Genomic DNA, 288,358 nt, shown 5'->3' with positions numbered 1-288,358 from the left:
AGACCGTTGAGGAGAGGTCTCCACCTTCCCCCGCAGAGGTTCTCCAACCTGTGGAGAGGCTGAGGGAAAGCAGGAAACTGCTTGCTTCTTTTTTTTTTTTTTTTTTTTTTTTAATGCGGTACGCGGGCCTCTCACTGTTGCGGCCTCTCCCATTGCGGAGCACAGGCTCCGGACGCGCAGGCTCAGCGGCCATGGCTCACGGGCACAGCCGCTCCGCGGCATGTGGGATCTTCCCGTACCGGGGCGCGAACCTGTGTCTCCTGCATCGGCAGGCGGACTCTCAACCACTGTGCCACCAGGGAAGCCCCTCTGGTTTCTTGCACAGTGAGAAGTTCCACTCTTTAAACCTGCCAGTTACACGTGTATTGACTTAACGTCTGTGAAATGTTCAGGTTACTCCAGGTTCCTCCTCCTCGCTTAACCCTACTCTCACTTTCCTTCTTTTTTTCCCATGTACTAGGGGATTTCTACCGTTTCTTGAAATAATTGCCAGGGTTGTGCCGAACGTATTATAGAAATCAATTAAGTCAACTGATGCCACTGAAAGCTAATGGTAAGAAGACAGTATCAGTAGATTTGAGCATGAAAGCCTCACTTTTAGGTTACTGGGTTTGCTGTTGTTTGTTGTTGTTGTTTTCCATCACCAGACACTTGACAGCACCATCCTTCATATGACTCCATGTGCTGAAGAAAGGTAATTAAGAATATTGATCCTCTATTAGAAATTGGTGAATTAGAATTGACCATTCATGTAATTAGGAAAAAAAAAAAGGGACAACCAAGAGGTTGAGAATGGATTCTGTGATCTAAGAAACTTCGGGTGCTAGAAATACCATGGAGATTAAGCCTCTGTTAATCTTCTGTTTATTAGGGATTACCCTGTCTTTTCTTCTTTACCACTTAAGGTACGGGAGGCAGGGAGGAGAGGTTCTCTTTGAAGGCTACAAGTTTAACTTGCTTGTTCAGTTTCTCTTCACATTGGCAAGATGAAAAATTACGGATACATACCTATTACTCACAAAAAAGTCATTCTCTTTTATTCTCCACACCATCTCCACACTCTCACTAAACTTTTCAGAGACAAGTTAAAGTAATAGATCCATTTCATTTTGCAAATGTACTTCTGGAATTGTCCCTGGCACCTAGGATTACCTAAGGTAAATGACCATCTCTCACAGCTTTTCTCTTAAGGAAGTAAAAAGCAGGTATAGTCTATAAGAATTTCTGAAATAAGATTTATAAGAAACTTTCATAAAATGTTTGACCTACTTAAAACAAATGCGTCAGAAGTTTTAGGCACCTGTTGTCAGTTCAATTAACCCTACCTTCTAGAGTGGTGCATTGCAGAAGTTCTGGCATCCTTAGAACTTCCATCCAAACACTATGATAACCATACAACAAATCAGGAAGACCTCAGCATTCATTCTTGCTGTGACCACAGCACAGCATCCGGGCTTAATGTGCTTCTACCTTCTGAATGGCTTACTGTGGCATTGTTCTTTTCAGACCAATGAATCAACAACAATACAAAGATGATTTTAAAGTGGTTATTCACACATGAGATCATCACACTGGGGCCCTGCCATAGGTTATTAAATTGTCTCAGTTTACAGCATACTCTAGAAAACAGTTCCAGCTAGAGAGCTAACACTTGCAGCGAGGGAGTAGGTCACAATGAAGTCCAAGAAGACAGCTGAATCACCATGGGTGGAATCAATTAAATCTGCACTAGGACAGAGGTGATGCTTCCTCTGAGCACCCAGCCTTATTAACAAGTATCAAAAATCAAGATGAAAAGGTAGGGTAGGAACCCTCACATGGCTGGTAAGATTGTACATTAGGACAACCAATTCAGGAATCTGTTTGGAATTATCCACTACAGCTGAACCTTTACACCAAGAGACATACAAAAATGCTCATGGTGGTGTTATTTGTAATAAACCCCCCCCAAAATGGGAAGAACTCAAAGCTTCACAACAGTAGAATGAATTTTTTAGTGTGATACGTTCATACAGTGGAATAGTATTCAGCAGTGAATATGAAAGAACTATGGTTACTTGCAACCACTTGGATGAATTTCATAAACGTGTTGAGCGGAAGAATCCACACAGAGATTAAAAACGTGAATATTCTACTTATTAAAAATTCAAGGGAATTCTCTGGCGGTCCAGTGGTTAGGAATCTGCATTTTCACTGCTGGGCTCAGTCCCTGGTTAGGCAACCAAGGTCAGTTCAGTCCCTGGTCAGGGAACTAAGATCCTGCAAGCTGCTCCGTACGGCTAAAAAAAAAAAAAAAAAAAAAAATTCAAAAATAGATAAAACTCATCTATGATGTTAGAAGCCAAGACAATGGTTTCTTTTCAGAAGGAGAGAAGGTGGAGCCATTGGGAAAGGAATGAGGGGGCTTCAGAGTGCTGGCAAAGTTTTCTATCTGGAAGATGATTACAAGAATGGTTTCATGTTGTGATATTTCACCAAGCTGTACACATAGGATCTGTGTGTTCCTCTCTTTCTCATGTTAGGCTTTAATTGGGAATATTTATTTTTAACAAGAAAATATAAGCATTAGTGTAAGAACTATGAAATATCTTAAGTGTCTCCGGAAAAAGTAAGTGGTTCAATGAAATTCTATGTCTATTACTAATCCTTGCTTATAAAAGATTCTTCTTCTTATTTTAATAGTTAGGGGCTATCTAACTTTTTACTTTGTCAGTTTTAACCTGTCGGCTGAGTGCAGCTAGAGTTGGTTGAGTTCAGCAGTTAAGGAAGTAGATTTTGAGGGGACCACACAATAACTTGATTTTCCACTTTACAAGGTTACACTAACAACCACGAGGGTCATATGTGACTAAGAAATATCTGAGGTCTCCTTTTGGAGACTGTGTGACAGGGTGGAAAAGGGTGGAATTTGGAGCCAGAGGGGACAGAGTTTGCATTTTAGCTCTATTACATACGAGTTGTATGATTTTGACCAAGTCACTTACTTTCTCTGTTTCCTCATCTTTAAAGAAGGATCATGGGACTTCCCTGGTGGCGCAGTGGTTAAGAATCTGCCTGCCAGGGCAGGGGGCAAGGGTTCGAGCCCTGGTCCAGGAAGATCCCACATGCCACAGAGCAACTGAGCCTGCGAGCCACAACTACTGAGCCCGCATGCCAAAACTACTGAAGCCTGCACACCTGGATCCCGTGCTCCACAACAAGAGAAGCCACCGCAGTGAGAAGCCCGCGCACGGCAACAAAGAAGACCCAACGCAGCCAAAAATAGATAAATAAATTAATTAATTTAAAAAAAAGAAGGCTCATAATACCATTTAAATGAGGGCTATATTATGTATGTATGTATGTTTACTGTATGTGTAAATATAACATATATTATCCAGTGAATGGGAACTATCATTATGAATAGAATTACCTAACCTATTTGTCAACAAAGTAAATAAATGGAACCAATATAAAATGTAAGTTTTATTTTGTTCTCAAGGTTTTTACCATATGTTAAAAATGTTCCAAAAGCACAGTCCTAGGCCCCAGCAAACAACTGGTCTATTTCAAAATGTCTGAAGCTGGTATTCTCTGTAGTCTCAGATGCTTTCTTCAGAATCTAAGTAACCGTTATGCCCCTGAGGCTTACTTGGTACTACAGTATAACTAGTACTACAGTACGACTAATGTCTCCCAGATGAGGACTTCACACCCCTGCAATGACTTGGACTTGAACTTTTATCACGGAATGTGTCCAGGAAAAGGGTTAAGTGGAGAAGAGGGCAGGACGTGAGCACTAGAGAGGCAAAAGACCATTACTATTAACCTAAGGAGGGACAGGGAAGAAAATATGTAATTCCTGCATATTGATCTAATCCATTGAAAAGAATGTGTAGAATAGGATTTAGTGCATGGTATGTTATAGTTAAGCTTGGACATCCACTGTACAATGAGCAATATACAGCCTAAGCATTAATATCTTAAAGTTTTAGTTTCATATCTATAAAACAAATATAATTAGAGCTTTAAAATTTTTCTTTGGAAAAAAAAGAAATGGTTTAATTTTTTAATTGTGAAAAAATTATATTAGTCTCTCTGTTTGTTGTCTGTTTGTTTTTTACATCTTCAAAAAAATATTTAGGTCTGAAACTCCCTATGGGGAGTGGAGAGTTGTAGAATTAATACAGACCACTTTCCCTCCATGAACCCCAAGCATACTGGAAATGATGTCATTTGTCTTAGGGGCTTTGAATTCCATTCAAATCACTCCTTATCATGACCACAGATCTTTACAGATAAAGGAAACTTTAAGAGCTTATTCTGGTCCAGTAGCCAGAAAGACAAAGAATTGCTGTTTCCATCTTATCTGTCTCTGAAACTTCCTCCAAAAAATTTTTTTGACTTAAAAGTATGGGTTCTGACATAATTTAATTAAGCATGTGTGAAACTGCAGTGTTCCAGAGTCTGAAATTGTTATAATTAAAGTGAAATGCAAACTGTGAACCTCTGATACCGTTTTTTAATGTCACACTACATCACTTCTGCTTAACATCAAATCACAAGAGATATTTTTCTTCTGTTAATTGCATTTTACATGCCTTTCACATCATTGGCCTCAAAGCAGTTACATTCGAGAAAAAATAATCAAGTCCAAAATAATCAAGTTCACTAAAGTTACTTTCACTCAATGATGTCTCTAGCAGATGAATTACCATAGTTTCATTCTACTATAGCCATCTCACTCTCAAAAATACTTAGTTTAAAAACTGAGGAATCTAGAGCAAGATTTTTATTTTCAGAGTATGTGTGGAAATCTAGCAAAAAAAGATATCTGCTTATTTCTAATACTGTATTATAGAAATTATTATTCTTTACATAAAGCTTAAGCTATTGACAAACACTAAAAATGAAATTAATAGTTGTTCAATTTTCATTATCCTTTATCCATGAGTCTCATGAACCACAAAGTGTTCTTGGCAGTTTTACGGTTCAGATATTCTCTCTAGACTTAGACTTGGTAGTTGACACAAAGGACTTAAGGGCCTGACTTCTAGTCAGTAAGAAATCTAACATATGATATTTTGGGATATTGGGTTAAATCATTAAATTGCCACATCTGTAGACTAAAAACAGTCAAATTCAGGAAATTATTATACGATACAACCAAAGAACTGATAGGTTTTGAATACAGGCATCTCGGTGTACCTGGAAATATCATAGGGTTCCTTCTCCATTAAATTAATGTGAACATATATTTTGAAACAATTATCTTTTAAAGGGCTCTTCTGTTTACTGTTCTCTATCTTTTTTCATACTCACTTCCTCCTTCGTCCTTTGAGTGGATAGCTTCTATTCTATCAACCCAATAGAAACTCCTCTCTCCAAAATCATTGATGATCATTCAGGAAATTGTCAAATCCAAACACTGCTACAAAGCACATACCATGCTATGGAATCTAAGAATTTTACAAACATTAAATTATTTGATTCTCATAACAGCTTTATGATGTGTACTATTATTATCCTTATTTTATATAAATGAGGAAATTGAGGCCAGGGAAGTTAAGTGATTGACCAATGTCACACAGCTAGTTAGTGGCAGAGCCAGGATTCAAATCCAGGCAATCTGGGTCCAAAGTTGAGCTGGATGTGTTAATCTCATCCCTCTCTGAACACCATGACCCCACTTCCAGTGTGTCCCTCTCTATCAGATCTTTCTTGTTTGCTCACTACTTTGATAAATTCAACCTCTCTCTCTTTTGAAGGCCCTCTATAATAAGTACAAACATACTTGTACTTATTTCCATCTGCGTTTCCCTTTCATATAACCTCCTGGACGCCCTCTCTTTTACCATTTCCTACGGTTTTCTCTGACTCTAAATACTGAATGCGCCAAGGTTAAAGTCTTTGAGCTTTTGCTCTCTACTTACACCCATTCCCTTGGTGATTTCATCCACTTCAGGCTGCAAACACCATCTGTACAGGAAAACTACCACGTCTATAGTTCCTGCTTGGAATTCCGTCCTGAACTCCAGACCCATATATAAACCAGTATCCTCTATGACTTCACTTGGTCGTCCAGCGGGATTTCACAGTTAACTTGTCCAAACAAAACTCCTGACCCTTGTTCCCTCCCACACACTCCACTTCAGTCTTCTCCATCCTGCCAGGAATAACACCATGCTTCCCATTGCTCAGGGCCAAAAATGCTGGCATCAGCTTTTATTCCCCTTTCTTTCTCATGCCCTACAATCAATCAATCACCAAGTCTGATTGGCTCTACTTTCGAAATAGATCCAGAATGCAACCACTGGTCTCCGCTTCCACTGCTATTAACTTGGCCTGAGCCACGATCATTTCTCACCTGAATTAGCCTCCTAACTGCTTCTGTTCTTGCCCTTTTAGTTATTTTTTTGCAGCGGAAGCCTAAGTGATACTATGAGAATGTAAGTCAGATCATGTCACTCCTCCACTAAAATCATTCCAGCAGGTTCTCATCTCACTCTTAGTGAAAGCCAAAGTCACTTTCACTAGTCTCTGTTCCCTCCCTGACCTCACCTTCTTCTATTCTAGCCCTGCTTGAAATACTGGCTTTCTTGACATTCTTCCAGTTCTCCAGGCATGTTTCCACCCCAGGGCCTTTGCACTTAGCGTTCCTGCTGCTACTTGCTGCTCTGCCTGGAACATTTGTTTCCCATATACCGTTGCTGCTTGACCTGCATCTGGTCTTTGTGCAAATGTTACTTTCTCAGTGGGGTCTTCCCTGATCACACTATTTAAAATTGATAGTCCCTAATCCTAATATCCTCTATCTTGCTCTCCAGCCTTACTTTCCTCCATATCACCACCTAAGAGGATATATTTTACTTATTAAGTTATTCTCTATCTCTCCCCACCAGAATCTAAGTTTCATCAAAATTCACTCTTCCAACCTCAGTGCCAGGCAGTGCCTATCATATAATAAAGACTCTAAAAATGTTGTCTATTATACTCCTCAGCCTGTAGCCCAGAGTAGAGAACACATTAGGTCTTTGATAAATGCTACGGAATGGATCATTTCATTTGTGACTGAGTATATTTTCTTTTGATCATATATCTAAGCTATCTTAAGATGGCTCTGAAGGCAACTCCAATCTCTAGTTCTATTCCAAATCTCTCTTCCAAACCTGAAACTTGCAGTACCAACAGCCTCTTGTTTACCTCATCCTAGATGGTATAGATCCTCCAAATTCAGTCTAAAGTTAAACACATCTCTGGATACTCACCACCCAAGCTCAGTTAGCTTTCTAATTTTTTTATTAGTGCTCAAGACCTTATCATCCCTCAGTCAACAGTCATTTTGTATCCACTGACTTCTATATCCTTGTATCTAAATAATTATCAAACCCTGAGTCTAGCTATATATACAACATTTCTCTAGTTTGTCTTTTCCTTTCATTCCCACTGATAACACCCTCACCAGACCTTGACTATCTCTTTATTCCATCAATCCGGTCAGCCATTCAGTCCTTCATCCGTCTCTTCATACATCAGCAAACATTTATTTAGTCCCCACTGCACTAAGTACTTGGCCCATAATTATAAAAAATGTGCCATTAAATGGTGTCCTTGATCAGAAAAAAGTCACTTGGTAGGACAAATTGATACAGTATCATTTGTTTCAATCCTTTAACTGTATCATTAACTGGGTAAGCAAAGCCAACTCCTGAATCACGGAGTCAAATCACGGAGTCAAAACCCACGCCAGTCACGGGTTTTGAATCTTCCTGAAGATAAAGACAAGGGACAAGTATGGTCCACTTGCCATCTGTGTGCTGGTTCTCACTCCTGGGAATATCTTCTTTTGCATGTTGTAAACACCGTCTCTCCTGCTGACAAACTGGACAATTAGATTAAGAGTTCCTACTTCTTCTAGTGCTATGGTAAGGGACATCATTCAGCTCAGTGCTACATGGCTCAGTTCCTCCTGTGACCACTCATATCATCTACCCCATCTTCTAGGAAATGCACAAAAACATCTACCTCAGTTCCTCTCTGATCTTGGAAAGGGATCATATTCTATATAATTAGATTTATTTACGTGCTTTTGTTAACACCTGCTCTCCCCAGAACCATATGTGTAATGAGAATACGATCTGTGTTATAGGATTCTCTTGTACCGTCAACATTGTTTGAATATATTAGGGGGTTTTGTGAATGTTGAAAGTAATTGAATAGAATTGCTTACAGGTCACACTCAGTTTGAATATATCATATAGCTGTTTTGGCATTAGAAAGAGCTGCATATAACGTGGGCAGTAGGAACTATACATCCAAACAATAACATTTTACTCAAGGAAGAGTCAAGAGGTCGTTCTTTCTTTGATTCAGCCAATGAGGAAAAATTCCCCTGGTCTTTAAGGATGAGGATTATAACACCAGCTCCCTCTATTGGTCCTTTTAGAAAAGATATGGCATTTGAAACTATTTTGAGCAGCCACAAAAATAGAAGACACCCTCCCTCCAAAGAAAGACACAGTTGAAATATTATTTATCCAACCACACCATTCTGAATATATAAGGAAGAAATATATAATATGGTTTTAAGTGGCAATTTCGTACAATGTCTCCTTCCATGTTGATTATAATGATCAACAAATATATACTATGTTTAGGAGATCAATGAGAATGGAGTCTAGCGTAAACATATGATTTTAGGCTCTTTGAAAATAGTGGTTATTGAGGTTTAGTCTGCATAAGGAAAATCTGGACAAGGGGTTTGCAAGCTTTGGTAAGCATCAGAAATCACCTGGAGGGCTTGATAAAACACGGATTGCTGGGTCTGACCTGCAGCATTTCTGATCTAGTAGGTCTGCCTCGGAGCTGAGAATTTGCATTTATCATATTCAGAAAACCACTTCTCTGGGTCATGCTACTAACTGTGATCTACAAGTCGGCAGCATCAGCATCACCTGGGAGATCTGAGAGACTCTCAGGCCTACCCCAGACCTACTGAATCAGAATCTTCTTTCTCAAACGATTTCTAAGTTGAGAGGCATTAGAACAGGGGTGGCAGAATTTTTCAGTAAAGGACTGGATAGTAAACATTTTAAGCTTTCCAGGCTGTAGAGTTTCTGACACAACTACTCAACTCTTCCATCTTAACACAAATACAGCCACAGACTAAGACTGGCTTTGTGTCAACAAAACTTCACCTCCAAAAACAGGCTGTGGGCTGGATTTGGTCCACTGGTCATAGTTCACTGACCTCTAGCTTAGTACATAGGTGTGTTTTTGTGAGGTTTTGTTTGTTTGTTTGTTTGTTTGTTTGTTTAAGTAGTGTTATCTCCCAAGGTCTCTGTTTCTGTGGTTCTAGGGTTGGACCTGCTATTTGTATTCTTAACAAGCACCTGGAAAATTTTGATTCATGTGGTCAGCATACCACACTTTGAGAAACACATTCTGCCATCATTTTTTTCTTGTAGTATCTAGTTATTTTATTAGATATATATGGTTTTCTTGTACATAGCTCACAACAAGACAAATTAAAAGCTCTGATCCATTATTCCTTTTAGCAACACCCTCCATGTTTTTCCAAATGTGTCCCACACAGGGTTGGGCTGGTACTAATAGTATGTATTTTTCCCCAATGGAGCAAACTGAGCACTAGAAGGAAACTTGGCTCTTGGAAAAGTTGCTACTGCACATATTTTCCCATCAGGAAGGAGGACAAACTGCATGCACATTTAAGCAGGAAACTCATTACAGAAGGAAATTAGAAGCCATGAGAAGTGCGTATCCTTCTCCTTTATTGCTTCTCTAATTTTTTCAAACCAAAACTCAACTGCCCTAGCTAAACTCTTCAGGGAATAGTTTTATGATTAAGGCCAAAAAAAAAAAAAAGAGTACTGTGCATTGATTTTCTCTCAATTCTATATCAAGCAGAGAAAGGGAGGGAAAACAAAGCCAGCTGTGAAATGGACTTTACTCTCATTCTCTAAATGGTTAGTTGTTTCTTTCATAAAAGTAGATTTGAATTTACCTTTTCATCACAGTTATCCCATCCCTCTCACCAACTCTCCTTTCTCCCAAAGACACTAGCTCTAACGTAAGTCTATGAACTTTTCTGCTGCCATTCTTCTTAATTTGCTTAAAAGAGTTCTAGGAAGCAATACATGAAAAAACCTTAATTGCTAATGAACAAAGATGAACATTCTAAACATTATGTTTTTAACAGTTTTTTCAAAGACATGTTTTTCTCAAAGTGTGTAAAAAGATGTTTAGAATTTCCTTAGCCATTTTTTCCAGCTGCCTTAAAGTGTAGCTTTAAATTGTCATGTTCTTGGGAGCTAATATTTTTTTATAAGTTTTTCCGAACTATTTAAACAATACTGTTCATTGTTAAATTTTTTAAAATACAGATAAATGATGAAAGAAATCATGCATAACACCCCTAGTCAAAGATAACCTCTACTAACTTAAAAAAATAATTTGAGGTAAAATTCACATAACATAAAATTAAATATTTTTTTAAAAAATTTTATTGAAGTATAGTTGATGTACAATATTACATTACAGGTGTACACTATAGTGATTCACAATTTTTAAAGGTTATACTCCAAATATAGCTATAAAATTATCCCCATTCCCCTATCCCACAGCCCCTGACAACCACCAATTTATGTTCTATCTCTATGGGTTTATCTCTACTGGATAATTCATATAAATGGAATCATACAATATGTGATCCCATGTGTCTGGCTTCCTTCATTTAGCATCTTTCTAAAATTCATACACCTTAAAGCATGTGTCACTAATTAATTCCTTTTTATGACTGCATAATATTCCATTGCAGAGATATAACCCATCTGTTCATCCATTCATCATGGATTGGATGTTTCCATCCTTGGCTACCGTGAAATAATGCTTCAATGAATATTGTGTACACATACTTGTTTTCAATTCTTCTGGGTATATATCTAGCAGTGGAATTTCTGTGTCATATGGTAATTCCATGCTTAACTTTTTGAGGAACCGCAAAACTGTTTTCCATAGCGGCTGTACCATTTTACATTCCCACCAGCAGCATATAAGTGTTCCAATTTCTTCACATCCTTGCTAACATTTATTTTTGTGCATTTTCTTAAATTATAGCCATGCTTGTGGGTGTAAAATGGTACTTAATTGTGATTTTGATTTGTATTTCTCTAGTCACCATGATGTTGAGCATCTCCTCATGTGTTTGTTAGCCATTTGTATACCTTTGTTGAAGAAATGTTTATTCATGTCCTTTGTTCATTTTTTTAATTTGGTTTGTCTTTTTTGCTGTTGAGTTGTAAGATTTCTTTATATATTCTGGATGCTAGACCCTTATCAGATACATAATTTGCCAATATATTCTCACATATTATAGATTGTCTTTTTTACTTTCTTGATAAAGTCCTTTGATGCACAAGTTTTTAATTTTGATGAAGACTAATGTGTCTATTTTTTTTTCTTTTGTTGCTCATACCTTGAGGGGTCATATCTAAGATACTTTTTTCATGAGCTTCTTGGTCATTTATAATTCTTTGTCAGGAATATTTATTTATAAACATGCCTCAATAATGACTGACTTTCTAAGTTGGATTTATAGAAGTTATACATCTGGTTACCATAAACCAATATTAATGCAAGTAAGAACATTATTATGATTATTGTTTTATCAGCAGTATTATCTTCCATAATACCTTTACTTATATACAATACAACATATTACTCTCAAAGCCCCTTCACCTTAATTTTGTGCATAGTCAATAAATCAGAATATTTGAGAAGAGGCAATAGTTTGGTTTGTCTTTTACTATACATGCTGCCTGGAACTATGACTCCATATTTAAACAGTGTGACTTCAGCAAGATGAATAAATGTCTTTGGTACTAGGAACCCCATGTTCCTACTTAAACTGGCACTGCAAGTGAAGTTTATAGAACTTTAGAGCTAGAAAAAACCCTCAGAGACCATTTAGTATAGTTCTCCATAGTTTTATAGATGAGGAAGCTGTAGCTTAGTCTGGTGATAGAGGTTAACAGAGGTCACAGTCAGTCAGGGGTGGATTCAAGATACCATCATGCTTCCAACACACTAAAGTTGTGGTTTGTAGAGCCAACAAAACAGTGAAAGAGCTTCAAGCCTACGTGCTCCCTCTACAGGTCTCAGAGGCTAAAAATGTCTGCCACAATCCAGTCAATCATTGGAACAAGTAGTGGGAAAAAATATGGACCATTTCAGCTTTGCTAAATGTGTTTTCCTTGCCACACATAGCTCCAAGCTAAGGCTATACAGACATTTCAGGTCCTTCAGGATGAATACTTCCTTCTTCTAAATATTTTTTCCCACTTATATAAATACAGACATTAAAGAAAGCAGTGTCTTGTAGTAGTTAAGAGCCTGAGTCCTAGATTCAGAGATTCTGAGCTTGACTCTGACTCAGTCTTTTGCTAGCTACATACACTTTCAAGCAACTGTTTCACCTATAAAATGGGGACAATAATAGTCATTATATCCACAACTAATAAGATAGTTGTGGAAATAAAAAAGAAGTAATGCATGTAAAGTGCTTAATATAGTAATTAGCATATGACAATAGTGAAGACAAATGGCTGTAAGGGCTCTTTAAAATATTTTAAGAATTGCAGAAGGTGTGCAGTATGCAGCTCATTCACCTAATCTCATTGGTAGGGGAAAATTGACTACCAATTTTTTCAACACATTTTTGTTTTGTTTATGCTCCTTGCAGATGGAGCATTTTGAAGACACACATGACTTGGATTTTTCTTTAACAACATGTGAGTTTCTTAATAACTCTGGCTGTGGAATAATACACTCATTATAATGTTTTCAAGACTTAGTACATGGGAACAATAATACTTTAAGAATCTAAAGTACATGTTTGAAGACAGAAAAAACCTTCAATAACACATTTATTAAAAAGTTGATAAAGTTTATATATGCCATTTTAACTGTAATTTGTAAAGATGTTTCAATAAAATGGTAAGAAATTACAGACTCCTGAATTAGAGATATGAAGAATATTACCTTAACATTTATTTATTAATATAGAGAAAAGTCAGACAAGAATTAATGGAGGGCTTCCCTGGTGGCGTAGTGGCTGAGAGTCCACCTGCCAATGCAGGGGACACAGGTTCGTGCCCCGGTCCGGGAAGATCCCACATGCCGCGGAGCAGCTGGGCCCGTGAGCCATGGCCACTGAGCCTATGCATCCGGAGCCTGTGCTCTGCAACGGGAGAGACCACAACAGTGAGAGGCCCACGTACCGCAAAAAAAAAAAAAAAAAAAAAAGAATTAATGGAAAATGAGGACTTCCCTGGTGGTACAGTGGTTAAGAACCCACCTGCCAATGCAGGGGACATGGGTTCAAGCCCTGTTCCAGGAAGATCTCACATGCCGCAGAGCAACTAAGCCCGTGTGCCACCACTACTTAGCCTGCATGCTCTAGAGCTCACAAGCCACAACTACTGAGCCTGTGTGCCACAACCACTGAAGCCCACATGCCTAGAGCCCATGCCACAACAAGAGAAGCCACTGCAATGAGGAGCCCATGCACCCCAATGAAGAGTAGCTCCCGCTCACCACAACTAGAGAAAGTCCACACACAGCAATGAAGACCCAATGCAGCCAAAAATAAATAAAAGAAGGAAAGAAAGAAAGAGAGAGAGAAAAAGAAAGAAAGAAAGAAAGAAAGAAAGAAAGAAAGAAAGAAAGAAAGAAAGAAAGAAAGGGAGGAAGGAAGGAAGAAAGAAAGAAAAAGAAAAAAGGAATATGAAACAAAGGTAATAAAGATGAGACATTATTCTGACATCTAGAAGCTAATTATAATTTTTTAAACTTTCAGATCATACCAAGAGCCACAATTAATTAAAACAAAGAGACTTTTTGAAAAGAAGTAATAAATAAGCTTTTGGAATGTTTGATAATCAAATTAGCTAAGAGGAGTAAATTATATCAACACATTGGAAAAAGATAGAAATTTCTTGCTGACTTGATAGGAAATACCAACATTGATTAAGAAAACATAAAATTCATAATATGCTACAACAAAGGGGGTATTGAGTTTTGTCAGTGCAAGAGTATTTGAAATTGGTCATTGCTTGAGTGAAATGGAAACGCCCAGAAATTTTACCATTTGTTACAAAAAGAAGTAACCGTAGAGTATACAGCCAAAAACAGCAGGAATGTATTATTATAGAGTTGTATGAGGTAGCTAATTAATTTGAAAAATTATATTATTTTTGTGGATTTTGTGATGTTTGGGGTGTATGTCAGATTTTTTGAATGTGTAATTTGTTGTGTTTTTTTTCTCAGTTGAAATAAATATTCATTTTTGTAGCTAATTCTATATTCGTAATTTTTATTATTTTTTCATAAAGAAGAACTTCTGAATCGTATAAGTTTCAAGCCCACAAAAGCTGGATCTGTCCCTGGGTAGGGGAGACATGAAGGATCAAGGAAGGAAACTGAGGGGCCTGGATTCTGAGGGGAGTCTCAGATGCCAGCTGAGTCCTCTTCACTGCTGCTGATGCAGCTTCCATGGCTGTTATGTCAGTGAAGTGTTGTGGGCCTTTCACAAGCTCCCCACTTTTTCTTCTATATTTTCTACAGCTATTACTGCTGTTACATCAATGACTCTCTGCCAGACACTGAACTGTGTGTGCAGTGTGATGTGGAATAAGAGTACCTTGGGCTGCAGGTAAAAGGTAAGCGTAATGATCAGTGCCAAAGAAAAAGAGTGTTTCGTGGAACGTACGAGGACTTTGCCTCTTGAATGTATAAAAGAGCTTGGGTAGGGCAGATGAGACAATATGAAATAGGCAGTGATAAATGAAATATTGCCTGCCATATCAGTAAACAAAGGAAGTCACAGTCATCAGTGATTGCAGTCACGGTCTATGGTGAGCTGGTGAGCCCTGAGGGAACTCAGGAAGGAAAGAATACCTGCCATCTAGCAGCCATCAGACCGCAGCCACTCCCCACAGTGAGCCCTGAGGAAACTTAGAATATGAAAGCACAGGATATGGCCCCAGATGGCTGAGGTACATATCAAAGAAGTGATTTCAGTGAGCCCAGACTCTTGCATCTTTTCATACATAGAAAAGCGCTAAATTCCTTAACTTGACATATCTGGCTTTCTTTAATTAACAATATTCTTTTGACGTTCAGACTACCTGTCCTTTGTTGCAAAACTCCTATATATCCTGGCTCCCACCAAATAAAACATAACTCTCAACTTTTAGGTTGTGAATAATTTTTTAGTCGACAGCAGTAATGGATTTTAAATTGACCAGTGGTGACTTGAATTTCTATATAGGTTGGTGATCTTCTTGAAAGGTGAAGGTGGGAGACATATAAACTGAGTTTGCTTAGCTAGATCTATCCTTGATTTAAACTGTATGTTATTTGGGGTGGCTTGAGCAAGGCGGCAGCTGATGAAGGCTCTGAGAGGTAAGGGGAGGGGTAAAGGACCTCCTTGCCCATGCCATCCCAAGGAGCCTGCCCTGACCCCTGGCTACAAAATATTAGCTATAAGTTGTACTTGCTGCTGAATTACGTAGCTTGTTTTGTTTTGTTAACCCCTTAAAATGTGCCACCAGAAATGTAAGAACTCTAAAGTGTGTATGAACACAAAAGTTTGAGAACCACAAAACTGTAAGGAAACTCTTTTGGGTTCAAACGTAAGCTCTCACTTTCTCTGGCGCAATTAACTGCAGAGATGCTTTCAGTTCATGCAGAGTTCTCTGTTCTGTAGTAAATGATGAATTTTAGGGCTTTCCTGGTGGTGCAGTGGTTGAGAGTCTGCCTGCCGGTGCGGGGGACGCGGGTTCGTGCCCCGGTCCGGGAGGATCCCACATGCCGCCGAGCGGCTGGGCCCGTGAGCCATGGCTGCTGAGCCTGTGCATCCGGAGCCTGTGCTCCGCAACGGGAGAGGCCACAACAGTGAGAGGCCCATGTACTGCAAAAAAAAAAAATGATGAATTTTACAAAATCATTCAACTCAAATTCATTTGTCACACACCTAGTGGGCCCAGACATTATGCCTGCAACTGGGCAAAGACCAAGTGCCAATAAATGTTAAGAGTTTTGGGAAAGACGAGGCCTACAGGAATGTTAGTATGTCAAGTCTGTTCTGGAAAGGACTGGAAGGAAAAGAGGTTTTGTTTTTTATGGAAGTAGAATCACTGCCTAAGAGAAAAGGAACAGAAGAAGGAAATTATCCCATGGTAAGAATGAAGGTTAATTCCTTATTTTTTCCTCTGTGAAGCCTTTGTAAAGCAAGTATTTTTTTTACCTTCAGGGGCCTGACATATTTTAATTAATTTATACTAATGTCCTAGTGTTTTAATATATTTTTCTTATGCTAGAAAAAAATATGCTTTATAAGTGGCTTGAGGCCATAGTGGGAACAAAAACTGAGAAGGGGGGTAAGAATGTTAGGACAGCAGAAAACTAACTTGTCTCACTTCATGATTTGGCTGAAAATCAGCTGAGATTGCATCTTCTTACCTCTATTCTATTAAAAAAATTGTTTTCTGTTCCATTAAAATTTTTTTAAAAAATAAGCCACCTTACACTTTTATTGAGTTAGACAAAATCCTCAAAAGTTATTTCTGAAACCTGATTAAGGTTTAATTTAAGCTCCTACTTTTAAGAGACAAGCATTTTGCTATGAGTTTTAAGGAGAGCTTAGAAATCTCCTTGATATTTGTAAATCTCATTGGGATTATCACAGTAGGAGCCAAACCATACCTTGGTTTGCATATCATTTTCTACACAGCTAATAACCTGCACAGTTAAGAACTAATCATCTCAGCAGGGCTGTATCTGCTGTTCTAAGCTTGGTAGAAGATAATTGCAACTTAAAGTATCAGAGGAAAGAAATGTAATATTATTCCCTTTGTAGTGAACAGGGACAGTGGTAAGAAAGAATTATATAACTATGATTTCTGAATTATTTATCTGGTGTCACAAATGTCACAGGGCTTTTAGTGAAGTTTTTGGTCATTACTTAACAGGAGTGTTCAAACGCACAATCTCAAGGCTCTCCTAATAAAATTTAAGTCATTAACTTTCCTTTCAAGGATGGACGATAAAGGAACTGTTACTGCAACCATCGCATTCCGTAGACCTGGGAAGTACAGCCAAGTAAAGAACACACAGAAGAAAAAAGCTAGGCATTTCCAAAGACATGGGGGCTCCCGTTCCATATGGCTTGACATGGTGCAGAACAGATGGCCTGGGTAGACGTGCTGGAAGAGCTGACGGTACCAGCAGGCCTGCCATATGAACAGGGTTTCAATCAGTTAGGGCAAGGAAAAGTGATGATCTTTATGTTTATGATCCTTTGCTTTATGCTTTTCTAGGCAAATAAAATGTCAGGAGGACAGATGTGTGGATAAGGTAGAATAATCTCTTAATAGGTCTACTGGTGCCAGAAGCCCAAGAAAACAGCTCTGGGTGCTAAGCCAGAATCCTAAAATCTCCCGAATAACAGCTCACTTTTGGGCGGTGCTTTTTATGCCAGGCTTTTAGAATGTCACGATCTTTCTAGGTAGGTTTGAATTTTGTTCCTAATTTAAAAGGAGGAAATGGGGTCCCAAAAGAGATAAGTTGATAATTCATCCTCAGTGAGTCGTAAAGCTGTTTCTGACTCCAGAGCTGACTCACAGCCGCTACTTTAGGCTACTGCTCTGGAAGATGTGTACTTGGTTAAAAGCAGGCCTCCTTCTCTATCATACATATAGAGGGAAGGACAGAAGTCACTCATTCATTCATTCAACAAACACTGCACTTCTACAATGTGCCAGATGCCATCAACACTGTGTGGATATTGAAGGTGTCAGGACCCAGATGTATCTATAACTCAGTGATTCTCAGTAAAAAAAAATTTCCCTTATATAGAGAATTTACTTTCATGCTCCTTCTAAAGACTGCCTGTCACTTTGCCCTGCTCTGTAACTTGCAAAGGCTGGCTTTGCCATTCTGCTGCCCCGACACCTCTCCTGCCTTACCTCCCCATCTCCCCACCCCCTACCCTCGCTCACTGATGCACACCTTCCGAGCCCCCCAAACGGGATCACACCCCGCTCTCCCCCAGCAAGCCCAACAGCCCAAAGCTTGCCTTCTTCAGCTACTTCAGTGACTCTTTTTTTTTTCATAAATGTGAAATAAGAGCTTCCCTCCTGCCACAGTCTCTTACAAACATTCTCTTTTTTTAATTTTTGAATTGTATTTATTTATTTTTTTATACAGCAGGTTCTTATTAGTCATCAATCGCCCAATTCATCACACCACCACCACCACCACCCACCACTTTCCCCCCTTGGTGTCCATACGTTTGTTCTCTACATCTGTGTCTCAATTACTGCCCTGCAAACTGGTTCATCTGTACCATTTTTCTAGGTTCCACATATATGCGTTAATATACGATATTTGTTTTTCTCTTTCTGACTTACCTCACTCTGTATGACAGTCTCTAGATCTATCCCCGTCTCAACAAATGACCCAATTTCGTTCCTTTTTATGGCTGAGGAATATTCCATTGTATATATGTACCACATCTTCTTTAACCATTCATCTGTCAATGGGCATTTAGATTGCTTCCATGACCTGGCTATTGTAAATAGTTCTGCAATGAACATTGGGGTGCATGTGTCTTTTTGAATTATGGTTTTCTCTGGGTATATGCCCAGTAGTGGGATTGCTGGATCATATGGTAATTCTATTTTTAGTTTTTTAATGAACCTCCATACTGTTGTCCATAGTGGCTGTATCAATTTACATTCCCACCAACAGTGCAAGAGGGTTCCCTTTTCTCCTCACCCTCTCCAGCATTTGTTGTTTGTAGATTTTCTGATGATGCCCATTCTAACTGGTGTGAGGTGATACCTCATTGTAGTTTTGATTTGTATTTCTCTAATAATTAGTGATGTTGAGCAGCTTTTCGTGTGCTTCTTGGCCATCTGTATGTCTTTGGAGAAATGTCTATTTAGGTCTTCTGCCCATTTTTGGATTGGGTTGTTTGTTTTTTTAATATTGAGCTGCAAGAGCTGCTTATATATTTTGGAGATTAATCCTTTGCCCGTTGATTCATTTGCAAATATTTTCTCCCATTCTGAGTGTTGTCTTTTCGTCTTATTTGTGGTTTCCTTTGCTGTGCAAAAGCTTTGAAGTTTCATTAGGTCCCATTTGTTTATTTTTATTTTTATTTCCATCACTCTAAGAGGTGGATCAAAAGAGATTTTGCTGTGATTTATGTCAAAGAGTTCCCTTCCTATGTTTTCCTCTAAGAGTTTTGTAGTGTCTGGTCTTACATTTAGGTCTCTAATCCATTTTGAGTTTATTTTTGTGTAGGGTGTTAAGGAGTGTTCTAATTTCATTCTTTTACATGTAGCTGTCCAGTTTCCCCAGCACCACTTATTGAAGAGATTGTCTTTTCTCCATTGTATATCCTTGCCTCCTTTGTCATAGATTAGTTGACCATACGTGCATGGGTTTATCTCTGGGCTTTCTATCTTGTTCCATTGATCTGTGCTTCTGCTTTTGTGCCAGTACCATATTGTCTTGATTACTGTAGCTTTATAGTATAGTCTGATGACAGGGAGTCTGATTCCTCCAGCTCCATTTTTTTCCCTCAAGACTGCTTTGGCTATTCGGGGTATTTTGTGTCTCCATAAAAATTTTAAGATTTTTTTGTTCTAGTTCCGTAAAAAATGCCATCGGTAATTTGATAGGGATTGCACTGAATCTGTAGATTGCTTTGGGTAGTATAGTCATTTTCACAATATTAATTCTTCCAATCCAAGAACATGGTATATCTCTCCATCTGTCTGAGGTATTTTATTCTTTTTCTTGTAATGGTAAATGGGAGTGTTTCATTAATTTCTCTTCAGATTTTTCATCATTAGTGTATTGGAATGCAAGAGAATTATGTGCATTAATTTTGTATCCTGCAACTTTACCGAATTCATTCATTAGCTCTAGTAGTTTTCTGGTGGCATCTTTTGGATTCTCTATGTATAGTATCATGTCATCTGCAAACAGTGACAGTTTTACTTCTTCTTTTCCAATTTGTATTCCTTTTATTTCTTTTTCTTCTCTGATTGCCGTGGCTAGGACTTCCAAAACTATATTGAATAATAGTGGTGAGAGTGGACATCCTTGTCTTGTTCCTGATCTTAGAGGAAATGCTTTCAGTTTTTCACCATTGAGAATGATGTTTCCTGTGGGTTTGTCATATATGGCCTTTATTATGTTGAGGTAGGTTCCCTCTATGCCCACTTTCTGGAGAGTTTTTATCAGAAATGGGTGTTGAATTTTGTCAAAAGCTTTTTCTGCATCTATTGAGATGATCATATGGTTTTTATTCTTCAATTTGTTAATATGGTGTATCACATTGATTGATTTGCGTATATTGAAGAATCCTTGCATCCCTGGGATAAATTCCACTTGATCACGGTGTATGATCCTTTTAATGTGTTGTTGGATTCTGCATCTATATTTTGTTGAGGATTTTGCATCTATATTCATCAGTGATATTGGTCTATAATTTTCTTTCTTTGTAGTATCTTTGTCTGGTTTTGGTATCAGGGTGATGGCGGCCTCATAGAAAGAGTTTGGGAGTGTTCCTTCCTCCACAATTTTTTGGAAGAGTTTCAGAAGGATGGGTGTTAGCTCTTATGAGCTGTGTGACTTTGGGCAAATTATTTATCTTATCCAAGTGTCATTTTTTTCCTCTTCCATATTATTCAAGTAAACACCTGTACTGTCTCATAGCATTGTTGTGAAAACTTCTCATGTAAAATACTCAAGTAACATGCCTGGCATAAAGTCTAATTTACTGAATGCTGTCATTTTTGTGTCATTTCTTTGCTTTAGAAGAAGAAGAAGAAGAAGAAGAAGGAGAAAGAGAAGAAGCAGAAGAAGAAGGGGAAGAGGGAGGAGGAAGGGGGAGAGGGAGGAAGGGGAAGAAGGGAGGGGGAGGAGGAAGGGAAGGAGGAGAAGAAGAGGAAGAAAAAGAAGAAGGAGAAGAAAACTTTAAATGGTTCCTAATATGTTACAATATAAAACACACACTTCTTGGCTTGGAATTTTAAAACATAAAACACTTCATAATCTAACCTCATTCTATCTTTACAACATGATTTCCTGCTCCTTCTTTCCATGGACACTCTCTTCAGTCACAAAGAATTTTTCGATTTTTGCATGTCATTCTTCTTCAAATACATGAATATGTTGGTCTCTGACTGGAATTCTTCTGAGCCCACTTGTTAAACTCCTACATCATTCAAGACCCAAGTATAAGCTCCTTGGTGAAGTTTTCTTGTTACCCCAAACAGAACTAATTCCCCATTTTGCTCCTAAAGCCATGCTATTCTTACTTCTATAAAGTAAGTTACATATGGCACTGTCATCATTTATTTGTCTTTTCCTCTTTAAGCTATAAAAATCCTTTTAAGAAATGTTTTATTAATGTCTGGTTAGATAACACCTAACAGAAGTGCCTGGCATAGAGTAAACATCCATCAGTATTTTTTAAATGAATTAATAAATGTATAAATAAATAAATTCAGGAACCAAAGGAATCATTCTTTGTGGAAGGAAGATGTGAATTCAGCTAACACAGGTTGGGCCTGAGCATTTCACTTATAAAATGAAACAACAAAATACACACACACACACACACACACACACAAATGTACAAAGAAATAAACAATAAACTGCTATACATAAAGTAGACAAGCAACAGTGAACTATATTTAATATCTCGAAATAACCTATAATGGAAAATAATCTGAAAATATATATATATATAACTGAATCACTTTGCTGTACACCTGAAACTAACACAATATTGTAAATCAACTATACTTCAATAAAATAATTAAAAACTATAAAAATAAATAAACTCCATAATGTAATATCAGGGAATGTTTTTAGAAACAGCCTTTTGTGCTTACGCAGCCTAACCTTCTAAAGCCTTTCTTCACATCTTCAATATATCCTGAGTGATCAAAGTTTGTAATGGGGACCTGGAGCCATCATAAGTCTAAACCCATTTCCTGGTTACTTTTCTATTAACAAGACATTCTGTGTATTACAAGATGCCAATTCTTGGTCCATCAGGGCTTACTATGATAAGAAAGACAATGGAGATTATACTTCTGGGACTCAGAAAAGCAACTAATCCTAGACAAAAGAACACCTTTATGCCCAAAGATATACTTTGTGTTACTACAATTTAATAGCCAAAAAATTATAAACAAGCTAAATGTCTGAAACATAATGATGTTAAGTACACTATGGCACATTTATTCAGAGGAATTCTGCTTTTTAAAATGATGCTTTTAATGTGCAAACAGTTTAATCAGAAAGTATTTTAAATATGTTAAATTTAAAAATCAGGGTATATTCACTGCAAATAGACAAGGATCACAGCCATGTAATAAAAACATTGTACAAACTACTGAAAAAATATTAAATATTAGTAATATTTGGGTAGTAGAGCCATGATTTTTTTAATTTTTTGGTAATTTCAAAATGTTCTTTAATTATTTTACTATAAATATTACTTAATTTTTAATCCAAAAGCATATTTTGATGGATAACCCTGCCAACTTAAACCATTAGGCCAATTTAGTCCAATACACATTAGAAGTATCTAAGAGTCATTCAGCCTTCTTAAAAAGTTCCTCTAAGTATTCTCTTGCCAAGCTTTGATTTCAATTCAGCAACCTTCTATGGAGTACCTGCTACGTGAAGTCTTTGTATTAGGCATTGGGTTGGGGGGGAGAAGATACAAAGATAACACATAATACGTCACAGCAAGCACTTCACAGTCTAGTTAAGGGGCTACATACACCTGATTTCCAGTTGTCTCCAGCACAGCCTGTCCGTGTCAAATGCTCTAACAGAGATGAGAGTAAAGGGCTACGTGGGATTTAACTCCACTCAGCAGCACTAAAGGAGTATGTACAGGAAGCTGACATTTGAGTTAGGAGTTAGGGATTGTGAAGTGTAAAGATGTGAGGGAGACTATTCCAGAAATAGGAAGAAGGCATTAAAATGCATGCAGAGTACTGAGTTGTCTCTGTGATGGGAACATTCAATATGAGGTGGGGAAAGACTTGGAAGGAGGCGAATGTAATTGCAGTAATGCATTTGTTGGCAGTGTACACGAAAAGCCTAAATAAACTTGATCCTCTTCCAAGTTTTAAATATTATAGACAATGTATTCTGAAATACTCATATACCTATAACTTGATTGCCCATTCTTTGGCCTATTTTTGTTTTCAGTTCTGGACTTGCATAATTTTAACGATAATAAGAAATATAATAACAACAGCAAACCTTTCTTCAGGATTTACCTGTGCCTAGGCACTCTGCTAAGATTTTTCCATGTATTATCTCACATGAGTTTCCTGAAAATCACAGGAGGTAGGTCCTTATCCCCATTCTACTGATGAATAAACTGAGTCACAGAAATATTAATTAATTTTCCCAAGGTCACACAGGTAGTAGGTAGGAATGAAAAGACATGAAGGCTCAGACAAATCACATGACATTAAATTAAAATTAATTCTTGGGACTTGAGTAGACCAGACTAGGTCATGCCCTACCGATGTAGTTCAGCAGGATGGTCGCTAGATGGCAGAACCAGCCCAGCTTGGATAGAGTTTGGACTGGTCGCTGTCGAATCTTGGAAGCCCTTATGAGATTTAGCACTGGTTAGATATAACTGTTTCTCTTCAAATTAAGCAGATTGGAACAGGAATAATATGCATCCCTACGTAGTTAAGCCTCAAAAGGAAAATTTTTTTTTCAAAATGGAGAATCACAAACAATCAAAATAATTTCCCATATATTGGGAAATTTATAATCTACAAAATATAACTAAAGAGGATGTGAGTCTTCTCATTTCTTCCTTCACAGGAATTTCTGGGAGTGGGATTGCTAGGTCATCTGGTAAATGTATGTTTAACTTTTTAAGACTCTGCACCACAGTCTGGATGGGAATTTATCTACTGTGTGTAGTTCTTCTTTCTAAATCCCTGTGTCTGGAATAGTAAGAGAGTAAAGGGCCTCTCCCACAGGAAAGGGGCTGAGCCAACGCCTGTCTCTGCAGTTGCAGACATTTGCTATCGTTTGTATCTTGTTCTTGGCCAGAGAGTGAAAAACACCAAGATTTTTATCCGAGCCTGAGGAGATAGAGCTCTCAGGTGGTGCTGTGTCTCCCTCACACATCTCAGGAGCAGGTCGACGCTGCTTGCTCTGGTGCATTTTACCAGCAACCCTGCATCAGGATCTGAACCACTCATAATAAAGCTGTCCTTGGCTTTCCTTTGTCAGTGTTTCTCTGCGTGTACTTCTCCCAAGGGAATGCCAAGGTAGAAGAAATGCTAGTAGTACTGAATCCTCCAGACAAACGCTCTCCAGCTGCACCCCTGACGGACCTTAATAGCCAGCATCTGTATGTATTAGTATCTGGAGCACAAATGCTAATGTTGAACGTCATTCTGTAGTTCCAGAAGTCGGGATTTATAATAGCTCAGACTGAATTTAGAATTTGGAAATCAAAATTTGGAATATCGGAGAAGGACTGAGAAGAGAAATTAACAATAAAATAAATGTATAGGTGTATAGTAGGCTACTGACTTGATTATATTTAATATGTATTTACTAGTGTCTAGTAGGTTATACTAAGAACTGTTCTGGGCACTGGGTATACAGCAGCAAGCAAGAAAGACAAGAACTTGTTTTCATGGAGCTTATCTTTTAATGGAATAGGAAGATGACCAGTTCAACGAATGGGCAAACACACACACACACACACCAAGAAAAATATCAATGCTGGGCAAAGAATAAATCAGGATGGTGTACTAGAAGGGATTTAGGGAAGCCTCTCTGAAGAAGCCAAGCATATGTAGATCAGGGAAAGTGCATTCCTAGGCCCTAGAAGCAGCTAGTGCAGAGGTTCTGGGTAGAACAACCCTGAGGAGCAGAAAGAAAGTTGCTGTGGCAGAGCCTGGGGTGGGAGGGGAGGATGGGCATGAGGGAGAGCAGGCAGGGTAAGGAGTTGAGAGTTCACATAATATATAGTCTATATTCTGTCTCCAAACCCAAGGATTATTTTACCTCCCAGTTGAGAAATAAGAGACCTTAGAAGAAAATTAAAGTGAAAGGAATTGAGGTTGAGAATGAATTTATAGAAGTCTAATATATATTTTTCAGTTCAATGAACGAAATAATAAAACAGATCAAGAACATCTATCTTGCCTTCTAAAGACATCACCTTTCTTTCCCTCTTCTTTGGCACTACTCCTCAATTTTATTACCCAACCCCTTCCTCACAGTCTTAAAGATTTTCCCTTGGGTTTATTTTACTTTATTTTATTTTATTTGCAGTTGTGATGAAGTAGCTCAAGAATTTTTGTCTGTGCTCCAATGTTATGCAAATTTATGCAAATAAATGATTATGTTTTTGAAAAGTTGTATCCCTGAGTGACACACAAAAACAATATGTGATATTTAAGCACTAAATCATGGCATAAGCAGCATGAAGATCATTTATTTTCACAAGATAGCAAAACTGTGACAGATTACATACAGCATAGCCAAGGGGTAGAGAAGTTGAGAGGCCAACTGCTTGTCAGTCTCCTTGAAACTGTGAGTTAGGCAGGCTGCTCAGATGGGGCTGATTTTAGTTTACAATTTGGAACTCCAGCAACTTGCACATGTTTAATACAAAATTGTTATGGTTTATATGTGGTACACAGAAGTAAATCTGCAAATACTAAAATACTATAGTAGGGGATTTTCTGGTTAGAAAGGACTTACTTGATTGAAATTCTTAGTAAAGAAATGTTATAATAAAAGGATGTCATTTCAAAGGATTTTAAAACTAAAAGATAATTCAGTCTGAAAGATTTCAGTTTATTCCCAATTAATCCCAACTAATTATAATAGTGATTTACTCTCAACTTATTTGGTCAAGCACTATACTAGAAATTTGTTTGTTTACTTATAACCTCATTTAATTCTCCCAACAATCTTATGCAGAATTTGAGGCTTAGGAATCTTAATTAACTTGTCCAATATCACACTTGCCAGTGATTCCATGGCCAGAGGTTTAATTCAAGTGTGTCAAAGTTCAGAGTCTCAGCTCTTAACCTCTACACACTACTGTCCCAGAATGAGGAAGAACCAGAAAATCACTCGCTGGGGTAGACAATTTCATAAAGACTATGAAAAAGTGTGGGAGGGAGACGCAAGAGGGAGGAGATATGACGATATATGTATATGTATAGCTGATTCACTTTATTATAAAGCAGAAACTAACAAACACACCATTGTAAAGCAATTATACTCCAACAAAGATGTTTAAAAACTTTTTTTAAATAAATTACTTCTTTTGAGTAGGATGGAGATACGTTTCCCTATTTCTATTCACTCATCCATACAACAAGTATTTGTTGAGTACTTGCTATGGGCCAGTAAGGGCCAGGCACTGTTCTATGTATGGAAAGCTACAGCAATGAACAAAACACAATCACTGCTCTCCGGGAGTTTACATTGCAAAAGGGAAGATGTGTCATTTTCCTGGGTCTGTCATAACAAATTAACACAAAACGGGTGGCTTAAACCAACAGAAATTTATTTTCTCATGGTTCTGGAGACTGGAAATCAAGATGTTGGCAGAACCATGCTCCATCTAAAGGCTCCTGAGGAGAATTCTTGGCTGTGGTTGCATAACCCCAATCTCTGCCTCCTTCTTCACATGGCCTTTCCCTATGTGTCTTCTCCCTTCGCTTCTCTTATGAGGACACTTGTAATTGAGTTAGAAACCACCCCCTTAATCCAGGATGATCTCATCTCAAAATCTTAACTTTCCACCAGCAGTGTGCTGGGGTTCCCTTTTCTCCACATCTTCACCAACATTTGTTATTTGTGGTCTTTTTGACGATGGCCATTCTGAAAGGTGTGAGGTAATATCTCATAGTGGTTTTGATTTGCATTTCCCTGACGCTTAGTGATATTGAGCATCTTTTAATGCACCTATTGGCCAGCTATATATCTTCTTTGGAAAAATGTCTATTCAGATCTTCTGCCCATTTTTTGATTGGTTGTTTGTTTTTTTGATATTGAGTTGTATGAGCTGTTTATATACTTTGGATATTAACCCCTTGTCAGTCATTTAATTTGCAAATATTTTCTCCCATTCAGTAGGTTGGTGGTTTCCTTTCCTGTGCAAAAGGTTTTAAGTTTAATTAGGTCCCATTTTTTTATTTTTGCTTTTGTTTCCTTTGCCTTAGGAGACAGACCCAAAAAAATATTGCTATATTTTATGCTCAGAGAGTGTTCTGTCTGTGTTTTCTTCTAGGAGTTCTATGGTTTCCATTCATGTCCCTAATTCATTCTGAGTTTATTTTTGTATATGGTGTGAGTATATCTGAAGGAAATGAAAACATTAATTCAAAAAGATACATGCACCCCAATATTCATAACAGCATTATTTACAATAGCCAAGATATGGAAACAACCTAAGTGTCCATCAATAGGTGAATGAATAAAGTAGATGTGGTATATATATATATATATATATACACACACACACACACAAAAGGATATTATTCAGCTATAAACGAGAATGAGATTTTGCCATTTACAGCAATATGGATGGACTTGGAATATATTATGCTTAGTGAAATAAGTCAGACAGAGAAAGACAAATACTGTATGTTATCATTTATATGTGGAGTCTAAAAAATAAAGCCAATGAATGAATATAATAAAACAGGAAAAGACTCACAGATATAGAAACAAACGAGCGGTTACCAGTAGGGAGAGGGAAGGGGGAAAGGACAAGACAGACGAAGGGGATAAAGAGGTACAAACCACTATGTATAAAATAAATAAGCCTCAAGGATATATTGTACAGCACAGGGAATATAGCCCATATTTTATAATAACTTTAAAAGGAGTATAATCTATAAAAGTATCGAATCAGTATGATGTACACCTGAAATATAATATATGCTATTGTATAATATTATAAATCAACTATACCTCAATAAATAAAATTAAAAAATAAGAATAAAGTAAATGCCAATCACACACCAAAAAGAATTATCAATGACACCTTTTTCACATAGATTGCAAACATAGAGTTTTTCCTTCATGTGAGGTTTTTGGTGTGAATAAAGATTAGCTTTCTGGCAAAAAAACGAAAAAATGTCATGAAGAACCTAGGGGTAAGACAGGAATAAAGACACAGACTTACTAGAGAATGGACTTAAGGATATGGGGAGGGGGAAGGGTAAGCTGTGACAAAGCGAGAGAGAGGCATGGACATATTTACACTACCAAATGTGAAATAGATAGCTAGTGGGAAGCAGCCGCATAGCACAGGGAGATCAGCTCGGTGCTCTGTGACCACCTAGAGGGGTGGGATAGGGAGGGTGGGAGGGAGGGAGATGCAAGAGGGAAGAGATATGGGGATATATGTATACATATAGCTGATTCACTTTGTTATAGAGCAGAAACTAACACAGCATTGTAAAGCAATTATACTCTAATAAAGACATAAAAAAAAATCCTTAACCTAATTACATCTGCACAGATCCTTTATCCAAATAAGGTCACATTCACACATTCTAGGAATTAGAACGTGGCAGTGAGGGAGGAGGCGACTACAGTTCAACCCACTACAGATAAACAATTTTTAAAAACAAATAACAAATACATAGTGACAATAAGTCCTATAGAGAAAAATAAAACAAGGAAGAGGAACGGTGAGTATAGGAAGGGGTGTTGTATTGATAATGACTGGAAGGTCTCACTGAGAAGGTAACATTTAAGAAGAGACCTAGAGAAAGTGACAGAAATCCAGATGTCTACTAGGGTATAGCAGAGGTAGTCAGCTATTCACCAGAATCTTCCTCCCCTCCTGGCCCACACTGAACAACATTTCCTAGCCCCCTTCTGTTAGGCCTGGCTGTGGGACTGAGTTCTAGCGATACAATATGAGTGGAGGCTATGACTCCCATATTCAGCCTGACCAACAAAAGCTCCCACACGAACTCCTCCAAGCTCTTTTCCCCTTCCGGCTTGCCGTAAAGGAGCACCCTCCAGAACCTTGGAAGCCTCACGATGAACGTGGCATAACCTCCTTTAGCCTGGGTTCCGGAGTGACAACATGGAAGAACATTAAATGAGGAAGAAAATGTCCACTTTGTTTGAGCCACAGTAGAATTTTGGATCTGTCCATTACAGCATTTATTCCTTAAAAAATACTCAGGGGAAGAGCATTAAAGGAAGCAGGTAAAAAGCCCCAAGGCAAGGGCATGCTCTATATGTTCAAAGGGAAGTAGGACAGCCATTGTGGCGGGAAGAATGGGCAATGAGGAAAGGGTAGGAAGATGAAGTCGGAGAGGCCGGGGGACCACATCGTGTACCACAACAGCCCACAAGAGATCGTTGTAAATTTGGAAGCCATTGCAGAACTTACCTGAGGAGTGACATGATCTCAAGGATGCGGGTGACTGCTTTAAAAGAAAGGAGAGTGTAGAGGAGCATGCATTGAAGCAGCGAGTCCAGGTAGGAAGTTTAGGCAGGAATCAAACACGAGCTGACGGTGGCTTGGTCTGGGCTTGCAGCGGTCCAGGTGAGAGGAGTAGAGAAGTGATAGATGTGTTTGAAGGGGTGAGTCATCAGGATTTCCTGAGAGATTGGGCATAGGGTGTGAAAGGATGAGAGAACATGAGGATGACGGTAAGGTATCTGGCCTGATCAACTGGAAGGATGGAGCTTGGCATGTACTCTGTTCAATAAAGGCAGCCCTGATGTCAATATCTCATGTACACTGACAGTAATAATGATGCAGGCTTCACAGAGGCAAAGAAGCATCTGACTTAAGGATCCTTGAAGAGAAATAATAGGGCTAAACAAGGTATGTATCCTCTCTCCTTTGGAGTGCTGTCTGAGTGTGCGACCATCCTCCCACACAAAAGATTTGTTTTCCTTTTAAATGTGCCATCTATCCTATCTTTGACACTTGTGTGGTTTACTGTGTTATTCTCAAGTTCACATGAGCAGCTTCTGTCTGCCTAAAGAACAGGTTTACAAAACGTAGGAACTATTTCCATTTGAGTATTTATGTATTGTCTACTTAGGTACCTAATACAATAAATGAGGAACTTAAATATTTTTTGAAAACTGAGCACATCTCCATTTTGATATATTAAAAAAAGTCTTGGGGCTTCCCTGGTGGCACAGTGGTTGAGAGTCCGCCTGCCGATGCAGGGCACGCGGGTTCGTGCCCCGGTACGGGAGGATCCCGCATGCCGCCGAGCGGCTGGGCCCGTGGGCCATGGCCGCTGAGCCTGCGCGTCCGGAGCCTGTGCTCCGCAGCGGGAGAGGCCACAGCAGCGAGAGGCCCGCATACCGCAAAAAAAAAAAAAAAAATTCATAGAAAAAATCCTGTTATAGATAGCCCACCAGCCTACAGAGTGGTCCCCTAAGGAACAAAAGGATTCAGCAGGTTATCATGACTTCTTCAGTATGAACAGAAGATTCTAGAAATAATCATAGAAGATAATTTCCCCTCTATTCCCAGAAAGTGCAAATTCCTTGGAGATATAAACTAAGCTCAATATATATTTCACAATACAGGCATCCTTTTCTCCTGCTTCCTAGCCAATAAACAGACATTATTTCCAAATAAGTGATGTTAACCTTTTCTTACCACTAAATAAAAGTATCTTTTAGATTGCAACAGAAGAAAATGATTCAGAAAAGAAATACTGACAGGTTAATTCATTTATGCAAAAGTTCCTTTGAAACAGGTATAGCCAAGTGCAGCTGGAAAGAATTTTTAAAAATGGAACAGCCGGGCTTCCCTGGTGGCGCAGTGGTTGAGAGTCCGCCTGCCAATGTAGGGCACGCGGGTTCGTGCCCCGGTCCGGGAAGATCCCACATGCCGCGGAGCGGCTGGGCCTGTGAGCCATGGCCGCTGAGCCTGCGCGTCCGGAGCCTGTGCTCCGCGACGGGAGAGGCCACAGCGGTGAGAGGCCCGCGTACCGCCAAAAAAAAAAAAAAATGGAACAGCCCCAGTCGTTTTTGGATACAGGTCTAAGTGGGATATGGGCTCTTGGACTATCATCCTCTGTGTCACTGAATCAGGAAAAGGAGAAGACTCTGGAGAGTTGTACCAACTCTTTCCAGCAAATGTTTATGGAGTACCTAATAATACAAGGCAATCTGCCTAATATTCAAAGACCCAGACCCTCTCCTCAATGGAGAGAGCAGACGTCAAAACTAGACTTTAATTTCCTATTTTCCACCTGTGTTATTTAGGGTAGGCTTATTGCATTACAAACAAATCCGAAATGTGTAATGCCTCCAAACATCAGAGGTTTTATTTTCTCTACAGTCAGTCCAATGTTGAGTTTCTTTTCCAGATCACCTTCTGTACATGGTGGGCCAATCACGGACCAAGACTTTCTTCTTGTGGCTCCCTCCTTCTCTCGACGCTCTTGTCTTCTCCAGTCAGTCCCAAGAGGGGAAAGAGCACAGGTTAAACTGTGGGCGAGTTTTCATGACAGTCTTAGAGAAGGAACACATTTCTCCTCACATTTCATTAGTTAAAACTCAGTCACATGGACACAATTAACAGTGGAGGGTAAGCAAGGTAGTCACATGCCTAGGAGGGAAAGGAAATGGGTTATGGAGAACACATCACAGATTGATTTGTTATTTCAAAACATGGAAATTGCCCCTGTTGTTGGCAGAATCTTGGCGATAAGCCTTTACATATTACTGTTTGGCTTTGTTGATTTATTTATAAGGAAACGTCACCCAGCCAAAGATAATAAAAAGAAACAGAAAAATATCTTGAGGCAGTCATAAGAACGTTTGAAATGGAATCTTTGAATTCTCTTGTCAGTTTCTCATTATTTATTATGTTAAGGAAAAGTTAAGCATCCCTTATATCCTATTTTTAAATATTAATTTTCCAGGGCTCTCCAGTTAGTTCTTCTGGATTTTGTGTAAGTTCATCATCTCTTTTTTTTTTACATCTTTATTGGAATATAATTGCTTTACAATGGTGTGTTAGTTTCTGCTTTATAATAAAGTGAATCAGTTATACATATACATATGTTCCCATATCTCTTCCCTCTTGCGTCTCCCTCCCTCCCACCCTCCCTATCCCGCCCCTCTAGGTGGTCACAAAGCACCGAGCTGATCTCCCTGTGCTATGCGGCTGCTTCCCACTAGCTATCTACCTTACGTTTGGTAGTGTATATATGTCCATGCCTCTCTCTCGCTTTGTCACAGCTTACCCTTCCCCCTCCCCATATCCTCAAGTCCATTCTCTAGTAGGTCTGTGTCTTTATTCCTGTCTTACCACTAGGTTCTTCATGACAATTTTTTTTCTTAGATTCCATATATATGTGTTAGCATACGGTATTTGTCTTTCTCTAGTCTTTCCTGGCTCTCTACTCTTCATAGGAAATCAGTCATCCTGGAGAACAAAGCAGAAAGAAATCTAAATGTTATAATGCAGTAGGAAGTTCATCAGCCAGATCATCTTAATTGTCTCCAAAACCGCGGCTGCAGAGAGAAACTATTGCCTGGAGCTTGAACGAGTAATAAGCCTCTCATAGGTGTACTGGCTTCATTTTGTTGGATTTTTTTCCAAATTTATATAGATAATCTTAAGATTCGTTAAGGACAAACTCAATTCAAAGGTTTGATTATAAATTTTCAGTTGAATAATAAAATGCTTTAATTCCTCTTATATTAAAAAGGAGGTCATTGTATTCAGTAAGACTGGAAATGAAAGCTTTATTCCACGTTCTAGGGGCAAAAAGGAAATTAAGAAGCCCGCTGCAGTATGATTCCACTCAATTAAGGGTGGAAGTCCACACATGGGCACGCACAAGCATGTACACAAATGTAAACAGAGTCTGGCACGCATCCCCCCCACCCTTACCCCCAGGTAAATCACCCTTTTGGACTATGTCCACAGCACGTGGAGGCCCAAACATTCCACTGTCACCATCACCCAACAATATATTTCAAAGTAAAATTGGCACCAGTCATTCTTCTTTAAGTCAACAGCCTCAGCTCAGGACAGTTCGAGCAGAGGAATAAAAGGCAAACTGGTATGTTTTAGTCTGGAAAGTATGTTTTGTATCCCAGTGCATGGCTACAATTCCTGTGGGTACAAGATAGCTCAGCCTTGAGGTGGTGCCACGGACCTATGTGCCGACCCATAGTACTTACCATACTGTTCAAAATATGGTCCCTCACACCAAACAACATTGGCATCTCCTGAGAGCTTATTAGAAATGAAAGATCTCAGTCCCCACCCAAGAGTGACTGGATCAAAAATCTGTGTTTTAACATGTTTACCAGGTGATCTGCATGCACGTAAAATATGAGAATCACTGTCCTACAGGGTTCTGTGTCCTCTTTGCCACCATTTCATCTCCTATTAATTTCTTAACATGATTATCATGTGAAAACTCAATTGTGTTTTGTTGATATCTCTTTATTAACCTCGCTAAGAGGAGCGAGTCACTAGTTACACAATCCAACTTAATGAACTAGTCCTCTTAATTAGGACACAAATGGGCTTCCCTTGTGGCACAGTGGTTGAGAGTCCGCTTGCCGATGCGGGGGACGCGGGTTCGTGCCGCGGAGCGGCTGGGCCCGTGGGCCATGGCCACTGGGCCTGCGCGTCTGGAGCCTGTGCTCCGCAACGGGAGAGGCCACAACAGTGAGAGGCCCACATACCACAAAAATAAATAAATAAATAAATTAGGACACAAATGCTTCATCTAGGATTAATCTAGTTGATTTCTTTGGTGGAGAAACTTACTTGATTTACAAAGGATAAAGGAATTGTGATGGAGTGGAGAGGCGGAGCCAGTAATCCTGATTTTCCTCAAAATCTACTTGTACTAAATATTTTAAAATCTTTTACCACTCAATAATTATAGTCAACAAAATGAAATTTTATCTTGTTGCTAAAAATTCACACTCAGTTATTAAAGTCATGAAAGCAAAATTATAAACAATCACAGCATGCATATTTATTTATTTGATTGGGAAATCCTACAGCGTGCAGAGTCCATACCATTTCCAAGAGGAATTAATAGAAACTCTACCAGGTACATATGCATTTATGCAAACGAATTTACAAGTGTCAAAGATTATCAAAATACATCTGAAATTTTTTAAAAATTTTTTGTTGTGACATTTTATGGATAGCGTTATTCAAAAATTATTGATATACTTTAATTGGCAAAGGTTACAACCGCAACTATTATCATTGAGAGTTCTTTTCTACCTCTAGAAGTACAAGCCTAAGGCCATACTACAATTAGTATGAGTGGACTCTTTAAGAAATATGAGACCAATTATTCTCATGACTGACGAAAGGCCGAATGACCTTAAATATTCCCACAATATATCAAGAACATTTCTTTTGTGGAAAGTGCCAAGAACTTATCCAAGAGCATCTTATGAAAAAGAATTTTCCCACAGTAGAAAAGAGGAAATGCATGCTGAAAGGCAACTACTAATAGGCAGTGTGAAGCATGTGACCTACTTAATTATGTGCCCTTGGGACATGCAACCCGTTTGCAAAGCAACAAAGGCCTTAAAGGTCACGTTTGAGGAGCACAAATAAGATGTAAGAAGGAAGAGGAAGGAATCCTGGTTGTGTGGCATCTTAATGAGATGAAACATCCTGTCACATCTTTATAGTCTATGGCTATTGACTGTGACTACAAACCCCCATGGGAAGGGGCAGAAATGCTTATTAAAATAGTGAGAAGCATGCTGCGTTTACAAATGAAATATGCTGCAATTGACGGATATTAACAATGAATTGGATTGGGCTGGTTTTACCCTTAGATTATACATTTATAAGTAAAATAAAATTACATTTTTCTAATCTAATGGTTTTCCTATTACAATCTACAAGCCCCTTTGTGGAAAAAGAGGCAAGGATCATAGTTCCTTGCCACATTACATCCTCAAAATAACTGTTCGCAAAATAAAATTCTTAAAAATCTCTCTCATGTAAGTAATACATGGAGACTTGCGGACCCCCAAAGAGCCCCCGTGGGTGCCGATCCCCTCCATGTCTCTGATGGCACAAAGTAAAATGGGCAAAATAGTTGCTTTCTCACAAGTTCAATGTCCGTATCTCTAAAATGGCATTTCCCAAAATGGGTGTGTGCTTTTAATGAATTACAAATGCAGGTACCAAAGATGTGTTCTATGAAGGCAACCCCAGCAATTATAAATGGAGCAACTATAATGACTGTCAAAGTCAACCCAAAGCTCATGAAATTATAATACCTTACACTTTGTATTTTTCTCCAAGGAGCTTTGCACACTTTATAAGCCTGGAAATGTTTCTCTTTTTAGTAAAACAGTCCTTTAAAGGCTATTCCTGAGTGTTAAGTGAGATAAATTACACTCATTTCAGTAAGCTATTGTGCAGTTCTCAATATTTACAGTGTATTAAACTGTTCATCCGAGTGCATTTTTTATGTAGATGATGTAATAACACTTCCTGTTTTTTTTTTTCAGGCTATCTTAATCCATCTCAGTCTTCTTATATTTAATTAAAATATTCTTTTTTAAGTTTTACATTGATTAAATAGACCAGACAAGGAAATATATGCTACGGTTGAATTTTAACGCATGTAACATTTTGCACCTATGTGGGTTTTCTGCCCTTCTATATTTAAGAAGCCAAATTTTCTTGAGAAAGATTACATTTATGAAGTTGGTCAGTCCCTTATTTAAATTACGTGCTATGTACTTATTTTCTTTTGGGGGGAGGGAGGAGTTTAATCAGGTTCACTGAGGTATATTTTATACACATTGAAATTTTTCCTTTCAAGTGTACTGACCAATGAATTTTTATAAATGTATATTTGATTAAGTCATCACCACCACAAACAAGATATGTAATATTTTTAATATTCCAAAATGTTTCCTCATGTCCCTTCACCATCTCAGCCCCACCCCCAGCCCCTGGCAACACTGACCTTTTTCCATCATTACAGTTTTGCCTTTTCTAAAATATCATATGAAATCATACAATATGTGGTCATTTGAATCTAGCTTCTTCCACTTAGCATGTTTTTCAGATTTGCCCACATTGTTGCAGGTATCAGTTCATTCCTTTGTATTACTGAGCAGTATTCCACTGTATATACATACCATACTCTGTTTATCCATGCAAGAGTTGGTGGGTTGTTTTCCAGTTTGAGTGATATGAATAAAATTGCTATAAACATTCACATCCAGATCTTAGTTTTGACACATATATTTATTTCTCTTGGATAAATACATAGGAGTGGAATTGCTGGGCCAGGTGGTAAGCAAATGTTTAACTTATAAGAGACTTACAACCTGTCACCCAGAGTGGTTATGCCATTTTGTATTTGCACCAGCAGTGACTGAGAATCAGTTGCTCCCAACCTTGTTCACACTTAACATTATCAATTTTTCATTGAAGCCATTCTAGGTATGTATTAGTATCTCACTGCACATTTCCCTAATGACTAATGATATTAAGCATATTTTCATGTGTTTATTGGCCATTTGTATATCTTCTTTGCTGAAATGTCTTTTGAAATATTTTTCCATTTTAAAGTGCATTGTTTACTATTGATTTGTAAAAACTATATGTAGTCTGAGTACAAGTCCTTTATCAGATGTAGTTTTGTAAATATTTGCTCCTAGTCCGAGGCTTTTTTTTTTCAATTTTCTTGAGAATTTCTTTAGAAGAACAGAAATTTTTAATTTGATGAGATTTAATTTATAAATGTTTTCTCTAATGATTTATGCTTTTTGCACTCATTTTCGTTTTCATATGCTCTCCATATTTATTTATTTATTTATTATTTTTTTTTATTATTATTATTTTTTGCAGTACGTGGGCTTCTCACTGTTGTGGCCTCTACCCTTGCAGAGCACAGGCTCCGGACGCACAGGCTCAGTGGCCATGGCTCACGGGCCTAGCTGCTCCATGGCATGTGGGATCTTCCCGGACCGGGGCACGAACTCGTGTCCCCTGCATCGGCAGGCGGACTCTCAACCACTGCACCACCAGGGAAGCCCATGCTCTCCATATTTAAAGACTGTCTCTTGAATATTAGCTGAAATAAAACAACCATTATACATTTTCCTTTCCATTTTTAGTTTAAGTCATCTCATGTCAGGCATGTATTAGCTTCCTATTGCTGCTGTAACATATACCCAAGAATGTTTTGGCTTATGACACACATTTAATATCTTATAATTCTTAAGGTCAGAAATCCAAAATGATTTTTACTTGGTTAAAATTAAGGTGTCAGCAGGGCTACATTCCTTTCTGGAGACACTAAGGAGTAATCCATCTTGTTGCCTTTTGCAGCTTCTAGAGGCTCCCCACATGCCTTGGTTTGTGGCCCCTTCCTCCATCTTCAAAGCCAGCAATGACCTGTCTACTGCTTTTTACATCAAATCACTCTGACCTTCTCTTCTGCCACTCTTTTCCACTTGTAAGGACCCTTGTGATTACATTGGTCCCACCTGAATAATACTGAATTATCTCCCTATCTTAAGGTCAGCTGATTAACAACCTTAGTTCTATTTACATCCTTAATTTCTTCTTGCCCTGTAACATATTCACAGGTTCTGGGGGTTAGAACAAGACATCTTTGGTGGCCATTATCCAGCCTACCATGGGCAAGTTGGTAAGAAATCGGACTAAAAGCATCTGTACTACCATAACCTCTGGCCTATCTTTTTATGGTACTTAAGAGACACACTGCACTGCCCCAATCTATTTGTTTGTCTGCCTTCAATCCTTAAATTGTGAGCTCTTTGAGGAAAGAGACTGGATTTTTTTTTAATCTCTGTAACCCTAACAGAGATAGGGCTGCCATATAGAAGGTAGTCAAAAAATATTTGATAGTTCATGAATAAGTGAATGGATGGATGAATGAATGAATGGATGGATGAATGAATGAATAAGATTTCTTCAAATCAACCTGCTGGTCTTGCTCCCACCTATTTTCATCAAGATACTTTATGCTGAGTGGGTTAAACCTTAGATCTATTGCTTATTTGCTCTATGACTTTGAGTTTCTGGATTCGATTTTTATTGCAGCTGTAACAAATTATCACAAATTTAGCAACTTAAAAGGACACCCATTTATCATCTCACAGTTCTATAGTTCAGAAGTTTGGTGTGGCTCGGTGGAGTCCTCTGCTTTGGTTCTCACAAGGCCAAAACCCAGGCATTGGCCAGGCTCTCATCTGATGAGGCAAGGGAGAATTCATTTCCTCCTGGCTGTTGGATTGAGGTCCCTGTTGCTGGCTTTCCTCCAGAGTCCACTCTCTGCTAATAAGGGCTGCCCACACACATGGGGCCCCTCCACCTTTAAAGCTGCAGAATGGAGTCTGAGTCCTCACCCTTCAGTTCTCTCTGGATTTTGGAATCTGCCCTTTGAAGTCTCATGTGATTAGATCAGGCCCATCTGGATAATCTCCATGTCTTAAGGTCAACTGACTTGGGACTTTAATTACAGCTGAGAAATCCCTTCACAGCACTACCTAGATTAGTGTCTGATTAAATAACCAGGGAACTGGAATCATGAGATGGGGTGGGGCAAGGTGGGGAGAATCTAAAGATTTCTGTCTACCCTGGCTTCTAACTTAACCAACCGGTACCTTCCTTCCCTTTTATAAAAAGTGAGGATGGGAATTATCCCTAACTCTTTTATTGCTATAGGAATTTAAATACCATAATCCATGTAATATGCCTAGCACAGATCCTAGACTGTAGTTGAAATTTAAAATATATTCATTTTGTAATGTACAACAGGATTATTACAATTAGCACTGCTGTACATTATATATGAAAGTTAAGAGGGTAAATCCTGAGTTCTCATCACAAGAAAAACGTATTCTCTTTTTCTTTTATTTTGCCTCTATGTGAGATGATGGATGTTCACTAGACTTGTAATCATTTCATGATGTATGTAAGTCAAATCATTATGCTGTACCCCTTAACCTTATACAATGCGGTATGTCAATTATATCTCAATAAAACCAGAAGAAAATATATATATTCATTTTCTTACAAAAGTATATTCATTTTCACAAATGTCTACATTATTTTTCTATTACTCTAGGAACTTATTGAAAAATCTGTGCAAGAATGAACTTACCTCCTTTTAATAATTAAAGCTGAGTTTGCTCTCTGAAAAAACTATATTTTGCATGAAAAATAAGGAACTTTTCCATGTAAATTTACATGGAATTCCATGTGCTGTTTTACATATTATTTTTGACATATTTGAAAACTTTGAATAAAGTATTCTAGGTGAATCAAAAAAAAATCAAATAGTCTTATATGCTTTACCATCAATAACAGATTTTCTAGGAAGCTTCACTGCTCCAATTAGTTTTTATTATTTCCTACCGTCATTATAGGGAAACTAATGTTGTGGTATGCATTCTCTTTATACCAGGAACTAATTTGAACTAATTTAATCTCTTTAATACCTCCCTAATTTACTAAAGAATCTTCCTAGTTCTTTGATGTGGAAAGACAAATGATCAACAGCTGTTCTCACCAGAGAGTTCCTAACCTCTGACATGGGCTAAGTGAGTTAATCTATAAAACGGTTGACATTCTGATGGCTAGGTTGAGGGCTTTTAATAGGTAAAATACTTATAAAAGAATGAATCAGATATTTCTGTCTCCAAAAATTACCTCTTTTTCTCATCAGGCCTTTGGTTCCCTAATGATTTTGTCTGTCTTCCACATAAAATGAGAAGACAGATTTCTAACAAGATAACTGTGGTTTTCGATTATTCCCAGTATTCTTCCAGCATTCTATTTTATGAAATGTGTTTTTGACCATGAACAATTCATCTATTTATATATTAACAGTGACAAATTCATTTAACTCTATACTTATGGAAAACTATTCAAGTTAATTCACAACAAAAATTATAATAACTCACGGGGAATCCTTTTTCCCTTTTCTCGTTTTTGTTTTTGTTTTGTTTTGTTTTTAGAAGGACATTTGGTCTACTTCCATCTGGACAGTTTTTAAAAGAATTTTCTATTATTTCATTTGGTCTTCACCACAGCCCCTTTGAGAGGTCAGATGACTGTTATTATCACCTTTTACCAGTGAGGAAATGGGCTTAAGGAGGATAATTGACTTGGTTATTTTCATGTTAGCTGGTAAAAAGCCGAGCTACGTCCTCTGATTTTTCATCCTGTGTTCTTTCCTTGATGCAACGCAGCAATTATATTTGAAACATCTCTCAGTTGACAGACTCGCCTTTAGGTGTAAATTATTTAGCCACATGTTAAGCTTTGCTAATTTGTTTTAGCTCACTCAATTCTGAGAAACATTAAAAGGTAGGACCCATACTACAGAAAACCTAAGATTTTGTGTATAGATGTGAAATTAAAAAATTCTATTATGAGATATAATTAAAAATGCATTCATTATTATCTTCCCATCATAAATTGCAATAACTGTTCTCTGAATATTCTTTTTTAACTCTAATTTTTACAGTTCTAGTTTTGAAAGCCTCATTTTTCACCCAAAGTCCACAAAGCTATCTTAGCTACAGTAAGTAGTATCATGCTTTTTGGGGGAAAGTTAATAAAAACTAGAGTGACTATATAATTTATCATCCAAACAAAGGAACTTTTGAGAGTGAAAGAAATACTATTAATAATTATGCTGGAAAAAGAAGTATAAACCAGGATGGGCCCAAGGAAACCAGGATATATGGTCACTCTAATAATAACACCCCGAGCCCCCTGACCTCAAAGTTTCTTTAGTGGTAACAACGTTTATCTTCATTACCCTCCCATTAAGCTGCCTAAATTTAAAACTGGGCTTTGGGCCTTGGGCCTTGTCATCACCCCAAACTGCTTCATTTCCAAAATTTTGAACTCCAAAATTTTCCTTTCCTCCTTCCCTTCCCACTGCCTCACTATTACTGATTCTGCCTTTTGTCCTCCAGTTCCTGGACGACCTCTGTTCTTACAACCCATCTACCAGACTGCAGGCTCATTTGTCTCCAACACAGACATTCCCTATGGGTAGCCATTGCAGTAAAGCTCTCACTGGAAGCCTTGATCTCTTGTACACCATGTCCTTCCAATGAAACCAACTTTTCAGTTCTTCATCCTGGGTATTATCTCTTCCCTTCCTTATCATGAGGCTGTTGGGCATAACCGAAGAAAGTCACAAAACCAAACTCATTTGTTTTGTTTTTGTTTTTCAGATTCATCTTGTCTGTTAGCAACTGGCACCTCCCCTCTATTTAACAATCCTTTCATTCATCGCTAATTAATGTGTTTTCTTCCATGCTCCTCAGGAATAAATCAGACATAATTTCTGCCTTCCAGGAGAATAAAAATAGTAGGACAGATAGTCATGGGTTCAAAAAGAACAATTAAGAATTATAGATATAAAGATAGCAGTATGTTGGGTTATAAAGAAAGAACATAAATAAAGAACAGGATGAAACGAGTCAGGAAATGTTTCACAGAGGGTTACTGATTGAACTAGGAGTTGAAAAGTGAATAGGCATCCTCAAGTAGCAAGGAAGTGGGATGAAAGAATATTCCAGGTAGAAAGAGCATCACGATCAAAAGCAGGAAGATATGAAATTGCCTAATGTACTTGGAGGATGGAAAGCACATCTGAATATCTGACCTGTGCACTTCAGATGAGGCTGGAGAAATGTGGACATTATACAGAAGACAATGGGGGCCACTGACTAAACAGGAGAGTGGTGTGGTTGGTTTTACATTATAAACATATCACTTTGGAGGTGAAGTGAAGGATAGACAGGAAGGATGCAAGATTTGAGCCTGCAGTAGCAATGAAGTGACCATTGCAGATGTTTAGGTAAGAGATTCAAGAAGAAATTACCTTGGAAGAGTGAAAACTATCTTGAATGCCCTACACAGTAGTACCCAATAGTGGATGCCCAAGTAATACTTTGAAGAAAAGATAGTAACTCAAACACAAAGAGAAGGTGGATGTATTGAGTCACTGAGGTGCCCTCCATTCTCACTAAGATCTTATTTTCAGGAAATGTTGGAGAAGTAGAAAAAGGAATTATTGTCACCTGCAGACAAATAAGCTTATGAAACCAAGAGCTAGTAAATATTGAGAGGCAGATAGGCTTGAGAAGACTACTTCTAAACTAAACTAGCTCTTTGGGGCAGAAATGAGACATCTAGTTAAGAATGTCAATTAGTCTCCTTAAGATGCCAATGGATGCAACAATGTTTTATACACTGAAGCATTTCATAGCTTGGTGTCCAACAGTATTCAGATTTGTGAAGATGTTAGTTTCATTAGTAAATATATTTCCTAATGAACTAACACCTGAGAATTAATCCAACTGGGTTTGATTTATTTGTTACAGTTTCCTAAACCATAACAATTGTCTAGTATAGGTTTTTGATTAGAAAAAATTATAGGGTGGGACTCAGAAAATAATTGTAACTTTATCATTCAGCCCAGCCTCTTAATATTTCCTTTCAAAAGAAAATTCCAAATGACTGGGAGAAAGAAGAAGAAATAGAAAACCTACATTCAGTTTCTGAAAGCTCTACGTGAATGAACCAGAGCAGGGTTAGATCAGCAGTACTTCTGTTGTTTTACTGAAGAGTCTTTTCAATTGCTTCATCACACACACATACACACACTCTCTCTCTCTCTCTCTCTCTCTCTCTCTCTCTGTCTCTTCAGGGAAATTAACATTTTCTGTAGGTGGGTTTTCTTATTCATTTTCCTGCTAATGGGAACAAATTTAGGATGATCTTACAAAATTCTTAGTATTTCACATAGAGTTATTGTATTAGTGTTCATGTTCCCTTCTAATAGATTTGATCCTTCTGAGACAAACAAAAATTTATAAGCCTAATTAAATGTACATATCTCCCGGCCAAAATGGAAAACAAAACATCTTTTTTTTCATTTTGTGATTCTCTTATTTGGACCTTTCCTTACAGGGGATATTTGGCTTCAGAATCAAACCAGCATTTCTAATTGGTGAAACAAAAGAGTGATATTTGAAGTAATCAGTTGTGACAAGCCATACATGATAATTTAGGCAGTTAGGATGTAGAAAAAATGTATCAGGAAAATAAAACAGAATACTTAGAGATACAGAATTGGAAATGCAATTTCCAGATAAAATGAGCTATTTTGCCAAATATTTTTAGAAAATTGTAAAACTTCCTCAAATATAAACTAGAGCCATTTTAAGAATTAATAACCTAAATGAAGATTTATAATATTAATTTTATGATATTTAGAGAACACTAATGAAATCAGAAATGATTAATAGTTATATTTTCGGTCTTGGAAAAAAGTTACACTCTGAAATTTATTTGAATTAAAATATTTATGAAGAGTATAAAGCTTGGAATGCATAAAATTTAGCTGTAAGATATAGCTGCATATTATAAAACATGAAATATGTAAAAGCATTCAGTCAATTCTAGAAAGACGATGCATTTGAGAGATATTGCTTTATTTATGAGAAGACTTTACTGTAATAAATTAGAGGATCAATAGTTATTTTGAAGACATGTTATCAGCCTATCACAAAATTTCACATGCTCTGAGTCTCAGGGCAGAGACAGTTATTACAAAAGACCCTGAGTCAAACCTACTTGCTGATCTTGGAGAGCCTCCTGGAAAGACAGGAGGACTGTCTTTCCTGTCTGGGACTCCCTCTGGGGACATAGACCCTGGCAGCAGCCATTATTGGAAACTCATTCTAACACAAGGATACTGGTGCTTGCAAGAACCATTTTGGAGTCCTCCCTCTAGCTTAAAAGCACTGGGGGCTTCTCTGCCAACCAGCAAACTGGCACCAGCCCTGGGAACCCCAGGGCCCCACAGCTACCTGCATGGGGACCTGGACTCACACACCAGTGTATTGGCACCAGCCCTGGTCCCCCTCAGTCCCCACAGCCAGTTGCCTTGGGACACAGTCCCACCCACCAGTGGGCCAGGAGCCACTGCTTGAGACAGGGCCTGGAAGCCAACCAGGCTATGGACAAACCCCACTCACCAGCACACCTACAGTACTCAGTCCCACCACAACAGAAGGGCCCACAAAGGCCACATAGAGTACACACCAAGAGCATATAGCTCTGATGACCAGAAGGGAGTGTGCTGCTGGGCCCCATAGTACATCTCCTACCTAAGGCCACTCCTCCAAGGTTGGAAAATGTAACTGACCTGCCTAATATATAAAAATAAACACAGAGAATTAGGTAAAATGAGGAAACCGATGGATATGTTCCAAACAAAGGAACAAGACAAAACCTCAGAAACTAAATGAAGTGGAGAAAAGAATCTACCTGATACAGAGTTCAAGGTAATGATCATAAAGATACTCAATGAACCTGGGAGAAGAATGGATAAACACAATGAAAATCTAACAGAGTTAGAAAATACAAAGTAGAACCAAACAGAGCTGAAGAATACAATAGCTAAAATAAAAAGTACACTAGAAAAAATCAACAGTATTTTACATGATGAAGCGTAACAGATCAGTGAACTGGAAACAGAGTAGTGGAAACCACCTAAACTAAACATAAAAAGAAAAGAATTTTTAAAAAATGAAATTAGTTTAAGAGACTTGTAGGGCAGTGTCAAGCATACTAACATTTGCATTAAAGGAGTCCCAGAGGGACAGGAGAGAAAGAAAGGGCTAGAAAACTTATTTGAAGAAATAATAGCAGGAAACTTCCCTAACCTGGGCAACAAAACAGACATTCAGATCCAGGAAGCATAGAGACACCCAAACAAAGTGAAACCAAAGAAATCCAAACCAAGACATTATAATTAAAATGGCAAAAATTAAAGATAAAGAGAGAATATTAAAACCAGCAAGGAAAAAGCAACAAGTTACATACAAGTGAACTCCTATAAGGCTATCAGCTGACTTTTCTGCAGAAACTTGTCAGGCCAGAAGAGAGTGGCAAGATATATTCAAAGTGATGAAAGAACAAAAGCTATACCCAAGAATACTCTACCTAACAAGGCTATCATTCGATTTGAAAGAGAGATAAAGAATTTTACAGACGAGCAAAAACTAAGAGTTCAGTACCACCAAATCAGCTTTACAGGAAATGTTAAAGGGACTTCTCCAATCAAAAAAGAAAAGACCACAACTAGAAATATGAAAATTACAAAAGGAAAAATCTCATTGATCAAGGCAAACATACAATAAATGTAGTAGATCAACCACTTATAAACCTAGTAGAAAAGTTAAAAGTAGCAAAATCATCTATATCCACAGTAAGTAATTAAGGGATATACAAAGGGAAAAATGTAAAATAGGATGTCAAAATATTAAATGTTGCTGGTGGGGGCCAGGGGAGTAAAAATGTAGGGTTGTTAGAATGCATTCAAATCAAAGAAAACATCAGCTTAAATCACACACACACACACACACACACACACACATAGCACACACCCCTCATGGTAACCACAAATCAAAAACTTATTATAGATAAACACAAAAAATAGATAAAGGAATTTAATACTGAACATAACACTAAAGATAGTCATCAAATCACAAAGAAGAGACAAGAAGAAAGGAACAAAAAAGACAAAAAAACAGAAAAATATCAACAAAATGACAAAAGTATATACCTATCAATAATTACTTTAAATGCAAATGGACTAAATGCTCTTATCAAAAGACATAGACTGACTGAATCAATACAAAAACAAGATCATATATATGTTGCCTACAAGAAATTCACTTCAGATTTAAAGACACACATAGACTGAAAGTGAGGGGATGGGAAAAGTTACTCTGTGCAAATGGAAATCAAAAGAAAGCTAGTGTACCAATACTTAATATATCAGTGAAAAAAGACTTAAAAATAAAGATTGTAACAGGAGACAAAGAAGGAAATTACCTAGTGATAAAGGGATCAATCCAACAAGAAGATATAACAATTGTAAATGCATATGAACTTGACATAGGAACACCTAAATACATAAAGCAAATATTAACAGATATAAAGGATAATTTGACAGTAACACAATAATAGTAGGGGATTTAACACCACACATACATCAGTGGAGTGATCATCTAGACAGAAGATCAATACAGAAGCACTGGCCTTAAATAACATATTAGACAACATGAACTTAATAGACATATGTGGAACACTCTATCCAAATGCAGCAGAATACAGATTATTTTCAGTTGCACATGGAACATTCTCTGGGATAGATCACATGCTAGGCCACAAAACAAGTCTCAGTAAATTTAAGAAAATTGAAATCATTTCCTACCACAATGATATGAGACTAGAAATCAACTATAAGAAAAAAAAAGCTGCAAAAAACACAAATGTGTGGAGGCTAAACAATATGTTACTAAGCAACAAATTGCTCACTGAAGAAATCAAAGAGGAAATAAAAACATACATGAGACAAATGAAAATGGAAACACAATGGTCCAAAATCTATAGGTCTATAGGATGCAGCAAAGCAGTTCCGAGAGGGAAGTTTATAGCAATACAAACGTACCTCAGGAAACAAGAAAAATCTCAAATGAACAACTTAATCTTACCTAAAGGCACTAGGAAAAGAAGAACAAAGAAAATCCAAACTTAGGAGAAGCAAAGAAATCATAAATATAAGAACAGAAAAAACCAAAATAGACACTAAAAAAATAGTAGAAAAGATTAGGGACACTAAGAGCCAGTTCTTTGAAAAAAATAAACAAAATTGATAAAAACTTTAGCCAGACTCATCAAGAGAAAAGGGGAGAAAACTCAAATAAATAAAATCAGAAATGAAAGAGGAGTTGCAACTGACACCAAAGAAATACAAAGGATGATAAGAGATTGCTATAAACAATTATATGCCAATAAAATGGACAACCTAGAAGAAACGGATAAATTCCTGGAAATGAACAATCTCCCAAGACTGAACTAGAAAGAAACAAAAAATATAACAGATAAATTACCAGTAACAGAATTGAATCAGTAATAAAAATTCCCAGCAAACAACACTCCAGGAACAGATGGCTTCATGAGTGAATTCCAACAAATATTTAAAGAAGAGTTAACACCTATCCATCTCAAACAATTGCAAAAAATTGAATAGGAAGGAATGTTCCAACTCAATCTATGAGACCAGCATTACCCTGATACCAAAACCAGACAAAAACACCACAAGAAAAATGGAAAATTACAGGCCAATACCACTGAAGAACATACATGCAAAAATCCTCAACATTTTCAAACCAAATTCAAGAATACATTAGGGCTTCCCTGGTGGTGCAGTGGTTGAGAGTCTGCCTGCTGATACAGGGGACGCGGGTTCATGCCCCGGTCTGGGAAGATCCCACATTCCACGGAGCGGCTGGGCCCGTGAGCCATGGCCGCTGAGCCTGCGCGTCCAGAGCCTGTGCTCCGCAACAGGAGAGGCCACAACAGTGAGAGGCCCGCGTACCGAAAAAAAAAAGAAAAAAAAGGAATACATTAAGAGGATCATACATCATGATCTAGTGGGATTTATCCCAGAGATGAAAGTATGGTTCAATATATAAAAATCAATCAGTGAGATACACCACATTAACAAACTGAAGAATAAAAAAAATGTGATTATCTCACTAGATGCAGGAAAAGCTTTTGATAAAATTCAACATCGATTTATGATAAGAACTTTCAACAAAGTGGGTATTGAGGGAATATACCTCAACATAATAAAGGTCATATGTGAAAACCCACAACCAGCATTATACTCAATGGTGAAAAACGGAAAGCATTTCCTGTGAGATCAGGAGCAAAACTAGTACGCTCACTCTCACCACTTTTTTCAACAGAGTGTTGAAAATCCTAGCCACAACAATCAGACAAGAAAAGGGGATAAAAGGAATCCAAATTGGAAAGAAAGAGGTAAAACTGTTACTGTTTGCAGATGACATGATACTATATATAGAAAATCCTAAAGATGCCACCAAAAAACTATTAGAACTAGTAAATGAATTCAGTAAAGTTGCAGAATACAAAATTAATATGCAAAAATCTGTTGCATTTCTATACACTAAAAATGGACTATCAGAAGGAGAAATTAAGGAAACTATCCCACTTATAATTGCATCCTAAATAATAAAATACCTAGGAATAAATCCAACCAAGGAGGTAAAAGATTTGTACTCAGAAAACTATAAACATTGATGAAAGAAATTGAAGGCAATACAAACAGATGGAAAGATACACCTTGCTTATGGATTGTAAGAATATTACATATTAAATATTAATATTATTAACATTTAATAATATTAATTAAAGTGACCATACTCCCCAAAACAATCCACAGATTAAATGCAATCCCTATCAAAATACCAATGCATTTTTTAAAAAAAGAACAAATAATTCTAAAATTTGTTCAGAAACAGTAAAGACTTTGAATAGCCAAAGCAATCTTGGAAAGAAGAAAGCTAGGGGTATTATGCTCCTTGATTTCAAACTGCACTACAAAGCTACAATAATCAAAGCAGTATGGAACTGACACAAAACCAGATACATAGTTCAATGGAAGAGAATATACAGTCCAAAAATGAACCCACAGTTATAAGGTCAATTAATCTATGATAATGGAGGCAAGAAATACAATGGGAAAAAAAACAGTCTTTTCAATAAATGGTGTGGGGAAAACTGGACAGCCACACACAGAAGAATCAGACTGGACTACTTTTCTCACATTATATACAAGAATACACTCAAAATGAATTAAAGACCGAAATGTAAAACCTGAAACCATAAAACTCCTAGAAGGAAACATAGGCAGTACACTCTTTTTTTTTTTTTTTTTTTTTTCGGTACGCGGGCCTCTCACTGCTGTGGCCTCTCCCGCTGCGGAGCACAGCCTCCAGACGCACAGGCCCAGCGGCCATGGCTCACGGGCCCAGCCGCTCCGCGGCACGTGGGATCCTCCCGGACCGGGGCACGAACCCGCGTCCCCTGCATCGGCAGGCGGACCCGCAACAACTGCGCCACCAGGGAAGCCCGGCAGTACACTCTTTGACATCAATTTTAGCAATGTTTCTTTGGATATGTCTCCTCAAGCAAGGGAAAAAATAAATAAACAAATGGGACTAGATCAAACTGAAAAGCTTTTGTACAGCAAATGAAGCTATCAGTAAAATGAAAAGGCAGCCTACTGAATGGGAGAAGATATTGGCAAATGATATAGCTGATGAGTTAATATCTAAAATATACGAATAATTCATACAACCCAACATCAAAAACCAAACAACACAATAATAAAATGGGCAGAGAACCTGAATAGACATTTTTCCAAAGAAAAATACATAGAAAAAATAGATAGAATATGTAGAAATGGCCAACAGGCACGTGAAAGGATGCTCAACCTCACTGGTCATCAGAGAAATGCAAATCAAAACCACAGAGATACCATTTCACCCATGTCTGAAAAGACATCAAATAACAAGGCAAGGGTTGTGGAGGAAAGAGAACCCTCATGCACTGTTTGTGGACTTGTAAATTGGTGCAGCTGTTATAGAAAACAGTATGGATGTTCCTCAAAAAATTAATAAAGAACTTCCATATGTTCCAGCAATTTCACTTCTGGATATTTATACAAAGAAAACAAAAACACTAAGTCAAAAAACTGTATGCACTCCAATGTTCAGTGCACCATTCTTTACAACAGCCAAGGTATGGAAGCAACCTAAGTGTCCATTGATAGAGGAATGGATAAAGAAGACATGGTACATATATACAGTAGAATAGTACTCAGCCATTAAGCAAAATGAAATCTTTCCATTTGTGACAACATGGATGGATCTAGAAGGCATTATTCTAAGTGAAATAAATCAGACATAGAAAGACATATACCACATAATCTCACTTATATGTGGAATCTAAAAACCTAATCAGACAAACAAAACTAGACTCATAGATACAGATAAAAAAACGGGTGATTGCCAGAAGAAAGGGGGTTGTGGAGATAGGCGAAATACGTGAAGGAGATTAAAAGATATAAATCTACATTTACATAATAAATAAGTCTCAAGGATGTAATATGCAAGATAAAGAATATGGTCTATAATATTGTAATAAATTTATTTAGGGACAGATGTTTACTAGATTTATTGTGGTGATTATTTCATAATATATATAAATGTAATACTATTATGTAGTACACCTGAAACTAACATAATATTGTACTTCAACTGTATTTCAATAAAAAAATAGCATAACAGAAAGAACAGAAAAAGCACTTAGGTGACTTTTTTCCCAGTTCTATGACAATATTTACTTTCTTAACTTTCTACGTTCCTTTTGAGTCAATTTAAGCAGTATATAGTTTACTCAAAATTAATATTTCATTAGTATTTCAATTTTATTAGTATCAAATAGTTTAATTATTTTTCTACATCCAGGTTAGTCAAATAGAGTCCATTTTACTTTTTTTAGAGAACCAAATTATAAAATTATTTATTAATTTGGACAGTTTATGTTTTTAATTTATTAATTTTTATTATTACTTAATTCTTTCTCAATGCTTCTTAAATTTAAATTCTTAAATTCAGTTAAATGCTGAATATAGTTTTTCCTAAACTGCTCAGAAAAGCATTACACTGAGACGTTAATAAGTATACTATGAAAACAATTTTCTCTGATGAAATATTATGGGAAACAATGAACACTATATTTCCTCTTAGAGCTTTACAATGCTCATTATCATGTTAAAGACACTGAGGAATTCTCAAGTTAAGAAATGTATAGCATTTTTAAAACAGCGTTTTCCAAATAATTTTTACGCCAGAAACACTTTCTATAGTATAGTATAGAACATAATAGTATAGTATAATATGGTATATATACTTTCCATAGTTTAGTATAGTTTCTTCAGTAGAGTATACTTTCTATAGTATACTACTAACATTTTGTGACATGGTGGTGTGCAGGACACCAGTTTGGGAAATTCTAGCCTCAGGTCTTTTAATAAGGTCATTTAATTTTAAGTTGATTATTACAACTAATAGCTTTCATACTACATTTTTAGTCTAATTCTGTGCCATTGGCTACTTTAAAGCTTTTAAGAACATACTTAACCAAATTCTTCACTTGGAGTTATCATCAACTCCATGAATAAAATTTTCCCATCTATTTCTTCCCTATATTTGAAGTTGTAATATGTGATTCTAGACCGATTTCTTTTTACAATTAATTGTTCTATATTATTAATCCTCTACTTCAATGATTTTTACTGTTTTGTACTTGTGCATATCTTTTTGCTTGCTTGGATGAGAAATGAACATTTTACGCTAAATTGCTCCCAGGAAGAAAATCTACAGCCAAAAATAAAGAAGCTAAATCACACTTGTGAAAGTTTGGGGAATCCAGAGAGATATCAGAGAATGGAGGTTAGACTTTGTCAAAATACCTCTACTCGGTTGCCAGACGGTTAGTACTAGGGAATGAGATGAGGAAGAGGCTGGAACAGCCAGTGGTTGTGACCGAGGGGGTCTAGGGATTGACCACTTAAATGTCACTTGGCTTTACCTCTTAAAGTGCAGTGTGAGCAAAAGGCTATCTCCCCATCCACAGCACAGACTTGTCAATGGGTATTTGCTCTGAACATAGAGGCAATGCTTAGAAATTCCAGTTAGGAATGCATACTATGGATACTACATTACAGGCCGAAACTCAATCAACAAGCTGCTGTCATTTCAAGGTAAGCCGCTCACCCCTTGCTTTTTCCCATGTTACACAGATTCAGCAAGAACTTATGCATTCTCAGATAAAGTTCCACCAATGCTGGGCCCCATAGAGAGGAGGACAGAGCTATTCCAAAAGGAATGACCAAATTGCCCTGTTCCCAGGCTGATGTTTCCAGTTCTTGGGTAAAGATTCTTTGCTATATCCAGATCGTTTTCTACGTAGAGGGAGACGTGCTGGGGAGCCTGCCCCAAGACAGAGACCCACCGTACCTAGGTTTAAGACTATATGTCATCATGGCTCATGGGGGGAAAGTTGGGAGTAAATTTTCTTTCCCAGTCTGTGAAGACTTCCTAGGGGAAAAAATAGGGCAAGATAATTTATTCACATTAATTTTTAAATTAATACACTTAATGTTTTATATTAGAAATTTTCTGTTTCTCTTACTGAATTTGCTTTATGATCTGACAATAATTTACGATTAAGCCTAAGGAGCCTAACCCAGACCTGGCATGCAGAAAGCCCTCAATAAATATTGCTGACTGATTTTTCTAGACTCTCTCAAAGGCTACTTTCTGGAGAATTAATTGTTAAAAGTTTGATGTCAACTTTGCATTTTGTGAAACTGAGAATCTGTGGGATGTGTGATCCGCAAGACTCAAGTTTCGCTCCACAGGGATATGACTAACCATCAAGTTCTATTAGGAGCTTGTACCAAATTAGACTATTATATCCAAATGGAGGCTTAATGGGGCATTTCCATACCCCACACCACTCTTCTCTTGACACCATGTCAATACAAATCTTCCTATATTCTTTCCTTAACTCAGTTAGGCCCTGGGCTGACATTAGCATAATTGACCTAGAAATTATAGATAATAGAAGCAAGAAAAGGTTTTAACAGGCAAGACAGCATTATTTAGTCTTTTTCTATAATGCCCTTTTTATTACTATTATTTCACTCTCTTTATTCTATTTACCACCCCTTGTTGAAACACTGAGGTTTAGTGAGACTGCTAGGAAGCCCCTTTTCCCTCAAAGACAAGCCTTCTTAAAATGTCATCATTCCTCACAATAACCTTCAAGGTCACTTACTTAATAATTTTAATGTTGCAAAGAGAAAGGGGAGCCTCTAGGTTAAATGGCCTTCCCCAGACAAATCACAAGGACAGCTGTGGTCAGAATTCTTGTTCTTTGGACTCCCAGCTAATTCAACTGGAAAACAATGCATCCCTCTGGCTGGGATTTCTACCAGGACAACTCAGAAGGTATAATATAGTGTTCTGATTGTGGGCCTGTATTTTAACTATAATAAATATTAAACCACTCCTCTCCAATACGACTTGAACCTAGATACACCACAGATTGGGACTTGAACCCACGATCTCTGACTTAAGAGGGGACTCAAACCCACAGGCTTTTAATTGAAACCACTCACCTGATATCAGGACTTACTGAAGTTCAGGTTCTTTTGTCTCAGTGCAGAAAGAATTCAGCATGAGGCAAAGTGGGAGGCAAAGAATGAGTTTATTAGCATAGGATGCTTGTGAGAGATAAAGCAGGCCAGCGAGGGAGCATAGCACTGAGAACAAAGAGGGCTACATTTTTATAATCAAAGAAAAAGTGGGGAGAGGAGACGACCACCTTCTTCCTCATTCTTGGTTAGATGTCAAGGCTTACATCATTAGTTCCTCCTTTGGCCCTGTATGGTCTAAGTGGGACTGTCATGGTGCTATTTAAATCATAGGTATATTAACAAAAGGGTGTTAACATATACTAAAATATGGTAATTCGTCTCGGGTTTCGGTATAATGTCCCTTTTCACCTAGTTTCTTTCCCCTTTCACCTATATTTCTGTCTTGGCTACAGGCAGAAATGTTACTCTCCAAAGACCATTAACTCCCTGACTTCATGTAACAAGATTCAGACCCCATATCTATTGTCTTGTGTTTTAACTATCAGGCTTTGTGGCTTGAGTGTGCCTAGTGCTTGAATGTACCTGGTCTTCCTTCAACATAGTGTAGATTGTTGCTAGGTTACTGGATTCTTTTCTTGAGTGGTCATTAGCCTACAACAGTCTCCCAAACTCCCTTAAAATTCCCTTTCTGAGGCTTCCCTGGTGGTACAGTGGTTGAGAGTCTGCCTGACGATGCAGGGCACACGGGTTCGTGCCCCGGTCCAGGAAGATCCCACATGCCGCGGAGCAGCTGGGCCCGTGAGCCATGGACTCTGAGCCTGTGCGTCCGAAGCCTGTTGCTCCGCAACAGGAGAGGCCACAACAGTGAGAGGCCCGCGTACGGCAAAAAAAAAAAAAAAAATTCTCTTTCTGTCTTTAATTCCCTAGTGGGATTTCTAAACTAACTTTTTAATTATCGTACTCTATCTCTATCCAATAGGCATGCTTATCCATTTTAGGTGACCAGTCACTGGGCCTTGGTCTTTCAACTTAGCTACTAAGGTTTACATCAGGATTGAACCCAGGGCACTGCGTGAAATTACAATAATAAGAACCTTTTTTCTGGAAGCTTTCCATCAGCATTAATGTGGAAAACTCAAAAAGTACACTTCTTGCCATATGTGGAGCAGAATAACCTAGTTAATGAACATGGAGCCTGTTCTTCTGGCACATAAGCACCCTTGGCCATAGTCCCAACAAATCTTTGCAACTATCCAAGATCAGGTTTTGTCAACACTTGCATGGAAGTCACCCAGAGAACACCCCAGGTGTGGCAGGAGATATGTTGATGATTCAGTAGTTGACATTCTTCCCTTCTGAGTCAATAATTAACCCCAGCATGCTATTATTGGCGTTCTGAAGACTTCTGTAATTTGCATGGCTTAAAAATTAGACTCAGTAGAAAATATTGGTGGTAAAAGTAGTCAAGAGGAAACAACGAACCTGGGTATAACTACATTTCAGAATTAATTGACTACATAAGTTCTGTCAAGTTCTTCAGGATTTTCTGTAGAGAACTTTTTTGCTTAATTTAACCATAAGATTATAATTTCCTAATAAAAATTACTGTGGATATGACAGCTGTGAAGTAGCATCTTGACAGTGTTGTAGGAATAGTTTTCTCATGCCGGAGAATTGCTTGAGTTTCCCCCCAAAAAAGATGGCCATGAGTGAGTTGTTTGCAGTTGGGCAATGAGGCTACAGAAACCCTTCTCTTCGGGGAAAGGTACATATTTGAAGAAACAGTAGCTGAAATATTTATGCTTTTTTACTGTAGCCTTTTTCACTTATTTGCAGAATGTTGATGCTTAAGTTTCATAATTATACCTTCCCTTTATTGAACCATAAATTCTTGATGTTTAGGACCAATAGTCTCACCACTCTTCTTACATAAAGGATGAACAAGGCAGCCATGTTGAGTAACAACAGTAAATACAGCCTGGATTTCTTCCTGGTTCACTGTCCAGATGATACATCCTAGGCTAACATGTTCATGATGGTAAAATTTTCAAGCAGGTGAAGAAAATTACTTTCAATAAATATTTCTGAGGAAAAGAGATTAACCTAAAAGAAGGGTGAGGGGATGTAGCTGATCCAGACATATTGGTCCTACTAAGGAATATTTTTTGATGAAAGGCCACTAGAATTTGACACAGCTGGGAAACTGCTAAATTAAGAGGCCACTTAGAAATCAAAATAGTAAATGTAGAAATATTAAAACTACTCTTATAAGCTCAATAATTTTTTTAAAAAATGTCAGCTCTACTGAGGAATAACTGACATACAAACTTGTAAGATATTTAAAGTGTACAGTGTGGCGATTTGATGTGCATGTACATTGTGAAAAGATTCCCCCCCATCAGCTTATTTAACGCACCCATTCCCTCACATATTTATCTTTTTTGTTTTTTGGTGGAACCATTTAAGTTCTACTCTCTTAACAAATTTCAACTACACAATACAGTGTTATCAACCATTGTCACAGTGTTTTACTTTAGATATTTGATCCTTAGACCTTATTCATCTTATAACTGAAAGTTTGTACACTTTCACCAACCTCTCTCTATTTTCCCAGCCCCAGTCCCTGGAAACTAGTTTTCTACTCTCTGTTTCTATGAGTTTAACTTCCCATTTTTTTTTTTGTTTGTATTCCACATATAGGTGATATCATACTTGTCTTTGTCTGTCTGGCTTATTCACTTAGCATAATTCCCTCAAGGTTCATCCAAGTTTTCACAAACATCAAGGATTTCCTTCTTTTTAAAGGCTGAATAGTATTCCATTGTGTTTGTGTGTGAGTGTGTATATATTCTTTATCCATTCATGTATCTATGGACACTTAGGTTGTTTCCACATCTTGCCTATTATAAGTAAGTAAGGTTGTTTCCACATCTTGCAGTGAACATGGGAATGCAGCTATCTCTTCAATATCCTGTTTTCATTTCCTTTGGGTAGGTACCCAGAAATGGGACAGCTGGATCATTTAATAGTATTTTTAATTTTTGGGAAACCATCATACTGTTTTCCATAGTCATTACACATTACCACTAACAGTGCACAAGTGTTCCCTTTTCTCCACATCCTTGCTAACTCTTGTTATGTCTTATCTTTTTGACAATAGCCATTCTAACAGGTGTGAAGTGATATGCTTTTGATTTTCATTTCTCTGATGATTAGAGATATGGAGCATCCTTTTATGTACCTATTGACCATTTGTATATCTTCCTTGGAAAAATCTTTGTTCAGTTCCTCTGGCCATTTTTTAATTAGATTTTTTTTTTTTTTTTTTTTTTTGCTATTAAGTTGTATGAGTCCTTTGTATATTGTGGATGTTAACCCCTTATCAGATATGTAGTTTGCAAATATTTTTTCCCATTTCATGGTTGCCTTTTCATTTTGTTGATGGTTTCCCTTGCTATGCAGAAGCCTTTTAGTTTGATGTAGTTCCATTTATTTATTTTGCTTTTTTGTTTTGCCTTTGTTTCTGGTGTCAAATCCCCCCAAAATATTGCCAAGACCAATATCAAGGAGCTTATCCTTTGTATTTTCTTCTAAGAGTTTTATGGTTTCAGGTCCAATGTTCAAGCCTTTATCTATTTTGAGTTGATTTTTGTATATGGTATAGGATAGGGGTCCGGTTCCATTCTCTTACATGTGGCTGTACAGTTTTCCCAGCACCATTTCCTGAAGACGCTACCTTTCCCCATTGTATATTCTTGCTTCTTTGTCATACACTAATTGACCATATATGAGTAGGTTTATTTCTGGACTCTATTCTGTTCCATTGATCTATGTGTCTGTTTTTGTGCCAGGATCATACCATTTTGATTCCTATAACTTTTTAATATAGTTTGAAATCAGAAAGTATGATACCTCCAGCCTTGTTCTTCTTTCACAAGATTGCTTTGGCTATTCAGAGTCTTTTGTGGTTCCATATAAATTTTAAGATTGTTTGTTCTGTGAAAAATGCCATTGGAATTTTCATAGGAATTGCATTGAAAATGTAGATTGCTTTGGATAGTATGGATTTTCCACAATATCAAGTCCTCCAGTCCATGAGTATGGAATATCTTTCTATTTATTTGTGTCTTCTTTAAGTTCTTTAATTATTTTCTTATACTTTTCAGTGTACAAATCTTTTATCTTCTTAGGCAAATTTATTCCCTGGTATTTTATTTTTTCTGATACAATTGCACATGGGATTTTTTTCTCAATTTCTATTTCTGATAGTTTGTTGCTAGTGCATAGAAATGCAATTTATTTTTATATATTGACTTTGTATTCTAAAACTTTACTGAATTTATTAGTATTAGTTTATTTGTTTATTGGTTCTAACAGTTTTTTGGTGGAGTCTTAGGGGTTTTACATATAATAGTACATCATCTGCAAATAGAGGTAGTTTTACTTCTTATAGAGATAGTTTTACTTCTTTTCCAATTTGGATGAATTTTATTTTCTTTATCTTGCTTAATTGCTCTAATTAATTGTCTAATTCCAGTAGTATGTTAAATAAAAGTTATGAAAGTGGGTATCCTTATCTTCTTTCTAATCTTAGATTGAAACATTAAGTATGATGTTAACTGTGGGCATGTCATATATAGACTTATGTTGAGGTATGTTCCCTCTGTTCATATTTTGTTGAGAGTTTTTATCATGATTGGATGTTGAATTTTATTAAATGCTCTTTCTGCACATATTGAGAAAATCAGATGTTTTTATCCTTTATTTTGTTTTTTTTAAATATTTATTTATTTTTCTGGCCGTGTCAGTTCTTAGTTGCAGCACGAGGGATCTTGGTTGAGTCACATGGGATCTTTCGTTGTGGTGCGCGGGCTTCTCTCTAGTTGTGGAGCATGGGATCTAGGGTGCGTGGGCTCTGTAGTTTGTGGCACGTGGGCTCTCTCATTGAGGCACATGAGCTCAGTAGTTGTGGTACACGGGCTTAGTTGCCCCGCAGCATGTGGGATCTTAGTTACCTGACCAGGGATCAAACCCACGTCCCCTGCATTGGAAGGTGGATTCTTTACCACTGGACCACCAGTCCCTATCCTTTATTTTGGATGTGGTGTATCACATTGGTTGTGGGTGTTACATCTACATCATCCTTGCATTCCTGGAATAAATCTTTCTCGATCATGGTGTGTGATTCTTTTAACGTACTGTTGAATTTGGTTTGCTAATATGTTGTTGAAAAGTTTTACATCTATGTTTATCAGGGATATTGGCCTGTAATTTTCTTTCTTGGGCACTAGATGTTGGGTCCAAACCCTTTGCTCCTCAGGGAGAAGCTGGGAGTCATTAATTCCCTCCCAATTGTATGTCATTGTGCCAGTGGTGGGGATTACAGTGAGACTGTGTCTCAGACTTTCCTATGCATTTTGATATGGATATCTCCTCATTAACCTGATGTTTAAAAGTCACTCAGCTAGTTTCCGGATTTCTTTCAGAAGCAATTGCTCCATGTGCAGTCATAGACTGGGTACATCCATGGGAGGAGGATGTGAGTCCAGGAGTCTCCTACATTACCATCTTGGACCCGAACTCAATAATTTGTTTTAAAAAAAATTTAAGTTCAGAGCTGGAAGGGGTCTTAGAGATTACTTAGTTCATACTTGAAGTTTAAAATAGGAAAATAACAGATCTGTATGTCTGCCTTTCCTCATAGATATTCCCTGGGAAACCATGAAGAGGAAAATAGGACAGTGTATATTCCTGACAACCCTAAGCAAAATGGGGCAGTGAAGATTTGTTCAGAGATCATAGTCAGTCTCTCAGTGGTCAGGCCCTCTTCCAATTCTAAGGCTTTCTCTTAGAGTTTTCCACTGTGACATCCGTTCCCAGATTAGGCTTATCTGAATATTTTACAACCTGCCTCCCCTGAAATGTGCCTGCTTTAGCTCCCCTTTCCCTCACTACCGGATAGTAGACTGGCTAATCTAATAGACTCACTATGAAAAAAATCTATTAATTGTTAATACTAACATAATATGCTATCTCCTTAAGGTTACATTTTAACAACTGCTATCCATGCCTTAACCCACTGCCTTTTTAATTACTTAAAAAATAAAAATGGATAAAGTCTTACTCATATCCTTTTGGTGACATGGGTGAGGAGGGAATGGGTAATGACTAGTGATAATATGAAGGGCTCATATTTTATGCCTATATTTTTGGAAAAGTAAATCGAAAAAAACATGGGGTATTCATTTAAAACAACCTTTTTCAGAAGCCACGGTATATGTGTTGTTCTTCCATTTTTTTTTTAAGCAAGAGAATTAGGAGGTGGAGTAGTAAAAGTGGGAAGGAGTAAGAAGAAGCATTAGAAAAGAAGTATTGAATAAGAACGAGGAATGCTGTCATTAGGAAAGGACAAAATAATTATATATAGTAGAAGCAGAATGCTGTTCTTGTCAAACGAGAAGGAACATATACATGCTTGCCTGAAATTAAGAGACCTAGTAGTTAAAATTAGTAAAATATTCTTGAGAAAAAATAACCACCTCTGAACTTATGCTGGCAACTTAGTGTTATTTTATGCATTATTCGTGGTAAGCTAGAAAAAGAATTTTGGCCTAGGAAGGGACTCTTTAAAAAGTGATTCATGTAAGTCCCTTGCTTTACACATGTAGAAACTGAAGCACAGAGAATTTTCTTTTTTACATCTTTATTGGAGTATAATTGCTTTACAATGGTGTGTTCATTTCTGCTTTATAACAAAGTGAATCAGTTATACCTATACATATGTTCCCATATCTCTTGCATCTCCCTCCCTCCCACCCTCCTTATCCCACCCCTCCAGGTGGTCACAAAGCACCGAGCTGATCTAAGCACAGAGAATTTAAATAACTTGCTTAAGATCAAACAGTAATAGAATTGACATGTGAATAAATAAATAGCTCCTAATCTAATGCTCAGTGATAGGCTGGGTAATGACCACCCAAAGATGTCCACATCATAATCCCCAGAACCTATGAATATGTCACCTTAAATGTTAAAAAAAAAAAAAAGACTGTACAGATGTGATGAAGTTAAAGATTAGGAGATGGGAAGATTACCCTGGTTTCTCTGGGTAGATCCAATGTAATCACAAGGGTCCTTATAAGAGAAAAACAGAGGGGTCAGATGCAGAAAAGAGATGTGACTATGCAAGCAAAGCTCAGAGTGATGTGCTTTGAAAATGGAGGAAGGGGCCACAGCCAAGGAATGCAAGCGGCCTTGAGAACCTGGAAAAGGTGAGTAAATCTGTAGAGCTTCCAGCAGGAATGAATCCCTGCCAACACCTTGATTTTAGTCCATAAAACCCATTTCAGATTTCCGACCTCTAGAAATGTAAGATAATAAACTTGTGTTGTTTGCAGCCACCAGGGTCATGTGAATTCGCTATAGCAGCAATAGGAAACTAATAATAGGAAACTAATGCTCTTTCCATTTAAACAGCTTACTTCCCTTCTTTAAAATAATCATGAGTGTTACTGAAAGGAACAGAGAAATCCAGGAACTTTACTGAAAATTCAAGTTTCAGTAAACTGAAACTGTGATTCAGGTTAGGTGGACCGACTTGCTAGTTTCTCACAGGCTAATAACATATGAACTAAACTCACTATTTTAAATTTAAAAACAACAACCACAAAGTTTAAAACAATTTCCAAAATATGATAAAAGGATTTTAAAATAAAATGAAACAACTACTCTGTTGGAAATCATTCGTTTGCAAGAAAACTAACTCTGGCTAACTTAAATAAAATGGAAACTAGAGGCTGGTAGGGAAGCCAAACTATAGGAGGAACAAGGAATCTTGCAAGAATCATGGTGACCACTTTATCTTTCTGTCTCATTCTGCATAGTCTTTTTGTTCTTCCTTGTTTTGTGCACAGGCTTACCTGCAACCTACCTTTTCTCATGCCAGGTGATCATGGCCACCCAATTTTGACTTTTTCTTATATCCCCATTGGAGTCTAACAGACACTGACTGAAGTGACTTTTTCAAATCTGATCTTCAAGGAGAGGAAAATCTGATTGATCCAGTTGGATCAGATACCCACCACTGTCCAATCATCTGGGACTGGTTGAGTCCCATGTGACCAGTCATGGGACTGTAGGGTTCCATGTTCCTGCTCATTAGAGGCTGCGCAAGCGCACAATCAGAAAAGGGGAATATGCAGGACAGACCAAGTGACCAGTACATCAATCATATCTCTAAACATGTAGGTTGGAGCTGGATTCAGACAGAAAGTTATAACATTCACCACTAGCATTGTTTTTAAAAGAGGAAATATATGCATTAACATTTTCATTAAATAGGTAAAAAGATTCACAATCAAACCAAGCAATATAAAACAAAACACATCAGTTAAAAAAAACAGACAAAATTTAGAATCAATCTCTTAAAGTATACACTCAAAATTCTTATGGAATGAAGCAAATGAAAAGATAAACCCTCATTAAGTCAAGTGAAGAAAGAGTGGAGGTCCACAGAAGTAAATAACACTATAAATAAGAAATAAAACCACAGATACCCAAAACAATTAGAAAAGCAAGAGAGTACCATGTACAACATATGGAAAAAGGTGAATATTATTTAGAAAAATGACAAAATATTATTCCAATTGAAATAGAAAACCAGTAATTCAGAATTTTTAAAATAATAATTCTCTTTCCATACTTTTTCTTGTCTTCTACCCAGTAGACAAAAAATACCTAGTAATATCTTTTGATGAAAGGCCGCTGTGATTTGACAGAACACACTTGATATTATCATTAGCCATTATCTATCCCCTATTCATTCATTCCACCTCACAAAATAAGAAAGCCTTACTTAGCCAATGATTTGTTTAAGCCTTCTAATGAAATGCTGTTTTCATAAACTAACTACTATAGGAATTATTGGAATTTGCATCCACATTTTTCCTTTCCTTGAAGTTATTGCTCTTCTGAAATTTTAATGTCTTAACCTTAAACCAGATAAGGTTCCCTGGTACAACAATATTGGAAACTGGACTGGAGAGAAATCCTTGAACAAATACAAGAAAGATGGAAGAAATAACCTGGTTACAAGATTAACCTTTTTAAGGTCAGCTAGGAAGCAGAGTAAAGGGACTGGAGATCTCAGATGAGATGTAGACATTCACAATGATCAAATCCCTTGAGAGGGGCCTGATATCCACGTGCCAGACAGCAGGTAGAACATGAGGTCAGATACAAGGTAGGCATTATCCTTGCACGCAATGTGTGCTGGGAAGCGTGGAGGAGGGCACGCTATCCAGGTGGTAGATTGCAGGTCAGGCACGAAGTAGCTACTGCTCTCCTGTGATGTCCATCTCCTAGCAATAATCAAACCTGTGTGGAGAGTAAAGGAAACAAGGTCTAACTCTTTTCTTCCCTCTTAAAGAAACCTGCTGAAGCTATTAATGTATTTCCTGCTTTTCAGGATTGATTTAGGAAGTGAAATGAGGCCACTGAAAAGCAAAGACTGACTTTCACAACTAGCTCTTCTTTTCAGAAACTGAGATCCTTCCTCCTGAGATATTCGTCTTAATTCCATACCATGAACATCACAGCAACTGAAGAAATCAAGAGTACTTAAAAGATTGTCAGAGATTAAATATAGGATATATGTGGCGATCTTGTACAGGAAAGAGAACAAGCTTATTTTAAGTGGATATTTTTTTAAAATTGAGTAATTCTTTTAGTCCCTTTGCTAATACACACCATTCCCACTAACAGGAATTAACCCAACTGTAAAAATTAGCAAGAGCCAAGATTGACAAATTTCTTTGGCTTTCTCCAGTACCTATTTTCTATACTTCCATTATCTTAACTCTGAATTTGATCTGAAAATACATTGCAATTAACGTCTAACATGATGCAGCTTATGATGTGGTTATAGATTCTTCAGGGAACAGAATTAAACCATCAAACCCAGTTTCTAAGTCCAGGGTGAAAGGTTAATGGATTTACTAAAATGCTAAACAAATTCAAAGTAGTATCCCTTAGAGAGAGAGAGAGAGAGAGAGAGAGAGATGAGGAAAAACATCAAATGCTTGTCTGGACAAATCCATTCTGAAAATATTCTAAATAACGTCAAAGGAACTACATTAAAAATTATCAAGGCTAAACAACCAAATAATGATGAATCCTTTGTTACTGTCTTCCACTGAGGATTTCCTAGCAAATTCTAGATTTTATCTTGTTTCTTGGAAGGCACAGAATAGTAAGTCAACACCAAATGTTATCTACATTTAGCAGATGGTAGAGATGAGATTCTGCAGAAAATTTGATATGCTCAACTTCTCACATCAGTAGTAGAAGGGGGAATAATATTCAGAACCTGGGAATCCAACTACATGACTCATTACGTGGACTACCCTTTCAATCTGAGAATTAAAAATATTGTATTGCAGTTGTATAAAAAAGTTATATTTCTTCAGAAAATCTGGGTTTAGTTGGAGATGGTATAGTAGGTTACATTATTGTTTAAAAATATTCATCCTCTTCACTACCTCTGTAGGAGGAGTATTATTCCCTGTCTTCAGACTTAGGGCTTGCCATGCAACTTGCTTTGACCAATGAGCTGTTGGCAGATCTGATGTCAGCAAGAGCTTGAAATGTGTTTCTGCGATTATCTTCCTGTGCCTCTGTGATTCCCATAAAAAGAGATTTCTCTGTGTATCTCTTTGTCCCAGAATAAAGACAAGTGGAGCCAACTAAAGCCAAGCTTACAGCTCAAAGCAGAGCCATCCAGCTGATGGCCATCCTAGATCTGCCAACTACCACCAACAAGCAGACCCATAAAAAATAAGCACTATTGTTGAATGGCACTGAGATATTATGGTTGCACAGTAAAAACTGACCAAACGTGAGAATTGTATGGTCTATAGTCTAGGGTCTGAAGAGGGTTGATTTCTTTTTAACTCTGTTTCCTGAGCTACTTTTCCTATTTTTAACTCACGAGTTTTAATTTTCCCAGGCTAAGTTGATTTGCTCTAGTTCCCAGCTATTTCTCTAATTTTGCACTCAGTTTTGTTGTCTGTACTACTGCTCCAACATTTACAGCTTCAATGACCATAACCTCTGGGTCCCACGTTGATTGGCTTTTTCTGCTCTTGCCCAGAGCAATCCACAGAATCCCCAGGAATGTACATGAGTTGAAGGTATCTGACTATTTTTTATCTTCTGCTATATTCAGAAAAAGACAGTTCTAAGGTCACTATTTGTACAGGATAGGTTTTATCACTGTGAAAATCTTATTTCACGTAACATTTAGAAAGTAGCTATTTATTAAATTATAGAATCTGAGTAGAGTCTCAAGATGAAAGCCAATAGGATATAAAAATTACTTTATCATATTATAAGTCCAGCTTATGTAGATATATCTATTGAAATACATAAGGGCATGTAATTCAGACTTTCAAATTACAGGGTTCTAAATCTCAGCACTATTGGCATTCAGGCCAGACAATTTGCATTAGGAGGGGCTGTCTTGTGTATTGGTTAGCAGCTTCCCTTGCCTCTATGCACCAGATGCCAGCAGGACCCCCTCCCCAGATGTATCAACCAGAAATAACTCTAGATATTTCCATATGCCCCTGGACAAAATTATCCCAGTTGAGAGCCACTGAATTAGAGGATACTGTAGTTTCATTTATAAACTAAAGATACCTAACTCAGAAATTACTCCAATTTGCCTTTTCTCCCCAATGACTGCTAATCTGACTGATCTCTATACTCTCCCCAAACCCAAAAGTAGTCATTCTTTCCTCATATCTGTCAAAGTTTAAAGAAATGTTCCATAGCATTGAAGTCCAGTTGCAATGCAATGATAAATGTCAAAGCAACATTCATGGAGATAAATTCTTAAATAGGCAGGGCCTGGTGAACGTAGCATCAGTTATGCTAAGTTTTTGGTTCAATAGTATATATTGAAACCAGATCAACAGAATACAGTGACCATGGGTCATGTGTCTGAACCTGCACATAGTCTTATTATAGAGATCTGGGCATCATAATGATATTCATTAAAGTGATATTTTACCTGGATCTCATTGTCCTCCATTGTATAGAGCCAAGGGTAGGAAATTTCTCTACTGGTTTGAAGCTTTGCACTCCAAAACAGCTACAACTAGTCTGATTCTTATAATTAGACAGTATAAGATTTTTGCATGCAAACACCATAATCATATTTTGTTTTCAATAAAAAACCATCTGTTTTCTAAAAGATGCACTCCCAGGCATGCAATATTTCACTTAGATATTATGGTGTTGCTGTATTTTTCCTTGCCACGTGAATCATAGCCACTGCAAGTGTAAAGTCCACAAGCCTTTTATTGCAATAAGGTTATCTCCTTTTCCAATGTTAGTTTTGAGGCAACATGTCAATATTTTATGCATAGAGTGACATAGCAAATATGGGAGTAATTAAAACAGTTCAGTGGAGAGCCAGCTACACTGACAGATGGTGAATGCCTCTTCACCAACAGTCTTTAGGCAGAGGCTATAAAGTCAAAGATGTTTATCTGGAGAGGGCATTGGCCAATCTAATCTCAACCATTCCTTTTGTGTCTAATGTTACATTATTCTTATTTTTAAACACTCTGATTTCATTCAATAAACCATAAAACTATTTTTGGAAACTAAGTGCTATGAGAGGTAATGCCTAACATATATCACATACATTATCTCATTTTATTTTCCACAAAGTCTGATAACATGGGTATCGTTGTCTCCATTTTTACAGATGGAAAAATTGAGGCTTAAAAAGATTAAGTACCTCCTTCCAACTCAGTATCAAAGCAGAGATTTAAGCCCAGGTCCGATCTGACTATACCACCACTACCCTGAAGTAGTAGACCAGAGGTCAGAGTCATGATCATATGATGAGTTTGTAGCCAAATCATAATATACAAGCCACAGATTTTTGCCACACACAACAAACTCTTTCTCCATCCTTCATAAAATCCTATGCCTTGTATCACTTATGATAAGGTTCTATATTAAATAAAAACTGACTAGAAAATGAAGAGAACAGTGTTAATAAGAGTATCTTGTGGCAAATAAAGCTTCATTCTCTAGTTTTTAAGTAATCATATTGGTTCAAAAATATAATTACATTTTCCACTCAAAAACTCAGTTAAAAGGGAAGAATAGGGCTTCCCTGGTGGCACAGTGGTTGAGAGTCCGCCTGCCGGTACAGGGGACATGGGCTCGTGCCCCGATCCGGGAGGATCCCACATGCGGTGGAGCGGCTGGGCCCGTGAGCCATGGCCGCTGAGCCTGCGCGTCCGCAGCCTGTGCTCTGCAACGGGAGAGGCCACAACAGTGAGAGGCCCGCGTCCGGCAAAAAAAAAAAAAAAAAAGGAAGGATAAAGCCTTATCATTTCAATTTTATTTCCTTTAAAACTGCATATACCAAATTAGTGAAATGATTTGTGTGTATAACTTGTGTGTGTGTGGTGGGGGTGACTTCCCTGGTGGCGCTAGTGGTTAAGAATCCACCTGCCAATGCAGGGGACACGGGTTTGAGCCCTGGTCCGGGAAGATCCCACATGCCACGGAGCAACAAAGCCCATGAACCACAACTACTGAGCCTGCTCTCTACAGCCCACAAGCCACAACTACTCAGCCTGCGTGCCACAACTTCTGAAGCTCGCGTGCCTAGAGCCCATGCTCCGCAACAAGAGAAGCCACCCAATGAGAAGCCCACGCACGGCACCGAAGCGTAGCCCCCGCTCTCCGCAACTAGAGAAAGTCTGCGTGCAGCAACAAAGACCCAACACAGCCAAAAATAAATAAAATTAAATTTAGAAAAATAAATTAATTTGTGTGTAATTTTTAAGAAGTAAGTTTTGAGTCTTAGGTTTCATGTTTATGGCATTCCTTTCCACATCTGTACAAAGATTTGTAAAGAAACACACTGAAAATAGATCAAGAACCTTGTTTATGGTACAACTATTTTCCTGATGGAAGTCAGAAAACTATAAAATGAGACAGTTCATTGCAGTATATATATTATTTCAGAGCAAGATGAGGAAACATAATGTTAAAACCATGCACTAGAAATGCTATTTCTGTATAAAAATAATGAAATGTCAGGATCAAAAGGAATCCCATAAATCACTATTATTCACTTCTGTTTCTTATTTTATTACATGAAATGCATGCAGCTATGGCTCTGAGACCTTTTCTCCTATTAAACCAACAATCGACTAAATTGACACAATTCCACACTCTCATTTAAAAAAAAAAAAAAAGCCATCCTATCCAGATTACATGATTTAGTTTTATCCATTATTTGACCTTTTCTTATCTCACATTTCTTGTTTATAGTGTCAAGCTTTGAAAGCTGGCTTGATTTATAAAAATATTTTCCTTATGGCAAACAAAATAAAGCAAGACAATTCCCACAGAGCACTTTATTATATTTATATCTCATCTTGTTCCAAAAGATATTTGAGAGGACTTTCAAAATGATGGTAGTAATATGACAATATTAAAAGAGATAAAAAGTCAGAGCCAAAGAAAAGAATACCAAGAGGGAAAACTTTATAATGTGATTTACCTAAAAGTGAAAGTGATTGACCACTGAGTTCCTATTATTTAAGATTATAAACAAAAGAACCAATTCCAGACGCATATGCCTTACTGGTTTTACTCTACCAGGCCATTTCTCTCTTCTTATGGCCCACTCTTACCTATTTCATAGAAAGTCTTTCTGGAAGGATGCTAGACTAGTAACAGTAAAACAATCATGGGTACTGTTTATTGAGCACTTTCTCTGTGTTAAACCCCAAATATCACTCATTAAATTTGGTCACAGTCGAAGCTGAATTCAATTCAACTAGTAGACATTTGTGCACTGTCATTTTATTTTCCCCCCACACATTTACTTCTTGTGTGCCCTTTGAGGAGTGTAAATCCTTCGAAAGCAAGGACAAGATATTTTACATTTTTATATTGTTCACAGTGCCAATTCCACTACCTGCCTCCACCCAAAAAACACAAAAACAAACTTTGTTACAGAAGCAGTCTGTGGGAAGAGCAGTCTTTGCCCATTTTTATCGTGTGTGTGTGTGTGTGTGTGTGTGTGCCCCCTATTCTAAGCCTACTCATTAGGGACCCTCAATTCCAACCCCCAAGCCTATAAATATATTTTTTAAAATTTGCAAGGAAAATCCAAAGAGGTTTTTATGGATTGAGTTGAGTCCTTCCCAAAAGTCATATGTTAAAGTCTTAACCCCCCATTTCCTCAGACCTTATTTAGAATTAAGGTGTTTATAGAGGTAATTAAAGTTAAAATAAGGTCATTTAAGGCACTAATCTAAAATGACTGAGGTCCTGACAAGAAGAGGAAATTTGGACACAGACACAGAGACAAGACAATGTGAAGACACAGGGAGAAGACAGCCATCTACAGGCCAAGGGAAGGAGCCTGCAATGGATTCCTCCATCATGGCCCTCAGAAAGAACAAACACTGCTGACACCTGGATCTCTGGCTTTTAGCCTCCAGAACTGTGAGAAAATACATTTCCATTTAAGCCACCCCCTTTGTGCTACTCTGTTACAGCAGCCCTAGCAAACTAATACAAAAATTTTTTGTTTGGGTTTTTAAACTTGCAGAAGCTAGGTATTTGGGGATAATGCCTGAACTCATTGAGGTAAGAATTGTACACATTTCACTCTTTATATTTATATATAGCAAACTATTAAGAAAATATACACAGTAGGGTACAATATCAATATTTAATTCCTACTCACTGATTAATGGGTGGTAATTTTAACCAGTGTTTACAAGAGAATAATATGTGTTCTGGTCCAGTATGAGAGATACAACTTATAGTATCATCATCATCAATAATGACATTTCATTGAGGTTTGACTCTGTGCCGAGTACAGTTCTAAGCACCTCACATTAAATCATTTAATCCTGGCAATTATACTAGGAGAGAAAGGCTGCTATTAACTTCACACCTCACTGCTGTGCACAGCCAGGTCTTTCCTAGTAACTATGGAAAGTTCTAGTCTTCCCTTTTGTATTTGCCTAAACTGTATTTTTTCAAGAACTAATGTTTAGTAGCTAGTTTTCTCAGAAGACTTTCATTCTCTCTTATAAAATATATTCTGCAAAATGCTGGGTATTAACATTATAAGTTAATAGAAGTTTTTCATGAGAATGCAGCTCTACATTGTTCTGTGGATCACCTATTTTGGAATCGCCTTAACTATCATTTAAAATTCTGGTTTTAAATTCCAGACTCTAGTCCAGATCTAATAAATTAGTTTCTATATAGAAGATCCTGAAAACTGCCTTTGTAAACAAATTTTGTGGGTAATTATTCTACACATTCTGATTTGAGAACTGTGGCCGATTTTGAAAATGTCATCTGTGTTTTCATTAAATATTAATCTAATTAATTGATTAATTCATAGAGACCTTGCATATTTATCATTCTGGAAGAGCCTTTTAAAATGATAAAAGAATAAACATCAAATTACAATAAAAATTTAAAAAATCAATGTAGCTTTAAAACAGATTACATGCACACTGTTAGATAGACAAGGAAAGTAAGCATTAATACTCAACAAATGAGCCTGAAAACATCACTAATCCACCTGCTTTACATTAAATGTCTCATTAAGGAGGATAATTCTGGCATACAGTTACTGACCCTGTGGACTTTACCAATTATTCTGTAGTACTGCAATCCAAGTTACAAGTTCAGAGCATGTATTGACAGTGAAATCTAATGGACCAGAACAAAGAAAAGAATTCATTATAAAAGATACGTTATTCTCATTACTTCAGAAAAATTTCCGTCAACTTAATTTCCTAGAAGTCAGTAGTTTTATAGGAAAGCCTAAATATTGCTAAGTTCCTGGTTGGATTGGTAACAGGAAGAGGCATGTTGTAGTAGCCAGCCTTTTAAGATGTCCCCAGCGATCCTCACCTCCTGGCATTCATATCTTTTCCTAGTCCCCTCTGATACTGAATCAGGCTGACATGTCTAACCAATAAAATCTTGCAAAAAATGAGGTACTGAGACATCTGAGACTAGATCATAAAGGATTCTGGTTTTTTCCTGTTTTTTCTCATGGATCACCTACTCTGGAGGAGGCCTGTTGACATGCTGTAGGGGTGCTTAAGTACCTCATGGAAAGACCCATGTGGAGAAGAACTGAGGCCTCCTGCCAACAGCCAGCACCAACTTTCAACTCATGTGAGTGAGCTCTCTTAGAAGCAAGATACTCAGCCCCAGTCAAGCTTTCAGATAACTGCAACCTCAGCTGCCATCTTGTTTGCAACCTCATGTGAGACCCCTCCAAAGCAGAATATTTCAGGTAAGCTACTCCTGAATTCTTAACCACAGAAGTTGTGTGATAATAGCAAATGTTTATTTTTTAGGATATTTTATTATATCACAATAGATAATTAATACAGTTATAAATGCAACATTCCCAAGGATGTTTGGAAAATGCTGGAATAGCATTTGACACTATTTATCTATCCTTGCTTAACCCTCCAAAACCAGGTTCCATGTTCACTTTTCCACCATTTTTTTCAGATAGCTCCTACTCAGTTCACTTTGCTTTCTTCTTTATCTTCCTATCTCTTATGCATCACCATTTCCCAGAGATCTACTTTTCATTCTCATCGGTTCATTCAACCCATAACATATCATCTTCTCTATGAGGATGGTTTTCATTCAAATCCTTTTTCTGTAGCCCTCAGTGCTCCTTTTAGGTTACATATACAAATGTTTCTCAGACATTTCCACTTAGATGTTCAAAGTCAACATATATGCAACTGGAATTTGTCTTCTTGTTTTAAAATTGATTGTCTCCTTCTGCCTTCACATCTGTTAGTAGGGCTAGTCATCTCTCTTTTGACCAACCATCAAACTACTAATTCTCTACCTCTTCATTTATTTTTCTCTTGACTTCCATGTCCTATCTTAAATTCTGTGAATTTATGCTTCACAATATCTTTAAAATTGTCTGATTCTTTTCATTCCTATTACCTGACTCACTGCCAGTTCCTTGTGAGCTTATCATTGTAATAACCCCATGAGGTAATAATTGAAGTAATCAACCAATCTACTCTTCTTGACTCCAGCATTTCTTCACTCCCATCCACCATGCATGTGACTGTCAAATTAATTTTTCTAGATACCACATCTGTTCCCCTTCCATGCACAACTTGTGGATGGCAATTCCTTATCTTTAATTTACTTTCCAATCCCTTCTCTAATTACTGCATTACTTTAATACTTCTCAAATGAGCTGAAATTTTATTACCATCCTAACATGTCAAACATAGTTCCTCCTCCGTACACCTTGCCCAGTCCATTCCTTACTCACTAATGCCCTCCTGAGTCTCTGCATATTCATAACATCTAAATCCTTGTCATGCATCCCAACCCAGCTCAAAACTACCTTTCTAATAGATTTTCCTGATGTCTCTGTTTCACTAAATGTTGCCAGCTTAAAATGTTCACAAAACATTGCACAATGAATAAAAAGGCAATATTAGTCTGGAATTAAAAGGAAATGAAACTATCTATAAAAGATGTCTGAACTACTATTACACTTGTTACTTGTTGCATTCATCTAGAAATAAATAACATATATCTTTATATTTTCCACCAATGAGAATGTAGCTCAATAGGAATCAGCTGAAATACAATGACATTACTAGAAACCTCTGGAAATTCTATAATTACATCTGGAATTATGAATGAAGGTGGGGCATTAATAAACCAGCTCTAACCAGATCATGCCAAGATAAGTGGGCCAGAATAAATTGCTGTAATTTAAAATAGAAAGACTGTACTGCCTGCAGTTGTTTGTTTTTCTTGCCATTGTTCAATATTGTAATGCTTAATTGATTAAGTTATATTTTCTATGCAACACTTTACTAGTAAGAGCAAGCACGGCTATCTTTCACTTAAAATTAAAATATTTTTATATGTCCCCAAAATCTCTTAAATGCTAGCCCTAATGGCCAAGTCCACCTAATGGTACTTCTCTAATTGCACCGACACAGAACATCTACCAAAGTCCAAGGAGCACCTCATAAAGTTGTTTATAATTTGTCCAACCCCAAAAGACTGACAATAATATCATGGCAATTTTTCATGTTTATGAGTCTCTTCTCCCTCCTTAGTTTGCTTGCCCCTGACAGTCAGAAAGCAGGTTCAATCATTCATTCAATAAATGTTTACTCAACATTGGTTCATGAGGATTCATTGGAAGATGTGAAGCTAAAATACATGAAGTGTTCAGAGTTCTGAGGTGTAAGCAACAGAAACTAACCCTGGCCTATTTCAGGAGGAAAGAAAACAATATATTGAAAAGTCATTGGGTGACACACACAATCATGTGGAAGACTGGTGAACCAGGCACAGAGAATAGGCAGGAAGAAAAGGTGTAAAATTAGAATAGAATGTGGCAGAAGTAACATGACTGGCAAGTCTCAGTCGCGAGTGATCTTGTAGTTTCTGTTTTCACCCTCTTAGAAAATTGTCATCACCTTGTGAAGAAGTGCAAGCTAACCTCCTGAGGACAAGAGATCACAGGGAGAAAGAGAGGTCCAGCCATTACAGTGTTCTGATCTGAGGCTTCAGGTATGTGAATGAGCCCATTCAGACCCAGCCAACTCATCATCCCACTGCAACCACTTAAGTGACCCCAGGCAAGACCGGAAGAACCATTCAGTTGAAACCTGCCCAAACTACAGAATCATGAGCATGTGAATTATTGTTTGTTAAAGATACTACATTTTATGATGCTTTATTATACAGCAATAGAGAACTGATATATTGTCCATAGAATATCCAGAGCAAACTATCCATTTGGGAGTTGGATATGAATCTAGAGCACATAAGAGAGATAATATGACCATGATCATGACGGTCAGTGCCAGGGACTGCATGAGATCATCCAGCGTGAGGTCATATGGTTTTAGTTATGGGCAAAGGTGATAATATAAACCAACATTTAAGATATGAGTAGAGAAAAGAAATTAGTGAAGGAAATTATAAAGGAGCAGCCAGTGCTGATTCAAGCAAATCCATTAGATACCACAACTAGGAAGTGACCTTGGTGGAAAAAATTTGTGTTTTTGAGTTGGTATAAAAACCAAGTGGAGGGCTTCCCTGGTGGCACAGTGGTTGAGAGTCCGCCTGCTGATGCAGGGGACATGGGTTCGTGCCCCAGTCCGGGAAGATCCCACATGCCGCGGAGCGGCTGGGCCCGTGAGCCATGGCCACTGAGCCTGCGCGTCCAGACCCTGTGCTCTGCAACGGGAGAGGCCACAACAGTGAGAGGCCCGCGTACCGCAAAAAAAAAACACAAAAAACAAGGGGAGATGGGCTGAAACATCAATAGAAAGTAAAGAAGAAGAGACACTAAATGGAGATATCTTTTTGCAAATATTTTCTTATGGCTAAAAGATAAGGTAGATGTTGGAGTGTTTTTTTCCAAAGATAAAAAAAGATACATGCATGTTTATAAAATGACATGAAATTTTTAAAAAATATTTAAATTATTCAAGGATTTCATTGAGATGTAAGGTCCCTAAGGAAAAAGTAGGGGAAGGGAATAGGAACAAGGGTGAAGAGATCAGCTTTTTTCAGGAAGAACAGCTGAATATCCTCTAACCCTGAATGAAGAATAGAAGGACAGGTATCAGAACGGCTGATTCCTAGGAATGGTGCCAGGGTCTGGGAGGGGGGGGATAGGAGACAGAGTCTACTGTAAATTAAGTGCCAGGTGGCAGCAAGAAAGAGAAGTAATTTCTGCCTAAGGTCCTCCATTTTCTCTGTAAAGTTAGGGATTATGTACCTTCCAAAAGTGGGGATACATGAAGTGCTAAAAGACCCAAAGATTTGAATAAAGAATGGGAGACAGTGTCTATGGTAATTTAAATGTGGCCATAAATTCTCAGCAGTTCTTTTTTTTCTTAATTTAATTTACTTATTTATTTGGTTGGTTGCACCAGGTTTTAGTTGCAGCAGACAGGCTCCTTAGTTGTGGCATGCGAACTCTTAGTTGTGGTATGCATGTGGGATCTAGTTCCCTCACCAGGGATTGAACTCAGGTCCCCTGCATTGGGAGCTTAGAGTCTTAACCACTGCACCACCAGGGAAGTCCCTCTTGGTAGTTCTTAGCAAGAGCTGGAGTCTGTTTCCCAAAACCATTGAAATCCAGTTAGTCTTAGGACTTGTTTTGACCTATAGAATGTGGCTGAGATAAATGTGACTGGCAAGTCTAAGAGAGCTGGGTTCAAATGCTGGCTCTGCCGACTTTTTAGTTGTGTGACCAATGGGAAGTGTATTTGTTCATTTATTCAGCACCTATTTGTTGGATCACAGACTCTCATACGTGCCAGGTAGTATGCAAAGTATTAGATATATAGCAGTGAAAGAGAAAAAGGTAGCAATAGAATCACTACCTGCTATGGTCTGAATGTTTATGTCCCCTCCAAATTCACTGCCCCATGTGAAATCCTAATGCCCAACGTGATGGTATTAGGAGGTGGGGCCTTTGGGAGATTCTTAGGTCATGAGGGTGGAGCGCTCATGAATGGGATTAGTGCTCTTATGAAAGGCACCCCTCAGAGATCCCTAGCCCCTTCCACCATGGGAAGACACAGAGAGAAATCAACAGTCTGCAACCCAGGAGGGGGCCTTCATCAGAACGCCACTGTGCTGGCACCCTGATCTTGGACTTCCAGCATCTAGAACTGTGAGAAATAGGTTTTTGTAGTTTATGAGCTACTAGTCTGTAGTATTTTGTTATAGCAGCCAGAACAGACTAAGACACTATCTTTATGGAATTTATAGTCCTTGGAAATTACTTTGTGTCTCATTTGTCTTGTCTGAAAAATGTGTCTTAAAAAAGGTAGTGATTACATGACAGTAGCTAACACTTGGTGACTGTTAAACTATGTGTATGACACCACTCTCAGCCTTAATTGTATTATTTTATTCTATTCTCCCAACAGCACGAAGAGGTAGGTACTTTTGTTTTTTCCCATTTTGTAGATGAGAAAACTGAAATCAAGAGGTTAAATAACTTATCCAAAGTCACATATGCAGTAAGTCATGGAGCTAGATTTCAAATACAAGTAAAATGACTCCAAAGTCTCTCTTCCTTCCTATAGGGAAGCTTTATATAAACTGACCAATTAATGTTCATGAGGAAAGGAAAAGAAGACCAAGGGGAAAATGAAAAACTCACGAGAAAGAAGTTGCCATGGAGCAGAAAAAAGTGTGACCAAATATTTAACAGTGCATTGAAGAGGGAGGGGAAAAGCCTAATGAAGCAATCACCACTATGAAACAAGTACATAAGACAGAAATGCAGGAACTTGGAAGAGAGATGGTAAGATAACAGGAAGGGATGAATTATGAGCTAGAGGAGATTAGGAATAAATTAGAAGAAAAAAGATAATCATAATCAGAATATAATCAGAAATAAATGTAAAATTTGAGGGGATTTAAGGGAAGTGAACACTGCTAAAAGTCCCATGATGGACGCAGAAATACAAATTTAATGAATAAGCAAAATGAAACAGAAATAGTTATTCAAGAAAACTTTTCTGAAATACATGACTTTGCACATATTGAAAACTGACCATTTCCCAGAGTAAATTTACTCAGAAAGATCCGTGCTGAGAAAGGCACTTATAAAGTCAATAATCTTTCCAAAGGAAGAAAATATTTTGGGCACACAGAGAAAAAGATTTTAGATTGGTTTCAGACTTTTCTACACCTATCAACATCAGAACACAATGGAGGAACACCTACAAAATCTTCAAGTGGCTTTAGCATTTTATAGCCAATCTAACTGCTTTTCAGTTGTAAGGACAGCAGAAAAATTGTCTCAAACATTCAAGCATTCAGAGAATATTGTTCCCATAAATCCTTATTAAGGAATCAACTAGAGGAAAGACTTTAGCCAACCACTGGCAGTGAGAATTGCAACTAAATAACTATAAAACTAAGACTAAAATAAATATAGGAAATAGAGTGACAGCTGGAAACATTCTAAGCTCTAACAAATTATAAAAGGTATAATGGAGAAAAGAGGAGTAGAGGGGAGAAGAGGTTAGATATACAATAAGTACCTTAGCCTGGGTTCCCTAGAAAGCAGAGCCTGCAACAAAGTCTTTGTGCAAATATTTTGTTGGAGAGTGTGATCTAGAGAAAGGGGCGAGGGATAGAAGAGGAACAAAAGGTGGGAGAGTCAATACAGAAATGTGTTATGGAGTTATATATTGTTCCAGACCCCGCCAACTGACCCAACATCGTTCACTGAAAACTCTACCTTTACCCTACTGATTTGGGGCGTCACATTTTTAATATGCTAAATCCTTTTATTTTAGACCTATTTCTGGTTTTTCTATTCAGTTCCATTGATCTGTCATTCGATTCAGGTACTGGTACCATATTGTTTTTGTTATTGAAGATTTAAAATATGCATTTGAATATGCAGAAGAACTAGTCCTCCTCGCCACTCCTCCAGATTTTTCTTGACTATTCTTGTCTTTTATTTTTCCATCTGAACTTTAGTACCAGCCTGTCTGATTCCAAAATAAAAATGCTGTTGCTATTTTTATTGAATCACATCTTTATGATGTTGATTTGCTTCATCCAAGAAATGATACACCTGTCCATATGTATGTTTCAGTAGCATCTTAAAATCTTAAGTAGATCTTTGTATAAATCTCACTCTTATTCCTAAATGTTTTATTTTTCTTATTGAATAGAGTTTTTTCCTCCCTTTCATCAAATATATATAATTGATTTCTGTAGACTGTTTATTCACAACCTTACTTAGCAATCTTATTTTGATTATTTTTCTTTTTATTTTTTGTGGTATGCAGGCCTCTCACTGTTGTGGCCTCTCCCCTTGCGGAGCACAGGCTCAGCGGCCATGGCTCACGGGCCCAGCCGCTCCGCGGCATGTGGGATCTTCCTGGACTGGGGCATGAACCCGTGTCCCCTGCATCGGCAGGTGGACACTCAACCACTGCGCCACCAGGGAAGCCCTGGTCTCTGAGTTTTTGTCATAGAATCTGACCTGCGTCTATATTGACTCTTAACTTTGATAGATTTAATGTATCTTTAAGTCAAGAGCTACAGCAATCCTCTGCATTTGGTAAATGATGTTATTTGAACCCAGATCACATCTTCTATGAAAACATTATTCCATCCTAGTTTAGGCATATAAAGTAATGTTATGATTGCTGTTGATTTGTTTGCTCTTTCAAAATTGAAAACAATATTCAGCTGTTATCTTTTATTATCATCAAGTAATCCATGGGTATCCTGGGAGCACATTTACTATAATTTAGCACTTTATCAAAAGAGGAAATATGTGGATTTTATCTTTAAAGAGTTTCAGTTATTCTGGGATATGTCTTCTCTCTTACCGTGAAACATCCAGCTGACTTCCCACACGTGCCTCGAGCTATACCAAATCCTTCTTGAGCAGCGGGGATCAGAAGCACCAACTCTTTGGAACCAGGAATGTAAAGGATCAAGCAACTATCATTGATCAGCGCTAAGTACAGGCAGGTGAATTGATGCATGTGTAAATCACAATAGTCAGAATCCAAGCAAGTAGACAATAATCCAGGGGGTAGGGGCAGTATTTAATAGAGGATGACAAAAATCAGTGGCGGAAAGACTAGGCAGAAGCATCACGTATAATGATGAAAGACGAGAAACAAATTGTCCAACAAAAAGTAAGAGCAATCAATAAATGTGATGGGCCATTATGCAGCTGTTAAAATGGCAATTCTGATAATTAGGTAGAAACACTGAAACATCTTTATTAAATGATTCTACATCATTTAATGATGATTCTACATCAATCTACTATTGATTCTACATGAATAAAATAGTCAGTGACACTGACTACCTATTCAGTATTGCTATTTTTAATTAAAAATCAACTACATATGGACAAAATTTGTAAGAGAATATAAAGAAATAAATATTAGAGAGTTAGGATTATGTTTAGAGTAAGAAAATAAACCTTTCATTGGTTTGACAATAATTTTTAAACTCTATTACTAAGATATGAATTTAAGAGAATGGGCAAAGGTGATAGCAACAAGACTAAGGCAGGCATTTTCATCAATCAAGACATTTTCTATGCTTCCTTTATTATCATTAATAAGAGCTAATGTTTTTTATCATCTCCTGTGTGCTAAGTCAGTAAAGCAAAAATCTGTTCTTAACCACGGTTAGTATCAGCTTTGCAAATATCACTCCTTGCACTCCAATAAGAAATGGATAAAATGAGTATGCAGAGAATGAGAGAGAGAGAGACCAACGTAAAGACATTTCATGCTATTCTCTCAAGGAAGGTATGAAAGAAATATATGAGATGGCATCTGCTCTCAAGGCACTGATAATTTAACTGAGTGGGGGAGGAGGAATTGATCTGAAATAATTGGCAGTAAAATACTCTGCTTTCTGTTGTCTCAAATTGCAATTACAGATTTAAAAAGAAAATAAATACATAAAAGCAACTCCACCAGTGTTGGGATTAACGGCAGTGCTGGGATTTGTGGCAGAACAGTTCTCCAATTGTGCAGGACTGTTTCATGAATTGCAAAAAAGTTTACCCAGTATCTAGAACAGTGTTTCTGAAGTTTTATTTCATTATTCCTAAGAGGACTTTTTCAGACATTTGTCTTTATAAATCCACTGCTCGTTGCATACCTGGAACATATAGTCTGCACTTAATAAAGACTGTTTAGGGCATCCCTGGTGGCACAGTGGTTGAGAGTCCGCCTGCCGATGCAGGGGACACGGGTTCAGGCCCCGGGCTGGGAAGATTCCACATGCCATGGATCAGCTGGGTCCATGAGCCATGGCCGCTGAGCCTGCACGTCCAGAGACTGTGCTCCGCAACGGGAGAGGCCACAACAGTGAGAGGCCCACGTATCGCAAAAAAAAAATAATAATAAATAAATAAATAAATAAATAAAATAAAGACTGTTTAAATGAATAAAGACTGTATCTATTAAGGAAAAATTTAGGAGAATCTAGAAATTAAAGAAAGACTGAAAGTGTACATGGAATTGTCACAGGGGAATCATTTCTCTATTGTGAAAATATTAAGAGGAAAGATTTCAATTGTATGTTGGGGAGCACAGAGAAACCATATTGAGTATACAAAAAGATGTCTGATTATGAAAAGTCTTAAAAACAAATCTTGGGAGTTTGGACTAAAAGCTGAAAGTGAAAAGAAAGAAACCATTATGGAAATTTACGGAGTAACATAATGAAACTTGTCTTTTAGGGAAATTGACCTGGCAACAGTATAGAAGATGAATCAGAAAGAGGAGAGAATGCAAGTATGTAGTTTCACTGGAAGACTGCCAGTAATGGGTGTGCATTCAAGAGATGACAGTTGTAATGGGAGAAAATGGAGAGACTGAGGTTCTTCCAAAAAGACCATGGCACAACATTTTCTCACTAAGAGCCTTTGGCTGCAAGTAACTTAAAGTAGCTTAAACAAGGAAAAATATTGACTCCCATTGCTGGCTGTCCAAAAGAAGTGCACTCATTCAGAGGGACTTAATCCAGTTTCCTTAGTTCCATTTCCTTGAGAGTCATTTGACTCAGCACTCGTCCACACGGTGGATTCATCCCCAAAGTGATATTAACATAATGACCTCCCTTCCAGATGTCACATCCACACATGAATATATACTGAGAAAAAGGAAGAGAAAAAAAAGATAATTGCTTCTGAAATTTCTCCCAGAAGAGTAAGGAAGAATTTCCCCAGAATCCCCAACAAATCTTACCTTGAATCTCAGGAAACTGAACTGTTTTATATGAAAATTGCTGAATCAATTGGGCAAGAGGAGGAGATTGTCCTTAGACCATTCTGGTGCGTTCCTGGACTTGAGAGGGAATTCAACTTCTTCTGAGCCATGTAGGCTGCCTAGGAGAAGATTAGCTGATGGGTTAATCAAGTGGACAGTCAGCAATGACCTGGGGACCTAGGGGAAATATCAGAGCTGGAAACAGAAATGTAGCTTACACTCCTATAGAAGAGAATGAGCTCGCCCATAAAGTGAGTATAAAAAAGGAGATATGACAATTCTTGTTTTCAGATTGGAAGAAAGAAAAAGAGATACTAGTGGATTACAAAAAAAAAAAAAGAGCTGTCAGATCAAAGGAGTAGTAAATATAGTATAATCATGGAAGTTAAAAAAAAAGAAAAAATTCAGGAAGAAAGTGTCAAATGGTCCAAAGAGATATGGAGGAGAGGGCTTATGAAGCCAGGCCTGGGGCTAGAAAGGAATAAGAAGTATATGAGGAAGTCATTCAAACACTCCTGAAAGATTTCCAAACAGTAGCAAAGGCTAAGTTCAAGTTCTCAGCATAAATCTACAATAGGTCAGGTATGTTGGGTTCCTCTCTCAAGCCAATATCACTTCTGCACAGAAAACAAAAACAACAGCAAAAGGTTGATTCCATCATTGAGGATGTGTTATTGGGTTTGGGGAAAAATAAAGTAGTGAGAGCATTTAGAGTCCTGATAAAGCAGTATTAAATAGTTGACCATGGAACTTCAAGTGGAAAGGGCATTGTAAGCCAAAGGGTGCCGATGGACAGATTTCCCTTGTTTATCAGGTGACACAGCCAGCATTGGGTTCTGTTTAATTGGACTTGCAATATAACAGAGTAGACTTGCTAGCTTTCTGTTTTAGTTTGGGTTACCTTGAAAGCAGAGCTTGAATAAGGACTTGGGTCCAGGTAGTTTATTTCAAAGGCGGGTCTAGGAAGAAGAAAGAGTCCAGGGAGTGAGACAGGGAAGTGATTAAAAACCCATAACATATATGTTACTGATTTCAACCAGCTTTAGCAGACAGTTCAGTGTAGTTAAATACACTGCTCAGGTGGTGCTATCTCTGATTTTCTGCCCCAAATCTTTCTCTGAAGCCAAGCAACAGATATGGCCTAGAATCTAAGAGGTGTTGACAAGCCTGGGGCAACCCTCAGCCAGTAAGAGGTGGCACTGAGTCAGTCAGTGTCCGTTGTACCAGTTGGTTACCATTGTAGGCAACTGAGACTCCATCTATCTGGGGACATGAGGAGAAACTGTGTAGAAGGCCCTCAAGTGTCCCATCAGGTTGCATACTGGTGGAGGGTTGCCCCCAGGTGTCAACTCCTGCACAATCTCAGAATGCACCTACACTGGTGTTTCAGAGAAAGCCCTGAGGCAGAAAAGCCAAGATCCACAACCTCACATGCTGGTAAGATGCACCACTGTCCACCACAGCTGCTCTGAAATCGGTCACTGAAGGGGCTGTGACATGGGCAACACACAGCTGCTACACCAGGGTTTCTCACCCACAGTACTAGTGATGTTTTATACCAGATAATTCTTTGTTATGGGGGCTGCGCTGTGCATTGTAGGATGTTTAGCAGCATCCCTGGCCTTTCCTCCTCAGATACCAGTTGCCCTCTGCCCAGCTGTGACAATGAAAAATGTCTCTAGGCATTGCCAAATGTTCCCAAGGAGGCAAAATCTCCTTCAGTGGAGAACCACTATGCAAAACTAATAACTTGGGCAAGTGTCTTCACTTCTCTAAATCTCAGTTTCTCATCTGTAAATTGAGGAAAATAGAGGACCAACCTAAGGGGCTTTGGGGGAGGATTAAATGAGATGGAGAATATTAAGCACTGAACAGAGTACCTGCCACACAGTGCATGTTAATAACAACAACAATAATAATAATGTAGAAAACCTCTGTACTTTATAGTGGTGAATTTTTATGGCTAGAATTCAAGGTTTATTTTCCCCTTCTCTGATTAAAAATAATGATAATAGGGTACATATTCCTAATATCTGTTTCAGCAAATGGATCAAAGGCTGAGTTTCAATGTGAAGAAATCAAAGTGGAAAAGGTCAACGACAATCACTTTTGATCTTCTTTCATTACCAAACACCAATTAATGCTCTTAAGTTAAACATGACCACGTGTCATTTGTTGTAGCTAAGTGAACGTGGGTTGTGAAGGAAATAAAAGAACTCAGTTTAAAAAGTGAATAGAAAATTAGAATATTCTATTCAAGAATAATCTTGCAGTTTACACTTCAGTATTTTACAAAATGCAGATTCAAAATTTAGTACCTTTACTAAAACAAATTTTTCGAACATAGTGGGCAATCTCAGACTTAAAGGCATGAATATTTTACATTTATTAGCATAACCTGAATGCCAGCATGCAAACACTGAAATGAATTTATGGAAATTGTTAATGATTCATTACACAGAATAATTAGATTTTTGTATGATCTGAGCAAATGCATTAACAAAAACAATTATGCACTGATACAATGAATAACCACTCCGAGGGAAAAAGCCATTAGTGTAATAAAAAGGACTTTTTGCAGGGGCTCATCCTGTACTTTGACTCAATCCCAAACAGCTGTTGCCATCTGCCAGGGAGAGCCTTGGCAGAGATATTTGACCAACCTCTGCCAAATCCTGCTCTATTGAAAATGTCTAGCCCCAAACTCTCAGAAGCTGAAGATCTTTGAGAAGTAGCAAATGAATACCTAGTGAGACTGGCTTATCTCATTCTTAAAGGATTGTAGGAGAAAAATAAAACAAGATAAGAATGAAAAGTATATTCTTGGGAAATTGCTTGTGGCTTCTGATTCTGTCTCCCTGAAACTTTTAGAGGGTGTGTGTTTTTACCCACAGTGGACTCATTGTTCAAACTTATTGCATTGTATTATAACTACTTTTTTTCCTTTCCCTTATAGGTTATTACAAAATATTGAGTATAGTTCCCTATGCTCTACAGTAGGTCCTTTTTTATATATAGTAGTGTGTATTTGTTAATCCCAAACTCCTAATTTATCCCTCCTTCTCCCTTTCCCCTTTGGTAAACATATTTGTTTTCTATGTCTCTGGGTCTATTTCTGTTTTGTATATAAGTTCCTTTGTATCATTTTTTTAAGATTCCACATATAAGTGATATCATATGATATTTGTTTTTCTCTGACTTACTTCACATAGAATGATAATCTCTAGGTCCATCCATGTTGCTGGAAATGGCATTATTTTACTCTTTTTCATGGCTGAGTAGTATTCCATTGTGTATATATACTACAGGTTTTTTATCCATTCCTCTGTCAACAGACATTTAGGCTGCTTCCATGTCTTGGCTATCGAATACAGTGCTGCAATGAACACTGGGGTGCATGTATCTTTTCGAATTATGGTTTCCTCCGAATATATGCCCAGGAGTGGGATTTCAGGTTAGCTCTATTTTTAATTTTTTGTAGTCATAGTTTTCTAGTAGTGATTTGTAAATACTTTTTTAATGTCTTCGAACTCTTCAAGTGCTGGCACCAAGAGATTGTCATTTTTGTATCCTGGAGACCTGGCACAGAGCACTCAATAAATAATGAATGAGTGAATGAATGAATGAAAATATCAGTTGGTCCAGCTCACCATGACCAGTGGAACAGGCCCTAACATCAGTTAAGAACTTAAAATATCAAAGTGTTCACAGGGATATCTTTGTAAGTACTATACTTCAGAACCACTGAACCTTCCTATCATAGCTTAGCCTTCCTAGAATAGATACAGTCTGAGGCAGCAGGAAATGAGGCAATCATGTGTAGACACTGAATGCTCAGAGCCATGTGACACGGACCAGATCTACACTCCCCGAGAAAAGAAGTCAGGCAGTCTTCCACATCACTGAAACAGAAAAAGATGTTTGCCAAGAATTGGCAATGTGATAACTCAGGCAATGTGTTGGGTTTTTTTTTTCCTGCTCATATTAATAGTATAATTGCCTCAATTCTCCATTTGTTTATTCATGTTCAGTCATAGTTCGGATAAAACAATTTGAGGTGGCGAGTCCTAGTGGAATAAAAGCAAAGGAACCCAGAGAAAAAGGAGGAACTTTCGGAACTAGCTCAACTGTGTCACAGAAGAGCCTCAGTACATCCAGGTGGTAGTCTGGAAATTATGAAGCGAAACTGGATCTACACAAACGATTAGGAAATGCTTCTTTGAATTTTACAAATAAGAATGAGAGCGATTTTCACACTGTGAAGCATTTGATTTTACCTGAACTTATCAGTATTTCAAAAGCAAATCCCTGTATCCATTGTTTCTATTTCATTTCTGTGGGTGTTGACCGCAAGGAGGCTTTTCTGTTAAGAATTCAATTAGGAAATCTTCAAACAAACGGTGGTGAAGATAAGATGGTTTGAAAAACTAAACTTAAATAAGAAGACTGTCTCCCAGGAAATGATATTGAATAATAAAAAATCAAATTAAGGACAATAGAGTCTCACACTGATGTCATCTGGGAAGTCTTGGCTCTGAGATCGTGCTAGAGATGGAATAGTATTTGAACTTGAGTTCTGGGGTTTCAATTATTGGTCTCTGTTATATTTCATCCAAAACAATTCACCTTCTATTGCCCTGGTTGTGTTTATAGCCAGCCATGAACTTCAGATTATGACTGATCACAGCAGAGTCCTAAAATCTAACAGAAAAATAAGCAGGCACTGTATGAATTAAAATGAGATTATCTGTGAGAAATCTTTGTAAACCGCAGCACACCATGCAAATCTGAGTTGTTACGGCACAGAAGGCTCACTGGAGTATTTTTTTTTTCTTTTAATAAAATGATGTGACTAATCACGAGGACAAAACCTCATTAAACCTTTTAACCTGATTTTCCTTTTTAATTATTGGAAGCTTATCTATTTTCGGCGAGCAGATTTCTTTTCTGAAAGGAGATCTCTCCCTGCTATGACTGGATTTCACAGAGACCACTGAGATACATCACCTCTGGAACTGTCTGAGTCAAAAGAATATGGGATTAGTCTACCTGCATTAAAGTAATTCACCATGGAAACCACAGACCAGGAAAAAGAGTGAGAGAAAAGTAAATCAAGGTTACTGTGGACTCTTGAACCCAGGTAGTTAAAATAACTAGGATCGATCCCCTTGCTTCCTTGGCATTCTATTCCTGGGCCTTGAAAAGAATTCACAGACATACTTTCAATCAGATTTGGGGCATAAAATGAAATGACTTTGTTATATAGTCCACTAAATGACCTGCAAAATATTGTTTTCCCAAAGACTCAGGCTTTTCTTTTCCAGACGTAATGGTTTAAAAAAATGATTTGTGAAGTTGACATAAATTTTAAAACAAAATACATAAACGCTCATGCATGTAAAAAATAGGCCTCCAGGAGTCATAAGACCTTTGTAAATAACATTATAAACCAAATGGTCAATGATTTTCTTTATTTTAACTTGGTTTTTCATTCTTTAGGACATTTTTTTCTCTTCAAAGTTTGCTACTCTGAGAGGAAAAAGTGTGCTTTTCAATGTCTCATCAGATTCAATAATTTTAATGTGAAATTCTTTTGAAAAAGAATCTCTCTCACCAGTTTAAAAAAAAAAAAAAACATGTCCCCAATCGACCTATGTTAAAACATTTATAAACCTAGATATTTTAAAGATGCTTTAATAAAAATATTTCATTCTAAGAAGAGATAATAAAACTTATATCTAGGACATTTTTTATAATTACCTTTGATAGACTTAAGAATAACACATGCTAGTCAGCCATTACTTTGTTATTTATTCTCTTTTCCTTCACTGTGCCCTGGGGATTAAATTACTTCTTAAATTGCCTCTATATGCCTCTATTGCTACCCTGAGTCCCATCTGGGAGATTCTGATACTTCGAACACATTATAATGCAGTTTGCAGCAATGCTGTTTCAGTAGAGATCAGTTTTTCTAAGACCTAGTCAAATTCAAGTTGAATAAAATTTCGTGGATTAATCAAATTCTCTTAACTAAAATTTTGTATAATTAAGTATTTTATAAAATTAGTGGTCTATTATCATACACTTAAATTTCTTTGTTCAGAAATTTGGGTCACAATATTGCTCTAGTAAGGTATACTTGGGAATATCTATTTTCATTCTTGCCAGTTTCACTTTCTTTTAGATTTAAAAAAAAAATAAACAGGAAGATCAAAAGATCACTGTGGCATTGATACTGGTGCTACTGTTCCCTAAATATTCTTTTCGGTGGAGATTAAGGAGGATCAGAATCGGAAGCCTATTATCTTGCTGTTGTTGTTGTTTAAAACACCATAAAAGAATGAAATAATGCCATTTGTGGCAACATGGATGGACCTAGAGATTATTATACTAAGTGAAGTAAGTCAGACAAACACAAATATCTTATCATCACTTGTATGTGGAATCTAAAAAAAAAAATGATACAAATGCACTTATTTACAAAATATAAAGTCTCACAGACATAGAAAACAAACTTATGGTTACCAATGGGGAAATGTGCGGGGGGAAGGGATAAATTAGGAGTTTGGGATTAACAGATACACACTACTATATATAAAATAGATAACCAACAAGGACCTACTGTATAGCACAGGGAACTATATTTGATAACTTATAATAACCTGTAATGGAATAGAATCTGAATTACTTTGCTGTACACCTGAAATTAACACAACACTGTAAATCAACTATACTTCAAAAAAATAAAAAAATAAAAGTAAATAAGAAATAAAACACTTTAAAACAGGGGTCCCCAACCTCTGGGCCACGGACTGGTAGTGGGCCACGGCCTGTTAGGAAAAGGGCCGCACAGCAGGAGGTGAGCGGCGGCCAGCAAGCAAAGCTTCATCTGTATTGACAGCCACTCCCCATCACTCTCATTACCGCCTGAGCCCCTCCTCCCGTCAGATCAGCGGCGGCATTAGATTTTCATAGGAGTGCGAACCCTACGGTGAACTGTGCATGCGAGGGATCTAGGTTGTGCACTCTGTATCAGAATCTAATGCCTGACGATCTGAGGTGGAGCTGAGGCGGTGATGCTAGCACTGGGGAGCAGCTGCAAATACAGATTATCATAAGCAGAGAGGTTTGACTGCACAGAGACCATAATAAATCAACTGCTTGCAGACTCATATCAAAACCCTATCAGTACAACTAGGAAGATGGTGGAAGAGTAAGACGCAGAGATCACCTTCCTCCCCACAGATACATCAGAAATACATCTACACGTGGAACAACTCCTACAGAACACCCACTGAACACTGGCAGAAGACCTCAGACCTCCCAAAAGGCAAGAAACTCCTCGAGTACCTGGGTAGGGCAAAAGAAAAAAGAATAAACAGAGACAAAAGAATAGGGATGGGACCTGCACCAGTGGGAGGGAGCTGTGAAGGAGGAAAGTTTTCCACACACTAGGAGGCCCCTTCACGGGCAGAGACCGTGGGTGGCGGAGTGGGGAAGCTTCGGAGCCGCGGAGGAGAGCACAGCAACAGGGGTGCGGAGGGCAAAGCGGAGAGATTCCCGCACAGAGGATCCATGCCAACTGGCACTCACCAGCCCGAGAGGCTTGTCTGCTTACCCGCCGGGGCGGGAGGGGCTGGGAGCTGAGGCTTGGGCTTCGGTTGGATCGCAGGGAGAGGACTGGCAGCGTGAACACAGCCTGAAGGGGTTAGCGCACCACGGCTAGCCGGGAGGGAGTCCGGGAAAAAGTCTGGACCTGCCGAAGAGGCAAGAGACTTTTTCTTCCCACTTTGTTTCCTGGTGCACGAGGAGAGGGGATTAAGAGCGCTGCTTAAAGGAGCTCCAGAGATGGGCACGAGCTGTGGCTAACAGTGCAGACCCCAGAGACGGGAATGGGACGCTAAGGCTGCTGCTGCCGCCACCAAGAAGCCTGTGTGCGAGCACAGGTCACTCTCCACACCTCCCCTCCTGGGAGCCTGCGCAGCCTGCCACTGCCAGGGTCCCGTGATCCAGGGACAACTTCCCCGGGAGAACGCATGGCATGCCTCAGGTTGGTGCAAAGTCATGCCGGCCTCTGCCGCCACAGGCTCGTCCCGCATCGGTAACCCTCCCTCCCCGCGGCCTGAGTGAGCCAGAGCCCCAGAATCAGCTGCTCCTTTAACTCCGTCCTGTCTGAGCAAAGAACAGACGCCCTCAGGCGACCTAAACGCAGAGGCAGGGCCAAATCCAAAGCTGAACCCCAAGAGCTGTGTGAACAAAGAAGAGAAAGGGAAATTTCTCCCAGCAGCCTCAGGAGCAGCAGATTAAATCTCCACAATCCACTTGATGTACCCTGCATCGGTGGAATACCTGAATAGACAACGATTCATCCCAAATTGAGGAGGTGGACTTTGAGAACAAGATTTATTATTTTTTCCCCTTTTCCTCTTTTTGTGAGTGTGTATGTGTATGCTTCTGTGTGAGATTTTGTCTGTATAGCTTTGCTTTCACCATTTGTCCTAGGGTTCTGTCTGTCCGTTTTTTGTTTTTTATTTTGTTGCTGTTGTTTTGTTTTGTTTTTTTTTTTTTTACTTTTTTAAAAAATTTTTTCTTGGGCTTCCCTGGTGGCGCAGTGGTTGAGAGTTCGCCTGCCGATGCAGGGGACACAGATTCGTGCCCCGGTCCGGGAGGATCCCACATGCCGCGGAGCGGCTGGGCCCGGGAGCCATGGCTGCTGAGCCTGCGCGTCCGGAGCCTGTGCTCCGCAGCGGGAGAGGCCACAACAGTGAGAGGCCCACTTATCGCAAAAAAAAAAAAAAAAAATTTTTTCTTAATAATTAGTTTTTATTTTAATAACTTTATTTTATTTTATCGTACTTTATTTTATTTTATTTTATCCTCTTTCTTTCTTTCTTTCTACTTTTTCTCCCTTTTATTCTGAGCCGTGTGGATGAAAGGCTCTTGGTGCTCCAGCCAGGGGTCAGTGCTGTGCCTCTGAGGTGGGAGAGCCAACTCCAGAACACTGGGCCACAAGAGACCTCCCAGCTCCACATAATATCAAACGGCAAAAATCTCCCAGATATCTCCATCTCAACACCAACACCCAGCTTCACTCAACAACCAGCAAGCTACAGTGCTGGACACCATATGCAAAACAACTAGCAAGACAGGAACACAACCCCACCCATTAGCAGAGAGGCTGCCTAAAATCATAATAAGTCCACAGACACCCCAAAACACACCACCAGACGTCGACCTGCCCAACAAAAAGAAAAGATCCAGCCTCATCCACCAGAGACAGGCACTAGTCCCCTCCACCAGGAAGCCTACACAACCCACTGAACCAATTTTAGCCACTGGGGACAGACACCAAATACAATGGGAACTAAGAACCTGCAGCCTGCAAAAAGAAGACCCCAAACACAGTAAGATAAGCAAAATGAGAAGACAGAAAAATACACAGCAGATGAAGGAGCAAGATAAAAACCCACCAGACCTAACAAATGAAGAGGAAATAGGCAGGCTACCTGAAAAAGAAATCAGAATAATGATAGTAAAGATGATCCAAAATCTTGGAAACAGAATAGAGAAAATGCAGGAAACATTTAACAAGGACCTAGAAGAACTAAAGATGAAACAAGCAACGATGAACAACACAATAAATGAAATTAAAAATACTCTAGATAGGGCTTCCATGGTGGTGCAGTGGTTGAGAGTCCGCCTGCCGATGCAGGGGACACAGGTTCATGCTCCAGTCTGGGAAGATCACACATGCCGCAGAGCGGCTGGGCCTGTGAGCCATGGCCGCTGAGCCTAGGCGTCCGGAGCCTGTGCTCCACAACAGGAGAGGCCACAACAGTGAGAAGCCTGTGTACTGCAAAAAAAAAAAAAAAAATCTCTAGATGGGATCAACAGCAGAATAACTGAGGCAGAAGAATGGATAAGTGACCTGGGAGATAAAATAGTGCAAATAACTACTGCAGAGCAGAATAAAGAAAAAAGAATGAAAAGAACTGAAGACAGTCTCAGAGACCTCTGAGACACCATTAAGTGCACCATTTGAATTATAAGGGTTCAAGAAGAAGAAGAGAAAAAGAAAGGGACTGAGAAAATATTTGAAGAGATTATAGTTGAAAACTTCCCTAATATGGGACAGGAAATAGTTAATCAAGTCCAGGAAGCACAGAGAGTCCCATACAGGATAAATCCAAGGAGAAACACGCCAAGACACCTATTAATCAAACTGTCAAAAATTAAATACAAAGAAAACATATTAAAAGCAACAAGGGAAAAACAACAAATAACACACAAGGGAATCCCCATAAGGTTAACAGCTGATCTTTCAGCAGAAACTCTGCAAGCCAGAAGGGACTGGCAGGACATATTTAAAGTGATGAAGGAGAAAAGTCTGCAACCAAGATTTCTCTACCCAGCAAGGATCTCATTCAGATTTGATGGAGAAATTAAAACCTTTACAGACAAGCAAAAGCTGAGAGAGTTCAGCACCACCAAACCAGCTTTACAGCAAATGCTAAAGGAACTTCTCTAGGCAAGAAACACAAGAGAAGGAAAAGACCTACAATAACAAACCCAAAGCAATTAAGAAAATAGGAATAGGAGCATACATATCAATAATTACCTTAAATGTAAATGGATTAAATGCTCCCACCAAAAGACACAGACTGGCTGAATGGATACAAAAACAAGACCCATATATATGCTGTCTACAAGAGACCCACTTCAGACCTAAGGACACATACAGACTGAAAGTGAGGGGATGGAAAAAGATATTCCATGCAAATGGAAACCAAAAGAAAACTGGAGTAGCAATCCTCATATCAGACAAAACAGACTTTAAAATAAAGACTATTACAAGAGAAAAAGAAGAACATTACATAAAGATCAAGGGATCGATCCAAGAAGAAGATATAAAAACTGTAAATATTTATGCACCCAACATAGAAGCACCTCAATACATAAGGCAAATACTAACAGCCATAAAAGGGGAAATCGACAGTAACACATTCATAGTAGGGGACTTTAACTCCCCACTTTCACCAATGGACAGATCATCCAAAATGAAAATAAATAAGGAAACACAAGCTTTAAATGATACATTAAACGAGATGGAGTTAATTGATATTTATAGGACATTCCATCCAAAAACAACAGAATACACATTTTTCTCAAGTGCTCATGGAACATTCTCCAGGATAGATCATATCTTGGGTCACAAATCAAGCCTTGGTAAATTTAAGAAAATTGAAATTGTATCAAGTATCTTTTCCGACCACAACGCTATGAGACTCAATATCAATTACAGGAGAAGATCTGTAAAAAATACAAACACATGGAGGCTAAACAATACACTACTTAATAACTAAGTGATCACTGAAGAAATCAAAGAGGAAATCAAAAAATACCTAGAAACAAATGACAATGGAGACACGACGACCCCAAACTTATGGGATGCAGCAAAAGCAGTTCTAAGAGGGAAGTTTATAGCAATACAATACTATCTTAAGAAACAGGAAACATCTCGAATAAACAACCTAACCTTGCACCTAAAGCAATTAGAGAAAGAAGAACAAAAAAACCCCAAAGTTAGCAGAAGGAAAGAAATCACAAAGATCAGATCAGAAATAAATGAAAAAGAAATGAAAGAAACGATAGCAAAGATCACTAAAACTAAAAGCTGGTTCTTTGAGAAGATAAACAAAATCGATAAACCATTAGCCAGACTCATCAAGAAAAAAAGGGAGAAACTCAGATCAATAGAATTAGAAACGAAAAAGGAGAAATAACAACTGACACTGCAGAAATACAAAAGATCATGAGAGATTACTACAAGCAACTCTATGCCAATAATATGGACAACCTGGAAAAAATGGACAAATTCTTAGAAAAGCACAACCTGCCAAGACTGAATCAGGAAGAAATAGAAAATATGAACAGACCAATCACAAGCACTGAAATTGAAACTGTGGTTAAAATTCTTCCAACAAACAAAAGCCCAGTACCAGATGGCTTCACAGGCAAATTCTATCAAACATTTAGAGAAGAGCTAACACCTATCCTTTCAAACTCTTCCAAAATATAACAGAGGGAGGAACACTCCCAAACTCATTCTAGGAGGCCACCATAATTCTGATACCAAAACCAGACAAAGATGTCACAAAGAAAGAAAACTACAGGCCAATATCACTGATGAACATAGATGCAAAAATCCTCAACAAAATACTAGCAAACAGAATCCAACAGCACATTGAAAGGATCATACAACATGATCAAGTGGGGTTTATCCGAGAAATGCAAGGATTCTTCAATATATGCAAATCAAACAATGTGATAAACCATATTAACAAATTGAAGCGAAAAACCATATGATCATCTCAATAGATGCAGAAAAAGCTTTTGACAAAATTCAACACCAATTTATGATAAAAACCTTCCAGTAAGAAGGCATAGAGGGAACTTTCCTCAACATAATAAAGGCCATATAAAACAAACCCACAGCCAACATCATCCTCAATGGTGAAAAACCGAAACCATTTCCACTAAGATCAGGAACAAGACAAGGTTGCCCACTGTCACCACTATTATTCAACATACTTTTGGATGTTTTAGCCACAGCAATCAGAGAAGAAAAGGAAATAAAAGGAATCCAAAACAGAAAAGAAGAAGTAAAGCTGCCACTGTTTGCAGATGACATGATACTATACATAGAGAATCCTAAAGATGCTACCAGAAAACTATTAGAGCTAGTCAATGAATTTGGTAAAGTAGCAGGATACAAAATGCACAGAAATCTCTGGCATTCCTATACACTAATGATGAAAAATCTGAAAGTGAAATCAAGAAAACACTCCCATTTACCATTGCAACAAAAAGAATAAAATATCTAGGAATAAACCTACCTAAGGAGACAAAAGACCTGTATGCAGAAAATTATAAGACACTGATGAAAGAAATTAAAGATGATACAAATAGATGGAGAGATATACCATGTTCTTGGATTGGAAGAATCAACATTGTGAAAATGACTCTACTACTCAAAGCAATCTATAGATTCAATGCAATCCCTATCAAACTACCACTGGCATTTTTTACAGAACTAGAACAAAAAATTTCACAATTTGTATGGAAACACAATAGACCCCGAATAGCCAAAGCAATCTTCAGAATGAAAAATGGATCTGGAGGAACCAGGCTCCCTGACTTCGGACTATACTACAAAGCTACAGTAATGAAAACAGTATGGTACTGTCAGAAAAACAGAAATATAGATCAATGGAACAGGATAGAAAGCCCAGAGATAAACCCATGCACATATGGTCACCTTATCTTTGATAAAGGAGGCAGGAATGTACAGTGGAGAAAGGACAGCCTCTTCAATAAGTGGTGCCAGGAAAACTGGACAGGTACATGTAAAAGTATGAGATTATAACACTCACTAACACCATACACAAAAATAAGCTCAACATGGATTAAAGACCTAAATGTAAGGCCAGAAACTATCAAACTCTTAGAGGAAAACATAGGCAGAACACTCTATGACATAAATCACAGCAAGATCCTTTTTGACCCACCTCCTAGAGAAATGGAAATAAAAACAAAAATAAACAAATGGGACCTAATGAAACTTAACAACTTTTGCACAACATAGGAAACCATAAACAAGACCAAAAGACAACCCTCAGAATGGGAAAAAATATTTGCAAATGAAGCAACGGTCAAAGGACTAATCTCTAAAATTTATAAGCAGCTCATGCAGCTCAATAACAAAAAAACAAACAACCCAATCCAAAAATGGGCAGAAGACCTAAATAGAATTTCTCCAAAGAAGATATACAGATTGCCAACAAATACCTGAAAGAATGCTCAACATCAGTAATCATTAGAGAAATGCAAATCAAAACTACAATGAGATATCATCTCATACTGGTCAGAATGGTCATCATCAAAAAATCTAGAAACAATAAATGCTGGAGAGGATGTGGAGAAAAGGGAACACTCTTGCACTGCTGGTGCAAATGTGAATTGGTACAGCCACTATGGAGAACAGTATGGTGGTTCCTTAAAAAACTACAAATAGAACTACCATATGACCCAGTAATCCCACTACTGGGCATATACCCTGAGAAAACCATAATTCAAAAAGAGTCATGTACCAAAATGTTCATTGCAGCTCTATTTACAATAGCGAGGAGATGGAAGCAACCTAAGTGTCCATCATCGGATGAGTGGATAAAGAAGATGTGGCACATATATACAATGGAATATTACTCAACTATAAAAAGAAATGAAATTGAGTTATTTGTAGTGAGGTGGATGGACCTAGAGTCTGTCATACAGAGTGAAGTAAGTCAGAAAGAGAAAGACAGATACCATATGCTAACACATATATATGGAATCTAAGAAAAAAAAATGTCATGAAGAACCTAGGGGTAAGACGGGAATAAAGACACAGACCTACTAGAGAATGGACTTGAGGACATGGGGAGGGGGAAGGGTAAGCTGTGACAAAGTGAGAGAGTGGCATGGACATATGTACACTACCAAACATAAAATAGATAGCTGGTGGGAAACAGCCGCATAGCACAGGGAGATCAAGTCGGTGCTTTGTGACTACCTAGAGGGGTGGGATAGGGAGGGTGGGAGGGAGGGAGATGCAAGAGGGAAGAGATATGGGAACATATGTATATGTATAACTGAGTCACTCTGTTATAAATCAGAAACTAACAGAGTATTGTAAAGCAATTATACTCCAATAAAGATGTAAAAAATAAAACAAAAAAGAAAACAAAACAAAAAAACCCTCTCAGTGAGTGGAAAGTGAAAACAAGCTCAGGGCTCCCACTGATTCTGCATTTTGGTGAGTTGCATAATTATTTCATTATATATTACAATGCAATAATAATAGAAATAAAGTGCAAAATAAATGTAATGCATTCGAATCATCCCGAAACCATCCCCTCCCCCCAAGTCCATGGAAAAATTGTCTTCCACGAAAAGGTCCCTGGTCCTAAAAACGTTGGGGACCACTGCTTTAAACCATACTTAATAAAATAAGTTTACTCAAATATGTCTAAATATATACATGTTATAAGTTACTACAAGAGGAACTAGTATAGGAAAATGATTTGGAATGATCTCATACACACACACACACACAATCAAACATCCACAAATTGTTTCCAAAGCCTAACCAAGAGCCTGTAGTGTGCTGGGGTCATACAATTAAATTATCTTAATAAGTGCAAAGTAATGGAATGAGATCTTCCAGTCACACGTGATTTAACTCCAGACATGGTCCGACAATTCACTCTCTATTCTTGTGCTGAAAATTTACATAATATTTAAAAATCCAATAAAAATAAAGTTTAGAATCATTTGTCATTACAGTGTAATCCACATCAGACATTGTTTTCCTTTCCATGGATAATCAAGAGTTGGACATGTATTCTATTTTTGACCTATATCTGATCAAGTTTAGTTGGTCCTAATAGAGGAAAATTCAATTAATGCTTTTCAATGCTTAGCCCTTTTCATTTAATGGATTATTGATGCTCAAGTAACAGCTAAATGAGGAAGGGGCTTTAGGTACTATTGTCATAATGAGAGGAAGAAAATACATTGTATCAAATGTTCAGATGTGCCTATTCTTAAGTTTTATTCTAACTAATTTAGTAACATTAAAAGTTAATCTTCTCCACTCTGTAGAAAAGTGAAAATTTTAGACGGAAGACTGGAGAAAAGATTTATATGCGTATTTAATTATTTAATTATTTATGTCCGTCGATGCTTCCAGAGCTGTTAAATCAGCGTAGAGAGGGCTTGGTGCTTTGTTATAGCGTGCAGGAGCCATTTGGATATCTGTAATGGGGTGCTGTAAAGCATAGGTATTACCTAACATCTTTATGGTAAGCAATTTCCCAGGGCAAAGGCAAACCATTTTTCTAAGGGTGGATGGGGTATTTCACAGGAATTTTGCTACAGACAGTTTCATAATTTATTGCATCAGCCTTGTTCCTAACATACCACATATTTCCCACACTCCTTGCTGACCAGCCCCCACTGATTGAAAAAGACATAATCAAGGGAGATACGACCCTTCTTGGATTTCATCTGCTTCTCACCTTCCTGCTTCCCCAACTCACCTCCTTTTTGAAGACCACTTACTTCTGACACCTAACTGCTGGCACCCTCAGCCAACCTCAGAAAACCACCCAAGGTACAGGTCGGAGTGCCTAGAATGTGACCCTTACATACTGAGTTTCAGAAAGCCACCCGAGGTACAGGCTGGAGCACCTAGAATGTGACCTATACCCACTAAGCTTCAGAAAACCCTCATATACACCGTGGTCACAGCTTAGATCCCAAGAGGATCCATGGTAGCATTTTATCCTTCTGAAAGTCTTTTCAGAAGTTAAGTAAATTTCTCAGAGACAAATGAAATTGGCATGAGGGTAACCAGCTGGCTATTAGAAACCAGAAGTAGGTTTGGATTAGGAAGATTTTAGCCACTGACAGCAGTCAAACTCTGAATTCTCAACCGTTCTTAAGGAAATGATGAAAAAAGAAAGGTCATCAAGATTAATGATTCCTGACCATAAAGTAGGGTATTGGCAGACAGACGCTTATATCATGCTTTCCCCTTCTCCCTCCCTCCACATTCGTCTTCAGGAGTGAAGACTTCAGAGGAAAAGGAAGAGATGTCGTAGGGGAGGGGCAGAGTCTGGGACTCGACATGAAAATGCTATGGTGGCACATTCTCATCTCCAGCAGTCAACTTCCTGTGTGTCTTTCATCTTCCTCCAAACACTTCCCTATTTTCTGTAAGGCTGAATGACCTGGAGCATTCTCTGGAGGATCTTTGCCTATTTCACAGGTTCTCTCTATTAACAGAAACCTATTTCACATCATCATCAAAAAAGAACAAGGTGGTAAAATGATCAGGCTGTATATTCTTCTTAATTTAATTTTTTTCAGTTTTTAGGGGCTTTCTAACACCTTCTCCAGTCGCCTCTCCAGATTTCATCTGATTTTTCGTACTGGTGGTTGTTCATCAAACCAGAGGAAGGTCATCCTCCACATTCATTATTCAAGGAAAAAAATAATTGGTGACCTATTCATAGCTGACGATAGTTGCCCTGTAGAAGAATGAGGAGGGGCGTCGTCTCGTGCCAAGGCCCTGCATCCAAGCAGGAGATGACGGTGTACCCAGTGATTCCAAGGCTGCATCGCTCCATCTCTAATTATCCTGATTCATTGGCTGTTAATTTTGTCAGGAATTTTTGACAGAAAACCAACACATCAGAGACAAAACTGAAGGCATTAATTCTAGTCCTTTAAGCCTAAAATATTAACATAGCAACCAATCTGATGGAGGGGACCAGGCTGAGAGGGAGGAGATGATATCACAGCTGCACAATTGCATGTTGTAATCACTGCTGTTATCTTCTGTGCTTTATATTCAATAGTTCTCTGACAGTTCTCTGTGCTGAGCACTGCATATTGATTTGGAGAAAAAAGGAATGAGTTTCTGAATACACAAGGCCTTTCTGGTATACTTAGAACAATTCACTTCCCTTTTTCTTTTTTCTGATGTATTTTCTAACTTCAGAGGTCACGTGACTCACTTATTTTTAACTTTTTTTACATAATTTATTAGGCAGGAAGTTTGATGGAGTAAGCATGCAAAAAAAATTTTATTTGAATTAGAAATGAATTTCTTCTTAATAAGAGCCCGATTCAAAGGTCCACATTTAAATGTTCTGACACAGTGTGTGGGATATTTATGTAAATCACCTTACTCAGACATCTAGAAGGTACAGGGGGGCAGGGATTATGTTAAAAATGCAGCACTTCGACTCAAATGTGCAGCTCAGTGCTTTGTGACCACCTAGAGGGGTGGGATAGGGAGGGTGGGAGGGAGATGCAAGAGGGAGGAGATATGGGGATATATGTATATGTATAGCTGATTCACTTTGTTATAAAGCAGAAATTAATACACCATTGTAAAGCAATCATACTCCAATAAAGATGTCAAAAACAAAAAATGTGAGGCTCTACTGCAGGAAACCTCAATGCTCTCTGACAAGAGATTTCGGGTTGTGGATGTGTATGAGGCCATGAGTGTCACTGCTGACTGCCACTCATGGCCCCTGGCATTTCTGTCCTGGCTGCAGGCACAGGAAGTGTATGCTTTAATGGGGGTGACTGGGTTGCTCACTGTCCATGGAGAGAGCCCGAGAGCAAGGAGCCTCTGTCTTGGGGACAGCATCATATAGAGCCCGGCCCTCCATCGGATGTGACGATGCTTAAAAAGAGCACCCTAAGTGCTAAATTCTCTCCTCTGAGATGATAATAGGTAGCTCCCATTACTGAGTGCCAAGTGTGCCATTACATCCTTAAACAACCCTGTGAGGTAGGTTTTATTAGTAGTCCCATTTTAGAGATCAGGAGCCTGAGGCTTAGGAAGGTAAATTTACTGGCCCAAGCTAGCAGGGCTAGAAAGAGGTAACAATGAGATTCTAACTCATGCTCTTAAACAGGTGTAACCATCACTGCTCTGGATTCTTCCCCAGCCTGCTTCCCAGCATGTTGCCATTGTGCTGAGCAGAAGTTGATGTTTCACAAGATGATCCCAGAGGTCTGTTGTCAGATGACCTGCATTCGAACCCCTGCTCTGCCTCTTTCTAGGGCGTGACCAGGTGTCAGGCTGTTCCCTATCCTTTGCCAGTAAAATGGGGAAAGTTTGACTTACTGCATAGGACCACTGTAAGAATTGAATTCATTTTCCAAGTATTGTCTTTGGTATATAATAGGGGCTAAGTTCATGGTTATTGAGTCTGATTCTTCAATTCTATAAGGAAAAATATATTTGTATATTTTATATAGTTTCTCATTACATAGCAACTTGATAACATCTCAGTTCATCTTTCATTGTAACTTGATAAAGTCTCAGTTTATCTTTGAGAACATAATTCTCCACTTTATTCTTATCCTATGTGTGAGTAACTATGCATTTGCTTCCACATTTAGAGCTCACATTCTCAGCGAAACGTTCACACATATGTCAGGAAGATGCAAGCACTTGGCTCAGCGCCCCACAATAGGAACTCAGTGACATGTTGTTGAACTGAATCTCAGGCTTGTCAGTGAACTCTGCCCAAGCTGATATTTACTCACACCCATTTCCTGATGCAGCCTCCTTGGCCAGGCAGGGTTCCTGCGCTATGCTCTTTGAGCCTCCTCCCAGCTTACAGACCACAAAACCTCTTCACTGTCCCCACCTCAAGAAAGAGAAGGTGTTGCTGGCAGTGTAACTAGAGTGGGAAGGTAAGTTGCACAGGGTGACAGGAAGAGAGACAAGAGTCAAGGAGCTAGAGGAGGTACAGCATACATGGATGACTTTGGCTTTCGGGAGATGATTGATGGGCTGGCTATGGACACAATGGGGTGAGGGGTGCTGACGTGCTGTGGGATAGAGGGACCATGAGAATATTTCCAGCCTTTGTGACACTGGAAAGATCTGAACAGAACCACAGATCTCAAGACTTTTGCACATGCTCTGTGGAGATGCTCTCACTAGAGACTACACAGCTGGTGTCTTCTCCTCAAGAACCTTCTCTGACTTCCCTATTGAAAGCAGTCATTGTCACTCCCATGATATTGTGTCATCTTCATAGCACCTTATGATGATCTGAAATAAAAGTGTTTATTAATAGCAAAGATCAACAAAACTAAAAGCTGGTTCTTCGAAAAGATAAAAAATTGATAAACCATTAGCCAGACTCATCAAGAAAAAAAGGGAGAAGACTCAAGTGAATAGAATCAGAAATGAAAAAGGAGAACTAACAATTGACTCTGCAGAAATACAAAGGATCGTGAGAGGTTACTACAAGCAACTCTATGCCAATAAAATGGACAACCTGGAAGAAATGGACAAATTCTTAGAAAAGCACAGCCATCCGAGACTGAACCAGGAAGAAATAGAAAATATAAACAGACCAATCACAAGCACTGAAACCGAGACTGTGATTAAAACTCTTCCAACAAAAAAAAACCCAGGACCAGATGGCTTCACAGGCGAATTCTATCAAACATTTAGAGAAGAGCTATCACCTATCCTTCTCAAACTCTTCCAAAATACAGCAGAGAGAGGAACACTCCCAAACTCATTCTGCAAGGCCACCATAATTCTGATACCAAAACCAGACAAAGATGTAACAAAGAAAGAAAACTACAGGCCAATATCACTGATGAACATAGATGCAAAAATCCTCAACAAAATACTAGCAAACAGAATCCAACAGCACATTAAAAGGATCATACAACATGATCAAGTGGGGTTTATCTGAGAAATGCAAGGATTCTTCAATATATGCAAATCAAACAATGTGATAAACCATATTAACAAATTGAAGTAGAAAAACCATATGATCATCTCAATAGATGCAGAAAAAGCTTTTGACAAAATTCAACACCAATTTACGATAAAAACCTTCCAGAAAGTAAGCATAGAGGGAAATTACCTGAACATAATAAAGGCCATATAAAACAAACCCACAGCCAACATCATTCTCAATGGTGAAAAACTGAAACCATTTCCCCTAAGATAAGGAACAAGACAAGGTTGTCCACTCTCACCACTATTATTCAACATACTTTTGGATGTTTTAGCCACAGCAATCAGAGAAGAAAAAGAAATAAAAGGAATCCAAAATGGAAAAGAAGAAGTAAAGCTGTCACTGTTTGCAATGACATGATACCATACATAGAGAATCCTGAAGATGCTACCAGAAAACTACTAGAGCTAATCAATGAATTTGGTAAAGTAGCAGGATACAAAATTAATGCACAGAAATCTCTGGCATTCCAATACACTAATGATGAAAAATCTGAAAGAGAAATTAAGGAAACACTCCCATTTACCATTGCAACAAAACGAATAAAATACCTAGGAATAAACCTACCTAAGCAGACAAAAGACCTGTATGCAGAAAACTAAAAGACACTGATGAAAGAAATTAAAGATGATACAAATAGATGGAGAGCTATACCATGTTCTTAGATTGGAAGAATCAACATTTTGAAAATGACTCTACTACCCAAAGCAATCTACAGATTCAATGCAATCCCTATCAAACTACCACTGGCATTTTTCACAGAACTAGAACAAAAAATTTCACAGTTTGTAAAGAAACACAAAAGACCCTGAATAGCCAAAGCAATCTTGAGAAAGAAAAACAGAGCTGGAGGAATCAGACTCCTGGACTTCAGACTATACTACAAAGCTACAGTAATCAATACAGTATGGTACCGGCACAAAAACAGAAATATAGATCAATGGAACAGGATAGAAAGCCCAGAGATAAACAGTATGGAGGTTCCTTAAAAAACTAAAAATAGAACTACCATACGACCCAGCAATCCCACTACTGGGCATATACCCTGAGAAAACCATAATTCAAAAAGAGTCATGTACCACAATGTTCATTGCAGCTCTATTTACAATCACCAGGACATGGAAGCAACCTAAGTGTCCATTGACAGATGAATGGATAAAGAAGATGTTGCACATATATACAATGGAATATTACTCAGCCATAAAAAGAAATGAAAATGAGTTATTTGTAGTGAGGTGGATGGATCTAGAGTCTGTCATACAGAGTGAAGTAAGTCAGAAAGAGAAAAACAAATACCATATGCTAACACACATATATAGAATCTAAAAAAAAAAAATGGTTCTGAAGAACCTAGGGGCAGGACAGGAATAAAGACGCAGATGTAGAGAATGGACTTGAGGACAAGGGGAGTGGGAACGGTAAGCTGGGATGAAGTGAGAGAGTGACCTGGACATATATACACTACCAAATGTAAAATAGATAGCTAGTGGGAAGCAGCCACATAGCACAGGGAGATCAGCTCGGTGATTTTTGACCACCTAAAGGGGTGAGATAGGCAGGGTGGGAGGGAGACCCAAGAAGGAGAAGATATGGGGATATAGGTATATGAATAGCTGATTCAGTTTGTTATAAAGCAGAAACTAACACATCATTGTAAAGCAATTATACTCCAATAAAGATGTTAAAAAAAAAGTGTTTATTGAGTTACTTGTTTTCTGATTTTCCTTCCCCTTCTAGAGTGCAAGCTTCTTACTACTCTCTCCCCAATGCCTGGAATGACTCAGTACATATTTATGAAAAGAATGAATATTACCAGTGACGTTTCACCCCCTTTTAGGCTGTTAATTTCCTTTATTCTAGGAGATCTCCAGTCGCATATCCCATTTTTATTCAAAACCAAGACTTAAAATTGAGCTACAAATCCTCCTTTTTGTTCCCCAAGGAGCCAAGTTATTTCCTGCGTGCTGTGTCCTCTGCCTGGAGCCTCAGTCTCCTCAATTCCTTCCTTCCCACAGAAGATGCTCTGCTCTTAGGATGGGTGGCTTCTTCTCACCAAATCCTATGTCATTCCTCAGAAAGATCTTCCCAGATCACCCTGATCAACCAATCTGTCATTATTTTCCAATTAGAACAATCTGCATTGTTTTTTCTTTTTTCATATTAGTTTCAGGTGTACAACATAATGATCTGATATATGTATATATTGTGAAATGACAGGCCCAGTTAACAATCATCACCACACAGTTACAAGTTTTTTGTAACCAAAGGTACAAACTTCCAGTTATAAAATAAATCTTCGGGATGTAATGCACAGCATGGTGATTATAGTTAATAATACTGTATTGGATATTTGAAAATCCCTAGAAGAATAGGTCTTAAAAGTTCTCATCACAAGAAAAAAAACTGGATTTCTTTTGTTTTTCAATTCAATTGTTTGTTTGTTTGTTTGTTTCTTAACTATCTCCCCCACTAGACTCTAAGTCTTACTAGGGCAGAGAGTGTGAATAGTTTATAATGCATGCTTAAAATATAGCGCAATGCCAAGATCAGAGGGGGTACTAAGTAAATTGTTGAATGAATGAATGAATAATCTTATATCCATCTGTCCATTTTTGGATTAGGAGGCAAATCTTTCTTCCAAATTTATTAATACTTTTGACTCCTTACCTCTTTTAATTTCTAGATAGACTATTCCTCTGCTAAAGGACAAGTTAAAATTCTACTTTGTCCCTGAAGCTTTGCTAAATGACTCCAGCCTTGTCACTTTTCCCTTTGCCAGACTCATTCATTTAATTCACAAACTGGTGCTCAGTGCTGAAGAGATAGAAAGATGCATCAGATATTATTCCTGACCTCAAAGAGGTTTAAATATTTATCACATACTTTTGGACTTCAGTGTAACTCATATGTGTCAAATGAATGAGTAAATGAGCTTAATTATAGCTTTGTTGAGCTCTTAACTCATTTTTCATGATACTGAACACAAACATATAGCTTCTTCCCGGAATCTTCCTGGGAAGGCTCAAGAAAGATCATCTTTCTAGAAAAATTGAGAAAGTGATCTATTCGCAGTAAAGAATTGGTGGTGGGAAACGAAGTAGCTCCCCAGAGTCTTCTAAGTCCTCTTTGCACCCTTTTAATTCATTATATTTAAATGAACTTCCTGAAAAACCACACCCTTTTATATTTAAATGTAAACTTGAAAACATTTCCAGGCCAACGGTAAAAATTTTTAACTAGCTTTCGTGTGAAACGACATTCTTTCATTGGTTCAAATAACTACATTAGTCTCTTTTTCTTTTATCTCCCCAGGCTTCTCAGGTCATATATGGTGGCACGGTATTTGTGTCCCCACTAATCTGAAACCAAGTTTGAAATCAAATCCAGATTTTTTTCTTTTGCTTCATCCATTACATCCATTCACAGAAGAAAGTTTTCTGTCTGTAGTATAAAAACAAGTAGCTAAAATGTGGAAAATGTAGTCAATCTGTTGGCTATTTTGTCTACATGGCACTCTACCCAGGGTTAAATGATTTTTCTCTGCATTAGATTAATGGAGCAGTTGTTTCTCCTCTTCACTAGCTCATTGATTCAAACTTCCGACGAACAGACCTTAGGAAGCTCACCATTCGTCCTAACTTCCTATAATGTTCTGGCTATATTTTCTGCTTAACTAAAACCAATCTGTTTGTTACCCTGTGTTGTCCGCTCACTCAGAGGTTCAATCTCCTCATTAAATCCTTCTTCAAGTCCTGTCAGTTCGACTCCCATAATTTATCCCAACACCAAGCATTCTTCACCATCCTCACTGCTACAGCCTTAGTTCACGAGCTACCATCACGTCTCTCCTACACCTAGACCAGACCTTCCTGACCCTCCTTCACAACCATAGTAACTTCAAACAACTCTGCAAATTTACTTTCTAAAACGTAAATAAGATTATGTCATTCCCCTGCTATAAATATTCTGGTGGCTTCCCTTTGCTTCCAGGATAAAATCCCAGGATCCTGGGACTTCCCAGCCCTTCACTTCTCGCTCTGTAAATTCATTCTGGGCACACTGGCCTGTCCGATTCTTGACAGTCCCCTTTTCAGGGCCTGGACTTGTTCTTTCTTCCCCCTGACATCCATCCTCCTTCCCTGTACTTGCACATGGCTTCCTGCTTCTCATGATCTCATGTCAATTCCAATGTCGTCTTCCCAGGGAGGCCTTCTCTGTCATCTCTAGTTAAGCAACATCCTTCTTCTCCCTCTATGATGTCTCCACTTTTGTTGTGTCGTTAGCACCCATCTGTGTATGAAATCATCATACTTCTTTGTGTATTGTCTACCTCTCCCCTCTTAGAACGTAAGCTGTCTATGGTCAGGCAGACTGTGAGTATTATTCACCATTGTATGTCTAGCATCTAATACAGAATCTGACACACAGCTGGCATGCCTTTCCTTCACTCAACAAAGGCTTATTTGGCAATGGCTTTATGTCAACCACTGTCCCAGGCAGTAAGATGTAACTGTGAATAAAATTGAAAAGTGCCTATTCTCAGAGGGTCTACATAACATTTGAGGTAGGGCTGGTGCACACTGTGAAAGAAAAACTGGTTAATAAACAATATATACTATATCACATGATAGTAAGTGCTCTAGAAAAATTAGCTGAAATGGGAAATAGGAGGTATCTTAGGCAATACCCCACCCCCCTAAAAAAGTAAGCAGAGTGAATTACTCCTGCCTTTGTTTCCACAGCACTTTAGATACACTTTTTTCCCCACACTTATCACATTCATCCTACTTACATGTTCACATGACTTTCTTCATGTGAACTCACCTGACTCTGAGCTGGAAGTTAGTGATGTTGTTGCACATATCATCCTTTGTGCCTGGCATATAGGAAGACTCAATAAATGCAAGTGAATAAAAGAATTAATGTTTATGTTCTCTACTCGTACCCTCTAGAATGTCTTCCATGTATGACTTCATGAAACAGCATCCCTAGGAGACCTGGAGAAAATATTTACTATGTTCAAATATACACACAGCGCCACATTTGCTGTCTCTGTGTTTCATTTACTGTCTCAGTGTTGCATTTGCTGTCTCTGGGCATCAACGCATAGAAGGAAAGCCTCATGTATATCTTTAATTTGTTAAAGCATTCTCTGACCATGGTTGGACGAAGGTCTGTCCTCCTTTCCTTCAGGCTACAGTGCTAGGACTTAGGCTCATTTACCTTTTATATGACACACACTAAATGTGTGCCCATAAAGGAGATACATAATACATATTATGCACTCATTTGGCTTCCTTTGTTGCAGAGAAAACAGTTACACAGCAGAAATTGTGTACTTTGTACTCCTGATCGGGTCCTTGGCACCCAGCCAGGCATCAAGGATGAGTCCAATTTTCCTGCAGAAATGCTGTGATACATGTGAGGTCCTTTCTGCAGTGACATTACACTGCTTTCCTAGACAAGCAAAAGCAAACGTCTTTCTTTTTCTGTACTTCTAGTGTATTTCAATATTAGAAGCAATAAAAGGTTTTAAGCCCTTTTTTGTTTTTCAGGAATTGGTTCCTGGGATGCATCGGTGATATGGCTAAGGAAACTACAGATAAAAAATAATGAAATCTGACTCTATATCCACGTGAGGGATAGTAAAAGGAAAATTAAGTTTTTCTCAAAGAATCTGAGTCGTGGGAAAGCACATCAGGAGAGCGAATGCTTCATTGCCAGCCAAGCAATTCATTGCATTATAAAGACACCTCATGTACCCCTATGAACAAGAGAAAAGACAGCCTTTTTCTCTAGTAAAAGAATATAGCGACTGATGCTGTGCTAGAGAAGAGGAAGAGATGATTTTGATGCACATTATACTGGATTTCAAAATACATGTGGTTTCCTGCTAGGAACTTAATTTCTAGCCTCGTCTCCAAATAGTTTAGGTCGGGCTGTCATAGATTTCCTGTGTCCCTCTCTGGTGGTATGTATCTAAAAATAGAAAACGAGAAAAAAACATTTCTCAGTCAAAATATATCATATTGTGTTTCAAGAGTCAGGTAAGAGATAAAAAAGACTACACTGTTAGTTAAATCTCTACCACACATTGAGCTTTTATGCCCTTCAGAGTATTTCCCTAACAGCGATTGGTGTGAAATGCCAGAGACCCTTTGGATCGACCACCTATTTGGCAAATGTGATCCAAGCATCTGGAGAAGATCTATGTCTTGCAGAACAGCCAGGGAAAACTCAATGCAAGTACACATGCAAGCTATATGGAAAGTAGTAGTATGGAATCATTTTTGTTTCAGGCACAATAAGAACTACCATTTCATAAGGCCTGGAAATGGGGGTCTTTCATGCCCGTCTGCCACTGGTGTGGGAAGCACTAATGGATCCAATGAATCATGTTTTAGATGGCTCATAAATGGGATCCTTAAGAATGTTTAGCAAATAAAGCTTCCATTATTCATCCATCTTTGACTAGCCATTGTACACAGTTCACATCTTGTTTGCTAGGCCTGCGAAAAGAAGTTCTGAATGATGAGCAGTATTGTCAAGAATTTTCCATATATTTAGAGTTTTAATTATTACAGGTGTTTGGTGAAAAAACTTCTCAGATGCGTTCAATTATTTCTGCTACTCTGTAGGTTAGAGAGAGATGCACACATGTAGAATAAAACTGCATCAAATTAGATTGGAATGTTTTGACAGCAAGAGACAGCAAAAGGTTATGCTGGTATTATAATGCAGGAGAGCATAACAAGTGATTTACGATGGCTGCAGAGATACAACCTTGAATCACAATGAATAGAGCAAGTTGGCTATTAAGCATGTAGAGTAGTTAATAAAACTGCATTTGATTAGATGAAAATTTGGGAGATCATTTCTAATGGATCATGGATAATGGTTCTAATAAAGCCAAGTGGATTTTTAAATTTTGGTTTATAATATGCGCTCTTTGACTGACACTCCAGGCATATGTATGGCAGCCCAGCAGAATTCAAATAGGTCAAATTGTCAAGAGAATCCCTGTCCATTTTTTCAGGAAAATCCTGATTTAACAGATGTGCTTTGTGTAATGCCCTGAAGGACAACAGGTTTAGATTTTTCTGAATCAAAAGAAAGCAAAATTCCAGAGCCTTACATTTCTTTATAAAACCCTCCTATTCTCAGTCTTTAACTAAAATACAACTCAGTCAATTCTCAATTTTGACTTTAGAATAAGACGTCCTTCTCTTAGCCTAAAGGCAATAGAATGGCAAGCCAGGAGAATGGCAAAGATATGTTATTTTCACTATTTAAAATAAATAAATTTTTATAAGAGAGATAGGAAAAGAGTATGTGGGTGGATTTGAAATGGGTTAGATCAGGTTGAGAGGATGTCATTGATAAAACAAAAATAAATAAACAAAAGCAATGATCATTCTGTGGAGTAATCATACTTTCATGTCTTTTTTTTTTAATATTATGTTCAGGAAGAATGATTGAGCTAATTTATGGAGGATAAAGAGAGTGATGGGGCTTACCTGGTGGCGCAGTGGTTGAGAATCTGCCTGCTAATGAAGGGGACACGCGTTCGAGCCGTGGTCTGGGAAGAACCCACATGACACAGGGCAACTGGGCCTGTGAGCCACAACTACTGAGCCTGCGCGTCTGGAGCCTGTGCTCCGCAACAATAGAGGCCGCGATAGTGAGAGGCCCGTGCACAGTGATGGAGAGTGGCCCCCGCTTGCCGCAACTAGAGAAAGCCCTCGCACAGAAACGAAGACCCAACACAGCCAAAAATAAATAAATTAAAATAAATAATTTTTTTAAAAAAAGAGTGATGATCCCATTTTGGAAAATACTTTTATTTTTGAGTATGTTCCTTAAAAATTTTAATGCAACAGTTTCGCTATTAGAACACAGAACTAAAGTCTCCCGGTCAGGGCAGCCCAACATTGCAGCGTTAGGGACTAATAGAAATCACTGTTCTTCTTGACACTGCATGTAGAATTCCATACTAAGGAGAGAAGAGTCGAGTGGGGAATATGAGGAATAAGTGCTTTTTAATTTTTTAAATTTTTATTATTTTTATTGAAGTATAGTTGATTTACAATATTGCATTAGTTTCAGGTGCACAGCATAGTGACTCAGTATTTTTGCAGATTATACTCCATTATAGATTATTACAAGATACTGGGTATAATTCCCTACACTGTATAGTAAATCTTGTTGCTTATCTATTTTATGTATTGTATTGAATAGTTTGTATCTATTAATCCCATTCCTCTAATTTGTCCCTTTCCCCTTCCCTTTCCCCTTTGGTAACCATACATTTGTTTTCTATGTCTGTGAATCTGTTTCTGTTTTGGATATACATTCATTTGTATTATTTTTTGGATTCCACATATAAGTAATATCATATAGTATGTCTTCTTTGTCTGACTTATTTTACTAAGCATAATATTCTCTAAGTCCACCCGTGTTGCTGTAAATGGCAGAACAGTAAGTCCCATATATACGAACCTTCAAGTCGCGAACTTTCAAAGATGCAAATATGCGTTCCATCAACATAAGGCATGAGTGAAATTGCAGCTTTCCCTCCGTCTCCTATTGCTGACGATAGGAGACGTCAGCTCTACCGTTTCCCACCTCCTCTCCCTCCTCCAGTCAGTAACTCTTCTTGCCTGTTCACTCGATGCCAGCCCCTGTATGCCAGCTGTTGTACTGTACTACTGAACTTTTCAAGGTACTGTATTGTAAGATTAAAAATGTTTTCTTTATTTTTTGTGTTTGTTTTTTTATGTATTATTTGTGTGAAAAGTACTATAAACCTATTACAGTACAGTACTATATAGCCGATTGTGTTAGTTGGGTACCTAGGCTAACTTTGTTAAACGAACAAATAGGACTTATGAATGTGCTCTCAGAATGGAACTCATTTGTATATAGGGGACTTACTGTATTTCATTCTTTCTTATGGCTGAGAAATATTCCAGTGTGTGTGTGTGTGTGTGTGTGTGTGTATGTGACATCTTCTTAAGTCAACCATCTGTTGATGAGCACTTGGGTTGCTTCCAAGTCTTGGCTATTGTAAATAGTGCTGTTATAAACATTGGGGTGCATATATCGTTTTGAATTAGTGTTTTTGTTTTTTCTGGATATATATCCAGGTGTGGAATTGCTGGATCATACGGTAGTTCTATTTTTAGTTTTTTGAGAAACCTCTATACTGTTTACCATAGTGGCTGTACTAATTTACATTCCCACCAACAGTGTACAAGGGTTCCCTTTTCACCACATCCTCTCCAAAATTTGTTATTTGTAGACTTTTTGATGATAGCCATTCTGACTGGTGTGCAGTGTTAACTCATTGTGGTTTTGATTTGCATTGCCCTATTCAAGTCGAATATGTGCCTTTTTAAATTGGCAGAATTTTAATTCTTTTTTCTTCTGAACAAAGAGTATGTTATATGATTGATTGTTCATCCAACATTTCTCTCAGAAACAACGTGGTTTTGTTAATTTTCTTAGAGTTAGTAACTGGGTGATATACAGACAAACATGATTGCCTCTCAACTGTAGCAAAAAAATAATCTCCAGGTATAATGAAATAGTCCATCTTATTGCAATAAAAAGCAAGAAAACCAGGGCAGTGAGACTTGATGCTTTCTGTAGTTTACGTCCCTGAAGACCTCTGGAGGTAATATTCATTTCCCCTTCCATTTCCGTAGTGCCTGACGGTTTACAAAATACTTTCACATATATTATTTCATTCAAGGAAAAGAAATGCATATTCTATAAGGGCCATTCCTGAAAGAAAATAAAATATCAAGTAAGTGAAAACTATTCTTAGATTAAATAATCCAAGAAGCTGCTCTGTCAAAACAGTGAACCACTTCATGAGAAACAGAGGACACAAAAAATAAAATCATCATCACAAGTATAACTATGAAATATATGGGCCTTGCTAAATTTTTTTCATTATGTTCATGATTTGAGGACTGTAATTTGTTCCAGATTTGTTGAAACTGGGAAGAAGGTAATAAATAGACATCTTAGATCTCAGGTGCCCTGTGGAATTTTAATGCTTTGCCACCTGAGGCAAAATGCATATATATTATTTGGCGGTATAATGACTTTCCTTTGCCCTCCGAGTCCATCCAAATTCCACTCCCTGACATGATACCTGCCTCATCCTTACCTCTGTGTACCTTCTGCTCCAGCCAGGCCAGGATGCTCCCTTTGACAAAAATGTGCACATTCCTGCCCCTAAGTCTTTGTTCCCTGTACCATTCTTCACAGCTAAAACCATCTATCTTTCTCCAAGAATGTTCCCCAACTACTCTGAGCTGCAATCTCCTTTCTTTGTCTTCCAGTAGTTCATATTTTTCATTCACTCATTCAACAACTATTTAAAGAGAATCAATATAATATTTATAATCAGAAACACATTACTAAAGAAACAAATCTTCTCTGGTATTTGTCCCCAGTAATGGTTGGAAGCCAGGAGCGCCTGCAGGGGTACTGCCTCTATGCAGAAAAGAATAAGCAGGGTCAGTCTGAAATGCAGGATAGAGAAGTGCTGGAAATGGGCAGTAAGACTGGAAGTCTGGGGAAGAAGAATACATGATAAGAACTGTCTAAAAATGGAGCAAGTTGCATTATAGGTAGTGAGCTCCCCACTCATCCAACTGTGTAAGCAAGAAAGACCTTGGAAGGTTCATTTATACCTTCTCTTCCTTATTCCTCAATTCCTTTAACACAGACACTTCTCCCTATCTCTTCCGACACCCCTCTAGTCCAGATAATCAACCTCTCCTGCTTGAACTATTAGAATAACTTTCTAATTGGTATCCCAAAATCAAGTATAGTAGGCAGAATTTTGGCCATGACCTTTGTTCCCGATGTCATGACTGTGAATAACATACTACATGGCAAAAGGGCCTCTGCAGATGTAATGGTTATTAATGAGCTTGGCTTTAAAATAGGGAGATATCCTGGATTATCTAGGTAAACTCAATATCATCACATGAATCCTTCCAAGTGGAGCTGCTGGCCAGCCCAAGAAGAGGGGCAGCAGAAGGGGAAGTTGAAGAGACTGGACTTGACCTGGAGGAGTTACTGGCTCAGAGAGGAGGGACTGCACGGAGAGCAGGAGAGGGAAATGAATTCCAGCAAACTGTGAGCTCAGGATGAGAACCTCAGCCCCAGGTGATACCTTGATTCCTACCTGGTGAGATCCTGGACATAGAACCCCTCTGAGCCTTGCCATGCCCGAGACCCTCTGACCTACAAAAACTGTGATATTGTTTTTGTTTGTTTGTTTGTTTAATTTATTATTGGCTGAGTTGGGTCTTCTTTGCTGCACGTGGGCTTTTCTCTAGTTGCAGTGAGCGGGGGCTACTCTTCATTGCAGTGCACATGCTTCCCATTGCGGTGGCTTCTCTTGTCGTGGAGCACAGGCTTCAGTACTTGTGGCACACTGGCTCAGTAGTTGTGACTCACGGGCTCTAGAGAGCAGGCTCAGTAGTTATGGTGCACGGGCTCAGTTGCTCAGTGGCACGTGAGATCTTCCTGGACCAGGGATCGAACCCATGTACCCCTCATTGGCAGGTGGATTCTTAACCACTGTGCCACCAGGGAAGTCCCTGTGATATTGTTTTAAATGCCTAACTTGTGATAATTTCTTTCAGTTGCAATAGAAAAATAATACATCAACCCTGGCCGATCTCTGGTCTATTTTTCCAAACACAATGAGAGTGATTTTTTTTTCCCCCAAAGTACAGATCTGGTTATGACACACTCGTTTACAACTGTCATTTGCTTTCTACTGCTCTTCAGAAACATTGTCAACCCTAACCCTAACCGTTAACACAGCCTTCAAGTCTTGTGTGCTTTCCAGCTACCACAAACCTCCCCAGCCTCATCTTCTTCTACCAGCCCCTAACTCTGAGATTCAGCTACTCTGGCCTTCTTTCATTTACTCAGACTGCGATGCTCCTTTGCGTGCACGACCTTTATACAAGCTGTTCCCTCTGCCTAGAATGTTCTTCTCTCTTCTGTTCATCTTCTGGCCACTACGTTTTATCCTTTGGATTTAAGTCCACACACCTCCAGCTCAGCGAATTCTCTCCTGACCTCTCTGACTAAATCAAACATAGAAATTACAGGATCCTGTGGAATTACATACCTATCCTTCCAAGCAACTGTCATGGTCACAATAGTTTGTGTGATTATGTGACAATTACCTGTCTCAAATACCACACTGTAACCTCTGTAAGGACAGGGAGTGTTTGTCTTTCCTCACCGTTGTATCAACAGCTCTTAGTACAGTGTCTGAAACATAATCAGGTCTCAAACGATGTTTCCTGGCTGAATAATTGAATCAATGAGTCACAATGAATCAATGAATTAGTGCTCTAGGATAGAATAGATGAGAAGATAAATGCCAGCCACCAGTAGAAGGTTGAATCAAGTGACCGCATGTTATCCTACCGGTTCTAAGACTGCACGATGATGTTAAGTATTTTGTGGCCGTGCAAAGCGTTAACTGCCTTTTAATTTTACCTCACCCAGGGAACCTCGGCTGCCAAAACATCACTTTATCACCAATACATGTTCTGACTCACCAAACAAATTTAATAAATACTTAATGGGGAATGACCAAGTGGAAGACACTGTATGTGTCCCAAGTAATATAACATGCCCTTGATTATTGATATATCCAACTTATATATTGAACGTCACACCTTATAAAATATAATTTTGCAAATATCATCTTTAATCCTCACAATAACTCTGTAAAGTGCTTGGCTTGGGGGGGGCGTGGTATGGGGTTTTTTTAAGCTTTTTTTCAATTCAGCACAGATCCATCAGAGATTGACTGCTCAGAGGTTAACTGACATGTTCAATTTCAGTAAAACTTCAAATTACAGAACTCCATCGCAGGTCTTCCTGCTTCATGGCCAGGTTGTAACAGCATAGATTTTCCAGGTAGGAACTAAAGCCTTGCATTTCCCTGTATATTTCTTTTCTCTCCATCCCTACTCCCTGGTGCCCAGCCTGAGTGCCTCAGAAGTTGTCTGGACAACCATCAACCATACCTGGGGTGTAATTTCTATTTACATCTGCCCCTGCACTTCCCAGCAATGAGAAGAGGAACCATGGTGGGCAACCATAGTGTTTATCAAATGGATTGTCTGCGTTACCCTCACACTTCACACACACACGGTAAGCAATTATTCCAATTCTAAGCTCCTCAGAGAATGTAAATTTTTACACAAGAAGCGTTTTCTTTATTATTGATTATTTTGGGACTTTAGAACATGCTTCTTCTTAAATAGTTATAACTAGAGGGAAATTTCTGGTGTAATTTCTGAGGGATGTGTTTTTTTTCTATGAATTTACGTGGTGATACCACAGATTAGTGTGGAGTGGGCCCTACCGAGAATGGAATGTGGTTAGCACGCAGAGATGAGCTCAAAGATAAACTTCTGTTTAATTAGATAGGTATAATAGTCCAATGATTCTGCTGAATGCACTGAGACATCCAAAAGAAGATCCAAAAAACAGTTTTAAGTAATTATTTCTGGAATGAGGGCATAGCTTCACCTTATAATTACTTTTTAAAAGAAATTATTCTCATTTGGATTCTTCTGGTATGTTCTATTTTCAACAAGAAACTTAAGAATGGAGTTAAGTCAAAGGGCGCAAACATCTTCCTTATAATTTTATATCTTTCTGATTGTCACATTAATGCATGCTTCTGTAAAAAATACAGAAAATACATAAAACTGTCCAGAGGGAGAGAAAAATTTACTTATAATGATCATTATTCTATCCCGAGGCAAATATTAACATCTTGACACTTTCATCTCCGCCATACTCCTGTTTATTTTTCTTAGTTTAGATGTAGTCCATTCTTTTCTACTTAACATTATGTATTTTTTCACCAGTAAAGCAATGCTTTTAATTAAAAGTATTAATACTACTTCTCTGAGTTACAATTCAAAAGTTTGCCCAACTGATGTAACCACTGTTAAAAGTTTGGTATTCACCTTCCTTACTTACTCCTTTGCTAAACTAACATGTACAGTATACATATAAATACCATTACTACCATTGTTGTTTTTCTTTTTACAAAAGCGGAATTGTAGACATAACTAGTTTTTTCTTAATATATCATTACATTTTCCCAATTCCTGCATATAGATCTATCTCATTCTATCAAATAACTGTATAATATTCCATAGAGTAGAAGTATAATAATTTATGAAACCACCTCCTATTGATGAAGGCTCAGGATTTTTTCTTATTTTTTCCTATTATAAGAAACAAAGCAGGACTTCCCTGGTGGCGCAGTGGCTGAGAGTCTGCCTGCCGATGCAGGGGACACGGGTTCGTGCCCCAGTCCGGGACGATCCCACATGCCGCGGAGAAGCTGGGCCCGTGAGCCATGGCCGCTGGGCCTGTGCGTACGGAGCCTGTGCTCCACAACGGGAGACGCCACAACAGTGAGAGGCCCACGTACTGCAAAAAAAAAAAAGAAAGAAACAAAGCAATAAAAATCATAGTAACACATGTTTAAATAATGGCACTTTTAATTTTAGAAAATATTTCTTTGCTAACAATTACAAATTTAACAAATACAAACGGGTTCTTTCCTTTGTTTTCCCTGCGGGCGTGGTCCATATTTCTCTGGTCCATTGCTCTTTTGCCCAAACAGAACACAGAACACGGCATATAGAAAGTTTGAGTCAATTAAATACTTGCCGAATTGAACTGAACAAGTGATGTTACTGAATTTTAAAGTGGTCAACGTGCGAGCTATGCTGTATGAGGTTTAGGTAGGACATCAGCGTCAGGGCTTACCCAGGACGTTCAAAACCCCCCATCTGCATCCAGCTTGGCCATCAATGGGCAGTATTTCTTTGAACTTGGTTTCCTTCCACTTCATCTTTTCTTTATTTATAAATTGGTTAAATGGCACGAGTCTCATGTTGCATAGACATGTCCTACTTTAATATGCATTTTATTCTTATCAAATGTCTGATGACAATGTAATATAACAAGTTCCTTTAGCATTAAAGTAATAAGTGAAAATAGTACATTTGTAATTATGAGCATACTCACTGACATCTCTTTACAGCACATTTCACATGCAGAGGATGAAATGATGATTAAATTCTTCCCACTCATTGACTCAGCTTTTCTTTTTTTTAATCTTTTAAAAAATTAATTAATTAATTAATTATTATTATTTTTTTTTTGGCTGCATTGGGTCTTCGTTGCTGTGCGTGGCTTTCTCTAGCTGCGGTGACTGGGGGCTGCTCTTCGTTGCGGTGCACGGGCTTCTCATTGCGGTGGCTTCTCTTGTTGTGGAGCTTGGGCTCTAGGCGCAAGGGCTTCACTAGTTGTGGCACATGGGCTCAGTAGTTGTGGCTCTTGGGCTCTAGAGCGCAGGCTCAGCAGCAGTGGCGCACAGGCTTATTTGCTCCGCAGCATGTGGGATCTTCCCGGACCAGGGCTCGAACCCATGTCCCCTGCATTGGTAGGTGGATTCTTAACCACTGCGCCACCAGGGAAGTCCCTGACTCAGCTTTAATGTATTCAAAGTCTATGTGAGAATTAGCTCCATTAATCTACTGCCACCCTGAAAATTACATGGATCGTCAGAAGGTGGTGAGAGAAGGCAATGCAAATGAGTCAGTACAAACCTATCTATCTGAGCAGGAAAACAAGAGGTCCCCTGAGGAAGGGTCAACAACTTCTTCTTGAATGTTAGAAATCAAAAGTACTCAATAATTAATGTCTTTTTTTTTCCCTCAGTTGAATTCCAAATAAATTAAGACATAGAGAAGTTAGGTAGATGGAGGCCACAAAATAGCATTTATTACCGATAAGGATGTTAACAGAGGAAGTGACAGCACATCTATGGGCCAGAGGCATCCTGTTACAGCACGCTCTCCTTCTCCAGAATTAGAGGCTCCCCCTCTCCACTGCAGGGGTGCTGGGCTTCCAGAGCAGATCCGTCTCTGCCAGGAGCAGAGACGAGGGCTCACTTCCTACTGGCAGCTCCCACCAGAAGAGAAGAGGAAGGGGTAGGCTGTACACGCCGTGTTTCTTCTTCCAACCTCACCAGTCAGAAAGTCACTCTCTCTCCCTGGATGGGAATCAGCAAGGGGTAGAAGACAGCCCAGACAGTTTATGCTAGTGGAACCCCTTTTACATGGAAGAAAGTATCAAGTATGGGAAAGAAGAGCTTCCCTCTCACTGCTCACTATTGAAAAGCACAGTGTTTTTCTTGAACATATGTTGCTGCCTTTTACAGGGATCTGGGTTTTGAGATAGCAGACAACCTAGGCATCTTCCGGCCTCCTCCACAAAAGATACCCCACATGTCGCACCCGTGAGCACAAACACACCCTCTGCCAAAGCACGTGGTGAGGGCGTTCCTGAAGATCACAAGCTAGAAGAGGTCTTAACTGTTAAATTTTGTTTGGTGTCTAGACTTTAAATTCTCAACCAGTTTAAAATGCATTCTAGAATATAACCTCTTATTTAGTTTATCTTGAAAATAGAACATGGAAATTAATTTTGTCCATGAGTCCATACACTTTTAAAGTTTTCACAGTATTACATATTTTTCCTACTGACATTCTTATACTCTTCCTTTTAAATAATATATTTATTCAAAGCATTTGTTGAATACTTTCAATAACATTTATGAGTACCAGCAGTGATTCAAATCTTACAAGGAAAGTATTATCAAGCCCATTTTACAAATGAGAAAATGAAGGATCAGATAGATCATTTGCTTCAGGTGATACACAGACAGGAAAGGAAACTTGTGTTTGAAACCAGGTCTTGCCAACTCTCACAGGTGCTCCACCCTGGTTACCTGTATAGGCATCTATCATCCTAGAATCAATTTACTTGCGGTTGGGATCATGGATTCTATTGATTCATTTCTTTTTTCTATCCACAGCAAAGTATACAATGATCTCACTTAGTAAGTATTCAGGAAGTATTCAAGTTTAGGTAAATAGACTATCGCAAAATTCTAGAGATGTACGATGCATAGAAATATTCCAACTTGAACCTGGTTATGTAACCAGGAGAGTGTTAGAATCCAAACCAGAGTTTAACTCCTCATATATGGCCTTTCAGCATTTCCGGCTACCATTTCCCCTTCACCATGGGAATCATGCAAGTGACAAGTGGTTTGTCATGGGTTACCCTGGTTTAGCAATAGGAGGGGCCAACTGCTACTTCTCCCTGAACAAAAGACCTGAGGCAACAGAGGTCACATTGGTGTCATGGAGTTGGAAAGCCTTACAGGAAGGAAAACAACAATAATAAAACATCACATTTATTTGAGAAGCAGCAGAAAATCGTGGCTAAATGCACGGACTCTGGAGCCATAGGACCTGGGTTAAAATGAATAGAGGTAATCTGCTGTTAGCTAGCTATGTGATGTTGGATGAGTTACTTAGTCTGTATGTGCCTCAGTTCCTTCATCTATAAGATGGGAATGCAGTAATTCATACAGTCTGTGAAAATCAAATGAGTTACACATATAAAACGTACAGACTTCACCCAGCACACCGAGCACCATTGGTTGTTATTTGAGCACTTTCTAGGTTCCAGAGACTGTGCAAAAAGTTTAAAAGCCATTAGTTATATTGACCATATAATTGAATATTGAATGAGAAAAGCGGTTGCTACACTTCACAAGTGCAGAATCTTGAGACGGAGAGAGAAAAAGCACTTGATTAAGATTCTGGTACCTGTCAGGGGAGGCGTATAAACCTGGGTTACCTTCCCCCAGAGCCCACGCTGCTAACCACTGTGCGGGGGGCTGAATCATCAACTCTCTCTCCCACAAAAAAGGGAAACTGCTTTGGGGTCCCTACTGTACCCCAAAGGGACCCCTGCTATTGTAGCAGGCACAGAATTCTCTAGCCAAGGCCACCTTTTACTAACTAAGCCTCCATCAATTCTCCTGTGGCCCCAGGAGGTTGGGTTTACAGCAGGCCATATCATTCCTAATTCAGAAGAGTCTAGATTAGCCTGGACACTGAATTCCGGAATTTTGGAATTGCTCTAAGTGAATCTCAAAAGAGAACAAATCTAGGGCTTCCTTGGTGGCGCAGTGGTTGAGAGTCCGCCTGCCGAGGCAGGGGACACAGGTTCGTGCCCCGGTCCGGGAAGATCCCACATGCTGTGCAGTGGCTGGGCTCGTGAGCCATGGCCGCTGAGCCTGCGCGTCCGGAGCCTGTGCTCCGCAATGGGAGAGGCCACGACAGTGAGAGGCCCGCGTACCGCAAAAAAAAAAAAAAAAAAAAAAGAGAGAGAACAAATCTAGACTCTCCTGGATTAAATACTGTTGACATAATCAAAATCGGGCCAATCTCCGAGGCCTTCCCTTGAAAAGTCGAATCCCCCAGGTGTCTCCCATTTGAGAGCATATACATACAAAAGCTTGTATGGAACAGACATCCCTATTTATCCAGGAGTTTTCTAGAAGGGAAAGACCATGGACCTTTCTCTTAACTGCAAAATTTTTACTAAAATCATCTGCTTTGACTCAGAGAAAGTGTCACAAGTATGTCTAAACTTAAGACTCTGGGAAACAATTCTTTCTGTCATGTTTGCCATTTAGATAAAGCTCTTAGGGAAATGTGTTGAGAATCAGGCTCTCAGTGCAAGTTTATTATTGCTCTTCTTAGTACTCAGCACTGGGTTAAATAAACTTTGATGTTTCCTACCACATATTTGAGGGGAATTTAAAGCTCTTAATGGACATCATCTCATGTTGTCAAATAGAGTGTTCCAGTAGTGACTGTTCCCTAATGCCAGCTGCTGTCATTTTCAGAGATTTTGTTAGTAATAAAGTAAAAGTTTGGTGTGTTAGAAAAGCAAGTGTTTACTTCTGAAAAGCAACATTAAATCAGATCAAATAAAACAATATTTCTCTTCTGTTCTCCCTCCTGAAATAAATCGTTAGCTGGTCTCCCCCAAAGTCATTAGAAACTCCTCTGGCTGCAAAGTTATTGTTGCAGTTCTGATATATAACATGAAGAAGACTCAAAGAGTGAGTCCAGCTACAATTCAATAGAGCTAATTAAATTTTAACCTGTTAGATAGGCAATACAGTTATTTTTATATACTTGAGATTCCTTTTTTAAAATGTTTCTGTTTGTGTCAATGCTTGAAGTCTATTTCTTTTGCTCTTTAAAAGTGTATGTCAAGTTAGATTCCTAACATTTCCTATTAGTATAAATGACTCACTAACTTAATTTGGCAAAATGACATTGAGTTTAATTACTAGCATAAACATAAGGCTAAGTGAACGACAAGCTCACTATGCATAATAGAACCTGCTTCTGAACTTCAATGACTATATCACTGTCTATCATCAGTCACAGAATGATTCGAACTGAAAAAGACCAGTAGCTCTTAATACTTAAGGAGGGTGTGATAAGCTAAGTCATAGGCTAAGTGAGATGGACTTTTAATTTCAGGTCTGGTCCTGACTTACTCTGAGATTTTAGGAAAGAGGCTTATCTATGGCTTATTCTTTCTTATTTGTGAAATAAGGAGAGAAAAAAAAGAAAGTAATGTCCATAGAGACAAGACTGTTAAATAGGCATGAAATGAAAGATGAGTATTATAATTAATAAGTACTTATTTGTACATCATCTTATCAACCATAAAGCATGTTATTAGTACTTAGGATTTTTTTAAGACAATTCACAAGGCATGGTTTGAAATATAAAGACATAGGAAATGTGGGCTTGACTTCCACAAGCATACAGTCCAGCTGGAGAGATGGGATGCACATGCTAAAATGTGTTGATTACTTCACCAACCACCAATCAAATTGAGCTGATTGATATAGACATAATCTCCTGATATAATTGCTCTCTTCTTCATCTGGAGATGGTGATGTCATTTCTGCTCTATATTAATCAACACTATAAATAAGACAACACAAAAACATTGTGTGTCTTTTTAATCACAGAGTGTAATTTTGTGTTCTGATGCCAATTCCCTAAAACCAACTGGTAGTCCTACAATTCAATTCAATTCTAATATTAACTGGAGTTAGCATCAGATACCACAAGCTAAAGTGCAAGGTCCCTAACAGACTTCCCTTGCATCAGATGCCAGCTGCAAGTGGGGTCTCCAGGCTACCCACACTTCTATCTGACTTGGCTACAAATTCAGAGGTTCCTACAATGCTCCTTCAGATTCATAATTGACTAGAATGACCCATAGAACTTAGGAAAATATTATATTTAAGATTACCAGTTTATTATCTTCTTTTTAAGGTTCCCAGATTATTCTCATTGTATTTGGGTTGAAACCCAAACTAAGTGTAATATAGGACAGAACAGCCGGATGAGGGAGTACATAGGGCAAGGTATGGAGGACTGTGGCATGTAGGAGCTTCTGTCTGTGTGGAGTCAGACTGCATAACCCTCTGAGTCGTTGATATGTTCATCAACCAGGAAGCTCCCCAAGCCTCAGTGTCTTGAGTTTTTTTTATTGAGGTTTCATTGCATAAGGGTGCCTGAATAAATCGTTGGCCATTTAATTGAACTCAATCTCCAGCTCCTCTCCTCTCCCCAGGGTCAGGTAGTGGGGCTGAAATTTCCAACCTTCTAAGCACATGACTGGTTTTCCTCCATATCTCACTAGCATAAACTCAGGTATGGTCCAAAGAAGTTCATTATGTATATCATAAGACACTCTTACCACCCAAGAAACTCCGGGGGGTTTTGAAGTTCTGTGCTAGGGAACAGGAACAGTTTGGGATAAGTGCCACGTGGATGATATAGACAGTAGGTGTTATAGTTTCCCAACAGGAGTAGAGATCTGTCCAGCAGGAGAGCTACGATGATCAAGGTCAACTGCATGGACATGGCGAGATATGCATTAGGCATTAAAGTATGGCTGGTATTTGAAGGACAGAAGTGGGAAAGGAGGACTTGAGTAAAAAACAACAGTGAAGAAATAAAGTAAAAAAAAAAAAACCTCAAAAAACATGTGGAGGTTAAGCATTATGCTGGTAAATAACCAATGAGTCACTGAAGGCATCAAAGAGAAATTTTAAAAATACGTGGAGACAAACGAAAATGGAAACACAATGACTCAAAATCCATGGTAAACAGCAAAAGCTGTTCTAAGAGGGAAGTTTATAGTAATAAAAACCTACCTCAGGAAAGAAGAAGATCTCAAAAACAACCTGACCTTACACCGAAAGGAACTAGAAAAAGAAGAACAAACAAAACTCAAACTTAGTAGAAGCAAAGAAACCATAAAAATCAGAGCAGAAACAATGAAATAGAGATTTTTTTAAGTAGTAGAAAAGATTAAGGATATTAAGAGCTGGTTCTTTGAAAAGAGAAACAAAATTGATAAACCTTTAGCCAGACTCACCAAGAAAAAAAGAGAGAAGGCTCAAATAAGTAAAATCAGAAATGAAAGAGAAGTTACAACCAACACCACAGAAATACAAAGGATCATAAGAGATTACTATAAACAAGTGTATGCCAATAAAATGGGCAACTTTTGAAGAAATGGATAAAGAAATGGATAAATTCTTAAAATGTACAATTGCCTAAGACTGAATCAGAAAAAATAGAAAATATAAAGAGACTGATTAAATTGAATCAATAATTTTTTTAAAATCCCAAAAAACAAAAGTCCAGGACAAGATGGCTTCAAAGGTGAATTCCACCAAACATTTAAAGAGCTAATACTATGCTTCTCAAACCATTCCAAAACATTGCAGAGGAAAGAACACTCTTGAACTTATTCTGAGGCCAGTGTCACCTTGGTACCAAAGCTAGTTAAGATACCACAAAAAAACAAGGAAAATTACAGGACAATATCACAGATGAACATAGAGGCAAAAACCCTCAACAAGATATTAGCAAACCAAATTCAAGAATACCTTAAAAGGATCATACATCATGATTAAGTGGGACTTATCCCAGGGATACAAGGAGGGTTCAATTCCTGCTAATTAATCAATGTGGTATATCCATTAACAAACTGAAGGAAAAAAATCATATGATCCTCTCAATAAGTGCAGAAAAAGCTTTTGATAAAATTCAACATTCATTTATGATAAAAACTTTCAACCAAGTGGGTATTGAGGGAATATACCTCTACATAATAAAGGCCATATATGACAAACCCACAGACAACATTATACTCAATGGTGAAAAGCTGAAAGCATTTCCTCTAAGATCAGGAACAAGACAAGTAGGCCCACTCTTGCCACTTTTATTCAACAGCAATCAGACAAGAAAAAGAAATAAAAAGAGTCCAAACTGGAAAGGAACAATAAAACCGTCACTATTTTCAGATGACATGATATTATATAAAGAAAATCCTAAAGATACCACCAAAAAACTATCAGAATAAATGAATTCAGTAAAGTTGCAGGATAAAAAAGTAATCTACAGAAATCTGTTGCATTTCCATACACTAATGACTATCAAAAAGAGAAATTAAGAAAACAATCCCATTTACAACTGCATCCAAAAGAATAAAATACCTAGGAATAAATCTAACCAAGGAGATAAAAGACCTGTACTCAGAAATTACAAGACATTGATGAAAGAAGTTGAAGACTAGACAACAAATGGAAAGATATACCATGCTCATGGATTGAAAGAATTAATAGTTAAAATGTGATACTTCCCAAGGCAATCTACAGATTCAATGCAATCCTTATTTAAAAAATAGTGGCATTTCTCACAGAACAAGAACAAATAATTCTAAAATTTGTGTGGAAACTCAAAAGACTTCAAATAGCCAAAGCGATCTTGAGAAAGAAGAACACAGCTAGAGGTATCAAGCTCCCTGATTTCAAATCATACTACAAAGTTACAGTAGTCAAAACAATATGGTACTGGTACAAAAACAGATACATAGTTCAATAGAACAGGATAGAGAGCCCAGAAATGAACCCACACTCTGTGGACAATTCATCTACGATAAAGGAGGTAAGAATATACAACGGGGAAGAGACTGACTTTTCAATAATAATACTGGGAAAACTGGGCAGTTACATGCAAAAGAATCAAACTGGACTCCTTTCTCATACCATATGGAAAAACAAACTCAAAATGGATTAAAGATTTAAATGTAAGACCTGAACCCATAAAATACCTAGAAAAAAACATAGGCAGTACGCTATCGACATTGGTCTTAGCAATATTTTTTCGGATATGTCTCCTCAGGCAAGGGAAACAAAAGTAAAAATAAACAAATGGAACTATATCAAAGTAAAAAGCTTTTGCACAGCAAAGGAAATACTCAACAAAACGAAAAGGCAGCCTAATGAATAGGAGAGAAATTTGCAAATGACATATCTGTTAAGGGGTTAATATCCAAAATAAACAAAGAACCCATACTAATCAACATTAAAAAAAAGCTGATTAAAAAATGAGCAGAGGACATGAATAGACAATTATTAAAAGGACAACAAATAAAAAGTGTTGGCAAGGATGTAGAGAAAAGGGAATCTTTGTGCACTGTTTGTGGGAATGCAAATTGGTATGACCACTATGGAAAACAATATGGAGCTTCCAGAAAAAATAAAGAATAGAATTATCATATGATCCAGCAATTCCACTTCTGAGTGTTTCTCCAAAGAAAAAAAAACATTCATTCAAAAAGATATATGCATCCCTTTGTTCATTGCAGCACTATTTACAACAGCTGAGATAAGGAAGCAAACTAAATGTCCATTGATAGATGAATGCAAAAGATGTGAGATATATATATATATATATATATATATATATACACAGACACACACATATACAATAAAATATTAGCCATAGAGAAGAATGAAATCTTGCCATTTGCAACAACATGAATGGACCTAGAGAGTATTATGCTAAGTGAAATAAATCACATAGAGAAAGACAAATACCATATTATTTCACTTATATGTGGAATCTAAAAATCAAAACAAATGAATAAACATAACAAAACAGAAATGAACTCACAGATACAGAGAACAAACAGGTGGTCACCAGAGGAGTAGGGGTGGGGGGATAAGTGAAATAGGTGAGGGAGATTAAGAGGTACAAACAGCCAGTTACAAATAAATGAGTCATGGGGATAAAATGTTGAGCATGGGGAATATAGTCAATAGTATTGTAACAACTTTGTATGGTGACAGATGGTAACTAGACATATCCTGGTGATTATTTTGTAATGTATAGAAATACTGAATCATTATGTTATGTACCTGGAATTAACATAGTGTTCTAGGTCAATTATACTTCAATTTTTTTAAAAGAGGGGAAATAAATAAATAAATAAATTGTTAAAGTGGGAAAATGTTATCAGCATAAAAGTCAATTGAATATAATTAAATAACACAGGGAATAAAAATCAAAACAAAACAAAACAGTGAAACACTAAAGCAAGAAAGTACAAAGGATGTGAAGCAATGAAGAGCAAACCAGTTTGACCAAAGCAGAAGAATCAAGGTGGGGTACAGCAAAAGATAAAGTAGACTGTAATCACTCCTATATACATAGCCAAGGCTCTTTTTATCAAGAAGCCCAATCATGTATTTTCAGAACCAAGTTCTAATTACTAATATAGACAAAGCAAACTACTATCAAATTGCCTATAATTGGTTTTAAAATCTAATAGTCTAGTATTCTCTGGAAAAAAAATCACTGTAGAATGGCATTATAGTTGGTTGGATACTGAATATTCTTGAATAAGTGATTTGGACAAAGTATGTCAAAGGAATATAAATAATATGTAAAATTGCTGTTACTGGCTCTACAAACCAAAATAATGTCTCTTGGGCTCAGCTGTCCATTGTATTTATAAACAAAACAGCCTCTACACTTTGTTTCTTTTCTAGCCAAAAGAAATTAAGCTCCCATGGCTTCAGACAGCTGTCGTACATTTCCCCCAACTGCTGCCACATGAGTGTTAGGCTCTGCAGATCATTACCAACACCAACATCTGGCTCTGTTTTTGCTTTCTTTCAAACAGGGCTTAATTTTCTTCTGCGTCTCCAGAAACAGGAAATACCATGTGCACTTTGGTGGAATTTGGGATTAAGTATTTCTAAAACCAACTGCTGTTTTTACAAGACCTCTTGGAGTGATGGTTTATTTTATGGCTTTTGCCTCTGGGAATTCTTCTATGTGAATTGCTGTGAAATCTCCAAGGTCTGCCTTTCCTTCAGGCTACATGCTTGTACTTTTTTTCATCCGCCAACCAATGTTTGAGTCTCCACTGAGAGTGTGACCAACCACACAAGCAACATCTCAAATTCCAGGAGTTTTGTTGCCTGTTCAGAATAGTAGGGTTGATCACTACGGAAACTTCGGGGAGCCCTCATTCTCCCTAGTCCTCCCTAGCATCCCTCTCTAGAAGGTGTTCTCTTTGGAAGTAAGGAAGGGAAAAGAGTTCAGCAGAAACTAAATGATCCTTCTTCTTGGGGAAGTAGGAATAAGTAAAGAGCTGACTCTTTCAGAGAATAATAAGAGCTACTTTTGATATCCGCATTTTCCGGATAAGTAACCTTAGACAGACTGAGGAAGAAAGTCAAACAAACAGTGCATATTCCTCCAGTCCTAAAGGGGCTTCTGGTTCAAAGAAAAAGCCACAGTATACTGAATTTCCCTCCCTGTCATCTTCTGTGCCTCCATAACGAGATAAGGCTCCACTCCAGGGAGGGTACAGGACTGAGAGCAGAAAAGTCTATTTGCTGAAAAAACGTTGAGAGGGTAGGAATGGAGAAAGAAATGACAGCAATGCTTTAGCCCCTGAAAGCTTTTCATATCTTTCTGACTTTGGAGAGCGAGCAACTAGCCCCTCCTGGAAGTAAAACTCTCCATAACTGTATACACCTTCCTTTTTCAATCTTGAATTTTTGTTTGTTGGCTGATAATGAAACACATGGTTTTCTCTGACGCTTACTTCAAACTTGAGCTTGTGAGAATTGTATTCTATGGAAGTGATAAAGGCAGAAGAGGGAAAAAGTGAACCTAAGGAATCTCGGTCAACATGATGAGTAACACACCCTCGCATCACTTTTACAGCCACGAATCTTGAGCAGCAATGTCAGGATAGAAATTTAAGGAATAGGTAAGGTCAGGATGACAAAGGATGATGGGTATCCTTTCTTTAATCTGTAATGTAAAGACATTTCCTTAAGACACTCTCTGTTCTCACTTTTGTAAGTACTGTCTCTTTCCCATCATAATTTCTTTCTCCCAATAGAAAGATCTGGAAGTGTCAAGTCCTAAGCCCTGCTTTTTCCTTTGCAGTACACTATGAGGCCAGAGAGTAACATTAGCAGGCTTTGTCTTGATCTCCCCTGAAAGCCTTTTCTTCATGGTTTCCCTGTTCTCAGAGGAGGCCTAAAGTCATTCTTAAGTCTTCTGTCAAAAAGGGAAAGCACTCCCTTACAAACTATGGTTAATCACTGCTTACATTAAAATGATAAAATGGGCATTAGGAGACATCTAGCTACAGCCTTTAACTCTAGGAGAAAAAAAAAAAGCTAACCCTATATCTGGCATTATTAGGAACCTACTATGTGCTTAAAACTATTGTTATTCCATGTTAGGTAATCAAAGATGGTAGCCATGTGATTACAGCTGACAGATGGGGATTCTGGAAGCCAGAGCTTCTGTGTGGTTCCAACTGTGCACATGGTCTCTCAACTGGCCGCCTTCTCCTTCTATTAGTGGACAACTTGCTTGGGAGGGAGGGGTAGGTAATTCTTAGAGATTAAAATTGAATGTACATTTCTGCAGTAGTTCTTTAAACATGTATCTATTTATAAGGGATTTATAGCCTATTTAGTAATTTCTGATCATTCATTCCTATAGATTAAGTCAAACGTGGCACCCTTAACACTTTAAGGAAATGCAAGTGCTGAGCTGCAGGTACAGTTTCAACTGCTATTTCTCTTCTTGGTCACAGGCTCATACTTCTCCAAAGTTCATCTCAGAGGCTACTGATAAACAGTCTTTGTCAGCCTCTGCTTCTCAGCCACCAACACCATAGGCAGTCTTCCTCTTTGGTCCCTAAATTCCATTCTCCCCTGCCCCAGACCCCTCTCTTACCATTGAGCCAGAATTCTCATCCAGCACCTATCTCCTTTCAAGCTTGGAGTTGCAGTAAACACCATATTAATTTATTTGTAGGTTTAAAAAACATTATGGAGTTAGCCTGAAAAATCCAGATCAGGCTGTCCTAAGTTCTAAACAAACTCTTTAGAACAAACAGTTGAGAAGTAAGCATTTGAAATTCAGGTGCTTCTTAACTTTCCTGTGTCAGGGAAAGAGGAATTGGGCTTTTCAATAGTTTTCAAAAGTTGCCCAGGATAAGAAAGACAGAATGCTAACCTACCTATCTCCACTCCCACCTCCCCGATCCCTACATCCCACCAGGGATTCAGTTTTGGTTTCCAGTGAAGTTACTAGCAGCTGCATGTGCTCAAACAAGGCAAACCTGGTAATAAACCATGTCCAAAAAATCAAGAACAACTCGTGTTCATTTTTATGGCAACCTCAGTTTTCCCTGGTGAAATCTAACTCTATGTGCCCACTTCTGTCTCAGCTTTGCCAGTCCCCTGGGCTCCCCACAGTTCTCTGGCCTGAACTATCACTATGAATTAGGCAGAGGGTGGAAGATCTTCATGTCCAAGAATCTCTTTGAGTGAAACAGATGAAGAAATGTAATTAACAAATACAGAGAATTTGGGGGCCAAAACCTCTCAGCTCAGTGATAAGCCCATGATTCTCAGCAGAAAGAGTGTAATCAAAATCTATTCTAGGTACAGTTTCTTGAATGAGCAGAGAATAGGTTCAATGGAGTCGCTAGCATCTGTATAATTGAAATCCTCACTATGGGGACTTTTAGAGGCATTGAATGAAGAAATTCTCAGCCAAAGAGCAGACTTTGCTGACCCATTAAGGAATACATAGCTCAGAGCAGCTCTGGCTGTTATCCCTGCCAGACAACAACAGCAGCTAATCAGAAACAAATTATAGATCAGATACGATCAATATTAATACAGTCAATATTAAGGCAATTACATATTTCCTGTGTTTAATGCCAATGATAGTAACTCAAAATACAGTGGCGCTGGGTCATACTAATTAACTTTTTATAAAATTAAATCTTGGCTCTCTTAAAGTCAATATTCAAGTGAATTCATACACTATACAGATAAATATTTTGATTGGAGTTTGTAACACCTAAGAAAACAGGATGACAACTTTGGACACCTCTCCTAAAAGTCCCAACATGATTGTTATGCTAACTTTGTGTTTTTTGTAATTTAAAATATTTTCTTATTAAAAACTGAACAAACAAATTTCCACAACCATCTCCCTCATTTATAGAGAATTCTCTTTTAATTAGGCATTCATTTATTAATTTTTTCATAATCACACAGAGGAATAGCTCTAATGGAAGAGTTATACTGGAGGTAAAGACAAAGGTGGGTCGGACATAGTTTACAGTATAGCATTCCAAAGCAAACCTCTGGATTGGGAGACTGCATATAAACATCACACACTTTCTTCCAAAACTTTATTCACATTGGGAATATAGTCCAGAGTATTTACCGCAAGCACAAGAATTGTTCCTGACACTTATGGTTCTATATCAAGGAGTGACTTTGGAATACCTTTGGATTCTAATTTACTGATGGCAAATCAGTAAAAATTTGGAAATGTAAAACAATCTTCAGGACGTTATTTGGTGACAGGAGAGCAGAGGAGAAGGACAGAGGCCTGAGACTGGCTCTTGCCTGGATTTTGCCTGAATCACTTAGCTTCTTTGGGCCTGGATAAAATGAGGATGGTAATCACACTTGTCACCAGAAAATGTGAGTGTCGCTCTTTGAACCTCTCAGTGAAGCCTGCCCTGTGTAACTGTAATGTATCCCAATTTGTGGAGCTGCAAAACTGCTGTGAAGATGCAAAATGGATTTTTTCCCTCCAAAAATGAAAGCTTTTCTAACCCAAAACTTAGGCACAGCCTTTAAAGGATGTGCATAATAAACAGAAGGCATTTTTCTTGTAAGATCTGAATCGTTTTCCTTAGAATTATAGAAGCTGTGTCTAACACTCAGATCTGTACTCTCATTCAAGTCCCACTGTTTGAGCAAGTCAACATTTTAAAATCTGTAAAATGAGCATAAATCTCTTTTATCCAATTTACGAGACCATTGTGAGATTTCAGTGAGGTAATATATATGACGTACCATAAATTAATAAGTTCTGGAATACCTGAGGTTCACCCTGTGCTGCCAGACAGGAGACCACGTCCAGTCCCTGGATCTTCTTCTCCAAGGCACCTTTCCAGAACCTAGATTTGTTTCCTGCTACACAGCCTTCCCTCTGCAATGCACTATGGAACAGGCCATCTAACATCTCTTACTCCATCACTTTGCTCCCTACTCCCATACCTCCCCTCCTGATCAGCCTTCTTCCCAGGCCAGATTTAAGCCTCCTTTAATGATACGTGTAAGGAATACAGTGTGTGTGTTGTGTGTGTGTTTAACATGATTTATATATTTTTCCTACGAAGTAAAGTAATGCATAATAATTGTAGAAAATTTCGACTAGTGAGATAAAGCACCAATTGGAGTTGGACTTGCAGTCAGATGTGTTGAGTTCAATACCCGGCTTGGTGCTTCTCACTGCAAAGGTCTATTCTCAACTCCTAGCTGCTGGTCTAATATCCTGAAGTTTGGTTCAAACAACACCTATATCAGACTCATCGAGAGTGCTCCTTAGGAATGGAATTCCAGAGACCCACCTTTGCCCAGCCGCTGAACCATAACCACTGTAGATAGGGCCCGTGAATATGCTCTGCATTTCCAGAAAGCTACTCGGGTGATTCTCACGCAGACCGGAAGCTCTACTCCGGACTCTAGACCACACTTCCAGTAGCCAAGATAGGGTGGTCTGGACCTGCAGCACTGACATCATCTGAGAGCTTGTTAGAAATGAAGAATCGCCCCGTAGTGCCCAAACCTACTGAATCAGAACCAGCATTTTGACAAAATCCCTAGAAGATTCTGTCACACCTTTGAGAAGCTCTACTGTACCTTGGTGTCACCTGGGAAGCTTTACAACCTAATGATACCTGGGGTGCGGACAGGGCAAAAAGGCTCTTACTAGTTCCGTAAGTTACTTTAATGTACAGCCAAGGTACATTGTCCCCTAAATCCCAGCTTTTTAAGGTTAAACTATAACCTGAGTTAAATCGGCTTTTGTAGGCTTGCCAGGGGCCCTATGGATCGCTTAGATTAAACAGTGATTTTTTCAGAGACAATGGACTCTGGAGACAAACAAGTTCAACCACACAGCTTAAGGTTCACCGAACCCCAGGCGGGAGACTTCCGGTACCTTCCCACGAAGGAGCGGGGCATCGCACCCGGGTCCGCCCCGCGCCCCGACCCGGCCCCGCCCGCCTCGCCCCTTCCCCGCCCCGCCCTCCCCCGTGACGTGCCGCAGAGGGCCGGGCTCATGCGCACTCGCGTCCCGCGCCCCGCACGGCTGCACTGCCTCGGCGGTTGTCATTCTCCGCGGCGCGGCGGCGAGTGCCGAGTGCGGCGCGTGCCTGCCTTCCCGCTCGCTTGTCGGCGCGCCTGCGATGTGATCGACCGCCTGGGAGCGGGCTGGCAGCTCTCCCCGCTACAGCGCCTCGGCTTTTCCCTGGCCGCCTTCCTTGTTGAGCCCCGATTCCCTCGGAGCCGGAGACACGCACCAGAGGCTCGAAGCGCCGCACTCCGGGGCGGGCGGCAGCTGCAGCGCTCGGGACCGCGCGGCCGGGTGCAACCTCTGTCGTCGCCGCCGCCGCCGCGCTTGTCACCGCGGAGCCAAGGCGGCTGGTGCAGAGCGGCAGCACCTCGCCCCGCACCCGCCGCCGCCCGGGCAGTGCGGGGCCGCGGCGCTCTGTGCGCAGCGGGAGTGCGGTCCCCCCCGAAGGCTCCCTGTCGCCTGCGTCCCAGTAAGTTGACTGTAGTTTTTGAAGTTGGAGGGCGCCACGGGAAGGGGAGGTTCGTTTTTGTTATCTTCACGTCGTGGGAAGCTGGGGATGGCACCTCTTGTTAGCAGGGCTCCAGCTTGGGGAGTTGAGGGTGCGAAGCCGCGGACAGGGCACGCGGGGAGAGGAAGCAGTCCCGGGAGAACTGGCTCCAGCCTCTGCTGAACGTGCCAGACGGAAATGCTGTGAGAGGACAGGTGCTCTGAGGGCATTTTGCCTGCTGCTGATTGCACATTCCAAGCCCTTTGACTGTGTGTGTGTGTGTGTGTGTGCGCGCGCGCGCGCGGGGGGGGGGGACTGGGGGGTGTTAGGGGGGTCCTGTCACCTCCATCGCAAGTCCTCAAGGAAATGACTCTAGTAATATTCCTGGATGCGATAGATCTTTGGGGATGGGGGCTAAGTCATTCCCTCTCAGGCCTCCAGGCTTCCCGCGCATCCCACTTTTCTCTTCCCCTAGGCAGAAGTTGTAATTGGAGACCAGTCCTTCAGGGAAAGACAACTTATATGTCAACCTAGAGTTCTGTGCTATAAGGCAAATAAAATGAGAAACCCGCTCAGCGTGTATGATTTCATACACTTTAAGAATGTGAGCAAGTCTCAAAGCAATAGTGTTCAGATGATGACACTTGGGTTTCACCCTTACTGTCCTCCACCTCTTATGTAAGCCTCCCGGCAGGATAACTGTCTCTGCAGTGGCTGCAGCTGTCGCTCTCCATTCCATTTGTTTAGGGTCTAGCTTGAACGTATTTAATGAAAATGTTGACATGATATAGCGCTCTGCAGTCTGAAAAAGAGTGCACTCTTCAAATTGGAGTGTCTTCTCCTAATAGGGAATGTGCAAGGAAAACCCCAGTATATTTTTCAAGGCAGCTCCAGGAATTAGACACATAAATCATGTTTTAAAATAGCATGCATTGTACAGAGAGCTTGCAGAGGACCCCTTTGAACACATCCCCTTTGTTTTAGAAAAAGTGGAAATGGTTCATGCCAGACAATTGTTGAGTCTGAAAGTTAAGTGTACTGATAGGCTTAATTATCTTAATAAACAAAGAGCATGATTTATAGGTAGCTGCCCTGCCCTACTTTGAAGGATAGAATTCTAGAATTCTTTAACCTTTCTCTCGTCTGTGCCCTAGAGATTCCTTTTAAGCAGAGCAATAGATTATCATCATTGATGTTTAATATTTGAGTTGATTAAATTTGTAAAAGGAGTACTTTGAAATACCATACAGTACTGCTATGACTGTTAAAACAGTGAATACTAGAAATAAGGAGAATATTCCAATTTCTTGGTATAGAAGTCATTAGTTTAATAAAACAGATAACATTGACTGCCCTAATATATCTTTTTTAATGTGGACTTGTAGTAGACGTTTAAACCAAAACTCAGGGTTGTGTTTTGATGTAGGATTTATTTAGGTACTCTTTAGAAAAAGAAGCACATTTATTTATAGCATTCTAGCACATGGAACAAGATGAACTAGTTATAGGCACCTCATTTAAAAACATATCATAGTTTTTTTTAAGCAATTCTAAGAAAATACACAAAATGTAATTTCAAAAGTTGAAAAGATAGTCAACACTTTGTACTTGGTGAGAGCAGCCATTGCTCATCTCTAGAAGAGATTACATCTGAGCATGGAAGCACAAACAGGTTGACCCCCTCCTAACATGATGCACTGTCACATCATGGTTAGGAGGACAGACTAGGGAGCCATGCTGGCAGCTTGGGTACCATCTGTTTGAATCTGGGCAAGTTACCTAAACTCTGTGCCTCAGTGTCTTTGTCTGTAAAATGGGGATAACAGTTACCTATCTCTCTGGATTGTGGTGAGGATTAAGTGAGTTCATAGATTTAAAGCTACTGAACCAGTGTCTGGCTTATTAAACTGAGTAAAATTATTGTTAGGAAAGGAAATGCATCTTTGGATTCTGTGGACATTGAATGGCTGCTGATGGAGGTTAACAGAAGCAGTTCACATGTATAATAGGAGAGAGGGTATGAACCTCCTGGTAATGCAGACACCAGCTGGTGTTTGACCTAATGTCTCTTTCAATTCCTCTCCAAGGTGGGTAGCTTCATCTCCACTTTGGAGAAAAGGAAACTGGAACTCAACAAGATCAAATAGTAGAAATCACAGTTAGGATTTTAACCCATGTCTGTCTCTTTCAAACCCTGTCCTTTTTGGCCCTGCTGCCTCAATTTGCAAACTGCTTTTTCCATCTCTTCTCCTTGAATCCTCATAATAACATAATAAAATGGGTGCGTTATTATCTTTAATTTACAGATGAGGAAATTTACTTTAAGCAGTAAAGTATGCAAAGTGCTTAACTCACAAGATAGTTCTCCATGACTGGGAGCTATTATTATTATCATAATTATTGTTTAAAAGCTTGCCTACATTAGCACATGGTAGAGATGCCAGCAGGTGAAATGAAGTTTTCTCCTTCGGTTTGAAGTGGATTCCATTGCTTTTCACTTCCCTATTCACTTATTCAGAGAATCAAGAAAAAGAAAATGGTATGTTACCCTTCCCACGGTTCCGGCTGGAGGACAGCACTCCTGGGTTTGTTTCCGCCTGCGGATGTAGCTGCAGGACCCACATAGCCTAGTGAACCACCGCAAGCAGGTCATCCATCGATCCACAATCAGCATCATCTGTGAGCATGAATTCAGTCCCAGCTGGAGAGCACCCCTGGGGCAGAGAGGCCCTGCACTTTGCAACATAGTGTACTGTATGTTCAGAAATGGAAATAATTTACATTTCATATTAAATAAGCATGCTTCCTCTGGGCCTTAATACCAGTGTGGTGGGTAGCAGTTTTAGGGGTCTTGTGTGAGCAGTCCAGTTCGCCTTCCATATCCTCGGGTTCCACATCTGTGGATTCAACTAACCTCGGGTTTAAAAAATATATATTTTTTAATTCCAGAAAGTTCCAAAAAGCAAAATTTGATTTGCTTTGCTCCAGCAGCTATTTACATATTGTAGCATTTACATATTTACTGTTTACATGGCATTTACACTGTATTAGGTATTGTAAGTAGTCTAGAGATGATTTAAAGTCTGTGGGAGAATGTACTTTAAGGTTCTATGCAAATATAATGCTATTTTGTATGAGGAACTTGAGCATCCACTGATTCTGGTATCCTCACGGGTCCTGGAACCAACCCCCCATGGACTCTACTTTGTTAAAAGTCTGGTCCAGTCTGTCAAACTTTTCACTTGACTTCCGAAAGTTGGGAACGATTGAAAGGCTTTTTTCCTGTGGCTTTCTTAGATTATCATCCAGATCTACATAGTATTCTGGCCCTTGGTAAATATTTACTCTGCTTTCTAGATATAAAAAATCTAATTTCTGTAAAGGGCACATATGCCACACACAGCTTACAGACTGATTTAATATTTAAAGAAACCTGGTATCCTACCACTGTAAGGTACTTCAATACAGATTGGGCTTTTTTTAAGTCAAAACTCTCTGTACAACATGTTGATTATAGTTAATAATACTGGATTGCATATTTGAAAGTTGCTAAGAGAGTAGATCTTAAAAGTTCTCATCACTAGAAAAAAAAATTGTAACTACGTGAGGTGACAGATGTTAACTACTCATCATGGTGATCATTCTGCAATATATACAAAGGTTGATTCATTATGTTGTACACCTGAAATGAATAGTGTTATATGTCAGTTACATCTCGATTAAAAAAAAATCAAATCGAAAGTCTCTGGGTGTGAGCTTCCAGGAGGGTGCCAGATAGAGTCCTTGCCATCAACTGAGTCTTTCTGCAGTTTTAGCTCTCCTTGTCAGAGTACAAATATTCCTTTTTACTCTTTCAAGTGCTTTTACTTACATTTCAAATACTCCTCTGCTCTGGGGCATTCTGTAGTAAAAATCTTCCTCAATCACTTTTGTGACTCGACCTGGGTCCATAATTTACTTTTAACTCATTCTTTAGAATTTACATAGTTCAGTTTTATTTTTTTGTCTATGTTAACTATTTATTGGCTTACCTCTAAATCGCCAAATAACTTGCCTCTGACATCTAGCTATCCTTGCTGTCAGAAGACATACAAGAAATGCAAGCTAATTTTAATATGGATAAAGTGAATGAAGACCATTTAGTCTCCCCAGTCATCTCTACTGTTTTTTTGTTGTTGTTTTTTTGCGGTTCGCGGGCCTCTCACTGTTGTGGCCTGTCCCGTTGCGAAGCACAGGCTCCGGACGCGCAGGCTCAGCGGCCATGGCTCACGGGCCCAGCCACTCCGCGGCATGTGGGATCTTCCCGGACCGGGGCACGAACCCGTGTCCCCTGCATCGGCAGGCGGACTCTCAACCACTGCACCACCGGGGAAGCCCCTCTACTGTTTTGAATTATCTTCCCTTTGGGCTTGGGGAGTCTGGGGCTGATTGTATTTCTAGAGCTCTTGCCTCATACATCCGGGAGAAACTTGTTGGAGGTTATACTAAGTCTTGGTTCTACAAGCAACTGCTCATGTGCAACATGGCAGAGACAGTCCCACAAGGCTGGGACGTTGCTGAATTTGAGGGCGAGGGCTGGGTGTGGGGAAAGACAGCTCCGAGTATAATTTATCTGCCACATCCTTACTGGATGGAATGAACAGCTAACACAGAGCCCTTACCGTGGGCTGGCTGCCATGCCAAGAACTGTACATACAATATTTACTTTAATCAGTGACCTTGTGTGGTTACTTTGTTATCCTTTATTGCACAAGGGGAAACTGAGGCCTAGAAAGGTCAGAGCACTTGTCCAAGGTAACACTAGTGTGTTTTTGAGCGAAGAGTGGAGGCCAGGAATCTGATGAGGCCCAGCATTCTACTGCATCCAATGTGGGGGCCTTCTTATGGTTCAGCTGTGTCATAGAGATATCCTCTATTGTGCATCTCAAAATAATCCTATACTATCTCATGTTCTCCCCACAGTGACCCTAGGATAGAGCTAAAGGGATGGTGGAAAGGTCCGTGCCCACCGTCTTCCAGATCTTTATTGAGGAAGAGCTTAAAGCTTAGTTCATGCAATGAGCTCAGAAAAGAAACCCCCATGTTAGCATTGTGAAATAGGAAGCATGAAGCCTTCCACTGATCGTGGGACACAGTGGAGAGGCGTGCAAACTTTGTGTTTGATGTCACATACTTGCGTCATTCTCATCGAAGAGAGAAGTGTAGCAACCTGAGATTTTCTTAGGTGATTTCTAAAAAATTAAATCAAAAATGATTTAATCAGCAGTGAGTATGACTACAGCAGTGTCACGTGTTGTTCACGATGAACTTGATGGTTTTAAAAGTAAATGAACAAGTATGTCTCACAAGCGAAGTGCAAGCGTGTTGTCTCAGAAAAGGAAAGTTGTGTCACATCTTCTGTGTCTGCATCCTAGTCTAACTCCACTCTAAATGCAGAGGGAAAGGGCAGAATTTAAAACCAACATGTAATATTTTCAAAACCATTTCCCTGAGCCCCACCTCCTCTATTTTTTCCTGATTTCACACTGGAGCCAACGTTTGTTGTAGAGGTCTCTGTATTATGCAGCTGCCCTTTTGTAAGAAACACTTTTCCAAAATAAAACAATTTTAAAAACCCATTAAAAAAAGTTCTTCATATCCTTTGGGTTTTGAGTTATTATTTTTGTTGTTGTCGTTGTTATAATATTTCGGTATATCATGTTAATGTCTCACCCACTCCCCCTTCTTGGTTTTATAGGACTGTATAATTTTCAAGCCTGTGAGTGATTAAAAATTTATGAAAAATTCAGTTTTCTAAGTGTGGATTTTATGGCAGAGGACAGGGAAATTTGGCCTGATTGGGGGGCCTTTACTTAAACTACAGAGCACTTGAAACCCTATGAACCTTATGGAGTAGGCAGGTTTTTCTAAAAAAAGTGTTTTAATTGATCAATAGCAGCCTTGTACTTTCCTCTTCAATTTCACAGGACCCAGTCCCTGCCTATCATATCTCGTATTCATTTGTAAGTAATCAATTTCAATTGATTTTCTGAAAGTACGGAAAGGTGTGACTAGTCAGCATTGCTGCATCTGTCATTTCAGTCTTCAGGGAGCCCCAAGGTTGCATATGGAAGCCTTTCTGTGAATTTGTTCTGTAAGGAATGAAGAGTGTTCAGATAGGTCCTTGGGGTTCAGGTCTCGCTGTATTTGTGACTCAGTCATTGCTGTTAATGTTGCTTCCACTCACTGTGGCCTTTCACCTCCACCCGAACTCCTTCCTCCATCACCCCCACGTGGTTGAACGTGCTGAAGCTACTGGGAAACTTTAATGTTGAAGCAGCTCATGCTGTAGGTCAGAGGCAATAAAACCACACAAGACAAATTTTCTTAAACTATAAAAAAGCCAATCTGTAACGTGGCTACACACAAGAACACCACAACTTCTGTATTCAGCACTTGGGGATTGCAACCGGAGTGGCCTTGTGATATTTTCCATGGCACCTTGTAAAGAGAGCTCTGAACCTCTCATTCACACATAATCGATCACTAGAAGCTTGGCAGTGTTTGAGTCAAATTTAGTTGGAGTGATATTTACTCATTTATGCATTCACCAGATATATATCCATATACCAGGCATAGTGTTGGATGATGAAACCTCAGACATAAGAGGATTCCTTTCACTTTCCTCAAGAATCTCAGTCTTGGGAGGGAAAAGACGCTTAACAGCAGTTGGAACCAGTGCCTAAAAGATGCTGGGCTCTCTCAGGGGTGCCTGACTCCAAAGAGATGACTTTCCCTTAAGCAGGGCAGGATCTGAGTCTGGAAGGGTGAGTTGGAGGGGACCAGGCAGCTGAGGGTGGGAATGGGCTGGCAAAAATCATCTGAGCAGAGGGACCAGGGAGAACACAATGAAGGAGCTGAAGAGGGTGGTACATCTGTGGAATAGCTGGTACTTCCCCAAGACTGGTGCTCATCAGGGGCAGTAGGTGAAGCTGGAAATGGAAAGTAGAGGCTGGAGCCACTTCGGGAAGGGTCTTGTGGGCCATATTTGGTTCAGATGAATTCAGGTCGTTCTTTTAGAAGGATCACTCTGGGTGTGTTGTAAAGAATGGTTGGGATGTGAGGATGGTGGTGTGGAAAAAAGCAGTTGTGGAAAAAAGCTGCTGAATCCTAGTGTGGATTTTAAGGTCTGAACAGACTGATCAAGGTGGGGGGATCGGAGAAGGAGAGGAGAAGCAGGGAGGGGATGGTGAGTTTAGGGATGGATGACTCCCCAGAGCTCTGGCTTGAGTGATTGAAAGGAGAGATGTGCCGTTGGTCGTGATAGTGAATACAGAGAATGGTGCAGTATGCAGCGGGGGAAGGTGACGAATTCAGGGGTGGATTCGTGTGATGCGAGGCACAAGAGGGGCACCCAGGGCTTGAGATTCAGTTGACAGTTGCACAAGGCTGCGGTTCTGGAATTCAAGACAGAGGCTGAGCTGGAGATAAAAGTTTGCGAGTCTTCCGTGTATTTGAAGTTGTTGAGGTTGTGATCTGCCTGGGAGGGTGCGTAGAATGAAAAAATGACGAAGGCCAAGGTGGCAGGCAGAAGAAAGGGAGATGGGATGGTAAGATTAAGTGAGGGAAGTTTTCGACAAGTGCTTGGACACAAAGTGGCAGAAGCCAGAGGGAACGGGAGCCGTGTGACAAAAGGAATGAAATAGAAAGAAAAGGCAGAGAGCAAAGGGACAGGTCTGACTGTTTCCTCGCTTGCATCTACACAGATGACAGTGGCTCTTTCTCATATAGCTTTTAGTTCCTGTCAATAAGTATGAAGACCTACTATGTGGAATGTGGACGGGGAGTGGGGTAAAGGAAAGAAGTCAATAAAATCACGAATAAAGCATGACCCTCAACCTCAAGCTGCTTATAGGATAGCATTGTCGTTTCTTGTTTTGGTTTTCCTTTCATTTTTCTCCTTCGTTGACAGCAGGACAGGGCCACTTGGGAAAGCGGGAAGAATGAAAGAATCACTTTCTTGGCACATGAAGTGCTTGGTTCTCCATAACAGGCATGTCTCATTGTATTCATGAATGAGCACACCTGAAGGGACGGTGATAATGACACATTATTTGACAGTTTACAAAAGCAAAGCTTATATCATGGCCACTGCATCTGTGGAGGGTTTGGACCTGTGAACCAGTCTTGTTAGAGTTACTAATGAGCCTTTTGGCTCGTTGGTTTATTTGAGATATATCAAGTACAGTTTCCTGTAATTTTCACTTGTCTTATAAAAACAGGCATCATTAAGTTATAGACAAGCTGGAGTATTTGGGGGGATGGTGGAAATAATTACCATGTGTTTTAGTTAATATCATGCATTTCAGTCCTCACTTGTTTCATCCTTTAATTTTGACCTAAAGGTGGAATTACTCCCATTGCAGAGATGAGGGAACTGAGATGCAGGGTTAGGATGACTGCATGGAAATAACACAGCTAGTGAATGGTAGAGCTCCTAGGACCCCAAATAAGGCGTTCTGATTTCAAATTCTGGCTTCTTGCCACTCCATCATGTTGCCTGTGTCTTCATGAATAGCTACTAAAGAAAAATTAGGGTGTGGAATATTTAAGAGATTTTTAATTAGTCTGCTCTAAACACTAATAGTGGAAACTGCTTTGGCCGCAGTCTTTATATTTGGTGGGCCACAGGTTCTTCATGCAAATGTATGCGATTAAGTCAGACTGGGGGAAAGCTTTTTTCACAGATGAACATCTTTTTCTTTCATTATCTTAAAAGCTTTAAAAAAGCATCTAAGTTATAAAAGGATTCAACATTTTAAACTGTAAAATCATTGTAGTCAGACTTGCTGTCTGTGATACAAAGGAAATTTATTTTTCAGTTGTTGCAATGGCTGTTGTAGGTGAGAAGCGTTTTGTGTGTACATGTATGTGTGCGTGTATGTGAAATAAATCAGCCAGATTAAGTTTAACGTATTGGTTTTCCTTTTATAATATCATTCCTGAGTTCTCCAAATACATTAGTGATGTAGCTTGCTTTATCTTGCCAAAGCAGCTATTATGTTCCCTATTTAATGCCAAAGTATTAAAGCATTTGTCTTTTTCTTACGCAGTGTAAAATGATGCAGGATAAATCGAAAGAGCTTATTTTATTTTTACAACTTGTATTTTGGCTTCTGATATTCTAAAATTATGATTTACCTAATTTTGCTACTGTTAAAGCAGATACTAACTATTAATATACAGAAGTGTCAGAATCATGAAATGTACATGGAATTTTATGGCTGTTTGAAAAGTTTATGATGCTACATCTTTTTATTTCATAAAAAATATCTATGAGCCTTGCTAAATGGCAATTTCCAGATGAAAGCAATTTCTTCAAGTAGCAAAATGCTGGTACCAGTGTTTATCTTTAAATCTCAATTTCAAGCTTCTCGGTGCCAATTTTACATTTTAGCTTCAGTGGAAAAAAACTGAATCCAAAAGGGCTTATGCATTTGTGACATTCAGTTGGTTGATCTTTTGTTATTGATGCTGATTTTTTTAAATAACCATAGGCTTATAAAGTTTTTAAAGATTTATAAAAATGTTAGGCAACTATCTTAGCTTTAGTAATTATCATTACACATGGCGTACTGTAGTAGCATAGTCCATGGTAGCTGAGAAATTACAGTATAGGCATATGAGAATTTAAATAACAATATAAAATAGTATTGTGTTTTATATGTGATTTTATTGTATCTTATATTTATAAAAATATGTGAGGAAATTCAAATGAAGTAAAATGAAAGTTAATTTGGCCATTTCATGCCTCATGTGTCCCAGTTTCATCCAAATGCAAATATGATAATCCAGGGCACAGAGTTAGCATCCTGTTGGGGCGATTTGACGCTACTGTATTTACTACTCACCACCAACAGGAATAATTAAGCTGCATTTCCCACTAATCTTTCCGTAAGTATATATTTTAATCTTATGTGCTAGGAGTTTTCATTTTCTAAAAAGAGTAATTAAATTTTCTTTACCTCTTTTTTCTTCCCATTCAGTTTTTTTTTGGGGGCGGGGTAGGAGTTTATTCATTTATTTATTTATTTTTGCTGTGTTGGGTCTTTGTTTCTGCGCAACGGCTTTCTCTAGTTGTGGCAAGCGGGGGCCACTCTTCATCGCGGCGCGCGGGCCTCTCACTATCGCGGCCTCTCTTGTTGCGGAGCACAGGCTCCAGACGCGCAGGCTCAGTAGTTGTGGCTCACGGGCCTAGTTGCTCCGCGGCATGTGGGATCCTCCCAGACCAGGGCACGAACCCGTGTTCCCTGCGTTAGCAGGCAGACTCTCAACCACTGCGCCACCAGGGAAGCCCCCCATTCAGTTTTATTCTGACTTTTCTTATGTTAGTGTATACTTGACATGATAGAACACGCCTAAATTAGTAATCTGATTTGAATACCATAATTATATGTACAGTTATGGCTTGACTGAATAGAGGGCTTTTGCATATTGTGTACGTTCTTTCTCTTAGTGGATTTAGGAATTATATGCTTAATATTTCAGAGTCCTAAACCTGCTTATGTTTAGCAATAGGCATGCAGAGAAAAATATAAATATTTTTACAAACGTGATTTTAAAAGATATGCTTCCTTTTCAAATGTTAGGAATTGACAGGTAACTGTCTACCGTAGCTCTTTCTTATATGCAATAGACTGATAAACACAGAAGTGGCTGAAACCTACAATGATGTCATTTGTAGCACCTAAATTGTTAGTGTTGAGGTTAGGCGCATACTCCTTTCTTTTCCTGAATAAAAAATAATGATGCTTTGCAGTAAAGTATTACGCATCTTGATAAATATGTAAGTATATTCAGGTAATGTTAAGAATATTTTTTTCTTTGCTGTATTATATAACAGTCATTTTGCCCAAAATGTACATCTTGAACTTTTAACATCAGCATGAAATTCCCAATATTTCCAAAGTAAGGATTGACACTAAAAAGTCCGGAGACTCATTAAAAGCAGACAATATGGATAATAGCTTTTCAGATTTTTGTGCCAGGGTGTATTGAAGAGGATTGCTAAACACTGTGGTTGCTGAGAAAAATAAAACCCTGAAATATTAAACTTACACTTAATTTAATAGTTTCTGTCACCACAGTTCTTAACCTTTAGGTTCCAACTGGCTTAGTGCTTTACTAATAGCAGCTGGTCAGGACCTGAATTATTATAGATCTTTTCTTTTATTAAATATTCAGTAGCATTTTCAAAATTGTTCTCCTAGATACAGTTCATAATAAACAGCCCAGTGCTGGCAGTGAACATGCTACTTTTATTACTGTCTTACAGCCATAGGCCACTTGACATTTGGACCCATCTCTTACGGATTTTCGCAGCTCCGCATATCCTGAAACCTGTCAGCCTTGGATCAAAACAAGTCTTTTGCATCTCCACAGTTACAAGGAGAGTAGAAATAACTTCTTTTCTTCTCCCCATTATAGGCCAAGGCCTGTGGTCAGAGGAACATCATTTGCTAGGTTTATGCTTTTTCTGTCTTGATGTTCTCGCTGGCTTTAGGAAGTGATAACATGAAAAGCACTGTTGAAACGCGAACACAACAGTTTGATCTGATGTGGCATATACTCTTTCTATTTAAAGCTACGGTTCTCCACGAAGGGTGACTTTGCTACCCAGAGGACATGTGGCAGTGTCTCAAGACATTTTTGGTTGTCACAGCTGTTGGACAAGGGTAGGGGGTAGGGATGTGAGGGCTACTAATGACATCTAGTGAATGAGTAGAGGCCAGGGATGCTGTTACATGTCCTACAATGCACAGAACAGCCCTCCACAGGGAAGAATTATCAGGGCCAAAATGTCAGTAGCGCTGTGGTTGAGAAGCCCTGATCTGGAAAGTAAGGAATGTCTTTTTAATTTGCTTTATATTGTTCAAGCAAATGGTAATGTGTTCAATGGTTCTGGTGAAGAGATCCGTGCATTCAATATAATCATATATTGAATACCTCCTAGGTCCTGAAAATACTGTGAAGACTGGCATCGTCCTTAGGAGTTTCCACTATCTTTGCAAGATGAGTGGTAAACAAAATACTACTGTTTGATGTGATGCATGCTGTAATTAGAGAGGGATGTGTGGCATGTTAAAATAGAAATAATTTCTATTTCATTTGCTAAATATAGGGGAATATCTGGAAGAACTCATCTTCTCTGGCTAGATGTAAAATTAGTCATTTGGGAGCAAGATTTTTCCTTTTCCCTTCATAATCAGGGATGGGTCCAATTTATTGCACCCTTCTCCCCCTATTTGAACTGGTATTAATTTGAAACACCAGGAAAAAAGATGAGGTGCGGACATAAAAAGTGTTACTTTAGAAATTTAGGATATTAGTTTTTTCACATCTTCATTGAGGTATAACTTACATGCCATAAAAGTCTCCTCTTTTAAGTGTACAATTCACAGATTTGTAGTAAACTTGCAGAGTGATGGGACTAACATCACAATTCAGTTTTAGGGCTTTTCCATCACCCCAGAAAGATCCCTTATGCCCGTTTGTGGTCATTCTGTGTTTTCATTGCCAGCCCCAGGCAAGCACTAATCTTTCCATCTTTTTCTCTTTTCTGCCTCACTTTCTGTGTCCATTTGCTAAAAGGCAAATCTATGGACATATCATTTGGAATATTAATTTTTACAGTTAAAATGTAGTTTGATATCTTCTTTTTGAAGATCAGCATCACGCTTCTGTTTTTCGTATTACCCATACCATACACATGCTACGGCACAGGATTGGGTACACTCAGTATCAGAACTCCCAGACTGATACAGTGAAAAATGTGACAAAGGAAAGGATGAGCACGTGTGTTTAAGGCGGCATATGTGAAATCGTATGTGGTATGCCTGTTTTTCAGCCTTGTCCTGTTTTGTTCCCTGTGAATCTGTCTTCTAAAATAATGTTGTAGAAATCATTGAAAAGCTGAGGTCAGGGAAATACCTTCACGATGTGGGAAAACGGTGGAAGGATTAAATCTGGAGAACTCACCTGTTTGGGAGTTGTATGCAGGTCAGCAACAGTTGTATGTAGCCAAACCCTTTGGGGCTAAATGTCTTTTAGAATCCAGCTTTTAGAAAGGGAATGCAGACTGTATACTGTAGGTTATGTAATACTCCCATGGGACTCAGGAAACACAGTCATTTCTGGAGCAAAGTAGATGAATATTCACATTTAGCTGGACAGAAAAAGTCCTGTCAGCTCAGGTCAGGTCAGGGTTTGGAACAAATTCATTTGGTAGCAAAGTAACAAAGAAACTGTTTTCACAGAGTTTTGCATTTCAAAATTGTGGATAAAGTTTTATGAACCTGTCGCAGTGTATCCCAGGATATTACATTTCAAATAATTGTCCCATCCTCTTTTCAGCACCTCCCCACCCAATCTCCTCTGCCACATACGCACTTCATACAGCTTAGCCATGGGTATACTTGTCTTTCTTTCACATCATGAACTTCCCATCAGACTTGACAAAATGCCAAGTTAGCTGTTCAGTTTTTGGGGATGAAGGTCAGGTGTGGATGTGTTATCGCCAGCCAGATCCTTATTGTCTTATGGTTTGTGGTTTCACCTCCCTGCTGGAGTATAGCCATGTCCATCTAGTCCAGCCCCCCCAGGCCCAGGACTCTGGATGATGAAGATAGCTTTTGGGGGTCAAAAAGATGTCCTCGAAGAAAAATCCAAAGGTAACAATGGTAGCTATCATTCCAGGTAGCCCCAGACTCATGCTTGGTAACCTTCACACCCATCACAAAATTATGGGCAGTGAGACTGAACAGCTATAGGAAGAGAGAAAAACCAGGGTAGGGAGTCCACTAGAGTCAATTCTCTTGAGATAAAGATATTTAGAATTCAAGAAAGATAGACATGAAGAAAATGACAAGAGGGTGTTTACTGGGCTCACAACTTAGAAGGAGGACACCCGTCCAAAGCAAGACATTTCAGACTTGTTCCAAATTGTTCAAAAATCTTACATAATCTTATATAATTTGCCTAATGGCGTTTAGCTAACCTTGTTAGTCTTTTAATCATGAATTTCACATCCATGTTAATTTCCAGATTCCAGTGGTGCAGCTGTAACTGTGTGGCAGTGGGTTTTAGCTGACCTTCCCAGTGGAGCTCCTAGGGAGCTGTAGAATGAGTATTGAGTATTTCAATCAATGTGTAAATTTCCTTTTGTGGCATGTGAGTGTGCATGTCCTTATGGCAGCGTTATTTAGGCAGAATGTACTACAGACTGTAGGGCCCATTTACGAGCAAGGGGGCCCAATTTCTGCAGATAAGAAAAAGAGTGCAGTATTGCACCGGCATCAGAAAAAAAATTTATAGGGACATCCAAGAATTTTGCCTTTTGAAGACTCAAAACCTCGTCCAGGCAGTACTAAATTCTTAAAGGGCAATGTGAGGCAAAGGTAGTAGGCACTCAGGAACATGCTATTATTCTCTACCTCTTTTTTTGTTTTTTTTTTTAAGTTCTTGTTTCTAGTGTGACGCCAAAGTTTCTATCTATAGGGGAACCATCAATGTGCAAAGGTGTTGAATCATTGCCATTTGGTAATGGAAGTACACAGCCCGCTTTTTCTAGTGTAGACTTCATTCTGGGGTGTCTTGGTTGACACCCACCTCCTACTCCAGCTTCAGCAGACAGTCTCCTCCCAGGTTTTACAACCAAGATTCATCTTCTCTCGTATCTCCCAACTTAAATAGCTCAACTTGTCCTGGCTTGGTTTTGCCAGGACAAGTCTGTCTTCTCTCGCCAGGCGCCTTCCCAGAGTTTTCGTACATTTCTGGTTGTTACCACATTTCCTGTTGTCAAAGGGCTGACAGCGCACAGGGGCCCCACCTTGTTACTGCTGCACTTTCTTCCTCCTTTAAATAGGCCCTCACCCTCTTCGTGCTGCAGGGATGCTGACCCCCTCTGTTGGGGTGGACCCTCTGATCCCTCTTATCTTGTCTCTCTCCTTCTTTCTCTCCTGCTGCCTTTAGAGCAATGGTTCTCCACACTGGCTGCAAAAAGCATCACCTGGGGAGGTCTACTGCTTCCTGACGCCCAGGGCCCGCCCCCAGTGATTCTGATTAACATACCCTTGGGGGTGGAGGGTGGGGGCTCTGCCTTGGTGGTGCTTGAAAGCTCCCCCAGGGGATGCAGCCATCACTTAGAACCACCAGTGTGGAGGGCAGGACACCTGTCTGTTGTTAAGGGTAATTAGCCATTGTAGAAGGACCAGGAGGGAAGTTTGGTTGCCAGGCAGGGAGGGAGTTGGGGAAGGGATGGAGGGGGAGTTTGGGGTTAGCAGATGTAAGCTTTTGTATCCATAGATAGAATGGATAAACAACAAGGTCCTACTGTAGAGCAGAGAACTATATTCAATATCCTGTGATAAACCGTAATGGAAGAGAACATGAAAATGAATATATATATATGTATAACTGAATCACTTTGCTGTACAGCAGAAATTAACCCAATACTGTAAATCAACTATATGTCAATTTAAAAATATATATTTTTTTAAAGACTCCCTCATCCCTTGCTTTACGTTCAGTTTCAGCTCAGGGGCGTGGGTTTCTGTAAGTGGCACCTACAGCCTCCCGGCTGGTGTGACAACTTCTCCCTCTTGGACTGTGTTCTCATCTGTAAATCCCGGGTGGCCATGTGTCCCCAGCAGGCCAGAAACCATTTCGGGTGAAGCCTGTACTTATCTCCTCATGGGGCTGCACCCAGGGGTCTGATTTTCCTTTCATAATTTCGCTTCCAGCCTTGCAACCAACTATTTTCCTTTTTCCTTTTTGTAACTCTCTGTAACCCGAAGCCAGGCGCCCTCCCGCCTCATCTGCTGCTAGTTCCTTTGCATCTCACTCCCCACAATGACACACGCAGGAGAACCAATTAAAGTTCCCAAGTGGAGATTTTCACTTTGCCCTTCCTTTGCGAGAAAGATGGGTGGCAGGGTCTTTGCTGGGAAACGATTGTATAGAATATAATTTTTCTGAATTAGTGGGAGAGGGGAAGCCAGTACTAAAATGGAACTGTCATCTATTCATAGTTTTCTTTTATTCTTAATGTACCTATGGGTCTCTGAAATCTTTCCTTACACAATAATGAGTCCAGGAGTTGGACAGAAATGCATTTGAATAGCTTTCTTTATAAAAGCTCTCTTTATAATGCCTCTTTTCTAGACGTTCTGTGGTCCCAATGCACGTCCATTTTCCCGAGAACAGTGCCCAAGAGCCTTTGGATGTGCTCCATTGTCCCACAGTTTCTAAAGGAGCTGCGAACAGTTATAACATGAGTGGGTTTACAGTACTCCCTGGACCCTACTGCTTTCTTGTTAAGGGATATTTTGTTCCAAAGAAAATGACAATACTTTTATTTGTATCAGTAAATAGGAAAATGTTAAGTGAGGTGATTTTGGCATTGATGACAAGTACGCACAGCTAACTGTTTTAAGGGCTTCTCGTGAAATTTTTGGAAAATTCAGCTGTGAGAAAGAAAAAAGAAATGCTTCACTTTACAAACCACTATGAAGATATAGGAATGATTTAAATGCCAGCTTTCTTTAACGGGATCAGTTTATAGAAATTGTATTTCTGTAACACTTTCCCCTGAGCACAGATACTGTATAATGCAAACTGTACCGCAGTTGTCTGCTTCCATGTAAAAATGCAACTCTTCTGTCAGCCTCCTGCATACAGCGTGAGAGCCTTGCCAAGGCTGGCAGTGCAGGCCAGTGATTAATTAACATGTTCATCCATTCAGCACGCGCTTATTGAGTTCTTTCTGTGTTCCACGCACCACGATAGGCAGTGGATAGAGCAACAAACAAGCTGTATCTACTCTTTCTAGTGGGAGGAGACAACCACACAAACAAGGGAATATCAGCAGGTTTTAAGTTCTAGGCAGAAAAGTGGAATGTATTACTATTACTGGGAGTGACCGGGCAGTTAGGGAGGGCGCCCTGGAAGAGGTGCCATTTAGGCTGAACTGTGAGCAAAGCAAGCAGAGCTGGCCGGAATTCAGAGACCAGCCTGGCCAGAGCAGACTCAGGCAGTCGGAGGAGACCAGAAGGAGGGCAGAGAGTGGCAGTGGGGCTGCTCCGGAGCAGGGAGCAGCCTCGCCAGGTTTGTATTTTAGGAAGATCACTTCAGAGCAGGACAAAAGGTGAACCAGAACGAGGACAGGGATGCTGGTGCCTCGGGCTGGAGCCCGGATCCTGGAACCAGGGTACCTGCTGAGAACAGAGCGGGCAGCCTGCTGACTAGATGCTAAAACGCTGTTCTTGGGCTCCTCTTCTGCCCTCTGTCCTGACTCAGATTGGGCCTCGCGGCCTCAATTCACTTGTTAAAATGCGTGTTCAAAGTGCTGATTTCCAGACCCTAACCTGGTCCAGTGACGTGAAGTGGGACCCAAGACTTCATTAAGCCTCCAGCTTTTAAGCACGGAGTCTGTGGACCGATTTTTGAGAAATATTGTGTCTGAGGATGGTGCTTACCTGAGTATCCCATGTAACTCTCACAGCAACCCTGTAAATGGATTGTATGCTCCCTGGGTTACAGATTAGGAAACAGGCTGTGTGATTAAGCATCTGGCCCGAGATCACACCGCTGGTGCATGTTTTGACTGGCGAAGTGATCTGCCCCTTTTTGTAGCCAGTCCTGCCTGCGTGAAGATGGGGAGAACAGCTCTGCAGAATTCAGAAATCCTTTGTGGGTTAATCCGTCTCATGAATGAACATGGCCTTCTCTCACACCTAGGACTTGATACATCTCATCTGGGAACAGAACCAGAAATGTCTGGCTTTTCTGAAGGATAAGTGTAATTTTCTTTCTTAAGGGTAGAATTTTAAGTCCTGGGGTGGGGGTGGGGGATGTATATTACAAAGGAGAGATTTGATCTTCATGGGTCTTTCTGGGTCTCTTTTTGCCTTTTTTCCATAAAAGAAGTTAAGAGGTTTAAGGGGTAGCAGTTTTTAATCACCTCATAGACCTAGAAACCCAACCATCTTGCCTCACAGAAAATTATCGTGCTTTCAGGTGCCATGAATCATTTATTTCTTAAGTGGCTCTTGAACCAAGAGTTGTGAAAATGATACTGAGGAGATGGAGGAGGGTTGCTGCGTGAAAAGCACACCGATAATTAGAAATCTTCTGTAAAAGCCGGCTTGAAAACACATTGACTTAAATAAATTATCCGCCTGCCCCCATCTAGTGTGATAGTGTGAAGAAGCTTCCGGCTTTATTTTCTTCTGGTGATAGGGTACTGAACGTTATTTATCTGGAGATTTAATCTCATAATAAAGTTTAGGTTGACCTGACTTTGGGGAAGGAAGGCATCTTGTAGTTTTAGTTTTTTAGGGTTCTGTAACAAAATACCACAGACTGGATGGCTTGAACAGCAGAAATTTATATCCTCACAGTTCTGGAGGCTGGAAGTCCAAGACCAACGTGCCAGCCGGGTTGGTTTCCTCTGAGGCGTCTTCTCTACTCGCACATGGTTGTCCCCTGGATGCCTCTTCACAACATTGTCCCTCTGGGCACGTGCGTCCCTGATGTCTGTCTGTGTGTCCTCATCGCCTCTTCGTATAAGGACACTCATCAGATTAGATTAGGGCCCACCCTAATGACCTCATTTTAACTTAGTTACCTCTTCAAAGGCCATATTTCCAAATACAGTCACACTGTGGGGTACTGGGAATTAGGACTATCAACATACGAATCTTGGGGAAACACAGCTCATAACACACCCTTGCCCCCGGGGAATATGTAGAGAGGAGGAACATGAAAAGAGAGCAAGAAAAAAATTCTCCCAGAGCAGGGTGCCCCCCTCCGCACTGCCACGCCCCCTCCGTTGGGCCCCTGCAGCAGGCAAGGGCAGGACGGCTGTGAGCTGTAGACTAACATGTACTAGGATGTCAGCCACCACCCACGCTGGACCCCAGTCGTGAATTGCCTGCCTCGGGCATGAGCCCAGCTTGAATGAGCTTCCTGGAAGCGAGGAAGGGGCTCTGTCTCCCTTGAAGCCTGACTCTTAAGTCCTGCAGAATTGGCAGAGGAAAGGCTGGCCTTTACAGGCCCCAGCATGATTGTCACAGGTTTTCCCAAAGGGACATTTTGTTACTTGTTGCTGGGGGTTAGTCTCATTTCCATCATTAATGGCGGGAGGCGGGCTTAGGGCCACCTCTGGGGGTCTAACATACAAGACAAGGCATCATCGTATTGTGAAATCAAAATGTCCCCCCCCCACCTGCCCGCATTTGTCTGTAAGCAAAAGAGGAACCTCAGTGACAATCTTGAAGTGAAAAGAAAAGCAAAGCTTTAACTGCAGTGTAAAGAACAGTGGATTTGTAAAGTGGGGAGAGACTTCGGCTCTGTGACTATAGTGAAAGCATTTTGTGCTGATTATGTAGATTGCCTGTAAAGCGTGGAAACAGACATATGTCCTAGAAGATATGGTATATTGTAAAGTAACATTAATATACCATATGTTATGTGCATTCACCGATTTATGGACTTTATGACCACCCTCAGGTTAAAATTAATTGTGCTAGGTTATCGGCCCAAGAAAGCCCTGGCTTTCTGGCTCAGCCACTGGCGGTAGGATGACTTACCTGGGGCAGCCTCGTGTCAGGTACACAGTTCTGTTTTTGTGCAGCTGGTTTTGATGGTGCCAAAAAAGGTCATTATTGTTAGCATATCATTTTCTTCGTTTTATAGTTTGTTTTGTTCAGTATGTGTCTTGGAGACTCCATTCATTAAACATTAATTGAAAACCAAGTATTGTTCAAGCACATTAATGTACAGTGCTCACAATTCCCACTTCGTAGGAGAGGAAATCTAGTCGAAGTCGTGGCGTGACTTGCCTGTGTCAGGAATCGAGGAAGTCTGAGTTGGGGTTTAAGGGAGATCTGATAGAGCTCATGTTCTATGCTTCACTCCCTCTGTTTTCCTGTGATTTCTCTGTTGGAGCTCACCACCACAAGAAAATGACACCAGTTTTGAGATCAGTTATGGATTAAAGAATGAATTGTTAAATCAGATTATACGCCCTTCTAATTGAGGTATTTACATATGCCATTGACTTGAGAAATGATTTTCTTAGTTCTTTTTTCTGTATGATCTTGGCAAACACATGCTTCTAATGGTGAACTTAATTTACAAGGCAGTTGTCAGATCAGTTCTGTGACAAGGGATAAAATTTTGGACCAAGCTAATACTGCTGAATCTGTGGAGGGACATCGACATTTGATGATTAGTTGATTGACATTTAGAAACCTCTTTGCTCTGAGATGCAAAGATTCTATGGATTTGTCATAGCTGACAAAGATGAAATCATATTCAGAATAAATGTTTTTCTCTGAAGCCTCATTGTAGAAAGTGATGTCATTTTAATATTCATAAATGAATTTATCTTTATTCAGACAGGTGTCCAAACTAATATTGTCAGTGTTTATTGCTTCACCCTATGATCTAGGATACAACTACTGTGGTACCACTCATTGATAAAATTGGCCACTCACTGTTGCAGGTTTCATTGACCCTAGCATTTATCAAGTATTGCCGTGAATAGTTTATTCATATATGTTTATTCTTTTTTTTTTTTTTTTTGCGGTACTCGGGCCTCTCACTGTTGTGGCCTCTCCCGTTGCGGAGCACAGCCTCCAGACGCGCAGGCTTAGCGGCCATGGCTCACAGGACCAGCCGCTCCGCGGCATGTGGGATCTTCCCGGACCAGGGCACGAACCCGTGTCCCCTGCATCGGCAGGCGGACTCTCAACCACTGCGCCACCAGGGAAGCCCCATATATGTTTATTCTTAACCAGACCGTAGAGGAAAAGAATTGCGTTTAGTGCTTCTTTCAGAGTTCCCCTTGGTGCTTGACACAAAATGAATATTCGCTGTATGATATTCTAACTTAACATGTTCAAACACCCAGCTAATCAGTCTGCCCCCGTATACTGTCTTCTGCCACAGTTTATCTCTTCCTGTAGTCTTTACCTTACTTACCATCACCCGTTCAGTAGAGCTGATAAATCAAACAGGAAGTCACTCTGAGGCCTCTATCTATAATCCTTCACTCTTCATAGCCCTTGGCCACCAAGTTTTATACACTGTGTCTATTAAGTACTGAATCTGCCTTTGAATTTCAAATCCCTTTGCCATTCTCTTAGTTTAGAGTCTTATCATCTGGATGGCATATGGCTGAATATGATTTTTAAAGTTTTCTAACTGGTCTCCATTCTGCCATACTTAGCCAGAACTATATTGTTTTCTACACCGGTGCCAGGGAGAATTACCTCACATGCCGACTTGTTCATGCCATTCTTTAAAATTCTTCATTGATTTTTCTGAAAGTGGTCTCCAGGAAAGAGTGCTAACTCCTTAGCGTGGCATACAGAGTCTTTAGTGATCTGGTCCCTGATTGTCAATCTGTAACTGAAAGTGGGGTCTGGCCGCTCGCCGCTCAAAAGCCAGTAAAGGGGCAAGGTTGGTGGAAAGGAAAGTTGGCTTTATTTTGTATGCTGGTAACCTGCAGGGGGTGGGAGGGCGGACGCCTGTCCAAAGGCCGACTCCCCCCGACCGACAGTCAATAGGCAGGAGCTTTTATAGGTGAAGGGAGGGGGCTACATGCAAAAACAGCACAGTCAGCTCTGACAGTCATCTTGAAATTGGTCATCGGTGGTCTGACCAGCGTCATCATGATTGTTTTAAGTACAGTTAGTCTTCAGTTCCAGGGCCGGTTTGTTCCCGTTTTCTTCAGTCCAGTTCCTCGAATCGTGGCAGCTTGTCATGGCTATAGTCTGGTCATCTTGTAGTTAACTTCTTTCACCTGGTGGAGGTCTCAGTATCTATAGGACAGCGCACAGGATACGGCTCAGAATATCATCTTTAGCCCCCTTGAGAAGAAGCTGAATGTCCTTAACTCTGCTTACTGACTAAGCTATTTTTGTTTTGTCCCGTTTGACTGCTTTCCTTTGTTTCTGCATTTTCTTACTTCTCTGATTAAACTTCTTCTTTGGCTGAGGTTTTTCCACAGACAAAAGGCGAACAGAGGACCATGGGGGGAAGGACCATGGGGTCCTGCTCTGTTTCAAATCCAGCCTCATTTGTTACACTTTCCTGTGTGTTCTGTGTTCTAGTTGTACATCAACTCAAAGTTCCTTAAATGTGGCCCGAGACTTTGCATAAACTATTCCCTGAATCCCTTAACTACCTTAACTAACTCCTGCTTCCCTCTTCAGGTGCCCCTTTCTCTGAGCAGCTGTCCCTGCTTGTCCAGCCACTCCAAGTGAATCTGGTTTAGATGTCCTTTATTTGCATTCCCATAATGCTTTGTTTAGAGTATCCCTTACCCAGAGCAGCTCACACTTTATTGTAATCGCCCCGTTAGTGGTCTCTCTTTCTCCCGCTGGACTGTAAGTCCCTTGAAGGCAGACCTCACAACATATTAATGTTTATTTCCCCAGTGTCTAGTGTTGAATCTCTTCTATAGTAACCGATCAAACATTTGCTGAATTGATTCTGAAATGAAGATAAAAACAGGATGACAGGATGTTATAGAGACACTGCCTAAGTCAAAGAGTAAGGATCGAAACCTGCATTTTTAGAACAATTTGCACTTCATCTACATTTTATGACATTTTACACAATTTGCTATTCTTTTCTCACTTTCCCTTCAAAGCCTGTGAAATTGATAGAGCAAGCAGCATTTTCATTGTGGTGTTGAAAACGAAAATTTAAGCAGGTACATTACTTGCCTGCACTCATTAAAAAGGTAGGTGGGGCTTCCCTGGTGGCGCAGTGGTTGAGAGTCCCCCTGCCGATGCAGGGGACACGGGTTCGTGCCCCGGTCCGGGAAGATCCCACATGCCGTGGAGTGGCTGGGCCCGTGAGCCATGGCTGCTGAGCCTGTGCATCTGGAGCCTGCGCTCCGCAACGGGAGAGGCCACAACAGTGAGAGGCCCGCGTACCGCAAAAAAAAAAAAAAAAAAAGCTAGGTGGTGTGAGGCAGTACTTCAGTGTAAGTTTCCTGACTGGAGGTCCAGAGCCCCATTTCAACCAATCCCGGAAACTCCCGACTGGAGAGGAAAATCACTATTATTCAGGACTTGAAATTTTCACACATACATAAATATTAAGGCTGGACTGACTGGAAATTCTTTGAGGACATTTAGCATATTCTTCCACTTACCAACGTGTGATCTTGGACCAGTTACATATTCTATTTTGTTGTCCTTATCTAAATAACAGAATTTATCTTATACAGTGTTTTGAGAAATAAAAGAGCTACTACATAGGAAGCATAAGTATAGTACCTGGGACACAGTAAGAGCTCCATAAATGCTTAGCTGTGTTTATAATCCACTCCAAGGACATGTAGTAAGGTACTCACTGAATATTTGCGGAATGCTGTTGACTGATGGATAAAGCAGAGAAGGAGTTCCAGGAGTTACCTGGGAGACAGTTTAGAAAGATTGTGGGCTATATCGTCATTGTGTTCCTATATACCAGGGAGAATTAGACAGTTGTTTTAGATTGTTTTAAATAATATAAAAATATCATTTGCGTTAGCAATAGAAACCTACAAAGACTCAAGAAAGATCTTACCTTTATGAAGAGAATTATAAAACTTTATTTGAAACACATAAAAGACCTAAGTAAATGGAAAGACATACAGTGTTCATAGATTGGGAAACTCAGTATAGGAAAGATGCGGTCCTTCCCCAGATTAACGTGTAAATGTAGTGCAATTTCAATCAATCTTCACAGGTTTTGTTGTTTGTTTTTGTTTGTTTGTCTTCAATGAGAGTATTGGGACAGGTCTCTCACGTTTCCGCATGTCTTGCAAGTAGAAGCACTATTTTTTCAAGGATGTTTGTGATGTAAATAGCCTTAGAAGACAGAGATAGTGTCTACATTCAGAGCAAAGGGTAGGTTTATTTACTGTCCAATATAAAAATGTTTCCTTCTAGGGCAAGGCTCCATAATGTTCCCCAAACTCAGGGTTCTTCAGGTGTGATGCAAACCCACTATAAGCACAGCACCCACCTGAGCCCCTCTGTAGCACCCCTGGGACCTGAGCACCAAGCAGAAGTGACTAAACAGGAAACTTGTGCTGGTTGCTTGCCAGACTGCAAGTAATACAACCCTTTGTCTCTGACCCAAGAGTCTTGCGTCTTCTTACAGCATCCATGATACGTGGCAGGCCAATTTGTTAGCTTACAAGTTGGATAAAATCTCAGAGCCTTCACAGTTCTTGACAGAGTTGTGATCAATCTCCACTTGTAAAATACTTTAGCACATTGAATTTCAAGAGGGAACAGTAAAAATTTGGTACAGTGATTTCCAAGAAAGCGAAAAACAAATAGACCAGGCTTCATTGCCAAGAAAGAAAGAGTTCATTACTGATTTAACTTTTTTCCCCTAAGGATGGTAAATAAACTTCTTCATTTTGTCCAAAGTCTTTATTTGGACATTTTTGATAATAACTTTCCCTTGCCCTTGTTAGAGCTTAGCATCTCTGGATCTTTCTGCTGGCATGTTAAGCTAGCTTTTTTTCTGAATGTGTGTGTAGTAGTTTGGTTTAAATGTTTGTTTGGCAAGCCAGATGTATTTGGCTTCTTTTTAAAGGCTTATAGCACTTTCCAACTATTTTTCCAGGTCTCCTTACCCAGTTTACTCTTATTACACCCAAAGATAACATAATCGTTTTGCTATTGACCCATAACAAGGATAAACACATTAGGGTTATATGCACTAGGGAAACAAACAGAGAGGTTAAAAAAAATCCCCAATTAATAATGATTATAGAATGTTAATTTTAGTTCTAAGAGCTCTTCTTTTGGAGAAAAATGGACTTTGGGTGATTAAAGATCATGAATGTAGCGTTGATATCCAGTTGTAATTTTAGTGAGTCACTATTACAACACATGCCCTTGAGTTTAGTACATTTTTTTCAGAAATTGATGAATCACTGAGACTGTTTCAAATCCTTTTAGGAAGGAGTTGGCATGTAAATAATACATAATCAAGGACGTGCACCCAAATCTGAAGCCCTCTTAAGATAATAGATATTGAAGAGCTATTTTTGAAAAACCATGAGGTAATTAGGCAATGTTAAAATATCTTAAACTTAGAGTAAATGTGTAGTGCTGAAAAACCTTAAGGTTTTTTTTTTGTTTTTTTGTGGGTTTTTCTGGCCGCTCCACGTGGCTTGTGGGATCTTAATTCCCCGACCAGGGATTGAATCCGGGTCCACGGCAGTGAAAGCCCATATCCTAACCACTGGACTGCCAGGGAATTCCCAAGAACCTTAAGTTTTAAATCAGTTTTTCACTTAAGTTTTTCACCGATCCTTGATGTATCTTGGGATGAGTCCAATGGCATTACAATGCCTCCCTTCCTATAACTGTCTGAAGTCTTAAAACCCTGGTGGGCAGCACACAGAATCTCCCTTCTGTGTCTTCAGCTTCGCCGGCTGCCGGGCACATCCAAGTGACCGCCTGCAGTGCCGGGCTCCAGGCTGAGGGTTCTTTCTCACGCTGCCACACCTCAGCTCTATCAGGATATCTCACGTGTCCTTTTCACATAAAGGGAAAATAAGTGTCCACACCATCCTGTGTGTTCCTCTCCACTGATAAATTCTCTTGTGTGGAGATAGGTAGTGGCATGTACTGTTTGTTTCCTTAAGCAGATTGTACAGTGGGCTGTTTTGGACTAGCTTATTGAGTACAGAATGGACTCTTGTTTTTCTAGCAGTGGACTTGGTTGATCACAGAACACAATACATCTTTTCATGATTTTAATGCTTCTGTGAGTTATTTCATTTTTTTTGTGCTGCTTGTCACTTCACTGTTAGTTTGCTTTCTAGGATGCTTTCTTGCCAGATTGGCTATGAGTCAAGCTGGTGGATGAATCTTAATTTTTGCTAAATCGCCAGAATGGCTTGTTAATCCTTATTTTACATCTCACTGAGTACCGTACCATGCGTTTCCCTTCTGTTCACCCAAGGAAGGGAGAATGGCTATGTGAAGAAATAATGTGGTGAATTTAGAGTCTACCCTGAGGAGTTGCCATTTGCTTCTAATTGGCAAGTGGAACACAAAATCCAAACCCTGATTTTCCCACAACTGTTCCAAGTAAATGCCCAAGCCTCCTAACTCAGAGCTCCTCTTAGGTTGTTCTCAAGTGCCTTTATCTATTTGAAGGTTATTCTAATTTGTACATTTCTTGCTACTTACTATATCTTATGTAATTTGAACACTTTTTAAAACAAAATTTAAAGAGTAATCCTTCACATTGATCTGCAAAAAGGAATTTCTGTCGACAACAGACTTCATCTCAATGTGTTCTCAACAGACTCTTATTTACTTTTAGCTGTGCTTTTGCTACTCTGTCCATTTTCTCTAAAAATAAAGGGCTGATTAAAGGAAAATAGATGTAATGTTGGGATTCTGTCTGCCGTCCTGCAGCACGCATCTAGTTCTCTTAAATTCTATAAAGAGGTGATGTGAGAGAAAAGCTTTCAGATAATATAAGTACCATCACACGTAATATCCATGCAGCTAATTCTTACAGACAGCTTAGGAAAGAAAGAAGCCTTCAGATAATGACTGAAGTAAAAAACTAAAAAACCTCAGTATTATAGGTAACTAATTGCAAAACATTGCCCACAGAGAAAAAGTCCCTTTCTTTTTCTTAAACTATCCTCAAATACAAAGGTAACTAAAATCATTGGGTATTTTTTGAGAACAGTTAACATATACTCTTTGTCAGTTTGGTTTTTTTATGGGTTAAATGCCATGGCAAAACTTTAAAGTTTTCCTTAAATTATTTGATAAGTATTTGAAATTGATTTCCTGTAAACTTTGCATCTACTCGATGTAGTGTCCTCAACACAATAAGTGCAGTTTCCTTGCTTGGTAAGTTTTCTAATTTTAACCTCAAAATGGAAGGAAGGACTACTTATGCTTCTGGAAAGGTGGAGTAGACATACTTTTTCCCTGTTATCCTGACAAAGTATAACTAAAACCCCTAGACACTCTGTAAAACAAACGTAAGGAGACTGTGAAAGGTGGAGAAAAAGAACCTCAAGACCCAGGGAGTGACATGATGATTAGTTACATGGGTTTTCTTTTTGCCTCATATATTTGGCAAAATGCATCAAATTTAGAGTCAGAGAAGCTGGCCATCAGGAAACAACAGGAACAGACAAAACAACAATGACAACAACCAAAGCCTGTCCTCTTTAGCCGAAAGACTAGAACAGGGACACCCTAGCAAGACAGAAAGCTTTTTGACACCAGCCGCTGTCCTCCAGCCAAACATCACAGAAAAAACTGTGGTCCCACCCTGTCAGCAAAGGCTGATTGGGAAGCCTGGACTTCTAGCCTTGCCAGGCTCTAAGGAAGCACCCAGCCCACTCGCCCCCGGGTAGTGTCACAGAAGGCTGAGAAGTAGGGAACCAAGACTTTGATTGCTGCTGGGTAGTAACAAAACCTGCCACCTCCACCCCTGTGTAAGTGGAAACCACACGAGGAGCCCGGATTTGCACACCTCCCAACCACTAGGGTGGTGTCAGTGGAGACCACATAGGAAGCAGTAACACTGTTCCTCCCAGACAGGAAGGCGTGGGGTAGGGACCTAGTGGAGAGCCAGAACTCCCCCTGCCCAGCATCCCTATCTGTCCCTCTCTCAGATGTCAGTGGAGGTGTAGTGGGAAACCTAATTCTCCCCTGATGTGGCAATAATGACATAGTCTTTCCCTTCCCTTGCTGGAGTGGTATCAGAGGAAGGCAGCTAAAACAGAAAGTTTAAATAAAATCCAGAGTCTCATAACATAATACCCCAAATGTCCAGCTTTCAATAAAAAAAAATCACGTCATACCAAGAACCAGGAAGATTTCAAACTGAGCGAAAAAAAGACAATAGCAGCCAATACTGAGATGACAGAGATGGTAGAATTAACTGACAAGGAATTTAAAGCAGCCGTCATAAACATGCTTCACTGAACAATTATGAACAGGTGGGATACAAATGAGAAAACAGAAAGTCTCAGCTTTAGGCTGGAAAAATATAACAACCAAAACAAAACTCTCAATGGATGGCCCAAACAGCAGAATGGAGGGGACAGAGGAAGGAATCAGTGCCCTGGAAGGTAGAACAATGCAAATTACCCAAATCTGAACAGAGAGAGAAACAGACTGAAGAAAATATAAAAACAGAGTCTCAGGGACCTGGGGGACTATAACTAAAGATCTAACATTTGTGGCATGGAGTCCCAGGAGAAGGGGAAGAAGAGAGAAGGGCTAAAAAAGTACTTGAAGAAATAAAGGCCGCAAACTTGCCAAATTTGGCGAAAAATATAAGTGTACAGTTACAAGAAGCTAAGTGTGGTAAGCTGAATAATGGTCCCCTAAAGATATCCACATCATAATTCCAAGGACCTGTAAATCTGTCACTTTACATGGTCAAGGGATTTTGTAGAGGTGACTAATCTAAGGATTGTGAGATGGAGAAAATCTCCTAGATTATCTGGGTGGGCCCAGTGTATTCATAAGAGTTCTTTTAAGAGGCTGGTAGGGACTTCCCTGGTGATGCAGTGGATAAGAATCTGCCTGCCAGTGCAGGGGACACAGGTTTGATCCCTGGTCTGGGAAGATCCCACATGCCGCGGAGCAACATGCGCCACAACTACTGAGCCTGCTCTCTAGAGCCTGGAGCCACAACTACTGAAGCCCACACGCCTAGAGCCCGTGCTCCGCAACAAGAGAAGCCACAGCAAGGAGAAGCCCACACACTGCAATGAAGAGTAGTCCCCACTCGCCACAACTGGAGAAAGCCCGTGCACAGCAACGAAGACCCAACACAGCCAAAAAAATAAATAAAATTAAAAAAAAAAAAAGAGGCAGGTAGGAGGGCCAGGCAAAGAGATATAAGGATGGAAGCAGAAGGAGAAAATGTGACGCAGGGTCACAAGAATAGCTTTACAGACAGCCTCTAGAATCTGGAAGAGGCAAGAAAACCAATTCTCCCTTAGCACCATGAGAGGGAATGCAGTGGGTCTTCTGACTTACAGATCTGTGAGGTTATAAATCTGAGATATTTTAAACTACTGCCTTAGTCCATTTGAGCTGGTCTAGCAGAGTACCAGGGACAGTATGGCTTATAAACAACATAAATGGATTCTGACTTTTGACAAAGATGCAAAAGCAATGCAGTGAAGGAAAGTTAGCCTTTTCAGTAAATAGCACTGGAACAATTGGGCATCCATATGTTAAAAAGGAATGAATTGTGACCTGTCTCACATCTTCTACAAAAGTTAACTCAAAACGGATCATGGACTTAAATGTAAAATATCAAACTCTTGGGAAAAATATAGAAACAAATCTTTAAGATCTAGGTAAGAAGTTTTTAGACTTGACACCAAAAGCACAATCTATAAAAGGAAAATTTGATAAATTGGACATAACCAAAATTTAAAATTTTTCCTTGGCCAAAGACTCTGCTAAGAGGATGAAAAGGCAAGGTACTGAGTGGGGAAAAAAATATTTGCAAACTATGTGTGTAACAGAAGATTAATAAAACTCAACAATAAAAAGAAACAATACAATCATAAAATGGACAAAAGAAATAGACATTTCACGGAAGAGGGTACACAGATGGCAAATAAACACATGAAAAGATGTTCAACATCATTGGCCATTAGAAAAATGCAAATTAAAACAAAATCGAAATAGCTCTACACACTTATCAGAATGGCTAAAATATAAAACAGTGACAACACCAAATGCTGGTGAGGATGTGGGAAAACTGGATCACTCACATATTGCTGTAGAAATGTAAAATGTTGTAGCCACTCTGGAAATGAGTTTGTCAGTTTCTTCAAAAGCTAAACATGGGCATTTATCACAAAGATATTAATAAGTATGTTCTCACAAAAATCTTTACACAGATATTTCTAGTAGGTTTATTTGTAACAGCCAAACTGGAAACAACTCAGATGCCTTTCAGCAGATGAATGGTTAAACAAATGTGGTATATCTATAACATGGAATACTACTCAGCAATAAAAAGGAACCAGCTACTGATACATGCAACAACTTGGAGGAATCTCCAGGGAATTATGCTAATTGAATAAGGGCAGTCATAAATGGTAACATACTGTATGGTACCGTTTATGTAACCTTCGTTAAAAATGACAAAATTATAGAAATAGAGACAAGATTAGTAGTTGACAGGGGTTAAGGATGTGGTAGGGGCAGGAGGGAAGTGGATGTGGCTATAGAAGGGCAATATGTGTAATCCTGCCTGGTGGTGAAAACATTTTGTATCTTCACTGTATAGTTGTCAATATCCTGTTGTAATATTGTGCTATAGTGTTTCCAGAAATTACCATTGCAGGGAACTGACAGGGGATACTTGGGGTCTCCCTGTATTATAAGCAACTGCATATGAATCTACAATTATCTAAAAATTAAAATTTAATTAAAAAATAAAGTGAAGAACTTTTAACATTTCTTGTAGATCATTTCAATTTGAAAATGTGATTCAGTGTCATACTGTACAGAGCTTTCCATGTCCAAATTCAGAAAGATGTTAGGATTAAATTGTCTCTTACGTTATTCTTTGTTTGGTGGGGGTTAGGAAAAAAGGCAAGGGATCCTGTTATATTGATCACATGTGTCAAAAAACATTTAATACTTGTGAAATCTTCAACAGCCTATGAGGTCAGTGGCATTTTAAAGAAGAGGACACTATGACACAGAGAGGTGAAATAATTTGCCCTGATGAGTAGTGAGGGCAAATTACTGCATCTGAACTGGTTCCAAAGCCCGCATTCTTTCTTAATGACTAAACTCCTCTGCCTGTTCACATAGGCTGCTGATTTAGTCTCCAAGCATCTTTCTGGCACAAAGTGCTGACCTCAGGAAGTTGAAGCACTTTTCCAAGGCCACAAAGTAGTACATCTGAGACTGAAAATTCCAGGCCTTTGCCACCCAAATTCCATCTTACTCCCACCTCCGCAGAAGCCATATATCAAGTGGCCCTCAGACCTGATTCTCAAGCCTAATTTGTTGGCCCACTTAATGTTGGGAGGTAGAGTAGTATTTTTTAATTTATATTAGTAGCATATGTTTAAACACTGTGAGATACCATGTGAAAATCCAGGTTTCTAGCTTCTCTTTAAAAGACAAAAACAGAAAAAAATCTGCGAGCACTGGATTTCACATTCCCAAGTTGCCCCAAAGGAGTTAGATATGTATGCTTAGTGGTTGTCCATTTAGATGAGGCGTGTTTGCCACAGTCCTCACCACTCTTTATTGTCTGCCAGATAACGCAGCCAACCATCTGCTGCCTTTTTATCATTGCATGACCCTGTTGTTTTCCTTAGAATAAAGAAAAGTAACATTTTTACCCACCTTTCTACTGCATCGTAGACCTCTTAGGAAGGCTTTGAGTCCCTCTGGCACACTACACTCATATATGGTCCCTGCCTGACCCTGGTCAGCACTTGCATTTATGACTCGCCCTTCGCGATAGAGCCAAAGCTGTCACTGCTGCTGGCACCATGTTCTCCTTCCCTTCCTCACCTGCCCATAGGGGCCTCATTCTTCGAAGTTTATGCAACCTTTCCATCTCTCCAGTAAGAATCTATTGCTTCATTTTATTTTATTTGTTTTACATACAAGTCACATTTCTTTCTCATGGCTTTAATGTTCTAACTTTTATCTTAGCAATTTGTATAGATGTATCTTCCCTAATTATGAATTATTTAAAGTTATATTTCTAAAATCCGCCATTATTAGAGAGTTTACAGTTGTCGAACTTAAGACTCCCATAGAATTGGAGGAGCTGAGATCATTAGTCCATCTAGGAAGACTGTTCACTGAAATGAAATAGGCATACACGAAATAGAACGTCTTCTTTGGCGTTTCTTAAATTAGTAATAATGAGTCTTGTGCAGTTTCTTCATTGCTAACAGTTACTTTAACATTCCTTGATAAAGACTTTCTGGTAGTTCTCTCAGAGTTTCAGTGAGGTGCTCATAAATTGATTTAATTTCATGACATAATATGCATAATAAGCGATAATATTTCTTCTGCATCTGGCTTTCTAACAAAGTATTCAAGGTGTTTTCAGTTTTACAACTCAAAGGCCCTGTCTCTCTCCAAAGGAGCCAAATTCTGAGTATCTCCACTGATCCTCAGATACTCAATCTGAAATAGTTGACCTAGTAGGAAATGGAAGTAAAGAAGGGGAATTTAACCACGAGGGAAGAAGTAATGTTATTCCTATTGGCATACTTTGTAGTACTTAACACATTTTCGTTACAGAACAGACATTCAGAAGGAACTGATAATATTCCATATCGAACTCCTAAGTAATTCAGTATTGTCTGAGGATAATGGTATTTCAGGCTCTATTACGATTAGAAGTTGGTTTGTGTGTTTTGTTTTTTTTTTTTACTGACCAAACTGTAGATGACAAGAGGCTGCCTTGTTTGTACACATTGTGTTAGGATTGAGGGATGATGGAAAATTCCATGAAGATGACAACCTTTCAGGCTGGGTGTGTGACTAGTGCTGTCGGAAGATGGGGATGGGCTGGGGGGATTCCAGGAATGGAAACGCTGCTTGGGATCTAATCCGTGGACTCTTTTCACCCAGCTTGCCGCCAATCCATGTTATGTTTATTTGAAGGGAAAGGTCTGAGAAGGCTGAGACCTGGCTAGGGTTTCACCAGATCCGGACATCAGCGACTTTTAACTTATAATGCCGCTGTGGGTGAAACTTGAGCATTTGTAGGAGAGAAGGAAGGTGATGGAGAAGTGAGTGAAAGGGTGCTGAATAAAGCTTGAGAGGTTAAAAGCCAGACTATTTGTTGTTGTGTGTCTGCCTCCCTGCCCCTCCCCCTACCAACTCTATGACCTTGAGCAAATAATTAACCTATACTCTATACTTCAGTTTCTGCATCAGTAAAATGGGGATAATAATCATATTTCCCTCATAGGGTTGTTGTCACATGAAAAGTGCATAGAACAGCCCCTGCTGTATGCTGTCAGCCCGCTGTCAGTGTTTCTGTTATAGGAGGGAAGGTTTACAGGGCCGGAAGACAGACTTGCTCTTTCCTGCACCAAACAATGTTTCCTTTCATAAATAGCAATATCTCTGCACTGTACATTTTTTTTCCCTTCTTTGTCAATTGCTCTGATTATTCTGTACCTACAAGTTCATCTGAAACAGCCTGTCTTTTAATGTAATGAGTCAGGAGCCTGCGAAGTAACTGAGATAAAATAAGCAAGGATAAAGAATGGCAAGTCAAAGCTCCACATGCTTTTGGGACACTTATCAATGTGTGTTTTCAGACATCTCTTTGGAGAATCTATTTCCAGCCTTAGATGTTTTTGTAGGCTTAGTCTTTGCACTAAACCCAGATATCTTCTCATTTCCAAACTATGTTCATTCATGACATAAAATGTTAGGGAGATCTTCGGCCCTGTTGGAAAAGGCCTAATTCTTATCTCCACTTTCCAAAGGACTAGAGAAGAAAAACCTTCATATTCCAGTGGAATTAATTGTCTTCAATTTTTTTCAAGATATTAGTGTTTTTGGTTTTTTTATTATTTTTTGTGTGTGTGTGTGGTACGCGGGCCTCTCACTGTTGTGGCCTCTCCCGTTGCGGAGCACAGGCTCCAGACGCACAGGCTCAGCGGCCATGGCTCACAGGCCCAGCCGCTCCGCGGCATGTGGGATCTTCCTGGACCGGGGCACGAACCCGTGTCCCCTGTATCGGCAGGCGGACTCTCAACCACTGTGCCACCAGGGAAGCCCCAAGATATTTGTTTTTAAAGTATCTTTAAAAGTATTACTTTTAAATTAATAGATTTAAATGTTTTTGCAGTTGATTTTATTAAAAAGACTAAAAATTTGTCACCTTATCTCAAGAAACAAGTGCATGAGAAATAACATGCAACTGAGTGCATAATTCGAACCCAGAAACGCTGGCATTGAAAGAACTAAAATAGCAGACACTTCTGTATTTTTTCTCCTTCTTTGTGTCAAGAGGTTTGCTGAGTACTTTTATAACAATGATCCTATAAGGAAAACTGTTACTGAGTTCAGGGGTTTTCATTAATCCAATTTCATTCACTGGGCTTGTGGGCCAGACAGTAGTAGACATGATTATCACCAGTTGAACAAGGGGGGAGTCCTGTCTTCAAGGAGCTTCTCTTCTAGCCCCCAGTATGGCTCCTTTGAGTGGACTTAGGGATGGAGGAGAAGGAGCAGAGTGAATTGTGGGAAGAGGCATTCATGTTGCCATGGAGACATTTGGAAGCGGGCATAGGAGTGAAGGAGGTTGAAAGGCTTTTGAGATGGTGGGGAAGGGTGATGTGAGCTTCAACTGCCCTTTGTTCTCCAATATCTTCTCTCTTTCCCATTCCTTCAGCAGCTGCAGACTTTCTCTCTGAAGTGGGGGACTACGGAGAGCAGGTTAGGAAGTCACAAGGAGTAAAACTGAGGATGTTTCTTTCCCCTGCCTCTTGCCTCTTCCGCCCCTTCACTCTTTTTTTTTTTTTTTTTTTTTTAATTGGTACGCGGGCCTGTCACTGTTGTGGCCTCTCCCATTGCAGAGCACAGGGTCCGGACGCGCAGGCTCAGCGGCCATGGCTCACGGGCCCGGCCGCTCCGCGGCATGTGGGACCCAGACCGGGGCACGAACCCGTGTCCCCTGCATCGGCAGGCGGACTCTCAACCACTGCGCCACCAGGGAAGCCCTCCCCTTCACTCTTGATCCCACCTTGTCATATAGACCTGACTTTCCCACTGGGTTGCAGAGCAGAAGCCAGGGAGGGGAGTCCAGACGTCCCAGAAGAAAATGAAGCAACTTTGTTTCCTTCATCTCTTCTGGGCTCCCTTACTACTTCATTTCTTTCCAGGTCCTGCGGAGATGGGAGCGCCAAATGCAGAAGGCATAGGAACGCCTCCTCTGCCCTTTTTAGCACCCCCCCCCCCCCGCTGCCTCCCTGCCTCACTTCCAGAGTTACCCACCCCCCGACATGCACACTCACACTGTAGTTCCGTGCTGAGGTGTGCATGTGTGTGTAGCATGGAAATAATTAGGGCTCCAATAGAAAGGAGTTGGAGAAGCTGTAGCTGGATGTTGTGAGCAATAGAAGGCCTTAAAACTGTTAGGGGGCTTCCCTGGTGGGGCAGTGGTTGAGAGTCCGCCCGCCAATGCAGGGGACACAGGTTCGTGCCCCGGTCCGGGAAGATCCCACATGCCGCGGAGCGGCTGGGCCCGTGAGCCATGGCCGCTGAGCCTGCGCGTCCGGAGCCTGTGCTCCGCAGCGGGAGAGGCCACAACAGTGAGAGGCCCGCGTACCACAAACAAACAAACAAACAAAAAACAAAACAAAACAAAACTGTTAGGGAGAAGATCAGAAGATTCAACCATTGGCCTAAAATGTTCTGGAGTCCAGAGAACTTGTTCTAAATTTTAGTACACAAAAATTAAGCAGAAGATTCCAACTGACTAGGTCAGAAAGACTGCATAAGCCTTAAAAAGTGAATTCTAGTTGGGCAGATGGGAAGGCGGGGGTTGGGGGGAGCATGTTCCCAGCAGAGGTAGCAGCTTTATCCAGGTAATAGCGTTACCCAGAGCAAGAAACTCAGGTGGGTACCAGAAATGAGTGAGCCAGAGGGTCTCAAAGCCCTCTCAGGAGGTCAGCGATTTGGTAAAGAGATGGGTAAAACTATATCCCTTTCCTCTTAATCTACTTTAAGAACAACAGTGCCAGGCAATGATCAAAACCAGCTGGTGTTTGGATGCAGTACCTGGGAGACAACAGGGAGTGGTAAGGACTGTGGCAAACAGGGAGCACATGCCTCATCTAAAGGGCAGCAGTTACATAGTTTCACTCAGTTGCAGTTTTGGGGAGAATTTGGGAATAGGAGTCCAATGGTGATTGATTTTATATTCCGCTTAATATATGCTAGGCCCTGTTCTAAGTGCTTAATATACTGTCTTAACACCTCCCCAAAGATGCAGTGAAGGTTTCCTGAAACCTGTTACCTCAGCCAGTTCAGGATAGACTTCCTGGGATGTGAGCATCAGCAGTATCTTCTCTTTGTACTTTTTTTCCTTCATCTTAACTGGTATTTTCTGGGGTACTTTGTACCCCAAATGACAGAATGATGTTCTCTTATGAAGAATGTTGCCTTGAGAGAGAGGAGAATGCTTCCAAGATAGGCCTGTGTCCTTCTGGCTGTTTTTTTTTTCTTTAACATCTTTATTGGGGTATAATTGCTTTACAATTGTGTGTTAGTTTCTGCTTTATAACAAAGTGAATCAGTTATACATATACATATGTTCCCATATCTCTTCCCTCTTGCGTCTCCCTCCCTCCCACCCTCCCTATCCCACCCCTCTAGGTGGTCACAAAGCACCGAGCTGATCTCCCTGTGCTATGCGGCTGCTTCCCACTAGCTATCTATTTTACGTTTGGTAGTGTATATATGTCCATGCCTCTGGCACTCCCTCTCAAGGTTTATTTAGGAAGTGCTACCCATAACAAAGTCAGTCTGTTCTGGTCTCCAACTAATCTAAATGTTTTGCTTTCAGCAGAATGTTCACATTCTCTCCACACCTTAACTCCAAACTTTGAATTCTGATTCAATTAATCTTTCGTGTTTTTATAACATGCCTTCTTCAATGAAGTGCTTTTCTTTTATATCCAACGCATTCTTTTCTGATCTCTAAATGTGTAGAAAAGAACTTAGATTTGTGGAAAAAAGTACAGGCAACCTTTTCAATACGTGGAGAAATTAATATTTTTTTCCAGAAAAGTCACCGTATGTTGGGAGGGTGCCAGTTGGTATTCAGATGTGAGTCAAGACAGATGCCACATACAGATCTGATGAAAGTGCACGTCAGTCCTTTTTTAGCCTTTTGGAAAATATTAGTGGCCCAGAAGGGATGGGATTTAAATATTATTGAATATTCTTCACTAACTACTTTTTGTGGCTGGATTCCAGAGGGAAAACTCATAGTAAAATTCTCCTACATAGAAATGAATGGCTCCTAATCTGATATTGGAAGGATGAAATACAGCTGGATAGAGAAGTTGTGGAGGGAACTGGTTTAAAAGATGCAGTAACAGACCAGCAAATCAAGAGCAACTCACAGATTTTACAAGTTTTCAAATGGTTCTGGCTTTGGTTTGCTTTTCTTGGAATGCATATCCTTGAGGGTTTGAATAATATTCATTTGGTTGGACTCCAGAACTCCAAGGCAGAGCCATGTGTCAGCCAGGACTTAGGAGCCGTGAATGAAGTAGGGACCAGAGGTCGAAGGTGAATGGCAGCCTGGGCTGCATCACTCACTGGACCTGAAAGGTACCACAAATGTGGGATCCAGATCTCGACCAAGAAGCGTGGTCGCCAGTTCCACACACCATCATGATGTGGGCAGCATGTAGCGAGTAAGCCCATGACTGTAAGATGGTTTTCTTGAGTTCTGTTTCCAGCATCTCTGAACGTATTCAAAATGTTGAAACATTAAAGGACTCGGTGTCAAACAAAAACAAGCAATGTTCTTGGCAAGCTGTAGAGCCACAGAAAAGTTATGTAAAGAGGAAGAGTCCTGAAAGGAGCAAGAGAGGTCGGAAGGTACGAGCCCTCGCTCTGTAACTGCGGAAACATCCCTCAGCCTTTCCTCGTCTGTAAAAGGAAGCCGTTGAACTAGATGGTTCTCTAGCCTCTGCTTCTCAGACATGAATGTGCATGCAGATTGCCGGGGCATCCTGTGAAGTTTCACCTTCTGATTTACTAGGTCTGGGGTGGGGCCCGAGGTTTGCCTTTCAGATGAGCTTCCGGGCGCAGCTTCTGCTGTGGCTGCTGCTTGGCCACAGAACACATGGTGTTCAGCTCGCTCTGCATGATCTCTCAGCCCAGGCTTCCATGAGCTCTGCACGTCTGCGAGCGTGTGATCTTCTGACATTTCAGAAAGACAGGAAGGTTTCAGGAAACATGCCTACTGTGGTATTAACTGTTCTCATTCTTCATAATCAGCTTCATCAAAAACCCTTTAAGTGCCTAATTATGCATGACAGTTTCACATGCTTTACAAAAAGAACCAACTCGATTTGGCCCCTGCCTTATCAGACTTGACAACCTAAGACAGCTGGAGAAATATGCAGAGAGACAGTAATATTGAGGCAGTAGTAAATCTGGAGTGATAAATATTCATCTATATATAAAACATATTAAAATAAAAAGGTTAGGTAGCATGGGCCTTAGGATGTTTATTTTCTTAAAGCTTTTGTTCCTTTTTAAAATCTGGGAAACTAAAAAGTTTGCCCTGTAATTTTTACTGAAAGACAAGGAGTTTCTGTTTCTGTTTTACAGATGGGGACTGGAGAAGGGGAGGGTCTGTTTCTGAGGCTTCTTTTGTTGTTATTGTTGTTGTTTTATTTTGGCTTCACTAACGTCAAAAGAAATATTTTATGAACCCCACATGCCTAGCCCTGATTACCATGTGCATGTGTCTTGGCCTGATTTGGGGTTGCTTAGTGCTGAGTGTGTGGACACAGGTTCATTAGCCTCAGCTCTTTCTACCCAAGGGTCTTGAGCCCGTCACGTCATCTTAACACCATCCTTGGGAAGCAGAGGAGGCAGGGCCAGACATTGTTATCCCTGAATCGTGGATAAGGTTAAGTGATACAGGGAAGGAAGATGGTGTTTCCAGAGTCTCATGGTAATTAACTCACATAGGAAGGTTTGGACTCCATTCCATTTCTTCTGTACACTTGCTAAACTCACCCGAGGTCTCAGCTGCCTTGGTGGAGGAAGCGATCCGACAAGTGGCCATTGCGAGCACTTTCTCCTGACGGCAGAACAAATTCTGTTCCCGGTGGGCGACCCACCCACTGGAGATTGCATTCAGCTCCCCACGGTGATAAGCAGGTTTGTCATAACATCACAGTTTAGCAGAGTGGTCCCAGATTGACTCTGTTCATTGATTTCTTCTAGCTGAGAAACAGCTGAAAGAATTATCACACAGCTGGAAAATGATCACATCTAACCAAGGATGTCTGTGTCAAATATTTAGCAATAGTGGGATTAGAGACCCTTGGTTTATAGTTTCTTGACTCGACTAATATAATACTTAGTAGTGACTATGTATATGCTTAGGGATGCAGAGGTGCAAAGAAACTATATCTGGCCACACTCTTAGGTGACAGCTACGTGTCATCCAAAATGATATGAGTGAGGCGTCGCTTTGGAGTCAGGTACCCTTGAGTTTGAAACTTGGCTCCGCCACTCACTGGCTGTGTCCCTTAACCTTGCCAAGCCTCCGTTTCCCCACCTGTAGAACGAGCATGACAATAGTACAGATCCCACGGAAGTCCCACAAGCATCCCTTGAGATGAGGATGTATGGAATGTGCAGCATGGGACCTGCAAATAGTAAGACTTTTAACTAGTAATTTTTAGTAGTCATAAAACTATTACAAGTGACAACATCTAAAATCATTTGGGTCTGGAAATTTCGAGAAGAGCAAAAGATTCTAAATTCAGTATTTTCATATTATTTCATGAGTGAGTATTTGTGTGGGAGTTTGTATCTAGGTTAATGAAAATGTCACACTCTGTTTATTAGGAATAAAGCTGTTATTAAAACAAAGCCTGCATTAATTAGGCTCAACTTCATCTTGCATTCTGTAATGTCATATACAGCTGCTGTTTCCCTTGTTTTGTAAAATTAACTGTAGAGAGGGAAGGCAGTCTTCTCCTATTAAAGAAGACATAAAACCCTGAGTAATTACCAGAGCAGGAAGCTAAACCTTTAAGAAGCTACAATGGCAATATATAGTATTTGCATTAGTGCCTAGTAATAGATCTCTGTGGGTACAGGGAACTGTGCAGGTCAGGTCGAGGGCACTGAGTAATCTGGTTGCCCCCTCAAAGGCAAATGAGAGCAGAGGGGACAGGGTATCCGGAACTTGGTCTCAGGAAGTGAGGGGGAGGCCATTCGCTACAGGCAGGGTGGGAATGTGGGCGAGGCGCTCGAAGGGGCCCCATCGGTAAATGGAATCCAAAGACTGCCAACTACATATTGTAAGGCTGCAAGGCAGGACTCAGCGAGAGCAGGAGGCAGCTGAATGGAAACCCAAGAAGCCAAAATGAGCCGTTTAAAGTGGAGGACGGGAAGCAGAGCCCCAGGGAAGTCCCTAACCTCAGAAACCTGTTCAATAACACCTTTTTATAGAGTGCCTGTGGCTTCTGGGCAAGTGGAGGTTGACCCAGTGTGGCTCAAACGGAAGCCAGTTCTTCCCCAAATTTAGTGTGCACATGGGTCACCTGTTACAATGTAAACTCTGATTCAGTAGGTCTGAGAATCTGCGTTTCACGCAAGTCCTCAGGTGTTGCTGATACTGCTGGTCCGGGGACGACACTTCGAGTAGCAAAGGGTTTAACCCACTCCCTCTCCAAGTACCCCATTCTTTGGTCACCACCTCTTTCTATTCCACCCTCCCCTGTACCTTAACTCCAGCCATTCATTTTTTTTTTTTAATTTTATGTATTTATTTATGTTTGGCTGCGTTGGGTCTCCGTTGCTACGCGCTGGCTTTCTCTAGTTGCGGCGAGCGGGGGCTACTCTTCTCTGCGGTGCGTGGTCTCCTCATTGCGGTGGTTTCTCTTATTGCGGAGCAGGGGATCTAGGCGCGCCTGTTTCAGTAGTTGTGTCGGGCGGGCTTCAGTAGTTGTGGCTCGCGGGCTCTAGAGTGCAGGCTCAGTAGCTGTGGCACCCGGGCTTAGCTGCTCCGCGGCATGTGGGATCTTCCCGGACCAGGGCTCGAACCCGTGACCCCTGCATTGGCGGGCGGATTCTTAACCACTGTGCCACCAGGGAAGTCCCAACTCCAGCCATTCTTGCACTTCACCAGCACCTTCAATCCATTGATCCTGCTAATTTCCACCATCTGTCACTCCCTCCGCTTCTCCTTTCCCAGTTACTCAGCTTAGATCCCATGATCTCTCTTTGTAACACTCCTTTGCACACACCTTCAGGTTCTTTGCTACTTTCTCTCTTTCCTTGTTATACTCACGGGCATAACTCATCACTCTACACCCCCCCATACCCATGTCTTCAGCTGTGCTGTGCTGTGGCTGAAGGAACATACACCGCTGAGCTAGTAGGTCTCAATTTCATCTCCGTGGGCCCCTCAGGCTGCTCCTTCCTTGTCCATTTACTCTTTTCCTCTCATGAAGGACTTCTTCCTCCTCCCTGCTCTCCTATCAAACCTCCACTACCTCCTTCCCCACCCTGAATCTCCACTAATAACTTTGCTTCCACGTTTCTTCTTTGCATCATGACTTAGAAAAGAACTTTCTCCTGTTTCTCCTACTGGATTTACATTGTCTGTGTGTGGGCCCACGGCCCGGGCCTTCCCTGCAGCGGCCACGGGAGCACTGGACCCTCGCGACGGCTGACAGGCGCCTGTCCAGCCCCTCCCTCTTCCTCTGGCGCCCCTGGGTGGGCAGCCCCCCGTGGAGAGGCCAGGGGAGGGGCCCCGGTCAGCTGCGGCTTAAGATCAAGGTTCGAGGGAGTCCAGATGGTCACATGGGGGCCTGGGGTGACCAGCCCCTCTCTGACTTGCCTTCCCACCACTCTCCAAGGGGTGCCAATGCCGACATTTGGCGTCTTGGTAGCCCCACCAAACCTCACTTGCCCCTCCCACCTCCCCTCCCAGCCCCTCCCATCACCCCTCCCGGCCCCTCCCACCTCCCCACCCAGCCCCACCACTTTGAGGTCTCTGCTCAACCGTATTTTACCCCCGAGGTCTTTCCCAACTCCCTGCTTAAAGTAGTGCCTACCCCAGGGCAGTACCCAGCCCCAAACTGGCTTCAGTTTTCTTCAGTGATTATTATAACTGTTTTGCCAGATGGCTGGATTGTCTCCCACCTGCACCAGAAAGCACCAGAGGACTGGGAATTGTGTGTGTCTCTGTCAGTATTGAAACACCACCTAGAATAGTGGCCGGCACATGAAGACTCCCCTTAAATAAAATATTTGAACAGATATTGGAGTGGAAGATGTGATTAAATTAGAACAGAATCAGAAAAAGCCAATTAGTAAAAACTACATACCAACATATGTATTCATAAAGCCACGCTGGTCCATTTGAATGGACACAGCTACCTGTTTTGGGATCCTTTTGGACCTGGCTGTGCTGAATGTAATAGAAATCGTTGATCCTGTCAGGCCCTTGGGGGATCAGGAGGGAAAATGACTAACACCAAATTCTGTCCAGGAATTCCTGTCCCTTTTTTCCCTCTTTAATTGCTCTCAGGGAGGTCAGTAGTTAAGTCAGGATTTAACCCACCCACCTGCTCTGGGCTTCTTCAGTGCTTGTTATCTTCATGTGGGACACGGACAAAGAGCTGTAACCTGTTAGCACTTAACAACAATTCCTCAGGCCAAATGCCTACTTCCCTGGGAGTTTAGGAAAGGTGCTATTTTGACCACGCATGTGACTCCATTTGGGTCTACACTTATGGACAACCACATGGCTTTCGGTTGGTAGAAGAAATAGCCTATGAACTCACAAATGGAGGTACCACCTTAAGAATGAATAGTGCTGCTATTCCCGAGGTTGGGAAGTTAGGCGGTCGGTCCACTGAAAGTGAAAGGAAAGCATCTCAGTGTCTGTGTAAAGTTCTAGAAATATTTTTATTTAATTCTGAAAAGTTCTGCTTTTAATAACATCGTCAGCATAAATCATTGCCTCACAGGGTTTTAAGCAAGCTCTGATTTAGGAAGAGAAAGCACAGGGTGTTCTGTGAGTATTAAATAAGATGACTAGGGCTTCCCTGGTGGCGCAGTGGTTAAGAATCCGCCTGCCATTGCAGGGGACGTGGGTTCAATCCATGGTCCGGGAAGATCCCATATGCTGCAGAGCAACTAAGCCCGTGCGCCTCAACTACTGAGGCTGCTCTCTAGAGCCCATGAGCCACAACTACTGAAGCCCGGGCACCTAGAGCCCGTGCTCCACAACAAGAAGCCACTGAAATGAGAAGCCTGCGCACCGCGACAAAGAGTAGCCCCCGCTCTTCACAACTAGAGAAAGCCCACGCGCAGCAAGGAAGACCCAGCGCAGCCAAAAATAAATAAATAAAAATTCAAAAAAAAATGATGACTAACCCCACGCAAAGCCAAGAATACAGCAGGTGCGTAATACGTGTGCTTTCCTCCCTCTCTCCTCCCCTATCTGCGCTGTTTCTGATGGTCCCCACCCAAACTGTTGTTTCTGTATAATGTGGAAGTTAGGATATAAATATTATTATGTTATAATAAGTCATCATTTATTTAAGACCAGTGATTCTCAACTGGGGAATGATTTGGCCCTTCATGGGACATTTGTCAAAGTCTGGAGACATTTTTGATTATCACAATCACAGAGCGGAGGAATGCTAACTCCTCAAAACAAAGAACTATACAGCCCCAGATGCCAGCGATCTGTACTTTACACTGGTGTTTACAGTTTGTTTCTTCACTGGACTCTAAATAAAAGAAGATTGAGAAGGATGTGACAGGCTGAGGACCCAGCTTGGGAGAAGTTTGTGGACCCACCTATGGTAGAAGCACACTATGGATGGTTTCCAACTTACAAACAAGTGCTTTATTAGATACTCATTTCTATGTTAGTTGTTTAGCCTCTTAAAAAACAAAACAGGGCTTCCCTGGTGGTGCAGCGGTTGAGAGTCCGCCTGCCGATGCAGGGGACACAGGTTCGTGCCCCGGTCCGGGAAGATCCCACACGCTGCGGAGCGGCTGGGCCCGTGAGTCATGGCCGCTGAGCCTGCGCGTCTGGAGCCTGTGCTCCGCAACAGGAGAGGCCACAACAGTGAGAGGCCCGCGTACTGCAAAAAAAAACAAAAAACAAAACAATGTGGCAGAGGCATGGAGAAGTCCAACTCCAGATGGGAGGCGAAGATGATGAGACATGACTCTGGCAGGCTGGCAGACACCAGGGTGGGAGCTGGTCAAACCACGCCAAGTGGCTTGAGTTTTATCCCAAGAGCTGTGGAGAGCTGTACGTACGGGCCCTCATGCTCTTTTCTGTACACTATTCACAGCCTGTACATACTTTTATTATTACTTGTGTCTCTCTGTATCATATGTATTGGTAACTTGGTTTCCTGAACTGGGCCTCTTCATCTTGCTTTTGTATAACACAGAGGTTTTTCAGCAAGTATTTATCTCAAAATAGTTATTTCTCCACTTTGGAACAGGTAGTTTTCCCAAACACTTGTTTCAGTTGCAGTCGTTTAGAGCTTGAAATGCATTGTCCCGTTTTCATAAACAATGGGTTTTCAGGCTGGTGTGGAAACCTTCCAGAACCCACAGTGCTCCTGAGATGTCATGCTTAGTAGCTCAGAACGGAGGATTCCCACAAAAGGGCAAAGAGGAGAGAATTTCCATTGCCTTTCTTCATTGAAAGAGGACTCTTGGCAAATGTGATCTTAACCCTTTTCCTCCCAACCTGATGTGTAACTCTCCCTCACCTTCTACTGCACGTTTCTCTTGCAGCTTCTAGCCAGGAGGCACTAAGACCACGTGGTCAGGGGCCCCATGAGGTGGGTTGGGGGCTAGGGAGCTCTTGTCTTACTGGCCTCTGGAGAGTCTGACATGGCAGGTCATGGAGGGACCACCACCTTGCTTGTTGTCAACTTACTATTTCCCTTTGGTCTTTCTAGGATTGCTTTGCATTTCATTTCTTTCTAAGAAATAGCTCTTTCTTTTCTCTTTTAAGCACTTACCAAAAAGAAAAAAATTTGCATTGGTTTACCTCAGTGGATATGTTTTCTGAGAACATTCAGTCTAGTTGTTGGGTCATTCTTTCACTCCCAATGCTTTTTACTTCCACTTAGGATACTTTAAGATGACTTCTTAGATTCTGCAGTCTACAAAAACAGAATAGTCCATCTGAGGTTACATTTCTCAAACTTGAATCACACTTCCTCTTGGAGGAAGTGATCTTTGTAAGTGATATAGTTTTATCTTAACCATAGGATACCATGCTAACAAAAAATATAGCATGTTTCAAGATGAAGACATAAATATGACAAAATCTATTATAAGAATTATCAAAGAATTCTTTGCAATTTTGTTCCAGCCATCTTTGTTCTGATAAGGCTGTCATCTTCTTAAGGCATGCAACCGTTTTTGTTTTTGTTTTGATCTGTAAGTACCTCGCATACTGGCAGAGTCCATGTTTGTGGTGTGTGGTGCTAGCCCATAGTTACCCTCAGTGTCTGTGAGAAGAGGTGGAATGAAGCAATGAGTAAAAAACAAAGCATGGGCATAATTATTAATCACCGAGAGCACACGTGATTAATGCCATCATTTTTACTTTCCTATCGATAAAAGATTTGCAATAATATATAGGTCTGTGGATATTGGAAGAGCAAGTTTTAACCTTTGTTTTTCCACATTGTTTTTTATCGTACTAAAGGTTAATTAAATAATTATTTCTCAGTTTCTTTATTGCTCAGAACTTTTATAAGTAAATGAAAAGATCATCATTTTACCCTCAGTGACTGCAATTTTAATCCAGCTCAGAGTTGTGAAATTGTTTCCTCTTGTGTTTCCTTTCCAGAAAGCACGAGGTCATTCTCTTGTTTCAGCCAGTGAGTGCAACTTCAGAGCTGGGAGAGAGTGATTGCAAGGTATTCAGTTATCTGGTTTATTCTACATTGTCCATCCATGCTTGCTTTCAGTTTAACTTTCTACAGGCATCAAGGGTATATCTGGGGACTCTGACCTGTGGGACTGCAGACACACAGCTTTGAAGCTGAAAAATCTCAAGGGTATTAGCTAATCCAGTTTTGAATTTAGCACCATGGGGCTTCTGCCATAGGCACCGAGATGCCACTGGCCATGCTTCCTACAAGATGCTGTTTCCCTAGGGTCAGTAACGGGCGGTGAGTCTGGCTCTGCCTTGTAATGCCTATGTGAAGTTAGGCAAAATGCCTGCCCTCCCTCAAGCTCTTTCCTCATCTTCGAAATGGAGACTCTAATGGGGTAGCCTGATGGGTTTCCCATTCCAAACAGTGCTCACGTCACCGCCACCACCACCAAAAAATATATGAGGCTGCATTCTACCATTATTGTTATGAGTGGTATTAGTAATCTCATTTAGTGCTGACAATAAAGTTATATAAAAATTCTTTAATGACTTTAGGTCATCTTTGAACAGAGCCGAAGCCAGAAAAAAAAATCAGCCAACCTAAACAAGTGACAAATTAACACAAAGACATTCTTTATTTGATGTTAGCAGTTAATTTGCTACATGGTTATCCATTTTTCTAATAAATCCTGGACAATTTGAAGTTCTGTGCCCACCCATTTAAAAGATTTGCCAACCTCAAGCACTGTGACCCGACTGACCCCTGTCCCTTATACATCATTATCCAGTTTCTCTTATGGACCGGAAAGGAAGGAGTACATCTGGCCTGAATGTGCCTATTCTCTTCACAGAAGGCATCTTGTAAAATAGGCCACTGTCTTTCAATCAAATCTTTCCTTTAACTTGTTGAGAAGTTCTTTCTCTTGCCAGAGAAAGCCTTTCCTCTTAGAAGAGTAAGGAGCTATTTCAGGGTCATTTGGGTTCCCCTCAGAGGTCTTTCTAAATATAACCGCAGAGCCTGCTTTTTGTTAGTTAACTTCAACTTAAGAGCCAGTGCATTAAGAGCTTTGATTATCCACGCTCCAAAAATGCCTTCCTCTGATCTCCCGTCATTTGACAAGAATCTCGATTCTTGTCGAATCTCAGGGATTAAACACTGTTTTCTCTAATGGACTTCCATTTCCACGAGAGCTGCTCGCCTCACACATTTTATTTGTAGGCCTGAAATATAGAGCATTTTCTAGTTAAGGGACATTAAGATTTAACTCAAGAATCTATATATTGGCTTGGCCCAAAAGTTCGTTCGGGTTTCCCGTACCATCTTCCGGAAAATTATGGGAAAACCCGAACGAACTTTTGGGCCAACCCAGTATTTCAGAATAGGGCTCAGATGTTTCTGTAGTGGAATCACACAGTCTTCTCAAGTTTCTAGAAAGCATTGCATTATGTGCTGTTTTTGCATGTGGCAGATTGCTTCAATCTTACTATGAGGATATTTCTCTGCCTTTAAAAAGAAATTTCACCTGGGATTTGCAGTCTGCTCTCTGCCACATCCCTGACCCCAGCATTCAGTTGTCTTCATTTGTATACCCCAAGCGGCTCTCAAAATTAATCTGTTTTCAGTGAAACTTTCTTCCCCATCCCCATCTCTTGTCTTCTACTCACAACTGATTCCTTCTCCTGGAATCAATATTTTAATTAAAGACATCCACTGTTGACATCGTAACTCAAGCCAGAAATCTCCATCCTGACATTGCTTCACCCTTTGCATTCAGTTCACACTGGATTCTGGATTTAAGATAACGTAGGAAATTCCCCAAAGGGTGACTGGTGCTAGGCGAGGTCAAATATTAATTGCCGGCTGTCACAGATGTTAATTGTAAATATCTTTCCCATCTTCCTCTCCTCTGTCCTCCATGTCACTCCCTTAGTTTTGGTCCTCATCAGCTCTGTGCCAGTCTGTTGCTGGAGCTAACTAGTAGAGCTCTCTTCCAACAGACTGTCTCCACTCTAGGTACCCTGCTCCCCAGATTATAATGTGATTTCCCACGCAGTGACTTCTATGGGCCCTTGTAACCTTGAGAATAGACCCACACACTTTGCTGTGGACCTCCGCGATCAGCCCTGTGCGCCCCTCCAGCGCACTGCCTACCTTCCCCTGCTTCGCCATTTATGCTTCATTAGGACTGAATTTCTTGGGATGTACTAACAACATCGTGTTTTTTCAGGCACCCATGCCTTTGCGCGTGCTTTTCTGACTTCCAAGAATGCCCTTGCTCAATTTTTCTTGATATATTCCAGTACATCCTTCAAGGTCACCTCAATTTCCATCTCCTCTGAGAAACCCTCTCTGATTCCCCCATGTGTACTGGGCTCCCACGGTTCTTCAGTTGTTATCTCTGATCATGCTGCATTTAACTTTCCACTTATACATCTGACCCTCCCTCCTATGGACACTAAGCTCGAGGGTAAGATTCAGATCTTATTATTTTTATATTTACAATATCTAATAGATGCCTTGCACATAGGAACACACAGTGGATGCTCTGATTTCTTTAAGTGAGTGGATCTCTGACCCTGTAATAAAAAGGAAGATGGTATTTGTAAAAAGTAATCTCATGGTGTGCTTATTCCCTAAGTACAAGCATTTTTCTCAACAATAATGTTTTGCTTGTCTATTTTGCTTTTAGTATCCATGCGTTAAGGAGGAGCTGCCAGAACCAATTTACAGCCCCTTTCCCTCTTCTACTGCTGTCAGTACTAAAATGGTGGCTACCTATTTTTGGAACTTATAACTGTGTATCATTTCCACCTAGGAAGTAGATTTAGTCAATATCCTCCTCAATTTGGGTGATGATAGTAGTTACCTGTATGACATTTGAATGGGGGATTCAAAATTTACATTACCCCAACCCATTTTCAGGCTTCTCATGTGCCCTTGGAAGGGTGATTCAGATTTCCAGAGTTGTTCTTTCCACTTATCAGAAAGACAGGCAATGAGAACAGCATCAATAACCGTCTGCTGGGACAGAAGCCCTAATCCAAAGCAACAAGGCCACAGTTAACACAATTAGCAATGAACTGCATTTTGAAGAGCTAGGGAAACATAATGGGATTCATTTTTAATTCCAACCAATTCTGAGCAAGAAAGCAAAAGCCTTGGCTCTCTGGAGTGGCTTTGACATCGAGGGTTACCTACCGCAGGCCTGTCAGAACTTTTAACAGCTGTCTCCGCTGTGAAAACAGACTTAGGTTGTAAGGTGATTGCAGAACTGAGGAAATGATGACTTTGTCTCTCATATGAACTTTGGCTCGCAAAGATGAGGTTAATTTCCGTGTACGCTGTTCACTTTATTTTTTAAGTCAATTTTAATAGCAGTCTGCCTGTGCCCTGAAAAAACGTCCAAGGGCAGTAAGAAAGAGTTGATATAAATATGCGTAACGGTGTATATCTTAGCGCTCTCTAGGCCAGTAGTCAACAAAATACTTTGCAATCAACCTAATTAATCCTTTATTTTTCTTTTTGCTATGCTGCCTTGCATTTACTGTATTTTCTGAATTACAAAAGCAATATACATATTCACTACAGTACGCTGGAAAATACAGAACTCCCAAGGAAGAAAAAAAGCTTCCCTATTCCCAAGGAAGAAAAAAAAGCTTCCCTATGAGGCCATTACCCCAAAAGAACCATTGTCAGCTTCTTGGTTGATATTAGCCTCCAAGTTAGAGTTTCCTCCAAGCAAGTGTACATACTTTTCAAATTCTTATTATGAAAAATTTTGCATGCATGAGAGAATGAATAATACAGTGAGTTCTCATATACTCACTACGTAAGTTCACAGATTACCAAGATTTCGCCATCATTGGTTTGTCCATCTCTTTTTTCTCTTTCCCTTCCTCTTTTCTTTTGGAAGTATCAGCTAACTACTTTGTAAGGGGAAGGGGAATCCTGATATACTGAGGGCTGTGGAAGGCAAGTATTTGCCTGCCAATTTCATACACCTTCACCCACCTTTTACTTAGGAAGCAAAAAGTATGGTTCTACATTTAGTATTATATTGTACTTGGGGGAATAAGTAGCCTTAAAGCTCAGGTCTATCACATGCTAGATGGGTATTGATTTTTCCTCTTAAATCAATGTTTCCCTAGAGCATAGTTTTATTTATTCATAAGGCCAAGATGATGTCTTACAGGAGTTATGGCAGCGTAAATCTGTGATGCTGGCCTAATACGAAGAGCTTCTGTAAGACTCAAAAATCAATGATGCTAGAGGGTTACTTCATAAGCTTGAGAAAGTGCATTTGCTGTGCTTCCAAATGTAAAGGGAGAATTTCAGCCTGTAGTTAAGTTTCATTCCTCTGTTTTCCAGGCCACCTTTCAAATGGACCTAAATGAAGTACAGTTGACCCTTGAATAACACAGGTTTGAACTGTGCAGGTTCACTTATACATGGTTTTTTTCCAACAGTAAATTCTATGTACTAAATGATCCGTGGTTGGTTGAATCCATGGAAGCAGAACTCTGGGTACAGAGCAACTGTGGTTACAGAGGGCCCACTGTTAATTATACGCAGATTTTCGACTGCATGGAGGGTTGGTAGCCCTGGCCCACATTGTTCAAGGGTCAGTTGTATAGCATCAGACTGGATGGAACCAAGCTTCAGCAGTGCTCCTTTCTTGATACCGAATCTGTCAACTTACTCTCAAAAGCTATGCTGGCCCTGTTGATCATAACACTGTAATTTTGCCTCATGGTACAGAATATATACATTCTAAAAGTTTTCACTTTTTGTCAATATATGTGTGTGTGTTTTCTATTTTCTTTTAAAAGTTTTTCACATATGAAAATTACTATTAGAATTTTTTAACTTAAAGAAAATATGTCTCAGGTAGTTTCCCCAACCATAACTGATTTTTCTAATGGTTAAAAATGCATCTAATGGCTAGAATGTCACCATCTGGAATTTTAAATATCAATTTTCTATTAGCTGTATGATCTTAGCAAGGTAGAATTTGGTTGGGGAGTCAGATGATCTAGACACTAGTTTCATTATTTACTCCTGGCTTCTGTGTGACCCAAGGTGAGTTTCTGAACTCACAAAAGCTCCTGTTTTTGTTTATATCATTTTGATTTTTTCATTTAAATAAAGGTGAGTGAGGGTGTGTGAAATTGGCGGGCATTCATCTGACTTCCATAGTTTTCTGTATATCAGGACTCTTTTTTTTTTCCTTTTGAAAGTAACTAGTTGATATTAAAAAAAAAGAGGGAGGGAGGAAATGAAAGAGCAAAAAAGGGGGCAGATGAAGTGAGGATTATTTCTTCATGAAGAACAAAGTTCCTTCCACTTTTTTTTTTTTAATATGTATTTATTTGTTTGGTTGTGCCGGGTCTTAGTTGCGGCAGGTGGGCTCCTTAGTTGCGGCACTCGGGCTCCTCAGCCATGGCCCATGAACTCTTAGTTGCGGCACGCATGTGGGATCTAGTTCCCTGACCAGGAATCGAACCCGGGCCCCCTGCACTGGGAGCACAGAGTCTTAACCACTGTGCCACCAGGGAAGTCCCTCTTCCAGTTTTAAAGGTCCACGATTTTCTGTGAAAAGAAACGATTTCAGACGATTAGCTCAGCTACCAGGAGTCACAATTTCCTTAGAAACTTCGGAGCCATCGAGGACACACCTTGAGTTTAGCATCTGGGATCTCCAGCACCTGCTACAGAGAGCAGTTGGGGGCTCCGGCCAGGCCTGTGGCTCCCTGGGGACCCCAGTCCCTCACCAGAGGTTTGGGAGGAGACACTACGATACTGTCCCTTTGGGTCGCAGCTGTTTCCCCTCTCGGGGCAGCAGCGATGAGAGCCTCGTCAGAGGAGGGCTCTAGGAACTAGAAGGGAAGGATAAGCACCGTTCCCTGAGGCAGCTGTTCACTGCTTGTCGCACTTGCCTCCCTTTTCCTCACAGCTGCAGACATTGCAGCAACCTGGTGGCATGTCAGTGTTTCAGGGGTTTCCCATTAAGCCCCAGGAACACTGCTGTTCATTTCATGAATGGATGTCTTACTTGGCAAAAATGAGAAGATTCTGAGTGCGGCTTATTGGAGCTGTGGGCTGAGATTTCGGCTTCAGCAGGAAGCTGAGTTGCCTGGTGTGCGAGGCACACCAGAGCAGCTGTTTGAAGGGGACTTGGCTGTTTGGAATCTAACCATTATATTAAGGTTATCTGTTATGTTTCCTAAACAGCTTTAGCTGCATCCTTCAAAGTCTTCTTAACATTCCTCCCATAGGCTTGGCTTTATATTCTTTAATACGACCGTTTTGTTCTATCTTTTTAAATGATTTAATTATGTACCGCTCTAGGAAGCTGATTAGGAAAGGAAAATGTTCGTGGACCCTGCATTTGGTTCCTTTAGAGGTGCCCCTTGGCTCACCAGATCAACCCTGGTCATCAGTGGAGTGACCTGCGTCACAACTAGATGGCCCTACATCCAAATAGTTACCACTTGATAATTTTGAATGGTGAGCTTCCGAGATCAACCATAGTTTCTCCTCATTTTGCTGTCACTGGATTGCGTTGGGGCCCTTCCTCCTCTGGGTGTACCTCACTCATCTCTGCAGGCTTGGGGCAAGCTATTCTGATGGCTGTCTCTGATGGTTTTAACTATGAAGAATCACAAAATGGTGGGGAAAAATAAATAAACAAGACTTTTCCTATAACATCATGTAGGGGAAGAACCAACAAGTTGAGGATTCTGTGAAAATGAGTACTACTTCCTATGGGACAGCCAGAAAATGTAGAAACTCAGAAGTGGCAAACCAAGGTTTGCCATTTCATGACCATGATCATCTGCCATTGCCCGGCAAATGCCCCGAAGCACAAAGGTGTGCTGTCCAATATTAGTATCTAAAATTTATTTTTCCACATTTGAATACATGTAGTTATATACATGTTACAGGTATTGTTAGGCAATACAGGTACATTTGCAGAGGACAAGGGAAGTTTACTTTTTAGTTGAGTGTATTCTCGAGTGTCTGCTAAACAAAGATCTTCTGTTTACTTTAACTGGAGACAAGTTTGCCTCCCAGGTGTATAAGAGTGTGATGTGGACTGCAAATAGCAACTCAGAATCGCAGCAAAATGGTGACCATGGGATGAGGCGTGCTTTTAGAGACACCTGAGGCGCTGTTAGCTGAACTGTTGTGAGCCACAGAATTGAATTACTGTTGACTGATTTCAAATTGCTTTGTTTTTTTATCCCTTTATATAATCTAATAAATATTCTTATATTTGAAAATGTGCCTCAAACACACATAGAAAAGTGGTGAAAACCCCTGAATTATGAGACTGGATCACGGCTCTCCGATTTGCCATCTAACACCCTTTTCCCATCAAAGACAGTTTTTATAGGTTGAAAGAATAGAGGATGGTTCCTTCTTGTCATTCCCACCTGAACCTAAGTGTTCCCTCCTCCAAAAGGGCTTCCCCAGGCAGCCATGGCTCAGGAATCCCTCACAGCACTCTGTCACTCCTTTCTCCTTTACCTTTTTAATTTACTCTCCCTGTCTGATACCCTAGTGTGAATTGGTCTTTCATCAGTCTTCACCTACAGGGAGGTCGGCTGAGACTTCATCTGTTTCATTCGCCTTGTATCCTCAGTGCCTAGAGCAGTGCCCAGCCTTGAAGAAGCACTCGAAGGTTCTTCCCACTTGCCTGCTTTCTTCCGGGGATCTTCCCCTCTTCCCATCTCTGAGGCCATTTCATCATCACTGCCTGGAATCCGGCCCTCCCGTCTCCTCCCCTTGCTATGGGGTCCATGGTACTTCACACTCTGCATTTCTGTCATTAACCAGCGGTTCCTTCCTGGTGGTGGCACCCGATTGGCAGGCATGACGGCAACGCACCGACTGTTACCGTGATAGGCATTTGAGGCAAGCGGCTCCTATCAAATTTTCCAGCCACAAGACAGCTATATATAAAATAGACAAACAGCAAGGACTTACTGTATAGCACAGGGAACTATATTCAGTATCTCATAATAACCTATAGCAGAAAAGAATCTGGAAAAGAATATATATATGTATAACTGAATCACTTTGCTGTACACCTGAACCTAACACAACACTGTAAATAAACTATACTCCAATTAAGTAAAAAATCCCAATGATGGAGGGAACGGGGAGCTTCCAGGTTGAGCTGAAAAGCTCCTGGGTGCAGGATTCTCAAAGACCTCACCTAACATATCTTTTCATCTGGCTGTTAATATGTATCCTTTATCATATCCTTTAACATATCTTTTAATAATTGGTAAACGTAAAAAAAAAAGATTCTGAAAGAGAAACAGATACAAGTTTTAAGACTTACGTATACACTGGTATTAACACTAAGGGTCAATTGGATAGAATGTTCTGCTTTGATGGTAGACTCAACAAATGGCCTGTTGTGGCTTCCGTTTTTTAAGGAGCTATAAAATTCCTTTAATTTACCACTGTGAGTACCTCTTTCAGAAGGAAGACTTTCTTTTTTCAGAAACACTGCACCTCTCATTTCCCAACTCCAGCCCAGAGGCCTGAGAGTCTGATCTTGTTATGTCTGGGAATATGGTTACTAGATTTTCTACTAATGGCTATATTTTACATGATAATGAATCAGTCTTTTCTACAAGTCTGCTTCGTGTATGCAAAACAGATATAAATTGAAATGGGTATGAATCATACTATTCTTTCAGGGAGCAGAGAAGCTGCTGTAGAGCCTGAATACAATTTTATGGGCCCTCATGTCAAGTTAACCAAAGAAATGTTGGTTCTGTGGTCATCAAAGATAAGTTTATTGGACAGTTTCAGGGAAACAGAAAACAGCTTTTGAATTCCAGGCCTTTGCTACTTACTTCCTAATTTAGGAAGGTCAACTCATTTTCGACCATCTTTTATACTTTGAAGTAATAACCTCTTGTACATTAGTGGCCTGAAAGCATTAATGACATTACTGCCCACTGATTTTCAATAATATGAAAAAGGTATTCCAAATTGGTTCTGGCTATCAACAAGGAAAAGGCAGAAAATTAAATTAGCAGGAGGGTATAGCAAAAGCCTTTTGTAGTGCTGTAGAGTCTCTCAAAATCTAATCCTTGAGAGAAATTTATTTTGTTCTGGAAAGAATAGGTTTCTCTCCCAAGACATGCTAAAAGAACGTTCATTTATAAGAGATGGATTATAGCCTATGAATGGAATAGTGGGAATTCTCAATTCTTACTTTAATTTTGCCATCAACTTGCTGTGATTTACCTAAAAAAAAAAAAAAATCAACCTGTAAGAAAAACATTCTGATACTGCTGTGTCCTTTGACTTATTAAATAGAGTTAACTCTGCAGATTAATTTGAAGATAAAGTCCATGGAATTCTGAATTTCTATTTTTTTCAGAGTTCCATGTTTTCAAATTTCATGTCATACTACTTTGCCTTACATTTGTTCTTCCTGGGTGAGCTCATCCATTCCGAGGACTTTATTTGTCGTCGAACTCAGGGCTTGGCAAACTATGACCTGCAGTCAAATACATTCTGGCCCCTGTTTTTAGGAATAGTTTTATTGGAACATAGGCACACTCATTCTGTGCTATCTTGTGGCTGCTTTTCTGCTGCAATGGCAGAAGTGAGTAGCTGGGATAGATCGTCAGGCCTGCAAAGCCTAAAATATTTATTCTCTGGCCCATTACAGAAAATGTTTGCATATCCTGGTTTGCTCACTACTTTCAGCCTTTCTCCTAAGATCTTAATTCCTAAGTGTAACTGCCCACCAGATTTCCTTACCTCCATGCCCCACATCCACCTTAAAATTGACATTCACCAAACTAAATTCTTTCTGTGTTTATTTTCCACCCTTATCAATTCCTCCTTCTAGTTTCCTATCCCAGTTAATGGCACCACCATATGCCCAAGGTGCTTCCCTCCTTTATACTTCTCATGCCTGATCTGTCACCAAGGCCCGTCCATCAACCATCCAAAAATACATGAACGCCTTGAAGACAGTGATCTAGGTAGGCTTTTAAGTAGCCAGTGCTTTATCATTTCTGGTATTCTCAAGCCCCAACTGCATCCGATCAGAAATTCCTTTTAACAGTCCCTTAGAAGTTGCCATAAAGTATATTCAATGAGAAATAACTATTAGTATGTCTTCATCAAATAAGCCATGGAGACATTGGTCCATGTCTTAACTTCAGATACTGCCTCACAAGTGAGAATTTAGGAATGCTAGGAAGACAGAATACTATAAAATTTGTGCTTTTTCAATTAAAATACACTGAAAGAGCATGACTGTTTGATCTATTGAGTTGTCGTTTTAAAACTATTCGTCATGGATGTTTTAAAATTAAATCTCTGTTCTGTATGCAGGGCCTCATTGGCCAGGGCGCGAGGTGCTAAAATTCCAGCATTAGATTATCATTTCTGCTGGTTCAGCCAAAGAACATGTTCAGATAACAAATGGATTTCCATCTTTTTCAGTATTACTTGCACATTCTTGTAAAGCTCATGATATTATTAACTCTGCATCATCTTTTATGAATTTAAAATTATGCTATCATAGCTGATGAAAAACAGAGTAAAAATAAATAAACCTTGAAATACAAAAGGATTAGTGGGGATAATAAATATCTACTCAGTGTCTTAGCATTTTTGATCTTGGCATTTGTTCTATCCAGTAAATATTTTCATAGTACTTTAATTTAAGTTCCTCTCTTTGAAAAATTATGCAGGAGCAGCCTTTGTTTTCAAGGTCAACAGAGATGTTTATAGCATTTAAGTCAGAAGCAGAGGTCATAAATTAATTCAGATCCTCTGAGCAAAGACATTAGCCTTTGTGCAGCATAAGGATTTGGGCTTGTTTATACAAAATAATCCCAAGAATAATAGCTCCCCATGCTCAACAGGGATCTTAAAGATTAATGTTTTTCTTTGGTTAATGATTCTGGAATACATTAATAAGCTTCTCTAAATGCTTCCTAAAATTTTAATTGTCTGTAGACTTTTAAAGCTGTATTTTGATCAGACATGTAAAGAAATGATGTCGCTCAGTTACTGCCAAATTAAGGATGATTTTACATTATGATTTGGAAAAAAATGCCATCCACATAAGACCTCAAAATAGCTGAGATACTTACGGAAAAAAAGTAAGTGGTTAAGGACGTCAAGCTAAAATATTGTCCCAGTGCCCTGTTGGCCATGTCACCTCTTGCAACGGAGATAGCTGCTGCTGCCACTGTTGCTATGTCACTGGTCCATCTGCTGGTGGTACTGGTGCCCTCAGCAGACCTCCCACCTAAGCTGGAGGCTGGCACATAAAGTCTCACTACAAAGCCTCAAATAAAGATCACTTTCAAGTCTTTAGTGAATAGGTTTTAGCAGGTTGATAGTCCCATCCAGTGATCTTTTTCTAAGAACTAGACAGTTTGGGGCAGAACAGAGAGAGACTTCTGTTCGAAGTGTAGCTCTAATGCAGATTCTGTAGCCTTAGATGAGTCCATTAACCCCTCTCCATATTTAAACTGGGAATAATAATCCCTATTTTGTAAAAGTTGTAAAGGATGGGAATGATGCTTGCAAAGCACCTGACAGGTGGTAGATGCTTAGCAAACTGTGGTGTCGTGCGTGGTTGTTGATGTTAAAATAATACTAATAATCAGCGCCGTATTGGAGGCATCATGCTCGTTAATTATTCAGCATCTCCATTCAGTTTTCTGATGTCGTCCTTGTCACTCACAGGTGCTCCAGTTAGCCGAGTGAAAGAAGTGTAATCTCAATCTTGATAAGTAAATGGCTCTTCTCTGATACTGTGTTTCTAGCGTATGAGATCATGACTTTGTGTCATGGAGAATAAGGTGCAAAAGTCACTGTGCAGCCATTCATAACGGCATGTTTTTTAAACAATGAAAATTTGGAAGCTACTTGCCTTTAACAATGAGGAAGTGACTAAGGATATAAAAGTATACAATATTTTATAATTTTAAAATGACACATGCAGGCTGTTTTGGAACATGGAAATGCATATTTGACATAATAACTGAAAATGGTACATAACTATTTCTTCGCTGGTGGCAACTTGGTAAATGTTTCTATAAAATTAAAGATCAAGGAAACTTCAGAATATAATAAATAGGGTTTTAATGTTCATTGGTTTCTTCGCTTTCCACAAAATTGTTTAACTTGATAAAAATTGTTATGACCTATTTGTCTTAAAAATGTAATAACTTTCATTTACTCATTCTAATGTGACAGTGCATTCAGTGTTCCTAATGACAAGCTTGAAGATGAGCTTTTGGAATATAATTCTTTTTGTAAATTAGGCCTCTTGAGCTGTTTTTATTTTCTTCCTAGGTTGCCAGAATCTTGTGTATGTCTCATAAGCCAGAGAAGGTGGGAAGTTTGAACCAAAGATTTAGATTTTTAATTAATCCCACACCAATAGAGAAATGTGTAAGTCAATGTATCATTCTATAGAAATTTATGTGGCACTTTGGGACCTGATGTTTTGAAAAAGCTTAAGTCGTTTTTAAAGAGCATCTGACAGTGATTTATATAAATTAGGGCCTCTCTGGGTCTCATTTTTCTATTTCCTCCCACCCCATCTAACAGGACTCTAATAAGGCAGGGCTCGTTTTACAGGAGAGCGGTGCCTCCAGGCGCTGTGGATGATACTGAACTTGGGCATGTGATACAGTTGGCATCACAGTTCCTTACCCAGAGACAGCTGACGGATCGACACGGAAATATATGCTACATAAGAAATAATGCTGCGTTAAGTCTATATACTTTAAAAAGTATATAGACTTTATCTCAAAAAAAGAAAAATGTGAGACAAATAAGTTATGATCCTTTAGAGAAAGAAAGAGTGGAGGAAGGAGACGGACAACTAAAGTGCACTTTGACACTCTTCTCTACTTGCTGAATTCCAAAGACTGATAACTCTTGGAGGCGTGAAGGGGTGGGTTTGTGTTTCGTTTGTAATGAGCCCATGTTCTACTGTGTTTCACCCGCTTATCAACAAGAGTGTGAGGCCACGATTGTGAAATTAACTCACTGGCTGATTGACTCAGTCACCTACTTTTCTCCTTTCATTGCCTCATTGGATTTCTCTACGTCAAGATTGCTGGTTTCTCTGTGTTATATCTGTCTATCTGTCTTGTCTATCTGTCTTCCTGCCTGGAAGGAAGCCTGCCTTAAATGCACATGTCTTTACTACTGATTAATTAATTTATGGGCAAAGATGAGAAAAAGCCATGTGGGTGCCGTGCCTTTTCATCTCAGGACTCAACATGGATCTTCTCTCTCATGTTTTATGACATTTTATGACAACTGCACTTATGAAGGAGCCACCTCATATTAAACTCGTGTCTTGAGAACTGCAGGGTGGTACTGGGAACTCAGATCCCTGTGATTTGGGATATGTGAATCCCAAAACTGAATTTCAAAAAGGGTCGTCTTCTCCAGCAATATTCTCATCACTGTTCCTGTGAATGTTTACATCTAAGTTTGTCTCCTTAGATAAATTCTAACATTTTGGTAGAGGAATGAGGTAGACTAATTTACGTGATTAAATTCTCATTCATCTGATAGAAGATTAAATGCTTCATTGAAAAATGCCAAAGGGTATTTTTTACTTGGAGTTTCAATTTGAATGGAAACACTATCATTCTAGTTGGAGCTTTGAGGAGTAACAATGAAACATGTTCTTAATTTCTAAAGTAAGTGATTAAGCTGTATTAATATTAAGGAAGTCTTCCGTAGTTTTGTTTTTACAGGAAAAATATTCACAAATTTATTTTTGCTTTTATCGAGGTATAAAATAAAAATCCTGTGTTGAAAGTATCATGTGCATGTTGATGGCTGGTCCTATGTCAAATAGGATAAGCTGGGGAGAGACCGGGAGAGCAGGGACCATCTCCATCCCCAGCTGCAACATAGGGTTTGCCGCACAGTAGGTGCTGAATAACTATTTATTGAATCTCCAAATGACTGATTAATTCCTGGGAGTCAGCAGTCTGGACGGTAGTACCAGCCCTGCCAGTGCTCAAGACCTCGCTAAGCCTTAGTTTCCCCATTTGTAAAATGGGCATGACAATGTTTGCTCTGCTGTTTTAACAGGAGACTGTGAGAGTCAGAGGAAAACTGTGTGTGACATCTTTGAAAACTGGAAAGGGCTTTATATAAGTAATCATTTCTAGAATTATTATTGTGTGGCTACGTACTGCTTACTGATACCATACGCTAGTTAGTGCTTGCGTCCAGTTAGTATTCAATAAACTCAAACTTAAGTAAAAAAAAAAAAAAGATTGTGTTTAAACTACTAGGTATAAAATAAATAAGATACAAGGATGTAATGTACAGCACAGCAAATATAGCCAATATTTTATAATACTGTTAGAGTAGAATCTATAAAAATATCGAATCACCGTTGTACATCTAAAACTATTATAATATTGTCGACTGTACTCAATTACAAATAAATAAATAAAAAGACTTGGAAACTCAAAAAAAGTGCTAAAACTAAAATTGAAATTAGTGGTTTAATCACATTAATTGACCTCTAAAATTTTGTGAAACACTGTCTTTATTTTGACATAATTGTAAATCCTTTATGTATTTAATCTACTTTTGTTGTTTCATGGCGGGGTTGGGGGGGGACACTCAAAACCATATACTAGACGACTGAACCACTATTTCTCAGCAACATTGCACATTAACAGCTTTTTAAATACATGTGAAGCTTTTTATGTAAGAGTGAGCAAAGGCTAATGGAACCTATAAGATGAAGGTTTAAGATGTGTGGGTAAATGAAAACTTGGCTTATGGTAGATTGCCATTCCTGCTTTGGAAATTAGATTCAGATATATATCATATAAAATTCACTGTTAGATGTGCTGGACATTTAATGACAGGGTTTTGTTGAAATGAGATCTTGTTGGTTTTGATGAAGAAAATCAGTCAGTATATGCCTTGTCTTTTATTCTCTCTTCTTGCTGCTCAACGTGCAATTAAATTGACTCTGCAGGATCACAGTGTGTCGCATATATTAATTTTATACTCAGCCTGCCTATATTAACTTTATGCTAACACTGCTGATAAGTGACAACAAAAATGCGTTAATAACGTCATAACTATTAGCTGGAATCACAAGTATTGTAGTCCTGAGTTTTGTCTTATAATCTTCTCTCTGTATATCTTTAATTAGATGATGTATTCATAATTGAACCTTTCTGAGTTTATTTCTGCTATACATTGGGCACTGTGGTGAAGCACTCACCACGTAGCAAAGATTTATGTGACATGACCCAAAATTATGTCCAGGCAGGGAGATGGGACGCAATCTCACATCAATTTTGGAAGCCATCGAATCAATATATGTCAACTTACATATATGAATGATGCTGGAATCTTTGATGAAAACTATAATCATGACACCCCTCTGACCCTACCAAGTTCTGAAAAAAAATTAAGAGAGAGGATAAAATAATTGGCAGATAAGTTTCAACTGTCATCATTATTACTAGTATAAGCCAGGTGGGAGGGTGGGGTTTATTTGTTGTACTGATGCGGAACCCCAGAGTTACGCACAAGCCACAGTAGCTGGGGCAGACCTGTGGGCCAAAAGGATCAGTTTATGGCATGGAGGGTCAGAGGAAAGTTCCCAGAGGGCTGCTTCATCCCTAAAGGAGGAAGGGAGGAACTACACCCAGGGTACCTAGTTTACCCTTCCTGGAATGACTCATTAAGTGAGTCACTCCACCTCCCTCCCCTTAAATGAAGAAGTAGAAAGAGCCAGAAGTGTTATCTGCTTGAATTGCTTGATCAGGGAAAAAGGGATTTAACCCCCAATACAGGACAGGTAAGGTAATATTTCATGTCAAATGAACTGGGCAGAAAGGACAGAAGGAAAAGAGCAAGTCTTACTAAGAAGGATGGTCAGAACTTAGAGATAAGGGGAGAAGAGGGTGGAACGTTCCAGGCAAAAGTAGTGTCCGCAAAGGCAGGGGAAGGTGAGTTTGTTTTGGAAAGGAACTAGGCTGGCTGGTCAGATTACAGAGGTCTGGGAAGTCCCAACCACAGGAACTAGGGAGCTCCCTCCTTACCCAAGGAGCTTTCAGAAGTGGGATGCTTGAGTATTTCTTTCTGAATGTGTGGAAGAGAGGTGGGTTTTTTTTCTTTATTACATCCTAGTACATTGAACTCTGAGAATGTTTTCATGTATTTGCATGTTTCTCTCTATAATTTACCTTGGCTAATTACTTTTAACTATAGATTTTTAAGAATATATTGAACTCGGTGACTAATCATCAGATTTCAATAGCACAGAGTCTGTACTTTTTTGCAGTTGTGTGACCTATGTAAGGACATGATGCAGAGAGAAATTATTCCCTCCCTTTCTGTGATAAAAATCTTGCCTCTGGTTACTGTAAAAGCTGCCTTTAACACATACTACTATAGTTAAAATAGACTTACTTTGTCTACAGATAGACAAAGACTTACTTTATAGCACAGGGAACCCTACTCAATATTCTGTAATAACCTATATGGGAAAATAATCTGAAAAGGAATGAATATATCTATATAATTGAATCACTGTACTGTACACCTGAAACTAACACAACATTGTAAACCAACTATTCTCCAATAAAAATTTTTTTTAAAAAACTACCTTTAAAAAAGATTTAGGGGCTTTCCTGGTGGCGCAGTGGTTAAGAATCCGCCTGCCAAGGCAGGGGACATGGGTTCGAGCCCTGGTCCAGGAAGATCCCACATGCCGCGGAGCAACTAAGCCCGTGAGCCACAACTACTGAGACTGCGTGCCGCAACTACTGAAGCCCACGCACCTAGAGCCTGTGCTCTGCAATAAGAGAAGCCACGGCAGTGAGGAGACTGTGCACCTCAACGAAGACCCAACACAGCCAAAAATAAAAATAAATAAGTAAATAAATAAAATTTATTTTAAAAAAAAGATTTAGTTCTGAAATAGTTTTCAAAACTAAAGTTTGTGAATCTGGGTGGACCCAGTGGAATCCTGGCTCACGGAGCCATGCTCTGATACATTCAGGAGCCAGCAGCCCATTGATTTTTTTTTTTTTTTTTTTTGCAGTACGCAGGCCTCTCACTGTTGTGGCCTCTCCCGCTGAGGAGCACAGGCTCCGGTCGCGCAGGCTCAGTGGCCATGGCTCACGGGCCCAGCCGCTCCGCGGCATGTGGGATTTTCCCGGACCGGGGCCCAAACCCGTGTCCCCTGCATCGGCAGGCGGACTCTCAACAACTGCGCCACCAGGGAAGCCCGGCCCATTGATTTTTGAAGGCTTTTTCTGTGTTTATGTGATTGTAGTATGCATTTCTCCAAAATAACGTCCTTAGAAATGGGGCTTCAAAGAAAGGTAACAATCAATTACAAAATTGTTTATTACATAGATTTTGTTATTCCGTGCATTAAATTATGTTTGCTCCAAAACAACATTACTAAAAAGGAAAAAAATCTCTTAAGTGCTGTAAGACTCTAAGATGGGTGTATCCTGTACCCCGTAAAGCAGTTTTAACTCTTTGCTGATTGCTTTGGGTATGGAATGGTGGGAGGAGAGAAAATCCATTAGATATTTTCCCTGTCTTCAAGGAGTTTGGAATTTCACTGGGGACATGTGACAGGCATTTGCATAACAGGTGATAAATACAAAACAGTGTATGAATAAGCACCAGGATGTCTGCTTTTAGTCATTCATTGCCTGGTCTATTCAGAAGACTTACTGAACAGTTGGACCAATGTTAAAGATGTTGTGTTCCTTTGCCTGACACCCTGACAAATGCTACTGTCTTGACTTAGCACAGAGGTCATTGGTTCACCATATGACTAATATTCCTTCCACTAGCTAAAGCTTGGTAGTTTTTAAGAGTTTGTTTTTTGGCTATCACTTATCCTTTTATCTTACTTCCCTCCTAGCTGTCATGTTTATTGAACTATGTGTATCTCTAGTGACATAGAAAGAAGAGAGAATTGAACACTTTATGACAAAAGGAAAGTTCTGAGGCTTAGTTATGCTGCTACAACTATGCAATAGGATGATCCGAGTGAATGGGCCTGATGGGAAATGCCCCGCCCCGGGGTCCATCATGTCTTCTGTAGGATGCCATATACATTCCAGGCTGTGGTTTTATGTTTGTTTGTTTGTTTTCTTTTTTATTACTGCAGTGGGTTTATTTTATTTTATCTGTGTGGCTGTTTGGCTACTAAAGAGTTGACTTGTTTTAACAGCGATTCTTGTGGACTAGATTGGATTAAATGAATCATGCCTTTTATTTTTAAAACAGCTTTATCAAATTATAATTCTCATATGATACAATTCACTCATTTAAAGTGTACAGTTTCAGTATATTCACAGAGTTTTGCAACCATCATCACAATCAGTTTTAGAACATTCTTACAAATCTAAAAGGAAATCCCTCACCCCTTAGCTGTCATCACCCCGTTCAATTTCCCCATCTCCTACACTGCCCCCAGCCCTAGGCAGCCACTGGTCTACTTTCTGCCTCTAATAAACCACTCTAATGAAGGAAGCAGTCAGTGGACATCAAGGTCCAGGTGATGGACTTATCTTTGATGATTGGAGCTGTTAGAGTTTACATTATCTGAAGGAAAAGTCTGACGTTCCTAAGTGTGACTGGTTAGAAGAATGAATCTCATCAGAAACAAAAACAAGCTGAAAATAGCCACAAATTCGGTGTGTGGAAAAGTACTTTTCAGCCAATGTCACCTGTGCGCATCAGCCATTTGTAGTCAGCCCTGACCTACTCTCCTCCAACTCTTTACATGAGAGACGTTTAACAGAATAAAGTCAACATATACACACTACTATATATAAAATAGATAATCAACAAGGACCTACTGTATAGCACAGGGAACTCTACTCAATACTCTGTAATAACCTATGTGGGAAAAGAATCTGAAAAAAAGAATGGACAAATGTATATGTATAATTGAATCACTTTGCTGTACACCTGAAACTAACGCAACATTGTAAGTCAACTATACTCCAATATAAAATAACAATTTTTTAAAAACATTAAATTGCTTACGGTTTTTATATTTTCGTAGCATTGTTCACTGAGCAAAATCCCATTTCGACATGCTATATGCAGGGATTTTGCTAGAATACGTCAAATGGCTCTTCCGTCAAGGAGCTCGCAGCATGGCAGAGGGGGATGGATGTGCATAAACAAGTAAGCGCAAAATCATGTCAAAATACTCTAGGGCCAGCACAGAGGGGACTCACGAGGACAGGTAGTTGTGTCTGGGACACTGGTGGAGAAAGGGATGTCAGAAACAGCTCGTAATGGAGATGACCCTGGAAATTAGCTAAGACACATTAGTAATGCTTGGGGAGTGGAGAAGGGAATTTAGGTAGAGGGAGCAGGGTGTTCAAAAGCATGGCTTTAGGAAGCATCCTAGAACTTGTGGACATGAGCAGATAAGGAAGTAGGGTATTGGTAGGAAAGGTAGTGAGGGAGGATACTGAGGGCAGCGAGCCACTGCATGAAAGGTACTATGTGAGATGCTTAAGAGGTTGGACTTTACCCACTGCATTAGTTTTCTGTGGCTGCCGTAACAAAGTACTGAAAAGCACGGGGTGACCTTGAACAACTGGGATTCGTTGTCTCACAGTTCTGGAGGCTAGAATTCCAAATCCAAGTGTCCGCAGGGCCATGCCTCCTCTGAAACCTGTGGGGTCGGATTGTTCCTTGCCTCTTCCAGCTTCTGGTAGCCCCAGATGTTCCTTGGATTGGGGCAGCATGATTGCAACCTCTGCCTCCATCTTTGCATGGTATTCTCCCTGTGTTTCTTCCCATCACCTTCCCTCTGTGCATGTCTGTCTCTGGGTCCAACTTCCCCCTTTTTATAAGGACATCAGTCATATTGGATTAAGGTCCACCCTCATGACCTCATCTTAAGTAGATCACCTCTGTAACGATCCTGTTTCCACGTGAGGTCACATTCTGAGATACTGGGGCCAGGATTTCAACGTATATGTTTTTAGGGGACGAAATCCAACCCATAACACCCACCAAGTATCAGGGTGTTATTGAAAGAGTTTAAGGGGAGTCAAGTGATTATTTTTGCATTTCAGAAGGTTAGCTGGACAGCTGTGGAGGAGGAATACAAAGGAGACAAGAGTAGTCGGGCAAGAGGTCTTATGGCTTTTAGATAGCTGACCAAGTATGTGGGGTTCTGCTTTATCCTTCACTCACCAAAGTAAAAGAAAGAAAGAAGAAATTCACAAATCCACAGCAGCGCTGAAAAGCCAGGAAGAAATGCCATCAACAGACAAGGATATCCAAGAATCCCAGAAGGTGTTAAGAGAAATGCATCTAAGTGGTGGTGAAACCCAACAGAACTGAGAAGTATACTCTCTTTTACAGTTACACAGACTGTGTATTAATACAACTTTGGTTTTAGGTCGATAAGGAGAGGGAGAATGAAACAAAAAGTGCACATGCTCTGTGACCCATCAATTCCATGTCTGGGAATCTGTCCCATCGATGTACTCACTCTTGTAGTGAGATATATATGCAACAGTAATCTTTGTAACATTGCTTCTAACTGAGAAAAGCCAAAAACAACCTAAATATTCATTGGCATGGAAATGTCTAAATATAGTATATTTATAATACCATTGAATGCTCTATAATTAAGAGAAATGAGAGAACTCAATATTTACTTTCATAGAAAGTTCTCTAAAATACAGTAAATGAACACAAGGAAACAGTTGAACAATGCCTTGTGTAGAATACCATATACGTAACAAAGAAAGAAAAAAATACCTTTAGATTTTTGTATCTTTCAAGACCTTTTTTAAGCGTTTTTTACTCACTCGAGCAGTGCTAACCTATAAGGGAGGAAGTGGGATGGGGGCGGTAAGGTGAAAAGGAACTTTCATTTTGTATGATGTATTTTTCTGTGTTCTGTGAACCTTTTCAATAAGCATGTGTTACAGTGAGCTGGAGATTTACTATAACAAAACCATAAGGAGGTAGAATCCATGGGACTTGGCCAGCAGTTGAATGTGATGAACAGCAGGCTTTAAGGGGGAAAGTAGGAGACAGAATGGAAGGGATAAAGTGGGGGCCATGAATTCAAAACACTCAGAAGTAAGAGGACAACATTTTGTGTGTGTGTGTGTGTGTGTGGTACGCGGGCCTCTCACTGTGGCGGCCTCTCCCGTTGCGGAGCACAGGCTCCGGACGCGCAGGCTCAGCGGCCATGGCTCACGGGTCCAGCCGCTCCGCGGCATGTGGGATCTTCCCAGACCGGGGCACGAACCCGCGTGCCCTGCATCGGCAGGTGGACTCTCAACCACTGCGCCACCAGGGAAGCCCCGAGGACAGCATTTTAAAGCAGGAGCTGTTCTTTAATAAAACAAGCACACAAGGAAGACAGAAGGTGTGTATCTTATTGTAAAAGAGATCTAGGGGTTTTAGTTTGAGAAACAGAAGGATTTATGCATCTTGAACTACAATTGGCAAAGCCCTTTGACCTGAAAATGGAGAAACAGAGCATCATGAGAGGAGAGTCAGTGGCAGACATCAGTGTCGTCCCCAGAACTGCTTCTCCTGAAGAGTGTGTAAGGCCACCAGGAACGTATGCCTAGTGATCTACAGATTGCAAATACGATAACAAACACCATCAGGGATGGCTACGTATCTGCGGAATGGGAAAGAAAGCTCTTTCCCACTTTGTTAACTCATTTATTCCTCTCATTTTCCCTTCCTTTCTCTCCTCCCTCCCTTACTGCTTGTCCTCATTTACACATGCACAGGCACACACACACACGCACCCGCTGATACAAATCTGCCAACCTGAGAACAAAAAGTCGAAAGAACAGGAAATAATAGAATACAGTGACATCCAGATCATATAAGTGCCTCCAACTGAAAACAACGCAGAAGATTTTCTGCCAGAAACATCGTGTGAAAATTTCGTGGCCTACTTATCCTCAAAAACGTGAACCAGGTAATACCAACATAGCAGAAAGTTTGAAAAACAAGTGACAATCATATTTCCAACATCAGCTTTCATTGGCCTAGTGTTTAATGTTTATGCAAAAAGTAATGCTTTCATCGGCATTATTTCATTTGAGTCTCACGTGAACCCTTTGAAGGAGGTGGAGCTTCCATCTCTTTAGGGAACGGGACCCTGAGTTCCAGAAATGGACGTGGGAAGTAAAGTCAGGTCCCAGAGCCATCTCTGCTCACACCGCAGCTCTTTTATTTTCCACAGCACTCTGACTCCTGCTTGGTCTCAACAGAGTATCCTTGGTACCACAGAGATTTGTCTCTCAGGCTAAACCGTTCAGATGTTAGCCTTCAAAAACTTGTTTCATCAGCTGTCCTAACTTTAAAGCATCACGGAAGTTAGCAAACTGTATGCATCCATGTTATTTATTTATCAAATGGAGTGGTCATTTGAGCAACAGCAAAAATCTGGGTAAATAAAGGGGCTGGGTTGTGCCCTTTCATGGGGTCATCAACAATAGCTTACAAAATAAAAATGTAGAATGATTATTATTTCATCATTCGTGATGCTAGTATATTTGGGATGAAAAAAGTATAGGATACTATCACTAGCTGTGAGTAATGAAGGAAGGACCATGGAAATGGTCTTCTAATCCTAGCCAGGCTCTGAGGTATTTCTTGGTACCAGGGCTGCAAATACTGGCTATAGTTGTTCAAAGCAAGAAATAGCTGTTATTATCGCACTAATTCATTGCATGCAAACCCTGGCTTCTCCATATGGAGAGAGAACACAGAGAAATCGTTACTAAACACACTACCTGTGAGAAGTAGAAGGACAATAAGGAAATTGTTCACTGATATATGTTCCCTTTCTAGAGGTTTCCAGACACAACGTTACAGAACTGTAACCTTTCCCACAAAGACATCAAAAAGCTAAAATGTACCTGTGGGAGTGGGGATGTAAATTAGCACCTAAGATACATTGAAGGACACAACAGCGCCCCTGAGAGTTCCCTGGGTCTTCCAAGCACCGTGCTCTTGGGCTGAGCCCTTTTCCAGCAACACAGAGACCTGGCGAATGGGAGAGCGAGTCTCTGCTGCTCACTCTGTGAGGTCTGAGGTTAGTTTTACTACAGCACACTTTTTTTATTTTCCCCTTCATTGTGGTTTTTTATACTTCTACTACTTCTTAACTACAGGATAGTTACCATGGCAACACCTGTTGATGGCAGACCAAAAACACGTACTTCTGCAGTGAGGAAGCTGCTACTATATTTCTCATTTCTCTCTCTCACAGTTAGATTTGGAGGGTGTTTTTGTTTCTTCTTTTATCTAGGCTTGTGGATGAAACCACTTATCTCCATTTGGGCAGATTGATATGGAAACTGCTCTCAGCTGTTTCCATTTTGTATGTGACGATACAGCCATGTTACCTCCTGAAGCCTTTGTTGTCTGGTGATTTTTACCAACTGTAATATTAGAAATCATGCCTTTGTCTAAGGGAGTTCAGAATCTTTAAAGCTTATTTGTCATTTCTGCTTTTCTTTTATTTCCTTCTTCTCTTTCCTCTTCCCACCTTACTTAACCAAGTAGATGGACTGACTTCTTTGACCAGACACCCAGACAAAGGGCCACAGTAACAAAGCCCAGATTTCACATCTCACTTAAAATGCCATTAGCCTGGATATCAAAACAGCTAAGAAGATGAAACCTGGGTTATATATAATGCCGATTAGTTCTATGGTCAGGTTAAAGAAAATATATTCTAGATAGTAAATAAATTGAAGAGACTTCTTAAAAGATAACAGTATACTGAAGAGCAGTCATGTATGATCAGTTGCTAGTATCTTCATACAGAAACTTAGCTATATCATCAATAATCCATATTTAAACAGGCATTTTGGTATGCCTGCTCTGGATATGGCGTTGCAAGAGAATCTTTGGATGAGATTAAAAAAAAACCATAAAAGGCACCAACCCTGAAGCCAGATTATCTGATTAGGGAAGCACACACAGGTAGCATCGGTGAAACACGGTGAAGCCAGGGCCATAGATCTGGAAGTAATGAAAAGTGACCAGGTTCTGTTCCGTCCTCTACCTTGATGAGCTGTGTGATCACAGCTGGGCATTGGCTTCCTTGTTGCTAAAATTAATGAGCTGAAATATTGCAGAGTTTCTTTTAACTCTAAAATTACATTAATCCAACTCTGAAATATGCGCAAGTGCTAAACAGTAGAGCAGGGCAGACTTTTAAGGATGAATTCAAGGAAAAACATGAATTAACTAAGAGGAGCAAAGAAAATAAATATATAAATAATTATATAAATATATAAATAATTCAATCTAAATAGATGTCCCAATAAAGCAAAAAAAAATTCCCTAGAAATTTTGGTCAAATTCTTAGGGAATCGTCTCAAAACTTTCCTCAAGATTAAAGAAATGATTGAAAGTTTTCTCTTTAATTCTGCTTTATGATGTTTAGGTAATTAGTCCCTCAGTCTTATTGACAAGAATGTTTAAAAATACAAATTCCTGGGCTTCCCTGGTGGCACAGTGGTTGAGAGTCCGCCTGCCGATGCTAGGGGACGTGGGTTCGTGCCCCAGTCCGGGAGGATCCCACGTGCCGCAGAGCGGCTGGGCCCGTGAGCCATGGCCGCTGAGCCTGTGCGTCCAGAGCCTGTGCTCCGGGAGAGGCCACGGCAGTGAGAGGCCCGCGTACAGCAAAAAAAAAAAAAAAAAAATACAAATTCCTTCTTTGAAGTTGTATTATGAATTATGTGAACCTGTTATTTCAATGTTTACTTGAATTCATATAATTAAGAAATAACTCCATTGTAACAGCTGGGTTGATATGTAAATTTTCTTGATATGAGATGTGTAAAGTGATGAGTGCTACCTTGCTCGCCCTCATCTCTATTCCTTTTTTTAAATTTTTAAAAATGTTTTATTGAAGTATAATTGATTTACAACGTTGTGTAAACGCAGCAAAGTGTAATCACAGCAAAGTGATTCAGTTTCATATATATATATACACACACACATATATATGTGTGTGTATATATATACATATATATATATATATTCTTTTTCAGATTCTTTTCCCTTATAGGTTACTATAAAATACTGAATATAGTTCCCTGTGCTATACGGTAGGTCCTTGTTGATTATCTATTTTATATCACCTCTATTCCTTTAACTTAGGACTGCAATATTAGAAAACGACCATTTTTTCATGTACTGGCTCTGTATTAATTTCCTAGGATTGCCATAATAAAGTACCACAGACTGGGTAGCTTAAACATCAGAAATTTAAGTGCCACAAGCTAGAAGTCCACGATCAAGGTGTCAGCAGGGCCATTTCCCCTTCTGAAGGTACTAGGGCAGGACCTGCTGCAAGACCTCTCTCCTAGCTGTTGGTACATCCTTGGCTTGTGGCAGCTTAACTTCTATCTTCCCAGGGCATTCTTCCTGTGTGCACCTCTCAAATTTCCCCTTTTTATAAGGACCCAATCATATTAGATCAGCGGCCCACCCTGCTGCAGTAAGACTTCATCTCAACCAATCATATCTGTAATGACCCTGTTTCCAAAGAAGGTCACATTCTGAGGTGCTGGGGATTAAGACTTCAACATATGAATTTGGGGAGGATACAATTCAACCTATAAGAGACACGAAATGGTCACATACAGGCAACTTATACACACACCTATAGTACAGTATCTAAGTGTAGCCTCCCCGCAGAGATGAGCTTAGTAGACGAGAGTCCATCACGATACCTTCAGTTCTGTTGAATATACCATTGCGTACAGGTCATAATAGAGCTGACATTTGAGGAGCATTGACTATCTCGAAGCTCTTGCTAGCATCCATACATTAGTTTATGCATTATTTCCATTCCATTGACTCTCCTTGACTTTCTCTGGATACTGAGCATTACATCTCACTAGGTGGCTCAGAATTTCTCTAAAGCTCAACTTAGGTCATCTAATAGTTATTTTCCATCAAATAAACGATTGAAGTGTCATACATATGATAGCATCTCATAAAACTAACCCTAGCTCATAAGAGAATGGCCACATAGGTATCCTGTCAATGGTACAGTTCTGGTGTGGTGTCTGCAGGCAGTGTTGAAAGTCTAAGATTGAAGTGGTCATGTGTGTGTGTGTGTGTGTGTGTCTGTGTGTGTGTGTGTGTGTGTGTGTATTCTCTCACTACTTACATATTAAATATGTATTCTCTCTCTGTATGCGCACACATGTATATGTAGAGAGAGAGAAAGAGATGGATATAGACATACAATCTCTATATATACATGTATGGAGAGGAAGGGGTCACCATAAAGTTACTTTGTCCCATATGGTCCATCTACAAAATGCCAACCTACCCCACCACATCCTCACACACCCCTCTGAAACTCAGAGACTTTATAGACAACAGTTTTTCAATAATGGGGAAAATAACCAGAGCCGAAGTGCAACCCGTTCGCTTGACCCTACCAGCCAGAGCCATTGCCTCAGGTCCACACAGACAACACAGCCAGTTCTTCAGAACCTTAAGAACGGAGGGAAGGGCCCTTTCTGTCTTGAATTACTCTGTGGCTGGGACTCCTAACAGTAAGTATCTTTCTATGAATTTTGGATCTTGAAAGTGTACATGGACAAACTTCAAGTTTCCTTCCTCTGCTTCCTATGCAAGAGGAAGTTTCCTTGCAGCCCCCTGCCTGCCCACCACCACGCACATATATACCCATTTGCACAACTTCTTCTGGAAAAGATCAGTGATCAGGGCTTCCCTGTGGCACAGTGGTTGAGAGTCCGCCTGCTGATGCAGGGGACACAGGTTCGTGCCCCGGTCCGGGAAGATCCCACATGCCGCGGAGCGGCTGGGCCCGTGAGCCATGGCCACTGAGCCTGCGCGTCCGGAGCCTGTGCTCCGCAACGGGAGAGGCCACAACAGTGAGAGGCCCGCGTACCGCAACCCTCTAACTTCACTACCCCTTGGGTGGTCCCGAAACTGGTAGTTACCGCTCGTGGGGAAATGCCTGAAGGCTGATCTGAGGCTCTGTGATAAAGGCAGTGGGCCTGGTGGCTACCCAGTTAAGTATCTTTCAGCAAAAACAAGCCAAAGCTATAGACTCAATATATGGCAACTTAAGTCCCAGTCCAAAAGACAGGTTTTCAGATACACAGAGTGAAAGGGAATGGAGTAATATTTACCTTTTGGTTTTTTTAAGCAAGGAAATATCATTGAAAGGTGAATAAGGAAATGAATGAATGAATGATCTCTTTGGTTGCCCTAGTTATTATTCCTGTTTATTTACTTTGCCTAAAGGAGGATGTTTTAAATACTTTTTTTTTACTTACAATTTGTAAACTAGTAGTTAGAGGAGTCAATTTATTTTCTGTTCACTGCAGCAACATTTAAGTTCCGAAGCTAATCTTGTTTTCTTTTTTTAGCGGTACGCGGGCCTCTCACTGTTGTGACTTCTCCCGTTGCGGAGCACAGGCTCTGGACGCGCAGGCTCAGCGGCCATGGCTCACGGGCCCAGCCGCTCCGCAGCATGCGGGATCCTCCCGGACCGGGGCACGAACCCGCGCCCCCCGCACCGGCAGGCGGACTCTCAACCGCTGCGCCACCAGGGAAGCCCCCGAAGCTAATCTTTTTAATGTTAGTGTTTATGCTACCTTGCTTTTTGTTCAGATATCCGAAAAGCACACAATTTTCCTTAAATACATTAAATTTGCATATTGTAAGCTATTCTATTTTTTGCCATTAAGAAAGGATTTTTTTTTCCTGTTGAGCGCTTTGGTCATTTTGATTTTTTCTCTGTTAATATTGAAACTGCAAGGAATTCATGCCCAAGCCTTGTTCACTTGGGATGCAGGCTTACAGATAAGCCTTATAGTAGAAGGTGTCATTTTAAGCCTCTTTCCATGTAACATACTAACAAAAAGAAGGCTTTGCTAAGAAAATGTCATTTGTTAATAACTTAGTATATGTATTATAACTGTATCAGTGCTTACCTGGGTTCTGTATATTGTAGATAGTATAAGGGTACGTGTTTAAGGATTTTTATCATCCGTTCCCTAGAATATATTCTTCTTGGAAAGGGGATTATTTTCATTAAACCACACCATTGAAGGGGATTTTTAGATTTCCCAGTGTCATAATCTTTTCGAGGCTTAAAAAAAGTCTTTTTTTTCTTTCATCTTATCTACATAGTGGCCTCTCTTTGGCACCTCTGTGAACTACCCTTTCCTGCCTTTTCCATTTTTTTTTGTTCTCGATAAGGAAAACTCTTTTCTTAATGGACTGTTGCTTTGCATACATCAGGGATTTCAGCTGTTAGATTGTGTGAAAAATGAAGCAGGAGACATCAGATGGTGTGATGACTAGAACTGTTAACACAGTAAATACCAGGAAGGCTGGAAGTGTGAGCTAAAGCAGCTGGGGGGTGGGGGGCTGGGTGGAAAAGTTGAGAGACACAGCTGGGAGAACCAGCAAGAAAAAATGGCCAGAAAACATGGGGGAGCTTAGCAAGAGAAGTGCAGCCCGAGGGAAAGAAGAATGCAAGAGAAGGAAATGTCATAAGTTATGTTTTCCAATACTGCACAGTATACCTTAGCCCATATACATTGTCCTTAGCTACTCCTTTCATTGCTGTACCATTATGCATATTTAGTATGTAGTTTTCTTGGACGATTACTGTCAAAGGCTGAATATTGAAATTTTAATGGAAGTATATGTCTTTGCTTTGAGGTTGATCTCTGTTATACTGACAATTTATGAAACCCATCATAGAATTCAGAAGGATTAATAACAAATAGCATATACTTGTTTAGAGATATATTTGATTTTTTTTAACCAGAGGGTATCACATTGCTAACATTTAACATTTGGACAAATAGGGGGTGTGTATAATGAGCTCGATTAATAACTGGTCTGGTAAGTATATCCAGAGGGAACTGATTAATAAATCGCTTTCTTCCTGGAAAAAGGTTTCTGGTATTTGAACCTAATCCTATTCTAGTCAACATGAGGACTCATTTGGGTAAAACACTATAAATGCGTGGCCGCAAACTGGGAGAGGTGGCTAGTGTAATAACAAATGAAGGAAACAGAATTTGATAACAACTTGACGTTTAATGCAATGACCCACATCTAAGACGCAGACATGGAACAGGGATGACAAGACCACCTCAGCACCACCACCAATTAAATTGCAAAAAGGCAGTAAAGAGAGATGTGGCTTAGCAGCATCGTAGATGAAACAAATTTAGATTTTGTGTGAACCAAGTAAAAGATTCATAGATGCCCACAGTATAGTGTAGCTGGTGAGAAAAGCTTCGGTGATCGTAGGCTTTCTAAATAAAAGTGTAGCATCTGAACTGACTCAAGTATGAGCTCCTCTTCCCAGATGCCGTGTTACTTCATCTGGAGAACTGCCTTCGAGCTTAGTCATTTAGAAGAGAACACCAGCAAATGAAAGTGTCAGCCCCCAGCATGTCTCCTCCTACCTTCCCTGTTTCCTCCCCGACTTGGTCCTCTTGCATGCACTGTCTCGCCCTCCCCAGATCTGAATTCAGTTCTCACTAAAGCAGGAAATACTAAGATGTTTAATCCTTAAACTCGCAGTGCTGCAGGGCATACCACTCGTCATGTTCTCTCTGTGCCTCGCCCATAATCATCTTGCTCAATGCTTGTCTGAGTGTGTTTGTTGAATTTTGATCTCCCATGCTGAGAATGGTATTGCCCTGAGACTCACTCCTTGACCTTCCAAGTTTCAGCTCTTTGTCTTCCTGTGTATTACGTGTCTGGGACTCAGTGTCTACTTTGGGTACCACGGTCTATCTCGGTCTCGCCAGGAGGTCTTCTAGAGAAGTGTGCCTCTTACCCAGGGATCCTGCCCCGTGGCCAGATTCTGTAGCTGTGACTGGACCTCCAGGACAATAGTGGACCACCTTCCTGACTTGCCCAGCTTTTTGCTCCCTGCTGACAGTTCTGCCCTCCCTATGATAGCTGGGCCCTGAGAATTCCCCTACCAACCATCACCAAAACCCAGATAAGGACTATTTGCTAAATCAAATCAAGGTTGCCTTGTCCATTGGATGTTGTGTTTGGTCCCTAGATTGGGCTTTGGAGCTGGATTGGGCTCTCAGCATGCTCTGCTCTCATGAGCAGGCCTGGCCAGGACTCAGCTCCCTTCTCCATATAGCCTTTGTGCTCTTCTGAGTCATAGTAGGTGGTACTCAAAACTATACTCTTTGAAATGGAGAAGGGGACACTAAAAGGCAGCAGAAGAGGGACCTCTTTAAACACGTACCTTCAGGTATTTCCAAGGTTGCCATATAGGGAAAGTACTGGACTTGTTCTGCATAGCCCTGGATATCAGAGCCAGGACGCCAACTAAGGTTGCAGCCACTAAGCCTTCCTTACTGCTAGCTCAAACCTAGCAGTGCTTCCAAGAGGTAGAGAGGGATTCCTTCTGGAAGCCTTTCCTTATGGGAGGGAATCTGGCATAGGCTGGAATAGCAGGTCTAAGTTTCGTTTATTGGTTTATTTCCACTACAGCGTGGATAAGGATAGTATTTACTTGGCTGGCATTTGCACGCATGATATATTGCCATGGTAATATGTCTATCATGAGCGGCCTGCAGTCCTACTCCTTTCTCTGTCTTCAGAGACTGCAACTGAGAGTGGCTTTATTGTAGCAATATCCTCGAGTCTGCTCTGATTTTTTAAAAGTTACTCAATTAGCGAATAAATATTGAGTGATTATTATATCTTAGGCACTGTGATTCATTCATCGCTCAGTACTTTTAACTGCTACATTTAGCCAAGTATTTTTGACATTGCACTCATGAACTGGATGTTACAGACATTGTAGAAAGGGTTCAAGTATCAAGTGATGCTGATTTATAGCTCACCTTTAAATTTCTTTTAAATTTAAGAATTACTCATTGAGCTCCTTGAGTCTAGTCTCCTACTGAGTAGATGTCTAGCCTCTCAAACATGAATTTGGATTCATGTTTCTGAAGTCTGTGCTACCAGATCCCAGTATTTATCTACACAGATAGCAGGGAGGTTTGCTGTCAATGTCATCACTACTTCCTTAGGAGGGACTGTAGGGCATAGTTTTGAAGAAATGCTCTTCCCCCTAAACTTCCCCTCAGCAATGGCAGCTGGGGCTTGGGCCCATGCCATCTGTCAGGTGCATAGTCTCAGTGGCCCAGAAATAGAATTCTATTTCAGATCCTCTGAGAGGCTTTAGCCAGAACAAGCCTTCAGGTTAGTAGGCAAGAAGCATCATGAATTACTGGAGTTTGTTTGTTGGAGCCTCTTATGAATGACATCGTCCATGCTAAGAAGCTGGTAAGAGTCCTCATGAGAACTGTCAGTGAAATCGGTATAGAAGAAGCAGTGCTAAGATTGGCCTTCTGCTGACTTAGTGTATGCAGGGTAGGGGGCCAGTCGTATTTGGTTAGATACCTGGTTTCAGAAGTCCAAACTTCCATTCAGTGGGAAAAGAAATCAGCATTGAAAGCATAGGATTGCTATTTGATTGGATCAATCATTGTTTGCAGTAATTAACTGCTGTCCACACTCAGAGATCGTCATGAGGATGAGAGAGGACCTGAAGGAATATTGGTCCATGCAGAATTATACTCAGGTTGTCTCAGTCAGACTATGATAGTTTTCAGTGGAGCCAGGAGACTCTTCCTCAGTACAGCAACTCCAGTGATGCCAGCTACAATTATACTTGGGGTTGCCATACTTATTTCAGATTGATCTAGAAAATGACTGACATTGTAATGTGTAATGTCCACATTCCTTAGAATATTGTTTTGGTAACACCTTTATCGGGATATAATTCACATCCTACTTAAAGTGTGCAATTTAATGGTTTTTAGTATATTCACAGAGCTGTGCAGCTATCACCACAATCAATTTTAGAACATTCGAGTTACCTCAAAGAGGAACCACACAGCTCTTAGCTATCATCCGCATGACGATCATTCCCCAGCCCTAAGCAACCTATATATTTGCCCATTTTGGACATTTCATGTAAATGGAATCAGATAATATGTGGGGGTTTTTTGTGACTGACATTCCACATAGCATGTTTTCAAAGTTTGGCTGTGTTTCAGCATGTGTCGGTACTTCATTTCATTTTATGGTCAAACAATATTCTTTCATGTGGATATACTATATTGTGTTTACTCATTCACCAGTTTATGGACATTGCTACTGTTTCCATTCTGGGGCTGTTATGGATAATGCTGCTATGAACATCCACATACAAGTTTTGTGTGGACTTAACATTTTCATTTCTCTTGGTATATACCTAGGAGTGGAATTACTGGGTAAAATCACTCGATGTTTCACTTTTTGAGGAACAACCAGGCTGTTTTCAAAGTGGCTGTACCATTTTACATCCGCATCAGCCAGGTATGAGTGTTCTGATTTCTCCACATCCTCGCCAACACTTGCTACTATCTTAGACTTGTCAATTATAGTCATCCTAGTGGGCATGAAGTGATATCTCATTGTGGTTTTGATTTGCATTTCCTTGATGAGGCATCTTTTCATGTGCTTATTTGGCAAAACGTCTATTCAAATCTTTTGCCTGTTTTTGGTTGCGTTGTCTTTCCATTATTGAGTTATAAGAGTTCTTTGCATATTCTAGATAAAAGTCCTGCATCAGATATGATTTACACCTATATTTTTTCATTCCTTGGGTTATCTTTTCACCTTCTTGATAGTATCCTTTAAAACATAAAAATGTTTTTAATTTTGATGAAACTTAAATTACCTATTTTTCTTTTGTTACTTGTGCTTTTGAAAGTATTACATCTAAACCACCAGTGCCAAATCTGAACTTACGAAGATTTACCCCTATGTCTTCTTCTAAGAGTTTTGTAGTTTTAGTCCTTAAATTTAGGCATTTGATTCATTTTTGAGTTAACTTTTTTATACAGTCTGAGCTGAGGATCCAACCCCATTCTTTGGCTATCAGTTGCCCCATAATCTTTTGCTGAAAGGACTATTCTTTCCCCATTGAATAGTCTTGGCACCTTTGTCAAATAATCAATTGGCCATAGATATATGGGTTTATTTTTGGGTGCTGAATTCTGTTCCACTGATCTAGAGGTCTACCCTATGCCGGTACCACACTGTCTTGATTACCTTGTTTCCTTGGAATAAAAACATAACTCGTGAAATTCATGTTCTGAAAATGCAAAATTATGCACCACTTTTATGTTATTAAATTAGCTGTCAAATAATATGTTCAGTTTTAAAATCAGACTCTTTACTCCTGTCTAGTAATACAGATAGTATGTGCAAACATTATTTCCCATACATATTAATAAGATTTGGCATTTTAAGAAAAATGTTTATTATTTTCATTTTATTTTTTTACTGTAGCAATTTGCTTTAGATAATAAATCTTTCTCACATCTCTAACGAATTCAAGAGAGTTCTCTGGGATTGACAGTGATAACACAGGGAAGTGGAGAGGTTTGGAATCCACATCTAAATATATCTGTATGGCAGGAGTTCAGGAGGAGGTTTGATTTAAAATCTAATGAAAGACAGAAAGATGGCTTGAGAAGGGCTCTTGTCTGTCAAGCCCTTCACCCAGAGAAGCCCTGCTCTCTTAGTTTGCATGACTGACAAAGACTTGGAGTTGAGTTGGAGAAAGACTGCCCGTGACTATGTGTCTTGTTCTAATCTTTTTAGACTTACTTTTTAAAAAGAAAATAATAATGTCGCTGAATGCAGTGGCAAACAAAAGGCGGCCATGTCTCACTTGGTAACTGTCAGGGAAACAATTGATGTACCTACAGATAATATAAATAATCTGCTGATTCTGCTATGAAGAAAGCAACACTCAGTCTAAGAGATCATATGTGGTCCTAATAAAAGAACATCACTAGATGCAAATCTAGAAGGCTGATGTTCTATTCAGTTTTTTATATTGTAAATCAGGAATTAAAATCTCAGTCTGTAAAATACTGCGTGGTTCTGAATCTTAGACAACATCCAGGATATTCTCCTTGTAGATTCATTTATTTATTCATTTCATCCTTCTGCCCTTCTCCCTTCGTCACTGTACTTTTCATGGTATCTTATGTACAAGAGAGGTTCAGTACAGGAGATGAAGATTAGAGGATGGGAAGAGAATTGGAGAGGAGAGGGGGATGGAGAAAAGGCAGGGCACCAGACACAGAGCAGAAAAACAGATGGGAGATCAACTGAAGTCATTCCTGTGGTCTCCTCTATTCCCGCACACCTTCCCCATTTCCACAGTGGAACGGATGAAGGAACCACTCAGGATTAGATCGGTGTGCCATTCGGGCCACACTGTTCACGCTGCATCAACGACACTGTTGTTCGTAAGACATTTTCACAATTAAATCACAGCTTACCTTACCTCGAAGCATACTCTTTTCAGATAAATCACTTGTTTTATTCTCAAATTCAGACAACAGTTATTTGAATTTCAGTATCACTACAATAACACATAGATTTCTTTGTCCTAAAACTAGGAAAAATAGGGAAAGAGCAAGTAAATTGATGTGTATTTGATTAGACATTGACTTGGCTGCTATTTTGGAGAAATTTTTTTATTCATCCACTACTATGTGTAGTTTTTCCTCTACTTTGTAGTTTGCTTTGTTCAGTGTTTGGCATAAATGTGCCAGCATTTTTACAGTGAACTGGACCAGTATCTGTCACAGTCTCTATCCATCTGTCTTTTTTTTTTTTTTTCCCCTAACTTTTTTTCTCTTTGGTTATAGGCCAAGAAGGAAGGGAGAACATTCACCACCACAACATCTCAAAGGGAATACATTGCCAGCATTTTGAATACTTATTTGGACAAACCTTTCTTCAAGGTAAATATTACCATTGTACCAGTGATCATTAGAATTTGCAGATCGCAGCGGTAGTGCACAAAGTCTTAATTGTTTAGTCTGGTACAAACCTAGAGTGATAGGAGAGAAAGAAGGAGAGGGAGCTGGAGGGAAGAAAATAGCGCTGTTGGGATATCCTGCAGTCTCTTCTAAATGTGTTACCAGGAGAATGCCGTCAGAATCTGGGAGCCCACTGAGCTGGACTCAAAATGTGTGGGAAAAAGGGGAGAAAGGGGAATCTGTATTTTTTTCTTCGTGTCAGTGTCTCTCAGATATTCACGAAAACAAAAGGCAGTGTGGTCTAATTGTAAAAATAGCATTTCTTCTTTTATGAGGAAAGAGTTCGGTAATTCCTTTTAGGGGTTAAAATAAGATATATGTTGTATTCACATCACAAGGGGGAGAAAACCTGAATCACAGTATTTTACACCAACTGAGACTTACGAATATGGGAGAGTTTAAAAGAAATCTGTGTTCTTCTTTCATGAAAATACCTACTAAGTAAATCTTTCATTGGCTGGTGGTAAATGCTTCATGAATGAGGTCCTTTTTTGGAACATTATATTCGCGATGCCTCTTTTGGGGGGAGGGGAAGGTGTGTGTGTGTGTGTGTGTGTGTGTGTGTGTGTGTGTATGAGACAGAGAGACAGAGACAGAGAGAGAATAAATATGAGACAGAGACACCAAAGAGAAATCTGTCACCATCATACTGTATGTTTCAGAGAAGTAACTCCAGGCATTTTCTTTATGAATCATGAGCTTGGCGAGAATAAAGATCTTCACAGAAGCAGCTGAATTCCTAGTCAGCTCCATCACTCGTGAATTAGCTGTCAATATTTTAACACAAATTGCTGTGTCATTTTTATGAAGTTCCCCTGTTGCTGCTCAGTCTGTAGCTAAAAGCTGTTTTCACCAGGCCCTGAAATTATAGTGGATGAACTGCCTCCTTCCTTCGAGAAAGATATTTGTGTGCACTCACACACAGAAATGCAAAAATCTACCATCCAATTTCAAAGAAAATAAACTTGTCAACTTTCTCTGTTTAGCAGTTGATATAGAGTTGACAGTACTTGGTCCTGAGCTGGCCAGAATGTAGTTCCAGATTGGCAGGGGGAGAAGAATGTTCTCCTCCCCAGGCTTCATCCTGCCTGTTCTCTTCTGAAGGGGTTGGTTCGGGAAAGTGGAGGCGGTACATTAGAGGAGAATTTTGTGATACTATTCATTCTCTGTTCTGACAGAGAAGACATTGTTTATTCACTGGAATAGGCTTGGCAGGAATCTGTGCTGTGCATACAGAATGGAAACATCGCAGAGCAGTGGGGAATCTCAAAATCCTAAGCAGTGGATCAGCTTAGAGCTTTTTTAAAAAATATATTCTAATAGCCTCCGTGACTGTAGATGCAAGTCATAATTTGGGGAGATCGTTTTCCTTGAAGTAATTGTTTGCTTCACTATTGCATTATGCATGTCTCACATGGAAAAAGTCCTTAAGAGAGCAGCCTGCCTATCGCAATACTGTAGGAGCAAAAATTAAAATCATGAAAGGTGAGAAATACGTTCTAAACGCACTAGACCTGCTTTGAGATTGCTCCCTACATATAAGCATTCAAGTGTCGGTATCAACGAAAAATAACCCGTGCATGTCATCGGATGATTCACAGAAACAAGTGGGAGCTGCCTGAGATAAGAGAAAAAAAGACACATTAAAAGATGTGCCTTGGGGTAAGAAGTGCCCCGCCAGAGACAGTGTGAGAGGGCGCCATGCTCAGAATGTTCCAGAACTTTAAAGGCAACAACTGTAAAAGCCAAGGTTCAAAGCAGTGTGCAAACCCTGCAGTGGCCTGGGGTTTGTGCTTCTTAAAAGCTCTGCGTTTATCCCACTCCGCCACTTCCCTGAGCACAGCGCCAGGTGTCTGGGACTCGGAGTGTGTGTGTGTGTGTGTGTGTGTGTGTGGATTTGTGTTTCTCACCAGAGCAGATAAAGGTGTTGCCAGGCTGCAGGCTGCCATGTTCACAGACACAGCACGTGAGCTGATCCGGGGGAGCCCTGAGAGCAAGTGTGCCCAGCCACCCCAAGCCAAGTTCACCAGCCCCTGTCCTTATGCTCAGAGAGAGACGTGTCATATTCCCCAATCTTGGCTGGTATTTGTAAGATCTCCCTGCATCTCTTTTTACAAGAACCATATGATATAAATTCTGACATTTCTAAAATTACAGTTATGATGACATCAGTATACGGTCAGCTATTAGATGATAGCAAACCAGTCTCCGCTTTTTATGTAACTTATATAAGGATTAGTCTTACACACCTAATGAAGAGCTTTTATTCTACAACTTAGGACATTATTCATGTACATTACCTGCTTTGCTTTTTCTTTTCAAGAAATGTACATTTCCTTAAGACATATTTGACAATCTTTATAAATATATATTTATTAACCTTTTAAAATATATAAAATATATTTATATGATGCTATTTTCAAGTAAATACCAATGACATCAAGAAAAATTAATCAAGATTTACCAAACTATTTCCCTCTATTGTCTTTTGAGCACATTTATTTTGTCTGTTTTAAAGCTAGTTTTATTTTATTATTTTTAACAGCTGAGGTAAGGACTATGAAGGGAGGTGAGGCAGAGGCAGGACCAGCCCCTACTGCTCCTGCCAGGGGCTCCTGGGAGGCGCTGCCTGTGAAGCAGGACAGGAGAGCCCTGAGAGACGCAGTTTGCAGGGCAATTGCTGGCCCACCTGTGATTCTGGCAGCCCTGCCTCTTGTTCTGCCTGCATATTCCCGTTCTGCTGGAATCTCTGGTAACTGTGCACGAGGCCTGATCGTTAGTGTGTGCAAGTAACAGCCAGGCTCTCCATCACAGGCTACCCCAGCCCGCCAGAGAGTCAGCATGTGCACCTCTGGAAGCAGCACTGCCAAGCCTGGCCTCATTTGTATCCTTGTAATTAGTCAGGCCTGGCTGTCTCAAAACGAGGAGTGCGACGGTCTTGTTTTCACCAATGTCGTGTGTCATCTTTGTCTATTACGAAAGGAGACATATACCAATAGAGGGAAATTGGAGTAAACACAATGATACTATCCTATTTAACCAACACATATTGCATGTACGGTGAGGCAAGCACTGGTCTCGGCACTTTGCAAATATTAAATCATTTAATCCGCCAGACTGCTCTACTACTACTATTATAATTATTCCCATTTTACTGAAAAGGAAGCTGAAGCTCAGAGAGGGTGAGTAACTTGTCCAAAGTCCCACAGGCGGTGAGGGCAGAGGACACAGCAGCAGTGCCACCTGTGCCGGAGTCTTGGCCTTAGGGTTCCGTGTGCCGGCCCCCAAGGTGGCTACTGTGCCACAGCAGATCTTGCTGAACTGTCACATCCCTTTGGGGTCTATAAACACACCTGCCAGTCTGCAGAGGTACACACGATGTGTGACATTGCTGGGTTTGGAACTGTACACCCTCTGTCTCTTGGTGTTTATGTCAGTGGAAGAAGGATTTGTAACCACTGTCCTTCCAGAATTCAAAGTGGGTACGGATTAATGCTGCATGGGAAACCCAGGCTTCCAGGCCCCGGCCCCCGGGGCTGTCAGGTGAGCTGTACTGCACAGCATCACTCAGCAGCACTGGGACAAAGGCCAAGGGTGGTTGCCATCCCTCTTCTTCTGCACTTTTTCACTAGGTCCTGTACCTTGACGGATGGTGGCTCTGAGGGCAGCAGTGTTGCTGGACTTGACAACATTGAGAGAAGCCACTATTCAGGCTGGTGTGTCAATGACTTGGACGTTTGACCATTCCTCTCTGTCACCTGCCATGGGGAGTTAAATAGCAGCCTTGCCTTGCCTTAATCCTGTCCTTCCCAAAGCGTGTTCTGAGGTGTGTTAAGGGGTGCAGCTCTCCACGGTGCACCTAGAAAAGAAAAGAAAGAAAAGTTTTTATTTATGATCAGATATATTTGACAGACGTGGTTTAAACAAAAATTGATCTACTTACTGCAGGTTTCTCAGAATTTTCTTCTGTCCCTCCAAAGCAAGATGTAGAAGGCAGAATTTCCTAAATTTCTTATTCTCTCAGGTAGGGAGAAACGTCTAGCGACATCCCTTGGGTGGAGGAGAGACAAGAAAACCCAGTGTCACAGGAGGTAATCAGGTATTAAGGAAAGACCAATATGCTACATTTGGGATTCCTAAATTCTAGCCCACCTTTAAATATGGAGGATAGAATGGGGTTATCTCTAAGTTCTTTTCATCTTTATCAGCTGGGAACTTTGTTTATATTCTCCAAAAGGGCTTTCAAGAGTTAGACACAATATACAGCACATCAAGACAGAGTAAGTTTTAAAAAGGTAGGGGTAAAATGAGGCACAAGGAATAGAAGGTAGGAAAGGTGGGGGAAGGAGGGAGATTAGTGTGCACAATGAATTCTGTAGAAGCCTTCGTGGTTGATCTGAAAGAACGGAACACTGTTCTGTGTTTTCTAATGAACGTTTTTAAAGAACTATGATCACAGATTCATGATTAACAGGGTCCTAAGCGAGGAACAAACAGATTTTCGCCGGAGAAACAACTATTCCCAGTTTTAAGATAAAAATTTTCCCATGGTTTTTTAAATCTGTGGCCTTTTGGTCTTTTAGGTAGAAATTTTGTCTCTGTCACAGGCTGGTACCAAAGAGATTTGGAACCTCCATAGACGTGCTTCAGAGGTAGCTGTCGGTACCTTGCCTCATTTATTTATTTATTTATTTATTTATTTATTTTTCGGTACGCGGGCCTCTCACTGTTGTGGCCTCTCCCTTTGCGGAGCACAGGCTCCGGACGCGCAGGCTCAGTGGCCATGGCTCACGGGCCTAGCTGCTCCGTGGCATGCGGGATCTTCCTAGACCGGGGGACGAACCTGTGTCCCCTGCATCGGCAGGTGGACTCTCAACCACTGCGCCACCAGGGAAGCCCTCGCCTCATTTATTAAACATTACACTTTGCAGAGACCAGCTCTCCTTTGGTGTACATGGGTATGTCTGGGTTCTGACTCCCTGGACTCTGGAGTCTTTTCCAGAACCCAGAGAGCTGTGTGATGGAAGCCCAAGGTTTGAGGGATCGCACTTCTGGGATGGACACATTTGTGTGATCTTTGTATGTGGTCATCACATTCACTCTGTATTTCCAGGATCCTCATCTGTCTTCCTCATCCGTCTCTAACTTTTTACCATTTGTCATAGCCTGGATCAGGGTTTCCCAGTAGCCACTTGACAAAATCACTGGGAGTCAAAGGTGTCCCAGGGGTTTCACATTGTCCAGGGTGGTAAAGGTTCAAATCCAAGTTCTATTTTTAAAGTATTCGTAAATATCACAGACAGAAACCAAACTTATGGTTGCCAAAGGTGAAAGCAGAGGGGGGGAATAAGTTAGGAGACTGGGATTAACATATACACACTAGTATATATAAAATAGATAACCAACAAGGATCTACTGTATGGCACAGGGAACTATAATCAATATCTTGTAATAACCTATAATGAGAAAGAATCTGAAAAAAGAAAATATGCGTATATATTTAGTACATGTATAACTAAATCACTTTGATGTACACCTGAAACTGACACAACACTGTAAATCAACTATATTTCAATAAAAGTTAAAATTTAAAAAAGAAAAAAGAAAGTATTAGTAAAAGTGATTACATAAATATTTTTAAAGAACATAATACTGTTTGAGGACCTCTTAAGAGTATACAAAGCCATCAGTGACAGTCAGATGAGCAAACATGCTGATGATTCATGTGAACACTGCAGGCTCTCATGGAGGTTTTAGTTTTAATTAGTCATAGATTGTTACCTTATACATATCATGGATAGCTGATTTGTGAGACAATAAGCTTAAGAAGCATTGATATGATGTTATAAGCTGCAGTCATCTGGTCAAAATTCTTATATACTTTTCATAGTGTTGGTCATGTTTTATTTCCTAAACTGGGTAGTGGTTACATGGGTGTTTATTGAATTATACTTTCTATAAATCTTAAATATCTTAATATATTTGGTAGGTTTTATATTAGCCTATTAGGATATCTGTCTGGTATAAAATTCAATGTTATAAAAAGAAAAGTAGTGACAATTATATACAATTTGGCTTTTTATTTATCAGAAATAAACGTCATTCATACCCTTAATATATGTGTCCTCACACTCCTCCTGATAAGCTACCCAAACAGTCAAATCAAATCAAATATATATTAATTGCAGAGAAATGCTTACAAACTGCAACCTAAAACTTTTTGCCTTATTGTTCTATAAGTAAACACAAAATTATCATAGCTTGATTATTTTTGTTCAAAATGTATGATACCCAGACATATATTAATGGAAACAATTATTTTCTATTTTGATATCAGAATATATTCAATATAGTTTAAAACTTATATATTTGGTTCCCAAATCAATCATACACCAGTGTGCCTTTTCAAATATTTGTCTGCAAGTCATGTATTTTATGAGGTAATGAAGGTAAAGTTAATTAAATAGCACATCACTTATTAAATAGGAAAAAGTCAAAATAGGATTATTAAAATTTATATTTAAATGACGATGATATTATAATCTTTAATAATAACTTACCTAAAATCAAGTAATTTGGGACTTCCCTGGCGGTCCACTGGTTAAGTCTTCACCTTCCAATGCAGGGGGTGCGGGTTCAATCCCTGGTGGGAGAGCTAAGATCCCACATGCCTCGCTGCCAAAAAACCAAAACATAAAACAGAAGCAATATTGTAACAAATTCAAGAAAGACTTTACAAAACATGGTCCACCACAAAAAAAATCTTTTAATTTTACTTAAGTCACTTCTTTCTTATATACCATAAAATGTTTAAATAACTAAAATATCTCCCATAGAGGTTTGCAAAAGTGTCACTATGCAAGTCAAAACAGGTGAAAAAGCCTTTAATGAAGCCAGGAAAAGCCATTCTCCAGTAAACGACTGGTAATATGAGATCTAGTGATTTGCAGAAGGAAGATGAAAATCCAGTGGTATCGTCAGTTGATTAGAAGAAAATGTGAATCCACTCTTGGCCGCCTGCCTTGCTCCATCCACATCAAATGAGCATCTCCTGTAGTTTCCTGTCGCATCTCTCAGTGAAAAGCAGCAATTATGGGCTTCCCTGGTGACGCAGTGGTTGAGAGTCCGCCTGCCGATGCAGGGGACACGGGTTCGTGCCCTGGTCCAGGAGGACCTCACATACCGCGGAGCAGCTGGGCCCGTGAGCCGTGGCTGCTGAGCATTCACGTCCGGAGCCTGTGCTCCGCAACGGGAGAGGCCACAACGGGGAGAGGCCCGCGTACCGCAAAAAAAAAAAAAAAAAAAAAAAAAAAAAGCAATTACCTCTTCAAATGAGTACTAACCTCAAATGTGCTATACAAATCCCTATACTATTTATGTTCTCTTTACTTATTGCAAGATATATATAGATACATGTACTATTTTGAAATATTAACCATAAATCAATGGCATTTTCCCTATTTATTATTCTTTTTATAACAAAAGATGCTTTCTTCCCAAGAGTCCTGTTTTTCTTAATCAGGTACAATTTCTTAGAGTTTAATTTCCTTGTGTTCTTGGACATTGAGGCATTATCTGTACCATCTTGTTTGGTGAGCTTATTAGTTTTCATGTTATGACTTCACTATTAACTTATTTTTATTACAGTAAATACATTTTGCATCTATTATATCCAAATGAAGTTAACGAATTTCAAAATGATTTAAATCATCATTATTCTCCAACAATATTCATGTTGCTTGGCTGTTCTAATTGTTTATTTAAAAATCCACTTCTCATGAGAGTAACTACTCTTTAATAAAACTTCAATAAAATTCTGAAGAAGAATTTCAGTGGATATGATCTAAGGAAAAATAAATATACATAAATGAAGTATCTTTGCCATTTAATCGATGTACGCTACAACATTTCTCTGAATTGTAACTAGCTTTCATTTTCAAACTTTGGAAGAATGAGTCATTTGTAGGAGGAAGTTGATGCTAAAGAACTATGTTTGGCAACTTGAAGAACATTTTTAGCACTCGGATTTCCCTATTTATAGTACAGCATCAGGCAGAGTAAAATGTTTGGCATTTCTATAAGGGATGCAAAGTCTTTAACATTCTCTGTTGTGATCTAACAATTCATTTCAGAGTAAGATGAATGAGTCTTGTTTGGAAAATGTTTTCTACAAATATTGGCAAGGAAACTGTGACTGCATTTCTGTGGATTTTAAAAATGCAGACTCCCCTAAATTAAATGATGATAAATTGCACAATATTACTTCTTTCTTCTGCATTGCTATAGTTCTATGTGAAGTGCCTTTTATTACTCTGAACCGTCATGCTCCTCTGCCCCATTCCTTGCTTTTTAGATTCTGTTAATCCATGTTGAAGTCACAGACCATGATTCTAGGTCCCTCCAAATGTCAAATTCTTTTTAACCTAAGCTTCCTCTCATCTACAGTGTTTTTCTCATAATTAAAACTCCAGATTTCTTCATTAACATATACCCTTTTCTTTTACATTAGAGCACCTGAGAACAGTAATTTGTAGGATTTTGCCCTTAACTGGCTACATAGAAGAAGAGAGATAGTCATACTCCCCCACCCACACCCACGCACACACCCACACACAGTTGAACTAATGAAAAAACAGAGCAAACTAAATGTAATGTGGGATCCTGGATGGGGTCCTAAAACAGACAAAAAAAGGACATTAGATAAAAAAATAAGAACTCTGAATTAAATATGGACTTTAGTTAATAATAATGTACCAACATTGGTTCATTAATTATAACAAATGTACCATGTTAATGTAAAAAGTTAATAATAGACTAGAAAAAAATACAGTAACTGTATTCATACCTAATGTAGTAAAGGGCTAGAGTTGACTCCAGCCTGTTTTGTCATAAGAGGAAATGGAATAGGAAGTGATAACTAGTTCTCCCATTGCCAAGGTCTTCTGACACAGCCACCTGCAGCAGAGATGGGCAGAATCCGAGGCCAATCCCAGCCAGCCACAGTGACTGTGGGGCTTGAGCGCACTGTGCTGCTATCTTCCTTGTACTCATCTCTGGAGACATGAGAGGGTGCAAGCTCAAACGTCCTGGGCTCAATTCCCAGTCATTGGGTATTGGGGGCTTTGCTTGACGTGTTAACCTCTCTGGACCTCATTTTCCATTTCTATGAAATCAGAGGGGGTCACACCAGATTTTTCTCTCCCCAAAACTGTGGCTTAGAAAAATTCTGACTCTCTGAATATGTGCTAGAGGTCTCTTTGTGAATGGAATTCATTGACGATGAAATTTTGGTACTAAAGCAATTTGCATGCATTACATAGTTTATAGCATAGGATTACTATTTATCATTTTCTAGCATTTTTGTACTCTACATCCCCCCCCAAAATAGTCCTTAAAAATAATACTGTTTCCATGTGAGACCCACTTATACATTCAGAAGATAAGACCACAGTTTTTTGAAATGCCCACATTGAATCTGAACTCAAAATCATGTTAAATATTAAATTATACCTTAATTTGTGATACATTTTTATTTTCATATAAGGTACATTTTCAAACAAAAATTTTAGGTTAATGTGCTTCAGTGCAATTTACTTTGAATTTATTATCTAATATAATTTATAGTGTTATGTGGTGCTTTAATTTAGGGCAATAAAATGTTGAATACCTAATTATACTTAAGGCCTTGAAGACATTTAAGACCCTGCCAAGTGTTCATATTATGCTTGTTGAGTTAATCATCAGGAAGATACTCATCTGATAATTATTTCTTAATTCCTTTTGAGCCAGTCATTGTCCATTATAAGAAATTATTATTTTCTAGCTATAGGTTTTCAGTGCCGTGTTTTGATTAGAGGCATATAAAAAAGAAAGCTTACTTAGGTCTGCCTTAAAAGTTAAGTCCAATAATAATCACTTGACCGGTGGAAGCACTCTGGGGAGGGTTTGAATAGTGGTTCTCAACTTTGACTAATTCAGTAAAGTCAATCCAGGGGCTTTTAAAAGTCCCTATGTGCAGAATGTACCCCAAACTAATTAAACTATTCTCTAGAGGTATTTTTTTTAAATTTCCCAGGTATTTCCACTATGCAGCCAAAGCTAAGAACCACTAGCCTTAAGGGAGTGGGAAATGCCTCCCGTGATGGTCTTTCTATAGCAGAATTCTCCCACTCTTTGAAATTGGGTGACTTGCGTAGCGATGGATCATTTAAAGAGTGTATACTTTCAAAGAGAAAGAAGCTTGCCAATATTAAGGGGAAAAAAATCATGTCCCTTGCCCTAGATCTCCACCTCACAAATACCAGGAGAGTTTGTCCTGATTTTGAAAGGTTTTAGGAAAAAATCCCCTGCATGCCTCAGTGCTACAGTGTTTGCTTTAGCTTTTGTTTTATTTGGCATTTCAGGTCATATACAGGATCTGTGAGAGCTAACATTTATTGAGCACCTCTGCTAAGTATCAAGCCCTGTAAATATGGCTCTGTCTCACAGCCAAGAAAGACAGAAATTATTCCCTTCAAAATAAAAATAAAGAGTCAGAGTTCTGTTTTGTTCGAAAAATCTTATCTCAGTGCAATTGCATATTTAATCATTTATTCATTCATTGATTGAACATTTATCAAATATATGTGCTCTTCCAAAAATAAGTTTAAAAATGCTGGAAGAGTACAAAGGGATCTGTATCTGTTATCTTTTGCTTCATAACAAATTTAGTGACTTAATATGACCACTTAATATGACCAAAAGCTAAATAATTAGCTTTTGATTCTGCAATTGGCAATTTAGGCTGGACTCAGCTGAGCAAGTCCTCTGGTCTCAAGTAGCCACCCACATACAGCAGTGTTCACTGTGGTTTGGCTTTGCTGATCTTGGCTGGGTCCTCACATATCTGGGGGCTTCAGCTGGGACAACCTAGCTGATGGAACACTCGTCCAAATGGTTTCTCACACTTCAGCAGGGCTAGCGTAGTCTTGTTCACATGGTAGAGTTATGGTTACCTATAGAATGAGTGAAAGTATGCAAGGTCCCTTAGGCCTAATCTCAGAACTGGCACCCCATCATCTCTGCCACATTTCTTGGCCAAAGCAAGTCACAAGTCCAGTCTAGATTCAAGGGGTAGGGAAATAGCTTTCATCTCTTAATGGATGGTACTGAAATGTCACATTACAAAGGATGAGGATAAAGGAAGGAGTAACTGTGATTACTTTTGCAGTCAACCACAGATGGGAAATTCTAATTCTGTCTTGGGAAACTAGAAAGGTTTCTGAGAGGTAGTTACATTTGAGCAGGTTTCAAAGGTGAAAAATAAATTTAAAATGTATTTCAGGTGAAAGCAATAGTATGAACAAAACTATCGCATTGCAAGTTCCTTAGAGAAAAACAAAATGGAGATTGTAAGTTTCCTAAATGTAGGAAATATGTCTAGCCCAGCCCAGAGCAGGTCGGAGGCACTTACCATTTGCATTGAAAAGAGTCAGCACAGTGGAGCAACTAAGAGTGTGGGCCCATAAGACAGAGGTCATACCTGATAGCTTTACCTCTTACTAGTTTAGTGACCTTGGACAAGTTACTAACCTTTCTGTACCTCTCTTTAGTACAGTGATGAGAATATGCCTTTTGTTTCAGTTAGCTTTGGCTGCATAACAAAGCACCCCACAGCTTAACAGCTTAAAACAACAGCCATTTACTTAGCTCCTGATTCTGTGGGTTTGTAGTTTGGGCTGGCTCAATTCTTCTGGTTTCAGTTGGGCTCATGTATATGTCTACAGTCAGCTTGCAGTCAATTAAGTATCTCTGCTTCTGGCAGTTGGCTGACTATTGGGGGACAATGAGGACACCTGGATCACATGTCTCTTATCCAGCAGGCTAGTCTGGACTTATTCACAGGACCAGCAGGGTCCCAAAAGTGAGAGCAGAAACATGCAAAGCTATGGTCTTGGTTCAGGTCTGACACTGTTGCTTGCACTGCATTCCATGGGACAGAGTGAGTCCAAAACCAGCCAAGAATTAAGGGTATAGAAATAGACAACATTTCTTGCTGGAAGGACCTGCAAAGTCACAGTGCAAGGAGTGAGGATACAGGGAGGGGAAGCCTTGTGACCATTGATACAATCTCCTTCACCTACCTGTAGCTCACAACAATCCTATGAAGAATAAGTGAAATGTAACTTGATCTTTCTAGGTGAGGCTCCAAGTTAAAAAGTATCTGGCAAAGAGTGGATGTTCAATAAGTGAAACCTATTAACTTTTTCTTACATATATTAAAAGTCAGATTTTCAGCCAAATTCTTTAATTGCCTACTTTTAAAGAGTATCAGATGAACCTCCAAATGGTGTTCAAGAAGTTTAAATGTTATGCATTTTTTCTCTGCTACAGAAAGATAATATAAGTAGAGGAAAGCGATTACCTATGATGGCATGTGTATCTAGGCACAGAATTTAGGTGTCGTCACCTGATGAAGCTGAGAAAGCCTGGCGGCGGCAGCCAGACATCCTCACAGCCATGCATGAGAAAGACATACTTAATCTATGTGAAGGGTCAACTCAAGAAAAGAACCAGAGACAGTAAAGTGTAGTATTTCAACTCCAAAAACACTAGAGGCATTTTTAATAGGTCAGAACCCATTTTGAAACCTATGCAAAGAAAGAAAAACCTTAATAAATCTTTATTGATTTCTTTCACTGTTGCCTTGTAACTATTTTCACAAAACCAGCCAAGCCCCTTATAATTCCAGATGGATCCATAATTTGCTCTTGGATCCCACGCATTGGATCCAATGGAGATTTATTTATCTGGCAGCTAGAATATCTCTAATCATTGATGTGAACTGGGTCAAAAAACAATCTATCTTGGGGACTTCCCTGGTGGTCCAGTGGGTAAGACTCCGCACTCCCGATGCAGGGGGCCCGGGTTCGATCCCTGGTCAGAGAACTAGATCTCACATGCATGCCGCAACTAAGACCCAGTGCAGCCAAAATAAAAAAAAAAAAAAAAAAAATCTATCTTCTTTGAAATAAATAGGGCATTATTCAGGAATGCGCAGTATAGAAATATGGCAAATGTTCATTGAGGATGGTGTCTGCTTTTTATAACTGTGGGACTTGAAGATCTTTAAAGATATGTCATGCGGGTTTCCCTGGTGGCGCAGTGGTTGAGAGTCCGCCTGCCAATGCAGGGGACACGGGTTCATGCCCCGGTCATCCCACATGCCGCAGAACAGCTGGGGCCCGTATGGGCCTGTGCGTCCGGAGCCTGTGCTCTGCAACGGGAGAGGCCACAACAGTGAGAGGCCCGCGTACCAAAAAAAAAAGATATGTCATGTGATCACTGGGCCCTATGTTCTAACTCCAGCCTGTATCACCCAGCGCCCCAACTCCAGGAGCCCCAAGGCCCTCAAAAGGCCGTCCACCTGCTTACACTTAGCTTTCAAGCACTGAGTTTCAATTATACTGCAGTTCCTTTTATGATTTTAGAAAGTCCTGATGGTGGACTGATTGAGACCTGTGGCTCCCACCCTCATTTCTCTCACTTTCTCTCTGAGTAATGGGGAGTCAGGGGCGGCAGTGGGCATGGGTACCTACTGAAACTCTCTAAGCCTCAGTTCCTATTCCATTAATCCTGATCATACAAAGACACTTACGCTTACAAGGCAGTTCTGTCACATTTGTAGTCCCAAATACTGAATCCCAGATATTTAGGTTAAATAGATTATCAGAAAGAAAAAGCAATATAAGTTCAAATGTTCAAAGCAGCCCAATCCAGACAGGTTTGCTGATGGCCTTGCTTGTGCTTTTAAATCCCAGCGGTCCCGTGTGTACTCACCACCCTGTCTCCCACTAAAACACAAGAGTACGGTCACTCTTTCCATAAAGAGTAAACAGTTCATTTTGAACACACAGTGTTTGTTTTTAAAGTCCTGTTTTGTGGGCCACATAATAAAGTACCTAACCTGGTACCTAGCGTATGGCCATAAGTATTCGTGGACTTGATGTGTCTGTCTCTGCGTGCCTGAGAATGATTTCTGCTTTATGAAATTCACATTGGCAAGGAAAGTGATTTTTGTTGATGCTGCTAGACCATCTGGGGCTTGCTATTCTAAATTTGATGGCTTTATTTATACATAATATCTTTAAGGGGAATCCGTATTTTTGACATCTGTTTGCCAAACTAGTAGTTGTATAAAGGTTTCTGAATCCAAGATGAGACAAATTTACCCTTGCAAACCTTGCAAATATCTTAAATTACTGCAATTATTTTTTTATGAATAAAAATTAAATGCAAATATGTTGAACTCGATCTCAAAGATCCCTGGACAGTCTAAGGTTTTTAATATTGTTACTGTAAAGGATTTACAGTATATTAAACATTTTAGATTAAGCACATGTCTTGAGAGCTGTTGGAAACCCTATTCCAATGAACACCATCCAGAAATTTAGTAAGCATAATCTATTTCATCCTTCCGATTTTAGAAGATGATTAGTAAAACCTAAATATTAGTTCTATTTCATACATCTATATACATCTAAATTTTAAGACTATAGAACTTGTTCCTTTCGTCTTTTAAAAGAATGGCAACCAATACCCAACTTGGAGGGTGTGGAATAATAATTTGCCCTTGTCCCCACCCTGCTCTGTCATTCCCCAACCATCAAGTTGAGGGTCAGTCACCATTTCTCATTATTTTTGTGCTGTGGTTTTCTTAAGGTAAAGAAAAAACAAAAGATAGAATGAGCAGATCATATCTTCAAAGAAAAATGAGAAACATCACATTTCTTTGAGAAGGAGAAAAAATTTCCCCATGGTTAACCTGGCCTGCCTCAGTGTTTGCATTACCTCCCAGGCCCTGTGCACATGGGCCCTCTTTTAAATCTGATGTCATACTTCACAACTAACTATGGAAACAAAAACAAACAAAAACCAATACAAACCAGAGTCACCAGATTCAGCAAGATTACTCAAGCATGACTGGAGGAGAGATTGCCATGTACTAGCAGATGACAGACTGCAATGTCTACTAACTATGAGTTCAGGGGTGATTTCATAATAGGGTTTCCATACGGTCTAGAAGGTATGGCAGACATTAGTCAAACCTATGGCACAAATACGTGGACATAGGAAAAAGAGGTGTTCTGAAAGAGAAACACGTATAGCAATGAGCAATAGCCTTGTGCATGAGAAGGCCTCCCTGGCATCTGATGGGGGGTAGAACTTAACTAAGGGAGGGGCTGGGGCAGTTGAAGGGGTTCCAGGTAAGGAGCAAGTGAGTGGGATGGAGACAGTGAGAGAGTAGAATGAGAAGAGGGAGGGAAGGAGGCCAAAGCCTGGATTTGCAGGAAGTGGCAGCCTACTCTATATGATTTTATTTTCTTTATCCTTTGATCAGTGGGAAACCATTAAAGGATTTTAAGCAGAGGGCTTGGTATGATCAGATTTTCTTTTTGGAAAGATTCCCTCTGGCTGGGGTTTGAAGAAGAAATTGGAAGGCGGCAGGGTGAAGGCAGTAGACAAGACAAAAGATGCTGGTAACTTGACTAGGGGGTTGACCTTGGTGATGCAGAGACAAGGACTCATTGAAGAGATGGATTTGAAAGTCATCTCAGAGATGAGACCAAGAGGGCTTGGTGTGTTGGATTGGATATGCGGAGAAACGGAGGGGGTGGTAAAGGGGAGGACCCTGGGATGCGAGCTTGCGCAGAGGGCTGAAGGTAGCACCGTTCACGGAGATAGGGCGTCCTGGAGGACGACCGGTGTGCAGGGAAGATGGAGAGTCCAGTCCAGCATGCACACATGCTGAGACCGAGGGCCTGGAGACAGCCGGGTGCTGGGGCAGCGGGGAGGTCCCATGGCAACTGGATATGGAATCTAGGGCTCAGAATAGAGGCTTTGTCTGGAAATACAAATAAGGAATCAAGGCAGCACGAAGGGAATTGGACTCATGGGTGTGGATAAGATGCCAGGAAGAAAATATGAGGCAAAATAAGGAAAAAGGCCTAAGACTGAACCTCAAAGAACAAGGATCATGTATTTCACAACCAGGGAGAGGAGGGAAGCTCTGGGAGTGTCTTCTCAAATGTGTAGTTACCACCAGACTTTGTCATTCTCATTTCCTGCCGTTCGATACACTGGCATTTTAATGGACACATTGATGACAGTCATTATGGGTAGTTACACAAGCTGCACGTACAAAATTTGTAATGATTTTTTTTAACACAGTCACATACAGAAACCTATGCACAAACCTCACAATCTTGTGAATGTGAGTTAACTGACAGGGGTCGACAAAACCCTTGATTATTATTTGATTAGTTAAGTGATAGAAGTAAAAGAAAAATAAATGAAAGCCTGATGGTGACATCTGGAGACTCAATCAGCTCAGGTCCACATTTTTGGCAAGAAGGCTTCATAGTTCGTGCTTCATCTTACATCACACAACCCAGTGTCCGGTGGTGCCTCTTTACACTGCGTTGATTCATCTTTGTGTTCATGTGTGATCATCCTGACTCACCCACTACAGTTTTCCATCAGCCCCAACCCTACAGTTGAACAGCCTTGTATCAGTGCTGGGAAATAATCATTAGTTCTGAGTTGGCTTTGCATCTGTTTATGACCTACTGTATGGTATTACGTAGGCTCCTGTAAATTTCTGTGAAAGTCTATTTGAAATTGAATTATAGTTTAAAGAATTTCAAATTGATCATTATTTAAAATAGTATTTTTGGAAAATATTCATATTATTTCATAATGCCACTCTTTTATGAATACAAATTTGTATATATTAGATTTGGTTAAAGCAAGATCCACCATCTCTTAGAACTTTATCCTGTCATTGGACCGCCTGCATTTGAAGCAGCTGATTCAGATGTTGATAACGATTACCGTTTATTGTTTGAATTTAACATAACTCTAATTAGCTAACAGAGAGAAATAAACAGACACTAGAAGTACATTTGAATACTTTAGGTACACTGACTTTTTAAAAGATGCAGATTCTTCTTTATATTTTTGAATAAAGTAAGTTGTTAAAATAGCAAGGAAAGCAGCAGAAGGAACTAATATTTATTTATTGGGTGACATTTCTGAGCAAGGGCACCAAACTGTGCATGTTTCACAAGATACAAGTGTAGCTGATCTTGTTAATGATATCAAATATACTTTTCTGTACTGAATGGAAAACTGAAATGCTGAAGATGCTGAACAGAGCTGACATGCAAACACAGGCGCGTGTTTGGAAGGCTGGCAGAGTGCAGTATTAATATGGCTTAAAGTGCCAGCCTAGACCAAACAGAAGCGCCTCGAAATAGAGGTAGGGTCCAACTGACGATTGCACGTGTCAGGAGGATTTGTCCTGAAGACATTACAGCTGATTTCCTAGCCAGTCCTTTTAGTATCACGTGGTAATAATGGAAGGGTAAGATTACTACCGACAAAATATCCCAGGCTGTAAGAAACCCACTAACATCAAGTGGATGCTTTTTGCAGTGTAACTCCCAGCCCAAGCCAGACATGTATGGAAATGAACAATAGCAAGAGACCCAAAAACGTTTCCATGGTAGACTGAGAACCCTACGCTAAATAAACATGGTGTTACCCCCAATAAGGTGATCTCAAGAAACCTCCACAGACCATTAGAAGTGCAGTTTCAGACATTAATGTCTAGCTGCTTTCTGCCCGGAATTGAAAGGAACAGCAAAGACTTCAAAAAAGAGAAGCTCTCTCTGGCAGAAACTGAGAGCCAGCGAAGGCACAGGGTACAAATCACCTTCTGTGCGAAAGTGGCTGGCACTGTGGGTCCAATTAAAATCCCAACGCATGCATATTGTGTGGGGGACTATAAGTTAAAATTGCAACTGTACATTCATTTATTATCTGTTCAGTAGTTTCAACCTTAAGGAGTACAGGACTATTTTTGGAACTACTCTTGATAAAACTGCAAAGGCATGTGTTCATTCACTCCATCGATACTTAGTGCACACCACCGTTGTAGGTGCTGGAGTTACAGCTGCCCGGACAAAGGGCCTGTGCTCATGGAGGTTATATTCTAGAGAGCCTCCTCCAACTATGAACACAAAGGCCAATCCATAAGATGCTTTCAGATGGGATAACAGGAAAGGAAGAGGGGGCAATGGGATAAGGCTGAGTTGGGGGTGCACGAGAGGGCTACAGAAAGGTTGGTCAGAGGAGGCTTCTCTGAGAACATGCTGTTTGAACAGGATGAAAAAAAGGAAGGGGAACCAGCTGTGTGATGACCTGAAAAATGATCGTTCCTGTAGGTAAACAGCTAGTACAAAAGGGTGAGGACAAACTCAATATGTCCAAGAGCTACAAAGAAATAGCCTGTGGGTTTGGAAGGTCATGGCCAAGGACACTAAGGAAGCAGCTGAGGCTGAAGGGGTTGAGCCTGCCTCACCCATGGTAGTCCTTCAGTTAATTGTCAAACTGACCTGAACAGTGTATCGCGTCCATTGAAGCAATGAAGTTCAAGAGAAAAGTTCCAGTAGCCTAAAACATAAAGAAAGGTATTGTCATAATGATGTATTGATTTCTAGTACATTCTTTACCTCTAAGAATTATGGATCATTTTGTAATGGAGACATAATGAGTGTTTACATCAGCTTTGACATGCAACCTAAAAACAGTATGTGAGAACTAGTGACATTAGACGAGGAGATTTTTTGTATTTCTAGTTGAAATGTTTACTTTGAAAATACTTTAATCATACTAAGTGAAGTAAGTCAGACATAGAAAGACAAATATATGATATAACTTACATGTGGAATCTTAAACAAATGATACAAATGGATTTATTTACAAAACAGAAACAGACTCACAGACTTTGAAAACAAACTTATGGTTACCAAAGTAGAAACCTGGAGGGGAGGGATAAATTAGGAGTTTGGGATTAACAAATACACACTACTATATATAAAATAGGTAACCAACAAGGATCTACTGTATAGTACAGGGAACTCTACTCAATATTCTGTAATAACCTATATGGGAAAAGAATCTGAAAAAGAATGGATATATATGTATATGTATAACTGAACCACTTTGCTGTACACCCAAAACTAATACAACATTGTAAATCAACTATACTCTAATATAAAATAAAAAAAGAAAGAAAAGAAAATACTTTAAAATAATGCTATTTTAACTTATCTAGTGAATTATATTTAGCCATACAACTTTTAGATTAGTATTTGGAGGGGTGCAGAGATAAATATGTAGACCTAATCTAGCAGACAGTCAAAGAACATGGCTCAATGTCCATAGCTTCTTCTGAGTGTGTGTCTTTATGTTGCAAGGTTAGATACTACCTTCTGGACTAGACTATACATGCTCTGTTTGGGTCTGCACTCTGAGGTTATACCTGTGCTGCAAAAAGCTTGGTTTGCATGGTGCCCAGTGTGGACTTGTATTGGAAGAGGAACAGTGAGCTGTATCTGTTTTATATTGTCATATCCTGACTATGCTATGTTCCAATAATGTAAGAAATAAAATGAAGTAGCATTTGTCAGTTAAAAGCTTAGAAATATGAATGAATAGTCTAGCTAAATGATTCTCAGCCCAAACTATACATTCAAATGCTCTGGGGACACATTTACAACTGTAAATGTCCAGACCTAATCCCTGCCAATTTCTGGGGTTAGGCCTATGCATTGGTATATTGTAAAAAGTTTACCAAGTCATTCTATCCTGTATAGCCAGGATTGAAAATTCTAATATAATTCAGAGGAATTTAGTAATTCTCTGTAGCCTTTAGGATAAAGTTGGTTTGATTTTAATCACCTTAGTCTTTGCATCTCATATATCATCTGAATACTTCTTTCATTATTTCCTTAGAGTAGAGATCAGAACTTATGATCCCAAAGATTAGTTTAGTGGGAAGGTCTTCCTTTCCTTCCTTCTTTCTTCCTTCTTTCATCCTTTGCTTTTTAAAAGTGTATCTGGACATTGAGAGCTTTTAAAATCTATAAAGGAAGAGTATATGGCAGTTAAATTTAAAGCTTCATATATACAATATTTAGAAATTAAGATCTGTTTTTAAGAAATACTGAGATTGTTATAATAAAGACACTTACATAAGACTCTTCAAAATGTGTGAAATCAAAAACTTGTAATTGGGGTTGGTGTAGAGAGAGGGAAGAAACAGCTAGACTAAGGTAATTGCTATAATTGAAGGATAATTACAGCGTTCAGCTTCCAGCCAGAGAAAAGGAAGTATGATTTTTGTATGTATAGTTTAGTCACTATAAAAAAAAAATCAAACTAACTTATCAGGATAAATAAAACCACCTTCCAAGCACTAAAATCTCTGAGTTTATCACAAAAAGCTTTATGTACTACACAATAGAACAAGGTCCTTAATAGTTCTACCAAAAAATACAGAAAAATAAATCATGACAGTTCCTTATGTTAATATTTTATAATAGCTACTTTTTATGACATTAATTAGTCAGTGGGTTCAGCTGCTATCCAGTCTGCCCCCCCAGCTCATGACAATAGAATAGTGTCGGCTACAATATGGAGGCTATTTGTACTCCAGTTAACATTGGCAAGAGGGTATCCTTCAGTTCATCGAAAAGCCATATCCAATAATAAATTAGGGGAAATGGCATCAGATTACAACTCGGTTAATGACGTGAAAGATTGGAATTTGATTTTTCAGTCTCTCCCTACCCTGTCTGATCGTACAATGGTAGTACTATGACACAGTCTGGGAGAACGTTATCAATACTCGTCTGGGGACTATGCTGAAATCCTACCCCTTGGTGACTTAGATGGATCCTGGCTACAGAATCAGAGACTTGTGGTAGATTAGTGAATGTTGCAGGACATCTAAGATTGTTCTTAATCATGTTCTTAGTAAGATGAAACACAGTGGCTGCTGGTGGACCAGTTGTCCCTAAAATTTGCTTGTTCCTGATATATTATAATATGACAGTGCGTTAGGAAGTAAAATAAAGTAGGATTTCAAAGCGTTTGGAGAAAGGCTTAAAAAAAAGTAATGTAAAAAAGACTGACTCTTTCTCTTAAATTTAAAATATAATAATGTATTGTTTTATAATTAGTGTTGAGAAATCATATAACCATTAGAAATAATTGCTTACAAAAAAAACTGGAATGAAGCCACTTGGCTTAGATGATCTAATCCAATAAATTAAAAGAATAATACTGATTTATGTAGCAATATATAATAGCAATAACTAAATTCAGCAATAACTGAACAGCAATAACTAGGTGTCAGTGACTACTCTGATTTTGCTAAATGAGTTTTTTTGTCCTGGAAACACACCTTCCTGTTCCATTTTGTAAGTATATTTTTCTTGACGTTTTCCTGTAATAGAGGCATGAGAAATAATTCAACAGTGACCTTCTCAGGATCAAATTCCACTGTGCTACTTTCATAGTGTGCATCTACAGAGCTGCTGTGATGGCTATGCAGTGCCTACCCCACGCCTCTAGGGGTATCACTCATATGCTCTAGTTTATGCTCTTAGCACAGCCAGAGCCTCTCAAAGCCTCAGTGGCAGAGAGGAGTGAACTCAAATTTTTGATTCCATGTGCAAAATTTCTTTGAGTTCTCATATGCCTTTTTTTAAGTTCTTACTAGATTTACATTATACTCCATAAATACCTGTGTTTCTTTTATTAACAAGTGAAAGTTAAAATTGAGTAACTTGGGGCTTCCCTGGTGGCGCAGTGGTTGAGAGTCTGCCTGCCAGTGCAGGGGACACGGGTTCGAGCCCTGGTCCGGGAAGATCCCACATGCCGCGGAGTGGCTGGGCCCGTGAGCCACAACTCCTGAGCCTGCGCGTCTGGAGCCTGTGCTCCGCAACAAGAGAGGCCGCGATAGTGAGAGGCCCGCGCACCACGATGAAGAGTGGCCCCCGCTTGCCGCAACTAGAGAAAGCCCTCGCACAGAAACAAAGACCCAACACAGCCAAAAATAAATTAATTAATTAATTAATTAAATTTTTAAAAAACTGAGTAACTTGGATAGTCAGGTAGAGGTGGCTGGCACATTTTCCTGAATTTACCACAGCATGCCTCTAAGGTGTGCCTTCCCCAATACGCCACTTCACCATAGGCCATTCTCCTGTCTCAATTTCATGCCTTTGAAATGTTCCTTCCCCAAAAGGGGTGAAAACATAGGATAGAGAAGTGCTGAGTCAGGGGGTGTCAAAGCCATATCCTGATATTAGCTCTCATTTTCTTGCTCTCTACTTTCCAAAAAAAAAAAGGAAATTGGGGCAGAGTGGCTACCTTGACAACCTGACCTGATGTACAAAATACTTTGAACTCACAGGGGGGAAAGACTCTCTTTTAAATATCAGTGTTATAAATCCATATTCTAGGTCTCTCCAAAACGTTCTTAATACTGTGGCATAGAATGTAAATTCCAAATGTGACCCTTCCACTTGGAAACCACTGTGACATTCAAAATAACAAACTCTTCAAATTATAAAGACCACAAACACAGCCTTCACCCATGTCTTCGTTTCATTCATGATTTACAAACAGAAAAAAATGGGAAATCTTGAGGGAGAAGATGTGATTTTTCATTAGCTATGAAGATTTTCGAAACTGCATTAGTCTCAGTTCATTAGGTCTTATAATCGCATTAGCTACGTGGCATTGTAAGGGAAGAAATGCCCTGCAGAGACCTCCCAGTGGATTTCCTAGGAGTTTCACTACCCCTGCCCCCTGGGACTCAACATAGGATTAGATTTTTCCTTTCATAGGATGAACCAATGGAAATGATACAGCTTGTAGGAACCACGTTTACACAGACGTTTCCTCTCACACTTTCCTAATTCCTGCTACAGTGATTCCCCTGGCCAAATGATGTCAGTTCTGAGTAATTCTGATCCCCCAAAGACTTTAAGATGAGTAACTTCCACCTCACTGGGATTCCTGTAGGACTTGTAACAAATTCAGAGCCTGGCGTTTTCAGCGAGCTACTTAATGTTAGGATCACTTAGGACACGTGTTAAAAATACAGATTCTTGGTCTCCACTGCAGCTGTATTATATCAGAATATCTGAGGGTCAGGCCTTGGCATCAGCAGTGTAACAAGTGCCCAGCGGGTTGTGAGCAGGACTGAGGGGGTTTGGGGGGGGGGCATCTCTGCAATGGCTGATGCTCTCACGTGGCCTGGGAAGGAAGCCAGATGAAACCAATGGGGCTGAGAGATGGAGGGGCCTGGAGGCCGTGCCCTTTGATACCAGTCGAGGCTAGTTATTTGGTAGGGCCACAGTCAAAACACTCATCCACTGAAGTTGAGAAAATATTCTGCTCACAAATGAGATACTCTTCTATCCTGCCATGTCTCTACTCAAGACCCTACAGTTTATTCCATATTGCCTTTATTTTTTTATTATTTTTTAACATCTTTATTGGAGTATAATTGCTTTACAATGTTGTGTTAGTTTCTTCTGTATAGCAAAGTGAATCAGATATATGTATACATATATCCCCTTAACCCCTCCCTCTTGTGTCTCCCTCCCACCCTCCCTATACCACCCCTCTAGGTGGTCACAAAGTACGGAGCTGATCTCCCTGTGCTATGCGGCTGCTTCCCACTAGCTATCTATTTTACATTTGGTAGTGTATATATGTCCATGCCACTCTCTCACTGCGTCCCAGCTTACCCTTCCCCCTCCCCATGTCCTCAAGTCCATTCTCTACGTCTGTGTCTTTATTCCTGTCCTGCCCCTACGTTCATCAGAACCATTTTTTTTTTTTTAGATTCCATATACATGTGTTAGCATACAGTATTTGTTTTTCTCTTTCTGACTTACTTCACTCTGTATGACAGACTCTAGGTCCATCCGCCTCAGTACAAATAACTCAATTTTGTTTCTTTTTATGGCTAAGTAATATTCCGCCTTTATTTTTTGAAACAACTTTTTAAAATTTAAATATAGTTGATTTACAGTATTGTGTTAGTTTCAAGTGTACAGCAAAGGGATTCAGTTATATATATATTTTTTCAGATTATTTTCCGCTTCTCTCTGCTATACAGTAAATCTTTGCTGCTTATCTATTTTACGTATAGTGGTGTGTATCTATTAATCCCAAACAGCTAATTTATCCCTCCCTCCAACTCCTGCTTTCCCCTTTGGTAACCGTAAGATTGTTTTCTATGTCTGTGAGTCTGTTTCTGTTCTGTATATAGATTCATTTGCATTATTTTTTAGATTCTGCATATAAGAGGTATTATATAATATTTGTCTTTGTCTGACTTACTTCACTTGGTATGATATTCTCTGGGTCCATCCATGTTGCTGCAGATGGCAATATTTCATTCTTTTTTATGACTAAGTAATATTTCATTGTGTGTGTGTATATATAATATATATACATGTATATACACCACATCTTCTTACCACATCTTCTTAAATACTCCGCATTGCCTTCTGTATCTAGTTCGAAGTGTTTTTGGCTGTCCATGATATTAATGACCATTGTAATGAACACAGACCTCTTACAAAGAATGTGACAGGTTCTGATGGTTGAGTTTCATGTTTAGTCATGTCACACCTTGTAAGAACAGAATCTCCACAGGGGTTGCCATTCTGTTATACCCATCTCCCCATCTCTGTCGACAGAGTGTTGTCTTCCCTAAAGTGGGCAAAGGAGAAGAAGAAAATAAATGTGCTGAAGTACGTAGACATGTACATACACATGTCATTCTTAAACTCCCAAAGTACCCCATGGAGTAAAGCCAGCTGTAAACAAAATGGTAAAGCAGAAAAAAATTACCAGAAAATTCCTCCGAGTCTGTTCCCCTTGCCTCCCTCCACGTACACTGTGTCTGCACTCTGGCCTCAGCCCTCTCACCTTCTCCTTCCCTCCCTTGTCCTCGCTAGGTGAATTGCTCTGTTCTGTCATTTATGCCTTAATGGGATTTTAAATGCTTGTGCCACTTCTTGCATGAATGTTTTTTTAAGCTTTGCTTTCACTGTAAAGTGAAAGCAGTTTTCTTCCATTAGGGGGTGGGGGGACGGGGAGGGGTACTCTACAGGTACCCTCCCAGGTCCTTGAAATCTGATCCATCCTCAGCAGTTGGCTGACCCTGACTGTGATGGGTGGGTGCGTGGGTCCCTGGTGGTGGTCCTGTCCACCCCGTACTCATGCAAAGGCTGCCTTTGGAATCCACCAGACACAATGAGGACAGTTCTCAGCTTGAAACAACATCAGTCCAAGGGCACTGCAGCTGCGTCAATGCCACGGCGCCTCTGCTGTCAAGCTGAACGGAATCACGCTACAATTACTGTGGCTAGATGTTGTTTCTCATGCAATATGGTGGAAATGAAAGGACTTCCGGCTTTTTTTTCCCCTGACTTCCCGTGCTTGGAATTCAACAATAAATTGTTTTTCATCTGTGATCAAAATATATCTCTGTATTAGGAACTTAATTCTAAAGATTTTTCACTTCTTGCCAGTTGAATTTTGCAACTGAATCGCAACAGACTAGTGTCATCTCATATTTAAGGTGTGATTAGAAGATGAAACAGTCCTTGGCACAGAGTAGGTATTTAGCAATTATTTGTTCAGTGGATTACTGAGTGTCAGAGAGTAAAATACAGTTTGTGCCTTAGTGTCAAAGAGTCAGAAACATTGGAGGTATTAGTCAAGAAACGAATGAAGCCACCCCCAAAGAGCTGAGCATCTTTCATAATAAAGACAGAGAAAGTCTCCAGAATGTTCTGTCACATTTGGAATCTCCTCAGGCTTGTCAAGTATTGAGATTGGAAATTAGATGGATCCCTTTCAGACTTGCTGTCTTTGTAAGATTTTCCTAGGTTAGGGCATATGCCTTTAAACAGCCTCAGAAGCTTCCAGCAGCCGCATCTTCTCTCTAAGTCACCTCTGCACACCCATCTGCGTACTTTGGTTTGATCTTCACACTTTGTTGAAAGGCTTTTATAAATATGAATCGTAAATGTGTAAATATATCAACTACACGCGAATGAGAAAATTAAGAGACTCATCGTCTGCTCTGCAGCCATTGTGCCTGGTGTCGCTGCCAGATGTGCTGTTGATGTTCTGGGGGTGTCAGGATTGACCTCCGGCGCTGGACACTGACCGTAAAGACCGCCCATGGTGTCCCCTCCTGACATCTGTGTGACTGGTGTGGCCTTATCAGGTTTTCCCATGAATTATTGAGACTGTGTTTCCTGGGGAGTTGAAACTATTGATCACACTGAGAATTTCCAGTTCTTGCTGGGTCAATACTTCCCTTTGTGTGGAAAGTTCTGGATGTGGGTCGTAAAACTTAGGACTCACTGGCTACTTTTATAATAGAATCTCAGAGCTGGAAAGAAACTTTATAAATGACCTCACTTTTCAGAAGGATAAACTGAGGCACAGGAGGTGCGGGCTCATTCCAGGCCACAGAGCAATGTAGTGGAAAGGGATGGAGCAGAAGCTGGGTCTGTGCCTCCACACATCAGTGACTTGTCTCATTAGACTCTGTAAAGGGCAGCCTTTTATTTGTGTGCCTCTATGGGAATCCAGAAGGCTCCCAGGACACAGGAGCTCTGACCTCATCTCATCTAACTTTAAGGAAGATGAAGGCCAAGTTTCAGCCCCAGGGATCTGGCTCAGTGACCCTTCAACCCTAGTTGAAGGAAGATGAACATCTACGCTAGTATTATTCATACATGGCCCTCAGACCAGCAGGCTAGACCTCCCCTGAGGGCCGAATAGAGATGCAGGATTCACAAGAACATAGAGAACAGACTGGTGGTTACCAAGGGGAAGGGGGTTGAGGGAGGGATGGAGTGGGAGGTTGGGATTAGCAGATGCAAACTATTATATATAGGCTGGATAAACAACAAGGTTCTACTGTATAGCACAGAGAACTATATTCAATATCCTATGGTAAACCAGAATGGAAAAGAATATGAAAAAAATGCAAATATATGTATAACTGAATCACTTTGCTGTACAGCAGAAATGTACACAACATTGTAAATGAACTATACTTTAGTTAAAAAAAAAATTAAAACAGAAAAAAAAGAAAGAAACGCAGGATTCAGAATCTGCTGCTTAACAAGATCCCCAGGTGATCTGGAGAGGAAGGAAGGTGCTATTCTAGAACAGCCTTCTCCAGTTTCGGCATGCACCACAATCACCTGGAGGGCTTGTTATTGTTAAAACAGAGATTGCCAGACCTCACCCCAGACTTTCTGAGAAGGCCCTGAATTCTGCATTTTTAACAAGTTCCCAGATGATGGTGAGGCTTCTGCTCCAGAACCACCTTTGGAGGAGCTCTGCCCTACAAGGTCCATGGCCCTGTCGCTTCCTCTATAAGGAGCCTGGGAGTCACACTCCCTGAGTCATCTGCTCCCCCCACCCTCCTGGCAGAAAGCCTTGAGGGTGAGCCCGGAGTACCTACATTTTCAAACACAAATTCTGACTCATTGTAATCAAGCTGTCACTCTGTCTCCCTAAGTAGTTTCTGGGAACACCGGCAAGTAACTCGCAGGGATGGTTTTTGAAGATTTTGCTTTCTAGAGGTCAATGAAAAGCATTTTGTCGGCCAGTTTTATAATGTAAAGAATTCTTAATGTTTTTTAAATGTAGGAAAGATGAGAATTAAAGATTGCCTTGATGTGTTGAATATAGGAATTACCACTGGGTAATGTCACGCTACCTTCTTGCTAGTGCCTGGGTAGAATGTTAACTCTTACCTCAGAGTCCTTACATCCGGGTACATCAGAAGGTGTGGCTGATCTAACTCACAATGAAACCAGTACTACGAACTGGGATTCCTCTGGGATGTGGCTTAAATTGCTATCTAACTCTGAAATTCCACTTCTTCCGTCCTGAAGGTTTCCTTTTCCCAGAATAAGCATCCTTTGATGTACAATCTCCGTGAGGTAGCATTGTTAGGTGAGGGCTTGGTAAAAGCTAATTGGGATGTGACAGATACTGGAGCACTTGTAATTAGTGTCCAACCACAGTTCAAGTGTTAAAATGAATCTGATCTTTTAAATATCATGGTCCGTGAGTGGAGGATTTGAGAGACGTTTATGTCACATGGTAAATTTCTGAACCTCTCATCAAAGACACTGAAGGGTTTTGGGGGTTTTTTTGTTTTGTTTTTCTTTGGTTAAGTCTTTTACTACTACTTTTTTAACAAGTGTCTGAATCACCCGTGCGTCAGAAGCCAAATAAAAACAGGCAAAGAAGTGCTTAACAGAGTCCTGACCTCACATAGAGAACAGACTTGTGGTTGCCAAGGGGGAGGGGGCTGGGGGAGGGGTGGGTTGGGAGTTTGGGGTTAGCAGATACAAACTATTATATATAGAATGGAAAAACAAGGTCCTACTATAGAGCACAGGGAACTATGTTCAGTATCCGGTGATAAACCACAATGGAAAAGAATAGGAAAAAGAATGTATATATATGTATAACTGAATCACTTTGCTGTACAGTAGAAATTAACACAACACTGTAAATCAACTATACTTCAAGAAAATAAATTTTTAAAATGAAAATAAATAAAAGTCCCACCTCAGTAAACTGGCCCGTGTGTAAACAGCACATCCCCACCGGACTCCAGCGAAGAAGATGGTGCCAGGGCTGCAAAGTGCACTAGTTCCCTTGGAAGGGAGACCCATGATGACATGGCTGGGAGTGAACAGTGGGCGAATCGGAGGAGAGGGAGCGTTCTTCTCTCTGGTGCCGGAAACAAGTCACGACCGCGTGAAGTTGAGCCTGCCAGAAAGATGGCGTGGCTCCCATGTCCTCACCTGCCTGCTCTTGTCCCAGGTGGGCGGACACCTGGGGGTTATGAACATGGTGGGGATGGCCGTGTTTTTTTTTTTTTTATTTCAAGCCTACGAGTCGAAATTGATATACACTGGGCCCCTTCAGGACCCTGAGGGGAACGTGGGGAGAGCCGGTCGATCACGTGTAGGATGGAGGCAGCACCATGGAGATTTCCCCACCAGCTAGTCAAGCAGGCAAGCCAGCTTCTGGAACCCCTCACATCCCCAAGAAATTTCAGCCTTGTTTGAGAAGACTGAGAAAAAGAATTTCTTCTGATTCTTAACCGTCTCTGAAGGCCAAGTCAGTATCCACCTCCTCTTGGATCTTTGGAATTATTTACTCATTATTAATTCATTCAACTTATGTATTAAGTGCCTACTGTGTGCCACACACTAGGACTACAGCTGCGAACAAGATACATCTCTCCACAGCCTCCCTCTTGGTGCTTGGACCGGTGGAAGAGACACAGAAAGGGCTTCATCACTCTACTCTTGAGTGATGCTATGAAGGGAAAAGCTTGTAGAAAAAAAAAAAAAAAAAAAGTCAGGGGGCCTAAACTAAACTGGGGAGGGGGAAACAGCATCAGAAAAGCTGCTCCAAGGAAGTGACATTTAAGCTGAAACCTGAGGGATGGTTAGGCTTCCATCGGATGAAAATGTGCGAAGACGGCCAAGAATAGTTAAGGCTCCCCTTTCCTTTGAGAAATGTAAGACCCAGGACTGTGAGGGAGGGAAGAGAGAGGTGTGTACCAGATTCCTAGGAGAGGAGGGAGGCGTGACGTGTCATCGCTGAGAAGGGGCCAGAGGGACGCCAAGCTTGGGGATACATTGAGATCGCCAGTGTGGAGACCTGGTAAGGGTGGTGAGGATTCACGTACAGAGAAGCAAGTAATTCCAGTGCTGGGACCTTTTTCAAGAGACCTCAGGCTGCTTTGGTGACAGTACAAAAGAGGCAGGTGGCTGTGTTTGTTCCAGAGCTAAGGTTTTGCCTTAAGACATACTTGGCTTAATTTTTAATTGTTTGCCTGATGTGCTCTTCTCTTTTATTCTCCTTCTCTCCCTTACCTAATACATTATTCATTAAACTTGCATTTTGAGACTCAGCTTGTGAATCCTCCCTTTGCAGTAACATGTATTCAGTAAAAATGTCTTGACTGTCTCCTGTTTGCCAGCTCATGGAGATGCTGAGAATGTGGTGGGATACAAGGTGGATATATCCCTGCCCTCAAGGAACTTTTCATTCAGATCAGATGAGCAAACATGCAAGGCAGGAAGAAATAGAGCCTAAAGTGCACACTTTGTGAAACAGCCCATTAAGACTTGCTTATGCAAATTGAAGACCCTATACCTGGATTCCTCCCCCATGTCTGTCAGAATCATTTTCTCTCTCTCTCTCTCTCTGTCTCCCTCTCTCTCCCCGATCCCGCTCCTGTTCTCTCATGAGATTTACCGTTAAAAATAAAAAAAAATGAGCCTTGGGAATTGGTTTTCAAGTCAGGATAGGAGGAACAACCTTAGAAGGCATTCCTTACCCACCAAAGTCACTCGCCTTTTGGCTTTTCTGAAGGCAAAAACCAAAACGGCAGCAGAGCTTTGATAAGCAATAAACTATATTACTTCTGTAATGTAAGTTTAATGTATTTTTGAAGACAAGTGACAGCCACACACACACACACTCCCAAAGGGTCAGATTTCCCATTTCCCATGGGGATCAACAGGTTTAATATGCACAAGAAGAAATCAGGTTACAGTTACAGATGGCCTGAAGGATTTATAACCCGCTCTTGGGATGAATGCCTTGCTCTTTCCACAGCAGCAGCAAGCCTTGATGGCAGCAGGGCCAGTTTGGTGTTGTCAAGGCTCCCCAGGTTCCTTTCTCTCGCGCAAGCCGCTGCAGGAAGAAACGTCAAGATACTGCTCCATAGTGATGTAAATAAAACGATTCGGGAAACCGTAAAGAAAATCTTACCTTGGAGTCCTTTACCACCTTCTGCTCTTTGGGTGTGTTTCCCCCCGACTCAGGGAAGGAGAGAAACAGGGATATGTTTGTAACAACTGGTATGGCAGAGACCCTTGGGCCTTAGCAGGGCCCTGGTGGACAGACATGGCTCCGTGTTTACAGCAGACCCGCTTGACCCTCACACAGAGTTCAGTGCACAAAGCTTACCTATAGCAGAGCCCCTTTGGTCGGAAGAGAAATTGACCCGAAATTGAACCGAATTTGAATACTTGAGCTTAAAACTCTTTCAGGAGACGGGAGACTTCAGTGGAGAGGTTCATGCTTCCATCGCCTGTGCATCTGCCCACGTGCCTCACAGGACAGAAGCCCAGCAAGGAATTTAGGTGTTTGGTTAAAATCTGTTGCCCGTAAAGTGTCATTTTACCGCATGGTTCCCACACCTGGTGATGACCCGGGAAGGAGGCGTTCCCATGGCGATGGGTCCTTGACCTCCTCATTTCAGCCATTGGTGAGGAGTCATGTGGAGGTGGTTTCCAACATGCTTAATTATGAGTCAACTAGGACAGCTATAAAATGGTAATGACCATCATTACTGACCTCAACCGGCTTCAGAGGAACTAAGTGTCTGCTTCTATAGCTAATCTCACCGGCCATCCCAGCTCTACCAAATTATACAGAATTTGCAGCGATCAGAGCACCTACCTGTTAAATGTGTTTGGCTAAACAAAGAAATAGCTGGTAGTTGGCCTGCAACTTTCATTCATTTCATCCGGTTTTTGCTTTCTTTTTTGTTGGAATTGATTGGGGGTGGCGATAGTCCAGGCTAATGAAGACTGTTAAAAGGCTCAGCAGAGGCACCGACAGCAAGAATAACAGGTCTGTCCTGGAAGAGCCTGCTGATTAGGGCTGAGAATAGAATTATACTGCCCCCTTGTGGTTAAACGTGGCACCTGCTTTTAAAGTAAAAGGCCCTCGGTTTTTCTCAAAATTGAATCACTTACTGATTAAAATCGTGAAAGGAATGGATACAAAAGTATGAGTGATTATGGAGCTTTTAGTCCGAAATAGTTATCCAACCCTACTTCTAAAAGAATCCCCAAAAGCAGTCCTATAAACTCAGGCATCGACCTTTCTCAGGGCCAAATGACAATTTCCCACAGTACTCTGAAATGATATAAAATTGCGGGGTGGGCGAAATGCCACTGCCTCTTGTCAATATCATGCATTAAATTACAGTCACTGGTCATGATTGAACGTCAGTGCAACCAATGGTGAAGCCTATTCTAAAACAAAAAAAAATGACGTTCAACTATTAAACTAAATCTGCTATTTCATTAGTATTATGATCTTTTGCAACACGTCTTAGTGGGGCATTCAGGTGCTGTAATAAATGTTTGCTGAGGTACGGTGAATGGTCATCCTTTGCTCTATGTTGAATAACTCATAGAATATTTACACATGTGGTCTGACAACGGGATATTTTTTTAACTTTGAAGAAACAGTATTCTATAATTGAATGCAATTTTATTGAGACGGGTAGGAACAGGATGGAGAGAAAGAGGCTTAAATATCTCCTTGAAAAAATCGTGAGAGATCGCCCCAAATTGTTCATGTATTTCTGCTGGTGTGGGTTGATGCTGGATGTTCAGGAAACATCTTACTTGATATAGGAATTAGCAGAAAATTAGCTGGTCCCCAAGGCCGGTAACAACATCAGGGACTCCGCAGCCTTGGATTATCTTTTCCACGTGGACCTGGTTGGTAAAGGCGCACAGTGTATAATATAGAAAACCCTCGCTCCTTCGGGGGCCCTTCCTTTTCAGGGTGACTTCTTACTTCCCAGACCCTGTGCCTCGCCGTCCTCATTCTCCCTCTCTGTCGCTAATCCTGAGAGAAACCTTGAGTCTCAGGGAAGGACACCTATGCCCCGCCCTGCTCAAAATGAACTCCACGAAAGAACCCTGAACACTGCATTTAAGTTCAGTGAAACCAGTGCAGGAGGGTCCAGCCTTGGGGGGAAAGTCCATTCCACTTCTTGGAAAGCCCTGGACCATCCACACAGGGCTTCCACTCTCATCTCCACCAAGAGGGAGGAATGTGGAAGTCATAACGCGTACATACGTTATGGGTGTTAGCGCTTCTCTACACACATGGGGGAGGGGCAGTCCGTCTACACACGGTGAGGGGGTAATCTACATATGCGGTGGAGGGAGGGAGTCGTCCATCTACACAAATGGGGCGGGGGAAGGGGATAGTCTATCTACACACATGGTGGGGAAAGAGGGGGAAGTAGGCCATTTACACACACTGGGGGGCGCAGTTCATCAAAACACACACGGGAGGGCTAGTCCATCTACACACATGGTGGGGACAGTCCGTCTACACACACTGGGTTGGTAGGGGGAGGCAGCCATGTCTCAATAGTAAATAAGCCACTAAAATTTAAGAAGGAGGTGACCAGAGAAGAAATGGGCCGGAGAATGATGGAAACAGGAGACCAGAAAGAGAAAGAGACCAGGAGAGGAGAGTACCAGTGGTGCAGACCTTCTCTAAAACTGGAACAACCCCACTGGGAGGGAGGTCATGTGTGTGTAGATCCCTGGCCCCTGCAAGGGTAGGTGTTCCTGCTGCACTGCCACCACAGCTGTGACCTGTGTGGCTCCTGTCGAGGTGCACGTAGAGGTTTCTGAGAGGAGAAAGCTGCCCACGCAATTGGAGCCCTTGTCCTGAGGGGTACAATGTATTGATAATCTGACTCAGAAACAGTACCAGATGATGATCTTGCTTTTCACTGTGAGATTTTTTTTGTCCACGATGAGAACTTTTGTAAAAAAGCATTTCTGTCAGTAGCTTTTCTGCAAATTCTGGTTGAAGGGGAGTGATCCAGGAGTTTTGACACATTTTCTCTGAGTTACATCCTTTATTCAGTAGCTGGTAATAATCTGCTTTTGCCCTTTTTCTCCCCACACTGTTCTGCTAGCTGGAGCACCACATAATTCATTATATTCTATCGCCTCCCCCTGTTGAGAAAGAGAGAGAGAGAAACGTGTACCAGAGATGGAGAGAGGGTCCTGCTGGATAGATATGTGCCTTTTGAATAATTCACTCAGCAAACTATTTTCTAAGAACCGGGAACTTTATAAAGAGACATTGATTAAATCATTGTACGAATGAATGAGCAAAGGAAAGAAGGAACACACAAACGCCTACACAACAGATATCTTTTGTTTGTACCTCCTGAAATGTGTTATGCATGAACCTGGATCTGGATATAAAAATTTATTTCATATATATTCAGAGGTCCCCATCATTCATGTGCTTGAATGTATTTTAATAACTTGTGCCAGTTTGTAGTCTAAGTTTAAAAGTGAATTATTCATTGTTTCAACAAATCATAAGAGAAGTGCTGGCGATTTTCACTCAGTTATAGCTGTCCAGGGGCAAACAGGCAAAGGCAATTTGACCATCCATTCCTGTATGCATGTAGTGTTTATAGGTATAATATATAACCAACACAGGAAGAAAGAAGTTCTGTATTACCCAGGAAGTTGTCATTTATTTATTTATAGAGCATTAAGAAGTGTTCATGTTGGTTCAAGACCATATAGAAAGCAATCGATTTCATCTAGAAATCTCTCTGCATGCTTGTAGATAAAATTTCTTTTTCTCCAGCTTTTTATTATTTGTCACCTTTAAATATTGAAATAAATGTGAAATGTTTCACCTGGAGAAAATCTGGGCTCGTTGAACCACAGTGACTCCGTTAAGCTCCCCAGGTGCTGACTTGATGTAGATGCTCAGTGATGGCTACATAGAGTCCCAGGTCTGTTACGGAAGCAAATGGAAATGCAAACATCAACCGTCTTTTTCAAGAAAAAAAAAAAATGTTTTGAGTTTTGATGAATTATCATGACAAAAATATTTATTTGCTGACTTTATTCATGAATCTTGAGATGAAGTTAAAGGCTGTTTAAGTGAGAATGTTCTAGAATTGAGCAAAGCAAATGTTCTTTAAACAAGGCATCTCTGACGAGAGATCATCGTTAATTTGATAGAGCACTCTGTTTTTCAAAATCTAAAAGTCTTAAAATATTTCACAGAACTCATTGGCCATTTTCATTTAGAAGCCCTGTAGCTGGACCGGGAAGCGGTAGCCCCCAGTGAGAAGGAGCGCCCTCTAGGGGCTGAGACCACTGGCGCTGGAGTCAGAGCTGGCTGGTCTCATATCCTCCGCTGCCACTGAGCGCGGTGACACCGTCGGGGAACTTAGTGTCTCTGAAAAATGGGGATTAGCCGTGCCTTCTTCACAGACTGGTGGCAGTGATCGAATGAGGAAAGCACTCGAGTCCCAGGCACATGCAGGGTACTAATACGTCCTAGCTTTTATACTCAATTTGTAGTTGTTTATAAATAGGTCTTATTTGCTGCCGGTGATGCATTCTTAGCGTAGACTTTCAGCCATCCCTTTGAAAGTGGACTTATTGAGTGCTTACAAAGTTTAGTGAAAGCCAGCCCTGAATATAAAGTCACATACTCAGAACAGTTAACTATTTACGAAGGTGAATGTAAAGACAATCCATTTCGTTAATTGTATTGACCGTAAACCTTCTCGAAGAGAAGCAGGTTTGGGGAGTTGGGGATTCAGGTGGGAAAGATGCAAACTGCATTTTTGTGAAAGCTGTAATAAATGCTTTACACTGTTCTGGCAAAAAACAACAACAAAAAAAAATGCAAGAGAAACCAAATAAGCATTTATTCATTTGCTGTGGAGTACTTGGAGTCTTAAATTTATTTGAAGACGTTAAGAATCTATCCCCAAACATATCCAAATAACAAGACATCCGTTGCCTCAAACACTGTGCTAGGCATTGCACGCTCCTGCTTTGCGTTTTGGGTGAGAAAACAAAGGCCTGGACCACAGAGGGAAACTTGCCCAGAGGGAGTTCCAAGTCGAGTCCACCTGCACACACCTGCACACACCTGCAGTCTGCACACACTTCCCTGCTCTACTCAAACGCTCCCTTCACCCCATGCCCCACCAGGAGCTTACTCCCAGATTCTGGCATTTCACGCGAGAAGTTGTCAAAACACACGTTGTTCTCTCTGCAGGAGGACGCAGCCCTCTGCCCCCATGTCGCCACCTTGGAAGGACTGACCAAATCCAGCAGCCTGTGCCACTTCCCACCCACCATGGGACCCGAGGGAAGCTTGCTGAGTGGGGGACAAATGCAGATCACCCTGTGGGGAAGCCTGGCAGCTGTGGCCACCTTCTTCCTCATCACCTTCCTCATATTTCTGTGCTCCAGTTGTGACAGGTGAGAGCAGTGCGTGTCTACTAGAGCCTTAAAATAACATGTTCCCAGAAGACTTTCTATATAAAAAGCCTGTGATGAATGGCATCTCACTGCATAGACATTCCCAGAAACTCGTATGTTTGATGAACTGACTTCTCTGCCGCAAAGGAGCTCAGGACACTTTTTATTAGTTCAGTGAAAAGCCACATCTGATTTTCCTGGGGAGCAACTGGAAGAGCCCTTATGTATGAAACTTCCCAGAAGGAAATTTTTGCTATTCTTACGAGCACACCCTTGTCCAAATGTGTATTTTCTTTTTCCATCTGTGGACATTTGGAAATCTAAGTATCATGTGCATTAAAGATATTCTTTTTGCTGCCATTTGAGAGTTACTGAGAATTTTTGCTGCTCTGTAGCTTTCGGGGGTCATTTTATTAAGGATTTGTTATCTAGAGCTGCAGTTTCTTAAGAAACATTCATTTTTTCTACAAGAGAAACATTCTGTGTATGAAATAACCATCTTGTCTTTTTTAGAATTATACTTCTCTCTCTCTCTCTCTTTCCCCTCCCCTCTTCCTCCTTCTTTGTCTCCCTCATATACAATAAAATGTGTAACCCCTCCACCAAGAAGAAAAGGAGATCTTTGCTTGGAGAGAAGCAAAGTCCTTTCTAACCAGGAGTGATTTTCCAGGTGTTCAGACATTGTTACAACATATGCAGCTCTCTGGTGAGGGCTGCTGCTGGGAGCCAGTGCAGACCAGCTGACAGCCAGACTTCTTTCAAACTCTTCTCAATAACCTTGGAAGAGACTGGACAAGTGTCATTTAAAAGTCTGGATGTGGCTTTGTGCCCTAAAGTCTCTGTCAGGAGGGGAAAATCCAGACTCCCTGAACACAAGTAGCCTCCAAATCCCTGCCCGGTTTGGATCCAGGACTCCAGGGCTGGGAGAGAGACTAACTGGCCAGAAAGATGAAAAAATAGAAGCAAAGCTAGAGGAGTGTTTGTTCCCCTGGGCCTGGGAGGGCCTGCCTTGCAATTATTTATGCCACCACTAGGTGTCACTGTTGCCTTATACATCTATGGGAAAGGTAGCCTCTAGTACTGATGGCTTTCTTTAGCCTGTCCCGAGTAAAAATAAATTCTATTTTTACTGGATGGACTTTTCCATAGACTGCAAGTACATATGACTCATCCTGAGGGCATGTAACCTCCCCGACAAGCCAAAAGTTGTATTTTCTTTATTTTCTCAATCCCATGGCAGTGTGTGACTTTGCAAAGACTGAATTAAGAAAGATGAAGAGATGAGAATTGTTGATTTCCTTACAAAAAACAAAAACAAAAAACTCATTCCAGCATTCTAGATATAAACAGTTTCTACTCAGGAAACTGCCCCAGTCCTCTTGTTCACTTGTATTTTCTACTCCTGGAGGAAGGGGAGGTCCAGAGAGGTGACCAGCCCCTTGCTGGGACTTGACTCCCTCGGACCCTGCTGCCTGCAGAGGAGGGGTAGAGTGAATTGTCCGGCTTCTGCTTCCTTGGCAAAATAAACCCGGTTTTTAAAAGAGAGATTATTTAAGTGTCGATCAAAGTTTGAATAGGAAAGGGGAGTGTATGTTTGATTTTAGATAGCACGTTGGATGTTACAGCCATGTTTCCTTTTCTGTTTCAGAGAAAAGAAGCCGAGACAGCACAGCGGAGACCATGAGAACCTGATGAACGTGGTGAGCACGCGTGCACGAGCTTTAAAGCATCAGCCGCTTATCTAAAGCAGGTCCCCACAAGCTTACAGCCTGAAGGAAGGCCAGGGAAGCAATTCAGCCAGAGTTAACTGGCTGCCTGGGCCGTGTCCTCTTGCTGCAGGTTTATATTCACCGTGGCTAGAGGCCCGTGCAATTAGCCAGGTTGTTGGGAGAGCTTCTGAAACGGATGCAGTTGTGCCACTGCTGGAAGGATCCTCAGATAGTTCCAACCTACTGCAGGGACGTTTCTGTTTTGCCTCTGCTGGGCTCCAGCCGGTGTATTAGTTGGCTAGACCTGTCATAACAAAGGACCATAAACTGAGTGGCTTAATAAATTTATCATGTCACAGTTCTAGAGGCTAGAAATTCGAGATCAAGGTGGCAGCAGGGTTGGTTCCTTCCGAGAGCTGTGAGAGAGCATCTGTTACAGGCCGCTCTCCTAGCTCACCGTGGTCGGTTGGCAGCCTTTAGTGATGCTTGGTTTGAAGATCTCTGCCCTTACATTGTGTTCTCCCTGTGACTCTTTACACCGTCTTCCCTCTATGTGTGTCTGTCTCTGCCCAAGTTACCCTTTTTTAAGGCCTCCGATATGACCTCATCTTAACATGTTTCATCTGCAACGATCCTGTTTCCAAATGAGGCCAAGTCTAAGGTATTGAGAGTTCGGACTTCAATATAGGAATTTGGAGATGATAAAATTCAACCTGTAACAGCTGATCGTTAAGCTTACTGGAGCCTGGGACCCCCAGCATCCCAGATGTGGCCTGGCCTTGCTGGGTTTTCTTGCTCTGTGTCCTAAAGGGTCCTGATCGAGCCCCGCGGGCCTCTTGGATTCACCCAGATAGGGAGCAGCCTGGGCGTCCTGGTCCCACCTCATGCTCTCCCCTCAGGCCCATGCCTTTAACTGGTTGAGCAATTCCAGCAGCTGGGGATGGGGCCGCCCTCATATTCGCAAGGCTGAAATGGTGAAGATGCTTCCTGTCCCAGACGTAATTTCTCAAGATCAGGCATAAACTGGTTGGAGGAAGAAGGGGCAAAAAGGAAAGATGGATGAGTGAAGTATGTCATGTGAGGTCTGGTATGAAACACTCAGCCAGCAGCCCGGTTCCAAGCTCGCCCAGGAGGCGTCCCGGGGGCCCTGCCCTAGGATTGAGGGATTCTTCCAGGCCAGGCAGTGAAGTGGTCAGCCCTCCTCTCCTGGGAGCCCCTGGGGAGTTCCTTCCTTTCATCTCTGTATGCAGGCGGCTCACACACACACACCCTCCACTGCTTTCCGGGTTTCTCATCACCCCCCTCCTTTTTACCCCTGTTGTCACCCTCACTGCAGTCTCTGGTTGTCTATATCCCCGCTTCTCACCTGCCCCCAGCGCCTCTGTTGGATTGCCGCTGTGCAGGCACCCAGAGGGCGGGTGGGAGAGGAGGTGGTACCTCCACTGTGGCTTCTCCCACGTGCAGGTCCCAGGCCCCAGCTTTCTTCCCCTTGCCACTCTCCTTGGTGCCCGTTGGCGGGAGACGCGGGGCTGGGGGGAGAGGCTTCCATCTCCATTTGTTAGAAGACTCGGGGGCGGGGTGGGGGCGGGGGGGAGAGGCTGGGAGCAAGCCCTCGGGTTATCCTGATGTTTGCTCAGGTGTGAGAACCTCTGCTCTAGACCTTTGGTTCCTGCTCTTCTGCTAACGCCCAGCAGCAGCCCTGGGTGAGATGGGAAGAGAGTGGCGGGTGGATAAAAGGAAGATCTGACTCTCCGTGTGCAGTGTCCTTCATTAATAGCCCCCCATAGCCTCTCTCATATGAATGTGTGAGCAAGGGAGTGCACGTTTGCACACACACATCACATGGCTCTCTTTACAAGCTTCTATCCTAGCTTCTCAATTTTGTACAACTTGCACAGTCTCCATCCCAGGCCTGACAAGTCCTTGTAGTCAGCCAGCCTTCCCCACCCCTGATCCCGGCTGACACACACCCCGACACACACCGCTCCACAGCCCCAGAGGAGCTGCCTTTAAATCCTAAAGTGAAAAAGGCCGGCGGGGGGGCGGGGGTGTCCCCTGGCTGCATCTGAAGCTTCAGTGAGAGAGAGGCTCTCTCCTGGCTTCTGTGTTTGGAACTCCAGCAGGCGTTTTCTCGTAGAAGCTAAGAGAAGAAATGGTGTTGAGAGCCTAGAGTATGATAATTCAGCTGTGACGGATTGATTGTGCTGTTAGGGGTCCACCTGGGAGCCATCCTCCCCCCACAGCTGACTCCTGCCCAGGGGTGACGTCATTTCTGTGGATGGGCACCTGTGTCTGCAGCCGCCCTGCAACCTAACACAATGACCCATCTCACGGGCTGCATGGGATTGAAATAGCTGACTCCCGGTACATGTTTGGATCATGACGCAGCATGAGCTGTTTGCTCTCTGTTATTATTACTTGGTTCCCAAGTCAGAGAATTTGTGAAGCCAGCTAGCCAAGGCTGTGGTGCTGTTTACATCAGAACTTCCCAGGTGGACTCCTGGAACATGGTCCAGTGTGGCCTCCTGGGTCCCGCAGGCCATGCATTCCATGAGTGGGAAGGGGGAACAGATCATATCAGCAATGATTCAGCTGCTACGTGGGACCAGCTGCATATTTCAAGAAATATGTGAGCTACCACCTTACCTTCAGGCTAGTCATAGCTGTAGCTCAGCCTGGCGTATCATGCCATGTACTGTCCACCCAGGCTAGCCCAGTAGAAAACAATCAATGCCATTCTTCCCTCCAAGCGTCCTGAATTTGTTTGTGAGAATAAGAAAGGTTTGCAAACCTACTTTTTAGCATATGATGGTTTCGGTGAACCTTGAAGCAGAGACTTGGCTGGTTTCTGAGTCTCAGACATCAGTGACATTATCTTTGATCAGATTTAAGTCCCTTCCCTTCAGATGACAAAGGTGATGTTTTCCTCAGCATGACACACCCTTAAAAAGGGTAACGTTTCCGGCACCCCTGGTAGAAGGATGAGGCCTCTCTCTGCTGGAGCTGATTCCAATCAGCCCTGGGGCTTCTGGTCCCCCTTACCTTGAGATAAGGGACCTGAGACCCCACAACCTACCATAGCCTCTTTGTGATTACCAGATGGGAAGCTCTGTGGATGGCGGCCTCGGAAGATTCCCAGGACGGCCCTGTCCGATAGAACCTTCCACCAAGATGGAAGTGTTCTGTAACTGCACTGATAGGGTAACCACTGTCCACGTGTAGCCACTGAGCCCTTGAAATGAGACTAGTGCAACTGAGGAACTCGATTTTATTTCGTTTCGCTTAACTTAAATCTAAGCAGTGGGTTTGGCTTTTGTTGTTGTTGTTTTCATTTTTAGAAGAAACCATGGAGGGAATTCCCTGGCGGTCCAGTGGTTAGGACTCTGCACTCTCACTGCTGAGGGCCAGGGTTCAATCCCTGGTTGGGGAACTAAGATCCCACAAGCTGTGCGGTTTGGCAAAAATAATGAATGAATGAATGAATGAATTTTTAAAAATACCCCCCCCCATAAAAAAGCCGTGGATATTCCCCTCTGCCACGCAGTCTGATCCTTTTGGTGCCTTTGTTTCTGCAGCCTTCCGACAAGGAGATGTTCAGCCGTTCAGTTACCAGCCTGGCCACAGACGCGCCTGCCAGCAGCGAACAGAATGGGGCACTCACCAACGGTGACAGTAAGTTCTGCAGAAATACCAGCTATCCACGCAGGCCTCATCACCTGAGAAAGGGCTGGGTTTCAGAAAATGTGGCTCAAAAACTAGGAAATGTGTTTGTTCTTGCTTACCTTTTGTATTACTACCAGTTTTAGCCAAAAAAATCTCTTTTGGATGAAAAGTTAATATCTATGAATTGGCTTCTGTGTGCCATTGTTCTAAGATTTGTATGTGTACTAACTCATTTTTTTTTTTTTTTTTTGCGGTACGCAGGCCTCTCACTGTTGTGGCCTCTCCCGTCGCGGAGCACAGGCTCCGGACACGCAGGCTCAGCGGCCATGGCTCACGGGGCCCAGCCGCTCGGCGGCACATGGGATCTTCCCAGACCGGGGCTCGAACCCGTGTCCCCTGCATCGGCAGGCGGACTCTCAACCACTGCGCCACCAGGGAAGCCCTGTACTAACTCATTTTTGCTAACCCGTTTATGCTAGCAACTATAAGATTACCATGACTAATATGACTGCCCTGTAGGATAGGGATTATTACTCTTCACAATTTACAGATGAGGCAACTGAAACATTGCTGCTGCAACAAATTACCACAAACTTAGTGCCTTAGAAGAACACAGGTTTATGAGCTTGGAGCTCTGGAGGTCAGAGTCTGAACCTGGTCTCCCTGGGCTAAAATCAAAGTACCAGCGGGGCTGCGCTCCTTCCCCAAGGCTCTATAGGGAAGAACCTAGTTCCTTGCCTGCTTCCGCTGCTAGAAGCCTCCTGCATTCCTTGGTCCTGGACTTCCCTCCATCTTCAAGTCTCTCTCCGACTCTCCTGCCTCCATCTTTCACTGATGAGGACCCTCAGAATTACACCGCGCCCACCTGGATGTCCCAGTTTTCCTCCCCATCTCAAGATCAGCTAATAGTTCATCAGTATCCTTAATTCCTCCCTTGCCATGGAATGAAACACACAGGATCCAGGGAAGAGGACGTGGGTTCCTGAGTGGGGGGTGGGTGGGGGGTGGGCATTATTCTGTCTGGCACAGAGAGGTTAATCACTTGCCTAAGATGTTATGGTCAGTGCTCTGAGGATCTGTAATTTGAACCCTTGATCTGACTCCTGGGTACACCCTTAGGACCACTCTGCATGCTGCCTGTTTCACGCCCAGGATGTGCTCGCTCACCAAAGTCACAGCCACATTTCCACTCCCCAGTTTACAGAGCGCTTTCACCTGGGGTAGCAAATCCTCCTCTTACCTCCAGTTACAGACAAGGAAACTGGGGGACAGTCAGGATTGACACCGGAGGCTTCAGACTCCAGTGCCCGTTCTCTGTCCACCGTGACACAGACATCTAATTCCAGAGGGCAAAAGTTCACCCCCTCCTTGATGATCAAGTATTTAGAACACAGTGGGTAGTGATGGTAACTTCCGACGAGGGTTCCATTATCATTTTCCTGAGATACTCTTCAGGGACACTATTTCTAGTCCCCCTAAAGAGAAGTAGTCTTTCTTTTTTTTTTTTCAGGATAAGAGGTGAGCACTTTATTTCTTCTTTCACTCATTTAGATTTTCATGTAAAAACAGTGGAGTCAACCATGCATTAGACACTGTTCTGGACTCCAGGGTCTTAGAGAATCCCAGTCTAGTCAGTAAAAACAAGTGGGTTAAAAACTGTAAGTTATAGGGCTTCCCTGGTGGCGCAGTGGTTGAGAATCTGCCTGCTAATGCAGGGGACACGGGTTCGAGCCCTGGTCTGGGAGGATCCCACATGCCGCAGAGCAACTGGGCCCGTGAGCCACAACTCCTGAGCCTGTGCGTCTGGAGCCTGTGCTCCGCAACGAGAGGCCGCGGTAGTGAGAGGCCCGCGTGTGGCGATGAAGAGTGACCCCCGCTTGCCACAACTAGAGAAAGCCCTCACACACAAACGAAGACCCAACACAGCCAAAAATAAATAAATACATAAATAAACTCCTACCCCCAACATCAAAAAAGAAAAACTAAGTTATAAACCCACACACAGATGTAAAGAATATATACGATATGTAAGGAATATATATATTATATAAAGTAAATATATATGAATATACCAGTACAAATACATGTTTAAGTATATATTTACTTTATATAATATATACATTTATATATATATGAAGAATATATAGTATATAAAGAACATACAGTGGAGAGACAGTAATTTAATAACTGGCTCACTGCAGTGTAAGTCCCCAAAGGGCAGGACTCATTGGACCTCACTGATGAATGATGTCTCCCCAGCACTTCACCCATCCCTGGCACCTAGGAGGCACTCAAAAAACATTTGATAAAGGGATGACTGAATGGCTCCACGCAGTAACGTTTCTGTAGCAATCTAAGAATTTCAAATACGAATTTTCTAATTTGAGGTAAAAATGTTGGCACCGGGAGCCAGTAAGATGGAAGGAAGAGCTTTAAAAAGGCACAGGGTAGGCAGACCCTTTGGGATACTGCTTTGGGCACATTTTTGCCCCATTTTTTCCATTGTCTCTCAAACAAAGTGACCTGTGAAGGGGGATGGCTCCCAGGTATTCCCTCCACACGAGAGGAGGCCAGTAGGGCCGGGAGAGTGGCTGCCACACATGCCCCCCCCTTGGAGCCCAGCCTCCCACAGTTTGGCCCTATGCAGTGTCACTTTCATCCTCTGGTCACTTTGGACACTGCCTACAAGGAGCCCATCAGGAGTAACAACAAAGACTGTATAACTGTGACCCAAATTGATAGCCAAGACAATTTATTAAATACTCTATTGGAAAGATGTAATGGATGGCTTTAGTTTACGCTGTGATTGAAATAAGAATATCCACTAACAGTCAAAACATCTGTAATTTACAGCCTCAAGTCAAATAAAAAGCCAGCACTTTGACTTCACCTAACTTGACATCATCTGATTCACTGTAATAATTATGTCAGAAATTGTCTTTCTCCACTTTTAATACTCCCACTGCTTTAGTTCTTTCAGAAGACAGCACCATGACCTGCACACAGCATTACGAGGAAGTCCAGACCTCAGCTTCAGATCTGCTGGACTCCCAGGACAGCACAGGGAAGCCAAAATGTCATCAGAGCCGGGAGTTGCCCAGAATTCCTCCTGAGAGCGAAGTGGACACGATGCTCAATGGAGAAAGCGCGGACGGGGACCAGGGTCTGGGGATGGAGGGGCCGTATGAAGTGCTCAAGGACAGTGCCTCACAAGAAAATATGGTGGAGGACTGCTTGTATGAAACTGTGAAAGAAATTAAGGAGGTGACGGCCGCTGCCCACTCAGCTGGAGGCCACAGCAGCAGGTCGAAGTCAACTTCCACTGTGAAAGAGCTTCCGGGGCCCCAGGCCAGTGGCAAAACAGACTTTGCTGAATATGCCTCCGTGGACAGAAACAGAAAGTGTCGACAAAGCGCTAATGCAGAGAGTATTCTTGGAAATTCATGGGATCCAGAAGAGGAGGCGCCACCCCCTGTCCCCATTAAACTTCTGGATGAAAATGAAAACCTTCAGGAACAGGCAGAGAGTAAAACAGGAGAAGAAGGGGCCGCCGAGGGGACCAGTGAAGCCAACAAGGTGGGCTCCGGCACATTGGTTTCAGAGCTTTTGTCACAATTGGGCGTCTAGCTGATCCTGGGGCTTTTGCGTGCACGTTGTTCTAAGGAATACATGCTAGCACCTTCACGTGCATTGAGTGGTGGAAGCTGTTTTAGTGGAAGCTGTGTTTGACTTTTTGTTCCCCCCTCCAAGTAATAAAATACTGAAAGCTCATATTTACAAAATATTTCTCTCTTGGCACCTTCCTTGGATATCTTCCAGTTTTTGCATCATGTCTAATGGGGGCAAGTATTATTTTCTTCATGGTGAAGACCAAGAACTGGAAAGACGAGACTCTTTGCCACCCACTTAGCCTCTTCCACTTGTTACCACCCCAGGCAGTGGGGTGATCTCCCCGCTCCCCGGGTCCCAGAAATCAGAGCACAAGAACAGGCAGAGGGGACCAGTTCACAGGTGCCACTGGGCGTATCTGATTATGTATAGACTTGTATAGGAATCAAGGAAAAGATTTTATTTTGTGACAATTTCTAAATACTACCCTGTAGCTCTTAAGTGTAACTATTCAACAGAGCTCTAAAATGTACTAACAATCCCCGAGCCTTCTCTGTGGGTGTCTCATAAGCTGATGTCTGAGCCACCATAGCTTGGAATTCACATCTCCAGCTGTCAGCATTTCCTTGGGATTTAAACTAGGCCCTACCTTCTTTAGGGAACTCATATCTAATTTCCATTCTCTGCAGAGAAAAAAGTAGGGTTCTCTTCTCAAGTTTTGGTAGGAAGGCCAAGTACGGACTAGTCAGTCAGTAGTAGCCTTGAAAAACTTGTGCCGTTCATGATCAAAAGGGGAGGTCCGGCTAGGGTTATATAGCTTATGCCAATGAGTCATTCTGTGTCGTGTTCTCTGAATGCATTTCAGCTTTTAGTTTTACCCGTAAAGTGAGCCATTGAGAGCCTCAGTAAAGTATTTATGAATCTATTTGTAAAATGCAGCCTATTTTTTTTGCCCTTTGTATAACTAAAGATAATAAAACTAATGTGACGTTTATGCTGCCTAAAGCAGTTAAAACTTCTTTACTTACAAGCATTTGAAAGGTAAGAGAGTTGACTGTCTAACCACTGCTAAGTAAGCAATTCTGCAGATGTCACATTAGAAACTGGAAATAGCCATCTGGGAAGCAGATTACCTTTCTATAGTAATACAGGAATGAATAATCCATCATCTCCATATAAACCAGCCTAATTTTAAGTGATTGGGAGAACTTGAAATGTTTAATATTCATGCATTTATTTGCAAAAAGATTTTAATGAGCACCTACTATAAGCCACATGATACAGGTGCTGAGAATACACTAGTGAACAAAACATATAAATGAACAAAAATCTCTGCCCCCATGGAGCTTACATTTAAGTAAGGAGATAGAGACATAAATACGTATGTAAGTAAAGTATGTGGTATCTTAGAAGGCTTTAAAGTTTAAAGGAAAAAATTAGAACAGAATCCGGGGGTTTAGGAAAGTTGGGTGGGAGCACAATTGTGAATAGAGTGGTCAGGGTATGCCTGGCTGTGAAGGGGCATTTGAACAAAATGTTAAAGGAGGTGAGAGAGTGAGTTGGTACACATTTTGGGGGGCAGAGCAAATGAAGCAGAGGGGATGGCCAGTGTGAAGGTCCTGAGGCCAGAGCAGGCCCGGCCTCTCCAGGAAAGAAGAAGGGGTGGGCGTGGCTGGAGAGGGGAGAGCAACGCTAAGGGAAGTAGGAAGAAAGGTAAGCAGGGCCCCAACCCTGTATAGCCTTGGCTTATAATCTGAATAAAATGGGGTCACTCGAAAGCCTTGAGCAGAAGAATGGCTTAATCTGGGTTAGGAAAGGATCGCTCTGATGGAGCTGAAGTTCACCTATGAAGAATGGAAGCAAGGAGACCAGTTGGGTAGCCATTCTTATAAGCAAGACGAGAGACAAGGTGGCTCAGATCAGGGCAGGAGTAACGGGAGACACTAAACTAGAGCCAGGACATTTGTTGATAGACCAGATGTGGATGAAAGAAAGAGGAAGCAATGAGTCCGGGCTTTGGCCTGAGCCACTGGAAGGATGGAATTGCCATTAACTGAAGTAGAAAGGACTTGTAGGCAGAGCAGACTTGGGAGGCAAGTTGGGTGTTCCGGGCTGGACCTATTGCTTTGAGATAGATATCTCTGACATCCAAGTAGAGATGTCAGAGAACAGCTGGATGGGGGAGCAGGTTTACGAGGAAGGGCCTGGGCTGGGTTTGTACATTTAGAAGTCAGCAGCAGAAATTTGTTCTCAAAGCTGACATCAGATGAGATCACTGCATGAGTACGTGTGAACGGGAACTAGAAGAGTTCCAAGGACACAGGTCCAGGAAAGAAAAGGAGCCAGCAGAAGAGAGCAAAACAGGAGAGAAAAAACAGGGAAGTACAGTGTCCTAGAAGCCAAGGGCAAACTTTCAGGGAGGAAGGAGCGACCCCTGCATCAGATGCAGCAGGTGGGTCAGGAGAGATAGTTACACGTGGACTTCAGTGTCCTTGACAAGAGCAGTTTCACTGAAGTGAAGAGGCAGAAACTGGACTGAAATGGGTTTAGAGAGAGAATAGGAAGAGACAAATTATTTGAGTGACTTTTTCAGAGAGCTCTCTTAAGAGGTTTTACTATAAAGGAAGGAGTAATAGAACTGGAAGAAGGGTGGATTGGTTTTGTTTTTAGAATAAATAGCCTGTTTTTACATGAATGGAGATGACTCCACAGAGAGGGGAAAGCTGATGATGTAGACAAAATGGGAGAGACGCTGGTGCTTATATCCACGAGTGAGTGTGAGGGGTCAGAATCTAGTGCACAGGAGGAAGGGATCATTAAGGAGAAGCATGGAAAGTTCATCTGTGGCAACTGACAGGAAGGAAGGTACATGAATGCAGAGACTGGGGGCAGGTGGGGGAGGTAAAAGTTTATAGAAATTTCTCTTGTTTCCTTCAGTTTTCTCAAGGTCCTCAGCTAAGCATGAGGATGGGTGAAGAGGTATTGAGAGTTTGGGAAGAGAGGGGAAGACGTGAAGCAGGGAGCTAGGAGACCAGGGACCAGGTGATAGAAGGATTCAGAGCAGCATTAAGGACTCACTCGAGGGATGAGTTCACCAGGGACCAAGAAGGGAGTGGAGTGTTTAAAGTGTGGCAGTGGAGTTTGACAGGGCAGAAAGGAAGGACGCCAAGGAGAAGCGACACACGCAAAAACGTTTTGCAGGATTGTAGGAACTGGGTTATGGGAGGAGTGGGCTTGATCGAGGAGTGCTGGTCTGAAGGGGGCTGCAAGGAGATGGGATGGTGGGGTGTCTGTATAGGGTAAGAGAAGTCCGAGGTGTAGCTGGGAGAGTGAACAGTGAGGTTGGCGGGAGGACAGGGTCGGGGCAGGGAGGTCAGGGAGCTGGGGCAGGCTTGGAAGGATCCCTGTTTGTTGCAGTCAGCAAGAATTCAGGCAGGAGATGCGTTAGAGACAGAATCAGTGAAGCAGGAACCAAAATCATTGAGAAATGAGGCAGGTAGCAAGTGACAAAATGTGAGCTGAGTTCTCCACTAGCTGTGAAAAGTTTCCAGATGACTTAAGAACCTTCCTGATGGCTCAGGCAAGCTGTAGAAATATAAAATTCCGGCACTTGATAAAGAAACCATGTTTTTTCCTCCTCAGGCTTTCCATCTCTCATTGATGATCAATCCGTCAGTGACAATTAGGAATTGAAACAGTAGTCCACGTAACTGTTCGTTTTATTTGTACCTGCAGATTCAAATAAACAATCAGAAGAAGTTTCTCTAAGTGTAATACTACTGGGTATGCAAAAACATACTTTTTATGTGTTTATTCCTCAGGTGCTTTATATAATTTCTTTGTAGAAAATAATTTCTTCTCCAGATATCATTTGAAAACATTTTTGTAGATAGATGGATCAAAGCATATGCACGAGAAAGTTTCGATTATTGACTTCAAACTCCCTTCTCTTGGTTTATGTTTCTTCTAACAGAGATTTAGTTCGTTGTCATACAAGTCCCGGGAAGAAGACCCAACTCTCACAGAAGAAGAGGTGAGTTTTGTTAGTTTTTATTATTATTATTTTTTTTTTCCTGCTGTACGCGGGCCTCTCACTGTTGTGGCCTCTCCCGTTGCGGAGCACAGGCTCCGGATGCGCAGGCTCAGCGGCCATGGCTCACGGGCCCAGCCGCTCCGCAGCATGTGGGATCCTCCCGGACCGGGGCACAAACCCGTGTCCCCTGCATCGGCAGGCGGACTCTCAACCACTGCGCCACCAGGGAAGCCCTGTTAGTTTTTAAATAACCAGAAAGCTCATGCAATAGAGAATAGCACCTCCTTCCTTGAGTAAATGCACTGTCATGTTACCCTTCATCTGAGAAAGCTAAAGTACACTCTTAAGCATATGGTTGGAGATCAGGGTTTGGGGATGTTGGCTTTATAATGGCTCAGAGAGAGTGAATGGCAGATGGTAAGACAAGAAAGAGGACAAGATGAACAGGTCAGCTAAGTAAAGAAAACTCAGTAGGGAAGAAGGAGCAGAGAAAAATAGAAAGGGGAGGGGAGAAAAGAGGAATGAGAAGAGAGAAATGATAAGTGTGGGAGCTTTAATCTGTCAGAAAGTCCCCTTTAGAAGGAAGTTAATAGTGGGTTGGAAAATACAGGAAATTGGAGCAGGTGGGTGTAGAGAATTTGCTCCAGGCTGGGAGACAGAGGGAGAAGGGCTTAGGAATTTGGGAGGCTGAGAGCAGGGAACTTCAGGAAGTACGCGTCCAGCTTGGAAGTAGAGTCAGACATGGCCACCAGCAAGAAAGGATGATATATTCTCCCAAGCACCGGGGCTGAAGATTCACTGGTTAAACTTTCAGTGAGCATTAAAATTGTAAAAGCCACTATTTATTGTGTTATTATGTCACGCTAGACTCAGAGAGAGCTGAACACCTTAATTTATCTAGCTACATATAGCCTCTTTCTGGAATGCCTAGCTTAGTAAATTTTGTACATGTACAAAAGTAATGTACCTATGCTGGTACATCACCTCCCATATAGGACCCTGAGTATTAAAATATGAAGCTAGATTGCAATCCCACATTGAAAATTGAAGGAGCAGAAGTGCTTTCCTTAGGTGATGTTGCCCAACCCCCTCCACGTCTCCTGCTCCACGGAAGGGACCTGCCATCTATCCACCTGGTTGCACAAGCCAAAACCCTGGGGTCATCCTTAACACCCCATTTTCCTCACTGTCCTCAGATGCAGTCAGGAACAAGTCCCTTCAGTTCCACCTCCAAAGTAACTTTCATGCACCCCCCAACCCCTCTCCATCTCCACTGGGCCCTCCTCCCCTCAGGAGACTAAGGCAGGACCCTCCTACCAGGGCCTGTGGCAGCTCCTTTGCCTCCACCAGCGTTTTTCACTGTCCCGGAGCCATCCCATTTGGTATAAGAAATAAGGGAATTCCCTGGTGGTCCAGTGGTTAGGACTCTGTGCTTTCACTGCCGAAGGTGCAGGTTCAATCCCTGATCAGGGAACTAAGATCCCACAAGCCGTGTGGCCAAAACAACAAGGGGGGAAAGAAGATAGAATATAAAAGATCTGGAAACTAATCCTTTAAAATAAATGGAGGCAGTAAAATTTTAAGTTACTTTTCTTCTTATCTTACATTTGTTTGTGGTTTTTGAAAATAGGACCTGGTTATACTGATGAATGTTTAACATAGAATAAGGAACTGTGATTCCTGTGTATTCATTTTAGGAAGAAGATTTAGAAAAAATAAATATGGAAATCATTTATTTTTATATTCATGTAATATAATGTTAGACAGTCCAGACTGAAACTGAGACCTGAATTTTAAGTACTATTATCCCAATTTAACAGAATGATGGGGGAGGGTTGAATATAAAAAGGAGAGAAATGGGGAAAACGGAGTAATTTGTGAGAACATAATAACAATTTACAGACCAAATAATAATGATGAAAGATTTTAAAGGGAAAAATTGCAAAGCTAAATAGCAAGGGGGCTTGAAGAGAAACCTTTTATTTATATACAAAATAAAAATAATAGTCATAGGAGACAAATATTCAAAAGGAATATTAGAAGACTTGAGAAACGTTGATAAGAGTTCAAATTTCACATGACAACCTCTGCACATTTGGTTCATGCTCAGAGATAGTATTAAGTTGTAAGTTAATGAAAGAGCCTATAATCAAAAAAAAAGAAAAGACTATAAGGCCCAAGAAGACCCAAGTACTTACAAAGAGTTGGGGGCATTAATGGCAGGGACCATGGGGAAGAAAGTAGGGAAGAGAAACAGAAATGGTGGTGAGGGGTCAACGCTCATTACTCTCACAGGTAAAGGTGTGTTTGTCCTCCTGTTGTTACCCCTGAAGGTGAGGAATAAATATCTAGGATGCTGGTTCCCTTTCTCACTGTCATCCATAACTTACCCCTTTATAATCTGTCCACATTTTTGGCTTGGACCGCCTTATAAATAAAAAGTTCCATATGTTTGCACCTCCCTATGAAAAGCAGAGGCTTTTTTTTTTAATTCTTTCTAAATGGAAAGAAATTCTAATTCTTCATTTTGAGAGTAGTATTTTCACTAAAACCTCTAAGGTGAGAATGGTAATTTAACAGTCCTGAAAAGGGTCAGATCAACAGGGCAAGAGTTTCCCAAAGATTATTTCTCTGACTCAAAACCTTTGGCTCGTCAAGGCCTGGCAAATGTGAGCCACCAGCCTGTAGTGAAAAGTCCTCATGCAAATGACCAGTTAACATGCGGCAGGCGTGTCTTAAGAAGCTTCGGAGGCCAGCTGGAAGCTTCCTGCACAGTATGTGAGATGTGTGAGAACAGGACATCTCTCCCTGTACTTGCAAAGCCAAGCATCTGTCAGGAAGTATGTTCATTTATTTCCTGGGTGTTTGAATAAATCAATCGCTGTGGCAAAGATAAATACAGGTAATGAAGGGTATTCTTCCCTATTTCCAAACATGATTTCGAACAATAAAACAATACCTCCCAAATCTCCTCATCAGTCCATTTACTCTATCATCCATTTTTCTATCAAAGAAAATGAAATCTCTCCTGATACGTGTGGCTCCATGAGGTACATTAGTGAGACTGAGTAGGTGTGCTTGGAAAATAGGCTGCTCTTCCCATAGGAAAGAGCATCCCATAAGTTGATTGTCTCCTAGTTTTATTTCTGAGTTGGCTGGTTTCAAATAAGAAAGAGTTTTCCCACTGAAGAAAATGTAGCCCCGTCTGTAAATGTATATTTAACCAATAGTATGCAGTGAAGTAAAAAAAAAAAAAAAAGTGGAAAATGATACTCTGACAGATATAGGTATATGACCAGCCAGAATCCAGGAGCTACTCTTCAGATCTCTGTGGTGCAGGAAGAGTGGATCAAACAGTCTAGTTCAGTGGTCCTCACACTTTAGTGGACATCAGAATCAGCCCATCTGGGACCCCCCCGACCAGAGTTTGTGACTCAGTGGTTCTGGGGTGGTGCCCCAGAGTTTGCCTTTCCAATAACTGTCCAGATCCTGCTGCTGCTGGTTTGAATCGCACCCTTTTGAGAATCACTGGTCTAATGCTTTTTTTTTTTACCCTTTTTTGTAAAGTAGTCAAACCTTTTTCGCAGGTGAAATATCATTCTGATAAAGAAACCAAATAGAACCTGATCTGTGGTCAGGTCCTGGGGGTCTTGAGCTGCCCACCCCACCTGCTCTCCTCAAACCCATGAGGAGACCCAGAGAGGACCTGGTTTTCATAGAATTATGCTACTTACAAAGTTGTAGATGACACACATAATTCTCCTGGAGTTACGTACTCCAGGATTAGTACAGATAATGAAGAACCCATTTCTGGGTATATAGTCAAAGGAAGTGAAACCACTGTCTTGAAGAGATATCTGTACACCCATGTTCATTGCAGCAGCATTCACGATAGCCAAGTCATGGAAGCAACCCACGTGTCTGTCGATGGATGAACGGATAAAGAAAATGTAGTTTTATACACACACACACACACGTACGTACGTACGTAATGGAATAGCATTCAGCCGTAAAGAAGAAGAAAATCCTGCCATCTGCAGCAGCATAGATGGACTCGGAGGGCATTATGCTAAGTCAAATAAGTCAGACAGAGAAAGACAAATACTGTATGTTCTCACATATATGTGGAATCTAAAAAAGCCAGACTCATAGACATAGAGTAGAATGGTGGTTGCCACAGGCTGGAGACTGGGGGAAATGGGGAGATGTTAGTCAAAGGGTCAGACTTCCATCTGTAATAAGTTCTGGGAATATAATGTACAGCATGGCGACTAGAATTAACAATACTGTATTATATACTTGAAAGTTGTTGAGAGAATAGCACTGAAATGTTATCACTACACACCAAAAAAACGGCAATTACGGTAATGGAGTTGTTAACTAACCTTATCGTGGTAATCATGTCACAACATGTGTATCAAATCATCCTATTGCGCACCCTAAACTTATATGTGTTGTGTGTCAGTAGTATCTCAATAAAGTCTTAAAGGGACACACACACACACACACATTGTCCTAAAAATCTAGCTTATCACTAAAAAGGGGGAGGGAGAAATCAAGCTTGAAGCTTGTTTATTCACTTCACCCTTTGTTTTCTAGATCTCGGCCATGTATTCATCAGTACATAAAAAAGGACAGCCAGGGAACAAATCAGGACAGTCACTCAAAGCACCAGAGTCCACCTATACCTCCATCCAAGGAGCCGCTCTGAGGTCACCCTCTTCCTGTAACGATCTCTATGCTACTCTTAAAGACTTGGAGAAAATTCCCAACAGTGTCAGCACTCTTCCAGCAGCAGGGAGGCCCAACGGCGAGGAGCCCGAACCAGATTACGAAGCAATACAGACTCTAAACAGAGAGGAAGAGAAGGCTGCCCCGGAGACCAACAGCCACCACGGCCTTTTCCCAAAGGAGAATGACTACGAGAGCATCGGGGACCTGCAGCAATGCCGAGACATCACCAGGCTCTAGCAGCCCGGAAGACAACCCAGCTAGCATAGGACCAGCCGGCAGGGCCAGTGCTGTTGCAGAACACAAGAAGCAGTGTCAGCCACACTGCATATGCTGCTTCCGGAAAAGGAAGATGACTGGAGATGCCGAAACCGCTTCTCAGTTTGGAGAACAGTGAGGTACACACCCTACTGCCAGGGCACGGGCACACCCAAGCACACCTCCCTCATATACCCACACCCTCTGGAAGGATCCCAGCTGTCAGTGGTCTCACCCTCTTTGTGAAGAAAGCCACACAGTAAGGAAGAAAAGCACTCATCCGAAACCACCGCTCACCTGCCTGAAGCACTGCCACTCCCAGGGGCCGGGTTTCTCTCCCTCTCTCCCCTTTCTGCTGCCTGCTACTAACGGTAAAATGAATGGCTTTTTTCCCCTTGAAATCTTCCGATTTATAATGGTTCATTCCAAGGATATTCTCCCACCAGCCTGGCCTTTGCCTTCAACGTGGGTGTTTTTCGATGGTAAGAAATTGTGGTTGCTGCTTCCCTACCGCTCCCCAGTCCTCTTCAAGCAGCTGCCCCTGGGAACCGGGACCGGCCAGTGGATAGGATTGGAGATGCCCCTTGAGCTTCTTAGCTCTTCATTCCTTCTGATTCGGGCAGTCCATGTCAGCAGCCTCTCCCAAAGTACTTGAAGTCATTGTTAGATGCTTTATTTTATTTTTATAGTCAAAATGGTTTTTTCCCCAGTATTTGAAACTCTTCAGAGCCTTCAATGAATATCGTGGTACTTCCATACTTCTTTTAGCCCAGAGCTCATTCCTCCAAAACAGAGAGCCTTAATCTCTATGTTGGGACACAGACCACATGTTTGGATGGCAGCCACGGCTTCCATTTCCCAAGGGCTGTGAACTTGAATGTGTATTTCTGATGACCCCCGCTGCCACACCAGCCGTGTGGGATTTCATACATGAACTGCTCCCCTAAGGTAATCTATCTGAGATTAAAATATAGACATTTATTTTTGTTATATAAATTTATAAGGTATTTTATGTTTAATGCCTAATTTCTAGAAAGTGCCAGATAAAATGTATATTAACTATTTTGATTTGATGTACAATGATTTGTATTCTCATTTTGAAAAGACACCATAAAGCACATAAGCTGGATAATTATGAGTAGTTGTTACCTTTTTTCTAACCAAGTGTTGAAAACACTGAAGGTTTTTAAAGACTTGACTTTTCAAATGGTACTTGGAGCTCCTGGTCAAATCATCCGGCTCACTGGAGAAATAAGTGGAATAAACATAAATGATCATTTTCAATGGTTTGTGGTGGGAAGTACTGAAATATTTGACATGCTGAAAATGGAAGGAGGAACAAGATATGACTAGGGATGACTGTGAACAATTAACCTCGAGAAGGTATTATAATTTCATTAAGTTTTAGCTACTTTTTTAAGAAAAAGGTGATGAATTCTGCAGCCTGGTGCTTGCAAATGTAAATTGCCTATTGGGACTTTTTTTTCCCCTTCATTTTACAAAAATCAGTTGCTGAAATAACTCAGATTGAGAGCTCAGCCTGGTTTGAATTTAATCATCTCTCTAGATTTTATAAGGCCAACATTGGGAAGCTTGTTCACTTTTCATTTTAAAATGAACCTGGTTGAAGTGCTATTATGCAGTGTGGGCTACAGAAAAGGAGCTTTTCCTGCACTGCTAAAGAAAAATAAAAAGAGGCAATTATTCTGTACTGCTGTGACATCTGTGACTTTTCAGATTGAATAATCTTGCTGTTTTCACTCATTATGATAAAGAATGCAATTGGGAGGATGAAGCATCTTGAAAATTGTAGGGACCAGCTCCCGGGCATGTTTTTTTCCATTCCTTGCATTCATGGCTTGATTTTGTGACTGCTCTGTAATATGTTTCTGAAATTGTAAAGTAGCTCGGTTGGGGTAAATTGGTTGGTTGTCGTTATTTTTCAGTCAGCCTGGTCTCTCCCATGAAGACTTCATGTGTATAAGCACAATCATCATTGATCAAAAGATCATGGCGGAATAACCTTGGATTAGGGAGAAGTTGATCAGGAAGGTGCAAGGCCCCATGCTCTCTGAATTCACATCCTTTGTAAGCACTGGTTCACCCAGTGAGTCTCATTGCTTAGTATGAATGAGTTTGACCCGACAATCTTGACTCTGTGGGGTTGCTTTGTATCTGGTGACAGCCATGTCACACTGCACACCTAGCATTGTGCGTGCTGCAGGCTTGTCCCTTATGAGCCCCTGACTGCTCAAAAGTTGTAATTCATGATGTCTTACTTATTGCCAGGGTAGTGGGTATGACCTCTAAAGGGTAAAACCACTTCTAGGTAGAGAAGCTCTTTATAAATAGTCATATCATCTTGAAATTTCATTATCAGAATTCCCCCAGAAGTTTCAAAACCAAGGCTATGCCTTATGGCCATAAAGTATGCAATGAAATATCTCTCTTGACTTGAAAACCTGTGCTAAGAATAAGTTGTGATGTAAAGTATTGAAAGCAACTCTAAGGCCCTCCAGAACAAATCCTAAAAGAATAAGTGATAGCACAGTCCATGAGTGTTGCGGGGGGGGGGAGGGAGAAGCAGAATAAACTTCAGGAGATGGCTCTGCTCTTCAGGACACTGGGTAACTTACTGAAGTATATTTATTGATGTAGCATCAAGGTTTGGACCCTAAAGTACAGTATTTCATAAACTTCATCACTTTTTACTTTATTTGTTGAAAGTGTGTGCTAGAATCTTTGAGTTGGAAGCCTATGGCTTCTTTTAAAAAACATTGCATCCTGAATTAAATGCTACATAGTTTAAATATATGAAAGGATATTATAAAAAAAAAGAGTTTACTATATCTTTAAAATGTTGACACCCATATTATGTATGCATTCAACTATAATAACCTAAGTAGGTGAAATTTATACGAAAAGATAAAAATAAGTTTAGGAAATTTTTTTTGTCGTATAAATCAGAATTATAAACCTATCTTGCCTAAAAGTAGGATCTTTGTTTTTATTCAGATATTTTGAAAGTTTTGAAGAATTTTTTTGTCCTGCTTTTACTATTTCTCAAATATTGTCAGCAGGGAAGTGTAACCTGTTTTATGTGAAATGTTTGAGGAATTTTTTTTTTTTTTTTTTTTTTTTTGCTGTACGCGGGCGTCTCACTGTTGTGGCCTCTCCCATTGTGGAGCACAGGCTCCGGACGTGCAGGCTTAGCGTCCATGGCTCACGGGCCCAGCCGCTCCGCGGCATGTGGGATCTTCCCGGACCAGGGCAAGAACCCGTGTCCCCTGCTTCGGCAGGCGGACTCTCAACCACTGCGCCACCAGGGAAGCCCTGAGGAAATTTTAAATTCTAGAAGAAAGTAATTTTTGCAAATATGTTTGCCACAAATTTTTTTTTCTTGCCCTGCATTAAATTACATCATTAGGGCTATTAAAGCTTTTGAGGGTACCACTCTTTGTGGGAAAAAGGCTAATTACTCATTTCTCTGCCCTTAAAATCCAAGAGTTAATTCTAATTGAGTGCTAAATTAACAATAAGTAAACACAAAGAGCTGAAATTTAACCTCAGCATGTCACCAGATCTGTTTCTCATATTTGATTTTCATTTTTCGAATTAGAGCATTTACTTACTTTTACCAGTAACTATATAAAAAATATATATATATATGTTGTATATATATGATGATACACACACACATCCATATATACACACGTATATATATAAAGTTGCTCTGGTGCTTAATTAATTAGGATACATCCTGTCATTTATTTTGAGTGTTTATCCTACTAGTGTAATGACTATTGTCATAAAAGCAGAATAGAAGAAACAGTTCTCCAATCATTTTCATTTGTAATTACAGGAAAACCATCTTAAGTTGCCCTCATTGAATTTTTCTAGTTAATGAATTCAGATTTTAAATTAGGTCCATCATTCTCTTAGCTGAAAAACAGTGGTACGTTTAAATAGTTTTATTCATGCAACTCCCTACATATTCAACCTGACAAAAGGGAATGAAAATAGGTGTCCTCTTCAGACAGGCATTTGAAGACAGATTTGGCCGAAGGCAACAAGAGCCCCGTGAGCCAGGATGGCGCCATGGCCAGGTTACCTGCCCACCGCGGGGCAGAAGCAGGGACCCGTTATTACATGAGGGCATTTTATTTCACTGTCTTCAAAAACCATGAGATTTTAGCACAGAATCAACAGGCAGTGGTGGAGGATGCGGTGCAGAAGAGCCACTCTGAAATGGTGATGTAACATGGCTAGAATCCCAGAGCCTCAGTTCAAGACTGACTTAGGATTTTGTAAATGCTCCTTGTAATAGTTGCCATGAGTCCATGTGTTCTAGTGATGCCATTCTTCTGAAAGTGTTGATTTCTGGTACCCAGCTAGCTTAGCTTTGGCTGCGGGAAGCACAGTAGGTACCCATGGTTATTTCCTGGAAATCTTGGCAGGCTTATTGTACTGTGTAACTGGGAAAAGTTAAAGTGTAATGTTTAGTGTTAATAAGTGACTGATGTGAAAGTAGGAACATGTGTCTATAATATCAAATATGGCTTTATTTGCAGTGAAGTCTAAATTTCTTGTCCTGTAGTAGTATTTTCTTGCTCTGTGTTGTACCTTTTCTTAAATACATTATTCCTGACAGTATCATTAGATGAGTTGTATACACTTAGAAAGTGTTTGACTAGAAGAGATCAATCCAGAAACTGTGTTAAATTAGAGTCTTCATCTGGAATCACCATAGTAAATTAAATAAAATCATGGTCCGGAAGAGAACAAACATTCATAAAGGGTTTTTTTTTTTCCTACTGCTCATTTTAAAGTTGTATTTACATCCAGTCTCTGATATTTATAAAGTATTTCATTGTTTTCCCAGGTTCTTCTTTTATTTAACTAGGAAATAGTAGTTCAGAGTTTTCTTAATGCCAGATGAAATGAGAAATACAATTTTTGCTTAAAAAAGGCAATTTTTTTAAAAGCATTCAATTTGGTAATCATTTATCTTAATGCAGTTAGATTGGACTTTTCTTTGCTCGCCATTTATATATATACTATGGGTGTTTTTTAAAAAGTATTGTGCTCTGTCTCAGATCACCTTGTGTAATGGATTGTAAAGGTTGGTAATTGTCATTCCTCAGACTTCTGTATATTAAATTGGCAACAGTAAAATAGTTTAATGTCATTACCTCTTAAATATTGCATTGTATTAACACGCCTCATGTTTTCAGGGGGAGTTTGAAATATAACTAAACAAATAGGAATTTGCATTTCACTGTGCGTGCATTTTTTTCCTCATAAAAATAGTTTCCAAAAAAAGTGACATATTATCTGTTAGGTGGTCCCAATCATTTTCAAAGTACTCCTGTTACTCAAAAGTAATTCATGACAGTTAGCATCATTGTGACTCACTGTCTCAAAAAGGTCTGTGTAATGGTCAAATTGTCCAATTCACAAAAGAGTGGGAAAGTTGTTTTCAATATTTCAAGTGTTTAAACCTTTTGTCACCTTGCATAGCACCACCCCGGCCCCTCTGTGTCTGCTACTCCCAGTCCATTCCATTCCCTCTTTTCTAATACCAATTGCAATCTTCAGTATCACAGACCCGGCCTGGCAGCATGGAAGCCGTTCCCCAGCACCTCCTGGCACGAAGACAGCTCTGCCCAGCTCACGTTTGGGCTATCTCGATAAGGCACAGATCCACCTGGGGAAGCAGATGCCGGGTGTTATTTGCCATGAACTTTGCTAAACCATGTACACTCTTGCCCACATCTTTCGTGAGAATGGTTGGCACTGAGGAGCCATGGAGAAGAACTTTTTAAAAATTCTGTTGAGGACTCAGACTCACAAATGCAGAAAAATGAGCACTGTGCTCTAACCAGGTAAGCCCACAGGTCCCCTACAAGGTATTGAGATTGGAGGGAAATCCCTGGAACAGCAGACCAATAGCTACCCATAAAGTAGAAGGGCACTGATTATTTTGAGAGGGAAAAAAAAAACAAAACAACTCTTTCCTGTAAGAATTAATCACTTCTAGAGTAAATTATGTGTAACATTTCTTAGCCATGTAGCTATTGCACCCCATCCCCTGAGAAACAGTGCTTATGAGTTATGTGAGTTATAACTAGTTTGAGCTCCTCTCCAGGTCTCAAGGAAATGAGAACGTTCAAGCATCTAACTCTGGAGTTACCAGATGTTGAACATAACTTGGTCATTTATAGGCAAAATCCCTGATGTTTGGTGATGTTAGGTGATCCAGTGGCTGAGGGTCTCACGTTCTGCACGCCTGAGGATCCAGGATGTGTTCAGTTTTGATTTTCTTAACCTTCACTCTCATCATAGCTTATTTGAATGGGTATTCTAGAGTGTAATATTTTTTTCCAAATTAACAGAACAGATATGTTCATTCTCATTATACATTTAATTCTTAAAAGCCTATCTGGTATATCAGTTAGGCACCCTTCACAGGACAGTTAAGGCTAAAACAGAGAGACCAGTCTTGTCCCCTGGAGCCTGCATTTCAGAACCGACTTGTTGCAATGTCTGGTTTTATTTTGTTTTGTTTGTCTTTTTAACTCAACAAGTGGGAAACAATGAGTGTAAACAAACTCTTTCCTTTTCCTTTTTTAAGCTTAAGGGGAAAAAGAAATGTAATTTTAGCTCCTCATTTAGGTAGTAAAGGCTTCCCTGACAGACAGCAGTGCCTTTCCCTAGGCGAAGAGACTAGAACCAAAGGCCTGAGTCGGTCTTTGAACATTCCTTGGACAAGTTTTTATGTATTTTTGATGTCAAACCCATAGATGAACCTGACAGGATGATCATGACCCATCCAGTAAGTGTGCTTGCTTTTTTCGCATTCATCCTTTTAAATATAAGCTTCTCTGTCTTTCCTGAGCCGCGCTCGAAACTTAACTCCTGTGGGCGCCTCCACGGCTGCCTCCTGACGTCCTGGAGATTTGGCGGCACCATCAGCAGTGCTTTGCTCTCAGGGAGAAGCTCGCGGAACGTGTTGGGAAAGTTGAATTTTACATCCACGTCAACAGGCGTTTGACAGAGTCCTGTATGCCTCAGATGTTTGACCCTTTTTAAAATTTTTTCTTTATTTTTTTTCTGAGTACCAACTACATATTTGATTCTCAGGGGGTGGGTAGGGCAGGAATTAGAAGTAAAATTTGAACTAAGTGATGTGGGAAAGACTTCCTGCCCCTGTGTGTGTGACTCTGGAAAATATTTTATTCCAGTGCCCTGCCTACCACTCTGAGTCTCTTGAGAAGCACACCGTAAGTGTATATAAGATTGAGAAAGAATATCTCGAAGACTTAAATTATTGTTTAGGTATTTTTTTCTTTGTAAACTCAGGAATAAACCTGGTTTGTGCATGGCAGAATATGGCTACCAAAGCTATAATTTCTAGGTATCTAGGTGCATTCTTTCAAATATATTTCATTCTAACTTTTTTAAAAACTGGGGAAAGAAACTCCTAGTAATGAAAAAACAAAACCAACAAGAGACGTCCATAAACTCTTTCTAGAAGAACATAGTATCAGTCTAACCTCTGCCCCAGAGTGTTTGTTTCTTGCCTATAGTATTTCAACAATTTTTATGGGAGAAAAAAATGCACGTTTTTATGTCTTGGAAAAATGAACTGAAGTATTGAATTAAATTCTCAGAGGGGACAATTTAGTTTAAAGAGAAGCATTGGTTTTGGAGATCAACTCATGGCTCTGTGGTCCCCGTTCCAGCACTGACTTTACTGTGTGACCTTGAGCAAATGATTAACTACTCTGTGCCTCAGTTTCTCCATATACAAAATGGGGATAATGATACCAACCATTGCCTACCTCATAGGGATGTTATGGGGACAAATGAGATAATATAAATACAAATGCTTTGAATTCCGTCAGAAAGGTGCTATATAAGTTGAAATTGTGTTGTTTTTAGTGATCCAATTATTAATTATGTTTAGGGTTTAAATAATAGCAATACTGTTAGTCATGTTAAGAATAAGTTTCAACTTGATTCATATTTACAATTCTCTTCTGTGGCCAGATCTTGATCATTTATCCAGTAATGGTACCTAAGGAACTGAAATGGATATTTGTTTTCTGTGTATTTTTGCCCATAGTATTTCTATGCTGAATGTTCCCAAAAGGCTGGAGTTCAACTTGTCCTATCTTATAGTTTACATGTAATGAACCTTACTCAAGCTGTATATAAAAGTATAATTACATGTAAATAGCAGGTGCATTGTAATTAAAGGCACTTATCAACTTGTCTTTGTTCTTTTTTAATTGCAATAAAGTTGTTTTACATAAAAGCTTGTTAACATTCATTTACTATTTGGGAAGATCAAGAATGGCTCATTTACATGCCCTTAGGGCATCACCAGGGTTTGAGGGTTTTAACAACCAACTCACCACCTGGCAGGAAGGAGGTCGTGCCTGATGAGCAGGCTGTGCAGTGGAGTGATTAGAGTCACAGACTCTGCAGAAAAGGACCTGAGTTTGAGTCCCAGCCCCGTGGTGACTTTGAGGAAGCTGTGAGACTTCTCTGTACCCCTGTTTTCACCTAAGAAGTGAGGGATCGTAGTATAGAACCTACTAACAAGGTCGTCTTGGTCATCCCCAATGAGGGACTGAGCATGGCACTGGAAGATGCTAAATGCTCTGTAAATGCTAACAGATCCTTTTCACAAGCCTGGGAAAATGTTGGTGACATCTACCCACAGGGCCAGCCATTCCTGTGAAGAAATGCAAGCTGAGAGCAAATAATGCCCCAGGCCATGAGGAGAGCTCACCTGCTTGAGGGCAGAAAGGGGTGTAACCCAGCAGGAGGTCTCAGAGCAAATGGCTTCGGTCAGCATCTGACCCTGGTTGCCCCTTTCCTGATCACCAAAGACAGACCTGGAGGCCAAAAGGTGAAGCGAGGGAGGGCTCTCTTTGGCATGCTCCTGTATCATTTGTGTTTGTGCCCCTCAACTCCAGGATACTCCCAAACCCACAAAGTTCCTCTTATAAGACACCCCAGACCTGACACCCACCCACCCCCCTGGGCCTTTCCCATGCTCCCTTCTTTGGCCCCTTCGCATCTGTGCAGTTATAAGTACTTACCCTGTTCCAAATTTGCCCTGGACTGACCTGCTTATTTCTAAGGAACCAATGCCTCCCTGTACAGTAAGTTACTATCCTCACTTAACTCCTAGACTATCGACGGTTTAAGGAGTTTGCTGCCTGTCACAGTCTTTGGCCCAAATCACCCTTAACGCACCCTTGACTCTCATGATGAACATTGCAAATCCATGCACCATGTCTGAGTCTGAGTTCACCCTGGCGCTTTGCTTTCTCGCACATGATGCAAAGCAATGATGGCAACCTCAAGGAAAAAGCAGGAAGAGCCAGACCATCTCCGTTTCAAACTCCTCCTTCATTTCTCACCACGTGGGGGCATTTCCTCTCCTTTCCCAGAGCTGTCCGGCCCAACGCCATTCTGTGTGCTGAGGCTCTCAGTTAAAAGTTTGTCCTGAGTCTTTGGATCACAGAATCAGGTTTCCCACCTGGGCTACCTGGGGAAACCGACTTTCTGGGGCTTAGCAATTTGGTCGATGTTCAGTCACTTATGGAATGGAGTAGTTTGGGCAGTCCTGCCGGAGGTGGGCTGCCAATTCTAGGACGTGTGTTCATGAAGGGGACTGGAAAATTCTGAGGCCCTAGTTAAGTTGAGCCAGACATACTCCACCCTTGTTTGCTATTGTTAAAAATCGTTCATTGGTCTACCTTTCTACCTCTGTGAAACTGCACTATGATCGTTTTTAATTATTTTAATGACACAGGACACTACTGTCCCTTAAAATCACCATTCTGAATATTTGCTCTCATCTAAGATGATTCTTAAAATCTCAAGGCTGGACCTTGAGGGCTCCAGAGCCAACTGTTTACCAGGCATCACATCTGTTTCCAAGATTTCTCCATCTGTGTGTCCTGATGTCATCTCAAATGTGATCATTCTGGAGCAGAGAGCATCTTTCCCAGCTGCACCCCTTGCCCTTTGAGGCACGGTTTAACTTCTAAGTGTTCCCCGTGGCATATACCACAGTTTCCTGCACACAGCAAGCATTAAATAAGTGTCTGATCTGATTTGAATTCTCATACCTCTCTATCATCCATAATCCTATGAGCCTCTCTTAGACTAGTGTTTATGAACTCTTAGGATTTTATACTTGAGCTCTTCTCCTCCCAAAAGCCTCTCTGTGACTGTGAATTTCTGAAGAGATGGCAGAGTGACAAGGTAGGGATGTCCTCTAAGTGAAACCAGCTCCAAAACTGATGGCCAGCGGAGGAGGGGAAACATCTGACTTGTAGATAAACAGCACCACAACCTGGCAGAGTTGTCTTCTAAAACAGAAAAGGCATTCAAAGCAAACAGCTTTAAATGCTCAAGTCCAAAATAAAAAAAATAATACGAGTTGCAACATCAAAGTAGAGAAACAAGATAACAGGAAAACAAAGGAAACCACAGAAAAACCACTTATTGATTCAGTCCATGAATTTTTACTGAGCACTTACTAAGTGCCAGGCCCTGAGAAGCAGCATAGAAGAAAGACAAACTCCTGCCTCATCGAGCTCACCTTCTGACAGCCCCAGGGCTTACCTTTAAATGCCTGACATGCACATTTAAATTCTCAGGATGTTCACTATCTCAGTATCTCAGCTGGTTGCAGCAAGTCTCTGGAGATCCATGTTAGATACCAGGGTCCAGAAAGGCCTCTGTGAACAGTTTATAGTTAAGGTGAGACTGAAAGGATAAGCCAGAAAGAGAGCGTTCCAGGCATGGGACAAACCAACTTCCATAGTGTCACCAGGATTATCCTTCTAAAAAGCAGGCCTGGTTTGGTAGGGAGAAAAGGAGAGACTTCCTGATGAGGTAATTATTAAGTACCTACTATTTCCTAGGCACTATTCTAGACTCTGAGGCTACCATAGTACATAAAACAGACAAGAATTACTGTTCCAATGAAGCTTATGTTCCAGTGAAGGAAGAAAAGAATGATTTACCAAAACAAATTCCGGATCATAAATGTGGTGAATGAAATAAATAAGATGGAATAAAGTAAATAAAATGAAACAGAGAGAAAGTAGTGGTTTGGGGGTGAGTGGGGGGGGGAGTAGGAAGGGATGACATGTTTTATCTTAAGTGAACAGGGAAGACCTGAATGACCAGGAGGAGCCATACAAGATTTGGGAAGAAAAACATTCCAGGAAAAGAAAATAGCAAGTGCAAAGGCCCTGGGGAGGAAAAGAGGCTGGTATGTTCCAGGACCACAAAGGAGGCTAGGGTGGCGATAGCACAGCAGTGGAGAGTAGTACAAAGGGAAGTCTGAAAAGGTGGGGTGAGAGCCCATGCAGCTGAGTAGATTAACATACAGAATTGCCCTGTGATTCTTGGAGCAAAGAGAAACCATTGAAAGAGTATAAACAAAAATTTGGGGACAACTGGTTTTCCATATGAAGAATAACATAAAATGGGACTCTCAATTTCTACCATAAATGAAAATAAATTTCATATGAATTAGAGAGGCAATCATAAAGAACAAACGTAATAAAATAATAACCTATAACAATACAAACGTGCAATTTCTCAGACTCAATTCTATATGTATTTAGTTGTATTAGCTCATTGGATCTCCAAAACAACTGCAGTGAGTTAAATACCCTTAAATACTTTTACCTGTACGAATGACCAAGCTGAAGTACAGAATTGTTGACTAAATTACCCAGCTTTTAATGGCGAAGATAGGATTTGAACTCAGTTTCACTGCAGGCCTGAGTTCTTAATCATAATGGTTCTATGGGAGATTTTTTATTATCGTTTAGAACCAAAGGATTTCTTAAGCAGCTGACCCTTGAACAATGCGGGGAGTTAGGGGTGATGCCTCCCACACAGCTGAAAATCTGAGTATGTATATATTTATAGTCGGCCCTCCCCATCTGCGATTCCATGTCCTCAGATTCAACCAATTGTGGATCACATAGTACTGTAGTACCTATTTATTGAAAAAAATCTGCACGTAAGTGGACCCACGCAGTTCAAACCCGTGTTGTTCAAGGGTCAACTGTCCGGAAAAAGCACACATAATAATACCTTTTAAAGGACACTGATATGTCTGACTCTATAACTTTACAAAATTTCTTTGTAAAGGCTTAAATATATGCATCAGTGTAAGACGCAACATATGTAAGGACAGCATATGTTGTTTGCTGTTTTGTTCGCTGCCATATTCTCGTTCCCCCACGAGTAGTGTGCACACAGTGGGAGCTCAGTAAACATGCATTGCAAGGATGGATGATGGATGGGTGGAGGCTTGTGTGGGCCATTGTCCAGGCTCTATGCTAGGTGCTGGCAATACAAATGTGAATCAGACAGACTTCTCCATATCCCCTTGAGCTCTCAGCCTTGTGAGTGACGTAGGTAACATTTGCAGATACAATGGCAAGGAGCCGAGAGGCTTCAGTCTGAGGTACTTGGAGTTTGTACCAGAGGATGCTGAGACCAGTTTGGACAAGATGAGGGCTTGACCAGAGCAGAAGGAATAGGGAAAACAAAGATGCTAATTCTAGACATAAATAGGTAGTAAAACAGAAGGGATCTGGTGATTGATAGGTCTAGGGGATTGGGGGCATAGAAGAAAACTCTTGGGTTTTTGGATAGATGATGGTAATATTAATGCACTAAATACAGAAGGAGAGGATTTGAAGGGGGATAAATAATGATTTCAGTTTGAGCTTTGAATACCCACATCTCCATTTCCACAACTAGTAGTGTAATATTTACCTATTTGTTTTAATATTTACCTATTGGTTTCATAATTAATCAATAATATTGCTCTGATGGGCTTCCCTGGTGGCGCAGTGGTAGAGAGTCCGCCTGCCAATGCAGGGGACACGGGTTCGTGCCCCGGTCCAGGAAGATCCCACATGCCGCGGAGCGGCTGGGCCCGTGAGCCATGGCCGCTGAGCCTGTGCGTCCGGAGCCTGTGCTCTGCAACGGGAGAGGCCACAACAGTGAGAGCCCCGCGTACCGACCGCAAAAAAAAAAAAAAAAAGAAGAGATTTGCCGAAAACTCATAGTTCTCTTCCATCAACTTAGTTTACATTAACCCCAGCCCCAATGAATAAGTGTTATGTTATGTTACAATCACTGCCAGTGCTGGATGAAAGAATCTCCAGTCGCCTGAATGAAGACTATGGTAGTAACTGGGTAGAGGCTCAAGGGAGCCGAGAGCTGGCCGGCGGTTAGCAGCCAAGTAGAACTCACAGGGAATTAAAATCTCTCTACTGATCCGTCCAATAAGACCCAAGTAACAATTATTAAATTGAGGTAAAAATAATTTTCTCACAAACATATTCCCTACTCTCTTACTCATTACTCATTAATGACTGGGGCGCTTTTGAAAACTAAATGTTTTTAGTTCGGAAATTCTTGCTGTCAATTATGATTACTGTTAGCGTTTTTTTCTACGTAGTCTTCGATCCTGCGGTGCTTCTCGCTTCATTCTTTTCCATAACTAGTTGGATCCGGTGACCTTCAATTGTCCCTCGTGACTTTCACTTGCTTATCATCTACATCTTGTTATATGGGGAAGGGTAAAACTAACAGATTGACTGTTCCTCGGGAAAATGTTAAATATTCATATCCCTTGGCACGAGTGGTTTCCCACCGAGTCTTGGAAAAAGCAGCCGTGTGCACGTGGGGCTCTGCCTTGACTGACCTGAAGTAAATGCCCTTTCTCCCTGCCTTGAAGATGACTCGCACACCCAAGGCTCTGTGACCAGTCTGCACGATGTCAGCTACGGTCATGGTCATGCGCTTTTGAAATGTAACAAAACCGGCACTGGTATATAGTGGGAAGTCCCAGGTTGTCCCGAGGTTTCCGTGGAGTGTCGGGGCTCTGGGGACACCCCACTCCTCGTTAGACCATCCCTCTCTCTTTCTCCTTCACCCCAGCAGCTGTTCTCCTTCCTGTTCTTCCATGACCCAGACCCCACTTTTTTTTTTTTAACATCTTTATTGGAGTATAATTGCTTTACAATGGTGTGTTAGTTTCTGCTTTATAACAAAGTGAATCAGTTATACATATACATATGTTCCCATATCTCTTCCCTCTTGCGTCTCCCTCCCTCCCACCCTCCCTATCCCACCCCTCCAGGCGGTCACAAAGCACCAAGCCTATGATATCCCTGTGCCATGCGGCTGCTTCCCACTAGCTAGCTACCTTACGTTTGTTAGTGTATATATGTCCATGCCTCTCTCTTGCCCTGTCACAGACCCCACTTTTTAAATTTCCCTCGAAATCACTCACACAAAGCGCTTCTGAAGGTGACAGATGTCGCTGCAGGTGAAAGTTAGAACCGCATCTTAAGCATCTCAGCCACGCCGCAGGTGTTCCTCGCCCGTGTTCTTCCTCCCAACACTCTGGCCTCCCAATCTCCTCATTTGAACATGCTGTGCGATTGCGTTCTCCGCTCCCAGTGGAGCCCGAGGCCTTCCGTTACACGTTCCAAGACTAATTAATGGGCTCCCAGATACAAAAGATCATCTACTCTGGGGCTCCCTCTTTGCAGCAAAGATAGGCAGTAGTTTAACAGTTGGCTTCTTCTTTTCCACAGAACAGCCTGTGCTGAGCTGCATAACTGGGTCAACAAAGTAGCCACATCAAAGTAAGGCATTTAACCAACCCACTGAAACTGGATCTTTGTTTGTTAAAAAAAAAAAAAAAAGAACCCAGACTGCACCATGTGGCCCCGGTAATAAATATCATTTAAGTCCTGTTATGTCCAGGGACATCTCTATGCACCTCTGCACACGGGTCCTTCACTCCCCACTCCTACTTCCCACCTCCACACACAGGGCCAGCTGAGCGCTGGCCAATTGATTCCATTCAATCTTTCATTCCTCAAATAATTACTGAGTGTTTAATGTGCCAGGCACCATATTTCCCTCTAAAAGCAGTGGGACTACAGTTGAAGAGAGTGGGGATTAGTGTCCGATTCCAAGTCAGCTTTTGAGAAATTAAATGCCATCCTGTGCGTCTGGGACATGATGATGAGGTAAGATTTCCACCACAATCAGCTTAGTCTAGAGTCTGGGTTACCTTGTCCCACCCCCCAAACCCTCCAGGCTCCACAAACAGAATATTAGAGCTAAAAGGAATCTCGAGCTCACCTAATTCATCTGCCTCCTTTTACCATGGAGGCCCAGAGGTTTAGTAAGGCAAAGTGATTTTCCTCTGAAGTTCCCCTTCGTAAGTCATACACAGCTCTTGGGAGGCACTGCAAGAAAGGGTCATGGGAGAGGCAGTGAGGGGAAGGGGGCATCTGCAGCCTGGCTTTGTGTCAAAGACCGGAATTCAAATCCCAATAATGCCACTTGTTTGCCATTTAACCTTTGTCAGGGTAACTTGCCCCTCTGTCTACCTCACCCTGCTCATCTCTAAAAATGGGACAACACTCACCTTAAGGAATTACATCAAATAATATTTATGAAACTGCCTGACATTTTTCTCCCAACACGTTTAGGCCTTTTTTTTCCTTCCTTCAGAGACCCTGTCCCTTTATACTGGAAAAAACAAAATGTGCCCATTTATCACCATCAAGACTCTTTTTTTTTTTTAAATTTATTTATTTGGCTGCGTTGGGTCTCCGTTGCTGCACGTGGGCTTTCTCTAGTTGTGGCGAGCGGGGGCTACTCTTCGTTGTGGTGTGTGGGTTTCTCATTGCAGTGGCTTCTCTTGTTGCAGAGCACAGGCTCTAGGTGTGCAGGCTTCAGTAGCTGTGGCACACAGGCTCAGTAGTTGTGGCTTGTGGGCTCAGTAGTTATGGTGCATGGGCTTAGTTGCTACACAACATGTCGGATCTTCCCGGACCAGGGCTTGAACCCAAGTCCCCTGCCTTGGCAGGCGGATTCTTAACCACTGCGCCACCAGGGAAGTCTCATCAATACTCTTTTTTTTTTTTTTTTTTTTTGCGTTACGCGGGCCTCTCACTGTTGTAGCCTCTCCCGTTGCAGAGCACAGGCTCCGGACGCGCAGGCTCAGCGGCCATGTCTCACACGCCCAGCCGCTCCGCGGCATGTGGGATCTTCCCGGACCGGGGCAAGAACCCGTGTCCCCTGCATCGGCAGGCGGACTCTCAACCACTGCGCCACCAGGGAAGCCCAGCCATCAAGACTCTTTTAATGACCTTCTTCCCTTCCCCCACCCAGGTCCTACACAAGCACTCACATAGACACACGTACACACACACACACACACACACACACACACACACACACTGACTCCCTCGCCACGGGCACGGGCCATCGTCCTGCTCCAAAGCACTCACAGTGGTGGCAGCCGCCCACCCCATGAGGGGCTCTCTGTTAACCTCAAGGTCTGGCTTAGGTTTCCAGCCACCACCTGCCGGGTCATACCCTCCCTGTCGGCGCCCGCAGGCCCAAGAGAGGGTGCAGCTCCAGACAGCACACCGGAGATGCTTCCTGTCTGGCTTTAATTAATTTCTTTGTTTCCCTTGAAAAGACATCTTTAGTTGTCTAATCCACACTGTGTTTTGGCTGCGGTACAAGCCTCTAATTCAGCTGCGGAAAGCGGTTCGCTTCTAACTTAGCGTTGGAGAGGTGAGAAGCAGCCCCCTTCTCCTGGAATCGGAGGCAGGAGCAGAGTGGTGGGCGGTGCTGGTACTTCTGAACCTACCAGGCAGGGTGTGGAGGGATTAGAGTTTCTCCATTTCTGGGTTCTCAACTCATTTAGAAATATTTAGAAAACAAACTGACAGAGTGCAATAATAAGATACTCCCTCATCAGTCCAGAATCGCCCAACTGATATACTGTGTGTGCGTTTTAGATCAAACAATGCAGGTAATAACAAGAAAGAACATGTCGGGGTCTTCCGGAAGACGGATCTAAGGGCCACCAGGGGGATCTTATCAACAGCTGTAGAAATTCAAGAAAGGGCTTGAGCCCTCTCAATGCTAAATACGGGAAGACCAGCTCCACAGATATGGCCATCACCTGGCAAGCATTCGGTTGATATTTGTTAAACGAATAAAGGAATAAATGAATGGAAATGAGATAGCCACACTTCACCATTTTCATTCCTGTCATGTGTATTCTCATGATCACACCTTATGAAAGACTCTTCTCAAAAACCTGAGTTAGATTCCTAGTCTCTATAACTCAAACCACGATTTCCTAACTGAATAGCAACTTGTACTTAATTCCTTCCCAAACTCGCTAGTAGCCCTCTCCCTTGACGGTGGCTTTCCGCCGGGCTCAGACACGATGGAGGTGGGGTGTCTATTTCCCTTTTCTTACCCAAATCTACTTCTCTTACTTTACCCCTACTTGCTACTTCAGGCCACTCCAGAGTCTGGGGAGAGGGAAAGCACAGGAAAGGAGGGTGAAAAGAAAAGAAGGAAAACACTTTTAACCTAGCGGCTTAGTTTCTCTGCCACGGCAGGCATCCACATTCTGGCTCTTTTTTTTTTTTTAACATCTTTATTGGAGTATAATTGCTTTACGATGGTGTGTTAGTTTCTGCTTTATAACAAAGTGAATCAGTTATACATATACATATGTATATTCCTTCTTGCGTCTCCCTCCCTCCCACCCTCCCTATCCCACCCCTCTAGGTGGTCACAAAGCACCGAGCTGATCTCCCTGTGCTATGCGGCTGCTTCCCACTAGTTACCTATTTTATGTTAGGTAGTGTATATATGTCCATGCCTCTCTCTCGCTTTGTCACAGCTTACCCTTCCCCCTCCCCATATCCTCAAGTCCATTCTCTAGTAGGTCTGTGTCTTTATTCCCATCTTACCCCTAGATTCTTCATGACCTTTTTTTTTTCTTCTTATATTCCATCAGTGGGAACTTCAGAGATGGCCAAAGGGGACAGATATACTGCACCAGAGTCAGCCTCTCGTTCCTGGCATCAGTTCCTGCCCCCATTGCTAGCCCCCAGCCTCACACAAGGCTGAGTGAGGGCCCCAGTGGGCAGGTCTCCAGGGCTGGGTTCTTTTTAATTGGTGTTCTTGGGTGCCTGTGGGCACACCCTCATCCCTGTCCCACCCAGCAGTGCAAGTGCAGCCGCTGCCTCTCTCCTCACCTGCTCTCCAGATAGCTCCTCCAGCCTCCTAGCTTCTGGTTGTCAAGGTCAAGATCAGACCTGGTCTTTGGGGGGTCAGTTCCTCCCAGGGCCTCTCACTTCATTCACCACCCCACCACACCCCTCAGTGGCTGGGCCGAGATGGGTGTCTGAGGATCTGCCCCTCAGCCAGCCTTCGGCTCCAGCAGGAGAGGCCAGCCCACCCTTGCCATAGACCTTGCCAATCACTACTCTCAACTCCCCTCACCAAGCTTGGGGAGGGGTTAATGGTCCCTGCAGTGCACACAACAATGGCAAGAGAAGAGCTAAAGCACTTTATCCTCCTGAGGGTGCAGCTACTGCTGCTTTCCATTGCAAAATCCCTGGCTTTGTGTATTTCTGCAACATTCTAATGATGCAGAAAGAGGAAAAACTGGTTGCTCTGTCTGCTTCTCTGCAACCAGCATGGGGACCGCCACAGAACTGGAGTCAACTAGCTTGGCCTACCAGCTCCTCTCCTGCTGGCCGACATGCTGGTTCCAGCCTCTCAGTTAGACGCACAAAGGAGGACCCCTTAAAAGTTTGACCTTTTTCTTTCCCAAGTGGCTGGATTTCATCTGGATTCCTCACTTTGAACTGATATCCAATATGTGAAATTTAACAGTGGTGACTATCCATCTCTATCTCTAGTACTCTTCACAGCAAACAGACACTTCTAGAGAAAAAACAGGCAATTTAACTCTGCATTGAGTGCTGACTACATGCACACAAGGATGATACTGAACCCGACAGGCATCACGGGTGTGTGGTCAAACATCACTGCTACAAATGCACCCATCTCCCAGAGCAATGGTCCCTGAGGGCTATTCTCCTCACCTGTTCTGTCCACACAGCCTTAGCTGGGGAGCCATCAGAAGCTGCATCTGCAACACAAACACAAATATTAGAAATTGGCTTAAGAATTTCATCTGGGTTGGGCTTAGATCTGCAGCATACAGCCTGCTATATCAGGATGGCAATCTCAAAAAAAACAAAGTGACCCTTACAATCTTATTTTCTCACTCACCCTGGCAATTGGAAACCTATTTACACCAGTCTAAATTGATGTGGCATACCTCCCATAAGTTAATAAACTAAAAGGCAGACAAGAGGAAGTCAAAGGAGCCAGAGACAAAAACCAAGATTAGGAGACACTGGTCATTTTCTGGCTACCTAGCAACCAACAATCCTTCAGCTCCACTCCTACCGCATACCACACTTGTTTGAATCTGGTCTTCTTGTAGGAGATTTCTCATTGTGAATAGTGTGGCTATATGGGAAGCCGAGCGGAAGAGCCAGATTCTTCCTCTACAGCTACGGGAATGGGTACGTGACCAATGAGACCAATCAGGGAGTTGAATCTCCAGCTGGTAACCCAAAGATGGAGGGAACAATTTGAGGTCAGATACTCTGGAGAAACGGGGGCACACAATGTCCCAGACATTTCTACAGCATCCCCTTGTGTGCCTTCTCAGCGCTGAGGCCCCTGTGCTCCCTTGCTTCCTGATGGTCCTTCAGCCCAGATTTCAGCCCCTCAGCCAATCTCTGTGTCCTCAAGATACTCCCAAGGCAGAGTCAGTTCCCCTTGGTTGCCACCAAGAGTCCTGACAGATACAGTAGGAATCCACTTCTCATTTCATTGTTCCTACCGGCAAGGTCAAAAAGAACTGAAACTGGGCTTCCCTGGTGGCGCAGTGGTTGAGAGTCCGCCTGCCGATGCAGGGGACACGGGTTCGTGCCCCGGTCCGGGAAGATCCCACATGCCGCGGAGCGGCTGGGCCCGTGAGCCATGGCCACTGAGCCTGCGCGTCCGGAGCCTGTTGCTCTGCAAGGGGAGAGAACACAACACTGAGAGGCCCGCGTACCGCAAAAAAAAAAAAAAAAAAAAAGAACTGAAACTAAAACCTGCTAAGTATCTTTTGAAAATACTCCGAGAATTTCAGTCTCCCAGCTCTCGGGATGCACAGTGGCTCATTTTCCCTATGTTGAAGCATTTGCTCCAGTCGTGTGTAGTTTATTGAGTTGATGGCACTTAGCCCAGCAGCTTTGCTGTTATACTCGCAGAGGTCTTTTCAGTCATGTGTTCATTTATTTTTAAGCCACAATCGAAATAAGGTAGAAACAGCCCCCATCTCCTTTTCACAGAATCAGAGAGGTTAGGACAGAGAAAACTTTAGAGATGCTCTAATCCAACATCCCCGTTTTACAAACTAAGCAGAACTTTCTTCTTGGGAAAAGTAAGGAGATTCTCTATGAAGACTTAGCCTTTGTTCCAAAGTTATTCATGCCTTAAACCAGGATTAAAAAACAATTTCCTTTTCTTCACACTATGGGGTGTGTCTCAAGCTTAATTAGATTCATTTTTTCTAGGAATCCTAGGGTTACATTACCTAGAGTGCATGTATACAGGCACATCATTTTTCACTTAATTACTGAACTGGTCTCTTAACTGGGCTTTTTTTTTTTTTTTTTTTTTGGCGGTACGCGGGCCTCTCACTGTTGTGGCCTCTCCCGTTGCAGAGCACAGGCTCCGGACGCGCAGGCTCAGAGGCCATGGCTCACGGGCCCAGCCGCTCCGCGGTATGTGGGATCTTCCCGGACCGGGGCACACACCCGCGTCCCCTGCATCGGGAGGCGGACTCTCAACCACTGCGCCACCAGGGAAACCCTTAACTGGGCTTTTTACTTATAGCCTCAGTATCCCCACCTCACCCCACCCCCAGCCCAATCTTCACACGACCACGAAAGCTGTTCCTCTGAACGCAAATCTGATCACATTGCTCCTCTGTGTCTGTCCTTCTGTAGCTCCCCATCTGTAGCAGGCAGAGTAACGCGCCTCCCCAAAAACGTCCATGTCCTAATGATTACCCAGAACCTGTGAATATGTAAACCTTACATGTCAAGAGGGAATTAAGATTGCAGAGGGAATTAAAGCTGCTAACCATCCAACCCCGAGATGGGGAGATTATCCTGCACTATTCACACGGACCCAATCTAATCACGAGCGTCCTTAAAAGAAGTAGTGGGAGGCAGAAGGCGCAGAGAGATTTGGAGATGCTGTGCTGCCTGCTTTGAGGATGGAGAAGAGGCCACAAGCCAGAGAATGCAGGCGGCCTCTAGAAGCTGGAAAAGGTGACGAAATGGACTCTCCTTTAGAGCCTCCAGAAGGGAATGCAGCACTGTGGGCACCTTGACTTTGGACCGGTGAGACCATTTCAGACTTTGACCTCCAGAATATAAGACGATAAATTTGTGTGCAGGTAGTGTGTTGCAGCAGGTAATAGCAAACCTTTAGACCATCACATACAAGGCATTCAGTGATGAAACTTGGCTTATAGTTCCAGCCTCCACTGCCCCCCTCCTTCCTTCCCCCACCACCAGAGCCACGCTGGGGTAGTCCCCCCTTTTCTCACCTAGCTAATTCCTACCTGAAGGAGTTCAGGACATGCCACCCCAAAATATGCCACTACGGCCTATTGATTATTTGAGTTAAAGACATTTGAAAGACAGCAAATGCAAGGAAGGAGCTCCGACCTTCCTTTTTCTTCCTAAAAACAGGAGATAAAATTCCCATGTAATGGTGTCCTCACTACCAGGAGAAAGAAACATTCTCATCGTCAGAGACAAGGAGGGGAGGAGAGGGCTAGAAGAATCTGATAAACAGACCTTGTTAAAATAACTCTTATCTTCCTTTAGTTCCCTCATATGCTTTAGTTACTTGTATACTATGACAAAATGGCTATTCTTTGTTCAACCTGCCACATGCACACTTAGGCCTAGTCATTTCTTTGGGTCATTTTTCTTGTGGCTCCATGTAAATGAAATGTATGTGCATTTCCCCTGTTAATCTGTCTTATGTCAGTCCCAGTT

General features: G+C 40.6%; 1 protein-coding gene and 2 long non-coding RNA genes across 11 annotated transcripts in view; 1 reads left to right on the top strand and 2 right to left on the bottom strand.

The window, feature by feature from the left end:
* LOC125961579 (uncharacterized) overlaps positions 1 to 6,377 on the bottom strand; it is a 16,524-nt gene extending 10,147 nt beyond the window's left edge. Inside the window, exon 1 of the long non-coding RNA XR_007472450.1 lies at positions 5,913 to 6,377. This is a non-coding gene — a long non-coding RNA (uncharacterized LOC125961579). The remainder of the gene's footprint in view (positions 1 to 5,912) is intronic.
* A 124,880-nt stretch (positions 6,378 to 131,257) lies between these two features.
* On the top strand, positions 131,258 to 274,619 carry PAG1 (phosphoprotein membrane anchor with glycosphingolipid microdomains 1). Of its 6 annotated transcripts, XM_033439840.2 has the most exons (12): positions 131,460 to 131,523; positions 177,226 to 177,295; positions 209,623 to 209,722; positions 212,077 to 212,172; positions 248,104 to 248,309; positions 249,958 to 250,009; positions 253,594 to 253,690; positions 256,653 to 257,257; positions 261,264 to 261,323; positions 265,923 to 266,452; positions 267,023 to 267,260; positions 271,911 to 274,619. In XM_033439840.2, the coding sequence occupies exons 3-10, from the start codon at positions 209,651 to 209,653 to the stop codon at positions 266,292 to 266,294; spliced, it is 1,560 nt and encodes a 519-aa protein (XP_033295731.1). In that variant the 5' UTR covers positions 131,460 to 131,523; positions 177,226 to 177,295; positions 209,623 to 209,650; the 3' UTR covers positions 266,295 to 266,452; positions 267,023 to 267,260; positions 271,911 to 274,619. The 6 variants fall into 6 exon arrangements, with proteins under 6 accessions (XP_033295732.1, XP_004276221.2, XP_033295731.1 ...); XM_033439837.2 differs by having other exon boundaries at positions 265,923 to 267,260; XM_033439841.2 differs by lacking the exon at positions 209,623 to 209,722 and having other exon boundaries at positions 131,258 to 131,523; positions 265,923 to 267,260.
* Positions 215,981 to 240,906, bottom strand: LOC117203792 (uncharacterized). Of its 4 annotated transcripts, none has more exons than XR_007472446.1 (7): positions 240,778 to 240,906; positions 232,036 to 232,217; positions 230,688 to 230,745; positions 218,811 to 218,925; positions 217,667 to 217,723; positions 216,194 to 216,300; positions 215,981 to 216,109 (listed from the first exon to the last, which is right to left on the bottom strand). It is a non-coding gene; the product is annotated as an uncharacterized LOC117203792 (long non-coding RNA). The 4 variants fall into 4 exon arrangements; XR_007472449.1 differs by lacking the exon at positions 232,036 to 232,217 and adding an exon at positions 236,794 to 236,874 and having other exon boundaries at positions 240,778 to 240,792; XR_007472447.1 differs by lacking the exon at positions 217,667 to 217,723.
* Positions 274,620 to 288,358: the final 13,739 nt, after the last annotated feature.

Source organism: Orcinus orca, chromosome 17 (genome assembly GCF_937001465.1).
Source record: "Orcinus orca chromosome 17, mOrcOrc1.1, whole genome shotgun sequence".
In the NCBI taxonomy this organism is placed as follows: Eukaryota; Metazoa; Chordata; class Mammalia; order Artiodactyla; family Delphinidae; genus Orcinus; species Orcinus orca.
Note: the sequence above shows the minus strand (reverse complement) of the source record. Positions and strands in the feature narration are given on the sequence as shown.

What these genes read in the sequence shown, in the direction of transcription:
- PAG1 (XM_004276173.4), top strand. Translation starts at nt 209,651, where the DNA reads ATGTTTCACTTTTTGAGGAACAACCAGGCTGTTTTCAAAGTGGCTGTA. An exon ending in ATGAGAACCTGATGAACGTG is followed by an intron (nt 250,010 to 253,593) that starts GTGAGCACGCGT and finishes TTGTTTCTGCAG; the next exon opens with CCTTCCGACAAGGAGATGTT. An exon ending in GGCACTCACCAACGGTGACA is followed by an intron (nt 253,691 to 256,652) that starts GTAAGTTCTGCA and finishes CCACTGCTTTAG; the next exon opens with TTCTTTCAGAAGACAGCACC.